General features: G+C 45.5%; 3 protein-coding genes across 14 annotated transcripts; 2 read left to right on the top strand and 1 right to left on the bottom strand.

Annotated features, from left to right (window-relative positions):
• Positions 1–51,581: 51,581 nt before the first annotated feature.
• Positions 51,582–78,945, top strand: TGFBR3L (transforming growth factor beta receptor 3 like). Of its 4 annotated transcripts, XM_077262457.1 has the most exons (10): positions 51,582–51,749; positions 52,281–52,357; positions 58,835–58,974; positions 60,527–60,609; positions 61,519–61,647; positions 62,678–62,983; positions 71,088–71,226; positions 72,281–72,313; positions 76,406–76,516; positions 76,590–78,945. In XM_077262457.1, exons 1-10 carry the CDS (start codon positions 51,732–51,734, stop codon positions 76,610–76,612), a joined length of 1,059 nt encoding a protein of 352 aa, XP_077118572.1. In that variant the 5' UTR covers positions 51,582–51,731; the 3' UTR covers positions 76,613–78,945. The 4 variants fall into 4 exon arrangements, with proteins under 4 accessions (XP_077118572.1, XP_077118570.1, XP_077118571.1 ...); XM_077262455.1 differs by having other exon boundaries at positions 76,406–78,945; XM_077262456.1 differs by lacking the exon at positions 72,281–72,313 and having other exon boundaries at positions 76,406–78,945.
• A 4,932-nt stretch (positions 78,946–83,877) lies between these two features.
• Positions 83,878–151,052, bottom strand: EVI5L (ecotropic viral integration site 5 like). 4 transcript variants are annotated; one of them, XM_077262439.1, is made up of 20 exons: positions 150,893–151,052; positions 138,458–138,618; positions 125,785–125,950; positions 122,335–122,559; positions 120,180–120,254; positions 119,962–120,087; positions 118,571–118,714; positions 117,410–117,499; positions 116,605–116,702; positions 116,460–116,520; positions 115,143–115,196; positions 111,939–111,971; positions 98,686–98,826; positions 91,390–91,518; positions 89,796–89,936; positions 89,539–89,703; positions 87,516–87,662; positions 86,564–86,659; positions 86,363–86,458; positions 83,878–84,229 (listed from the first exon to the last, which is right to left on the bottom strand). In XM_077262439.1, the coding sequence occupies exons 2-20, from the start codon at positions 138,616–138,618 to the stop codon at positions 83,942–83,944; spliced, it is 2,436 nt and encodes an 811-aa protein (XP_077118554.1). In that variant the 5' UTR covers positions 150,893–151,052; the 3' UTR covers positions 83,878–83,941. The 4 variants fall into 4 exon arrangements, with proteins under 4 accessions (XP_077118554.1, XP_077118553.1, XP_077118555.1 ...); XM_077262438.1 differs by lacking the exon at positions 150,893–151,052 and adding an exon at positions 141,109–141,128 and having other exon boundaries at positions 89,560–89,703; XM_077262440.1 differs by lacking the exon at positions 111,939–111,971 and having other exon boundaries at positions 150,893–150,958.
• On the top strand, positions 151,046–231,397 carry LOC143774687 (uncharacterized). Of its 6 annotated transcripts, none has more exons than XM_077262448.1 (13): positions 151,046–151,183; positions 188,146–188,274; positions 189,513–189,563; positions 190,545–190,583; positions 190,707–190,760; positions 193,164–193,286; positions 197,706–197,747; positions 197,984–198,061; positions 220,933–221,010; positions 224,610–224,663; positions 226,220–226,368; positions 226,837–226,940; positions 230,110–231,397. In XM_077262448.1, the coding sequence occupies exons 3-13, from the start codon at positions 189,515–189,517 to the stop codon at positions 230,240–230,242; spliced, it is 903 nt and encodes a 300-aa protein (XP_077118563.1). In that variant the 5' UTR covers positions 151,046–151,183; positions 188,146–188,274; positions 189,513–189,514; the 3' UTR covers positions 230,243–231,397. The 6 variants fall into 6 exon arrangements, with proteins under 6 accessions (XP_077118563.1, XP_077118558.1, XP_077118562.1 ...); XM_077262443.1 differs by having other exon boundaries at positions 151,072–151,197; XM_077262447.1 differs by having other exon boundaries at positions 151,102–151,240.
• The last annotated feature ends 15,022 nt before the right edge of the window (positions 231,398–246,419 follow it).

Genomic DNA, 246,419 nt, shown 5'->3' with positions numbered 1-246,419 from the left:
TATTAACAGGTGATGGACCTGAGTGGGGGCTTGCTATTTTTGTGGATTGAGTTGAAGCTTCTATTGGGAACATTTTACATAACGTTTGGGACCACATTTATCCTGCGCTCTACGATGAGCACTTTCATTGTAGATCTCTAAATCGCCAAGTGACGTGATTCAGATGAAACCCCCGAGGGATCCACTCACTATAATGAGGCAGCAGAGTTACTGTGGACTCCGTATAGCCTCTGTTCAGCGGTTTCTTTTCTAAGGTGCACAGAACTGTGGACAGTGCCCAAAATGGACACCGCCGGATCACAGGTCAGACAGCATCCACAATTCCCCCATCTTCCGCCGGGGGTTCCATCTGAATCAAGTACTTCAGAGATTTACACTGAAACCCCGATGTAAGCGCAGAGCGCAGGAAAAATGTGAGCCGAGCCTTACGGCGATCTTTGGGAGGCAGGATGAAAAAATCAACAGCAGGTGAAGAATTGATTTTATTTATTTTTTTACACCTTGTTCGGAATAAGTGATTAGATGACTTTATTCTTCAGGAGGGTGTGATTACAGCGATACCAGATGCTCTTGTCACACACTGAAAAACGCTTGTTATTGCAAAAACTATTTTTCCATTGCCATATTTAGATGGCAGAAATGGAAGAATTATAGCCAACAGTCATGGTACTGCTTGTTTTTTGCGGGACGAGGTGATTTTATTGGTATCATTTTCGGTCACATAACATTTTTTTGATCGCTTTTTATTCTGATTTTGGTGGGCAGAAAGAAAAAAAATCAGCGATACTTGATTCTTTTATTTTTTATTTTAATGCCGTTCTGCATATGGTAAAATTGATAAGGCAGTTGTATTCGGTGCAGTACTATTACTGCAATATCATATTTGTTTTTTTTTCTAGGATGTTACTTCTGACTGCACAATCAGGAGGTCGTCCTTCATATCCTTGATAGGGACAGGAACACAAAAGAGGTTAAGGCCCCTTTCACACATCAGTTTTTTGCCATCAGTCATAATCCGTTGAATTTTGAAAAAAACATCTGTCACAGATTGTGAAAAACTGATGCTTCGGATTCGTTTTTTCACTGGATCAGACTAGCTGATCCGGCTAATGGGATCCTGAAAAAATCAGAGCATGCTCAGTCTTAAACAGAATCCATCGCCGTATTCCGTCATTTGACGGATCCGGTGCCATAAGCTTCCATTCTAGCAAATGATGGATCAGTCGCTGTCTGTTTTTTTTGACGCACACAAAAAATGTTACTTTGTCCGTTGTCTCCAGCCACTGGCCAGACCATTTTCGACGGATCCGGCGAACAACGGATGAAACGTGAGGCAATCCGTCGTTAATACAAGTCTATAAGAAAAAAATGGATCCGGCAGCATCAGTCGCTGGATCCTTTTTTTTTTTTTTTTTTTTTTTTTCAAAATTCAACGGATTGCGACTGATGGCAAAAAACTGATGTGTGAAAGGGGCCTAAAAGGCCTTTACCTCCACCAACCTCAAGTGTTTTTCCTGTCCCTATCGGGGACAGACACAGAAGAGGTGAACTTGCAATTTCCAGTCGAGAGGGAGCTCTTTATGCCGGGTGCTGGAGGATCGAGATAGGATCCTCACATCTCCTGCCATGAGTCCAAAATGGGGTGTACATCTTCCCCTTAGGGGGGACTCTTGTTATGGACCTGGTGGTTAGGTGCACCAGGAATGACCTGATAGTTAAACACGGAATCGGGACGAGCTCTGGGGAAATGGGAACTCTGCTGACCGCAAACACTACTCCTATCAACACAACTAGAAATAGCCGTGGAGCGTGCCTGACTCTGCCTAGACGCCTCTTCACAGCCTAAGAGCTAACTACCCCTAAAGAAAGGAAACAAAGCCTCACTTGCCTCAGAGAAATTTCCCCAAAGGTAAAAGCAGCCCCCCACAAGTATTGACTGTGAGTTAAGAGGAAATCACAAACACAGGATGAAATAGGCTTTAGCAAAGAGAGGCCAGTCTAACTAAACAGATTGAGGATAGAAAAGGGATCTTTGCGGTCAACACAACAAACTACAAAAACCACGCAGAGTGTGCAAAAAATACCCCCGCACCGACTCACGGTGCGGTGGTGCCACTCTGCACCCCCAGAGCTTCCAGCTAGCCAGGCAGTTTCATGAAAGCCAGCTGGACTAGAACTTAGCAAGAAAAATCATAAGAACAAATGAACAAGCCGGAACTTAGCTTTTGCTGGAGTAGTCAGGTCCTCAGAAAGATCCAGGAGAGATCTGAACCAGTACTAGAACATTGACAGCTGGCATGGAGTAATGATCTGAGTGGAGTTAAATAGCGAATCCAGCCTAGCCCTAAATGAGGGCAGGTGGGGAAGGAATCTCAGAACCAGCAGCTCCACTCACAGCCACCAGAGGGAGTCCACGGACAGAACTCACCGAAGTACCATTCATGACCACAGGAGGGAGTTCGAGAACGGAATTCACAACAGTACCCCCCCCTTGAGGGGTCACCGAACCCTCACCAGAGCCCCCCGGCCGATCAGGACGAGCCAAATGAAAGGCACGAACTAAATCGGCAGCATGGACATCAGAGGCAACAACCCAGGAATTATCCTCCTGACCATAGCCTTTCCATTTGACCAAGTACTGAAGTTTTCGTCTCGAAATACGAGAATCCAAAATCTTCTCCACCACATACTCCAACTCCCCCTCGACCAACACAGGAGCAGGAGGATCAACGGAGGGAACCATAGGCGCCACATATCTCTGCAGCAACGACCTATGGAACACATTATGGATGGCAAAAGAAGCAGGAAGGGCCAAACGAAATGATACAGGATTAAGAATTTCAGAAATCTTATAAGGACCAATGAAATGAGGCTTAAACTTAGGAGAAGAAACCTTCATAGGAACATAACGAGATGATAACCAAACCAAATCCCCAACACGAAGTCGGGGACCAACACGGCGACGGCGGTTAGCAAAACGTTGAGCCTTCTCTTGGGACAAGGTCAAATTGTCCACCACATGAGTCCAAATTTCCTGCAACCTGTCCACCACAGAATCCACACCAGGACAGTCCGAAGGCTCAACCTGCCCTGAAGAAAAACGAGGATGAAAACCAGAATTACAAAAAAAAGGCAAAACCAAAGTAGCCGAACTGGCCCGATTATTAAGGGCGAACTCAGCCAATGGCAAGAAGGTCACCCAATCATCCTGATCCGCAGAAACAAAGCATCTCAGATAGGTTTCCAAAGTCTGGTTCGTTCGTTCGGTTTGGCCATTTGTCTGAGGATGGAAAGCCGAAGAAAAAGACAAATCAATGCCCATCTTAGCACAAAAGGAACGCCAAAACCTTGAAACAAACTGGGAACCTCTGTCAGACACGATGTTCTCCGGAATGCCATGCAAACGAACCACATGTTGGAAAAATAATGGAACCAAATCAGAGGAAGAAGGCAATTTAGGCAAGGGTACCAAATGGACCATTTTAGAGAAGCGATCACAAACCACCCAGATGACCGACATCCTTTGAGGAACAGGAAGATCTGAAATAGAATCCATGGAAACATGCGTCCAGGGCCTTTTCGGGACCGGCAAGGGCAAAAGTAACCCACTGGCACGAGAACAGCAGGGCTTAGCCCGAGCACAAGTCCCACAAGACTGCACAAAAGAACGCACATCCCGTGACAAAGAAGGCCACCAAAAGGACCTAGCCACCAAATCTCTGGTACCAAAAATCCCAGGATGACCAGCCAACACCGAACAATGAACCTCAGAGATGACTCTATTAGTCCATCTATCAGGGACAAACAGTTTCTCTGCTGGACAACGGTCAGGTCTATCAGCCTGGAACTCCTGCAGCACCCGCCGCAAATCGGGAGATGGCAGACAGAACTACCCCCTCTCTGAGAATACCAGCTGGCTCAGGAACCCCAGGAGAATCAGGCACAAAACTCCTTGAAAGGGCATCAGCCTTTACATTCTTAGAACCCGGAAGGTACGAAACCACAAAATTGAAACGGGAGAAAAACGGCAACCAACGAGCCTGTCTAGGATTCAACCGCTTGGCAGACTCGAGACAAGTCAGATTCTTGTGATCAGTCAAGACCACCACGCGATGCTTGGCTCCTTCAAGCCAATGTCGCCACTCCTCGAATGCCCACTTCATAGCCAACAACTCCCGCTTGCCAACATCATAGTTACGCTCAGCAGGCGAAAACTTTCTTGAAAAGAAAGCGCACGGCTTCATTACAGAGCAATCAGAACTTCTCTGAGACAAAACAGCCCCTGCTCCAATTTCAGAAGCATCAACCTCGACCTGAAAAGGGAGCGAAACATCTGGCTGACACAACACAGGAGCCGAAGAGAAACGACGTTTCAACTCCTGAAAAGCCTCAACGGCCGCAGAGGACCAATTCACCACATCAGCACCCTTCTTGGTCAAATCAGTCAACGGTTTAACAACACTAGAAAAATTAGCGATGAAGCGACGGTAAAAATTGGCAAAGCCCAGAAATTTCTGAAGGCTCTTCACAGATGTAGGCCGAGTCCAATCATAAATAGCTTGGACTTTAACAGGATCCATCTCGATAGTAGAAGGGGAAAAAATGAAACCCAAAAAAGGAAACCTTCTGAACTCCAAAGAGACACTTAGATCCCTTCACAAACAAGGAATTAGCACGAAGGACCTGGAACACCATTCTGACCTGCTTCACATGGGACTCCCAATCATCCGAAAAGACCAAAATATCATCCAAATATACGATCATGAATCTATCCAGATACTTTCGGAAGATGTCATGCATAAAGGACTGAAACACAGAGGGAGCATTAGAAAGGCCGAATGGCATCACCAGGTACTCAAAATGGCCCTCGGGCGTATTAAATGCTGTTTTCCATTCATCGCCCTGTTTAATACGCACGAGATTATACGCCCCTCGAAGGTCTATCTTGGTGAACCAACTAGCCCCCTTAATACGAGCAAATAAATCAGACAATAGAGGCAAAGGGTACTGAAATTTGACCGTGATTTTATTAAGAAGGCGGTAATCTATACAAGGTCTCAGAGAACCATCCTTCTTGGCCACAAAAAAGAACCCTGCTCCCAATGGTGACGACGACGGGCGGATATGCCCTTTCTCCAAGGACTCCTTTATATAACTCCTCATAGCGGCGTGTTCTGGCACAGACAAATTGAAAAGTCGTCCCTTAGGGAACTTGCTACCAGGAATCAAATTAATAGCACAATCACAATCCCTATGAGGAGGTAGGGTACTAGACTTAGGCTCATCAAATACATCCCGGTAATCTGACAAAATCTCAGGGACTTCAGAAGGAGTGGAGGAAGAAATTGACAACAATGAAACATCCCCATGTACCCCTTGACAGCCCCAACTGGACACCGACATTGATTTCCAATCCAATACTGGATTATGGACCTGCAGCCATGGCAAACCCAACACGACCACATCATGCAGATTATGCAACACCAAAAAGCGAATATCCTCCTGATGCGCAGGAGCCATGCACATGGTCAACTGGGTCCAGTACTGAGGCTTATTCTTGGCCAAAGGCGTAGCATCAATTCCCCTCAAAGGAATGGGATGCTGCAAGGGCTCCAAGAAAAAAACCACAGCGCCTGGCAAACTCTAAGTCCATCAAATTCAGGGCAGCGCCTGAATCCACAAATGCCATAACAGAATAGGATGACAAAGAGCAAATCAGAGTAATGGACAAAAGAAATTTAGGCTGTACAGTACCAATGGTGACAGACCTAGCGAACCGCTTAGTGCGCTTAGGACAATCAGAGATAGCATGAGTGGAGTCACCACAGTAAAAACACAGCCCATTCTGACGTCTATGTTCTTGCCGTTCAGCTCTGGTCAAAGTCCTATCACACTGCATAGGCTCAGGCCTCCGCTCAGAGGATACCGCCAAATGGTGCACAGTTTTGCGCTCACGTAAGCGCCGATCGATCTGTATGGCCAAGGACTTTGATTCATTCAGACCAGCAGGCGTGGCGAACCCCACCATAACATCCTTAAGGGCTTCAGAAAGACCCTTTCTGAAAATTGCTGCCAGGGCACACTCATTCCACTGAGTAAGCACAGACCACTTTCTGAACTTCTGGCAATATACCTCCGCTTCATCCTGACACAAAGCCAGCAAAATTTTCTCTGCTTGATCCACAGAATTCGGTTCATCATAAAGCAATCCCAGCGCCAGAAAAAACGCATCTACATTACGCAATGCAGGATTTCCTGGCGCCAGGGCGAATGCCCAGTCTTGAGGGTCGCCACGCAACAAAGAAATAATGATTCTCACTTGCTGAATAGGGTCACCAGAAGAGCGGGGTTTCAGAGCAAGAAACAGTTTACAATTGTTTTTAAAACTCAGAAATTTAGATCTATCCCCAGAAAACAAATCAGGAATTGGAATTCTAGGCTCCAACATAGGATTCTGAACAACATAATCTTGAATGTTTTGTACCCTTGCAGCGAGTTGATCTACACTAGAGGACAGACCTTGAATGTCCATATCCACACCTGAGTTCTGAACCACCCAGAGTTTAAGGGGAAAAGAAAGGCAAAACACACTGCAGAAAAAAAAAATGGTCTCAGAACTTCTCTTTTCCCTCTATTGAGATGCATTAACACTTTGTGGGCCAGCTGTACTGTTATGGACCTGGTGGTTAGGTGCACCAGGAATGACCTGATAGTTAAACACGGAATCGGGACGAGCTCTGGGGAAATGGGAACTCTGCTGACCGCAAACACTACTCCTATCAACACAACTAGAAATAGCCGTGGAGCGTGCCTGACTCTGCCTAGACGCCTCTTCATAGCCTAAGAGCTAACTGCCCCTAAAGAAAGGAAACAAAGCCTCACTTGCCTCAGAGAAATTTCCCCAAAGGTAAAAGCAGCCCCCCACAAGTATTGACTGTGAGTTAAGAGGAAATCACAAACACAGGATGAAATAGGCTTTAGCAAAGAGAGGCCAGTCTAACTAAACAGATTGAGGATAGAAAAGGGATCTTTGCGGTCAACACAACAAACTACAAAAACCACGCAGAGTGTGCAAAAAATACCCCCGCACCGACTCACGGTGCGGTGGTGCCACTCTGCACCCCCAGAGCTTCCAGCTAGCCAGGCAGTTTCATGAAAGCCAGCTGGACTAGAACTTAGCAAGAAAAATCATAAGAACAAATGAACAAGCCGGAACTTAGCTTTTGCTGGAGTAGTCAGGTCCTCAGAAAGATCCAGGAGAGATCTGAACCAGTACTAGAACATTGACAGCTGGCATGGAGTAATGATCTGAGTGGAGTTAAATAGCGAATCCAGCCTAGCCCTAAATGAGGGCAGGTGGGGAAGGAATCTCAGAACCAGCAGCTCCACTCACAGCCACCAGAGGGAGTCCACGGACAGAACTCACCGAAGTACCATTCATGACCACAGGAGGGAGTTCGAGAACGGAATTCACAACAGACTCTCGGGTTGCACTACTTCATTCTTGCCTGTCCTGAAGACTGAATGCTGCAGTATTTCTGATTACGTGCAGGCCTCTATTACCCGTCGTGCGTTCAAGTGGGAAACGCATTTCCAGGATTTGAAAAACAGGCGCCAAAACCTAATTAAAGGAGAAATGCCTTTTTGATGATTCAGATGGAAGACAAGTGGGATAATACTATTTAAATTAATTTCAGAGGGGAGCTGACATTACCAGTGCTTCCAAACTGCCAGCTATGGAAGGACAAACCACTGGCCATTCTGATACCCCTGCTGAATCACTGATACAAGTGAGTTATCTGGGTTTTTTTGTTTTTGCTCACACACTGATTCCATCCACCATCTGTAGTATATTTTACTATCCTTTGTTCCGTATAAGACAAGAAGGTTCCTAAAATAGCTATCATACCTTCTGCACCCAAGATAAAAGGGAAAAGTTGTGCCATATGTAATACAAAACTGCCTGACACGTATCGAAAACAGTTATGCTCAGAGTGTATCACCAAGGTGGTTAAAGAGGAATATTCCTCCTCCATGACCTACATGAGGGCCATAATAAGGGAAGAAGTCCAGAATTCCATTAGAGTTAGTTTCTCCGCAAGCTTCCAAAATAGCTCCCAGGCAAAAGAGACCGTGGTGGGAGATGGAATCCAATTCAGAGGAGGAAGATTTATCCGGTTCCGCAGAAACTGAATCTGAGGGAAGGGAAGGATTTATCTCAATCCCTCCCAGAGGTGAAAAAATATCTTTTCACTTGGGAAGACACTGACTCACTTTTCTCAGCTGTGACAAATACAGTGAAGGTTGAGGATACTCTCCAGCCCTCCTCAATACAGGATGAAATGTTTGGAGGATGAACTAGTATTTGCGGTTAATAAATACAAAAAAGCTATGGTACTAGAGGAGTGGGAAGACAAAAAAGACTAATCCCAAGAAGTTTTAAATCGCATCTATCATTTGAGCCAGAGGAGATAAAATTTTGAAAGGACGCCTCAGCCGAGTCAATTAGGTTTGCCGCAAGGAATGGCTCACTCTCCACCACGGCTAGGCGAGCTATATGGCTTAAAATCTGGCTGGGGGATAGCCACTCTAAGAACAAGCTGTGTTCCATTCCCTTTCGCAGCCTTCGAGTATTTGTTCCAGCACTGGACATTCTAGAACAAGCCTCAGAAGAGATTAAAGGGATTTCCAGAAGAGAAATCTAAAAAAGTATCGTCCTTTTGGAGGCCCCATTCCCAGCGAAAATAAGAATACACAGGTAAAGGGAAGACCGGTAGATGGAGCTATACAAAGGGAGGCAGAGAAAGGAATGCCTTTCCCAATTCGGCAAATAGAACGAGGAGGCAATAACGCCAAGAAATTAGAGGGAAGATTCCAATACTTTCTCAGGGCCTGGACAGAAGTATCCAAAAACGCATGGATACTCCAAACAATAGCGGAAGGATACAGAATAGAGTTAATGCAGATTCTTCAGGGAAAATTCCAAATAACAACTGTTTAGTCCCCATAGGTTTGAAAAAGACTACTGACTGTTGTAAAGAAGTTGGTGATTTCAGGAGCTGTGGTACCAGTACCAGAAGCAGAATGGTTTCTGGAATACTATTCAAGCATATTTTCAGTAAAAAAAACCTGGGGGCGACTATCTCACAATTGTAAATCTAAAGTCTCTAAACAAATGGATAGCATACAAAACATCAAAATGGAATCGATAAGATCAACGATTGCAGTAATCAAGGAAAATATGGTAATGTGTATGCAAGATCTCGAAGTGTATTATGTTCCCATACACCCTGTCAGAGGCATCTGATTTGCATTGAAAGAGGGAGAAAACATTCAGCATTATCAATTCAGATGCCTTCCGTTTGGTCTTTTCTCAGCCCCACACATTTTCACCAAACTGGTGGCAGAAGTTATGACTTTATTGAGAGAACAAGGAATATTCATTATCCAGTATCTGGGCGATTTCCCGTACAATTGGCACAGTCACCCCAACAACTAAAAGCCAGTTTAACATCAACCGTCTTAGTATTACAGTACTAAGGATGGATCATAAACTGGACAAAATTGGATCTCATACCAGGAAGACAAAATATCTTCCTAGGAATCCTCCTAGATTCGGAACTACTGATGTCCTTCTTACCAGACAAAAAACAAAACAAAAGGAACTCGAAGTTCTAGCTTTCAGAAGGAGATCACAGATCTCCATCAGAGAAAGTATAAAGATTTTAGGATTAATGACTGCTTCTATCTCAGGTGTTTGGTGGAGTCATTCCACTCGAGACAGTTATAAGATCAGCTTTTGATAGCCTGTAACAGAAGGATAGATGGACTAGACAAAAAAATAAGATTGTCCGTGGTAAGTCATTAGCATAGTGGACTTCCATGACCATTCTACAAAAAAGGATTATGTGGAAGTTGTCTCCATTTGTAACCACAGTTGTGAGTGCAGTGGCTGGGGGGCCCATGTAAAGGATCAGTACCTACAGTGTACCTGGCAGAGATCGGATTTTCCCAGATCATCAAACCTCGGAGAGCTTCAGGCTGTCTGGGAAACGTTAAAAAGATGCCAGTTAAGTCTAAAGAATCAACACATCAGAATCCTGTCAATATCACGACAGTTGCCTTCCTTAGGCACCAAGACATCCCCATCTGCAAGCTTTAGCGGGGAAGATCTTTCAGTGGGCAGAGAAACGGTACTAGCACTGACAGCGATACACCTGAAGAGGTCTCAGAATTCTGTGGCAGACTTTTAGTCGAAAAACAGTTCAACAGTCATAGTGGAAACTGAATTGGGAAGAATTCCATTGCATAATACATTGTTGGAGTACTCCTCAGATTTGTTCACCATGAGGAAAAAATGCAAAAAGACCAACATTCCTCTCCCCCAATCAAAAAGACAGACTGACAGGGGTACATGTCTTGTCCCAGAAATGGGACATGGACCTGGCGTATGCATTTCTGCCCTTGCCCCTAATTCCGGCAGTGCTAAGGAGATACAGGATGATCAAGTTAAGGTAATAGTAATGCTACCATTCTGGCCCATGAGAAGCTGGTTTTCTTTTCTGAAAAATAAGATCCCATCTTCCCATCATCTTTCCAGAAATACGGCCTGCTGGTCCTGGGGCCAATGTACCATCCCAATGTGAAGTTTATGCAATTGTCTGCCTGGATCCTGAAAGGCAGATCTTGAGATAAAAAGGGCTTTTCGACTGTCATATCAACTATGCAAAAAAGTAGCAAGACAGTAACATTAGCAATATACACAAAAATTTTCGGATGCCGGTACTTGGTATTTAGTGACGAATTCTTGTTTCGACATTAATTGGGAATGGTATGTTAAACGTTGTAACCTGGTTAGTTTGTTTTGTTTCCACCAAGTATGATTCCTAGAAGCCACACCCGGAGGGAACATGGGATTGTCAAACAATTCTAGAAGTTGCGAGGGTTGGGATTGAAGTGGAAATTGAAATCTATTAGCTCTCCAGATACCTATTGAATGAGATGCATATGGGGAATGTGGCCCAGATAAGGCTTCTTTCACACTTCTGTCGGTACGGGGCCGTCGCTAAGCGTCGGCGCGACGTACCGACGGATGTTGTGAAAATTCGGCACAACGTGGGAAGCGGATGCAGTTTTTCAACGCATCCGCTGCCCATTCTAAAGTCCCGGGGAGGAGGGGGCGGAGTTCCTGCTGCACATGCGCGGTAGGAAATGCAGGACCCGACGTACGAAAAAACGTTCCCTTGAACGTTTTTTCGTGACGATGGTCCGCCAAAACAACGCATCCAGTGCACGACGGACGCGACGTATGGCCATACTTCGCGATCCGTCAGCAATACAAGTCTATGGGAAAAAAACGCATCCTGCGGGCACATTTGCAGGATGCATTTTTTTCCCAAAACGAAGCATTGCAACAGATGCCAAATGACGGAAGTGTGAAAGAAGCCTAAGACTCCCCAAGGAATATGGCGTTATGGGGGAGCTTTCAATCTGTGACCAAATGGGAGCATGTTGTTCAGCAGTCGCTGCTGCTAATTGGGCAATTTGAGCAGCTTTGTAATATAGAGAAGTTTGGTAAAGAAACTCCTTGTCGTTTGTGTCTAAGTAGAGTTTGCTGAGAAATGCGTGATTTTTTATTGTTCCAGATGAAGCGCAATATTTGGGAATTTGTTTTGAAAGTCAGTGAAGGTATTGGGATTGGCAGGGAGCAGAACAAATATAAAAATTGGGGTAAAGTTACCATTTTTATTGACTGAATTCTGCCTAAAAAGGAGGGAGATGGGAAGGACCATTTTGATAAAGTTTCTGTAAACTTTTGTAGTAAAATGGTGTAATTGTATTTAAATAAGGTATTTTTAGTAGGTGTGAGGTTAATTCCTAAATAGGTGATTGTAATGTTTTGCATGCAGAAATTGAAAATTATTTAACCCCTTAACCCCCAAGGGTGGTTAGCACGTTAATGACGGGACAATTTTTACAACTCTGACCACTGTCCCTTTTATGAGGTTATAACTCTGGAACGCTTCAACGGATCCTGATGATTCTCGTGACATATTGTACTTCATGATAGTGGTAAATTTTCTTTGATATTACCTGCATTTATTTGTGAAAAAAATGGAAATTTGGTGAAAATTGTGAAAATTTTGAAATTTTCCAACTTTGATTTTTTTATGCCCTTAAATCACAGAGATATGTCACACAAAATACTTAGTAAGTAACATTTCCCACATGTCTACTTTATATCAGAAAACTTTTGGAACCTAAATTTTTTTTGTTAGGGAGTTATAAGGGTTAAATGTTGACCAGCAATTTCTCATTTTTACACCACCATTTTTTGTAGGGACCACATCACATTTGAAGTCACTTTGAAGGGTCTATATGATGGCAAATACCCAAGTGTGACACCATTCTAAAAACTGCACTCCTCAAGGTGCTCAAAACCACATTCAAGAAGTTTATTAACCATTCAGGTGTTTCACAGGAATTTTTGGAATGTTGAAAAAAAAAAAAAAAAAATTAACATTAACTTTTTTTTTACAAAACATTTACTTCAGCACCAATTTGTTTTATTTTACCAAGGGTAACAGGAGAAATTTGACCCCAAAAGTTGTTGTACAATTTGTCCTGAGTACGCTGATACCCTATATGTGGGGATAAACCACTGTTTGGGAGCATGGCAGAGCTCGGAAGGGAAGGAGCGCTGTTTGACTTTTCAATGCAAAATTGACTGGAATTGAGAGAGGACACCATGTCGCGTTTGGAGAGCCCCTGATGTGCCTAAGCATTGAAACCCCCCACAAGTGACACCATTTTGGAAAGTAGATCCCCTGAGGAACTTATCTCGATGTGTTGTGAGAATTTTCAACCCCAAAGTGTTTCACTACAGTTTATAACACAGAGCCGTGAAAATAGTCTTTTTTTTCCACAAAAATGATTTTTTAGCCCCCCAAATTTTTATTTTCCCAAGGGTAACAGCAGAAATTGGACCCAAAAGTTGTTGTCCAATTTGTCCTGAGTACTCTGATACCCCATATGTGGGGGGGAGCCACCGTTTGTACCTAAACAGTAGAAACCTCCCACAAGTGACCCCCATATTGGAAACTAGACCTCCCAAGGAACTTATCTAGATGTGTTGTGAGAACTTTGAACTCCCAAGTGTTTCACTACAGTTTATAACGCAGAGCCGTGAAAATTAAAAAAAAAAAATCCCACAAAAATGATTTTTTAGCCCCTGAATTTTTATTTTCCCAAGGGCAACAAGAGAAACCCCAAAAGTTGTTGTCCAATTTGTCCTGAGTACGCTGATGCCCCATATGATGGGGTAAACCCATTTGGGCACACGGGAGAGCTCGGAAGGGAAGGAGCACTGTTTTACTTTTTCATCGCAGAATTGGCTGGAATTGAGATCGGACGCCATGTCGTGTTTGGAGAGCCCCTGATGTGCTAACTGAACTGATGTGCAATTCTAACAAACCATAACCCTAACCACACCCCTAACCCGAACACGACCCCTAACTCTAACCCCAACACACCCCTAACCCCTACACACCCCTAACCCTAATCCCAACCCTAACCACACCCATAACTCAAAACACACCCCTAACCCTATTCCCAACCATAACCCTAACCACACCCCTAACCCTAATCCCAACCGTAAATGTAGATCCAAACCCTAACTTTAGCCCCAACCCTAACCCTAATGGGAAAATGTAAATAAATACATTTTTTTATTTTATTATTTTTCCCTAACTAAGGGGCTGATGAAGGGGGGTTTGATTTACTTTTATAGTGGGTTTTTAGCAGATTTTTGTTTGGCAGCTGTCACACACTAAAAGACGCTTTTTATTGCAAAAAATAGTTTTTGCGTCTCCACATTTTGAGAGCTATAATTTTTCCATATTTTGGTCCACAGAGTCATGCGAGGTCTTGTTTTTTGTGGTACGAGTTGACATTTTATTGGTACCATTTTCAGGCACGTAACATTTTTTGATCGCTTTTTATTCCGATTTTTGTGAGACAGAATGACCAAAAACCAGCAATTCATGAATTTCTTTTGGGGGAGGCGTTTATACGTTTGGTAAAATTGATAAAGCCGTTTTATTCTTCGGGTCAGTACGATTAGAGCGATACCTCATTTATATCTTTTTTTATGTTTTGGCCTTTTTATATGATAAAAACTATTTTATATAACAATTATTTTTGCGTCGCTTTATTCTGAGGACTATAACTTTATTTTTTTTCGCTGATGACTCTGTATGGTGGCTTTTTTTTTTTGCGGGACACGATGACATTTTCAGCGGTACCATGGTTATTTATATCTGTCTTTTTGATCACGTTTTATTTGACTTTTTGTTTGGTGGTATGATAATAAAGTGTTGGTTTTTGCCTCATTTTTTTTTTTTACGGTGTTCACTGAAGGGGTTAACTAGTGGGACACTTTTATAGGTCGGGTCGTTACAGACGCTGCGATACTAAGTATGTGTACCTTTGTTGTTGTTTTTTTTATTTAGATAAAGAAATGTATTTATTGGAACAATATATATTATTTTTTCTTTATTTGGGATTTTTTTTTTTTTACATTGTCCCAGGGTGGGACATCACTATATATTGTCAGATCGCTGATCTGACACTTTTGCAAAGCACTGTGTCAGATCAGCGATCTGACAGGCAGTGCTGCAGGCTTTCCGGCGCCTGCTTTCAGTGGGCACTGACAAGCCACCTCCCTGCAGGACCCGGAAGGAGCCCCGTGGCCATCTTGGATCTGGGGCCTGCAGGGAGGAGGATGGAGGAGACGCTTGGAACAACGCGATTACATCACGTTCCGAGGGTCTCAGGGAAGCACGCAGGGAGCCCCCTCCCTGCGCCATGCTTCTCTATGCCGCCGGAATGCTACGATCATGTTTGATCGCAGTGTTCCGGGGTTTAACCCCTTCACCCCGAAGCCTGTTTTCACCTAAGTGACAGGGCCAATTTTTACAATTCTGACCACTGTCATTTTATGAGGTCATAACTCTAAAACGCTTCAACGGATCCTGGTAATTCTGACATTGTTTTCTCGTGACATATTGTACTTTACGATAGTGGTAAAACTTCTTCGATATGACTTGCATTTATTTGTGAAAAAAAACAGAAATTTGTCAAATTATGAAAATTTTGCAATTTTCAAATTTTTCGTTTTTATGCCCTTAAATTAGAGAGTTATATCACATAATATAGTTAATGAACAACATTTCCCACATGTCTGCTTTACATCAGCACAATTTTGTAAACATATTTTTTTTTGTTAGGGAGTTATAAGGGAGTTGACCAGCGATTTCTCATTTTTGCAACAAAATTTGCAAAACCATTTTTTTTACGGACCACCTCACACTTGAAGTGACTTTGAGGGGTCTATATGACAGAAAATGCCCAAAAGTGACACCATTCTAAAAACTGCACCCCTCAAGGTACTCAAAACCACATTCAAAAATTTTATTAACCCTTCAGGTGCTTCACAGGAATTTTTGGAATGTTTAAAAAAAATTGAACATTTAACTTTTTTTTCATCAAATTTTTACTTCAGATCCAATTTGTTTTATCTTACCAAGGGTAACAGGAGAAATTGGACCACAAAAGTTGTTGTACAATTTGTCCTGAGTACGCCGATACCCCACATGTTGGAGTAAACCAATGTTTGGGCACATGGCAGAGCTCGGAAGGGAAGGAGCGCCATTTGACTTTTCAATGCAAGATTTGCTGGAATTGAGATCGGAACCGATGTCGCGATTGGAGAGCCCGTGACGTGCCTAAACAGTGGAAACCCCCACAAGTGACACCATTTTGGAAAGTAGACCCCCTAAGGAACTTATCTAGATGTGTGGTGAGCACTTTGAACCTCCAAGTGCTTCACAGAAGTTTATAATGTAGAGACGTAAAAAAAAATGTCATATTAATTTTCACAAAAAATGATCTTTTCGCCCCCAATTTTTTATTTTCCCAAGGGTAACAGGATAAATTGGACCCCAAAAGTTGTAGTGCAATTTGTCCTGAGTATGCTGATACTTCATATATGGGGATAAACTACTGTTTGAGCGCATGGCAGAGCTCGGAAGGGAAGGAGCGCCGTTTGACTTTTCAATGCAAAATTGGCTGGAATTGAGATCGGAACCCATGTCGCGTTTGGAGAGCCCCTGATGTGCCTAAACAGTAGAAACCCCCCACAAGTGACCCCATTTTGGAAAGAAGACCCCCTAAGGATCTAGATGTGTGGTGAGCACTTTTAACCCCCAATTGTTTCACTAAAGTTTAGAATGTAGCGCCGTGAAAATTAAAAAATCATTTTTTCTTTCCACAAAATGATGTTTTAGCCCCCACATTTTTTTTCCCCAAGGGTAACAGGAGAAATTGGACCACAAAAGTTGTTGTCCAATTTGTGCTGAGTACGCTGATACCCCATATATGGGGGGAAACCACTGTTTGGGCGCACGGCAGAGCTCGGAAGCGAAGGAGCGCCATTTGAAATGCAGACTTAGATGGATTGGTCTGCTGGCGTCATGTTGCATTTGCAGAGTCCCTGATGTACCTAAACAGTAGAAACCCCCCACAAGTGACCCCATATTGGAAACTAGACCCCCCAAGGAACTTATCTAGATGTGTTGTGAGAACTTTGAACCAACAAGTGTTTCACTACAGTTTTTAACGCAGAGCCGTGAAAATAAAAAATATTTTTTTTTCCACGAAAATGATATTTTAGCCCCCACATTTTATTTTCCCAAGGGTAACAGGAGAAATTGGACCACAAAAGTTGTAGTCCAATTTGTGCTGAGTACGCTGATACCCCGTATATGGGGGGGAACCACTGTTTGGGCGCACGGCAGAGCTCGGAAGGGAAGGAGCACTGTTTTACTTGTTCAAAGCAGAATTGGCTGGAATTGAGATCGGACGCCATGTCGCGTTTGGAGAGCCCCTGATGTGTCTAAACAGTGGAAACCCCCCAATTCTAACTGAAACCCTAACCCTAGCCCTAACCCTAGCCCTAACCCCTAGCCCTAACCCCAACCCTAGCCCTAACCCTAGCCCTAACCCTAATGGGAAAATGGAAATACATTTTTTTAAATTTTATTATTTTTCCCTAACTAAGGGGGTGATGAAGGGGGGTTTGATTTACTTTTATAGTGTTTTTTTGGCGGATTTTTATGATTGGCAGCCGTCACACACTAAAAGATGCTTTTTATTGGAAAAAATAGTTTTTACATCACCACATTTTGAGAGCTATAATTTATCCATATTTTGGCCCACAGAGTCATGTGAGATCTTGTTTTTTGCGGGACGAGTTGACGTTTTTATTGGTACCATTTTCGGGCACATGACATTTTTTGATCGCTTTTTATTCCGATTTTTGGGAGGCGGAATGACCAAAAACCAGCAATTCCTGAAATTCTTTTAGGGGGGGGGCGTTTATAGCGTTCCACGTGTGGTAAAATTGATAAAGCAACTTTATTCTTCAGGTCAGTACGATTACAGCGATGCATCATTTATATAATTTTTTTATGTTTTGGCGCTTTTACACAATAAAAACTATTTTATATGCCTGTATGATAATAAAGCGTTGTTTTTTGCCTTGTTTTTTTTTTTTTTTTTGCGGTGTTCACTGAAGGGGTTAACTAGTGGGATAGTTTTATAGAACGGGTCGTCACGGACGCGGCGATACCAAATATGTGTACTTTTATTGTTTTTTTTAATTTACATAAATAAATGGATTTACTGGGAAATGTTGTTTTTTCCTTTATTTGGGGATTTTTTTTTTTTTTTTTTATACATTGTATTTTTTTTTTTAACTTTCTACTATTGTCCCAGGGTGGGACATCACTGTATTAGATCAGATCGTTGATCTGACAGGCAAGTTTAGGAGGCTTTCCGGCGCCTGCTCTCAGCAGCTCTCAGCAGGCGCCGGCTAGCCAGGTCATTTCATGACCCGGAAGGAGTCCCGCGGCCATCTTGGATCCGGGGACTCCTTCCGGATCACCGGAGCAACGCGATCTCATCGCGTTGCTCCGGTGGAAGAGCGCAGGGAGCCCCCGTCCCTGCGCGATCCCCCTCTATGCCGCTGTCACTACTGACAGCAGCATCAGAGGGGTTAAATGCCCGCGATCGGCGCTAGCGCCGATCGTGGGCATTGCTGCGGGGTGTCAGCTGTCATATACAGCTGACACCCGCAGCTGATCACCGCGGCGCTCAGCGCGAGACCGCGGTAATCGGTGCGCCATACTAGTACTGCGGCTGGCACAAATGCAGTGCCCGCAGCGCAGTACTAGTACGGCGCATGTCGCGAAGGGGTTAATGTGCCAGGAGCAGTCAGTGACCGCTCCTGGCACATAGTGCCGGATGTCAGCTGTAATAATCAGCTGACACCGGGCGCGATCGGTCGCACTCCCCCTGGCCTATGATGTACTGTCCCGTCCCTGGGAATTAAGTCCCAGGTCACCTCGACGGGATAGTAGGTCAGATGGCAGAAAGGGGTTAAAATAAAGTTTTGGTCAGAAGGAGAGGTATTCAGAAACATTTCTGATTTATTAGCATTAACTTTTAAGCCTGAGATTTCCTCAAATTGTTTGAGGGTATTTAGTAGGTTTGGCAGGGATATACAGGGGTTTGTCAATGTTAGCAGGAGGTCATCAGCAAACAAGCTAACCTTATATTCGTGTTTGCCAATCGTTTGGCCTCTAATGTCTGGGTGTGTTTGGGCTTAAGGGTATGTGCACACGTCCGGATTTCTTGCAGAAATTTCCTGAAGAAAACCGGAAATTTTCTGCAAGAAATCCGCGGTTTTTTTCCGTTTTTTTCGCGTTTTTTTTTTAGCATTCTGCAAGCGTAATTAGCTTGCAGAATGCTAAAGTTTTCCAAGCGATCTGTAGCATCGCTTGGAAAACTGACTGACAGGTTGGTCACACTTGTCAAACATAGTGTTTGACAAGTGTGACCAACTTTTTACTATAGATGCTGCCTATGCAGCATCAATAGTAAAAGATAGAATGTTTAAAAATAATAAAAAAAAAAAAAAAAAATGGTTATACTCGCCTGCAGACAGCGGATCTCCTCAGCGGCGTCCGTTTCCTATAGATGCCGGTGTGGTTCAGGACCTTCCATGACGTCGCGGTCACGTGAGCAGTCATCGCAGGTCCTTCACCGCACACCAGCTATAGGAACCGAAGTGGCAGCATGCACCTGAGAGGCGGGAAGACTCCGGAGGCCATCGAAGGTGAGTATATGACTATTTTTTATTTTAATTCTTTTTTTTTTTACCAATTATATGGTGGTGCCCAGTCCATGGAGGAGAGTCTCCTCTCCTCCACCCTGGGTACCAACCGCACATAATCTGCTTACTTCCCGCATGGTGTGCACAGCCCCGTGCGGGAAGTAAGCAGATCAATGCACTCCTAAGTGTGTGGAATCCCCGCAATTCCGCATATTTAATGAACATGTTGCTTTTTTTTCCGCGATGCGATTTTTTTCGCGGAAAAAAAGGCTACATTTGCACAAAAAATGCGGAATACACTGTAAATAATAGGAGGCATATGATAGCGGTTTTTTCGCTTTTTTATCATGTTTTTATAGCGAAAAAACGCGAAAAAAACGCAAAAAATACTGAACGTGTGCACATGGCCTAAGGGTTCCATAACCATGGTAAATAGGACAGGAGATAGTGGGCATCCTTGTCTCGTTCCTCTATTAATGGTTATCGGCTCTGGGGAGTTTGAGGGTAATTTTAAATAGACTACCGGATTATTATAAAGAAGTTTGAGAGAGCTAATTAATTATTGTGAAATTCCCATTTTGTTTAATATATTAAACATATATGGCCACTAGTGTTGAGCATTCCGATACCGCAAGTATCGGGTATCGGCCGATACTTGCGGGTATCGGAATTCCGATACCGAGATCCGATACTTTTGTGGTATCGGGTATCGGTATCGAAACAACATTAATGTGTAAAATAAAGAATTAAAATAAAAAATATTGCTATACTCACCTCTCCGACACAGCCTGGACCTCACCGAGGGAACCGGCAGCGTTGTTTGCTTAAAATGCGCGCGTTTCCTGCCTCCCGCGACGTCACGGCTTCTGATTGGTCGCGTGCCGCCCATGTGGCCGCGACGCGACCAATCACAGCAAGCCGTGACGTAATTTCAGGTCCTGAATGCAGAAATAGGCATTCAGGACCTGAAATTACGTCACGGCTTGCTGTGATTGGTCGCGTCGCGGCCACATGGGCGGCACGCGACCAATCACAAGCCGTGACGTAATTTTAAAATGCGCGCGTGTCCTGCCTCCCGTGACGTCACGGCTTGTGATTGGTCGCGTCGCCCATGTGACCGCGACGCGACCAATCACAAGCCGGAACGTAATTTTAAAATCCTGAATGCCTAGAATTAGGCTTCCAGGACCTCAAAATTACGTCACGGCTTGCTGTGATTGGTCGCGTCGCGGCCACATGGGCGGCACGCGACCAATCAGAAGCCGTGACGTCACGGAAGGAAGGAAACGCGCGCATTTTAAGCACAGAACGCTGCCGGTTCCCTCGGTGAGGTCCAGGCTGCGTCGGAGAGGTGAGTATAGCAATATTTTTTATTTTAATTCTTTATTTTACACATTAATATGGTTCCCAGGGCCTGAAGGAGAGTTTCCTCTCCTTCAGACCCTGGGAACCATCAGGAATACCGTCCGATACTTGAGTCCCATTGACTTGTATTGGTATCGGGTATCGGTATCGGATTAGATCCGATACTTTGCCGGTATCGGCCGATACTTTCCGATACCGATACTTTCAAGTATCGGACGGTATCGCTCAACACTAATGGCCACCCTACAGAATCGAACGCCTTTTCTATATCTAAGGCTAAAATTAAAGTGGATTTACGTTTATTAGCAGTATGGATTATGTTAAGGTTTATACGAATGTTGTCTGGTGCTTGCCTCATTGGGATGAATCCTACTTGGTCCTTATGGATAAGGCTAGGGAGGCATTTGTTAATTCTATCTGCTATAATAGCCGAGAAGATTTTAAGGTCTAAGTTTAGTAAAGATATGAGTCTATAATTTTTTGTGAGTAAAGGGTCCCTTTTTGGTTTCGGGATAACTGATATATAAACTGTATAGAATTCCTGAGGCATTGCCCTACCTTTCAACATGTCATTGCATCAGAAAGGCAGGTAGAGGTATATTATCTAAAAAGTCATCTAATTTAGACAGGGAGAATTCCGTTCTATCAGAATATAAATTTTGATAATAGTTTTGGAAAATGTTATAGATTTTATTAGGGTAAAAAAAGTTGTTTGAAATTGTTCATCTTTTATAGAAAAAATGTTGTTCAGTTGTTCTTTTATGTTTTAGTTTGTGAGCAAGCATTCGGTCCATTTTATTGGAAAACTGGTAGAATGTGTCTTGAGTCCATCTGATTGCCCGTTAAGTGGAGTATTTAATCGTTAATTTTAAATCGTAGATTCGTTTAGTTAGGTACAAGGAGGGGCAAGATTGGTTTGCTAATTCCAACTTATAAAGTTCATTTTCTAGAGCCGATTGTTCTTGTAATCTATCCCTTTTTTTTTTTTAAGAGGCAATTTTGATAAAGACTCCTGTTATATATTTTTTGTGGGCCATCCATACATTTCCCGATGATGGTTTCGATTGTTGTATTTGAAAGAAAGATTTCAGTTCTTGTTCCACTGAGCTCCTCACTTGGGGATCCGACAGAAAAGATTAATTTAGTCTCCACCTATATAGACGTGATGTTGCTTGGTCTAGTTTAACCCCTTCACCCCGAAGCCTGTTTTCAACTTCCTGACCAGGCCATTTTTTTCAATTCTGACCACTGTCACTTTATGAGGGACAACTCTGAAACTCTTCAACGGATCTTGGTGATTCTGAGATTTTCTCATGACATATTGTAATTTATGATAGTGGTAAAATTTCTTTGATATGGCTTGCGTTTTTGTGAAAAAAAATGGAAATTTGGTGAAAATTTCGCAATTTTTTAAACTTTTAGTTTTTATGCCCTTAAATTAGAGAGTCATATCATACAAAATGGTTAATAAATAACATTACCCACACGTCTGCTATACATTAGCACAATTTTGGAAACATCATTTTTTTTTTTTGTTAGGAAGTTATAAGGGTTAAAAGTTGACCAGCGATTTCTCATTTTTACAACAAAATTTGCAAAACCATTTTTTTAGGGACCACCTCACACTTGAAGTGACTTTGAGGGGCCTATATGACAAAAAATGCCCAAAAGTGATACCATTCTAAAAACTGCACCCCTCAAGGTACACAAAACCACATTCAAGAAGTGTATTAACCCTTCAGGTGCTTCACAGGAATTTTTGGAATGTTTTAAAAAAATTGAACATTTAACTTTTTTTCACAATGTTTAATTCAGATCCAATTTGTTTTATTTTACCAAGGGTAACAGGAGAAATTGGACCACAAAAGTCGTACAATTTGTCCTGAGTATGCCGATACCCCATATGTGGGGGTAAACCACTGTTTGGGCGCATGGCAGAGCTCGGAAGGGAAGGAGCACCACAAGTGACACCATTTTGGAAAGCAGACCCCCTAAGGAACTAATCTAGATGTGTGGTGAGCACTTTGAACCTCCAAGTGCTTCACAGAAGTTTATAATGTAGAGCCGTAAAAAAAAAATCATAATTTTTTTTCACAAAAATGATCTTTTTGCCCCCAATTTTTTATTTTCCCAAGGGTAACAGGTCAAATTGGACCCCAAAAGTTGTTGATCAATTTGTCCTGAGTACGCTAATACCCCATATATGGGGGTAAACCACTGTTTGGGCGTATGGCAGAGCTCGGAAGGGAAGGAGCGCCGTTTGACTTTTCAATGCAAAATTGTCTGGAATTGAGATCGGAACCCATGTCGCGTTTGGAGAGCCCCTGATGTGCCTAAACAGTGGAAACCCCCCACAAGTGACCCCATTTTGGAAAGAAGACCCCCTAAGGAACTTATCTAGATGTGTGGTGAGCACTTTCAACCCCCAATTGTTTCATTAAAGTTTAGAATGTAGAGCTGTGAAAATTAAAAAATCATTTTATTTCCACAAAATGATCTTTCAGCCCGCAAATTTTTATTTTCCTAGGGGTAACAGGAGAAATTGGACCCCAAAAGTTGTTGTCCAATTTGTTCTGAGTACGCTGATACCCCATATGTGGGGGGGAACCACTGTTTGGGCGCATGGCAGAGCTCGGAAGGGAAGGAGCACTGTTTTGGAATGCAGACTTTGATGGAATGGTCTGCGGGCATCACTGTGCGTTTGCAGAACCCCTGATGTACCTAAACAGTAGGAACCCCCACAAGTGATCCCATATTGGAAACTAGACCCCCCAAGGAACTTATCTAGACGTGTTGTCAGAACTTTGAACCCCCAAGTGTTTAGCTAAAGTTTATAATGCAGAGCCGTGAAAATAAAAAAATATATTTTTCCACGAAAATGATATTTTAGCCCCCAAATTTTTATTTTTACAAGGGTTACAGGAGAAATTGGACTCCAAAAGTTGTTGTCCAATTTGTCCTGATTACGCTGATACCACATATGTGGTGGGGAACCACTGTTTGGGCGCACGGCAGAGCTCGGAAGGGAAGGCGCACCATTTTACATTTTCAGAGCAGAATTGGCTGGAATTAAGATCGGACGCCATGTCGTATTTGGAGAGCCCCTGATGTGCCTAAACAGTGGGAACCCCCCCAATTCTACCTCCAACCCTAACCCCAACGCACCCCTAAGCCTAATCCCAACCATAACCCTAACCACACCCCTAACCCGAACACACCCCTAACCCTAATCCCAACTCTAACCATAACCCTGACCACACCCCTAACCCCAACACACCCCTAACCCTAATACCAGCCCTAATCTCAACCATAACCCTAACCACACCCCAAACATAATCCAAACCCTAACTTTATCCCCAACCCTAACTTTAGCCCCAGCCCTAATCCTAACTTTAGCCCCAACCCTAACTTTAGCCCCAACCCTAACCCTAATGGGAAAATGGAAATAAATACATTTTATTATTTTTCCCTAACTAAGGGGGTGATAAAGTGGGGTTTGATTTACTATTTATAGCGGTTTTTTGATTGGCAGCTCTCACGCTAGGAGACGCTTTTTATTGCAAAAAATAGTTTTTTGCATCACCACATTTTGAGAGCTATAATTTATCCATATTTTGGCCCACAGAGTCATGTGAGGTCTTGTTTTTTTGCGGGATGAGTTGATGTTTTTATTGGTACCATTTTCAGGCACATGACATTTTTTGATCCCTTTTTATTCCAATTTTTGTGAGACAGAATGAACAAAAACCAGCAATTCCTGAATTTATTTTAGGGGGGGGGGGCCTTTATACCATTCCACGTTTGGTAAAATTGATAAAGCAGTTTTATTGTTCGGGTCAGAACGATTACAGCGATACCTCATTTATATCATTTTTTTTTGTTTGTTTTGGCGTTTTTACACAAAAAAAACTCTTTTATATAAAAAATAATTGTTTTTGCATCACTTTATTCTGAGAGCTATAACTTTTATATTTTTCTGCTGCTGATGCTGTATGGTGGCTTTTTTTTTTGCGGGACAAGATGATGTTTTCAGCGGTACCATGTTTATTTATATCCGTCTTTTGGTCACATTTTATTGCACTTTTTGTTCGGCAGTATGATGATAAAGCGTTGTTTTTTGCCTCGTTTTTTTTTTTTTTTGCAGTGTTCACTGAAGGGGTTAACTAGTGGGATAGTTTTTTAGAGCGGGTCGTTACAGACGCGGCGTTACTAAATATGTGTACTTTCATGGTTTTTTTATTTACATAAATGGATTTATTGGAAGATATTTAATTATTTCTTTATTTTGGGATTTTTATTTTTTATGCAATATATATATATATAATTTTATTTTTTCCCTTATAACATTGTTCCATGGTGGGACATCACTATGGTACATCAGATCACTGACCTGACACTTTGCATAGCACTGTGTCAGATCAGCGATCTGGCAGGAAGTGCAGAGGCTTTCTGGCGCTTGCTCTCAGCAGGCGCTGGCAAGCCACCTCAGCGAAGGACCTGGAAGGAGCCCCACGGCCATTTTGGATCCGGGGACTCCTTCCAGAACACCGGAACAACGCGATCGCATCGCGTTGTTCTGGCGGGAGAGCGCAGGGAGCCCCCGTCCCTGCGCGATGCCCCTCTGTCGCTGTCACTACTGACAGCGGCATCAGAGGGGTTAAATGCCCACGATTGGCGCTAGCGCCGATCGTGGGCATTGCTGTGGGGTGTCAGCTGTCACATACAACTGACACCCGCACGCGGTTGCCACGGTGCTCACTGTGAGACCGCGCGATCGTGCCACCGTACTAGTACGGCGGTTTGCGGGAACTCTGTTCCCGCAGAGCAGTACTAGTATGGCGCATGTCGGGAAGGGGTTAAATAAAGATAGAATGGTGTCATGATCTGACCATGACGAGGGGATATGTCTAGAATATAATAAAGATGGTATATTTTTTGAATTGGTAAGGATCCAATCAATCCTAGAGTATGAATGATAAATTTTGGAAAAATAGGTATTATCCTCTTGTTTGACTGTGGGTTTCTCTCCATGTGTCAACCAAGCGGTGAGACTGTAAAATAGTTTGGAGTATCCTTTTTTCTTTCCCTGACATGTCAGATCGATGATTGTTGGAGCTATCGAGGGCCTTATCTAAAGTTAAATTAAAGTCTCCCCCCCCCCCCATATAATAACATCATATGTAACAGAGTGTAAGGATCTCGCAATCCATTTAATAGTCTTCATTTGCAACGTCGGGGGGTGCATAGCAACTAACGAGGCAGATTCGCTTTTCTTGTATGGTTCCCCAAAGTATTATAAATCTGCCATCTTTATCTACGATTATATCCTCTTGTATAAATGGTAGGGAATTATGTAGAAAAATAGCAACTCCTCTCGTTTTTTTGTCATGCGTGGCTAAATAGAATCTTGAATAAGGGGATATAAGGTATTTGAAAAGTGGGTTTCCTGTAAGAATATTACATCAGGGGAGTTTTTTTGAATAGTCAATAAAAGCGCGTTTTCTTTTTACTGGGGATTTAAAAAAGGGAATGGAGAAAATAATTAAAAGAACATGTAAAACGGTTACAACAAACAACCAATACATGGGCTACGGTGTGTTGGTGCATTATCAGTGGGACCAATTATAGGAATAGCCCAAAGTGGATTGGCATATTTGCCCCAGGGGCACCGCACTCTGTAAATGTAACAAGTATTAAACAGCCCAATATTTAACACCTTATGGAGTGTATTATTTTTTAAAAAGAAAAAAAATATATAATTAAGTTCTTTAAACAATCAACTGTCCTCCAGACCCGCCATAGAATCTTTGGAGGGCTTGTCCTCCGTGAACAGTTTGTCTGTGGAGTTATGTTTTGTTGGGCTTGGTACGTCGGACCTCCATCCATTCTCTGCGTGGTCTTTGTCTCTGTGGTAATGCACCTGAATCGAACACTGGAATTCCAGCTTTTTCTAGTGCTTTTATTCCTTCCTCTTGGTTTTTTGGCGAGTAGGTGGGATTACCATGCGAGAAGATTAACGCATGATTATGATTAATGCATGAATCCCCGCCTGTACATAATATTTGCTTTGATTAGAGCCATTGTTGTGTCCTTCATAGCTCTTCTCCTCATTAAGGTCTGGGCAGATGTCAGGGAATATGGAGACAGTGTCTGGGACACCTGGCAAGTTAGTTTTATTGCGAGATGCTTTTAGTATCAAGTCTCTTGTTTCTTCATCGTGTAGTTTAAGGACGATGTCTCTTGGTGAGGCGTCTGGTTTAGGTCCAACTAGTGCTCTGTGAATCCTTGTAATCCGTAAGGTATTAGTCAGTTTGTGGTAAGAGAGCCCTGAAGAGTTTCGAGGTCGTTTCCATTAGATTGGTATTGTTTTCTGGCAGTCCCTTAATTCTAAGATTACCTTGTCGTGAACAATTCTCCAGATCTTCACATTTATGTTCTAGGAACTCGATTCTAGTGTCTTGTTCTTGTAGTTGTTCTCTGTCATATTCAATACCATCGGCAGTATCATCCATTCTTTTCTCCAGATCATTGGTTCTTTGAGCTATGTCTTGGATTTGTTGTGTAAAATTGTCTACGTCCATTGGCAGCTCAGCTTTAAAAGTATTCTGGATGGTTTTTAAAAGTTCTTCCATCGTCATAGGTATCATATTTGTTAATGGAGTTGTGTCGGTCTGTTGAGACTTCTGAGGAGGACTGTTAGAATTTGTTGAGGGTGATTGCGAGGCTGACATGCTGCGACTTGTAGATTTTGTGCTTTGAGATAACAACTTTATTGATCTGGGTTTTTTAGGGCGCATCATTTAACCCCTTCGCGACATGCGCCGTACTAGTACTACGCTGCCGGCACTGCATTAGTGCCAGCCGCAGTACTGGTACGGCGCCCCGATCACCGCGGTCTCGCGCTGAGCGCCGCGGTGATCGGGTGCGGGTGTCAGCTGTATATGACAGCTGACACCCCGCAGCAATGCCCACGATCGGCGCTGTCGCCGATCGCGGGCATTTAACCCCTCTGATGCCGCTGTCAATAGTGACAGCGGCATAGAGGGGGATCGCGCAGGGACGGGGGCTCCCTGCGCTCTCCCACCGGAGCAGCGCGATTAGATCGCGCTGCTCCGGTGACCTGGAAGGAGTCCCCGGATCCAAGATGGCCGCCGGACTCCTTCCGGGTCATGAGATGACCCTGCTTGCCGGCGTCTGCTGAGAATTCCTCATAGCAGGCGCCGGCAAGCCTCTGCAATGTGCTTGTCACATCGGTGATCTGACAGAGTGCTGTGCACACTGTCAGATCACCGATCTGTGATGTCCCCCCCTGGGACAAAGTAAAAAAGTTAAAAAAAAATTTTTCCACATGTGTAAAAAAAAATAAAAAAAAAATTCCTAAATAAAGAAAAAAAAAAATTCCCATAAATACATTTCTTTATCTAAATAAAAAAAAAAACACACAATAAAAGTACACATATTTAGTATCGCCGCGTCCGTAACGACCCCACCTATAAAACTATATCACTAGTTAACCCCTTCAGTGAATACCGTAAAAAAAAAAAAAAAAAAACCGAGGCAAAAAACAACGCTTTATTCTCATACCGCCAAACAAAAAGTGGAATAACACGCGATCAAAAAGACGGATATAAATAACCATGGTACCGCTGCAAACGTCATCTTGTCCCGCAAAAAAAAAGCCGCCATACAGCATTATCAGCAGAAAAATAAAAAAGTTATAGTCCTCAGAATAAAGCGATGCAAAAACAATTATTTTTTTTATATAAAATAGTTTTTATTGTGTAAAAGCGCCAAAACATAAAATTACATAAATGAGGTATCGCTGTAATCGTACTGACCCGAAGAATAAAACTGCTTTATCCTTTTTACCAAACGCGGAACGGTATAAACGCCCCCCCTAAAAGAATTTCAGGAATTGCTGGTTTTTGTTCATTCCGCCTCCCAAAAATCGGAATAAAAAGCGATCAAAAAATGTCATGTACCCGAAAATGGTACCAGTAAAAACGTCAACTCGTCCTGCAAAAAACAAGATCTCACATGACTCTGTGGACCAAAATATGGAAAAATTATAGCTCTCAAAATGTGGTGATGCAAAAACTATTTTTTGCAATAAAAAGCGTCTTTTAGTGTGTGATGGCTGCCAACCATAAAAATCCGCCCAAAAAACGCTATAAAAGTAAATCAAATCCCCCTTCATCACCCCCTTAGTTAGGGAAAAATAATAAAATTTAAAAAAATATATTTATTTCCATTTTCCCGTTAGGCTACTTTCACACTAGCGTCGGTACGGGGCCGTCGCGCTGCGTCGGCCCGACATACCGACGCATACTGTGCAAGCGCCGCACAATGGGGGCAGCGAATGCTGTTTTTCCACGCATCCGCTGCCCCATTGTGAGGTGCGGGGAGGTGGGGGCGGAGTTCCAGCCGCGCATGCGCGGTCGGAAATGGTGGACCGTCGGCACAAAAAAAGTTACATGTAACGTTTTTTGCTGCCGGCGGTCCGCCACAACACGACGCAACCGTCGCACGACGCTTGTGACGTGTGTCAATACGTCGCTAATGTTAGTCTATGGGGAAAAAACGCATCCTGCAGATGACTTTGCAGGATGCGTTTTTTCGCCAAAACGACGTATTGCGACGTATGCAAAAAAACGCTAGTGTGAAAGTAGCGCTAGGGTTAGGACTAGGGTTAGGGTTGGGGTTAGGGCTAGGGATAGGGCTGGGGTTAGGGTTGGGGTTAGGGTTTCAGTTAGAATTGGGGAGTTTTCACTGTTTAGGCACATCAGGGGCTCTCCAAACGCGACATGGCGTCCGATCTCAACGCGTTTGTTTGCGTTAAAACGCATGCGTTTTTATAGAAAAAAACCAGAACACACACTGAAAAGTCACCCACCACCATCAAGGTGATAAAGAGATCCAAACCCTAACCCTACCCCTAAACTCACCCCTAACCGTTTAATGAACATTTTCTGACAGTCATAGTGCCACGTATTTCAGTGCCACGTCTTTCAGTGCCACGTCTTTCAGTGCCACGTCTTTCAGTGCCACGTCTTTCAGTGCCACGTCTTTCAGTGCCACGTCTTTCAGTGCCACGATATTTCAGTGCCACGATATTTCAGTGCCACGATATTTCAGTGAAATACATGGCACTGAAATATCGTGGCATTTACGTGAAATACGTGGCACTTATATACGTGGCACTTATATACGTGGCACTTATATACGTGGCACTTATATATGTGGCACTTATATGCGTGGCACTTATATACGTGGCCACTGAAATATCGTGGCATTTACGTGAAATACGTGGCACTTATATACGTGGCACTTATATACGTGGCACTTATATACGTGGCACTTATATACGTGGCCACTGAAATATCGTGGCACTTATACGTATATACGTATAGAAACGTATTTCAGTGGCACGTATTTCAGTGCCACGTATTTCAGGTTAGGGTTAGGGGTAGCGATAGTGGTAGGGTTAGGGTTAGGGTTAGGGTTTTTTGGTTTTTTCTTGTTTTCTTGTGTTTTTCTATAAAAACGCATGCGTTTTACCGCGTTTACATGCATTTTTTCACACATGCGTTTTTTTAAAAAACGCATGCAGATAAAAACGCAAGTGTGAAACCAGCCTTACCCTTGAGAAAATAAAAACATGGGGGCTAAAATATAATTTTCGTGGAAAAAAAAATATTTTTTATTTTCACGGCTCTGCGTGATAAACTGTAGTGAAACACTTGTTGGTTCAAAGTTCTCACAACACATCTAGATAAGTTCCGTGGGGGGTCTAGTTTCCAATATGGGGTCACTTGTGGGGGGTTTCTACTGTTTAGGTACATCAGGGGCTCTGCAAATGCAACATGACACCTGCAGACCAATCCATCTAAGTCTGCATTTCAAACGGCGCTCCTTCCCTTCCGAGCTCTGCCGTGCGCCCAAACAGTGGTTCCCCCCAATGTATGGGGTATAAGCGTACTCAGGACAAATTGGACAATAACTTTTGTGGTCCAATTTCTCCTGTTACCCTTGGGGAAAAAAAAATTGCGGGCTAAAACATCATTTTGTGGAAAGAAAAAATGATTTTTTAATTTTCACGGCGCTACATTCTAAACTTTAGTGAAACAACTGGGGGTTAAAAGTGCTCACCACACATCTAGATAAGTTCCTTAGGGGGTCTTCTTTCCAAAATGGTGTCACTTGTGGGGGTTTCCACTGTTTAGGCACGTCAGGGGCTCTCCAAACATGACATGGGTTCCGATCTCAAGTCCAGCCAATTTTGCATTGAAAAGTCAAATGGCGCTCCTTCCCTTCCGAGCTCTGCCATGCGCCCAAACAGTGATTTATCCCCATATATGACGTATCATCATACTCAGGACAAATTGCACAACAACTTTTGGGGTCCAATTTATCCTGCTACCCTTGGGAAAATAAAAAATTTGGGGCAAAAAGATCATTTTTTGTGAAAATTAATATTAATTTTTTTTTACGGCTCTACATTATAAACTTCTGTGAAGCACTTGGAGGTTCAAAGTGCTCACCACACATCTAGATTAGTTCCTTAGAGGGTCTACTTTCCAAAATGGTGTCACTTGTGGGGGTTTCCACTGTTTAGGCACGTCAGGGGCTCTCCAAACACGACATGGGTTCTGATCTCAATTCCAGCCAATTTTGCATTGAAAAGTCAAATGGCGCTCCTTCCCTTCCGAGCTCTGCCATGCGCCCAAACAGTGGTTTATCCCCATATATGAAGTATCAGCGTACTCAGGACAAATTGCACAACAACTTTTGGGGTCCAATTTATCCTGCTACCCTTGGGAAAATAAAAAATTTGGGGCAAAAAGATAATTTTTAGTGAAAATTAATATTAATTTTTTTTACGGCTCTACATTATAAACTTCTGTGAAGCACTTGGAGGTTCAAAGTGCTCACCACACATCTAGATTAGTTCCTTAGAGGGTCTAATTTCCAAAATGGTGTCACTTGTGGGGGTTTCCACTGTTTAGGCACGTCAGGGGCTCTCCAAACACGACATGGGTTCCGATCTCAATTCCAGCCAATTTTGCATTGAAAAGTCAAATGGCGCTCCTTCCCTTCCGAGCTCTGCCATGTGCCCAATCAATGGTTTACCCCAACATCTGGGGTATCGGCGTACTCAGGACAAATTGTACAACGACTTTTTTGGTCCAATTTCTCCTGTTACCCTTGGTAAAATAAAACAAATTGGATCTGAAGTAAAAATTTTGTGAAAAAAAAGTTAAATGTTCAATTTTTTTTAAACATTCCAAAAATTCCTGTGAAGCACCTGAAGGGTTAATAAACTTTTTGAATGTGGTTTTGAGTACCTTGAGGGGTGCAGTTTTTAGAATGGTGTCACTTTTGGGCATTTTCTGTCATATAGACCCCTCAAAGTCACTTCAAGTGTGAGGTGGTCCGTAAAAAAAATGGTTTTGCAAATTTTGTTGCAAAAATGAGAAATCGCTGGTCAACTTTTAACCCTTATAACTCCCTAACAAAAAAAATTATGTTTCCAAAATTGTGCTGATGTAAAGCAGACATGTGGGAAATGTTGTTTATTAACTATATTATGTGATATAAATCTCTAATTTAAGGGCATAAAAACGAAAAATTTGAAAATTGCTAAATTTTCATAATTTTCGACAAATTTCTGTTTTTTTCACAAATAAATGCAAGTCATATCGAAGAAGTTTTACCACTATCATAAAGTACAATATGTCACGAGAAAACAATCTCAGAATCACCAGGATCCGTTGAAGCGTTTCAGAGTCATGACCTCATAAAGTGACAGTGGTCAGAATTGTAAAAATTGGCCGTGTCACTTAGGTGAAAACAGGCTTTGGGGTGAAGGGGTTAAAGACTTAATGTATCCAACATCTCTAAACATGGAGATTTACTATATTTTTGAGTGCATATTCGTGCCCAAGGTGTCAGCCTCAGTGCGTCATTGTCACAACCCACCAAGGCTGCCCATGCCCTCCTTGTTGAGTTTCAGGGGGGTGGGTGTTGTGAAATTGGATTCTGGGCTCCCCCGGTGGCCACTTGTGGAATTGTACTTGTGTGCATCATCCCCTCTGTTCACCTGCTCCTATCAGGATGTGGGAGTCGCTATATAACCTTGCTCCTCTGTCAGTTTCATGCCGGTCAACAATGTTATCAGAAGCCTTTCTGTGCATGTTCCTGCTACTAGACAACTCCCAGCTAAGTTGGACTTTTGTCCTTGTGTGTTTTTGCATTTTGTTCCTGTTCACAGCTGCTGTTTCGTTACTGTGTCTGGAAAGCTCTTGTGAGCGGAAATTGCCACTCTGGTGTTATGAGTTAATGCTAGAGTCTTAAAGTAATTTCTGGATGGTGTTTTGATAGGGTTTTCTGCTGACCATGAAAGTGCCCTTTCTGTCTTCTTGCTATCTAGTAAGCGGACCTCGATTTTTGCTAAACCTATTTTCATACTACGTTTGTCATTTCATCTAAAATCACCGCCAATATATGTGGGGGCCTCTGTCTGCCTTTTGGGAAAATTTCTCTAGAGGTGAGCCAGGACTGTCTTTTCCTCTGCTAGGATTAGGTAGTTCTCCGGCTGGCGCTGGGCATCTAGGGAAAAAAAAAACGTAGGCATGCTACCCGGCCACTTCTAGTTGTGCGGCAGGTTTAGTTCATGGTCAGTATAGTTTCCATCTTCCAAGAGCTAGTTCTCATATATGCTGGGCTATGTTCTCTCGCCATTGAGAATCATGACAGTTTGACCGGCCAAAAAAAAGGGTTAAATTATTGGCTGAGAAAGGAGAGAAAAAAGAAGTCTGCTACAATTTTTTTTTCCTCTAGTTCTGAGTGTGCTCTTAATTGAATCACTTGCTAGTCTGCCTATACTGCAGCCTTCCTCTCTTTCTCTCCTTCTTATCCTTGAATGGCTCTGTGTTCACCTGTTTCAAATGGATCTTCAGAGTGTAGCTACAGGTTTGAATAATCTCGCCACAAAGGTACAAAATTTGCAAGATTTTGTTGTTCATGCACCTATGTCTGAGCCTAGAATTCCTTTGCCTGAATTCTTCTCGGGGAATAGATCTCACTTTCAAAATTTTAAAAATAATTGCAAATTGTTTTTGTCCCTGAAGTCTCGCTCTGCCGGAGACCCTGCACAGCAGGTCAGGATTGTGATTTCCTTGCTCCGGGGCGACCCTCAAGACTGGGCTTTTGCATTGGCACCAGGGGATCCTGCGTTGCTCAATGTGGATGCGTTTTTTCTGGCCTTGGGGTTGCTTTATGAGGAACCTCATTTAGAGCTTCAGGCGGAAAAGGCCTTGATGTCCTTGTCTCAGGGGCAAGATGAAGCTGAAATATACTGCCAAAAATTCCGCAAATGGTCTGTGCTTACTCAGTGGAATGAGTGCGCCCTGGCGGCGATTTTCAGAGAAGGTCTCTCTGATGCCATTAAGGATGTTATGGTGGGGTTCCCTGTGCCTGCGAGTCTGAATGAGTCCATGACGATGGCTATTCAGATCGATAGGCGTCTGCGGGAGCGCAAACCTGTGCACCATTTGGCGGTGTCTACTGAGAAAACGCCAGAAAATATGCAATGTGATAGAATTCTGTCCAGAAGCGAGCGGCAGAATTTTAGACGAAAAAATGGGTTGTGCTTCTATTGTGGTGATTCAACTCATGTTATATCAGCATGCTTTAAGCGTACTAAGAAGCCTGACAAGTCTGTTTCAATTAGCACTTTACAGTCTAAGTTTATTCTATCTGTGACCCTGATTTGTTCTTTGTCATCTATTACCGCGGACGCCTATGTCGACTCTGGCGCTGCTTTGAGTCTTATGGATTGGTCCTTTGCCAAACGCTGTGGGTATGATTTGGAGCCATTGGAGGCTCCGATACCTCTGAAAGGGATTGACTCCACCCCATTGGCTAGTAATAAACCACAATACTGGACACAAGTGACTATGCGTGTTAATCCGGATCACCAGGAGGTTATTCGCTTTCTGGTGCTGTATAATCTACATGATGTTTTGGTGCTGGGATTGCCATGGCTGCAATCTCATAACCCAGTCCTCGACTGGAGAGCTATGTCTGTGTTAAGCTGGGGATGTAAAGGAACTCATGGGGACGTACCTTTGGTTTCCATTTCATCATCTATTCCCTCTGAGATTCCTGAATTCTTGTCTGACTTTCGTGACATTTTTGAAGAACCCAAGGTTGGTTCACTACCTCCGCACCGGGAGTGCGATTGTGCCATAGACTTGATCCCGGGTAGTAAATACCCTAAGGGTCGTTTATTTAATCTGTCTGTGCCTGAACACGCGGCTATGCGAGAATATATAAAGGAGTCCTTGGAAAAGGGACATATTCGTCCTTCGTCATCTCCCTTAGGAGCCGGTTTTTTCTTTGTGTCTAAGAAAGACGGCTCTTTGAGGCCGTGTATTGATTATCGACTTTTGAATAAAATCACGGTTAAATATCAATATCCGTTACCACTGCTTACTGATTTGTTTGCTCGTATAAAGGGGGCCAGGTGGTTCTCTAAGATAGATCTCCGTGGGGCGTATAATTTGGTGCGAATCAAGCAGGGGGATGAGTGGAAAACCGCATTTAATACGCCCGAGGGCCATTTTGAGTATTTGGTGATGCCTTTTGGTCTTTCAAATGCCCCTTCAGTCTTCCAGTCCTTTATGCATGACATTTTCCGCGATTATTTGGACAAATTTATGATTGTGTATCTGGATGATATTCTGATTTTTTCGGATGACTGGGACTCTCATGTCCAGCAGGTCAGGAGGGTTTTTCAGGTTTTGCGGTCTAATTCCTTGTGTGTGAAGGGTTCTAAGTGTGTTTTTGGGGTTCAAAAGATTTCCTTCTTGGGATACATTTTTTCCCCCTCTTCCATCGAGATGGATCCTGTCAAGGTTCAGGCTATTGGTGATTGGATGCAACCCTCTTCTCTTAAGAGTCTTCAGAAATTTTTGGGCTTTGCTAACTTTTATCGTCGATTTATTGCTGGTTTTTCTGATGTTGTAAAACCATTGACTGATTTGACTAAGAAGGGTGCTGATGTTGCTGATTGGTCCCCTGATGCTGTGGAGGCCTTTCGGGAGCTCAAGCGCCGCTTTTCTTCCGCCCCAGTGTTGCGTCAGCCTGATGTTGCTCTTCCTTTTCAGGTTGAGGTCGACGCTTCTGAAATCGGAGCTGGGGCGGTGTTGTCGCAGAGAAGTTCCGACTGCTCCGTGATGAGACCTTGTGCTTTTTTTTCCCGTAAATTTTCGCCCGCCGAGCGGAATTATGATATTGGGAATCGGGAGCTTTTGGCCATGAAGTGGGCTTTTGAGGAGTGGCGTCACTGGCTTGAGGGGGCCAGACATCAGGTGGTGGTATTGACTGACCACAAAAATTTAATTTACCTTGAGTCTGCCAGGCGCCTGAATCCTAGACAGGCGCGCTGGTCGTTGTTTTTCTCTCGGTTTAATTTTGTGGTGTCTTACCTACCGGGTTCTAAGAATGTTAAGGCGGATGCCCTTTCTAGGAGTTTTGAGCCTGACTCCCCTGGTAATTCTGAGCCCACAGGTATCCTTAAAGATGGAGTGATATTGTCTGCCGTTTCTCCAGACCTGCGGCGGGCCTTGCAGGAGTTTCAGGCGGATAGACCTGATCGTTGCCCACCTGGTAGACTGTTTGTTCCTGATGATTGGACCAGTAGAGTCATCTCTGAGGTTCATTCTTCTGCGTTGGCAGGTCATCCTGGAATCTTTGGTACCAGGGATTTGGTGGCAAGGTCCTTCTGGTGGCCTTCCCTGTCACGAGATGTGCGAGGCTTTGTGCAGTCTTGTGACGTTTGTGCTCGGGCCAAGCCTTGTTGTTCTCGGGCTAGTGGATTGTTGTTACCCTTGCCTATCCCGAAGAGGCCTTGGACGCACATCTCGATGGATTTTATTTCGGATCTGCCTGTTTCTCATAAGATGTCTGTCATCTGGGTGGTGTGTGACCGTTTCTCTAAGATGGTCCATCTGGTTCCCTTGCCTAAGTTGCCTTCTTCTTCCGAGTTGGTTCCTCTGTTTTTTCAAAATGTTGTTCGTTTGCATGGTATTCCGGAGAATATCGTTTCTGACAGAGGGACCCAATTCGTGTCTAGATTTTGGCGGGCATTCTGTGCTAGGATGGGCATAGATTTGTCTTTTTCGTCTGCTTTCCATCCTCAGACTAATGGCCAGACCGAGCGGACTAATCAGACCTTGGAGACATATTTGAGGTGTTTTGTGTCTGCGGATCAGGATGATTGGGTTGCTTTTTTGCCTTTGGCGGAGTTCGCCCTCAATAATCGGGCCAGCTCTGCCACCTTGGTGTCCCCGTTTTTCTGTAATTCGGGGTTTCATCCTCGATTTTCCTCCGGTCAAGTGGAATCTTCGGATTGTCCTGGAGTGGATGCTGTGGTGGAGAGGTTGCATCAGATTTGGGGGCAGGTGGTGGACAATTTGAAGTTGTCCCAGGAGAAGACTCAGCTTTTTGCCAACCGCCGTCGTCGTGTTGGTCCTCGGCTTTGTGTTGGGGACTTGGTGTGGTTGTCTTCTCGTTTTGTCCCTATGAGGGTTTCTTCTCCTAAGTTTAAGCCTCGGTTCATCGGCCCGTACAAGATATTGGAGATTCTTAACCCTGTGTCCTTCCGTTTGGACCTCCCTGCATCCTTTTCGATTCATAATGTTTTTCATCGGTCATTGTTGCGCAGGTATGAGGTACCGGCTGTGCCTTCCGTTGAGCCTCCTGCTCCGGTGTTGGTTGAGGGTGAGTTGGAGTACGTTGTGGAAAAGATCTTGGACTCTCGTGTTTCCAGACGGAAACTCCAGTATCTGGTCAAATGGAAGGGATACGGTCAGGAGGATAATTCTTGGGTCACTGCCTCTGATGTTCATGCCTCCGATCTTGTCCGTGCCTTTCATAGGGCTCATCCTGATCGCCCTGGTGGTTCTGGTGAGGGTTCGGTGCCCCCTCCTTGAGGGGGGGGGTACTGTTGTGAAATTGGATTCTGGGCTCCCCCGGTGGCCACTTGTGGAATTGTACTTGTGTGCATCATCCCCTCTGTTCACCTGCTCCTATCAGGATGTGGGAGTCGCTATATAACCTTGCTCCTCTGTCAGTTTCATGCCGGTCAACAATGTTATCAGAAGCCTTTCTGTGCATGTTCCTGCTACTAGACAACTCCCAGCTAAGTTGGACTTTTGTCCTTGTGTGTTTTTGCATTTTGTTCCTGTTCACAGCTGCTGTTTCGTTACTGTGTCTGGAAAGCTCTTGTGAGCGGAAATTGCCACTCTGGTGTTATGAGTTAATGCTAGAGTCTTAAAGTAATTTCTGGATGGTGTTTTGATAGGGTTTTCTGCTGACCATGAAAGTGCCCTTTCTGTCTTCTTGCTATCTAGTAAGCGGACCTCGATTTTTGCTAAACCTATTTTCATACTACGTTTGTCATTTCATCTAAAATCACCGCCAATATATGTGGGGGCCTCTGTCTGCCTTTTGGGAAAATTTCTCTAGAGGTGAGCCAGGACTGTCTTTTCCTCTGCTAGGATTAGGTAGTTCTCCGGCTGGCGCTGGGCATCTAGGGAAAAAAAAAAACGTAGGCATGCTACCCGGCCACTTCTAGTTGTGCGGCAGGTTTAGTTCATGGTCAGTATAGTTTCCATCTTCCAAGAGCTAGTTCTCATATATGCTGGGCTATGTTCTCTCGCCATTGAGAATCATGACAGGTGGGGGGGTGGGGGAAGTCAGTTTGGTTTATAGATGTTTTAATAGATGCTGTAAAAAGACATTAAAGTTGGTAATATTAGTCTTAATAGTTGAAGTATGCTCACACCGTGCAAAGAAAATTTTCAGTATAATCTTGTAGTGCAGAGAGTTTCTAGTAGTGCTAGACAGTGTGTGTTTCAGGGACAGTTCAATACTTGTAAATAGTCCTTATCTCCGACAATTATGTGGTTCGTATTGTAGTCCAGAGATAATGTTTTTTAGGGAAACTTGTAGAGAAATCTTAAAGTCAGTGAATTCTGGGGATAATGGCCCATTAAGTAATGAGGACGTTTTCTCCCTTGTCCCTTCTTATCCTCTCTGACCTCTTTTATTTTCCTCCTCCACTTCCTCCTCACTCTCTTCTCCCAATAGCGTACTGTCCCCTCTCCATGTTGTTTTATATTATTACTTTCCTCTTCTTCCTTCTTCAAATGTCCCCTCTTGAGTGGCAGGGACCGCTATGAGGTGCCACCACACTTCTAACTGCGGTTAGAATCTGCAGGTCCTCAGCGCTCTGTGGCGTCTTTCAATATGGAGCTGGTTTGTGGCGGGAAAACTCCCAGCACCACCGCAGCCCCTGGTCCAGCCTGCTGACAACCCGTACGGTGGGGAGAGCAGAAGAAGCCGGCAGAGCTCCTCAGCGGTGAGTGGATGCTGTGTGCTGCCTGTTTGTGGCATCCTCCCTGCAAGTTTAGAGGAGCTTGTGGGAAATGTCCGGGGAGTTTGTGGCGGGGTTCTGCACCGTTCGGTGTGCCGGCGCCAGGGACTAGCGACTAGCGGAGGGATAGAGTGGAGAGGCAGCTCCAGCTCGGGCACTCAGGGGCAAGAGTGGAGAGAGGGCCTGACAGTCCCGCTTTATGTTACCTCCATGGTTTACACCACAAGCCGATCTTCTGGCAGCTGCAGCCCTCAGTCTCAAGAAGATGGCATCCCACATGTATTTTATTTTTTAACATAAAAATAGAATCCGCACAATATGTATTTTTATTTTCAGATTTTTGGAAAAAAATAATTCATTATTTTTTCTTTTAATTTTTAACTTTTTTTTACTTTGTCTCACTATGGGACTTTCACTTTCAGCAGCCTGATCATTGTTATAATCCGTTGCATTGCACGAGCATTGTAATGGCTTATAACCGTCAGTGCTGCACTGACACAAGCCCGAGACCGTGCTGTGTGCATGGTCTGAGGGTGCTTGTCGTAGCCTGGTGACCCAGGTGTCATCATAATGACATCGAGTCACCATGGCAATGACAAGGCCCCCACGATGATGGCATCAAAGTGCAGAGGGGGCTTCCTGCTTCTGCATGCCTGCAAAATGCTGTGATCGCAGTATTTAGGCGGTTAAAGTGCTGGGTGTCAGCTATCAGAATCAGCTGACACCCGGCGACGAACACATATGCACAGCCTCTGTGCGCGCAAAATCACCTGGATGTACTCACTGCATCCAAGGTCGGTAAGTGCGAGCCATCCAAGACCTACTATGTATATCCAAAGTCATGAAGGGGTTAAAGGGAATCAGAAAATGTCTCGTGTAAATCAGACTTAATGTTAAATGTGTGGAAAATTGAAAGAAAATCATATCTTATTTTGTACTATCACCATATAAAAGAAAATATGAACATTGCAACTGGTCCTTCACAGTGGCCTCACTCAATAATACCTATACCCTTCTTGTTCTGTGCTGTTAGCTTTACAGCAGTCTCATACTCCTCACAGACAGGATAACACCTTTCGCTATACATAAGTGATAACACGGGATCCGCCATTCACAATAGTTGATGTCACAGCTCACCTCCTCCCCCTCCCTTGCTAATGCGCTTTGCCCACATTTGACGATGTTCACTGAATACTTCAATTCTGTCTGAGTCAGTCGTTTACTGCTAATCTCCATGCGCCCAACAGATAGATATAGATAAAAATGTTTATGGAACGATATATCTTTGTGTCACATTGGCCAATAGATACAAAAATACTCAGAATTTGGTCATCAGTGGTTGTTACCTTTTTATAATAGTAATTGAAAAGATACCACAAGCTTGAGACTAGTCTGGTTTATTCATCAGGCTTCGTGTACCAGAATATCTGAAGAATCACATATTTATACAGAGCAGGACATAGAATATGGGAGAAAATAAGACAAGTAACATGCAGCAGAACGATCAGTATGAGAAGGGGAGAGAACAGTTATGGCAGCAAATTTTGGGGGCAGTTCATAGATAAGGAGTGTGAAAATGTTATAGTCCTCTGTTTGAGGGCTGGTCCAGGGTTGTGCGGTCCCCGCAACCTCTGAGGGGCACATTCTTAATGGATGTGAAGTGACATCCATGCTTCACATTTAATTCCTGCTCTCAATGTGTCACCTTTATATTGACAATTTTTTAATCATCAGGACTTGATTGGGTTGGGTTCCACTTGCATTTTAGTCAGTTGCATCCCACTATTAATTTAACACTCAACCGCTCTTGTACTAAAATAAACTTTTTGGACACAATCATCAAGATTCAGAACAATAAAACAGAGGTGTCCTTGGACCAAAAGCCAATTGACCATCCAACAAACGTTACACAGGACAACTTTCATCCTAAACACAAACTCTATTATCTACAGTCAAGCCTCATCGGATATGTTCCAACCCTACAGATAGACAAACACCTTTGTGGCCCTTTTTGAATCAAGGCTACTACCCAAGAACAATTCAAAACCAAATATCAAGAGCCACCAGAATACCAACAACCATTCAAATGCAGAACTAAAGAAACCATCTGTGTTACCTCTTGCAATCACAATGCAAATCGGGAGGTGTTGAGAGCTGCATGAAAACTACAACCATTACTGCAAACAGATGCCAAATAAAAGTGAGTAATTTAATGCTGTGGGACTGGACTGAGCGGGTTAAAGGCATGTTGAGGATTCATCCCATGACCCTTGCTATGCAAGCAGAGATTGCTGTGATGGCCCTGGACGGTGAGGCTAGATGTTCTGTAATATTTTGTCCCCCCCATGAACGGGACACTCTGAACAAGGTGTTGCAGATCTAGGAAGAGCTGCATGGGGATCCCACCAATATAAGGGAATTGCGGATGGGATTGTTTCACCTTGTCCATGGGGAAGGGGAGTCAGTGACTCAATACATTAACGCGCTGCAAGAGGTGAACACACATATTGCCAAATGGGATGATGTTGGGGTGATAGGAGTGGAACCCCCTGATGTAATACTGTTTGTGGCGGGTATCAGGGATGCATCGCTTAAGCAAGCTTTGCAGGAGCGCCTGCGTACTAGACTGCCTATGACCTTCTTACAAATTTGGTGCGGAAGTGCACGTGTGAGGGAGCAGCCTTGGCAGGGATGGTCCAGAGCAATGGAGTACCCGCCTCGCCCACTGCTGAGCCAGAATGGGCCCGAGAGATCCGGCCTGATTCGTGGCTGAATTAGTCTGGGTGTATAACAATCGAGTGCACTGTACACCAGGATACACTCCGTATACCTTGCTGTTCAGGCAAAAGGGACGAGAAATCACAGAGCTGGAATTGGATCCGGAAGAAGACTACCTGCGGACGGGGGTGTCTTCCTGGGTCGGGAGCATCGACATCGACTACAGACCCTTTGTCAGCTGGTACAGACGAAGTTCCGAGAGCTCCAGCACCATGAAGAGAAGCCTATTCAAGGGACAGCTCTAAGGGCAGGAGATTAGATGTTGATCCGGGATAAGTGGCCCCGGGCAAAACTGGAACATCGATGGGAGATGACCCTGCATCGGGTAAAATGCCGATTCGGTTCTGGCGTGACGGTGTATGAAGTTCAACATGAACAAGAAGGAGCGCCTACCCGAATAGTTCATCGCAGCATCTTACGGCCCTGTCTGTCACAGGGTCCTGAGGAAGGAGAGAGAGTGTCAGACATCACCGAAGCACCCACTTCAACGGTTGATGATGGTGATGAGGAAGCGACACTCGCCGCAGCCCCAGACTTGAATAATTCACCATTCACTAGTCCCAAGGAAGTGTCCGGGCCTGAAGCGTCAGACACGGCAGATTTATCAGACCAAACTATTCTCTCGCCTCCTATCAGTCAACCTGAATCGTGCCAGTGAGAGCGAACAACAGCCGGAGTACCTCACACTCGTTATGAACAAGACCAATTTATTTGGCAACAAATTATTCAAGGAAGAATGTGAACGTCTGATGAAGGAGCTCTTGTCCGTGGAATGGCGAGTTCAAGGAGTGTGAGAGTGTAAGGAGAAAGACCGGGTTGCGGGTACCTGTGCAATGCCGGGTTCAAAACTGTCGAGGCTGCGTCTAGTGTTGCCGGGGAAAAAGAATAGGGAGCCGGACAGGACCCATGACCTGGTGAGAGGGGGCGGCGTGGCAAGACATGGCAGAGAGCAGGAAAAGGCAGAAGGTTCCCGCCGGCAGAAAGAGGAAGCAGGGGTGATCCGCGTTTTGCAGAGTGAGAGAGATTAAGGGAGGGCATCCGAATGTCAGTGAGCGCGTGAGGTGTCGGGCGCTCAGCGAGGGACCGTGTGGTGGTCGCATCGACAAGCGAGTGCCAGGTACAGGATCGTGCGGCGTGCTTCCCTTCCCCATTGACAGGTGTACAGTGGAGCACGCACCGGACAGAGACTCTTACGGCGCTTTCCACTTCGGCTTCACAGATTATTGGACTAGGGTCTCAACGGGCAAAACCGATGACCGCCCGTTACCGCCAGAAGCTGGATCTTGTGTTGGCGGGGTACGCCTGAAGACTCAGTGCCAGCCGTTGCCTGTATTTCCCCTTTCATCAGACTGCACGTAACTAAGGAAAGGTCAAGTCACGATAAGTGGAGTTGAATAACAAAACTGTTGTGTTACACCATAATCCTATTGTTCACTATGTTACCTCCCTGCGAGGAGTTCATTATTATAAATTAAACTGCACTATTGTTAATCCTTGCTCTGCCTTACCTGCATTAATGCATCCTTGTACCTGCTTACACTTCCTCCAACAACAGCAAAACACTCCACAACCAGAAAAAAAAATCTCTGTACGTAATGAGAACAGGCAAAATAAAGATTCCCAACTCCCATCATGACTACAAGATTCCAGATACTTTCATTGGTGGTCTACTTAGTTAAATGCACCAAATGTCCGACTGGGGGATCATATGTAGGGAAAACGGGACAAAGCCATAGAAGAAGGATGCATTCCCACTGCCACACAATAACAGAAAAAAGAATAGATCTACTTGTGGCGTAACATTTTTGTAGATCTGATCACAGCATCGTGGATATGAAATTGCTGGTATTGAAAGTAAGCTTCAGATTGCAGAGGAACAGAAGAGTCTGAGATACAAACTTGTGACAAATCAGAGCAGGAATGAATGTGTACCATGGATTTTTGTCATTCTACAAATATTTAGGAACGTGCCCCCCAATGGGGCATCACAGCCATGGACCAATGGTGAATCAGTGGACAATAGCACTGATGAAGAACTTGGTTCAACGTCGTTGAGAGCAAACCACTAGGTCTAATCCCTCATCACGTCCTCTGGACTTCTTGAATCTAGCACAGCAAAGTAGACAACTGCTCCTCTCCCTTTCAATTGTTCTAAACAGTGGAATTTGCCAACCTGTGAGTACTGCAACAGCTGTCACATCTTTATTCCTCAGTTGTGGGTAAAACAGCCCCAACAGGTGAACAATTCCTATACCTCTCACCTAGATAAATTTTTCCACCAGATACAACCCTATTGTGCTTGGTGTCTTCCCCTCTATATAGATAAAAGCATTAGGACAATCGTCTTAATTATTGGATTCAGTCCAATCGCTCCAACTGTATAAACCTCCGGGTCCTCGTGATGCCGACTGCCTTTACTATGTGGCCAAATGGCTTGTGGTCTCAAGTTCACTGATACCAGCGCACAATGTACCCAATATGCAGTAGATGGCAGTATCTACCAAAACTGATCCAAACTGGCAAGGTCATGGACGGCCAAGGCTGAGTGACGTGTGCATGGAGACTCTGCCGTGTAATGGTAATGGTATTTCCTAATTTTTATGGCTATCGTAGAAATGAAACATTGACGACTAGTCTGAGCAACATGGGTAAAGACCAGAAAAGAAGCCAGAAGTTTCGCATATACTGTGAAAAATATCAAAATGGCCATAGGAGCATTTGTTTACCCTTGATAAATTATATTATGGATATCAAATTGGGATCACTTATCTACATGAAAAATAAAGATGCTCATTTAATGGTTTTAACAACTGGGGAAAATTATATACATTGGCAGGTAAAGTGCTACTTTGCCTATTTTCACTTTAGTGGAGATACCTGGGCTGTGCTCATGGGAATGAAGAATCCTTGATGGTATAAAAATAGGATTTTTATCATATCAAACCTTTTTGGCGCAAGGCTGTCACATTTTTAAGGCAAAAAAATACATTTTTTTTAATTCTTAAGAAAGGTACAAGTCCAGGGCCGAAACGCATTGGTGTAATAAAACCTAACTTTTATACCATCGATGAGTCTTCATTCCCACGAGCACAGCCCAGGTATCTCCACTAAAGTGAATTGCCATCTGGAAGAATTTTTCTTCCTGCTACGGGGTTGCAGCTGTGAATTCTAAGATTCTTATAGGTGTTGTGTCCCTACACGACCTCCCCAAGTAAGCACTACCTTCATTGCCCTATTGTGTGTTTTTGTCCCAACCAGACCTCATAACTTTGCCTATTTTTATCACTTCTTTCAAAGCCAATGTTGAATAAATTATTGCTAGAGACTTGCTTACTTATGGAAAGAGACAATAGGGGCACGGAGCTAAAATTGTGAGAAATGACCACCATAATCTCTGACGTATCTGAAATGAGGAACTCCGATGTCTGCCACAGTGGTGGCTAACATAGAGACTTCTGTACTGGAACCTTGATGTCTCATTTCTGGTACCACCAAGTCCCTAATGTATAGCAGATGAGTGGCAAGTTTATTATTACCTTGTAAAGTGTTACTGTTCTATAAACTTATATCTGAATGTCTTGTGGGGCACTGTCCTCCTACCGTAGTTGTGATATGCATGAGTTCCTTCGTCAAGACAAATTATGAGGGGAATTCTTGTTTGAGGCTGCATTGATGTTATTTATACCAAATTTATCAATTTGTTGCGCAATGTTTAAATATGATGAGTGAATTTCGTGAATTTTTTTTTTTCATCCACTTGGGCTGAAAATTTAATTTGGACCTAAAAAAAGTGCTCCAAGGACACCAGTTTACCAAAAAATAAATGTGTTTGACATTGATGTCTTCAAGGACTGTATCTAACATTTTCAAACTCTTTCACGCAAACCCAGTCTTAGTAATGCCAAAGTGTCATCAATGTACTTTACATGGCTATGAATAAACATATGGCGACCTGTTGTGACAAACAATAATAACACATTACATCCTTTTTGGACTATGCTATGTGAAATTATAAAACAGCACAAAAATTATGCCTTTTTGGGCAGATGCATGCCTTTTAACAAGTGGTCCAAAAATTATCCATTTTTGGGGAGTAGCAATAGTTTGGGTATTTGGAAAGTATATGAGCTAGTTATGAGTGCTGCGCCTCACTAAATGGTCACAGACGTAACTAACATTAACCGCAAAAATACAAATGGCAATATTCGGTGTGGCAGTCAGGTACTGCACAGTATCGGTATATAAAAATTAGGTCTTACACAAATTTTTAACAGATTGAACTATAATTAATATCAATGTTTTTAAATCTGCTGCTAGTTAAATGCAGAAAATACGGCAGTATAGGGTGCGGCAAAACTAGATACTGCACAAGCGCAAAACCATGTGCTGTGACACTCACATTAGTTTGTCACAGACTAAACCAAGAATTAACAGTAGTATTGTGTTTACTTAAATGCTAGTAGTTAAATAAGTGCAATTTTCATACAGTAAGTTAAAATTATTGGTGGGTTAGTGTGTAAATGCAAGTAGTTTGACGTAGAAAATACAGCAATATTAGGTTCAGCAAAAGAAGATACTTCCCAAACCATCTCAATTAGGTTGAATTTGGGTGATTGTGGAGGCTGTGTAGAGATGGGAGAATCGGTCTATCGGCAGGGTCAGTACTCTGAAGCAGTACTCTGTGACCGCTGGATGGTAGACCTGCAAATCTACTTACCTCTCGGCATTCCTGATTATGCCATGGTGGCTCCTAGCTATTCTTCTGATTATGCCATGGTGGCTCCTGGCTATTCTTCTGATTATGCATGGTGGCTCCTGGCTATTCTTCTGATTATGCCATGGTGGCTCCTGGCTATTCTTCTGAATGTGCCACGGTGGCTCCTGGCTATTCTTCAGATTATGCTATGGTGGCTCCTGGCTATTCTTCTGATTGTGCTATGGTGGCTCCTGGCTATTCTTCTGATTGTGCCATGGTGGCTCCTGGCTATTCTTCTGATTGTGCCATGGTGGCTCCTGGCTATTCTTCTGATTGTGCCATGGTGGCTCCTGGCTATTCTTCCGATTGTGCCATGGTGGCTCCTGGCTATTCTTCTGATTGTGCCATGGTGGCCCCTGGCTATTCTTCTGATTGTGCCATGGTGGCTCCTGGCTATTCTTCTGATTGTGCCATGGTGGCTCCTGGCTATTCTTCTGATTGTGCCATGGTGGCTCCTGGCTATTCTTCTGATTGTGCCTTGGTGGCTCCTGGCTATTCTTCTGATTGTGCCATGGTGGCTCCTGGCTATTCTTCTGATTGTGCCATGGTGTGTGCTGGCTATTCTTCAGATTATGCCATGGTGGCTTATGTCTATTCTTCTGATTATGCCATGATAGGTATATTTGTAACAACCCCACATAGAGTAAACAATAAAGATGGTTCTATCACCAATAAAAGAACGATAATTAAGATAGCCGGAAGAAATCACACTGGGTATCACAAAAATTAGTGACACATTCTGTGATTTCACTGTATAAATGGAATACTGAAAGAAATCGTAGATGAAAGTGGGCAGGGATCACATAAGTCCTGCGGAGTATCCTAAATGGATTTTTCACTTTTAGAAATATGGTCCCCAAACAATCGGATACTATTTAAAAAAAAAATACAGAGAGTGCTGACCCTCCCCAGGTCCAACGCAGGCTCCCTGACGCTGTTCCTGTCTGTGTTTGGCTGCAGTGCTGACATCACGTCAACAGTGGACATTAACGCTGCAGCTACTCACTCAGCTCAGCAGCCCTGCCGATGTAGATAGCACAAGCCATTGATCTCAGTGATTGGCTACAGCAATGTGGTTCGCTGTTGATGGGATGTCACCAATGACAAGTATCCAGTTCCAGGTTTTTTTTAAAGAAACATATCTGATAGTTTGGGGACCTTTTTTCTAAAAGTGGAAAACCCCTTGAAGAGAAGTTAAAACCAAAGTAACCTGCCAGTTTCCCTTACTTAGGACCTTGTGGGGAAAAAATTGAAGCATGTATTGGTCTCATCCTTTCAATTTCACTTAGTTCTTGCATCGGTGCGTGCTGCAGACAAATGTGCAGATATGCACTCATCAGCAATTTGCAGATGTGACTCCCAAAAAATTAATCACACCCTCTTAAAGGGAATCAGTCTGCAGGATTTAACCCCCAAACTATTTATATGTAGCGTCCAACAATACCTCTACATGAGCAATTTTTTCCTCTGAGGCTGGGGTCACACTTGGCGTAAGACAATACGCCACGTATTATACGTCCGTACTACGGCCGTAATACGGAGAAATGTTCCCAAAATAGTGATCCGTAGTCAGGGTGTGTCAGCGTATTTTGCGCATGGCATCCTCCGTATGTAATCCGTATGGCATCCGTACTGCGAGATTTTCGCGCAGGCTTGCAAAACCGACATCTAATGGATTTATGTGCTCAAATGTTAGGGAAAACATATATACAGTATATATATATATATATATATATATGTCATTGAGACACATATATATATATTCTGTATTTAGATTTCATTCAGCGCGATATCTGTGAAAAGCCGGTAATTCAATTGCCGGCTTTTCATTTCTCCTGCACAAACCCGACAGGATATGAGACATGGTTTACATACAGTAAACCATCTCATATCCCCTTTTTTTTGCATATTCCACACTACTAATGTTAGTAGTGTGTATGTGCAAAATTTCAGCGCTGTAGCTGCTAAAATAAAGGGTTAAATGGCGGAAAAAATTGGCGTGGGCTCCCGCGCAATTTTCTCCGCCAGAATGGTAAAGCCAGTGACTGAGGGCAGATATTAATAGCCAGGAGAGGGTCTATGGTTATTGGCCCCCCCCCCCCGTGGCTAAAAACATCTGCCCCCAGCCACCCCAGAAAAGGCACATCTGGAAGATGCACCTATTCTGGCACTTGGCCACTCTCTTCCCACTCCCGTGTAGCGGTGGGATATGGGGTAATGAAGGGTTAATGTCACCTTGCTATTGTAAGGTGACATTAAGCCAGATTAATAATGGAGAGGCGTCAATTATGACACCTATCCATTATTAATCCAATTGTTTGAAAGGGTTAAAAACACACACACACATGATTAAAAAGTATTTTAATGAAATAAACACAGCGGTTGTTTTAATAATTTATTGTTCTCTCAATCCATTTGCAGGCCCTCGCTTGGAAAAATAATAAACGCACAAGATACATACCCTCAGCTGAAACGTCACGTCCCACGAAGTAATCCATCTGAAGGGGTTAACTAATATTACAGGCACGAGCTGCGATAAACCACTCGCTCGTGCCTGTAATCCCCCGGGTGCTGAAAGGAAAGCAGTGATCTGTACTTACATTGAGTCGCGGTGAGGCGCCCTCTGGTGGATGTTCTCATGAACTGCAGCCTGGGAACTTTTTCCCACGCTCCAGGTCATATGAGGACATCCACCAGGGGGCGCATCACCGCGACTGAAGGAAATGTAGGTCAATGACCTACATTTCATTCATTCGCCGGGGATTACAGACACGAGCGAGTGCATTAGCAGGGCTCCTGCCTGTAAAATTATTAACCCCTTCAGATGGATTAGCTCGTGGGACGAGACGGTTCACCAGAAGGTATGTATCTTGTGCGTTTATTATTTTGCCAAGCGAGGGCCTGGAAATGGATTGAGAGAGCAATAAATTATTACAACAACCGCTGTGTTTATTTCATTAAAATACTTTTTAATCATGTGTGTGTGTGTTTTTTTAACCCTTTCAAACAATTGGATTAATAATGGATAGGTGTCATAATTGACGCTTCTCCATTATTAATCTGGCTTAATGTCACCTTACAATAGCAAGGTGGCATTAACCCTTCATTACCCCATATCCCACCGCTACAGGGAGTGGGAAGAGAGTGGCCAAGTGCCAGAATAGGCGCATCTTCCAGATGTGCCTTTTCTGGGGTGGCTGGGGGCAGATGTTTTTAGCCACGGGGGGGCCAATAACCATGGACCCTCTCCTGGCTATTAATATCTGCCCTCAGTCACTGGCTTTACTACTCTGGCGGAGAAAATTGCGCGGGAGCCCACGCCATGTTTTTCCGCCATTTAACCCTTTATTTTAGCAGCTACAGCGCCCACATTTTGCACATACACACTACTAACATTAGTAGTGTGGAATATGCAAAAAAAGGGGGATATGAGATGGTTTACTGTATGAAAACCATGTCTCATATCATGTCGGGTTTGTGCAGGAGAAATGAGAAGCCGGCAATTGAATTACCGACTTTTCACTAACACCGCTGCGTATTTCTCGCAAGTCACACTGCTGGTCCGTGTGGAATCTGTATTTTTCTCGCCCCCATAGACTTTCATTGGCGATTTTTTTGCGCAATACGCTGACAAACGCAGCATGCTGCGATTTTGTACGGCCGTAGAAAGCCGTATAATACTGAACCGTAATATACGGCTAATAGGAGCAGCCCCATTGAGAATAATTGTGCCGTATTTAATGCAAGTTTTACGGACGTAGTTTCTGCGCTCTTATGTCCGTAAAACTCGCATGTGTGACCCCGGCCTGATACTGAGAAATCTTCGTTTTGAATTGATTTGCAAATGAGGCTGAAGAGCTATTTGTAGATCTGAAAATTAATGTAAAACTTGGCTTTCAGAGGGACTTTGCAGAAAATAATCCAGAATTATTTAATGTATCAGTCCTATACCTGGACGGACCTTCATCAGAAACGGGCAGATTGTATAGAGGACAATGGAAAGGAGTTACTGGAAGTGCTGCGTGGAGCATGACTTCTGTCACTGTAAGTAGTTTGATTTCAGATATTTGTGAAGTCTAGAGAAGCCATGGAGAATGTACTGCTGCCTGCAACATCCTCCAGCATGGGTCAGTAATATTGTGGGGGACATTTCTTTGGAGGGCCGCACAGCCCTCCATGTGCTCTCCAGAGGTACCTTGACTACCATTAGGTACTGAGATGAGATCCTCAGACCCCTTGTGAGACCATATGCTGGTGCGGTTGGCCCTGGGTTCCTTCTGATGCATGACCATGCTAGGCCTCATGTGGCTGAAGTGTGTCTGCAGTTCCTGTATGATGAAGGCATTGATGCTATGGATGAAAAAAACAAAAAAGGGGAAAATGGGAGAGGGATTATTCAACTCACCAGGTGCAGCAAAATTAAGGCCTCCATCAATAGAATACTGTGTGCCGGCACCAGGCCTGCAGCTGGGCAACAAGCAGAGGAAAAACAAGAGGGTTGCAGCATCCTCTGATGCTATAGACTGACCTGCCCGTTTCCCAGACCTGAAATCCAATTGAGCACATCTGGGTCATCATGTCTTGTTCCATCCACCAATGCCACGTCACATCACAGACTGTCCAGGAGTTGACTGATGCTTTAATCCAGGTCTGGAAGGAGATCCATCAGAAGAACATCTATGGCCTCATCAGGAGCATGCTCAGGCGTTGTAGGGAGGTCATACAGGCACGAGGAGGCCACACACACTACTGAGCATCATTTCCTTCTTTTGAGGCAATTAAGTTGGACCAGCCTGTGATTTAATTTTCCACTTTGATTTTGAACAACATTCAAAATCCAGACCTCCATGGGATATTAATTTTGATTTGCATTGATCATTTTTATATTGTATTGTTCTCAATGCATTCCACTATGTAATATATTTCATTGTGATATCTAGGATGTGGTATTTTAGTGTTCCATTCATTTTTTTCATCAGTGTATAAAGTCCATATTTTCAGAAATTATGGCTTTTTTTGCGCCATGTCAAAACCTGAGCTGTGCTGCTTGTACCTACATTTGCTTACAAGTAGATTAACTATGTTTTGTCTGTGTCTTCTGCCTAAATTCAGGACAAGGCCACTGAATAGTACATGGTTCGTAAGAGGAGAAGGGGATGAAGGACGGTCCACAGGTAGGGAGATGTAGGCGTGGGCTGAGTATAGACCTGGTGCCAGAATTAGGTTAGCCGACAGTCAGACTTCTACAGTGTGGCAGTGATAGTCTGCAGCTCCACTAGACCAGGTAAATGGCTGCATCATGGGATATCCATCAGCTATTAAATTTAATGGAGATTCTGTAGGTTTAGCATTTAAAGGAGCTGTCAAGTTAAAATCATCTTCACATTTATGAAGTCTGTGATGGATTTCCAGAATGAGAAGACTTTATAGATTAAACCCCTTTGGCACTGCTCGGAGATTTCTGTTACTACAAATGTAACACAAGATTCTAAACAAAGATCTGTTCAAATTGACACCATTGTTCTTTTCAGTAACAGAAATCTGTGTAAAAAAGAGTTCAAAATCAAAGACTTTGTGTGTTTTACGTATCAGAAGATATTTTGGAAAGATGTGATATCAAGAAGATTCAAGAGTCTATTTCCAATCGTCAACACTTAATCTGCTGCAAGATTCTAATTTTTGTTGTTTTTTTTTTCCTCCCATAGAAATATTTTTCCATCCAGAGAAGCTCCACCGATGCATTTACTTCTCATCATGTTCTTGTGTGTCGGGTTAGTAAAAGGTATGCTTTTATTTATTGCCAACTATGTGTGTGGATACAGATGTAGCAGAGTGGAATATAACGGCGGCTAATTAATATTCCTCAAGGAGACTGTTGGACTGTTAAATGGCGTTAGGTTAAGGTTAAGTTCCCATCTCCGTTTTAGCCCAGTTCCTCCCAAGCGCTGGAAAAAGGGATTTGGATATTTGCACTGTTAGGATCATTGACTTTTATAATTCAAATGGAGACACCATGCGCTCTGTCGGACATCATTTTATTATATGGGGCGAGCACCAAGACATGGTCAATTACTTTTTTAACTTATTAAATTGTCTCTGCGCAAAAAAAGAAACACCTTCTGAGTAATGGTCAACCCATTTAAGTAGCAAATTCAGCACTGCTATATCTGCACCACTTGTGAATGGTACTAAAGATAGTTCTGCTTCCCTGTCTCTTTTTCCTGTAAATAATATAGGTACAGATCGTACTGCCTACCTTTTCTATCCCTGCAAATGATGGCTATATAGTTATTATTGCATCACAACTTGCTGTGTAAATTATGTCAGTACAAAACATACTGCCTCCCTCCCTGGAAATGATGTAGAAACATGTAGAACCAGGTAGTACTAACTCCCTGTCTCTCCCAGTAAAGGATGTTGATGCAAATAGTTCTGACTTTCTTGTTGTCCTTTTAAATGGACACAGATAGTACTGTCGCCCTCTCCTTCCCGTCTAGAAAATGTAATACTTCAAATTATGCAGCCTCCTTGTCTCTCCTATTAAATGATGTAGGTCTAGCTAATATGGACACCCCATCTCTCCAAGTAAAGATTGTGGGTTCAAACTGGAGACTTGTCCAGTGCCCACATCTACAAAGGGGGCCCCTGCTTTTGCAGTTTTTCCATGACCTGAATGGAAGTGATGTATACAGCAGTCTAAGTGTATCATATATAATGTACACAGCAGTCTGTGTACCTCATGTGCTGTATATAGAGTAGTCTAAGTATATCCTGTGTGATGTATGCACCAGTCTGTGTTTCCCATGTGATGTATATACAGCAGTCTCAGTGTCTCTTATGTGATGTGTATACAGCAGTCTGTGTCTTCTGTGTGATGTATATACAGCAGTCTGTGTCTCCTATGTAATGTATGTACACCAGTCTCAGTGTCTTCTATGTGATGTATATACAACAGTCTCAGTGTCTCATATGTGATGTATATACAGCAGTCTGTGTCTCTTATGTGATGTATATACAGCAGTCTGTCTCTTCTTTGTGATGTATATACACTAGTCTCAGTGTCTCCTATAAGATGTATATACAGCAGTCTCAGTGTCTCCTATGCGATATATATTCAGCAGTTTCAATTTCTTATATGTGATGTATACACAGCAGTCTCAGTATATCCTAAGTAATTTATACAAAATGTAGGATAAAAACAATGAGCAAATACCCGGCAGTAAGATAAATACAAAAATAGTAGTATATCTAAATAACATAGGGTACTTAGTTTACACTATTTTGATTTGATGATTATACAGCAGTCTCATATGTAATGTATAAACAGAATCCGTGTCTCCTATGTGATAAACATACACCAGTCTCAGTGTCTCCTATGTGATGTATATGATGTATACACAGCAGTCTCCTCCTATGTGATGTATAAACAGTATCAGTGTATCCTATGTGATGTATATACGCTAGTCTCAGTGTCTATGTGATGTATATACAGCAATCTCAATATCTCCTCTGTGATATATATGAGGTATACACAGCAGTCTCAGTATATCCTAGGTAATTTATACAAAATGTAGGATAATAACAGTAAGCAAATACCCTGCAGTAAGTAAATACAAAAAATAGTAGAGAATATAAATAATGTAGTGTACTTAGTTTACAATATTTTGGTTAAGTGATATATGTACACCAGTCTCAGTGTATCTATGTGATGCATACAGCAGAGTCTCAGTATAACCTATGTGATAAATAGATTTTCTTGTAAAGTAATCATACACTGTGAACTTTTCCACGTTTTTTCACGTTCCTGACGAAGGAAAGTGTTTTCCGAAACGCGCGTCGGGGTGCGCGGTGTCAGGACCTGGCGTTCCTCCTCACAGGTAATTTACAGATAGAATACCTCAATATTTCCTTTGCACTCAGCACTTTTTTTCGGTGTGTTCACTTTGCAGCTACATGCTGCTTTCATGAGTGGTTCTGCACGCATTGAATGGTGTGCTTTTATAATTTGTAGTCTCACACACTACCACCATATAGCATTCATAATTTTTGCACTTATGCACTTTAATGCGTTTTTATTGAGTTGAAATCCTAGGTGGTCACCGTTTATATATTTTTTTACTTACTTTTTAAGTAGGTTTCTATCTGTACCAACCAAGATTGGAGGTCACCATATATTATATTTTTTGTTAAAATATATAATTTTTTTCTATTGTCCTGAAATTAAATCGCGTACTTGTTTTTATTGTATATTTTATTGCAAATTTTATGTATATATAACCTTTTTTGTTTTGCCACTCACTGTAATAAAGGCTATTTTATATCTATCTCCTGTGTGGGTCAACTCTTTCTGGCATTCCATGTCTTGACTGTGGCGGTTGAGTCAATACTTTGTAGAACCACCTTGCGCTGCAATTACTGCTGCAGTCTATTGGGGTTTATCTCTACCAGTTAGCTCATCTAAAGGTGACATTTTTGCCCATTCTTCTTTGCACACTCCATCTAGCTCAGTTAAATTGGATGGAGGCGTCTGTGAACAACAATATACAAGTCTTGTCACAGATTCTGAATGGGATTTAGATCTGGACTGTGACTGGACCATTCACACACATGAATATGCTTTGGTCTGAACCATCCATTGTAGCTTTGGCAGGATGTATAGGGTCGTTGTCCTGCTGGAAGGTGAACCCACGCCCCAGTCTCAAGTCTTTTGCAGTCTCTAGCAGGTTTTCCTCCAGGATTGCCCGGTATTTAGCTCGTTCCATCTTCCCATCAACTCTAACAAGCTTCCCTGTCCCTGCTAAAGAAAAACATCCTCACAGCATGATGCTGCCACCACCATGTGTGATGGTGGGGATGGTGTTTTCAGGGTAAGGTGCTTTCAGGGTAAGGTGCATTGTTAGTTTTCCAACAAAAATGGAGGGCACCAGTAGATGAAAAGGGATCACCCTGTGTCTATTCAGTTTAGGTCTTTTGTTGCTCTGTATTTTTTGCCACACACCAGCACTTCATTACATTCAGTCAGACAGGTTACTAAATACTCTGTTTTATTTAAATGCAATTTTTGCTCTTAATTTACTTAGTTACAGCAGGGTTTTTCGCTCATTTTTTCTCTTGCAGGTTTTATATGTTTTATGGCCAGTGTGAACATGTGTTTATGAGCTGATGTGTACCAACTCAAGTCAAGCTCAATTTTTGTGTTTTTTCTTTGTATTATTGGATTCTGTGCAAGGCGGGGTGTGGCCTCCCTTTTTCTGAGCTAGAAATTGTATATAAGGCTTCCCTAGACTGGTGTTTCACTGGTTGGGCTCGGTCCTTTTGTCTGACCTTGTTCACATTGAAGTCAACATTGACACATGGTAAGGTTTTAATATTGGACAGTGTAGGACCATCCTGATCAGAGTTACCTTGTCGTGGTGGGATGGCTTTTATGCTATTTTTGATCAAGAACAGTATTACTAAAAACTGTGTTATTTAAATGCACTTTTTGCTTTTTATTTAATTAGTTACAGCAGGGTTTTTGCGCATTTTTTCTCTTGTAGGTTTTATATCTCTAATATTCTCACACACACTTGTGAGGCCTTCACAGAACAGCTGTAATTATACTGAGAATAAATTTCATGCAAGTGGTCTCCATTTAATAATTGTGACTTGTGAAGGCAATTGGTCACTCAGGATTTTATTTAGGGGTATTAGACTACAGGTCCGGGCCGGCATCAACATCCAGCGCACCAGGTCAAGTGTCAGGGCCCGGACAAAGGGCGGTGGGCCACTCGCCTTTGGGGACATTGGTACTTGATGTGTGGGCCCCGTGAGTCGGGGGAGGGGTGGCCATCACAATTATCAGTTTTTTTTATTAATAATTAGAAAACCTTGTATCATTTCCTTTACACTTCACAAATATTACTTTGTGTTGGTGTTCACATAAAATCCTAATAAAAACACATTTAGGTTTTTGGGTGTAACATGAAAAATTGTGGAAAAGTTCACAAGGCATGAATACTTTTTTAAGGCATTGTATGTACATATACAGTACAGACCAAAAGTTTGGACACACCTCATTTAAAGATTTTTCTGTATTTTCATGACTATGAAAATTGTAAATTCACACTGAAGGCATCAAAACAATGAATTTACACATGTGGAATTATATACTTAACAAAAAAATGTGAAACAACTGAAAGTCTTATTTTCTAGGTTCTTCAAAGTAGCCACCTTTTGCTTTGATGACTGCTTTGCACACTCTTGGCATTCTCTTGATGAGCTTCAAGAGGTAGTCACCGGGAATGGTTTTCACTTCACAGGTGTGCCCTGTCAGGTTTAATAAGTGGGATTTCTTGCCTTATAAATGGTGTTGGGACCATCAGTTGTGTTGTGCAGAAGTCTGGTGGATACACAGCTGATAGTCCTACTGAATAGACTGTTAGAATTTGTATTATGGCAAGAAAAAAGCAGCTAAGTAAAGAAAAACGAGTGGCCATCATTACTTTAAGAAATGAAGGTCAGTCAGTCTGAAAAATTGGGAAAACTTTGAAAGCCTCCCCAAGTGCAGTGACAAAAACCATCAAACACTACAAAGAAACTGGCTCGCATGAGGACCGCCCCAGGAAAGGAAGACCAAGAGTCACCTGTGCTTCTGAGGATAAGTTTTTCCGAGTCACCAGCCTCAGAAATCGCAGGTTAACAGCAGCTCAGATTAGAGACCAGGTCAATGCCACCCAGAGTTCTAGCAGCAGACACATCTCTACAACAACTGTTAAGAGGAGACTTTGTGCAGCAGGCCTTCATGGTAAAATAGCTGCTAGGAAACCACTGCTAAGGACAGGCAACAAGCAGAAGAGACTTGTTTGGGCTAAAGAACACAAGGAATGGACATTAGACCAGTGGAAATCTGTGCTTTTGTCTGATGAGTCCAAACTTGAGATCTTTGGTTCCAACCACTGTGTCTTTGTGTGATGCAGAAAAGGTGAACGGACAGACTCTACATGCCTGGTTCCCACCGTGAAGCATGGAGGAGGAGGTGTGATGGTGTGGGGGTGCTTTTCTTGTGACACTGTTGGGGATTTATTCAAAATTGAAGGCAAAGAGTGTGCAAAGCAGTCATCAAAGCAAAAGGTGGCTACTTTGAAGAACCTAGAATATAAGACATATTTTCAGTTGTTTCACACTTTTTTGTTAAGTATATAATTCCACATGTGTTAATTCATAGTTTTGATGCCTTCAGTGTGAATTTACAGTATTCATAGTTATGAAAATAAAGAAAAATCATTAAATGAGAAGGTGTGTCCAAACTTTTGGTCTGTACTGTATGTTTTGCCATATTACTTTATGCAGTTATCCTGCATTAGATTTATTGTACCCTGTATAGTTAGTTTGCTATTAGTTGAGTTACTAAAGCTCAGGTAGTAGTGTTGAGCCTGATTGTTAGGTAATCCCTGCATCTACTCTACAGTATATAGATGCCATTCAATCAATTAGACAGCGTGATCTTCCACGCATCTGTGCAGAGTAAACTGTCAAAGTGCCGGGGCATGTTTACAGCCGCCTCTCATAGTGAAGTGGACGGTCAAAGTGGCGGGGCATCAGCTGACACCTGCCGGTCATAGTGTAGTGAGCGGTGACTGAAAGCTGGCAGCTTCCAGGAGGAAATACCATATGTTAATTTTCTCCCTGTAGCTGAACTTTCAGTTAGGCGGTCAGGCAGCATTGTAAAGCAGATTAACCTTATATCTGCAGGGAAATGGCATTTTCCTAGTCCTATATCACTGTCTCTGCCTGCAAATTATGTAGGCACAGAAAGTACTGCCTTCGTGCCTTTCACATTGAATATTATTGGCACAGATAGCACTGCACAACTTCTATTTCCCTTTAAATGATGAACACAGAGAACATACTGCAATGATTTAAGCACAGATACAACTTAATCAATCTTCTCCAAGTAAATGATGTAGGCACAGAAAGTGCTGTCTTCTTGCCTTTTTCATTCACTATTATTGGCACAGATAGTACTGCCTTTCTGCTCTGTGAAAATTACATCAGAGCTCTGCTTTGGAGGTATGCATTAGGAGTATTTCCTGACATATACCTCAGACTTGTAAACCAAAATTTATGAATGTTTAGCATAAATACCATCAGACATTCTGGCACTGCGGACGAATGAGGGGCCAAAGCATGATGTGAACAGGACCTTAACTGGACCAGAGAGATAAATTTAATATAATTGACTAGATACACGAATATCACTTGGTCTTCTCTATTTTAGGTCCTCCGCCTTGGCTAAATCTCGAAGTTTCCAGAGCCTTCCGTTCAAATCATCTTTCACAGACTCCGTCTCCAGCTCCCATCCCTGTCACATGCCGGTATCCAAATGGCAAAATGGACACCATCTTGAAAGAGCGAGAAGTAAGTGACAGACGTCTGCATCATGCTTCATGTGGCCGAAGTTATGGGCTGAGGACAGGCCAGTCCTAAGGGACAATCGGTAGATAGTGAGGATTGGCTGCCCAGAGGCAGGGGGCAAGGCCTGAAACTATCTACCCACACTGAGTGCATGGTCTGTTGAAAGAGGAGCAAATGGACAATGCATTTAAATAATTTGAGGTTAAGCCAACACATTGGTAGCGTAGTGTACCCACCTTTTCGTAGAAGTGACGTTAGGACAGTGCCTTGGGTAACTTGGTTTTCTTGGCGTAAAAACGTGTTAATGAGAAGTATTTACCATGTTGCTGTATTGCTGCAGTAAAATAGGAGGGTCCTCTCAAGTATTGTAGGTCACCTATGTACCAGCAGACCTCAAGATAGACTGGGGGGCAGAGGAGGACCATGACCTGAATGTGTCAACACTAGCGATGAGCGAGTGTGCTCGTTACTCGAGATTTCTGAGCATACTTGAGTGTTCTCCAAGTATTTTGGGTGTGCTCGGAGATTATGTTTGAGTCACTGCAGCTGCATGGCTTGCGGCTGCTAACAGCCTGAATACATGTGGGGATTGCCTGTTTGTTAGGGAATCTGCTCATGTTCAGGCTGTCTAGCAGCCGCAAATCTTACAGCTGCGGCGACTCAAACATAATCTCCGAGCACGCCCAAAATACTCGGAGAACACCCGAGCATGCTCGGAAATCTTGAGTAACGAGCACACTCGCTCATCACTAGTCAACTCCTGCCCGCGGAAGCAGTGCTTCATTCATTCAAGGCCCATTCTTAGGACCTCTTGGTCATCTACTGTACCACGTGACCCACACTCTGACGTCCTCCAACTTTGGCAGTGGATGTGGTCCCCTTACTTCTTAGGCTCCTATGTGGCTGCACAAGTTGCACCTATGGTATGTCCACCCCTGCCCAAAGCTTCTTCAGTCAGGGGGACCTCAGCTGTAAGTCATAACCACCAAACGTATTGTCCCACTTTTTGTGGACAGTAATCATCAAGAGGACTGCGCCTCTCTGTGAGAAAAATCCAGCTACTTGATTGATAAAATAGGTGTGTGTCATTCCATTGACATTCCATTCCTTCCTTTAAAAATTTATGAATCAGACTGCCCAAATCTACAAATACCTCAATTTGCCTAATTAATATATTTATTTTAGAATATTTTGGTGGAACGCCTGCCAGGGCTGTGGGGTACTCGGTACCGGTTCTGGTACTTAAAGGAATGTGTCACGGTGGCGGCGATTCGGTCCATGGCCCTGGGTGCCCATGTTAAGGGAAAAGTCTTAAAAGGGGTTTGTGAAATAAAGTTTGTTTGTGACACCACCTGTGGTATTCGGTCAGGGATGACCGACGCTGCTTAAAGGGGTCCACTGGGGTGATGTTATGGCAGCTGGGATGGTATGGCTTCCCACAGGTGAAGCTGGGTACCCAGGGCTCCCGGTGTATAGATAGAGATGGTGGGTGGTGTAACAAGAAACGGAGGACACAGGTTTGCAGTCTCTTTACCTGGTTTACTGATGAATTCAGGCAGCCACAGTCGAGGGTACCAGATCACGGATGCAGGTGGGGTCCGGCCGGCTTGGAAGCGAGTTGGGAGTCCCTCTTTCCAGGTGAGGTTGGAAGCCCTCCTTCTAGCGCTGTGGTGTAGTCCCTTGCCTTAGGCCTCACACAAGGTCCTCATGTGTTCTCTCTATCCTCCTTGCAGGTAGGACACTACCCGTACGACAGGTAGCTCGAGCCTTTTTACAGGATTTCTATTACGACCCGGGCTCTGTCCCCTCAGGTTTCTATTGTGGACAGGTGACTTGCAACCCAGCTGTCCTGCCGGTTTCTGCTGTGAGACGTAGAGTACTTCACAACCCCGGTCTTCCGGCTACTGGTATCTGCGCTCAGCAGGGAGGTAGCCCAGTCACAGCTATCCCCCTAGCTCTTCACTCTCCTCCGCTTCACTTCTCCTTCACGCTCTCTACAGCTTGTTCTGCTTTCCTTTCTATCTCTTCCCTTTCAGGAGCTGCAGCACCCTAGTGGCTGCATGGCCCCTCACGTCCTCTCTCCTCTGTCCCTCTGACAGACTGTCTGACTTCAGTTTCTGTCTCTGGCAGACTGGCTAACTTACCCTCCAGACCAGAATATATATATACTGTATATAGGGGAGCCATCCATATGCTGGATCAGAGCTCCCCCTTCTGGCCTGGAGTATGAGCATGTTACATGTTTGTGATTACCTGATAAAAGAGATCCTTCATCGCTTCCAAGCATGACATCACTCTCCCTGTGAGGAAAGCAATGCCACTATAACAACCAGGAACCTGGGGTGTTATAGTGGCATGGGACTATATTTGTTGGATTTTGGGGCAAAGTACCACCAAAACCCTATAAACAGTGTCAGAATAATGATGCCACTTTTTTATTTTACTGTAATTAGGTCCAAAATCCTTTGCGCTATATATAATTTCATAATTAAATTAATTTTCATCAGTTTGTATATTGAGCATTTTTTTTGTTATCCATCACTCTAGGTCCCGTGTACATCAGAGGGCAACGTTTGGGACTCTGTGGTTGTTCAGTTGGTGGTTCGGGGTCCAGACAAGCAGTGTGAACATGGCAGCATGTGCAGCGTGAAAGTAGGAAGCAAGCTACAAATTGAGGTCAGGTCACTCATATGATCTCTTATATGAAATTTCCCTATAGTAAAACAGAAACGTCAAAGCACAGTGCAAGAAGTGTTGTCATAGGGATATTGGAGTGAAAATGATGAAGACCGCAGAGCTTAAATTATAAATTTGCACTTTTACATCTGTGCACCCCATTTTTTAAAATGTATGATGCTGTGGTGCACTCGGCACTTTTTCATGATACCAGGGATTGTTAAAGTGTAAGTATGAAAAATATTTTTATTTCATGTCCAAAACTCTGTGCTGATTAATGGATTCCATATCTTTGCTGCAGACAAAGCTTTGTTTTTCTGCCACGGAGCTCCACATTCTCTTTTTTGTTCCCCGCACCCAGCCACAGGATTACATAATGAAATTCTGTCTGACTGTAGCCACCACTAGGGGGAGCTCATTTCACCTCTTTTGGGGCAACCGTTCAAAACTGCATGGAAATGTGGGGTGTAAAAAAAAAAATCATGGCCGATGTGTATAACTGATTGTAGGGGTGAAATTCTGTATCAGTAAGTCAAGTTTTGGATTAGGAGAGGTTGCAATGTATACAGCTTCTTTTAATGGGATTTTCTCAACATCATCAACTGTTAAAATTGCAAAGTGCTTGTAAAACCAAGGAACTTTGCAATTTACCGCTTATTAATAATCGCCTCTGTTCTCAAGGACGGATGGATTTTTAATTGTATAGCTTGCTGTTCATTGCCTATGGTTACCTGCCTCCTCTGCCATCTATCAATGGTGGCCAGTGCAGTACTTCCAAGCTCTTTGCTACAGAGCTTGTAAGCGCTGATCAGTGACCCTATGCTCCTCCAAAGTTGCCTCTGCTAGCAACATAGGCTTGACCTGGCCGCTTTTTTAAACTGTCAATCAAAAGTAGCGCACCAGCCCCCAGCAAGCAGGAAGCCAGGGGAGTAATGCGCTCCTGAAGCGCTATGTCGAGGTAACCCCTTTAAGATTAATAATAAATCCATCTTCTGTAATATTAAATATTTCCTCCATTAATTACTCGTAGGTGTCTCTCTCCGCTGCTCCGCCATCTCTTGGTCTATCTTTGGCTCTGTGTTCTCTGTCTCCATCTTCAGATCCGTATAATTATTCCCATACCTTGCTTGTCGTGAACGGCTGCCCCGCTGAGGCGGGCGTGTCCTTAGCAATGGTCCCACCCCTGCCTTGCACCAACGCCTTACTGACGAAGGCCTTCGGCTTCCAGCTCGCCCCTTTCTACAACAACTCTATACAATTCCTGCACTGCAGGGTCCAGTTGTGCAATAGGGAGGCATCGTGCAGAGGTCGCGTGGGATCCCGAAATATTCCAGAGGTGAGTCTACAGGATCCCTTCTAGTTCTGTCGATGTGCTCGAAGATATTAAAGGGGTGGTCCGAAACGAACATTGATTTTAATCCTAAATGTCTATTTAATGTAATAATGCAATACACTAATGAGCAAAAGGGTAACAATGCGTTGAACTTTTGACTTTCCGGCTCCATATCTCACCATCCACTACTGCCTCAAACATCAGACTACCATCATTTTATAGACGATCATCTTGGCTATCTCATACATAAATTTGGCTTGCAAATATTTAGCATATGATCAGTTATGCAGATTCTTGTCATGTCACTGCATTGTTACTGTTTTAAATTTGTGTTAGTATTTTGTGAATCCACCTTTGTCTTTCATCACTACCTGATCCTCCTGGGCTGCTCTGGCTCGGATTCAAGCATGCTTCGTCTGAAATCTGATCCGAGGTCTCGTCTACACGTTCCCAAAGTTGGTGCGTACTGGTCGACTCGTTTGGATATTTATACAGTTATTTCTTCAACTTTAAAAACAAGTGTTCAATTGGGTTGAGATCTGGGGACTGTGGGGGCAAATCCTGCACCTCTACTTCATTGTCATTGAACCATTTCATCACCAATCTGGACGTACGTTTTGGGTCCTTTTCATTCCCATAGTACTCGAGTGTACGAAGTAACTTATCTTGTAGGATAGTCACTTATAGCCCAGCATAGAAACCGCCATAGATCTTACCACTTGAGCATTGAGACCACCATAGACAACCCCATATACTCAGGCTTTCTCCACTGAACTTGACAGTTCCTTCAGTTTCTTAATACGTTTGCCCCTTCTTCCCTTGTTTCTTCCAGACCCATTTCCACCCATCAGAACCCAGTCTGTTGACTTTTGTCTCATAACTCCAAATCACCCATTTCCAGTCTTATGTTTTTTTGCAAATTTGAGCCGACTTCTTATGACAATATTGAAGTCGAGGATCTTCACCTTCCTTCGGGCCACCATTCCAGACTTGTGTAATGTGTGTCGCACGGTGCTTGCATGGACTTCAGTGATCTCATTATTATGAAGCTTTCAAGCCACCTCAACTGCCGTGTTTGTCACTCCAGAACTGATGGACCTCGTGACGAGCTGACTTGTTGACTGATATTTTGCCTGGACGTCCACCTCTTGGCTTTTGAATGGATGGACGGACGGACTTCATTTTGACCTATAAAGGTCCACCATTACCAACATTTTTTATGCTTGATAAAGACCCACCGGGGTCGAAACGTCGCACCGTGGCTTAATAAAGGAATTCACTTTTGAACACCTTCACCTGGATTGGATGCTGTCCTTCCTTTCTTATGTGGTATGTTATCTTCCATGGGGGTCCAGTGGAACTAGGACGTGCATCCGCCCATCTGTTGTGCTGTCGGTCAGCTGCTTTATTTCTAAGACTGTGTTTGGACCCTGATTGGCGTGCACCGGATATATGATGGTTGAAACCGTTTTAAATCCAGCAATGGGTGAACTGGATGTTGCCACTACTTTTTCCTATATGGATGATGATGCCATAAGGATAATTTCAGGCACACAGACTAGTGCTGCATTTTTAAGTACTCCTTCAACTGATATGCTAAGGAGGAAATATGAAAATGAAAAGAGGAGATTGATCTCGTTTGAACTGCATGCAACAACATTGATTGAATATTATAAAGTCCGGAGGGTACCACGGGGGTTGCGACCCCATCTACGCCCGATCCTGATGGCGGATAATGCACAGTTTTGCACAAAATTCGAGTCCATAACAAACAAGTTTTGCTTTGATTTAATGCTTCTTAATATTGAATATTTGCAATTGGAGGCAAAGACCATTCAAAAAAACATTGGCGATTTAGAACAGCAATTGGCTATGCAATTGACGGCACAGGAACTGAGTTCATGTAAGACTGTATTGGAGGAATCCCTATTGAAATTTCGGAAGGATATTGAGGGTACAAAAAGGACATAATGGTTACGTGACACTGAGGACTATAAGAACGGTCGGGTCTTTTCCTGGCAGACAGGACAGCAACCATCTTCCTTTAAAAAACAAAAGAAATAGAAATTTCTTCCAGACCCGGAGGAGGAAGCGTACAATGGAAAGGAACCAACAATTTGGCTTCACTACGGGTGAATCAGATTCGGCTGATGATACAAATGCGGGTACGTCAACATCATCGCATTTTTTAGGGAGAGGTCCTGCCGAAAGTGCTATCCTAAGAGAAGGAGCCGGAGAGGAGGCAGGAAGCACAAAAGGAAAAAGACCCCCACAGAACCAGAGACAGACGCGCAATACCACAATGAAGTTGAGGAACCCAGAGGACAAACGGGTGACCAACAATTAACCGAAAAGACATTGGTGGTAAATATCTCTTCTGTAGTATTGACTGAACTAGAATTGAGAGTGTTGGAGAAAGGACTGTCGTTCTGCCCAACTAATGTACCTAATTGGTTTGATTTGGAAATTGATCTCTTTTCTTTTTTTAGAAGGTGTCGTCTTGCTTCATTCTTTTCTGATAAAAATAGTGTCAATGAAGGTGCTGGCCCTGTGACGGGCTTTTCTCTGCAAGGGGTAGGCTTGCACAATAAGAGCAAGTTCCAACCACCTGTTAATGATCATTTTGTAGAAGCATATATTCAGCTGGTTGAGAGGGACTTTGGTAACCTTAAAAAGAAGTTTAGTAATCGTGACCACCATAACCTGACATCTGAGGAGAAAAAAGCGGTTGATAACCTTTCTAAAAACACTGCCATCACTATCAAGGCCGCGGATAAAGGAGGGGCAGTGGTAGTGATGGACAGTGTTAAATACAAGGCGGAGATTATGCGACAGCTTAATGATGATGAGGTCTATTGCAGACTGTCTAGTGATCCCACAGCACGTTTCCAGGAGGAGCTGCGGTCTCTAGTCGGTGATGCCCTTCGGGAGGGCCTCATTGACTTGAAGCTTTCAGAATTCCTTGTGGTTGAATGTCCTGTTAGGCCCGTAATATATGTGTTACCCAAGATCCACAAGGATTATTTTAATCCACCGGGGCGCCCGATAGTGTCCGGTAGGGGCTCTATTTTCAACAAGGTGGCTATTTTTTTGGATAAGGTCCTACGTGAATTTGCTGTTTCTGCTAGATCTTATATACAGGACACGAGTGATTTCCTGGATAAGATTGAACAAGTATCTGTGACCTCCAGTACCATATTGGCATCTTTTGATGTCGTCTCGTTGTATACCTCCATCGAACATGATAGGGGCCTTGATGCCGTCGGTGTGGCGCTATCAGGCTCGGGCGTGGGACGGGACTGTGCACGGCTGGTCCTCTCGCTGCTGGGGTTCATCCTCAGGAGGAACTACTTCCTCTTTGGGGATGATTACTACCTGCAGCGACGTGGCACCGCCATGGGGTCCAACGTTGCACCCACTTATGCTAACATCTACATGGCGGTGCTCGAGGACCGGCATGTGTACAGTTCCAAGTATTGGCCCCATGTCCGGGCCTGGTGGCGCTACATCGACGACATCTTTGTGGTCTGGGATGGCAATGTGACGGAGTTGCTCGAATTTCAGGGGGAACTCAATGACATTTTCCCGGAATTGGACTTTACTCTGACGTATTCTTCGGAGCGGGTCCAATTCTTGGATACGATGGTGTACAAAGAGGGGTTAACTTTGAAGACAGATTTATACGTTAAGGAGACTGACAGGAATAGTTTACTGTGTTTCAATAGCCACCACCCCAGGAAAATGGTGGAATCCTTACCGTGGAGTCAGATGGTGAGGGTGAGAAGAATAGTGTCGGATGATTCTTTTCTTGATCCCAGACTTGATGACATGTGTAGTAAGTTTATTGATAGGGGTTACCCAGCTAGCGATGTGAGGATCTTTAGAAATAAAGTTAAAAATGGGACTCGACAGGAATTCAGAAATAAGAGAATCAAGAATGTTGACAAACGTATACCTTTTGTTTCTACATTTAATACTGCCAGTAGTCAGATTGGCGGTATTTTGAGGAGACATTGGCATATATTGCAGAAAGGTCTTCCAAATGTAGCCGAATTTTCACACGCTCCGGTCTTTTCATATAAACGAGGACGCAATTTTAAAGACAGGCTTGTGCAGTCCGATATAGGCCCTGGTAAGACTCTTATACAGAGGACCCTGGCCCCTCCGAGACAGGGGAATTTCCCCTGTCTTGGTTGTGCCTGCTGTAGCAACATGATTAAGGGGGATGTCTTCCATCACCCCCATTCGGGGAAGGAGATTACTATCAAAGGTAGATATACTTGTATGTCTAGTTTCGTCATATATATGCTAGTGTGCCCTTGTGGGCTAGTCTATGTTGGCGAGACAACGAAAGAGGTCAAGACACGAATAGGGAAACATAAGAGTACCATTAGGAATAAGATGTTAGAACTACCGGTCCCTAAACATTTTTGTGACAATAGGCATACTGTGAGCCAATTGAGGTTCAGGGTGATTGATGGGGTGCCACCACTTAGGAGAGGTGGAGACCGTACTTTGTTGTTGAAGCAAAAAGAATTGAGGTGGATCTCCAGGCTAGGCTCTTTGCAACCTGGAGGACTAAATATTGAATATAATCTCCAAATTTGTGTATCATAATTAGCTGTGACATTACCCTGTGACCTTATCGAGGTATAGGATTGTTTTTATTGGTTTTATATATTTCTCTTCTGTGTTTTTAGGTTTATACATACATGATCACCTTGATAGAAGATGCAGAGGCTGATGGCCTTTGTGAGTTGAATGTTACTCTATGGATTTTGTTTAATACATATGTCATCTTGCTTACTGGCCTACTTATGAAATTGTGATCTAATATGTGATTGATTATGAATTCACCAACCCTATTATAATATATGCTCTACCACTCCACTGTCATATGTGTTCCACTGCTATTGATGTTCATATACTATACAATCATCCAGGGGGCGCTCTCCATTATAGTGAAGCGTTTCTGTACAATGCTGCACATATTATGCCTCTGTGTAGATAGGTGATTCAGCGATCGAGCTGCAGTCAGATAAGGGTCCGGAGCGCATGCGCGGCTGTGCGGCGGTGGGCGTGCGTTGTCTCCCTCACCATGGTGCGTCATCAGTGATGTCGTGGCTGGGGGCGGAGCTATGTGCGTCCGCACGCTTGCACGCTGTTGTGGGACATCTGTTTACAGCTCCTGAGACCAACTGATCGATTGGAGGAAGTGCACATGGTGCCGGTATGAGCGGCTCATCTATTGGTTAGGAGCGATTGTTAGTAAATATGATACACTTGCTGCGGCGTGATTGGTGGATATGGTGAGCACTGCATTCTGGATGCTACGGGTGATTGGTGTGACATGGATTGGCTGCAGATTGGTGGTTTCCATGCATGTGTCCGAGTGCGATACCAGGTTAGACCTGATAGGTAAGATGTTGATGCACTGGATAAAACACACCCGATCATTGGTTCATGGTCACTATGGACACGTTGACGGATTTATAATGAGGCTGCAGTGGGTGTTTTTGTATAATATATTGACATATGTGTATTATTTTTTTGACTCTGCTCTGATATTTGATATGTATACAAGATGTGTTATATGTATGTACACTATTGTATTGTTTTTTATGATATTTATGATATTTATGATGTAGGTGGGTTCTTTGTGGGGATTGGTTTATGGTAATCCACTCCCTATAAAGGTCCACCATTACCAACATTTTTTATGCTTGATAAAGACCCACCGGGGTCGAAACGTCGCACCGTGGCTTAATAAAGGAATTCACTTTTGAACACCTTCACCTGGATTGGATGCTGTCCTTCCTTTCTTATGTGGTATGTTATCTTCCATGGGGGTCCAGTGGAACTAGGACGTGCATCCGCCCATCTGTTGTGCTGTCGGTCAGCTGCTTTATTTCTAGGACTTCATTTTGTATTCTTCCGACTGTCATGGTGCTCACATGATGCAGTTTGTCAATTTTCTTGGGCGACAGACCACTATGGATGAGCTGGATGATGCCCTTTCTCTTTTCTTGGGAACTATTAATGGCTGCTCCTCGATTCGAACCAATGACTTTCACTTGGGAATCAAACCTAATAACACACTGAGCTATAAGGGAATGTGAGAACAGGTTTTGATTTGTAGTATTCAGGAAGAAAAAGATTTTTCCACCACCAGGAGCAAAACAGTAACAATGCAGAGACATGACGAGAGTCTGCATAACTAATAACATTTAATAGTTGCAAGTCAAATTTATATATGACATGCAAGAAAAAAGAAGGCACTCACCGATCTAAAAGTTGGCAATCTTTATTCAATCTTCATATAAAAACTTCATGGCCGGGGGAGTGAGGAAAGGAGCTCATGCGAGCAGGAGCGAACGACGGCCGTTTCGCGCTGTGCTTGCGCTTCTATTATTGGAATAGTCTGCTTCATTCTGAAGAGCACCCGATCTGAGTATATGTGGCTGGCAGTATAATGACTGTTGATTAATACCTGGCTCCAGGAAGGAGCAGCCTTGGCTTTGTTCAGACAGTGCCGTTTTTTTGTCTTTTTGGTCTATGAAATTTATATATGAGCTAGCTAAGATGACTGTCTATAAAATGATGGTATAGCCTCACATTAGTGCAGTAGTGGATTTTTAAATATGGAGCCTGAAAGTCAAAAGTACAAAACATTGTTACCCTTTTGCTATACTTTATGCTTTAATTAAAAAGTCCCTACTGCTCCCTCTCTAATTTAACTGCTTTTTTTTTTACCTATTTCCATTTTGATGACTCTTTGTTTCAGAATTCCAAGTGCATGCTGGGATACGTAAACAAGACTTCATTAGAGGGCAGAGGCCTACGTTTTAGGGGCTGGGCTAGTCCGTGCTCTACTGAGCATGCACCTATTGTCAACTCTGATGTATACTCACTGGATTCTTCTTATTGGACAATATTCCTTTTAATGCACAGTGACAGTGCGCTCCCTTGCTGGTTCTGATGAGAAATGAGAAACTGGCAACAGAGCACACTGTCAGTTTGCAAAATAAAAAAAATAAAAAGTTGGCTTTAGTTACCACATACTGAAAACTACTGTAATTTTTGTTTCCAGTCAATAACATTGTATGAAGAGTTGTTGTTTTTTATTTTTTTTTGCAGGAAGAGCTGTAGTTTTATTGGGACCATTTTGGCGTCCAAATAACTTTTTTTTATTATTTCTTTCGTCTATTTTTGCCATTTCTATTTTTTTTCTGTTTTAGTGTTCACTATAAAATACAAGTATTTTGTTATTTCATTAATTTGGACAATTATGCAGTGATACCAAATAAGTATTTTTTTATGCAGCGATACCAAATATGTAATTTATTTTTACTTATTTACATTTTGCAATTTGGATATATATGCTACCACAAGTGTGAAAGCACAACCAACATTCAAAAGTGACCAAAACATCAGCCAGAAAGCATTGGTACAGATATGTGGTCTGTGGTCCCCACCTGCAGAACCACTCCTTTATTGAGGGTGTCTTGATAATTGCCAATAATTTCTATCTGTTGTCTATTCCATTTGCACAACAGCATGTGAAATTTATTGTCAATCAGTGCTGCTTCCTAAGTGGACAGTTTGATTTCACAGAAGTTTGATTTACTTGGAGATATATTCTGTTGTTTAAGTGTTCCCTTTATCTTTTTTGAGCAGTGTGTATGTGTATATATATATATATATATATATATATATATATATATATATATATATATATATATATATATATATTCTAAGATAAGGAATCGGCCACTCATGGACATACACGCGGCTTGCAAGCTATGCATATCTCCGCCCTATCGCTTTCTACTATATAACATACTGTATCCGTACCAATGAACGGGTTCTGCACCTACTCTAATCTGGAGAGGAGCATTCATTTGAATCTGTGTCCGGTGTCATTTCTTGATTGATGGATTAGATTCGGAGCAGGCAATCGAGGGTCTTGAATTAAGAGACCATCCCAACAGCTGCATAAAAAAAGACTTATTTGGTATCACTGCATAATTGTCCAAACTAATAAAATAACCTATTAATTAATAATTAACTCCCTGCCCCAGCCTTATTTCTCGCTTCATACTTTCAGTGTCACCATACTGAGGACCTCTGCACCCGCCTTGGTGCTGCTCCCTTGTTCTTGAGGCCTGAGCTCCAGCGCACAGTGACACAACCTCTGCTGGTCACCATTTCTGCTCCCACCCGTCCCCTGGTCCTGACCAGCACAGGTCAGTAATGCCCCTGTAAGAGTGGTGGGCTGTAGCATTGTGTTCCCACCCCTAAAGACACGAATCACGCTGTGCGGTATATAATAATGTGAATAGTATCATGCAGTTTTATATATATTCTGTAATGTAGAGAGTGTGATAACCATTGTTCGTATACTCGGCATAGTGTGCAGCACGGCTACAGGGAGTGTAAAGTATAAGATAACTGATATAATGCATAGGTTAGATTTTAGGACACAAAATAGAGACCATACGCTAAGATAGACTTTGGTAAGCAGTATAAATGTAATATGGTTACTGTATGCAAATGCCATGCATGTTTGAAAAGGTTTATCTGTCAGCTACAGACATAAAGTTCGGGACCAGCCCATGGTGGGAGAGGAAAGCCCCAGTAAAAGGGACTTCTTTATGATACAAGATAAGATAGGGAAGTACAGTAACCAAGTACAAGTTGCAGTGGACGATCATCTATTGTTCGGGGCAGTGGGAGGCCTTACTAGGATCCCTTGTGGATATTCCTGCAACAATGGAACTCAAGATTCGGTACAGATAGTGCCTTATCCTCTGGCGTACAGTGAGCAATGGATGTGGAACCGCATGAAGAGAGGGTATCGGATCATGGGTGTACTGCAGAATTGTATGGGAGATACCTGGGGCTGACGGGAGCAGTAAATATAGGGATAGTCCAGGAGGAACGGATACTGATGCTGAAGGTGCATTGTATTAAGGAAACAGGAACGAAGAAGCGTTGTGTTACAACATGATGAACTTGGACTGTCCAGTAAAGTTTTGCTTGTTGAAACAAATCGGGTGTCCCCGGCCCCGAGTTATGTGCGGCAGCTCTTGAAGATGGAGGCCTGGAGAAAGCGGAGGCCTGCGGCCTACAAGTGGATGTGATGTACCTCACACCGGACCGGGACATGATTTTCCTGTAAAATGCCAGAGCGTGGTGGATCAGCAGCTCGTCCGCGGCTACCGCCCTCGGTCACTGTACAGCCCCCTTATAATAGCAGAACTGAAAATGCTGCACACTCACGTCCTGTCTCTATTTTAGGTCACAAGAAAGTCCCAGTTTCTGATCATCAAGGTAAGGACGGACAACAAAAGTGCAAAAGTGGACGGAGTTTATTCAGAGAATGAATCTGATCACAAAAGGGAGATGGGCAAAGCAAATTTGTAAATACCTTGGTGTAACGGGTTGTTTTGGGGTATTTCTTATTGGTGTGAGGGTGGGACTTGTATATTCTATCATTTAGGACGATATCCTTGGTGCTAATTGTGCTTAAAAGTATTTGGAGCTGCCACCAGCTAGGGAGCCACACGAAGGGACCCACGAGCCACACGTAGCTGCCCACGAGACACACGTAAGGGCCTACGAGACACACGTAAGGGCCTACAAGACACACGTAGCTGCCCATGACACAAGTAGCTGCCCACGAGACACACATAGGGGCCCACAAGCCACACGTAGCTGCCCACGAGCCACAAGGAGGGGCCCACGAGCCACACGTAGCTGCCCATGAGCCACACGTAGGGGCCCATGAGACACACGTAGCTGCCCACGAGACACACATAGGGGCCCACGAGACACACGTAGCTGCCCACGAGACACACGTAGGGGCCCATGAGACACACGTAACTGCCCACGAGACACACATAGCTGCCCAGGAGCCACACGTAGGGGCCCACGAGACACACGTAGGGGCCCATGAGACACACGTAGGGGCCCACGAGACACATGTAGGGGCACATGAGACACATAGCTGCCCACGAGACACACATAGGGGCCTACGAGCTACACGTAGCTGCCCACGAGCCACACGTAGGGGCCCACGAGACACATGTAGCTGCCCACGAGACACACGTAGCTGCCCACGAGACACATAGGGGCCCACGAGCCACATGTTGGGGCCCATTGGTCTATACAGGGAGAAAAACAAGTGTTTTATTGGTCAAGAGCCAGTTTAATCAAGGGATCTGTGGACAACAAAACATTCTTCAGACCTCATGTGTTTATTGCACCACATTTTTTTTCAAATTTTTTTTTGTTGCCATAACTTAGTTTTTGTCGACTTTGTTGTATTTTTTGTGCATAAAATCAGCTTGGACAGTTAAATGCAGCAAATTGGATGTGATGTCATGAAAACCCCTGCCCCTCTATAGGCTTTTATGGGAAGCCTGAAAAACAGCAAACCGCATGTAAAGAAAGAACAGTTGTGTTTTTACCAGCAGAATCAAAACTTTTCTGTACTAAAAATAAGAAAAACATGAAAAAGTGCTGCTTCAAATCTGCAAAAAAAAAAAAAAACGAAGAAAAGCATCAATTAAAGAATATGACAAAAAAACGCAATAATCAGAGAAGATTGTTATTTTGTATTTTGGTGTGAACAGTTGCAGAAAACGTGAGGATAAAAAGCGGCTGAAAAAAAATACAGCGTTCATCCTACCCGAGATAAAAAATTTGTAGATTTTTTTTTTTTTTTTTTAGATTTTGATACCTACATTTTTTATTATTTTTGTTTTTTATGTCTCGATATCCTGAAACGCTTAACCTTATTTTTCCAATAATGGAACCACATGAGGGCTGAGGTTTTTTTTTGTATGGATTTGATGTACATATTTAAGCCAAGGGCTGAAAGATAATCTGTCAGCAGGTTTTTGTTATGTAATCCAACAGCAGTATGTTGTAGGGGCAGAGACTCTGATTCCAGCGATGTATCACTTAGTTTAATGGCTGCAACAGTTGTGATAGAATCACAGTTTTCTCTGCTGCAGATCTAGCAGTGCTCTAAATGCTGAGCTCTGTGTAACCCTGCCCACACCACTGATTGTATGTTGACAGCTGCCAATCAGTGGTGTGGGCGGGGTTGGACTAGGAGGCATGAGACACCTAGTCCCGTAGTGATAATCTCCTGCCGATAAAACACTGTATTGAAACAGCAAAACACAGCCCAGTAAGTGATATATCGCTGGAATTGGGGTCTCTGCTCCTACATTATGCTGCTCTCAGATTACACAGAACCTGCAGACAGATTCCCTTTGAAGGGACCTTGTTAAAAACTTATCACCTCCCCCAAGTCATGTATATGACTGTGTAGCCCTTGATGATAAGTAAAGCCATTTGATCCTTTTACGACTCAAAAGTGCGGTTTCAAAAATCATGTTTTAAGTTATGTCTGAAAGTGCATTGGGGCGTGTAGATGCACTTACAACTTCTAGGCCTCACATCTTTTCCTTCCTAGCAACACCCTCCCCTGGCTGATTGACAGGTCGTTGGTTGTGTATCAGTGCAAATTGTCTGCCAATCAACAAAGTGAGGGAGCTACTAGGTAGGAAATACAGTGCAAGGCTGAGAAGTGCACTGTAACTGTAAGTGCACCGTCACACCCCAATGCACTTAGTCACAACTTGCAATATTTTTTTCAGCTGATGGATAAGAACTTTGAGGTCATAAATGGATCGATTGGCTTATATTTCTTAAGGGTTACACAGTCATATAAATAATTTTGGAAAGGGGAGATAAACTTTCTGACATGTTCCCTTTAAGACACATATTTTAGAGCTGTTACAAAAAAAAAAATTATGTATATAGTGAGCTCCCTCTAGTGGTGGCTGCAGGCAGCCAAACTTTTATGTGTGCGCAAATGAAATAAATGGCGGGTGACTCTATATAGATGATGCACAAATTTACTCTTACTGCAGCGTGTAAAGCAGACCTGGGGAAGACACAGCAATCTCACCGTCCATCACTACACACCATACTTTATTTTTCCTGCTGTGTTCCTTTAAAACCCATCTCACAGTATTACTTCGTTTACATGTCAGTATTTTTGCGTATGAGCAAATAAGCGCACTGGATCCGATTTTCAACCACTTTTGGTCTTATCCTCAGTGTGACATCTGTTCTGTTTTTCTTGTATTTATGAGCTTGTTCACTTGCATGGGCGATTTGGTCTGCAAATGTGATTAGGGGTTCGCTCACCCCCCCGTATTAATTAGACGAGCGCTGTCCGATGTTTTACGAGGTGGCACTCGGACCAATGTTATACTATGGGGCAGGGCCCAGCAATGTTTTTCTCATTCTAGTCTATGGGTGCATAGTAAATCATCAGATTACACTTGGATGACATCTGAGTGCAGTCCGATTATCACGCACTGACACAATGGAGAAGATGGAGACATTTTGTTCTCCATCTTCTCACTTGTGCTATATGCTTCCCTCATCCGAGAGGATTGGATCACACAGTACTGACACTTGGCTCAAATTCTGACAGAAGTGTCATTTGTATAATCGGCTCAATTTTTAGTAGAAAAAAATTGGAGTCCGGCTCAACAGGACTGGATTTTCCTTTTCTTTTTATTTTCCAAAATAAAATATGGTGAGTACAAAAGAAAAATTGACATGGTCGACATGACCCAGTCGATGCGTTTCAACTGCACTAGGCAGTCGTACTCATGATTAACACTGCAGTCACTGTTGAGCCAGACTCCAATATTTTCTATCATCCTTGATGTGAGGCCGGAGCCTGGGCCCCGGGTGGATTAGCATAGAGCAACTGGGTGACCTGGAATCAAGTTTCTACAATTTTTATTTTAATGAGAGAATATACGGCCGTCTCACCGTAGCCTAAAAACAGATATTTCATTTTTTGTTGATAATCTGTCAAAACCCCATGTATGTGAAAAACGGATGTCCGAAGGAATTCATAAAATCAAATGGTTTATCCAGGACGAAATTATTTTTAAAAATAATGGGCGTGCGCTAGCAATGTGCCATCATTGAGTGACGGACCCTGGGCAGCTGTTGATGGAACGTGATGGCTGCCGTCATGCTGATTGACAGCTGGCTTCCCAGTTATGTAGTGGGTGCTGGCTATCAATCAGCATGACATCAGCAGTCACACTGCGTCAACAGAGCAGAAGAGAAGCTGCTGGTCTGTCCACTTAAGACGTCACTGGAAGCTGCAGAATCTCCAGCAGGAGCGGTCAGTGACTGCTCTGTGCCGGTAGAGATCTGTGCTGCGGTGGCAAGGACGGGTAGGTAGTTGGCAACTATCTACCTGTTAGTTCTTAGGTCCACAGTAAAAAAAAATATATATAGTCCTGGATAACCCTTTAGGTGCATGCGTGTCAAACTCATCCTATAATCTGAATTAAGCGGGGGTCAATATTCTTACAGAATCTGACGTACACGGGGTCGGAATAGCGGCAGCGGTTGGCGTCACCCTCAGCTCCTTCTTCGTTGGGGTGATATTGACAGCTGGACTGTGGTGTATCCACGGTAGGACAGGTGACTATAATTTCCTTCAGTATATATCCATCCTGACACTTCCATGTCTGACCATTTTGTGTCTTCTCTGCAGCCCCCGTCACTCAGACCTCGTGAGGACATCAGTAGGACTTCTAGCAATGATGAACGTGTGAAAGCAGTGACAGGATTTGGTTCTCTGCAGTGATCCTGCAATGCTCCTTCCCTTGTAGCTATAGCATAAAGCTGATCGTCTATTTCAGAGCACCTGGAACCTTAGTTTGTTTTTTTTTTTGTTTAAGTACTGAAAAAAAACATCCTAAACTATAAGGAATTAAAAAAAATGAAATACAAAAAGGGCGTAGTGACAGCTAATGACCTCACTGACCCATATGTCCGGCATGCCCCGGGCACCTTGCCATAATCTTTGGCGGCATACAGAGCCGAAACCACACGTCTATCGCGAGACGTTGAAGGTCAGAATGAATAACTTCTTGCAGCAGCATAGTCATAAGATCGCTAGAAATTGGCATAAATTACAGCCCAAATCTACATCTGATCATAGAAGATGTAGATTAGAATAATACTCTGTGACATCACTCTTTGCCGCTGATACATAGCAGCTTAACGGGGGTGACCTGTGAACAAAGTACATTTTAAATCAATAGATCTTGGAATTACAATAAGTTCCGCAATTAGATGTTTTTTTTCCTGTGCTGAGATAATCTTATATATGTGCTCCTGCTATGTACTGTGTAATGGCCGTGTCTTACCGTACAGGGACATGGTCTGTGCATACCACACCTAATAGGCAGGGGAGGAAGGAGAAGAGGAATCGCAGCTGATTTTTCTTCTGTGAGGTAAATTTTTTTTTATGTGAAGTAAAACATTGTTTTTAAACAAGCAGGAAAATGTTTTACCTCACAGAAAGCAGCATCTGGGATCTTATGCTGTCCTTCCTGCACGGTCAGACATTGCCATTACACAGTACACAGCAGGGGCACATTTATAAGATTATCTCAGCACAGGAACATTTCTTTTTAACACAGACAATAGTGGAACTTATTATTACTCCAAGATCTATTGATTAAAATGTACTTTGCTCATGGGAAAACCCTTTTTAACGCAGGAGAATGGGGGTCTCAATGCGTTTCTCAAGGAATCGCCGTGACAAGCAAGTCGAAAAAAATTAAACTGATTTCGACCTTTTTCAAGCTGCTTGCTGTGATGTTACCCTGGAGGTCGCAGTGCAATCCCATTCACCTGCATTACTGCATGAAGTCACAGCGGCCTCGAGTAATTTTTGGTCACGCGGCCTGTGTCGAGGTGAGAGCTGCCATGTAGTCACAGTCTTATTGTTTTGGCATATGGACCTTCTGCTGCTGTAGTCATAAGTCACGCCTGACAGGAACTCTATTTTCCACCCTTTACATACAGAATGTCAGTGAGGGTCATCCATGGAGGCATTGTCCTCGAAAGTAGTATGGTGTCGAGTGACGGCTCCATCCAGAGACCCATGAGGTGCCTACTTCTCCGCAGTACACAGCCAGTAGACAGGACACTTGTAGACTTGGTGAGGCGAGTGCGGGTAACTATAACGTAGCTCAGGGCCTGACCCATCCTAGCTGCGGTCATACAGCTGGTTCTGCCCCATGCAGGTTAATGTATCCCTGACAGTAAGCAGAACATAGAGAAGAAAACAGAGTTTATTAGTATCAATGTAAATGTATTTATTGAATAGAGTGAAGCTGTGGCCCCCAGGGGTCACTACAACGATCCCCCACTAAGACTGGATCCTCCGGCCACATGGGTCTTATCAACCAGGGGAAAAGTGCAGAATGGGTGCGGTGTATGGCACTATTATAACACGACAGGTAGAAGTTGACAGAACAGCAGAGGACTCTGGAAATCCCTTCAGTAATACAGAGCAAAACTAAAAAGGTGCAAAGTGTTAAATCCCTGTCTGCAGACCATTGCGTCTCACCAACCAGCCTACATATGGCAGCAGAAGGTCATCCTAATACCAGAGACCCCCGCATACAACCCTTCTCATGACTGAAGACCACACTTCATTCTTGTGTACTGCACGGAACCAAAGACCCCAAGAGCATCACTCCAATGCTTTACATGTCTGCAGAGCATTGAGCCAACACCCCATGACTACAACTCGGCTATTCCCATGTAGTCGGGCATCACTAATGTGCTTGAAAAGTCCTCAATTCCTCATGTGCCTTCAGAGCATCACTCCAGTCCCACGGCCCTGCAGAACATCACTCTACCCTGACTGTAAAGCAACTTCCTCAATCTCACAATCCCTACTAGTTGCACAATGCCTTATGGTCCTGCAGAGCATCACTCTAGCCGCACAATGCCTTATGGTGCTGCAGAGCATCGTTCTAGTTGCACAATGCCTTATGGTGCTGCAGAGCATCATTCTAGCCGCACAATGCCTTATGGTGCTGCAGAGCATCACTCTAATCTCACACTTACCCTTGTACTGACCATCTCCGCACTCACACAAGTCAGATGCCGGCACATTTCCAGACCCCAGAGAGCCGTCAGCCGCCGCCCCCGGTGCATTTGGCACGCATAACGAGACATAAACATTTAGTTCTATCTACACACTATACACAGCGGGGGTGCGAGCCGCCCCCATAATGCCGGGGTGAGGTCCGACACTGTATACAGCTCCTCGCAGCCGGCGGACGAGATGTCAGAATCCCGTAATCTGCCCGTGGAATATAAAAAAACAGTGTCACTGAAGCGCTGCGGAGGGCCGCGGCGGGGGGCTTATTGCACGGGAAGGCAACAATATATATATATCTGTACTGTATAGACTTTATACATTTTCAATACTTTGACTCTAGAAGGATCAAGGCCTCGGGCATCAGTCTTCCGTCATGTCACCACAAGCTCCATGTGGGGGAGACGTAAACCCCCCGGGTGTAAAAATTAACACATATGAACATCAACATTGTACATGTAAAGCACTTAGAAGCGTCAATACACACGCACACACACACACATATATATATATATATATATATATATATATATATATATATATATATATATATATATATATATATATATATATATATATATATATATATATATAGCACTTGTCCTGTTCTGATCCTGTTAGAGTTTGTATTATACTCCAGAGCAGCATTCACAATTCTGCTGGTTGTCATTGAAAACAATCAATCGATAAACCGAAGAGAACGCTCGTTCCCAATTATCATCCAGTGCAAATTGCTCGTTCGTCTGATGATTGCATTGCACAAAACTCATCGTTATTGGCAGCACATCGCCCGCTGTAACCAGAGGTTGTGCTGCCAGTAACATGGCGCTGCGGGCGGACAGATTGTATTAACGATCCTTTTTGGGCAAATAAGCAAATGCTGGACAACTTGTATATAGATGAGCTGAGATTGTTAAAGGGAACCTGTCAGCAGGCTTTTGCTATGTAATCTGACAGCAGCATGATGTAGGGGCTGAGACCCTGATTCCAGCTATATACCACTTTGTTTACTGGGTGCGGCATCACCGTTTTCTCTGCTGCAGATCTAGCAGAGCTCAGAATGCTGAGCCCTGTATAGCCCCGCCCACACCCCTGATTAGCAGCTTTGTGCGTACACTGTGCAGTGACTGATAGCTGCTAATCAGAGGTGGGAGTGTGGTTGGACCAGGAGGCACGAGACACCTAGTCCTCTAATTATAATCTGCGGATAAAAGACTGATTTTATAGAAACAGCAATACACAGCCCAGCAAGTGACACATCACTGAAATCAGGGTCTCTGCCCCTACATCATGCTGCTCTCAGCAGATTACATAGCACAAACGTGCTGACAAATTCCCTTTATATGGTTATTTCTATTATGGGTTTTCAGGAGCGTTCAGCTCCCCTACCAACCGACTTCCTACGAGCTGTTAATCTGAACAGTGCGCTCTCCGATACACAGCAGTGCATGCAAGCTCTATAATAAAGAGCTTGTAAGTGCTACCCTGCTTTACTAGGAGGCTGGCCATCGCTAATACACTGCAGAGGTGGCCGGTAACCTAGACAACGAGCAGTAAAAAAGTAAAATAGATGACGCGCATTTTTTTTTTTTTAAATGCGCAGTTAAAAACTCACCAAAAGCTCTTTGCAGGAATGTAGCCTAAAATGAAAAATCCCTCCTTTCTAGAGAACGGAGAAGAATTTTTAGTAAGAGATACATTCTTTTTACAAGAACTTTACAATTTTACCCCATTTGTGATGATGAGAAAACCCCTCAAATGTGTAAAGGCCACTGGAAATTTGCTTGGAAGAAGCAAGGATTGCTGGGGGCGTAAGAACTCTGCAGAATTATGAGTTCAGCTCCGGACTATAGCACAGGTTGTAGTTCAGAATCGGTTCATGGTGTACTAACAAATGCTTGGGTATTTTTCTCAAACTTTTCATGTAATTATCTCTCTGTAAATGGTTAAAGTGATCGTCATTAGAAGGTATAGGATCCATCAGCCGAACACGGCGCCGTAGGTAAGGGCCCAGTCTCTGTTCACATTCTGCAGACTCAGAGTATTTCCCCGCTGAATCAGTGTCTGCGCTGATTATTTGTATTTTTTTTTTATGCTAGACACTCTACAATAAAAAAAAATTGTAGGAAAAAAACCTAATAAAAAAAATATTAAAAAAAACCAAAAGTAGTAAAAGTGACATCTAAGTTTCCAATAGCAAGCTGCAGAATTGTGAATGCAGCTCTGAAGTATTAGGGTCAGTATGTATTGTAGTGCATTTACAAGGTGACACTGTAAAAAAACCAAACAACTGAGCAACGCAACGTGAAGGCCATTAGTTTCCCACCAATTAAAGGGACCTCTCTGCGTTTTACACAATACACCAATGTGACTACTGACATTAGACATAAGGCTAGTGTAAATTTCATCTCTCGGACTCCTTGTAGGTAACCAGGAGAATATAAAACAAGCCGCAGATCGCTCGTGCCATCGTTGCGATCGGTCCGAAGCTTTTACAATAACAAATAGTCATATAGAAGTCTGTACAGTGTGACGCGGCTGGTCCGGGAGCGTCAGGAATACTGCAGGTAGGAGGAGGACATAGAAGCGGCCGGATAGCGGCTTTCTTGGCAGAGTTAGCTTAACCCTTAGATGCACCCGATTCATAGGTCAGCTGCCATTTTTGTACGTTATACTCTATAGAAAAGGGGAAGCCAAAATGTTACAAAAATGGATGGCGGCGTCAACTTTTTAGACAACTCTTGGTCACATTCCCTTTTTAGTTCATGGACGCAGTGCCATGAGAACCGATGTACAGCCCTGAGGTCAGACGGTGAGAGGTGGGTTCCCGGAAACGGAGCCCCTGAGATTGGCTGTAGAGGGAGAACATCACACGAATACACAACAACAACATAAAAATCTCCCATTTTTGGGAATCGTTTAAAGAAGAACACCGGGCAAAAAGGAGGAATTGAAATAAGAAATGCAGGGCCTGATGGGGCAGTAGTAGTTGTAGTGTCTGGACAGATCAGGACTAGCCTCGCTCATTCCCAAGGCTATCAGTGGGACATTCTGAAGTGCCAGATAAAGGGACACTCCGCCTCATAAAAGAAAAAAATGTCACAAAGTTAAAATATCTGGTGCTCTCATTTTTAGTCTTTCTGGCATAGTTCTTCTGATTCACAGTTCCTTTTCCTCTGTGAACACTGGGATCTGGAAGTCTGAGCCACTCCCTCTGCTCTGGATTGGTCCATGTGAGTGCGTGGGGGTGTCTCATACTATCATAACAGTGTGCATAATCTACACCGAGTCACTCCTCCCTGTTTTGGACTGGTCCATCTAAGTGCAGGGGGGGGGGGGGGAATGACTCATACTACAGAACAATGGTGTGAATAATCTCCCTGAGGCACTCCCCTCCCCTGCTCTTAGGTGGACCAGCCCACAGGAAGGGGAGTGTCTTAAGTCTTCCAGAGCGCACTAGTCATACAGGAAACTGGCAGCCATTAGATCTACATGTAAAGAGGCCCAGGAATTAGAGGGAGAGTGTCAGAAAAAATAAAAAGGAGGACACCAGATATTTTGTTCACATATTATCTATTTATTGTGAGAGTTTTCGTGTGAGGTGGAGGGTCCCTTTAAGGGTCAGTATGGTATGTAATACTAAATATTAAGCTTGTCAGAAGTGTTCCCTTGACGTATATACTGCCATCTTGTTACTAGTGGTCTTGAAGAAATGTGCCTGGTAGAGGCAGTCATTACGTGGGCTTGAGAAGGATCACGGATTGGGACAGAGGCACTTCACGGAGCAAACAGTGGATGCCGCCATTTTTAAAAGGATGACTTGGTCACCTGTTACAGGGGTTTTCCTGGTTATTATAAATCAAAACTGACACAGTATGTCCTGGACCGGACACCGTATGTCCTGGACCGATAACGTATGTATTGGACCTGGCACCGTGTGTCCTGGACCTGGCACCGTGTGTCCTGGACCTGGCACCGTGTGTCCTGGACCTGGCACCGTGTGTCCTGGACCTGACACCGTGTGTCCTGGACCTGACACCGTGTGTCCTGGACCTGACACCGTGTGTACTGGACCTGACACCGTGTGTACTGGACCTGACACCGTGTGTACTGGACCTGACACCGTGTGTACTGGACCTGACACCGTATGGACTGGACCTGACACCGTATGGACTGGACCTGACACCGTATGTACTGGACCTGGCCATGTTGACCGCACTGGTGACATACACTGGGTTCATGGATACCACACTATCTAGCATGAATGGGTCCACAATGTACATCTGTGATCACTAGGAGAACCATGAAAACAAGCGACACCCCATGACATGAATATGATTGCCCATGTAATGGCTGCTCGTTGTCATTAGAGGATGCTTTTAAGACATGTTTTGTATCATGTCTGTGACTAGAAGATGGAGAGAAACCTGCTAAATACTGTATAAAGGTGTCAGGAATACTGATCCATATATAGTTTACGAAGAATCACACTTAGAAAAACTGTAAATGAGTCACGGACTAATTTTCAATAAATGATGGGGCTTCTTTCCACCATGTAGTGCAAGTAGGGGATTCAATATGGGACTGTAAATTGCCCTATTTCCCCTTGACCCCTCAGAGGTGTGACTGTTAGGCAGGGGTGAAGCTTGTAGATGTAGCGTTGACCTTCGGATTAGTATTATAAACTACATTTGATGATGAGAACGACTTCATACAAGAGTCTTGTTCGATGCTCCTACCGACTGGCACAAGCGTGCGTCACGTGGTTCATACTCGCCCCTCCAGTTAGCAGCAAGGCTCCTCTTTGGGGTAAGTAGGAGCAGTTCAAGCACCCATTACGTACCACAAGATTTTGAAGGAGGAAACTGAAGCTGTTAAGTTGGTTTCATCCCAAAGGTACAATGATTTAATGCTGCTCTGCTTCAGTATCCTCGCCCCCTGTGCTATTCCTCCTCTGCCGGCTCAGGGGGTGTATCGGATGTGGCTCCGTTGGTTTCAACTCCTTCTTCACTGTCAGAGCTGGCAGAACGTCTGAGAGGCCGAAGGAAGCAAGCCTTGTGCGGAGAATGAGGGTAGAGGGCATCCTGCAAGGCTCCGAGGGGCCGGGACAGAAGCTCTTCATCTGAAGACGGAAGTGAGTCTTCATCTTCTTGCCCTGAGCGAGAGGAGAGGTCCAGTCCATCAAAGGAGATGGGATCGGAGTACGGTTTATGACCTCGAATAATGAGGATCTTCGGAAATGCAGGAGAAAAAGAAAGAAACTGTGAAAATCCAACACCTATCGAACTGGAGAAACACAACCTAAAAATGAGAAGTTTTTCATAATATATCTATAGGGGTTAAATGTAAACTGATCGTTGAGCGAGATGTGGAAATGGCATTTCTGATTTTGGACTGAAGGTTGCTTTGTTCTTCTGGAGATAAGCAGAGGCCAGACATGTTTGTTGGTGGCTTTCTCAAAGAGAACATAGGAGCCCTCGCCAGAGTCAAGGCTCCTGTGCATGGGCGAGACAGCTGTCAGCCAAAAGATCAGCAGAATCATCATTCGGCCAACAGCCATCAAACGTGTTTGCCCGGCTTAAAGAAGTTGTCCACTATATTTGACTACTCGCTTATACTCCCCTCCTGTGCCGCACTTGCTCTCCCCGGGGCTCTCATACAATGTTGTGACACAGGCGCCCCAATTAGTGCTGTCCTCACTGTCCTCACCTCCTGTCGAATTAAGCAGGAAGAGGAGGTCCGAGATCAGCCTGGACTTCCTCTTCATGTTCGATTTGTCTGAAGGTGGAGACCGTGACACCATAATAGGATCTCGTGTCACAACTTCGCACGATAGCCCTGGGGAGAGCGAGTGCGGACACTTCGGGAACGTTGCCGACACTAGAGGGGAATATATAGGCTTTATTATTTTTTGGCACCAAACATTTTGATCAAGTAGGGGTTGCCCTAGTAGTGCAAATTGAGCCCTATTGCTAAATTATCCGACAGTGCCCCGGGCACCCAGCAATGGGGCACAAGCCCCATTTACTCTGTTCTTAATTTTTCCAGCCTCTGTACAAACGCTAAAAAAAGAAATTCATGCAGCCTGAGGTACGTAATTCAAATTTAGCTGTGGAGTAGTGCACAAGAAATTATGTGCTCGTTACTCAATGCTACCTCTAAATATGCAGTGTTTAGTTGTGACCAAAGGTTTTGAGACCGACACAAATTTTGGTTTTCACAAACTTTGCTGCTTCAGTTTTTATAGTGTTAATTTGCATTAACTCTGGATTGTAATGAAGAGCGATCAGATGAATTGCAAATATAAACATTTATCAGATCATGATAAACTTCAAAAAGAGAGAGGTTCAACAGCTGTGAAGAAGGCTTCAGGGCACCCAAGAAAGTCCAGCAAGTGGCAAGTCTCCTAAAGAGGATCCTGCTATGGGACCAGTTCACCACCAGTGCAGAGCTTGCTCAGGAATGGCAGCAGGCAGGCGTCAGTGCAGAGTTATGGAATGGCTCCTAGGGGCAGCAAAAAAACACTTCTCTCCAAGAAAAACATCAAGGATAGACTGACTTTCTGCAGGATGTAGAGGGATTGGACTGCAGAGGACTGGGGTAAAGTTATACTCTCTGATGAAGCCCCCTTCAGACTGCTTGGGACATCTGGACGAATGATTGTCCGGAGAAGAAAGGGAGAGAGCTACCATGAGTCCCGTGTCATCCCAACAGTAAAGCATCCTGGCACCATTCATGTGTGGGGGGCTTTTCATCCATGGAGGGGGCTCACTCATAACTTTGCCTAAGAACACTGTCATGAATAAAGAATAGGATCTAACCATCCTCCAAGAACAACTTCTCCCAACGATCCAGGAGCAATTTGGTGGTGAGCAATGCCTTTTCCAGCAAGATGGAGACCACGTCACAAGGAAAAGGTGGTAACTACATAACTAATTGAACAAGTCATTGAAATTTTGGGTCCATGGCCAAGAACATCCCTACTGAGAACCTTTGGTCAATCCTCAAAAATCAGGAGGACAAAGAGAATCACAGAAATTGTGATAAACCACAAGCACTGATTAGACGAGAATGGTTCATCAGTCAGGATTTGGCCCAGAAGCCGATATCCAGCTGCCGGGGAGAAGGGCAGCAGTCTTCTAATATAAGGGTCAGCCTTATTGAGACTTTACATAAATTTGATGGATCTGTCAATAAAAGTGTAAAATCTTATGAAATGCTGATAATTGATCTCCAGTGATCGTAGAAACAGCCGACTAAAAGATCTAAAAACATTGAAGCTCTAAACTGTGAAAACGAAAATTTGTGTCAGTCTCAAAACTTGGAGCCACCACTGTAGACCGGTTCTCCAGGCAACAACTTGCCTCCTGCCTCAGTTCCTCGATCTGGTCCTTCAGTTCTCGGATGTACTGGGAAGAATCGGAATCATTCAGTTTGCCTTTTATCACCCCCTCTTCTTTCTAAGTGGGAGACATAAAGTTCAATCCTAAGAATGTGACAGATCATATAGAGGTTGGTGGTAATGCACAGAAATCTAGGGGGTCCACACACGGCGAGCGTCTCACCTGTATCTCCAGTTCTGCTATTCTCTGACGCATTTCAGCCGCAGCCGCCATACTGTCTGCTTCTCTCAGCCGCACTGCCATCACCTCTTCTTTATTCTGAGATCAAGGAAATGGATCTATTATTGTCAGGGGGTTCGACATCTGAGACCCCCACAACTGTCATGTGTATGTATGTCCACTGCCCCACTCTCTTGTATGGGTCTACATGAGCAGAACTGAGCATGTGCGACCACCACTCTCAGGCAGTGAACGGAGAGGTGGTCACACATGAGCAGTACCAGTCCATTCCCGCGGCAGTCTCAGGGCCGATGTGGTGGTGATCTGTGACGTTTGATCCTCACCATCATACACTAACTATGATGTGGATAGGTGATAAATGTTGTTGGGGGGATAATTCCTATAAAGAGGACCTCTCACTTGCCATAAATATGTAATATTTTTCACATGAAGTAAATGTCGCTGTTTTCCTGACTCTGGGGCAGTTTTTCTTTTGCTCCTGTGCCTCTCCGTTCCTGAGATATGGCCTCCTCTTTCCTGCATGCAGTTTCGGTCTCACTAGCCAAAGGGGTGTGGTCCACAAGAAGCCCACCTAAGGTTGATGACAACGCCCACTTGGCTAACTAGACTAGATTTGTATACGGAAATGGAGGCCATATCTCAGGAACAAAGAGGCTCTGGAACAAAAGAAATACAACGTCAGATTCTGTATAACAGCGGCATTTCCACCAGGTATAAAAGGATAGGTTTATGGCAAGTGACCGGTCCTTTGCAATATCCCATTATTGGGGAATCTCCACTGGGTTGAAAACAGTCAAAGAGAATCTCAACCTCAAATGTATTTATCATTTACTGTCGCTCCAATAATCCGGATTGTGTCACCCGCTGGGCACTTTAGATTCCAGACTCTAGGAATGCCGCTTTCTGCTCTCTGGCACAGAGGCGAGCCCCTCACCTTACACTCGGTGACGGCGTGCCTCCGCTTGTCCTCGCTCATCTGAGACTGCAGGGCTTTGTACTGTGCGGCCTCGCTCTGCAGCCGCTCTCTCAGCTCCTTGCACTCTTTCTCCAGGCGAGACAGCTGCTTCTCGTGCATCACTTCCTGGAGGATGCAAAGCGTCAATGTACTGGATTCCCCTAAACTGGACCAGGACGTACAGGTTACACAGGCTGCTCTACATCACTACTGTACCTAACGTGCATCATCGTCAGAACCGGACGATTCTGGACAGATGGTGCATGTCGTCCACTCATACTACACACAGGCGGCTATATGGTTGGATCAAACGCAAGTGAAAAGCGCACACTGTTTAGTTTCCACAAGCAGATTGTGGTGGGAGGGAGTGCCGGGCATCCAGCTGGAAAGGACAACTGCGAGAAGAACTGAGAGCTGCTGTATCTACTCTCAACCAATCACAATGGCTCAGAACAATCCTAGTGATACTGATTGGCTGAAATCAGTGGACAGACATCAGCTGACAATTCTCCTCCCAAATGTCCTTTTCAGCTGAATGTTGCTTCTGGGTACTAGACTGTGGGACCTTTTAGCACCCACTAGTGTAAAGGGAACCTGTTAACCGGTTTCCCTCTTCTAAACTGTTCACTAGTGATGAACGAACGTGCTCGGATAAGGTGTTATCTCAGCATGCTCGTGTGCTATCCGAGTGTCTTCGGCGTGCTCGAAAAATATACTGAATTCCCCATGGCTGCATGTCTCGCGGCTGTTCGACAGTCTCAACACATGCAGGGATTGCCTAACAAACAGACAATCCCTGCATGTGTTGCAGGTGTCAAACAGCCACCAGACATGCAGCTGCAGGGACTCGAACATATTTTTCGAGCACGCCGAAGACACTCAAGCATGCTCAGATAACACTTTATCCCAGCACGTTCGCTCATCACTACTCTTCGCCCTATAAACACTAATCTGAGTGTTCATTTGATCCCTGCAGTCCAAGAAAACTGATAAAATCAACTTATTACTTCACCCTGCCGATTGGTGTGATGGATCTGCCTCTCCACCTGCTGTCAGTCTCAGAATTCAGGCCCTTTGCCTCTGATTCGTATAGATGTCTTCTGCGTCATCCCCACTGAGCTGAAGATCAGGACATGCTCATTTCCCAGTACCGCGGTCAGCGCAGCAGAAACAGCCGTCCTATGTGCAGGCGTCCGCCATTAGTTCAACGGCAGCAGCAAGAGACAACTTGTGTGGATGACGTAGGGGGCGCTATCAACATCAATGAGAGGCTAAAGAGTAGGATTCTGGTCTGGGCCCGCTCCTCCGACTGCCACGCACTGATTGTATGCGATAAGCAACTTTATAATATATCTTATCAGAGAAATGTGATTCCTTCTCCTCCCGGACTGATCATTCATTCTTAATTCATGGGTAAAATCTGTATTCAGTGAAGACAGAGTTTCCCATTACTGAGATGGGAGATGACAGTTGGTGCTTTTAACATTCTATGCAGAGGGGAGGAGCTAGCGGAACACACAGACATTCTGCTGCAAGGTCTCCTGGTGACAGTTGCAGTTCTCCATAGAACTTTATGAGAACTAACTGTCATCTAACTAACTAGGTGAAGTAGTTGTAATATAAAGTGATAAATCACTGGAATCAGGGTCTCTTTCCCTCTTTCCTGCTTTTAGATGAAGTAGCAAAAACCTTGTGACAGGTTCCCTTTTAAAAAGGAAAAAAAATGGAATACTGGCCAATTTTGCCAGGTCCTCTTTAAAGGAAAAGCAATAGGGTGGCAACCGTATAGAAGGGGGAAACCAGATGACAGCGTCTTATACATGTCAATATTAGAAAGCTGTCGGTGGCGTAGGGAAGAGCAGATCCAGCTTCAGTAAGGGCACCCGAGCCCGGTCTTTCCTGGCCCTAGTTTATAGGTCTGACCGATCCATCTGAAGGCCATGAGTCTACAATCTACCACTCAATATACAACACAGAAGACAATCACAGATGGAAAGTACACCTGACTTTCCAGAATAAGAACCCTCTGCCGAAGTTCACGTGTTTCGCTTTGAGCCATGACTTCTCGTAACCGGCAAGACATGACCTCGTCCTGTAGGTCCCCAGTCGCACTCTTACGAGGCGAGTCTTTCCAAATACCTCCACCTCCTCCCCGGGAAGACAAGGACTACATAATGAAAGATAGGAAGGATCGTTACTATAGATAAGACTACATAAAATGATAGGAAAAGGAATGTACGCTTAACATGTGGCTCTTACCTGCCAGCGGTCACTCAGCTCTGTCACTTGCTTCTGACCTTCACGCATAACCTGCAGAGCATGAGATTCTCTCTTCCTCAGAGACAGAAGTTCCTCGTGGAGAAGGGCGACGTTGCTTTCATCGGGGAGAGAACTGTTTCTCTAAGAATGAGAAACCAGTCCATTAACCTCTTCTTCCCTACTCACATGCAGGATAATCATACAGTCCTTTTCATTTTCCATATGTCTGATGGTTCCCCGGTCGCTTCTAGGCACAGCACTATCAGCCCTGTACTGTGACAGCTGACCAATATACACTTAAAGAATCCCTCCTCCTCATATTATATAGTCATCATATTATATAGCCCTGTGTACTTACAATTGCTCATTTCTCCCTTCTACCCAGTTCCTTCTCTTTTTCCTTTAGTCTATGACGTCACATGATTAAAAACCGCCTAGCCTTAAAAACTGACTACCTTCTAAGCTCAATGTAGAAACAGGAGGACAGTTTTTCCTGCACGAGTCATCACTGCAAAAGTCAATGGCAGCTGGGTCAGGAGTTGAAGAGGGGAATGATAAATGCAAGGACAAGAGACTTCCTGTTTCTACATAGAGCAGAGAAAAATCTAGGTAGAAAGGCAAAATGAGCAATTGTAAGTACACAGCGCCATATAATATGATAACGTCCCACAAACAACATTTATCACCTATACATGGGATAGATGATAAAAGTAAGATTGTTGGGGGGTCGAGCTGCTGAGACCCCGAGTACAGAGGCCCCCAAACACATTAGATATCCATCGGCTGAAGAGTGGTTCATCCGGCAGCTGTCTGGTCTGCTCTCCCATACACTCTGCCAAGCGCCCCTGTATTCTCTACAGATCCTATCCCAATATGTAGTAGGTGTAATAATAATAACATTAGCAAATACCTCCAATTAGAAATGAAGTATAGTTCTTCAGATTCGCTATGTAACTTACCCTGTGTGCAGGGCATTGCAGTAGTAGGTATTCATGGTTACAACCACTAACAACTAACGGTCACTATAAGAGTGGTCATAACCATAGATACCTAAACTACTGCAATGCCCTGCACATGGAGTAAGCGACATAGCTTATCAGAAGAATTATACTACATTTTTAATTGGAGGTATTTGCTAATATTCTTATTACACCTACTACATATTGGGATAGGACCTTTGAGATGGGAATATCCCTTTTCGTCTCCCTTTTCGTCACTGCTCCAATAAATTTTTAAAGAGTGGTGGTTGCACATGCTCCCTACCGTTCCATTCACAGAGAGAAATTTGGGACCCCTATTCTCATGATCAGGAGGTTCTCAGAGACACAGTGATTTTCTAGTAAGGTGTGTCTTTAGTCTCCAATATCCTTGGTTCTAATACTTTTCTACAAGCCTTCAAATCTAAGATGTCGAAGCATTTTTTTCTCTCTCAGAAACAGCGCCACCCTAGTCCATTGGCTGAATCTGGTATTACAGCTCAACCACACTGAAGTTAATGACTCAAGATCTGCCCTGTTTCTAGCGCTCCCTTTCATTATGTAAACTGCAGCTTCTCTTCTTCTCCAGCTGGTGAGGACCATGGCTGACAACTCACCTTTTCCAACTCGACTACTTTATCTTGCATTTCCTTTAATGCTCCCAAGGTCTCCGTTTCCCTAAGGCGCGACTGTTCTAGTTCGGACTCGAGATGACTGACTATCTCTTCTGTAGCATGTGGATCATTCTGCAAGAAAAGAAAAAGACATGGTGGTTGGATGGGTGGTCTGCATGGAAAACAAGTGAGACCTCCACTTTGGTGGTCAGACTACTGGCATAAATCAGGCATCCTGAAGCTCTACTCGGCTTGACATTTCCTCTGCGGTGACCTCAATACAGAAGATATATAGTATTACATGGCAGCCAATAAAAGTGGATCTGTCAATAAATCTCACAATGTAAACAGCATACAGTATTAACCCCTTCATGACCTTGCCGTTTTTTGCAATTCTGACCAGTGTCCCTTTATGAGGTAATAACTCAGGAACGCTTCAACGGATCCTAGCGATTCTGAGATTGTTTTTTCGTGACATATTGGGCTTCATGTTAGTGGTAAATTTAGGTCGATAATTTCTGAGTTTATTTGTGAAAAAAATGGAAATTTGGCAAAAATTTTGAAAATTTCGCAATTTTCACATTTTTAATTTTTATTCTGTTAAACTAGAGAGTTATGTGACACAAAATAGTTAATAAATAACATTTCCCACATGTCTACTTTACATCAGCACAATTTTGGAAACAAATTTTTTTTTTGCTAGGAAGTTATAAGGGTTAAAATTTGACCAGTGATTTCTCATTTTTACAACAAAATTTACAAAACCATTTTTTTTAGGGACCACCTCACATTTGAAGTCAGTTTGAGGGTTCTATATGGCTGAAAATACCCCAAAGTGACACCATTCTAAAAACTGCACCCCTCAAGGTGCTCAAAACCACATTCAAGAAGTTTATTAACCCTTCAGGTGTTTCACAGCAGCAGAAGCAACATGGAAGTAAAAAATGAACATTTAACTTTTTAGTCACAAAAATGATCTTTTAGCGAAATTTTTTTTATTTTCCCAAGGGTAAAAGGAGAAACTGGACCACTAACGTTGTTGTCCAATTTGTTCTGAGTACGCTGATACCTCATATGTGGGGGTAAACCACTGTTTGGGCGCACGGCAGGGCTCGGAAGGGAAGGAGCGCCATTTGACTTTTTCAATGAAAAATTATCTCCATCGCTAGCAGACACCATGTCACGTTTGGAGAGCCCCTGTGTGCCTAAACATTGGAGCTCCCCCACAAGTGACCCCATTTTGGAAACTAGACCCCCCAAGGAACTTATCTAGAAGCATAGTGAGCACTTTAAACTCTCAGGTGCTTCACAAATTGATCCGTAAAAATGAAAAAGTACTTTTTTTTCACACAAAATTTCTTTTAGCCTCAATTTTTTCATTTTCACATGGGCAACAGGATAAAATGGATCCTAAAATTTGTTGGGCAATTTCTCCTGAGTACGCCGATACCTCATATGTGGGGGTAAACCACTGTTTGGGTGCACGGCAAGGCTCGGAAGGGGAGGCGTGCCATTTGACTTTTTGAATGGAAAATTAGCTCCAATCATTAGCGGACACCATGTCGCATTTGGAGAGCCCCTGTGTGCCTAAACATTGGAGCTCCCCTACAAGTGACCCCATTTTGGAAACTAGACCCCCCAAGGAACTTATCTAGATGCATAGTGAGCACTTATAACCCCCAGGTGCTTTACAGAAGTTTATAATGCAGAGCCGTGAAAATAAAAAATAATTTTTCTTTCCTCAAAAATGATTTTTAGCCCAGAATTTTTTATTTTCCCAAGGGTAATAGGAGAAATTGGACCCCAAATGTTGTTGTCCAGTTTGTCCTGAGTACGATGATACCCCATATGTGGGGGTAAACCACTGTTTGGGCGCACTGCAGGGCTCGGAAGGGAAGGCACGCCATTTGGCTTTTTGAATGGAAAATTAGCTCCAATCATTAGCGGACACCATGTCGCGTTTGGAGAGCCCCTGTGTGCCTAAACATTGGAGCTCCCGCACAAGTGACCCCATTTTGGAAACTAGACCTCTGAAGGAACTAATCTAGATGCTTCACAGAAGTTTATAACGCAGAGCCATGAAAATAAAAAATAATTTTTCTTTTCTCAAAAATGATTTTTTAGCCCACAGTTTTTTATTTTCCCAAGGGTAACAGGAGAAATTGGACCCCAAAAGTTGTTGTCCAGTTTCTCCTGAGTACGCTGATACCCCATATGTGGGGGTAAACCACTGTTTTGGCACACGTCGGGGTTTGGAAGGGAAGTAGTGACGTTTTAAAATGCAGACTTTGATGGAATGCTCTGCGGGCGTCAGGTTGCGTTTGCAGAGCCCCTGATGTGCTTAAACAGTAGGAACTCCCCACAAGTGACTCCATTTTGGAAACTAGACCCCCAAGGGAACTTATCTAGATGTGTGGTGAGCACGTTCAACCCCCAAGTGCTTCACAGAAGTTTATAACGCAGAGCCGTGAAAATAAAAAATAATTGTTCTTTCCTCAAAAATTAGGTTTTAGCAAGTAATTTTTTATTTTTGCAAGGGTATCAGGAGAAATTGGACCCCAACAGTTGTTGCCCAGTTTGTCCTGAGTATGCTGGTACCCCAAATGTGGGGGTAAACCACTGTTTGGGCGCACGTCGGGGCTTGGAAGGGAGGGAGCACCATTTGACTTTTTGAACGCAAGATTGGCTGGAATCAATGGTGGCGCCATGTTGCGTTTGGAGACCCCTGATGTGCCTAAACAGTGGAAACCCCTCAATTCTAACTTCAACACTAACCCCAACACACCCCTAATCCTAATCCCAACTGTAGCCATAACCCTAATCACAACCCTAACCCCAACACACCCCTAACCACAACCCTAACCCCAACACACCTGTAACCCTAATTCCAATCCTAATCCTAACCCTAATCCCAACCCTAACCCTAATCCCAACCCTAACCACAACTGTAACCCCAACACACCCCTAACCCTATCCGTAACTCTAACCACAAGCCTAATCTTAACCCTATTTCTAACCCTAGCCCTAATTCCAACCCTAACTCTAAGGCTATGTGCCCACGTTGCGGATTCGTGTGAGATTTTTCCGCACGATTTTTGAAAAATCTGCAGGTAAAAGCCACTGCGTTTTACCTGCGGATTTACAGCAGATTTCCAGTGTTCTTTTGTGCGGATTTCACCTGCGGATTCCTATTGAGGAACAGGTGTAAAACGCTGCGGAATCTGCACAAAGAATTGACATGCTGCGGAAAATACAACGCAGCGTTTCTGCACGGAATTTTCCGCACCATGGGCACAGCGGATTTGGTTTTCCATAGGTGCACATGGTACTGTAAACCTGATGTAAAACTGCTACGAATTTGCAGCAGCCAATCCGCTGCGGATCCGCGGCCAATCCGCTGCGGATCCGCGGCCAATCCGCTGCGGATCCGCGGCCAATCCGCTGCGGATCCGCGGCCAAATCCGCACTGTGTGCACATGCCATAACCCTAACCCTACCCCTAACCCTACCCCTACCCCTAGTTCTAACCCTAACCCTAGTGGAAAAAGAAAAAAAATATATTTTCTTTATTTTATTATTGTCCCTACCTATGGGGGTGATAAAGGGGGGGGGTTTATTTATTATTTTTTTTATTTTGATCGCTGTGATAGAACCTACCACAGCGATCAAAATGTACTTTGTAATGAATCTGCCAGCCGGCAGATTCGGCGGGCGCACTGAGCATGCGCCCGCCATCTTGGAAGACGGCGGCGCCCAGGGAGAAGACGGACCGACTTCGGGAGGCTCGGTAAGTATGAGGGGGTGGTGGGGGGGTGGATCGGAGCACAGAGGGGGGGATCGGAGGACGGGGGGAGCGGACAGGAGCACGGGGGAGCGGACAGGAGCACGGGGGAGCGAACAGGAGCATGGGGGAGCGAACAGGGGGACGGAGGGGGGTACCGGACAGAACGGAGGACTGGGGAGGAGATCGGGGGCGGTGGGGGGGGGGCCAGAACATGATTTCCAGCCATGGCAGATGCTATTGCAGCATCGGCCATGGCTGGATTGCAATATTTCACCATTTTCATAGGTGAAATATTGCAAATTGCTCTGATTGGCTGTTGCACTTTCAACAGCCAATCAGAGCGATCGTAGCCACGTGGGGGCAAAGCCACCCCCCCTAGGCTGAAGTACAACTCCCCCTCTCCCTGCAGATCGGGTAAAATAGGAGTTAACCCTTTCACCCGATCTGCAGGGATGCGATCATTCCATGACGCCACATAGGCGTCATGGGTCGGGAAGGGGTTAAAGAGATATTTCAGACCTGATGAGGTTGGTGTACTTACTTTGGACATCCATAATAGAATAGCTGTACAATTCTTTTTCAAAGTTTTTCTGCTCAGCATTAAAATGTTCATATTTATTTGGGTATTTAACAGCCAGTCTGACTCCCCAGCCTCATCAGGTCCAAGATACAGGTGCTTCACACAAAATTAGAGTAAGCCATAATCATCAACATTAACAGAAATAAACGCTTGAAATCGATCACTCTGTTTGTAATGACTCTATATAATATATGAGTTTCACTTTTTGTATTGAAGAACTGAAAGAAATTAACCTTTTGTTGATATTCTAATTTAGTGAGAAGCACCTGTATCTACCTAATAATGTATGCAGCTTGTATTGTGAACTCTGGGGACAGGGCCGCTTAAAAAAAAAAATGGCCAACCATGTACCACAAAGATGGGCTAGATCCAACAGGGTATAAGCCACTTTTCACAATTCTCTCTAATATATGCACCAGGTCCTTCGAAAAGAGTCCTTCGAGAGTTACCCATATCGGGGTCTCAAGAGGTGAGGGGGAAATATGGTCCAATCCTTCCAAAATCAATTCTAATAGGCAGTCCGCTATGCAAACAGTGACTCTGCTACAAGGAGCGCGAGAATCAGCCGCTAAGGTGACGGCCATTACATCCACCTCAGCCATTAAGAAAGAGGCCGCTACTTCTGCCTCATCCATTAAGAAGACTGCCGCTACATCCACCTCAGCCATTAAGAAGACTGCCGCTACATCCACCTCAGCCATTAAGAAGACTGCCGCTACATCCACCTCAGCCATTAAGAAGACTGCCGCTACATCCACCTCAGCCATTAAGAAGACTGCCGCTACATCCACCTCAGCCATTAAGAAGACTGCCGCTACATCCACCTCAGCCATTAAGATGACGGCCGCTACATCCACCTCAGCCATTAAGATGATGGCCACTACATCCACCTCAGCCATTAAGAAAGCGGCCGCTACTTCTGCCTCAGCCATTAAGACTGCCGCTACATCCACCTCAGCCATTAAGAAGACGGCCGCTACTTCCACCTCAGCCATTAATCAGACTGCCGCTACATCCACCTCAGCCATTAAGAAGACGGCCGCTACATCCACCTCAGCCATTAAGAAGACTGCCGCTACATCCACCTCAGCCATTAAGATGACGGCCGCTACATCCACCTCAGCCATTAAGATGATGGCCACTGCATCCACCTCAGCCATTAAGAAAGAGGCCGCTACTTCTGCCTCAGCCATTAAGAAGACTGCCGCTACATCCACCTCAGCCATTAAGAAGACGGCCGCTACTTCCACCTCAGCCATTAATCAGACTGCCGCTACATCCACCTCAGCCATTAAGATGACGGCCGCTACTTCCGCCTCAGCTATTAAGAAGACTGCCGCTACATCCGATTCAGCCATTAAGAAGATGGCCGCTACTTCCACCTCAGCCATTAAGATGACGGCCGCTACTTCCACCTCAGCCATTAAGATGATGGCCGCTACTTCCGCCTCAGCCATTAAGAAGACTGCCACTACATCCGCCTCAGCCATTAAGAAGATGGCCGCTACTTCCACCTCAGCCATTAAGATGACGGCCGCTACTTCCACCTCAGCCATTAAGATGATGGCCGCTACTTCCGCCTCAGCCATTAAGAAGACTGCCACTACATCCGCCTCAGCCATTAAGAAGACTGCCGCTACATCCGATTCAGCCATTAAGTCTACGTTCACATTTGCGGTCTGCGCCGCAGCGTCGGGTGCCGCAGCGTCGCCGCATGCGTCATGCGCCCCTATATTTAACATGGGGGCGCATGGACATGCGTCGCACTTGCGTTTTGCGCCGCATGCGTCACTGCGGCGCACGCGTCCGGGCGCAGAGGACGCAGCAAGTTGCATTTTTGCTGCGTCCAAAATCAATAAAAAAAAGGACGCATGCGGCGCAAAACGCAGCGTTGTGCATGCGTTTTGCTGCGTTTTTGTTTGCGTTGTGCGTTGCGGCGCCGACGCTGCGGAGCACAACGCAAATGTGAACGTAGCCTAAGAAGACGGCCGCTACTTCCACCTCAGCCATTAAGATGACGGCCGCTACTTCCACCTCAGCCTCTAAGAAGATGGCCGCTACAACCGCCTCAGCCATTAAGAAGACGGCCGCTACAACCGCCTCAGCCATTAAGAAGACTGCCGCTACATCCGCCTCAGCCATTAAGATGACATCTGCTACTTCCATCTCAGCCATTAACAGGACATCCGCTACTTCCATCTCAGCTATTAAGATGACGGCCGCTACATCCGCCTCAGCCATTAAGAAGACTGCCGCTACTTCCATCTCAGCCATTAACAGGACATCCGCTACTTCCGTCTCAGCTATTAAGATGACGGCTGCTACTTCCGCCTCAGCTATTAAGATGACGGCCGCTACATCCGTCTCAGCTATTAAGATGACGGCCGCTACATCCGCCTCAGCTATTAAGGTGACAGCCACTACTTCTGTAGAACGGAAACAAAGGTTCTCTGGAAGTGGAACTGAAGGGAAGTAAAAAAAAAAAGGTGATATTAGGGCAATTGCGGTGGTAGGAGAAATTACTAGTGACCCTTAAAGGGGTGATCCCATCTCCTACATTTATGGATATTCTATAGATGTACACTTGATGCGGATCCCACCATTGGGACCAGCATATATTTTGCAAACGGGACCCTGACACGTGGGTGCAGGTCCCATTAGTGATATGTATCTATGGCATATCCCATACATGTATGAGAAGGAAATATCCCTTTAATAACCACCCGTAAATGCGATCCATCAGCTGATTACTGGTGGAAGTGTGCCGGCCGTCACACATTACAAAGAAATGGGAGAACATTATATACATATGTGGTCAAGCTAAGTCCTGAAGAATATTTTGAACACTACCCCTACAATTTGCCTTAAAGGTAAAGTGAGGAAGCCTCTAAACCATCTGTGACGAGCCTCCGGAGCCCGGGCACAGAGCTCTTACCTGCTTATCTTGCAGCTGGCGGATGAGATTTTGGGCGCTCTGTAGATTTTCGGTCGCCGTATAGTATTGCTGTTTTACTACAGCCAGCTCTCTTTTTATGGCGTAGTTTTCTTCAGCTTCTTGGGCCCGTGTCACCTGACCCTAAATGGGAGAGGCCGAAAAACAAAAAATTTCTATCTGGCTCCATACTTCCTACCAAATAATGGCCCCGAGTGGTTTCTCCACTCAGGGGTTGGAAATACAGGTATATGGCAATTCTCCTGTCTTATTGAATAGTTGCATTCTTCATGTAAGAACAACTCTGGAAAATATTTTATTCAGTGAGCTGCCCCTCTGTTATTCCACCTGGTAATTTCTAAAGGTGCTATTGACATGAAATTCTCACTAGATGTCAGTAAACACCCATCCAATCCACACTGGCAAAAAAATCAAACCATAGCTGTCCATAAATTAAGTGATGTGTATTAATGAGAAATGGCACAGGGAAAAATTATTGAACACGCTTACTGATATTTAATTAATGCTTTGCTCAAAAGCCTTTGTTAGAGATGACAGCTTCAAGACTCTTCCTGTATGGAGAAACTAGTTGCCGGCATTGCTCAGGTGTGATTATAGCCTATTCTTTTACACAAACACTCTTCACATCCTGAAGGTCTCGTGAGTTCAATTGTATTCAGGTCAGGTGATCGGCTCGGCCATTCTAGCAGCTTTATTTTCTTCCTCTGAAACCAATTGAGCATTTCCTTGGCTGTGTGTTTGGGATTATTGGCTTGCTGATAAATCCACCCTCGTTTCACCTTCATCATCCAGATAGATGGCAGCAGATTTTTTTATCAAGAATGTGTGGGTACATTTATCCACTCATCCTTCCTTCATTCACATGAAGTTCACCAGTGCCGTATGCTGATAATCAGTCCGACAACATGATATTCTCACCGAGTTTCACTGTTGGTATGGTGTTTTTGCGGCGATAAGCAGTGCCTTTTGGCCTCCAAATATGGAGTGTATTATGGCATACAAAGAGTTCTCGTCTGACCAGACTATATTCTCCCAGTATTTCACAGGCTTGTCTAAATATTGTTGAGATAACTTTAAACATGCTTGAACATGCTTTTTGTTCAGGTATGGAGTCTTGCGTGGTGAGAATGCATACAGGCCATGGAGGCTGAGTGCGTTACCTATAGTTTCCCTTGAAACAATTGTATCTGCTGATTCCAGGTCTTTCTGTAGCTCTCCACAGGTGGTCCTCGGCTCTTGGACAATTCTTCTGATAATTCTTTTCACTCCTCTGTCTGAAATCTTGTGAGGAGCACCAGGTCGTGGCCAGTTTATGGTGAAATTATATTCCTTTCACTTCCAGATTATGGCCTCAACAGTGCTCACTGGAACCTTCAGCAGTTTAGAAATTTTTTTGCAACCAATGTCATCAGTATGTTTTGCAACAATAAGGTTGCGAAGGTCTTGAGGCAGTTCACTGGTTTGAGGCCATGTGCACACGTTCAGTATTTTTCGCGTTTTTTTTGCTTTTTTTCTCTATAAAAACGTGATAAAAACGCGAAAAAAACGCTAACATATGCCTCCTATTATTTACAGTGTATTCCGCATTTTTTGTGCAAATGTTGCATTTTTTTCCGCGAAAAAAATCGCATCGCGGAAAAAAAGCAACATGTTCATTAAAAATGCGGAATTGCGGGGATTCCGCACACCTAGGAGTGCATTGATCTGCTTACTTCCCGCACGGGGCTGTGCACACCATGCGGGAAGTAAGCAGATTATATGCGGTTGGTACCCAGGGTGGAGGAGAGGAGACTCTCCTCCACGGACTGGGCACCATATAAGTGGTCAAAAAAAAAGAATTAAAATAAAAAATAGTCATATACTCACCTTCGATGGCCCCCGGAGTGTTCCCGCCTCTCACCGCTGCATGCTGCCGCTTCAGTTCCTATAGATGGTGTGGTTCAGGACCTGCGATGACGTCGCTGTCTTGTGATTGGTCGCGAGACCGGTCATGTGACCGCTCACGTGACCGCGACGTCATCGAAGGTCCTGAACCACACCATCTATAGGAACGGACGCCGCTGAGGATATCGGCTGTCTGCAGAGGGTGAGTATAAGCATTTTTTTATTTATTTTTTTATTATTTTTAAACATTCTATCTTTTACTATAGATGCTGCATAAGCAGCATCTATAGTAAAAAGTTGGTCACACTTGTCAAACACTATGTTTGACAAGTGTGACCAACCCGTCAGTCAGTTTTCCAAGCGATGCTACAGATCGCTTGAAAAACTTTAGCATTCTGCAAGCTAATTACGCTTGCAAAATGCTAAAAAAAACGCGAAAAAAACGGGAAAAAAACGCAAAAAAAAAAAAAAGCGAAAATTTCCGGTTTTCTTCAGGAAATTTCTGCAAGAAATCCTGACGTGTGCACATACCCTTATGCATCATGTTTCTTGTGTGGCACCTTGCTAATGTAACACCTTTTTATAGGCCATTAGTTGAACCAGCTGATATTATCTTTCACTCAGTGGCAGGATTGCTTTCTAACTACTGATAGATTTCAGCTGGTGTTATGACTTTCAATGGCTTTTTGAATTTATCTTTTTTTCATGTGTTCAATACTTTTTCCCTGTATCATCATTTCTCATTGTTACACATAACTTCATTTATGAACATCTATGATTTGATTTCTTTGCCTGTGTGCATTGGATGGGTTGTTACCAACATCTGGCCAGAATTTCATGTCAATAGCACCTTTAAACTGGTGACGTATTCAATACTTATTTCATGCGCTATATATAAAACATACACACACTACTATGTAGTTAAGAATATATGTGTGTGTACAGTGGGGGAAATAAGAATTTGATCCCTTGCTGATTTTGTAAGTTTGTCCACTGACAAAGACATGAACAGTCTATAATTTTAAGAGTAGGTTAATTTTAACATTGAGAGATAGAATATCAAAAATAAAATCCACAAAATCACATTGTATCAATTACATAAATTTATTTGCATTTTGCAGTGAGAAATAAGTATTTGATCCCCTACCAACCATTAAGAGTTCTGGCTCCTAACCAACTCGTTACCTGCATTAATGACATCTGTCTTACATAGTCACCTTTATAAGGGCTTGTGCACACGCTGCGGATTCCATTGCGGATTTTTCCGCAGCGGAATTGATAAATCCGCAGTGCAAAACCGCTGCGGTTTTTACTGCGGATTTATCGCGGTTTCTAGTGCGGTTTCCGCTGTGGGTTTACACCTGCAGTTTTCTATTGGACAAGGTGTAAACCCGCAGAGGAATCCGCACAAAGAATTGACATGCTGTGGAATATAAACCGCTGCGTTTCTGCGCGTTTTTTTCCGCAGCATGTGCACTGCGGATTTCGTTTCCCAAAGGTTTACATTGTACTGTAAACTTATGGGAAACCGCTGCGGACCCGCACCTGCGGAAACGCTGCGGTTCCGCAGCGAAATCCGCAGCGTGTGCACATACCCTAAAAGTCTCCTGTCCACAGACGCAATCAGTCAGACTCTAACATCTACAACATGGGCAAGACCAAAGAACTTTATAAGGATGTCAGGGTCAAGATCATAGAACTGCACAAAGCTGGAATGGGCTACTAAACCATAAGTAAAACGCTGGGTGAGAAGGAGACAACTGCTGATGCAATAGTAAGAAAATGGAAGAAATACAAAGTGACTGTCAATCGACATTGATCTGGGGCACTAGGCAAAATCTCACGTCGCTGGGTATCCTTGATCATGAGGAAGGTGAGAGGTCAGCCTAAAACTACACGGGAGGGAACTTGTTAATGATCTCAAGGCAGCTGGGACCACAGTCACCACGAAAACCATTGGTAACACATTACACCATAAAGGTTTAAAATCCTGCAACTCCGCCTGCAAGGTCCCCCTGCTCAAGAAGGCACATGTGAAGGCCCGTCTGAAGTTTGCCAATTAACATCTGGATGATTCTGTGAGTGATTGGGAGAAGGTGCTGTAGTCAGATGAGACAAAAATTGAGGTCTTTGGCATTAACTCAACTCGCCATGAAGAGAAATGCTGCCTATGACCCAAAGAACACCATCCCTACTGTCAAGTATGGAGGTGGAAACACTATGTTTTGGGGGTGTTTCTCTGCTAAGGGCACAGGGCTACGTCACTGCCTCAATGGGAGAATGGATGGAGCCATGTACCGTAAACTCCTGAGTAACAACCTCCTTCCCTCTGCCAGGATATTAAAGGGAACCTGTCACCCCCCCCCCCCCCCAGGCATTTGAAACTAAAAGAGCCACCTTGTGCAGCAGTAATGCTGCATTCTGACAAGGTGGCTCTTTTAGTTCTGGGTGCTGTAACTGCAGAAATAATCCGTTTTGTAATATGTCCTGGAGGCAGGCCTTTCCCCCCTGCTGCAGACGCCACACAGCCGTCACTCAAATCTTCTTGGCACCGCCTCCTCACCGCTGTTTTGAAATGAGCCAGCGCCTGCGCTCTTTTCTCCTGCCTTGGGCAGGCGCAGTGAGCGCTGCCCGTCTGTCCTCATATGCAGTCTAGCTGACTGCGCCTGTGCGGCCGCCCTGCCTGTTAATCCTAGCCCCGCAGTGTCTTCTGATTTATTCACATTGCGGGGCTGGGATTCACAGGCAGGGCATCCTTAGCCAGTCTCCAGACCTTAATCCCATAGAATGAAGGGAGTTGAAGCTCCGAGTTGCCAAGCGACAGCCTCAGAATCTTAATGATTTAGAGATGACCTGCAAAGAGTGGACCAAAATTCCTCCTGACATGTGCACAAATCTCATCATCAGCTACAATAACGTCTGACTGCTGTGCTTGCCAACAAAGATTTTGCCACCAAGTATTAAGTCTTATTTGCCAGAAGGATCAAATACTTAATTCTCACTGCAAAATGCAAATAAATTTATATAATTTATACAATGTGATTTTCTGGATTTTTGATATCCTAGCTCTCAATGTTAAAATTAACCTACCCTTAAAATTATAGACTGTAAGTTTGTCCCCTGACAAAGACATGAACAAAATCAGCAAGGGATCAAATACTTATTTCCCCCACTGTATATATGTATATATATATGTATATGTGTAAAGCAACTGAAAATAAGTCTTATATTCTAGGTTCTTCAAAGTAGGGACCTTTTGCTTTGATGACTGCTTTGCACACTCTTGGCATTTTCTTGATGAGCTTCAATAAGTAGTCACCGGGAATGGTTTTCACAGGTGTGCCCTGTCAGGTTTAATAAGTGGGATTTCTTGCCTTATAAATGGGGTTGGGACCATCAGTTGTGTTGTGCAGAAGTCTGGTGGATACACAGCTGATAGTCCTACTGAATAGACTGTTAGAATTTGTATTATAGCAAGAAAAAAGCAGCTAAGTAAAGAAAAACGAGTGGCCATCATTACTTTAAGAAATGAAGGTCAGTCAGTCCGAAAAATTGGGAAAACTTTAAAAGTGTCCCCAAGTGCAGTGGCAAAAACCATCAAGCCCTACAAAGAAACTGGCTCACATGAGGACCGCCCCAGGAAAGGAAGACCAAGAGTCACCTCTGCTTCTGAGGATAAGTTTATCCAAATCACCAGCCTCAGAAATCGCAGATTAACAGCAGCTCAGATTAGAGACCAGGTCAATGCCACACAGAGTTCTAGTAGCAGACACATCTCTACAACAACTTAAGAGGAGACTTTGTGCAGCAGGCCTTCATGGTAAAATAGCTGCTAGGAAACCACTGCTAAGGACAGGCAACAAGCAGAAGAGACTTGTTTGGGCTAAAGAACACAAGGAATGGACATTAGACCAGTGGAAATCTGTGCTTTTGTCTGATGAGTCCAAACTTGAGATCTTTGGTTCCAACCACTAAGTCTTTGTGTGACGCAGAAAACGTGAACGGATGGACTCTGCATGCCTGGTTCCCACAGTAAAGCATGGAGGAAGAGGTGTGATGGTGTGGGGGTGCTTTTCTGGTGACATTGTTGGGGATTTATTCAAAATTGAAGGCATACTGAACCAGCATGGCTACCACAGTATCTTGCAGTGGCATGCTATTCCATCCGGTTTGCGTTTAGTTGGACCATCATCTATTTTTCAACAGGACAATGACCCCAAACACACCTCCAGGCTGTGTAAGGGCTATTTGACCAAGAAGGAGAGTGATGGGGTGCTACGCCAGATGACCTGGCCTCCACAGTCACCAGACCTGAACCCAATCGAGATGGTTTGGGGTGAGCTGGACAGCAGAGTGAAGGCAAAAGGGCCAACAAGTGCTAAGCATCTGTGGGAACTCCTTCAAGATTGTTGGAAGACCATTCCCTGTTACTACCTCTTGAAGCTCATCAAGAGAATGCCAAGAGTGTGCAAAGCAGTCATCAAAGCAAAAGGTGGCTACTTTGAAGAACCTAGAATAGAAGACATAATTTCAGTTGTTTCACACTTTTTTGTTAAGTATATAATTCCACATGTGTTAATTCACAGTTTTGATGCCTTCAGTGTGAATGTACAATTTTCATAGTCATGAAAATACAGAAAAATATTTAAATTAGAAGGTGTGCCCAAACTTTTGGTCTGTGCTGTATATATATATATTTATATATTTATATATATATATATATATATATATATATATATATATATATATATATATACACACACACATACACACGCAATGGGGAAAGTAAAATACAGAGCCGATTCTGCAAGTTTTCCCACCTACAAAGAATGGAGAGGTATGTATTTTTATTGTAGGTAACACTTCAACTGTGAGAGACTGAATCTAAAAATAAAAAACAGAAAATCACATGGTATGATGTTTAAATAATTCAATTGCATTTCATTGCATAAAGTAAGTATTTGATCACCGACCAACCAGCAAGTATTCTGTCTCTCACAGACCTGTTAGTTTTTTATTTATTTAAGAAGCCCTCCTTTTCTGCACTCATTATCTGTAATAATTGCACCTGTTTGAACTTGTTACCTGCATAAAAGACACCTGTCCACACACTAAATCACACTCCACCCTCTCCACCATGGCCAAGACCAAAGAGCTGTCTAAGGACACCAGGGACAAAATTGTAGACCTGCACAAGGCTGGGATGGGCTAGAGGACAATAGGTAAGAAGCTTGGTGAGAAGGCAACAACTGTTGGTGCAATTATTAGAAAATGGTAGAAACACAAGATTACTGTAAATCTTCCATGATCTGGGGCTCCATGCAGGATATCTCCTTGTGGGGTAAGTATGATTCTGAGGAAAGTCAGGAATCAGCCCAGAACTACATGGAAGGACCTGGTTAATAACCTGAAGAGAGCTGGGACCACAGTCTCAAACATTACCGTTACTAACACACTACATGGTCACGGATAAAAATTTTGCAGACCTGTTTGAAGTTTGCTAATGACCATCTGCATGATCCAGAGGAGGCATGGTATAAGGTCATGTGGTCAGATGAGACCAAAATAGAACTTTTGGTATCAACTTCAGTTGCCGTGTTTGGAGGAAGGATGAGTATAACCCCAAGAACACCATCCGAACCGTGAAGCATGGAAACATCATACTTTGGGGGTGCTTTTCTGCAAAGGGGACAGGACGACTGTATCATATTGAAGGGAGGATGGGTGGGGTCATGTATTGTGAGATTTTGGCCAAAAACCTCCTTCCCTCAGTAACATGGGTCGTGGCCGGGTCTTCCAGCATGACAATAATCCAAAACACAAAGCCAGGACAACAAAGGAGTGACTCTGTAAGAAGCATTTCAAGATCCTGGAGTGGCCTAACCAGTCTCCAGACCTGAACCCAATAGAACATTTTTGGAGGGACCTAAAACTCAATGTTGCCCAACGACAGCCCTGAAACCTGAAAGATCTGGAGAAGATCTGTATGGAGGAGTGGGCCAAAATCCCTGCTGCAGTGTGTGCACACATAGTCAAGGACTACAGGAAATGTCTGACCTCTGTAATTGCAAACAAAGGTTTCTGTACCAAATATTTAAGTTCTGCTTTTCTACTGTATCAAATACTAATTTCATGCAATGAAATGCAAATTATGTAAAAATCATACAATGTGATTTTTCTGGATTTTATTTTAATATTCTGTCTCTCACAGTTGAAGTGTACCTATGATAAAAATTACAGACCTGTCCATTCTTTGTAGGTGGGAAAACTTGCAAAATCGGAAGTATCAAATACTTATTTACCCCACTGTATATTACAAGCATTCTATACACACACACACACACACACACACACACACACACACACACACACACACACACACACACACACACACACTGTACAGAGATATATGCACACAATGCACAATATATATAATATACAGTTGTGCTCAAAAGATTACATACCCTGGCAGAATTTTGGCTTTCTTGGCCTTTTTTCAGAGAATATGAATGATAACACCAAAACTTTTTCTCCACTCATGGTTAGTGGTTGGGTGAAGCCACTAGTTGTCAAACTACTGTGTTTTCTCTTTTTAAATCATAATGACAACCCCAAACATCCAAATGACCCTGATCAAAAGTTCATATACCCCATTTCTTAATACCGTGTATTGCCCCTCTAACATCAATGACAGTTTGAGGTCCTTTTGTGGTAATTGTGGATGATGTTCTTTACTTTCTCAGATGGTAAAGCTGCCCACTCTTCTTGGCAAAAAGCCTCCAGTTCCTGTCATTTCCTGGGCTGTCTCTCATGAACTGCACGCTTGAGATCTCCCAAGAGTGGCTCAATGACAGTGAGGTCAGGAGACTGAGATGGCCACTCCAGAACCTTCACTTTGGTCTGCTGTAGCCAATGACAGGTCGACTTGGCCTTGTGTTTGGATCGTTGTCATGTTGGAACATCCAAGTACGTCCCATGTGCAGCTTCCGAGCTGATGAGGGCAAATTTGCCTCCAGTATTTGCTGATAATGTGCTGCATTCATCTTTCCTTCAACTTTGCCCAAGTTTCCTGTGCCTTTGTAGCTCACACATCCCCAAAACATCAGCGACCCACCTCTGTGCTTTACAGTAGGAATGGTGTTCCTTTCATCATGGGGTTTGTGGGTTTCTCTTTGCATCCCGAACAATTTTCCTGACACTTGTGGATGACATTTTTGTTGGTCTACCTGACCGTGGTTTTGCTTTTACAGAGCCCCTGATTTTCCATTTGTTAATCACAGTATGAACACTGCTGACTGGCATTATCAATTCCTTGGATATCTTTTTGTATCCCTTTCCTGTTTTATACAGTTCAACTACCTTTTCCCGTAGATCCGTTGACAATTCTTTTGCTTTCCTCAGGACTCACAATCCAGAAACGTCAGTGGCTGGATGAAAGATGCAAGAGTCTGTCTGGATCCCAGAAACCCACTCAGCTTTTATGCACACACACTGATTACAATCAGACAGGTCACAGGTGAAGATGTTACCTTTAGTATCCATTCAAACCCATTTGTGTCAACTTCTGTGTATGTTATCAGGCCAAAATCACCAGGGTTTGTGAACTTTTGATCAGAATCATATGATTTAAAAAGAGAAAACACAGTAGTTTGACAATAAATGGCTTCACCCAACCACTAATCATGAGTGGAAAAAAGTTTTGGTTTTATCATTCATATTCTCTGAAAAAAGGCCAAGAAAACAAAAAAATTGAAAACTTTTGAGCACAACTGTATGTACTGGTGTATTGTATCTGTATACACTCAGTACGATGTACAATACAATGAGGCCAGGACCAGTGAGTTTAGCAGAAGGAATATCAGGATGAGTATCGCTTCCTAGAGATTTTTGAAACTGCTTAGCATGAAGGGCCAGTGAACCAGACATAATATTTGATGTAAAGGGGTTGTCCACTTTTCGGGACAAACCTTTTTCGTTTTGAAATGCGTGTAATTTTGTCTAAAAAAAAAAATAAAATCTATTTTGCAATTAAGTATCATTGACAACGCACCATTTTCCTTGTACACTGTGAGCAGAATTATTAGATGTGAGGATTTAGACCAAAATTTTGCGCTTCCGTACGGTCACCGCACACGTCAAATAGCTGCATGCGGACACATCCGCATACAACGCATGTCCCTGCGCACACAATGTTAAAGGTAGGTACGCAGGGAAACGCAGGACGCATACAGAAGTAGGCAGAGCTTCAGGGAGGAAGTACGCAGCAATCCGCAGCCCTCATGAACGAAAATGTGACCTAGCCTAAGATATTGGGGCGATCAGAGAATCATCAGAAGTTTTGTTAGAAGAATCAAACATGAAGCTAGCAGGAGCCATTATCCTCCAGTGCTGTCATGTTCCAGAGCTGCAGCCTCCCTGGAGGCCCAGAAGTGCAAGGTGTTCAGTGCCCAGAGACATGGCCGAGGTGAGGAGGCTGACAACGACCACCACTGAGCAAGACACGGAAGTACAAGGTGTTCAGTGCTCAGAGACATGGCCGAGGTGAGGAGGCTAAAACCCGACCACCACTGAGCAAGACACAGAAGTGCAAGGTGTTCAGTGCTCAGAGACATGGCCGAGGTGAGGAGGCTAAAACCCGACCACCACTGAGCAAGACACAGAAGTACAAGGAGTTCAGTGCTCAGAGACATGGCCGAGGGGAGGAGGCTGACACCCGACCACCACTGAGCAAGACACAGCAGTACAAGGTGTTCAGTGCTCAGAGACATGGCCGAGGTGAGGAGGCTGACACCTGACCACCACTGAGCAAGACACGGAAGTACAAGGTGTTCAGTGCTCACAGACATGGCCGAGGTGAGGAGGCTGACACCCGACCACCACTGACAAGACACAGAAGTACAAGGTGTTCAGTGCTCAGAGACATGGCCGAGGTAAGGAGGCTGACACTCGACCACCACTGATCAACACACAGAAGTACAAGGTGTTCAGTGCTCAGAGACACGGCCGAGGTGAGGAGGGTGACAACCGACCACCACTGATCAACACACAGAAGTACAAGGAGTTCAGTGCTCAGAGACATGGCCGAGGTGAGGAGGCTGACACCCGACCACCACTGAGCAAGACACAGCAGTACAAGGTGTTCAGTGCTCAGAGACACGGCCGAGGTGAGGAGGCTGACACCCGACCACCACTGAGCAAGACACGGAAGTACAAGGTGTTCGGTGCTCAGAGACATGGCCGAGGTGAGGAGGCTGACACCCGACCACCACTGAGCAAGACACAGAAGTACAAGGTGTTCAGTGCTCAGAGACACGGCCGAGGTGAGGAGGCTGACACCCGACCACCACTGAGCAAGACACGGAAGTACAAGGTGTTCGGTGCTCAGAGACATGGCCGAGGTGAGGAGGCTGACACCCGACCACCACTGAGCAAGACACAGAAGTGCAAGGTGTTCAGTGCTCAGAGACATGGCCGAGGTGAGGAGGCTGACACCCGACCACCACTGAGCGAGACACAGAAGTGCAAGGTGTTCAGTGCTCAGAGACATGGCCGAGGTGAGGAGGCTGACACCCGACCACCACTGAGCAAGACACAGAAGTACAAGGTGTTCAGTGCTCAGAGACATGGCCGAGGTGAGGAGGGTGACACCCGACCACCACTGAGCAAGACACAGAAGTGCAAGGTGTTCAGTGCTCAGAGACATGGCCGAGGTAAGGAGGGTGACACCCGACCACCACTGAGCAAGATACAGCAGTACAAGGTGTCCAATGCTCAGAGACATGGCCGAGGTGAGGAGGCTGACACCCGACCACCACTGAGCAAGACACAGAAGTACAAGGTGTTCAGTACTCAGAGACATGGCCGAGGTAAGGAGGCTGACACCCGACCACCACTAAGCAATACACAGAAGTGCAAGGTGTTCAGTGCTCAGAGACATGGCCGAGGTGAGGAGGCTGACACCTGACCACCACTGAGCAAGACACAGAAGTGCAAGGTGTTCAGTGCTCAGAGACATGGCCGAGGTGAGGAGGCTGACACCGACCACCACTGAACAAGACACGGAAGTGCAAGGTGTTCAGTGCTCAGAGACATGGCCGAGGTGAGGAGGCTGACACCCGACCACCACTGAGCAAGACACAGAAGTACAAGGTGTTCAGTGCTCAGAGACATGGCCGAGGTGAGGAGGCTGACACCGACCACCACTGAGCAAGACACAGAAGTACAAGGTGTTCAGTGCTGAGAGACATGGCCGAGGTGAGGAGGCTGACACCGACCACCACTGAGCAAGACACAGAAGTACAAGGTGTTCAGTGCTCAGAGACATGGCCGAGGTGAGGAGGGTGACAACCGACCACCACTGATCAACACACAGAAGTACAAGGTGTTCATTGCTCAGAGATATGGCCAAGGGGAGGAGGCTTACATCTCACCACCACTGAGCAAGACACAGAAGTACAAAGTGTTCAGTGCTCAGAGACATGGCCGAGGTGAGGAGGCTGACAACGACCACCACTGAACAAGACACAGAAGTACAAGGTGTTCAGTGCTCAGACACATGGCCGAGGTGAGGAGGCTTACATCTCACCACCACTGAGCAAGACACAGAAGTACAAGGTGTTCAGTGCTCAGAGACATGGCCGAGGTGAGGAGGCTGACACCTGACCACCACTGAGCAAGACACAGAAATACAAGGTGCTCAGTGCTCAGAGACATGGCCGAGGTGAGGAGGCTGACACCTGACCACCACTGAGCAAGACACAGAAATACAAGGTGCTCAGTGCTCAGAGACATGGCCGAGGTGAGGAGGCTGACACCGACCACCACTGAACAAGACACAGAAGTACAAGGTGTTCAGTGCTCAGAGACACGGCCGAGGTGAGGAGGGTGACAACCGACCACCACTGAACAACACACAGAAGAACAAGGTGTTCATTGCTCAGAGACATGGCTGAGGTGAGGAGGCTTACATCTCACCACCACTGAGCAAGACACAGAAGTACAAGGAGTTCAGTGCTCAGAGACATGGCCGAGGTGAGGAGGCTGACACTCGACCACCTCTGAGCAAGACACATGAAATAATTATATGATCAAAATACTCACTTGTCTAATAATTCTGCATACAGTGAATAGCATGTGTGTTGCACTGTCAATTGCTGACTGCAGAATGAGTTAATTGAGGTTCGGTCAGTGAGCTTGTTCTGACGGCTCAAAGGGAAAGTTTTTAATGAAAGTACCCAAATGTTCTGTTCTCCCTTCAGTTCCTCTCAATTACAATGTGATAGGAAAAATACGACAGGAAAAACCAGGAACGATCCTGAAGACAAATAAGGCAAGAAGATAGGTGACTGTACCTGGATGAGCCTGTCCGCTAACGCAGCGCTTTCCTATGAGGTGGTCCACAAACAGGAAGGGACAGGACGAGATAAAGAGACACAGAGCGAGAGAAACAAAGACAGAGCAGGAAGGAGAGGGGGAGAGAAAGAAAAAGGTAACCACCACCGCACTACAAGAGGCAGGACAGAATTCCACAGGCTTCATAAATGACATAACTTCTACAGCAAGAAATTACCCAAAGAGGAGAGAAAAAAGGCTGCCAAGGCATAAGCTCAATGTGCACTACATCAGATAACCTCTGCGACTGACATGTGCGGTGCTGGAGCATGCTTTATCCTGTGCCACTGACATGTGCGGTGCTGGAGCATGCTTTATCCTGTGCCACTGACATGTGCGGTGCTGGAGCATGCTTTATCATCTGCGACTGACATGTGCAGTGCTGGAGCATGCTTTATCCTGTGCAACTGACATGTGCAGTGCTGGAGCATGCTTTATCCCCTGCAACTGACGTGTGGTGCTGGAGCATGCTTTATCCCCTGCAACTGACGTATGGTGCTGGAGCATGCTTTATCCTGTGCCACTGACATATGTGGTGCTGGAGCATGCTTTATCCTTTGCAACTGACATGTGCGGTGCTGGGGCATGCTTTATCCCCTGCAACTTGACGTGTGGTGCTGGAGCATGCTTTATCCCCTGCAACTGACGTGTGGTGCTGGAGCATGCTTTATCCTCTGCAGCTGACATGTGCGGTGCTGGAGCATGCTTTATCCTCTGCAACTGACGTGTGGTCCTGGAGCATGCTTTATCCTGTGCAACTGACATGTGCGGTACTGGAGCATGCTTTACCTTCTACAACTGACATGTATGCTGCGGGAGCATGCTTTATCCCCTGCAGCTGACATTTACGACTCGGGAGCATGTTTTATCCTCTGCAGCTGACATGTAAGATGCGGGAGCATGTTTTATCCTCTGCAGTTGATAAGTACGGTGCTGGAGCATGTTTTATCCTCTCCAACTGACATATGCGGTGCTGGAGCATGTTTTATCCTCTGCAACTGACATGTGTGGTGCTGGAGCATGCTTTATCCTCTGCCACTGACATGTGCAGTGCTGGAGCATGCTTTATCCTCTGCCACTGACATGTGCGGTGCTGGAGCATGCTTTATCCTCTGCAGTTGATATGTGCGGTGCTGGAGCATGCTTTATCCTCTGCCACTGACATATGCGGTGCTGGAGTATGCTTTATCCTGTGCAACTGACATGTGCGGTGCTGAGCATGCTTTATCCTCTGCAGTTGATATGTGCAGTGTTGGAGCATGCTTTATCCTCTGCCACTGACATATGCGGTGCTGGAGCATGCTTTATCCTGTGCAACTGACATGTACAGTGCTGGAGCATGCTTTATCCTCTGCCACTGACATATGCGGTGCTGGAGCATGCTTTACTCTCTACAACTGACATGTGCGGTGCTGGAGCATGCTTTATCATCTGCGACTGACATGTGTGGTGCTGGAGCATGCTTTATCCTGTGCAACTGACATGTGCGGTGCTGGAGCATGCTTTATCCCCTGCAACTGACGTGTGGTGCTGGAGCATGCTTTATCCTGTGCCACTGACATGTGTAGTGCTGGAGAATGCTTTATCCTCTGCCACTGACATATGTGGTGCTGGAGCATGCTTTATCCTCTGCAACTGACATGTGCAGTGCTGGGGCATGCTTTATCCCCTGCAACTGACACGTGGTGCTGGAGCATGCTTTATCCCCTGCAACTGACGTGTGGTGCTGGAGCATGCTTTATCCTCTGCAGCTGACATGTGCGGTGCTGGAGCATGCTTTATCCTCTGCAACTGACATGTGCGATTCTAGAGCATGCTTTATCCTTCGCAACTGACGTGTGTGGTCCTGGAGCATGCTTTATCCTGTGCAACTGACGTGTAGTGCTGGAGCATGCTTTATCCTCTGCAACTGACGTGTGTGGTGCTGGAGCATGCTTTATCCCCTGCAACTGACTTGTGTGGTGCTGGATCATGCATTATCTTCTGTCACTGACGTGTGCGGTGCTGGAGCATGCTTTATCCTCTGTCACTGATGTGTGTGGTGCTGAAGCATGCTTTATTCCCTGCAACTGACGTGTGTGGTGCTGGAGCATTTTTTATCCTCTGGAACTGACATGTGCGGTTCTGGAGCATGCTTTATCCTCTGTCACTGACGTGTGCGGTTCTGGAGCATGCTTTATCCTCTGCAACTGACGTGTGGTGCTGGAGCATGCTTTATCCTCTGCAGCTGGCATATGTGGTGCTGGAGTATGCTTTATCCTCTGCAACTGACGTGTGGTGCTGGAGCATGCTTTATCCTCTGCCACCGACATGTGCGGTTCTGGAGCATGCTTTATCCTCTGCCACTGACATATGCGGTGCTGGAGTATGCTTTATCCTCTGCAACTGACATGTGCGGTGCTGGAGCATGCTTTACCTTCTACAACTGACATGTATGCTGCGGGAGCATGCTTTATCCCCTGCAGCTGACATGTACGATGCGGGAGCATGTTTTATCCTCTGCAGCTGACATGTAAGATGCGGGAGCATGCTTTATCCTCTGCAGTTGATAAGTGCGGTGCTGGAGCATGTTTTATCCTCTGCCACTGACATTTGCGGTGCTGGAACATGCTTTATTCTCTGCCACTGACATGTGTGGTGATGGAGCATGCTTTATCCTCCCTCTGCCACTGACATATGCGGTGCTGGAGCATGCTTTACTCTCTACAACTGACATATGTGGTGCTGGAGCATGCTTTATCCACTGCCACTGACATGTGCGGTGCTGGAGCACGCTTTAATCTCTACAACTGACATATGTGGTTCTGGAGCATGCTTTATCCTCTGCCACTGACATATGCGGTGCTAAAGCATGCTTTATCCTCTGCAACTGACATGTCCGGTTCTGCACCATGCTTTATCCTCTGCCATTGACATGTGCGGTGCTGGAGCATGCTTTATCCTCTGCAGTTGATATGTGCGGTGCTGGAGCATGCTTTATCCTCTGCAGTTGATATGTGCGGTGCTGGAGCATGCTTTATCCTCTGCAACTGACATGTGCGGTGCTGGAGCATGTTTTATAGGAAACAAGGCAGCCACTTTTAACCCTCCTGCGTAGGAAAGAAAGGAATGGATCTACAGATGAGAAAATGGGGCCATAACGCTGGACATCAGACATTTCTTACCTTTTCTAGAGTTTCGATTCGTTGCTTCAGAAGTCTGTTTTCTGTTCGTAACCGCTGCATAAAAGATTGTGAGAAAAGTGAGATACAATGAACCACCTGCAGGAGTAGAAAAAGTGGGGTCTTCACTAACAGGGCCCCCAGTAGTGGTCACTACCTGTATGCGCAGAGTCGTCTCGTACATCAGTGAGCACAAGCTCCCAGTAAAGCAGCCACATAGCAAAAATTTTCTGGACATCAGGCCTATAAATGCCACAAATGACTGATAACGCCCAGCTCGTGATCGTGACCAGCACCCATCTCAAGAATGGGCGTCCCCAAGAATTGTTGGTGACCACCTCACCAGGTCAAATGTGGGGTCCAGGGACCATCATTCTGGAGATATGTGTGGATATGCCATAAATATCTAAGATAACAACACCGTTAAATAACTAAAAGGGGCAGACATGCTTGATGTGAATGGCTGAGACAAAGCAGACTTAAAGCTCCCTCAAACCTATGTTCACATAGACTTAAAGGGGTTGTCTGGCCTTAGAGTGACTACAGACTTGTAGACTATGTCACTGCAGACTTGTGAATCCTCACATTGTGAGCACTGTGAGGATTTGATTCTCCGATTCCAGCTCTGGGATTTGCATACATGCAGTCACATGCCGACTAGACGTGAGTGGCTGAGCCGGACACGTCTAGTTGGAATGTGGCCAGAAGTATGCAAACCACATACTACGGTCACATGACAGCTTGCTCCTAGCACCATGTCTGCTGATCTGCTCATTAGCTCCTGTCAGCTGATCTGCTCATTAGCTCCTGTCTGCTGATCTGCTCATTAGCTCCTGCCTGATGATCTGCTCATTAGCTCCCGTCTGATGATCTGCTCATTAGCTCCCGTCTGATGATCTGCTCATTAGCTCCCGTCTGATGATCTGCTCATTAGCTCCCGTCTGATGATCTGCTCATTAGCTCCCATCTGATGATCTGCTCATTAGCTCCCGTCTGATGATCTGCTCATTAGCTCCCGTCTGATGATCTGTTCATTAGCTCCCGTCTGATGATCTGCTCATTAGCTCCCGTCTGATGATCTGCTCATTAGCTCCCGTCTGATGATCTGCTCATTAGCTCCCGTCTGATGATCTGCTCATTAGCTCCTGTCTGCTGCACTGTTTAAGGGTTTATTGAGCAATTGGTAGGGGTCTTAGAATACAGACTCCCATCCATCTGCAGGCAATTAAAGTAGTTGCTAGATAGTAAAAAAAAGCAAAGAAATAAAAGTTTACTCTCTAACTTTTATGTTTAGCTCCGCCCCGCGATAGACAGACTCACCTTGATTTCGATTTGCTCTTCCATCTCTTTGCTCTTAATGGCAGCGTATTCTTTTTCTAGCCTAGAAGAGAAAACCATTAACATGTCTCAGCATTAAAGGTGTACAGTCATCCTTAAGAGGAGAAAGTGATGGGACTCTTCGTACCGTTTCATCCTCTTGGGGTTGTACTTGACTTGATATGCCTTATGAATCAGCTTATCTGGGCAGCTGTCAAACTGATGGGGGATCACCTTCTGAAAATACTGAGAGACGCCAGTACAAACATATTACTAAAGAGAGGCCTCCGGGAACAAATCATTGCAGAAGCTTGACATCTGACACTCTACCGTAAAAGCCAGAATCCAATCTCGGACATTTAAAGGGGTGATCCCAGAAAAAAAAAATCATACATAAAGAGGATAGGTGAAAAACGTATAATCACGGGGGGCCGAGTTGGAGTGGAGTGGCAATTTTGTTGCTCCATTTAATGACCATGGGACTTCATATCAGATATCGGGAGCAGTGGCAGACACAGCACTGGACCCGGGAAGGATGAATAAAGCATGATTTGTCTGTTTTTCTTTTTAAAAAATTGGGCCTACGGATTGAGATTTCTGAAAGGGCACAACTCCTTTAAATAAAAAATAAATTTAAAAAAAAAAAGTATTTACGACCACAAAAAATAAAAATTAAAACATATTTGGTACCGCTGGAGTCATAGTGACCTGCAGATAAAGTAGAACTTATTATACTTCACTGTTTACAGCGAGAAAAAGGAAAAAAAAAGTGCCCCAACACCTTCACCAAAAAAGGAACAAATATGTGTACCCCAAGGACCTATGAGAGACCACCCTGCCCAACTGTTCAGCACCAGCGACTTTAGACCGACCTGACATTGTTTAGCCTTGCTTGCTGCCGATTATAGACATGGTTATGAATGATCACCATAGACGGTGGCCATATTTCTTACCTGAGACATGCCTTCCATATCCAGCTGCATCAGCTCGGTCTGGTTCACGGTCAGCAGGGCCATCCCTACTCGGAATATGACTTCCAGGCCCTGAAAGGTGACAGCAAAGAGATCGGAGCATTCACGGCCAGGACTGCAGCAATAGGAAGCACATGGACAGCAGAAATCGGCGGCACAGAGACAGCAGAAATCAGCAGCACATGGACAGCAGAAATCGGCGGCACAGAGACAGCAGAAATCGGCGGCACAGAGACAGCAGAAATCGGCGGCACAGAGACAGCAGAAATCGGCGGCACAAAGACAGCAGAAATCGACGGCACAGAGACAGCAGAAATCGGCAGCACAGAGAACAGAAATCGGCAGCAGAGAACAGAAATCGGCAGCACAGAGACAGCAGAAATCGGCAGCACAGAGACAGCAGAAATCGGCAGCACAGAGACAGCAAAAATCGGCAGCACAGAGACAGCAGAAATCGGCAGCACAGAGACAGCAGAAATCGGCAGCACAGAGACAGCAGAAATCGGCAGTACAGAGACAGCAGAAATCGGCAGCACAGAGACAGCAGAAATCGGCAGTACAGAGACAGCAGAAATCGGCAGCACAGAGACAGCAGAAATCGGCGGCACAGAGACAGCAGAAATCGGCGGCACAAAGACAGCAGAAATCGACGGCACAGAGACAGCAGAAATCGGCAGCACAGAGAACAGAAATCGGCAGCAGAGAACAGAAATCGGCAGCACAGAGACAGCAGAAATCGGCAGTACAGAGACAGCAGAAATCGGCAGCACAGAGACAGCAGAAATCGGCGGCACAGAGACAGCAGAAATCGGCGGCACAAAGACAGCAGAAATCGACGGCACAGAGACAGCAGAAATCGGCAGCACAGAGAACAGAAATCGGCAGCAGAGAACAGAAATCGGCAGCACAGAGACAGCAGAAATCGGCAGCACAGAGACAGCAGAAATCGGCAGCACAGAGACAGCAAAAATCGGCAGCACAGAGACAGCAGAAATCGGCAGCACAGAGACAGCAGAAATCGGCAGCACAGAGACAGCAGAAATCGGCAGTACAGAGACAGCAGAAATCGGCAGCACAGAGACAGCAGAAATCGGCAGTACAGAGACAGCAGAAATCGGCAGCACAGAGACAGCCGCCACTCACCTCGTAAATGAAGATATCAAACACACGAGTGGCTATAGGCAATGGGAACGTCGTGAGAAAAAGGGTCAAAAACCAGGACGAGGAGTACATAGACGTGTGGAAGCAGTGAGAGCGAAAGTGGAGGTTTAACTCTGGGAGCTGGTCCTGAAAAGGGAATATCAGGCGTTTATGTAATAATCCATCCTGTAGCGATACTTGTTTTTGGATACACCGGGCTTAGTTATCATCATATGAGACCCCATGACAACACTTCTTGGCTTGTCGGCCTCGTCGCAGAAGATTTTTATGAATCAGAGTCACTAGTCTGCATAATAACTGGCCGGGACAGTGATACTTATTTACGTACATTCATGTGAACTGTGACTTAGGTGTTAGGCCATAATTTGTGCCCATGATAGGGGAGAACTAAGACGGGAAGGGTTGTCATGGGAGCACAGAAGCAAAGCGCCTGCAGCCGTGGGGCCTGTAACTTCAAGCAGCAGCTGTTGGTGATTGACTGCAGCGCTCACTTAATGCAACAAGCTCACACGAGTGATGGCAGTAGTATCACAGGAACGGCACCGCTGCAGGGGAGAATAAGTGTTTCTGATTTTACTCTGGGGACTTGGCCAGTTAAGGGTTTGACTAATGTAACTGAAGGGTAACACCCTATGTAATGAGGGGCTCCAATTGGCCTGCCCCACTCCTAAGCCTCCCACCATTTACACGTGTCATCATTATATTTATAGGTCAGGATAGGAAAGCTGATAATCTCTACTGAACTCCCTCTGGATTAGAAAGCCCCGCGGAGGGCGACGTACCTGTAACATAAAGCCCCGCGGAGGGCGACGTACCTGTAACATAAAGCCCCGCGGAGGGCGACGTACCTGTAACATAAAGCCCCGCGGAGGGCGACGTACCTGTAACATAAAGCCCCGCGGAGGGCGACGTACCTGTAACATAAAGCCCCACGGAGGGTGACGTACCTGTAATATAAAGCCCCGCGGAGGGCGACGTACCTGTAACATAAAGCCCCGCGGAGGGCGACGTGCCTGTAAGATAAACCCCGCGGAGGGCGACGTACCTGTAACAAAGCCCCGCGGAGGGTGACGTACCTGTAACATAAAGCCCTGCGGAGGGCGACGTACCTGTAACATAAAGCCCCGCGGAGGGCGACGTACCTGTAACATAAAGCCCCGCGGAGGGCAACGTACCTGTAACATAAAGCCCCGCGGAGGGCGACGTACCTGTAACATAAAGCCCCGCGGAGGGCGACGTACCTGTAACATAAAGCCCCGCGGAGGGCAACGTACCTGTAACATAAAGCGCCACGGAGGGTGACGTACCTGTAATATAAAGCCCCGTGGGGCGCGACGTACTGGTAACATAAAGCCCCGTGGAGGGCGACGTACCTGTAACATATACTCCAGCTGGTATATACATAAGCCGAGCTCAGCCATACTGGGCTTAAAGAGCTCTCGTAACCGGTACTCCTGCATCAGCCGGACAAACACACAGAAGGCTTCCTCCTCTGGCATCTAATGGGGCAGAGAGCAATGGGCATAGTGTAAGAACGGCCATATAATAAAGGTAACGGCCATACAAGACAGATGTGCAGGAAGCGGCTCACCTGCATGAGAAGAAGGCCCACAATGAAAGCGCTGCCCTGACAGTAGCCCACCTCTCGGTCTATCAGCGAGTACGCCTGGGGGGAGAGAGAAGAAGCTCTGTATAATATAAGGAGGACTGCAGCTCCATCCATCCTCTATGGAACTGACGGAGACACGCCTCCTCCTGGTTATCGGCACTTCGGCTATCTCTGTCAGTCCCGTAGACAATGAATGAAGCGGCAGCACTTATGTAAGACCAACATCCACAGCTAGGAGGAATGGGGGGCTCAAGTGATCTGTGGGGGACAAGAGGGGAGTCAGCTATCCTGCTGACACATGATGAATGCGATTGGTAGGCACCAAGTAGGAGGATTGATAAGACTGACTACGACATGTCAAAAGTTTTAAATCAAAAGGGTGTGGAAAACTTTTAAAGGGTTTATCCAGAACTATATTATTTTTATTATTATTTTTTTACTACGAGCCAAAAAACTAACAGACAGCTACTTACTAACTCCCTGCCTGTTCTATGCGGTGCCGGCTCAGAGCGGTCATCGTCCACTCCTTCCGAGGATTCAGCTGCTCCTCATCATCAGAGCAGCTCCTCTTCTTCAGTGCTGCTCTGTTGACGGGGTGTGACTGTCGACATCATGCTGATTGACAGCCATCATCCTGCAGTTAGGTAGCGGGGAGCCAGCTGTCAATCAGCAATGATGCCCTGTCAACAGAGCAAAGCAGAGGGGAAGCCACTGCTCTGTCGACATGATGTCAGAAGAAGCAGCAGAGTCGCCGGCAAGAGCGGTCTGTGACAGCTCTGTGCCAACAGAGATCGGCGCTGGGCACAACAGGCAGGTAGTTAGAGACTACCTGCCTGTTAATTTTTAGGCTCACAGTAACAAATTAATATAGTCCCGGATAACCCCTTTAACATTATTTTTCGGATTCGATTACTTTGAATCGTCAAAAAAGAAAAAAATTGATTCAGACCCAAATCGGAAGTACCAAGGAACAATGATTATTATGTTCTGAGGACTCTCCAGACTTTGACGTATAATAAAGGAGGGAAGGGGTTAAAAAATAGCACAAGATTATACTCCCCTTGTCCTCGCCAGTCCGGTGGCCGCAGCTCTACTTGGTCTTCACGACAGGTCCTTAGGCCTCTCAGTACTGTGTGTCAGAGATGTGAGGCCTCCTCAGACCTGGACGACTTTGTATTATATTTTAACCTCTTCCCTGATTTCCTTTTATTACGCTTCTGTAAAGTCCTCAACATTTAAACATCTTTTCGGGGCACTTTAATTTTGGGCTGAATCAGTTTTTCTTGCCGATTCAGATGAATCAAACCTATGAGTGACATGAGGCCTAGCCATCTCTGTGCTGAAGGACCTAAGCACAGACCATAGCTTTGAGCAGAGGTGGTATGACAGGTGAGGGGTGAGTCTTGGCCGCAGGAGTATAATCTTTGAAACTTCCTTACCAGTGGTCAAAAGAAATCCAGCAAACAAGTCACAAAAGATTTGGACCTTAGCAAATCCTAATTCTTGGGGAATCCAACTGGTTGCGAATCAATTCACCCATCTCAGATAGGAGCCCTCTAATGAACCTACACTTGGCACCCGGGCACGGAGATCTTTAGGGTATGTGGACATGTTGTGTTTTTGACGTGGTTTTTTCAATGAATTTTTGCAGACAAAACGCCACAGCATTTAACTGTCCCAGCAGAGTGAATGAGGTTTCTGAAGTCTTGTGCACACGCTGCTTATTTTTTCCTTGCAGATTTTGAAGCAGTTGCCATATTTTTCTTAGCGTTTTGCACTCATTCCAATGACTTGGAAAAATTGCGGCAAACTTTTACGCTGCGTTTTTCCTGCCAATACTTTAGTATTTGCAGCAGAGATGTCTGCAGCAAATGCTTAACGGGTGCACGTACCCTAAATGGGTCCTTACACCACCTGTGCCGCTCTCCGGTCAGAGACGAAGGGGCACAGTGCTCAACTGGAGGTCCTGCTCCTACGTGTAAGTGATCAGTGGAGGCACCAAGACCCTCAACAATCAAAATGTCTGGTACGTCAAAATTTTTTTAACAGGTACACTTTTACATGGTGACTTTCATGGTGTTTCATTCATTCATGCCTCTATGATTATGTAATCCTCCCATATTGTCTTGTTCTTTACCTTCATGACATTAAACAGTCCCTCCTGCCCCAGGCTGTCCTGACCCCTGAAGAAGTCGTGCTCGGGGTAGGTACGAGCGATGTCCCTCCGGATCAGCTTCTCACAGGGCGAGGACATCTTTAGAAGATCGGAGTATTGCTTTCCCACTGGCATGTCTGTTGCGTTGCACAGCATCTGCCATACTATGGCGCGAAAGTGGTGAGGGATCCCCTTCCGTATGAGCTCCTGCAGGACACACGAGAAAGCAAATGACAAACGGGAGATGTCTTTAAGAAGTGCAAGTACTACATGTAGAGATGAAAGTGACGTTAACAACATGTGCCGGCATCTAAGAGGCAAGTGCGCCGAGATGGCATAGGGAGACTTATCAGCCAGGCAAAGGTCCAGGCAAAAAGCTATTAGCCATTTTCCGTGAAGACCAAAACGTCCCCCTAGCACCACCTACTTTGGGTAGGTACCCTGTAAGCAGGGCTGTGGAGTCGGAGCCCATTTTGGTGGAGTCGGTGTCATGGAAATTGAGGAGTCAGAGTCGGAGGTTTGGTTTTCCGACTCCACAGCTCTGTCAGGGCTGTGGAGTCGGAGTCCATTTGGGTGGAGTTGGAGTCATGGAAACTGAGGAGTCGGAGTCGGAGGAGTCAATATTGACCCTATTCTGAGCACTGCCATAGGACTTTTCGAAATTCAACCAAACCAAAGTCTTCTCTAAAAAAGGAGACAGCCTCCCTCTGCCGCAGCTGTACCCAGATTCTTGCCTCCGGTCGGTGCACAGAAGGAGCATCACTTGGCTTGAAAGTCTCTCTATGCCATCTTAGCAACCTCAAGAAAAACTTTGCCCCGTAGACCTCTGCCGAAGGCCTCTCACCCAGGAAACTAGTAACCTACTTAGCTCAGGTGCGGGACAAGAACCCAGAAACATTTGGCTACAGATGGAGGTCTTTTCCTTTTGGCTAAGGTTTCGTAAAGGTAAACGGTCAGCAAGTTTCACCCACCCCACTCCTTTTAACCGTTTATATGCTCATGTAGGTCATTGAAAGCTAAATGCCCCGTTACGTTATTCCGAACACATTGTAGATTTAAAAAATATGTCAAAGAGGCATCAGGTGCTTTGTCCTGCCCAGGGCACCTAACGAAAGTCTGCCTCCGTGGGTCATTTACACCCTTAGAGCCTGCTTTCTTATGCTGGTAGCTGGCTGACCCACTGACGCAGCAGACATCACACCCGCTCACATCACTCCTGCACTGTAAGGTGCCCTTCTGGGGGCACTGGCTTCATCGTGCTGCCCGTCGGTGCTGTAGACCCAGAAAAATACTGAGGTCTAAGAACTTAACTGTTCGAAACGCATTCAGTCATGACTGCCTGTGATTTCTTTTCTGGTTCATTGCCAGCCTTTGCTATTTCAGTCATGGAATAAAGACATTGGTTTTACTTTTACATCCTGGAGCCGGATATTTTGCTTTTTTGAGACCCAGAAAAATACCAAATGGCAAATGCCAAAAGCAAAAATAAAAAAAAATTGACCAGCACCTCCAGCTATAGGAAATAATGTTAAAAAATAAGGTACTTAGGGCACAAATTAGTCAATTCGTGAGAGACCGTTAGTGGCAACAAGACTTCCCCCTTTGATGGGACCCTAACCTTACACGCCCCTCCCTGGCTGAAAGCCTACAAATTCATCCCACCCAGAGCAACACGCAGCAAATTGGAAGGTGTCAATGCTTTTAATGACCTACACAGTGGTTTGCGAAAGTATTCACCCCTTGGCTTTTTACCTATTTTGTAAAATGTTTAGACTTGAGAGTCCTCAGTGGTTGATACCTTTTAATGGCTAACTGAAAAGATGGTAACAAATCGCAAGCTTTCGAGACTACACAGGTCTCTTCATCAGGCATAGACTAAAACAAATTCTGAAGAATCACATATTTATGCACAACATAGCACAGAAAAAACAAAAAAAACAAACCATGGATAAGACAGGTGGCATGAAGAAGAATTACCATGAGTGATAAACAGTTATGTCCATAAATATTGGGCCAGTTCTTGGATAAGGAATGTTTTATTGTCCTCTGATTGGGGTCTCTGTTGTGATGACCCCTCATAGTCTGAGGGGCAAGTTCCTTAGTTGATGTAAAAAAACGTAAATCCATGCGACACATTCATTCCACCACTAAGACAGTCAAAGGTCGTCATCAGTTTATAAATATATCTACTGGCTAACACGGTACCAAGATATATATCTTTCCTGTACCTATTTTGTGACATTACAAGCTGTGTTTAAATATTTTTGTAAGCTCAGCTCATCACCCAAAGAACACAATCCCCACAGTGAAACACGGTGGCAGCAACATGTTGTGGGGATGTTTTTTGGCAGCAGGGTCAGGGAAAATTGTCCGAGTTGAGGGGAAAATGGATAGTGCAAAATACGGGGATATTTTTGAGCATTTTTGAGACTGGGACAGGGGTTTATCTTCCCAAGACAATGACCCAAGGCATACTGCTAAAGCAACATTCTAGTGATTTGAGGGAAAACATGTAAATGTTTTGGAGCTGCCTAACCAAAACCACGACCTTAATCCAACTGAGAATCTGTGATCAGACTTGAAGATTGCTGTTCATCAGAGGAAACATCTAACTTGAAGCAGTTGGAGCAGTTTTGCTTTTAGGAATGGGCAAAAATCCCAGTGGCAAGATGTGGACAGCTCATAGAGACTTATCCAAGGCGACTTGCAGCTGTATAAAAAGAGGCTCTACAAAGTACTGACTTTAGGGGGGTGAATAGTTTTGCACGCTGAAGTTTTCAGTTACTTTGTACTATATGTTGTTTGCTTCACAATAAACAGAAAAACAAATGTTCACAAACCCTCCAAAAAAACTGTGAAATTCCAGGTTGTGACTTGGGAAAACATGAAAAATGCCAAGGGGGTGAATTTCAAAAGCCACTGTAAATGGACTTAACTTGCTGACAGATTTTATTTAAAGAGAATCTGTAAGAAGTTTTTTACTATTTAATCTAAAAGCAGAACAAGGTAGCGGCTGAGACACTGATTCCAGGGATGTGTCACTTTCTCAGCAACCTGTGGTAGTTCAGTATTATCAATGATTTATTAGAAGGAGATCACTGCAGGACTAGGTGTCCTGTACATGTCAGTCCAGCTAAACTGTGTAACTGTCACATGTAGGGAGCAGAGCCTGCGCTGCCAGCACCAGCAGAGGTAACCATTAACACAGGAAGCAGCAGACAGGATTTCAGCTGATGAAGTGCATGCAGCCGTCCGTCTGCTCAGTAATAGGACAATCAGTGTTAATCATTGCCAGCCGTGTAATACATTGTCCTGTAATGTAATATACCCGAATAACAGGACATAATGGAACCTTTTCTCTCTAGAGGCCGGTAACCTGACCTCGCGTGGTCATACATAAGCTCATCTTCGTCATCTCTGCCTCTCACTGACCTTCAGAAGCTTCTCCTTCCTCCTGGTCCATTCCTCCCAGTGAGTGACAATGCGTCCCCAAAGCTCCCAGCTGTCCTGGTCCAGAGGTGGTGGCCCCGGGGAGGTGACACTGGTCCTGCAGGATCCGGAAACGCTGCGTAGGGATTTGGAGTCCGCTTCCAGGAGCCTGAGATAGGAAGACCATACACATCAGACAAAGGCAAAGAAATGCTCCGACCATACTTTGTGCTATGCCTAGTGCAAACAGGGATATGGTAAGGTGCACCGTGCACTTGCGGTGTCATGATCGGGATCATGGACCAGAAATATGGCAATAGATAAGTGTCACAGAAAATATCAAGATCCATAACACCGCTCCAGTGAGGGGGCATTCACCCCCCTCCTCTCTCACACAGAATTGCAGTTGGAGAAAGAATTTACAATCTAAAAAATCTCTTTTGGTAACAAGACCCTATGCTTAACATATGGGAAGAGAGTAAATTACGTATGTCTGAGAGGTTAGGAAACTACTCAAAACTTCTTTTGAAGCGGAGGATCTCTGCGGTACCAAGCAGAATGTCTATCGTGAGGAAGACTGAGATTTATCGATTGGAGAGGAAGAGAAGCAGGAAATCTAACACCATTACACAGAACTTTTGTCCCATTTCCTCTGAAGGAAACATTAACAGCTAAACACTGGGGCACCAGTGGAAAGTTATGAATATTGGAGTTTGTATCGCCCCTATATTTGAGATATAGATTTTCGGCATCATAGCGAGGGTACGGACGTGAATTACTCACTCACTTCATCATGGGTTCGCTAGAATCCCTCCAATTAAATAACCGCCTGATAGATGATGTGAACCGAATCGTGTTTGGTCTCTGGGTAACATTAAAATCATGATTAAAAAAATGTCTATGATTTATCCTGCCTGTGACCCCAGGGGCGAAAATATCTTGAAAACTGGAAATCTCATAATCTTCTGAAACTGAAGCCACATCCCAGGACCAGCCCTGTTACGAGTTATCAAGGGGAGGTGTGCGGGTGTAACTTAGGTATTGATCAAAGGAGGTGAGTTATGATCTGTGTTCCTGCAGAGAGATACATATCAGTGTATGCATGATTCCCGTTCACTGCATGTTTCCAATCAAAGTGCTCTCCTTCGCTAGCTGAGCCATCTCTGTGGCCAGCGTAGTAAGTTTCTTATGTTTTATTCTTTTATTTTATGAAATTGTATATACTGTATTGTTTTGTTCCCATGGAATATGTATATTTTTTATAAACACTGCGTATCATTCTGAATTAAAAATAAAATTTAATAGGTTGGTTTTTCATCAGGAGCACGTCGCTCCCCTGCCTCCCAGCTTCTTGCACTCCTGAAGATTGACAGTTCCAGTTAGCACCATGGTCGCAAACTACATTCTTTCCAATCGTTCCATAGGAGGCAGCTTTCCCTCTGTAGCATCAGAGCAGAAGTGGACGGACCCATGATGATGGGAGTTGTATGCATTCAGCACCCACTGTGTGCACCTTGTGTAGAATAAAAAATTATTTTAAAAAATGGCGTGGGCTGCAGCATAATTTTCATAACCAGCTGAGGGAAAGCCGACCGCTGAAGGCTGATGTTAATAATCTGGGAAAAAGAGACAATATTGCAAAAGGTTCCCAGGCTATTACATTTCTCACGGTGCTAGCATTGACGTCATGAAAGTTAAACCAGTTCATCGGCCAGCTCACACTGAACTGAGCGTGGGAACAGCTGGCAGTGACCGGCGATAACCTCTATGACGTTACCGCTCATCACTGAAGCTGCGCCCCAAGCTCAGCTCAGTGTGTCTCGGATTCATAGCTGAGCAGTCGCATCATGCCACCGCTCAGCCATGCGATCCAGATGTAACAGAGATAGACTTCTTCGTGGGACAAATGGATTGTCGTCAGGCAGGTGAGGAATATGGTGTTTTATTATTTTAATTTTTACAGTAATAAATGGGAAATAGAGGGTGAGGTGTGTATATTTCATATAAATGAGTCTGTGTCTTTCATTTCTGGCTGTGTATTTTTTACAATATGGCTATGAGGTTACTAATGGAAGACTCTTATACACGCCTCTACATTACTAACCCCTGGGCTTGATGTCAGCGACCATAAAACAGCTGACATCAACCACAACCCTATTAGCACAATTGCCACCGCACCAGGGCAAGTGGAAACAGCGAGGCTAAGCGGCAGATTTGGCGCATCTTATGAAAGCGCCATTTCTGTGGAGTCTGAGGGCTGATGTTGGTAGCCTAGGAGAGGGCCCAATATCCCTGGCCCCTTCCTGGACTATTAATATCAGCACATAGCTGTCTGTTTAGCCTTTGCTGGTTTGAAATTATAAGGGGATCCTAATCAATTTTTTTTCTGGGGGTCCCTGTAAACTAACCAGTAACAACAGCTAAGAATACAGCTGGGAACCTTTTGGGATATTGTCATCTTTACCCAGATTTGTAACATCAGCCCCCAACCATGGGCTTTCCCTCTGCTGGTTATGAAAATTACGTGGTAGACCGCGCCATTTAAAATATATATATATATATATTAAACACAATGTACACAGCCGGCGCTGAATACAACTCCCATTATTGTCGCCTGATCGCCCTGATCTCAGGGAGACCAGGCGACAATGATGAGTGCTGCCTTCAGCACCCGGTGCCTGGGAACAGAACAAACTGTACAGCTTTTCCCAGGCTCTGATACGTGTCACACTGATGCGGCACACGGATGCCACATGTATGTAACATACGGACAGCTCCGGTACTGGTTTTTCAAGTTCCGAAAATATCAGGGTTTGTCAAAGCAGTTCACTCGTTGCTTCGCAAACCAGCCACTTCTGATACAGCGCAGAGGCAGCCGGTAACCTTGGCAAGTGGTATTAACCTATTTTCGAGACCAGCATCTTCACTTTGGTAATCGAGTATATCCTGCCGTCTTGTCGTGCAATTTCAATTCCATGTATTACATATACGGCTTGTGGATTTCTATCCCCCACTCTGCCTCGTACATGGTAATGAATGCTAGATTTAATTAGTGTGAATTAAATCGGAAAAGAAGCCAGTCTGCGCTATTCACCCGGCACCGTGCGTCTGAAAGAGGCCATTGTACGGAGGATGAAAGCCGCCTGGCTCCACTATCTATGCTGCATTGTCCCGCTGTGAGAATTGCAGCTGACTTTCCCAGACACGCAGCAATGGAGGGTTCTTTTCAGTGCGGGGGTCTCGGCACATTTTAATGAGCTCTGTGCAGAAATGATCAAACATATCACTCATACCAGCTAGGGGTGAGCTCAGAGTGTGCCAGCTTCATGCCACATGGGCAATTCCTACCGCAATGTAACAACCGGCAGAACGTTCACCCGCCGTTATGCTTCTCAATCTTAGTTGCTGACCTATGATATGTGTAATCGATACACACAGACGGTGCGGGTGACACTGGTATCAATAAGGGTTTATTCTTTAATCCATATGCAAAAAAGGTTGAAGTGCTCTAGGCGTGACCGGAGCACTTCCCAAGTCTTTGCCTCCCCAGCTCTAGTGTAGTGTGGAGTCAAGCTACACGGGGGACCCTCTTCTATCCCCTCAGCTTGAGTTTGCTGAGTGATAGGCTGGAAACACATTGACCACTTAAAGGGTTTTTCCACCTTTTTTTGCATTTGGGGCTAAAAAAAAATCATTTTTTCGTTAAAAGCATTGCACCATTTGGCATTTATAGGCTCTTTATTTCCCGGCACATTCAATTTTGATGTAATTTGTAGTCATGAAACAGATGAGAGGAGCTCAGAAACAGAAAGATAAAAGGAGATTTTTGTGTACTCACCGTAAAATCTTTTTCTCCGAGCCAATCATTGGGGGACACAGGACCATGGGTGTTATGCTGCTTGCCACTAGGAGGACACTAAGTAAACACAAAGAGTTAACTCCTCCTCTGCAGTATACACCCCTTGACTGGCCAGTAACGACTCAGTTCGGTAGTAAAGCAGTAGGAGTAAAACCAAGACATGTAAACTATGTCCAAAACTAAGGAACAAAATACCAACAAGAACCAGCCAAAAGGCTAACAGGGCGGGTGCTGTGTCCCCCAATGATTGGCTCGGAGAAAAAGATTTTACGGTGAGTACTGTTATGATCTGGTGGCCTAAGAGCAGCATGAGACGTACTCTGGAGAAGGTGGTACCTGTACTGACCGCAGACCCTGAACTTAACACCGCAACTAGAAGTAGCCGTGGAATGTACCTAGCGCTCCCTAGACATCTCGACACAGCCGGAGGACTAATTACCCCTAGAGATAGAAAAGGGAAAACTATCTTGCCTCAGAGAACATCCCCAAAGGATAGACAGCCCCCCACAAATATTGACTGTGAGAGGAGAGGGAAAAAACATACACAGACTGAAATGAGAATTTAGCAAAGGAGGCCACTTCTAGCTAAATAGAAAGGATAGGACAGAGTACTATGCGGTCAGTATTAAAACACTAGAAAATATCCACCACAGAAAATACAAAATCTCCACAGCTAACTAAAGATATGGAGGGTATATCTGCATCTCCAGAGATACCAGCTTGGCTAAACAAATCCTTATACAGACCAAGCTGGACAAGACAAAAACATGGAAAAGAACTGAACAATAAGGCCACAGCATGTGGACAGCAAAAATCAAGGCCAGAACTTATCTTTGTTGAAATGAACTGCAAAGCAGAAGAGACCAGGCAGGGATGTGAATCCTCCAGGAACAATGGGCAACTGGCACTGACTAAAGGGTGAAGCAAGACTAAATAGCCCAGTCAAAATTGCAAAAAGTGAACACACCTGATAAATGCTGCGATTCAGAGACAGCAGCGCTACCACTTACAACCACCGGAGGGAGCCCAAGAGCAGAATTCACAACAGAGTACACAAAAATCTCCTTTTCTCCTACGCCTCATTGGGGGACACAGGACCATGGGACATCCTAAAGCAGTCCCTGGGTGGGGAGCAATTGCACTGCTAAAAACCCCATGTACCACTGGCTTACTGAGGTACCGCTGTCTGCAGAATACGCCTGCCGAGGGCAGCGTCTGCCGAAGCCTGGGTATGGATGTGATAGTGCTTCGTGAAGGTATGCAGACTGGACCAAGTCGCAGCTTTACAAAGCTGTTGTGCAGACGCCTGGTGCCGAATGGCCCAAGAAGCGCCGACCGACCGAGTCGAATGCGCCGGAATCCCTGCTGGGACAGGAGTGTTCCTGACGCGATAAGATTCCTGAATGGTGGAACAAATCCATTTGGCTAGAGTGGCCTTCGAGGCAGGTAGACCTTTCCTGTGTCCTTCCGGAAGCACGAACAGGACATCCGAATTACGGAAGGGAGCCGTGCGAGAGATGTACCGCCGAAGGGCTCTAACCACATCCAGAGTATGGACAGCCTTCTCAATACGATGGGTTGGTGCCGGACAGAATGACGGCAAGACAATGTCCTCATTTAGATGAAAGGAGGAGACGACCTTCGGTAGGAAGGAAGGAGAGGTTCTCAGAACTACCTTGTCTGAGTGAAAAATCAAGAAGGGGGGTCGGCAAGAGAGAGCCGCCAACTCAGAAACCCTCCTGATTGACGTAATCGCCACGAGAAAGACCACCTTCCATGAAAGGAGGGTGAGAGAAATGTCCTGCAATGGTTCGAAAGGGGCCTCCTGAAGAACTCTGAGAACCAAGTTAAGATCCCATGACGCCAAAGGCATTCTATAGGGAGGAACCACTCGGGAGACTCCTTGGATGAACGTCTTAACGGACAGTTTGGAAGCGATCGTCCGATGGAAAAGGACGGACAATGCGGACACCTGCCCCTTGAGCGAGCTTAGGGCAAGGCCTGAGTCTAGACCGGATTGGAGAAACTCCAGAATGGACGGAATGGAAAAGACCAAGGGAGAACGTCCATGGGTATGGCACCATGAAAAGAAGATGCGCCAGGTGCGATGATAAATGCGCATGGATACGGGTTTCCTAGCGCGAATCATGGTAGAAGAAACCCCTGGAGAGAATCCGGCTTGGGCTAAAATCCAGGATTCAACGGCCACGCCGTCAAAGACAGGGCCCCGGAGTTCTGGTGGTAAAACGGGCCCTGTGAGAGAAGGTCCGTGCGATCTGGAAGGCGCCAGGGGGTGTCGGTGACCATTTGGACGAGTTCCTCGTACCATGCTCGGCGCGGCCAATCGGGCGCGACGAGAATCAACGGTCTCCCTTCTGCTCTGATCTTCTTGATGACTCTCGGAAGCAGAGGAAGAGGTGGAAATATGTATGGCAGCTGGAACCGATGCCACGACAGGACCAGGGCATCTGCCCCGACGGCGCAAGGATCGCGGGAACGAGCAATGAACTGGGGAAACTGGTTGTTGAACCTCGAGGCCATGAGATCCACATCCGGCGCCCCCAGCGAAGGCAAATTTGCTGGAAGACTTCCGGATGGAGGGACCACTCGCCCGAGGCAAGACCTTGGCGACTAAGGAAGTCCGCTTCCCAATTCTCCACGCCCGGTATGTGGATTGCCGAGATGAGCGAGTGATTGGTCTCGGCCCAGCGCAGGATGTGGGAGACTTCGAGCATGGCTGCTCTGCTGCGGGTTCCCCCTTGTCGGTTCATGTACGCCACAGCTGTGGCGTTGTCGGATTGTATTCTGATGGGATGGCCTGCGAGAAGGTGGTGAAAGTTGCGTAAGGCAAGAGTGATCGCTCGAATTTCCAAGATATTGATTGGGAGACACGACTCCCTTGTGGACCAACGACCCTGTGCCGTGTGGTGATTGAAAACTGCGCCCCAGCCCAAGAGGCTGGCATCGGTGGTTACCACTAACCAACGCACAGGAAGAAAGGACTTCCCTTGGTTCAGGGAGGACTGTAGCGTCCACCACCTGAGGGTCTGCCTGACTGGCGGGGGCAGGCGAAAACAACGGTTGAGGGATTTCGGGCTCCTGTCCCAGGCTAACAGGAGCGCCTCTTGCAAAGGGCGGAGATGGAACTGCGCAAATGGAACGGCTTCCATTGCCGCAACCATTTTTCCCAGGATGCGCATCGTGAAGCGAATGGAGTGAGGGACTGGGCGGGAGAGCTTGCGCGCTCCCTGTTGTAAGGATAAAACCTTCTCTGGAGGGAGAATGACCAACCCGCGGGAAGAGTCCAGAATCATGCCGAGGAAGCAGATTTGCTGAGCCGGCACTGGAGATGATTTCTCGAAGTTGATCTTCCAACCCAGGTGAGAAAGAGAATCCACGGTGATGCTGACAGACTCCTCGCAGGCGGACTGGGACGGACCTTTGATTAATAGGTCGTCTAGATAGGGTAGGACTACCACTCCCCGAGCGTGAAGAATGGCCATGACAGCCGCCATGACCTTTGTGAAGACTCTGGAGGCGGTGGCAAGTCCGAAGGGCAAGGCCACAAACTGGAAGTGTTCTTCTTGGACTGCGAAGCGCAGGAACTGCTGATGAGGAGGAAAAATTGGAATGTGTAGATAAGCATCCTTGATGTCTATGGATGCAAGGAACTCTCCTTTTTCCAGGGACGCGACAACAGAACGGAGCGAGTCCATCCTGAAGTGTCGGACCCGTACAAACTTGTTCAGCAGTTTGAGGTCCAGTATGGGCCGTAGAGTCCCGTCCTTCTTTTGGACCACGAAAAGGTTGGAGTAAAACCCCTTGAACCTTTGGTCTCGAGGGACCGGAGCGATGACCCCATCCCTTTGAAGCGCCTGTATGGCCTGAAAGAGATGTGACGCCTTTGATTTGGGGGGGAGAAGACTGGAAGAAACGCGGAGGGGGGGATGGAAGAAAACTCGATTTTGTATCCGGAGGACACGAGCTCTCTGACCCACTGGTCGTGAACGACCGAGAGCCAATTTTGACGGAACGAAATAAGGCGTCCGCCTACTCTGTCGGTGTCCGTCGGACACGCCAACGAGTCATTGTGTGGAAGGTTTAAGGGATGCGTACGGCTTAGGGGCAGCCGGTCTCGGTCTGGGTTTCCAGGAACGGTTTGGTCTCTATGAGACCTGGGAAGTTCTGTTGTCCCGTCGTCCCAAACCAGGGGAAGAGGAGGACCAACCGGAGTTGTTACGAAAGGACCGGAATCGAAACTGCTGTTGATTCCGAAAAGGCCGGGTCGGTTTTTGCTGGGGAAGAAATTTACTCTTCCCTCCGGTAGCGTCAGAAATGATTTGGTCTAGTTTCTCCCCGAATAAACAACCCGCTTGGTAAGGTAGAGAAGTCAGCGACTTCTTAGAAGCAGAATCTGCTCGCCAATCGTGGAGCCATAAGGCTCTCCTGATGGAAATTGCGTTTGCCGCTGCTTGCGCTGCGCAATTCGCCGCATCTATGGAAGCGCTAACCATGAAATCTCCGGCCTGAGCTATCTGGCTAGCTAGTCTGGCCGCCTCTGAGGGAAGAGTACTGCCGTGGACGTAAGAGGTTAACACCTCTGCCCAGGCCACCATAGCCTTAGCTACCCAGGTAGCTGCAAAGGATGGAAGAAGAGCTGCTCCTGAGACTTCAAAGACTGAGCGAGCCAAATAATCAATTTGACGGTCAGAGGGATTTTTGACTGATGAACCGTCTGACAGGGATAAGACCGTTTTGGATGCGAGTCGCGATACGGCCGGATCCACAGAAGGAGAGAAAAGCAACTCCTTGACCAGATCCTTAGAGAAAGGATATTTAGCTTCCGTGGCTTTTTGAGCAGTGAAGCGCCTCTCAGGGTGCTCCCTGTGTTTTTGGATAATGTCCTGAAACTCAGGGTGATTAGCAAATATCTTTTGGACGTGTTTAGTCCTTTTAAAAGATACGACGTGTTCCTGAGAGGAAGCAGATTCGTCGTCCACCATTAACGTTTTGTTGACTGCCTCAATAAGGGAGTCAAGTGTCTCCTGACCAATAGAGGAGTCTTGGGTTAAAGATTCCTCCGACACATATACTGAGTCCCGTACGCTGCGACCCTCAGGGGAGGGAGAGCGAGAAGAGGAGCTCGCAGAAGCTGAAGCTCGAGCGTGTACGGGAGATGAGGGAGGGGTCCTTTTTCTGGAACCCCGGGAGTCCCGTAGAACGGGACGGAGGTGAGTTCTGGCTCAAGGAGGACCCTCGGAAAGAGTCTAATGCCTTGACTAAGGATTCCATTGAACGTGACAGGGACGCGGCCCACACAGGAGGGTTAGGCTCGGCGGGGTTGGTGGCGACATTGGAGGTAGCGGCAGAAGGTGGCTGCGCACAGGCCGGGTCACAGTTCTGGCACAAGGGAGTACTGTGGGCCCGCGGCAAAGAAGAATTGCAAGTGGCACATACGGTAAAAAAGACAGTGTGCTTTTTGTTGCCCCTTTTTGCCTCCTTAGACTGAGACATAGCTGTATGTCTGCCTCCAAAATACTGCACTAGCCTGGGATTTTGCAGAGAAGGGGTTAAGCGTTTCCCTATAAGAAGGGGCAGCTTACCCACGGTACTGTGTCGGTGTCCCCAGGGAGGAAGAGAAAGCGTTTTCTGCAGCGTTCCACGCAGGAGAGGGAGACCCAATATGGCGGCCGAGATCTGCAGGGCTATTCTCGTTCAGAACGAGAAGCGCCTGAGCGGTGGGCGGAGCTTCAGCGGTGGGCGGGAATTACAAAACGTGGCCTAGGCCGGCTGAAAAGCCGGAGACTAAATTTACACAGGCTGCCGGTGGCATGCGCCTGCGGGCGCGGTGTAGCGCCGAACGATCGCCGCTGCGCAACAGTGGCGCCTCTCCCCAGGGACCCGGACCGCATCCTCCAACGCCGCAGCATGAGGAGGGGAATACTCACAGAGCCTCAGTGCGGCTTCCAGCTCAATCTGTCCTCCCTGCGCCGGGGGATGAGAGCATCGTATGTGCCTGCCTCGGGGGACTTATGGCTGTGCCACCATGCAGATGTGCCTGCCGCAGGGGACTTACGGCTACCGTGGGGACTACAAGACGCCGAGGTGAGGGCTTGAGTGCGGTGGAGCCCGGGAGATGCACATGAGAGGTATACTCTATGTGCTCGCCCTCCTATAATGGGGGAGATCGGGACCGAGTAGGAACCGTCGCCCCGGGTTAGGTTAGGGGTGCCCCATACGTCGCAGGAGAGGAACGGGGAGGTATACTCGCCGCGCTCGCCTGTTGATGGTTCGGGGGAGAGCGGACCCTGGAAAAGAGTCCATCTCCCCCTTCACTCCGTTAGATAAAAAATAAAAATTTACAGAAAATAAAAATAAAATAATAAATGGTGGGGTCTGAACAGACCCAAGTGCCTCCTACAGACACTAAGCAAGAACTGAGTCGTTACTGGCCAGTCAAGGGGTGTATACTGCAGAGGAGGAGTTAACTCTTTGTGTTTACTTAGTGTCCTCCTAGTGGCAAGCAGCATAACACCCATGGTCCTGTGTCCCCCAATGAGGCGTAGGAGAAAAAGAGTTTAAAAAAACCTCTTGTCATAGCTCGCTGACTGACAGATTCCCAGTTAACTCATTCTGGAGCCAGCAATAGACAGAGGCTACAGAAAGCAAACGGAGCAACATTTTTAAGGAAACCCATTTGCAAAAATGCTTTTTTTTTAGTCCCAATTGCATGTATTTAAGTAAGACAAATAATTGTCCCCAAATATCGACAACCCCTTTAAGTTATTATCAGCTTTATAAGGATAGGCTATAACTTGCTGATCGTTGAGGGTCCAATGGGTAAGACTCCCACTGATCCCCACAATGGGGCTCTGCAGAGCCTTGTCTATGTGGTAGGACACATGTCCAGCCACAGCTCCATTCATTGTCTACGGGACTGCTGTAGATAGGTGAGCACAGCTTTTTCCGGCAAGGGGTCTCACCCAATGAGATAGGTGTTAACTTCTACCCTTTAAAAATCACATTGTCACCTACAGCGATCTGACCAGCCCCCCTCGACAGTATTTTGTCCACTCGAGCTGTGACTATGAAGAGTGTTCATCCACAAAGTCTTCTCCTCTGTTCGGATCTTCGTTTTTCCTTGCCCATGTTCACGATTCATGACTGCTCTGTCTCCATCTTTGTAAATCGGGATGACAGATGACGTTACTTGCATGGATGGATTTTTACCTTCTAGAATGGACGTATGTATGATTTTATTATTTACGGGATCCTGTACATTCAACGCGTTTCAGGCCATATATCACCACATCAGCATCATTGCAGCGATGTCGTTGCGGGCTTACCTCACCTTGACTGTAGCACTCACGTGACATAATCAAGAATCGCTGATCGGCTGCAGCTCATCCATATTCCATCAAATGGTCTTTATTTTTGTCTTTAACCTTTCCTTAGCGCAAAACTATCATTTTTTTGGCAAAAAGGGGGATCAAAGCTGCTTCTTTCTGTGAGGTAAACATGTTTTTAAACAAGCAGGGAAATGTTTTACCTCACAGAAAGCAGCAGCTGCAATCCCATGCTGTCCTGTCTGTACACTCTTTTGCTTCCTCCCCTGCCCAGGAGCTGTGTTATAATTCAGACCATGTTCCTGTACGGTCAGACACAGCTATTACACAGTACACAGCAGGGGCACATTTATAAGATTATCTCAGCACAGGAACATTCATTTTTAACACATCCAATTGTGGAACTTATCATTATTCCAAGATCTATTGCTTAAAAATGTACTTTGTTTGTGGGAAAACCCCTTTAAGGACTTATTTGAGATTTTAAGAATGCCGGGGCTCTTTAAAATGTCACATCACTTCACATTGTTCCTTTCTTAAACAGGAGAATAAAAAAAAATGAGATCAAGCTAAGAGCTGACATTGATTTCTGCGCTATAAAAAGTGTTGTTCAGTAGCTGAGATACATCAGACGATGCATAAAGAAGACGACCCCGGCTGTATCATTGATTTCTCATAATCCCGCCGCTGTAAATCATTCCGTTTCTTTTATTTTTTACAGCAAGAAAATCAATGGACCTCATTTATAAAAAAAAAAAAATAACACTAGATTTGTTGCCCATAACATCCAATCACAGTACAGCTTTCATGTTAACAAATCAGTTTAAGAAATTAAAGCCGAGCTCTGATTGGTCGCTATGGACAACGAGGACAGTTATTCTCTTAGTGATGATTGGGCCGATCAACTGATTACGCCAAGTTCCATTATCTATGCACAGAATTTAATTTTGCTTATTCATTTGTTCCCTAACTTAAGAAACTTTCCGAATAGTCCATATTGCCGCAGCAGAGTATCTGGAAGTCCTTTATATAGCCAAGAGACCTGCAAAACAAGACACAGTAAAGGCTCCAGACAGTTCTCTCTGCTCCCCTTCTCCTTTATTTCAGTGTCAGAGAAAGCAGCAGGGAGGAATAAGAGAGTATACACAGATCTCCAAAATGTGGACATGGGAGAAAGCATGTATAGTCTCTGGGAGGGCAGAGAACACGAGCCGTAGACAAGGAGGAAAGCACATCAAGGTGGATAGAAGCTGTGCTGATATAGGAGCTAATGAAGACATCATCCTCCCCCGGGGGCACACAGATCTGACACCCAGAGAAAATATGAAACTCAGAACAGTCTGCATGTCAGGTGAAGATGGAAGAATCAAACTTACTGGATTTTTATAAACTAAAGGCAACCACATATGTGTCATATCAAAGGTGTCCTTCACTGACATAAATGGTCTTACGCACACTATACGCCGTGTACCTGTTCTGCTCCTCCAGTTTGCTGAGCAGCTCCAGTTCATCCGGACTGAGGTTCTCAGAGTCTGAGGGCGAGATGCTCACCGCCGCCGACAGGGACGAATCATCGGGACTGAGAGCCGGGCTGGCCATGTCTGCGAGATGGAGGGGGGCCAGAGTGCTCATCTGAAACGATAAAACGGGGAGTCACTTACAGAACTGAGCATGTGGAGGGCACCACGGGTGTAGGAACAGCTTACCTTCATTTACACCATACCAAGACTTCACGGGAAGGACACAATGGAGCAACCATCGTTTACAACCAATCAGATCACTGCTTTCATTTCCCAAAGGTCCTCTTTCCAAAGGTCCTCTTGATTATGAGAGCTGACGTCTGATTGGTTTCCATGGGAGACTACTCATCCCCCCATGCAGTTGTTTTGATAAATCTCCAAAATGTATAAATCCTACTATTAAAGAGCACTTTATGACCTTCAGAAAGTTGGTGTCAAACTGAAAGGATCACCATGAACCTGAAGTTAAGGGAGTCTTCCGGTTTCGGAACAACCCTTGGTCCCTGGCTGTAGGGAAACGGTGGGTGCTCCATCAGAGAAAATACCGTAACTCTGCAGCAAATACAGGGATTGGGCTGGAGAGGACTGGGGTACAGTTATTTTCTCAGATGAAGCCCCCTTCATACTATTTAGGACATCAGGAAGAATGATTGTCTGGAGGAGAAAAGGTGAGGACTACCATGAGACCTGTGCCTTCCAACAGTAAGGCATCCTGACACCATTCATGTGTGGGGGCTTTTCATACATGGAGGGGGCTCACTCACAATTTTGCCATGAATATAGAATGGGATCTAAACCTCCTGCAAGACCAGATTCTCCCACCCATCCAGGACCAATATGGTGATGAACAATGCTTTCTCCAGAAAGATGGAGACCGTGTCACAAAGCAGAAGTGATAACTAAGTGGCTCAGTGAACAAAAGAGTGACATCTTGGATCCCTGGCCAGGTAATTCCCCAGATCAACCCAGTGGTTGATCCTCAAAAAGCTGGAGGACAAACAAAACCACAGAAACTGTGATAATTTCCAAGCACTGATTAGACGAGAATAGGTCATCAGTCGGGATTTGGCCCAGAAGCTGATATCCAGCTGCCGGGGCAAAGGGCAGAAGTCTTCTACTATAAGGGTCAACACTGGAAATATTGAGACTTTACATAAACTGGATGGATTTGTCAAGAAAAGTGTAAAAACTTAGAAAATGCTGATAATTGTTCGTCAGTAACTAAAAAAACATCCAACTAAAAGATCTAAAAACAGTGAAGCTCTAAACTGTGAAAACCAAACTTTGTGTCAGTCTCAAAACTTTTGGCCACAACTGTATATACTGTAGAGTGAACTCATTTTATGGCGACTACTCAAAATTCCAATAAAAAGTGGTCTCCTTTGGGGGATGGTCTGCTCAAGGAAAATGGCCAGTGTGTATAATATATGGTGGCACCGAAAATCTGCTCTGAATAGGAGGTGGTCAATGAGGTGGTGTATAAATGTTACAGGGGTGCAGGAGATTGCAATAACTAGCAAGATTCTGTAGGACGCCAGGTTTATGGGAGCACAAGGGACCGAAGATCCACAAGAGACTCCCGCGGTGAGTCCGGTCATCATCCCAAAATGTCATTCCGACGTCCAGTTTTCAAGTACTTGTGACGTCCGCGTCAGGTTTTTGGTTTTGTTCTGATTTCTTGTACCCTTTTCTGGCATTTCATCTATATATCTTCCCATGGCTGGATGCCTGAATAGTCAGACCCCGACCCCAGACCATTATAGTCTATGGGGCTGTTCACATGTCCGTGTTTTTTTGAGGGACAAATCACCATGAAAATGATGTGATGTACGGTCTGGGACCCTGATCTCAGCGATGCATCACTTACTGGGCTGCTTACTGCAGTTTTATCTGCTGCAGATCTTCTATTCCTCTCAATAGGGAGCTCTGTATAATCCCGCCCACACCACTGATTGGATAGTGTACACAGAAAGCTGCCATAGGCAGAAAGCAGCCAATCAGTGTTGGGGGGCGGGGCTATACAGAGCTCAGCATTGAGAGGACTAGCAGAGCTGCAGGTTAGCTAGTCTTCTGTACTGATAATCTCTTGCGGATTAAATAATGTTTTAATCAAAACTACTGTAAGCAGCCCAGTAAGTGATACATTGCTGGAATCTGGGTTTTGGTCCTTACGTTATGCTGCTCTCAGATTAGGTAGGTTTTCAATGACGACACCTGCTTTTCTCAATCTGATAGGTCCTGTTTATTATAGGCACAGACGTTTTAGGCAGTGGTGCAGAACCCTGGAGGTATACAGTAAGGGCGCAGTCAGACGGCCATATTACTCATGCGAGGATCATACCGCAATGCTCGGACTGGCCATCGGCTCTCCTCACCTGAGTGTGACAGCTGCATAGATATACATGCCGTCCTGCTCAGGTGAGGAGAGCCGACGGCCAGTCCGAGCATTGCGATATGATCCTCGCATGAGTAATATGGCAGTCTAACTGAGCAGGAGTCCTGTGTGCCCCGGGGAAGTGGCAGCCATAAAACAAATCACTTTCACTGAAGCCGGTTTTTCTTCTTCTGACGGATTACGAAAGATGGCGTGAAATTCCAGTACCTGCTGGTCCTGAGGCAGGACGTGAGGCACAGTCATCGCTTGTCCTGTTGGACTGGTTCACACGCCGTCATGTTTAGCGTGGATAGCAGGAAATGTACCGACGTCGACACTAAAGCGTGTTCAGAGGTCCTATTAGTCAGTCTGAGGCGTCTTATTCCCGATTCCTGGCCAGCCTGAAATAGCACAGCACACTGCAGACTACAGGGGAAAAAAACGATACCGTGCACTATATGTTCTTATTAAAGGGGTTGCCTCGTCTTAAATACGTGAAGCCTGGAAAACATGCAATTTTCCTCTACGTTCCAATTGATTTTTAATTTTTATACTTTATAGCTGGTTGCCACAGTTACTAGCCACCTCTGAGATGGCGGATTCCTAGGCAAGGAGCGAACGCTTGCTAGTAGAGCTCTGCAGCTGGCTGCATTGCTGGATCCAGTCGGTGTCCTTGGGTTTCTTCAACACGGCCTCTGCAGACCACCGGCTCAGCCATGCTGTGGAGCTGAACTGTCAATCTTCAGGAGTGCGCTGCCCCTCACCATGGGGGGCAGGAAGTCACGAGACAGAGGAACGGCACACGCTCGCGAAGATAAAAACTTGGAGAACGTCCCTTTAAATGGGGGACTAAGGGTGACGCAGACAACTATAAAAGGTGTTCTCAGGGATTTTAAGGCATTTTCCAAGATAAAATAAAGGGATACGTACTAGTGATGACTAGTGCCTACGCTCCGATGGTCTTCGCCAGTCTGTCAGTGGTAACCAGTCACATGACTGCTACAGCCAATTACAGGCCTCGGCAAAGAAGCTTGGGTGCATGGCATGTAGTAGCTGAGACCAGTGATTGACAGCAGTGGTCATGTGAATGATGGATGGGATTGTCAGCCCTGCAGGACTGGTGGAGAAAACTAGAGCAGACGAGACGCAGTGATCATTCTGGAGGTTTCCTTATTTTATAACATTGCCTATTAGTAAGAGTCCCTTTAAGTGTATATGTCATGAGCTTCCAATAGCCATTATAGCCTACGGGTGATGGATGCCACAATGAATCGTCCATCACACCCTCCGTTTATTGCTCCGTACACATGAAAGGGAATGTCATAGTGGGTCCACCTCCCCAAACTGTATTTTTCCATATGCAAATGAAGCTGAAGTGCTCTGGTCGTGATTGTAGCACTTCCCAAACCTCTGCCTCCCTGGCTCTATTCCCTGTCTAGAACCACCTTGACTGACAAGGGGAGGGTCGCGCTGCTGGATTCCCTTTAAATCACAGCCTTAGTCGTGTGTAGAACAAATTAGATTGATTTTTCATCTAAATATGAGATACACTGATTTGCATAGGAGCTGTATACACTAAACAGTAAAAGATGATTTTCAAAGTCGCTTTGTGTTTTTTTAATTTTAAATGGAGTAGAATAATAAAAAATTGCACATACCCTGAGACTTATACTGAATTTAAAGGGGATCTGTCCCCAGATTTTGCCTCCTTATCTGAGAGCAGCATAATGTAGGTGCAGAGACTCCGATTCCAGTGATGTATCACTCACTAGGCTGCTTGCCATACTTTCAATAAAATCACTGATTTATCAGCAGTTGATAAACTAGTAAACCTGCTGCCATGTAGTCCTCCACATACATGAGCTCTGTATAACCCCGCCCCCAACACCGATTGGCAGCTTTCTGCCTTTGCACACAGAAAGCAGCCAATCAGTGGTGTGGGCGGGGTTATACAGAGCTCAGCATTCAAAGAACTAGTAGATCAGCAGCAGAGAAAACGTAATTTTTATTAAATGTGCATCAAGCAGCCCAGTAAGTGACACATCGCTGGAATCAGAGTCTCCTCCTCTACATCATGCTGCTCTCAGATGGGGTAGCAAAAACTTGCTGACAGATTCCCTTTAATAATGAGCTCCTGACACTGCTATACCCTGCACCAAATCCAGAATAAGATTCGGTAACAGCAGTAACCCGGCTTGCTGATTGTGTCCACGTGGGAACAAGTGAGAACAAAGTGAGCAAATACCAGAAAGGCTAAAAACAAGCCATGGCCTACATTTTGCTCCCTCCGGCTGAATGCAGACATTTATAACCTCCAGTTACAGAACATCATTGAATGGGTTTTTTTTTTTTACATTCTTATGAAATCCAACTAAACCGGGCCCCAATCGGAGGCCGCAGAGGAGCAGTAGTGGCCTTTATGGGTGGCTTGTTACCGCTCCGCACGGCCTAAAAGTGACACTTAAGGGAATTCCTAGCATAGTCCAGAAAATAACTTTAGGCTAAAGTTTAACTTTAAACCCCTCACATAACAACGTGACCATTAGAGCAGCGTAAAAGACGGGGGTCACTTAAAGGGGTTGGGCTCCAATAAAATCGTTTACCCAAATCAAAATAGTCAGATGATAAATATCCAAAAAGTGGGACCCCCATGCATTTGTGAGCTAATATCCTGATTAGACCTCAATTTTCGTCACCCGGTAGTTTACTGATCTGTAGTGAACCAGTCATTATCTGGTCACTTCATGGATTCATTGCTCTACTCCCACTTTTTGTGGCTTCTCTTTAAAGCTGAAGATAAAGCTAAAAGAAATCTGTCTTTTTTTTTTTTTTTTTTTTTAAAAGAAGAGAATGTCCAGCTTCACTGAATCCGTAAAAAAGAGTTTTCTTTATTCACAAACTTTAAGCATAGAGGATACAGACTTCAGCACAAGCCATATGGGTAAGAATCTCAACGCGTTTCTGGAGACTAAGCTCCCTTAATCATGATTGGTCATACAGAGCAGCTGTCTAGGAGGCACCAGATATCTAGTCCTGCAGTGATAATCTTCTGCTGATAAAACACTGATTTTATTGAAACTGCAATATACATCCCAGTAAGACACACATTGCTGGAATCAGGGTCTCAGACTCTACACCATGCTGCTCTCAGATTGCATAGCAAAACTCTGCTGACAGATTCACTTTAAAACTGTTGGCTGATTGTTCGGTTAGCCGATGACTATCTCTCAGGGCCACATAATCAATTTGTCAGAGCATGGATGTGCTCTGAACAGGGGGAGAGGAGTAAATTACTACCAGAAACCCCAGGGAAAACCACAAGATTGGAAGCTAAAAGTCAACATGTCTAATGTTTCATTCTCCCAATACCATCTACCAGGGAAGACTCGGGAGGTCGCCCCTCAAACACAAATAGTGGCCCAGCTCTTCCGAAATCAGTGAGTTTGGTCAAAGTTAAAGCGTGTGCACTAAGTTTCTACTGATTCCTGGGGGTCCGACCGCTGCAGTCCCACCCGTTGCAAGAACAGACCTCTACACAGCTCCATATAAATGGAGAGGAGGTCTATAGCATGCACACTGATGCTTCATTCATTGTCTATGGGACCACACGAGGTAGCCGCTCTCCCGTGGGTGAGGGGGCGGGTGCCGGGGCAAAGAGCAGGCGGGTGCCGGGGCAAAGAGCAAGCGGGTGCCGGGGCAAAGAGCAGGCGGGTGCCGGGGCAAAGAGCAGGCGGGTGCCGGGGCAAAGAGCAGGCGGGTGCCGGGGCAAAGAGCAGGCGGGTGCCGGGGCAAAGAGGGGGCGGGTGCTGGGGCAAAGAGGGGGCGGGTGCCGGGGCAAAGAGCGGGCAGGTGCCGGGGCAAAGAACGGGCCGGGTGCCGGGGCAAAGAGCAGGCAGGTGTCGTGGCGAGCTCTGTGTTATACAGCAGACATCTTCCTCCAGCTCCATTCGCCGCTGTTTAACCACTCACTGACTGCGGGATTTAGGTTGGACTTCATGATGGATTAGTATTATATGCCGCAATACTCAAGCACTGCAGTATACAGTATATAGTTCTCACTTTTCCAAAAGGGGATATTCTCCAGCACCAAAGGAAATAGCTAAAACTTAGCCTTTATTCATAAAGGAGAAAAAACTGGGAGAATGTGCACATATTAAAAAAGAAAACCCACAATGCTTACATGTTTTGGGTGAAAAATCTCAACCATACAGTACAATACTTAAGTATTGCAAAAACAATCAAATGAACAGAGTCCCCTAAACAGAGTACAAAAGAGTGGTTAAGCAGAAAAAACATAATACCCCCCCCCCCCAAAAAAAAAAAAAAAAAAAAAAAAAAAATCATTCTAGTCGCTGCACTTTTCCGACATTAAAAGTAAAAAAGATTATGAAATAAACAAAGGTGCTGCTTACAAAATTAGAATATCATCTAAAAGTTAATTTCAGTTCTTCAATGCAAAAACTGAAACTCCTATATTATATAGAGCCATTACAAACAGAGTGATCTATTCCAAGTGTTTATTTCTGTTAATGTTGATGATTATGGCTTACAGCCAATCAACACCCAAAAGTCATTATCTCAACAAAATTAGAATACTTCATAACACCAGCTTGAAAAATGATTGTAAAATTTGAAATGTTGGCTACTGAAATGTATGTTCAGTAAATGCTCTCAGAACTTGGTCGGGGCTCCTTTTGCCTCAATTACTGCCTCAATGTGGCGTGGCATGGAGGTGATTAGCCTGTGGCACTGCTGAGGTGTTATGGAAGCCCAGGTTGCTTTGATAGCATCCTTCAGCTCGTCTGCATTGTTGGGTCTTGTGTCTCTGATCTTCCTCTTGATAATATCCCATAGATTCTCTGTAAGGTTAAGGTCAGGCGAGTTTGCTGCCAATCAAGCACAGTGATACTGTTGTTTATAAACCAGGTATTATTGTACAGCTTGTCGGCAGAGGGAAGCATGAAGTGCTCTAAAATTTCCTGGCAGACGGCTGCGCTGACTTTGGTCTTGATAAAACACAGTGGACCTACACCAGCAGATGACCTGGCTCCCAAACCATCAACTTCACACTAGACCTCCAGCAGCTTGGGTTGTGGCTTCTCCACTCTTCCTCCAGACTCTGGGACCTTGGTTTACAAATGAAATGCAAAATTTACTTTAATCTGAAAACACCTTGGACCACTGAGCAACAGTCCAGTTCTTTTTCTCCTTGGCCTAGGAAGACGCTTCTGGCATTGTCTATTGGTCATGAGTGGCCTGACGCAAGGAATGTGACACTTGTAGCCTATGTCCTGGATACGTCTGTGTGTGGTGGCTCTTGAAGCAATGACTCCAGCAGCAGGACACTCCTCGTGAATCTCCCTCAGATTTTTGAATGGCCTTTTCTGCCGTTATCCCGGTTGCTTGTGCACCTTTTTCTACCACACTTTTTCCTTCCACTCAACTTCCCATTAATATGTTTGGATACAGCACTCTGTGAACAGCCGGCTTCTTTAGCAATGACCTTTTGTGGCTTACCCTCCTTGTGGAGGGTGTCAATGACTGCCTTCTGGACATCTGTCAGTCAGCAGTCTTCCCCATGATTGAGGAAACAGACTAAGAGACCTTAATAAACACTTAGGAAGCCTTTGTATGTGTTTTTTCTTAATTGTTCTAATTTACTGAGATGACTTTTGGGTTTTCATTGGCTGTAAGCCATAATCATCAACATTAACAGAAATAAACACTTGAAATAGATCACTCTGTTTGTAATGACTCTATATAATATATGAGTTTCACTTTTTGTATTGAAGAACTGAAATACAACAAAAAGTTGGAGCCAGATTGATGACAAGTACTGTGTGACACTCATTAAGTCCAGGCCTCAGAGACTGCAAGCTGTTATAAAAGCCAGAGGTGGTGCAACAAAATACTAGTGATGTGTTGGAGTGTTTTTTTTGTCTGTCTGTTTTTCATGATTCCATAATTTTTTCCTCAGAATTGAGTGATTCCATAATTTTTTCCCCTATGCTTGGTTAAAAAAGTAACCATTACTGACAACCACATTTTTTGTTCTTGATTTCTTTTAGTGTTTCTTAAAGCCAGAAAGTTGCCATTTGAAATGACTGTAGTTTTGTGCCATGTCTGTGATCTCCTCTTTTTTCTACAAAATTAAACAACTGAATGAACATTCTCCAAGGCCGGTGATTCCGTAATTTTTGCCAGGGGTTGTAAATTTACTTATGTATGATATTCTAATTTTTTGAGAAGCACCTGTATTTGGTGTTGCCGAATCCGTAAAAGTCCGATCTATTAAATTATAACATTTTTTACTGTAAGCAAACAAAAAAGTCTAAATGCCAAAAGTGAAAAACAAAAACAAACAACAAAGCAGCACCAAGCCACCAATGCGGATCCATCGGCAATCAGATCCCAAAATACAAGTAGCAAAAATAAAAACACCAACATTGACGTTTTTCAGTCTCAGCATCTTCAACCCCAAAGACTGCAATAAAAAAAACAATCACCACGTTGTATATACCCCAAAATGGTATCAAGCCAATCTACAGCCCTCACACCGCTCCGTGACTGAAATAATACAAGGTTATGGGTCTCGATCAATGGTGACACAACCAATTTTTTTTTAAACAAAGTATACAATGTTTTAAGCCAAAGATAAATAAAAGATACTAGTTGGCCCGTGCAAAATTTTCGTACATTGGTTGTCGGGGGTGCAGGCAATTTCAGGAAAATCAAGCTGGGTAAATGTTAATGTATTTAAGGAGATGATGAACACAGAGAGGTATTTATATGTGTAGATTGGTAATACAATAAATTGGTTTGATAAGTAGAGGCTAAAAAAAGGTCTTGAGGTTGTGGTGCCACCTGCAGGTTATTGTTTTTTCTGCAGGTTTCTGAAAATGAATGTTTAAACTGTATTTATTGATCAAATCGTGAATGTGTGGTTTGTGTCTTTTCTTGCTGAAGGGGGCAAGTTTAACTTTCAAATGGTGTATTATTTGTGTGTTTGTCATTATGTGTGTGTTTGTCACCGAAAAAGCAGTGTATGTTTACAAATGTGTTTGCGTATGTGACTCACCATTTGTGTGTGTGGGGCGAAGTAATCACTGAAAAAGCAGTGCATGTTTCCAATGTGTTTGCATATGTGACTCATCATTTGTTTGTGTGGGGCGAAGTAATCACCGAAAAAGCAGTGCATGTTTACAAATGTGTTTGCGTATGTGACTCACCATTTGTGTGTGTGGAGCGAAGTAATCACCGAAAAAGCAGTGCATGTTTACAAATGTGTTTGCATATGTGACTCACCATTTGTGTGTGTGGGGCGAAGTAATCACTGAAAAAGCAGTGCATGTTTACAAATGTGTTTGCATACGTGACTCACCTGCAGTGAAGTGTGCAATCCTCCAATGTGCCTGAAATCGGCTGGGCAAGGAGTTCAGCAAGCTGAAAAGCCCCCAAGGCAAATGCTAGCATTTGTTTGTGATGTCTGTAATCAGCTTTGTGGTAGTGTGCTGCCACCTGCAGGTAATTTTTCCTTACTGCAGGTTTATGAAAATTAATGTTTAAACTGCTTTTTGTGATCACATCGTGGATGTGTGATTTGTTTGGCTATTTTCTTGCTTAAGGGGGCAAGTTTATCTTACAAATGGTGTATCATTTGTGTGTGTGGGTGCAGTATGAATGGAGATACAAAGTAATCACAGACAAAGAGTGTTTAGAAATAATATATAAGGATTACTGCCCTGAAGAATCAGGTTTCACCACCAAGGACAGACCTAACGGGAGTTTCGCAACTGCATCATCTGGGGTGCGAGACACAGACAAGGCAGGTGCGAAACATTCACTGCTGCATTTTCTGGGTCTAATGTACTTTTGGGAGTTTTTAAACCGAATTTGAATAAAATCTGGTTGGATAAAGACCTGAGCAGCAATCAGATTTCTGGGCTCAGCTGTGATGGCGATGCACTGAGGCTTGTTCCTTAGCCACTTGTTACATGATCCGACTCGCACACAAGGGGTTAATCTATCTGATGTTCCTACAGAGGATTTAGCCTAAAAAATTTTCCCAGGACCGGAGTGTCCGCTCCCACCGCGATCAGTCAGACGTGACTCATTACATCGCAGAACTATGAAATGCAAAACTAACAACACACTCATCACATTTTCCTAAGAAGTCAATGAGTTCATCACGTCGGTGACCGAGATCAGAAATGGAGATTTCAAGAGAGGATGGGGAGAGTAGTACTACACATGGGGGGAGAGGATGGTGAGAGTAGTACTAGACATGGGGGGGAGAGGATGGGGAGAGTAGTACTAGACATGGGGAAGAGGATGGGGAGAGTAGTATTAGAAATGGAGGAGAGGATGGGGAGAGTAGCACTAGACATGAAGAGGATGGGGAGAGTAGTACTAGACATGGGGAGAGGATAGGGAGAGTAGTGCTAGACATGGGGAAGAGGATGGGGAGAGTAGTACTAGACATGGGGGGAGAGGATGGGGAGAGTAGTACTACACATGGGGGGAGAGGATGGTGAGAGTAGTACTAGACATGGGGAAGAGGATGGGGAGAGTAGTATTAGAAATGGAGGAGAGGATGGGGAGAGTAGCACTAGACATGAAGAGGATGGGGAGAGTAGTACTAGACATGGGGAGAGGATAGGGAGAGTAGTGCTAGACATGGGGAAGAGGATGGGGAGAGTAGTACTAGACATGGGGGGAGAGGATGGGGAGAGTAGTGCTAGACATGGGGGGAGAGGATGGGGAGAGTAGTACTACACATGGGGGGAGAGGATGGGGAGAGTAGTACTAGACATGGGGGGAGAGGATGGGGAGAGTAGTACTAGACATGGGCAAGAGGATGGGGAGAGTAGTATTAGAAATGGAGGAGAGGATGGGGAGAGTAGCACTAGACATGAAGAGGATGGGGAGAGTAGTACTAGACATGGGGAGAGGATAGGGAGAGTAGTGCTAGACATGGGGAAGAGGATGGGGAGAGTAGTACTAGACATGGGGGGAGAGGATGGGGAGAGTAGTACTACACATGGGGGGAGAGGATGGGGAGAGTAGTACTAGACATGGGCAAGAGGATGGGGAGAGTAGTATTAGAAATGGAGGAGAGGATGGGGAGAGTAGCACTAGACATGAAGAGGATGGGGAGAGTAGTACTAGACATGGGGAGAGGATAGGGAGAGTAGTGCTAGACATGGGGAAGAGGATGGGGAGAGTAGTACTAGACATGGGGGGAGAGGATGGGGAGAGTAGTACTACACATGGGGGGAGAGGATGGGGAGAGTAGTACTAGACATGGGGGGAGAGGATGGGGAGAGTAGTGCTAGACATGGGGAAGAGGATGGGGAGAGTAGTACTAGACATGGGGAAGAGAATGGGGAGAGTAGTACTAGACATGGGGAAGAGGATGGGGAGAGTAGTACTAGACATGGGGGGAGAGGATGGGGAGAGTAGTACTAGAGAGGAGAGGATGGGGAGAGTAGTACTAGACATAGGGGAGAGGATAGGGAGAGTAGTGCTAGACATGGGGAAGAGGATGGGGAGAGTAGTACTAGAGACGATGGGGAGAGTAGTACTAGAGGGAAGAGGATGGGGAGAGTAGTACTAGACATGGGGGATTGGGAGAGTAGTGCTGCACACATGGACAGGACTAGGGAGGAGAGGATGGGGAGAGTAGTACTGGACACAGGGAGGTAATGGGGGGTAGTACTGGCCACAGAGGACTCGTAGGGTGCAGGGAGGGTGGGCTCAGGACCAGGTGGGCAGATGATGGACAGGTGGATGAGGCTGTGACGTCAGAAGGAGATATCTAAAGAACACTCATGACCTCATTACTGACTGACGTAACAACACTGCGTCTATTCCGCACACATCTGGATGATGTCACCAGCACCAGGGACACGCCTTCTCCGGGGTCACCGTGACGTCCAGCATCACCCCAGATGGAAAATGCCTTCATTAGAGTACAGACTAGTGCGACATGTACCGTACAGCGAGCTCTCACCTCAGGCCCCCGGCGCTGTCACGCAGCTCCTCCCTCCCCGGGGCTCTCCAGCACCGAACGGCGGAGAAATCAGACACACGGCATAGTCCCGCCTTCTTTCTTACGCCAGCGCAGACCCAGGCAATGGGGTTGCGACCTTCGCACGATTGACTTACGCCGCAGCCAGTCAGAGTCTGAGCCGGTGACAGTTAGGCGGAGCCAGCTACAGTGTCCAAGGGAAGGAAGCCTAGCCAATCCGAGAAGAAGACAGCGAGAGAAGAACCAATCCGGAGGCGAGAAAATGACAGCTGGGTGGGACTTGCTAAGTGTGTTACTAGCGGCTTACCTTCCTGAAGAAGGCGGGGCTTGGTAGGAAGTGTTTAGCCAATAGGATGATATATATATTTTTTTCTTATTGGCAGATAAGTGGACCAATAGGGAAGCGAGATGGAAATATTGCCTTTTAGCTATAATAATAGAGTATAGAGTAAGTCAAGTGCATGTTCTGTGCAGTGTGCAGCATGTGTCTGCCGAGTTCACACCAGACACACACCTTCTGTAACAGCAGTCTGGATGTGTAATCTGGAGCCCCCTATAACAGCAGTCTGGAGGTGTAGTCTGGAGCCCCCCTATAAAAGCAGTCTGGAGGTGTAGTCTGGAACCCCCCTATAACAGCAGTCTGGATGTATAGTCTGGAGCCCCCCTATAACAGCAGTCTGGATGTGTAGTCTGGAGCCCCCCTATAACAGCAGTCTGGGTGTGTGGTCTGGAGCCCCCTATAACAGCAGTCTGGAGGTGTAGTCTGGTGCCCCCCTATAACAGCAGTCTGTATGTGTAGTCTGGAGCCCCCCTATAACAGCAGTCTGGATGTGTAATCTGGAGCCCCTATTACAGCGGTCTGGAGGTGTAGTCTGGAGCCCCCTATAACAGCAGTCTGGATGTGTAGTCTGGAGCCCCCTATAACAGCAGTCTGGATGTGTAGTCTGGAGCCCCCTATAACAGTAGCAAGATGTGTAGTCTGGAGCCCCCCTATAACAGCAGTCTGGAGGTGTAGTCTGGAGCCCCCCTATAACAGCAGTCTGGGTGTGTGGTCTGGAGCCCCCTATAACAGCAGTCTGGAGGTGTAGTCTGGTGCCCCCCTATAACAGCAGTCTGGAAGTGTAGTCTGGAGCCCCCCTATAACAGCAGTCTGGATGTGTAGTCTGGAGCCCCCTATTACAGCGGTCTGGAGGTGTAGTCTGGAGCCCCCTATAACAGCAGTCTGGATGTGTAGTCTGGAGCCCCCTATAACAGCAGTCTGGAGGTGTAGTCTGAAGCCCCCTATAACAGCAGTCTGGATGTGTAGTCTGGAGCCCCCTATAACAGCAGTCTGGATGTGTAGTCTGGAGCCCCCTATAACAGCAGTCTGGATGTGTAGTCTGGAGCCCCCTATTACAGCAGTCTGGATGTGTAGTCTGGAGCCCCCTATAACAGTAGTGTGGATGTGTAGTCTGGAGCCCCCTATAACAGCAGTCTGGATGTGTAGTCTGGAGCCCCCCTATAACAGCAGTCTGGATGTGTAGTCTGGAGACCCTATAACAGCAGTCTGGAGGTGTAGTCTGGAGACCCTATAACAGCAGTCTGGAGGTGTAGTCTGGAGCCCCCCTATAACAGCAGTCTGGAGGTGTAGTCTGGAGCCCCCCTATAACAGCAGTCTGGAGGTGTAGTCTGGAGCCCCCCTATAACAGTAGTCTGGAGGTGTAGTCTGGAGCCCCCTATAACAGCAGTCTGGAAGTTTTAGTCTGGAGCCCCCTATAACAGCAGTCTGGATGTGTAGTCTGGAGACCCTATAACAGCAGTCTGGATGTGTAGTCTGGAGCCCCCTATAACAGCAGTCTGGATGTGTAGTCTGGAGACCCTATAACAGCAGTCTGGAGGTGTAGTCTGGAGACCCTATAACAGCAGTCTGGAGGTGTAGTCTGGAGCCCCCCTATAACAGCAGTCTGGAGGTGTAGTCTGGAGCCCCCCTATAACAGCAGTCTGGAGGTGTAGTCTGGAGCCCCCCTATAACAGCAGTCTGGAGGTGTAGTCTGGAGCCCCCCTATAACAGCAGTCTGGAGCCCCCTATAACAGCAGTCTGGAGGTGTAGTCTGGAGCCCCCTATAACAGCAGTCTGGAGGTGTAGTCTGGAGCCCCCTATAACAGCAGTCTGGATGTGTAGTCTGGACCCCCCTATAACAGCAGTCTGGATGTGTAGTCTGGAGCCCCCTATAACAGCAGTCTGGATGCGTGGTCTGGAGCCCCCTATAACAGCAGTCTGGATGTGTGGTCTGGAGCCCCCTATAACAGCAGTCTGGAGGTGTAATCTGGAGCCCCCTATAACAGCAGTCTGGAGCCCCCTATAACAGCAGTCTGGAGGTGTAGTCTGGAGCCCCCTATAACAGCAGTCTGGATGTGTAGTCTAGAGCCCCCCTATAACAGCAGTCTGGATGTGTAGTCTGGAGCCCCCTATAACAGCAGTCTGGAGGTGTAGTCTGGAGCCCCCTATAACAGCAGTCTGGATGTGTAGTCTGGAGCCCCCTATAACAGCAGTCTGGAGGTGTAATCTGGAGCCCCCCTATAACAGCAGTCTGGATGTGTAGTCTGGAGCCCCCCTATAACAGCAGTCTGGATGCGTGGTTTGGAGCCCCCTATAACAGCAGTCTGGAGGTGTAATCTGGAGCCCCCCTATAACAGCAATCTGGAGGTGTAGTCTGAAGCCCCCTATAACAGCAGTCTGGATGCGTGGTCTTTAGCCCCCTATAACAGCAGTCTGGATGTGTAGTCTGGAGCCCCCTATAACAGCAGTCTGGATGTGTAGTCTGGAGCCCCCCTATAACAGCAGTCTGGATGTGTAGTCTGGAGCCCCCCTATAACAGCAGTCTGGATGTGTAGTCTGGAGCCCCCCTATAACAGCAGTCTGGATGTGTAGTCTGGAGCCCCCTATAACAGCAGTCAGTCTGGATGTGTAGTCTGGAGCCCCCTATAACAGCAGTCTGGAGGTGTAATCTGGAGCCCCCCTAAAACAGCAGTCTGGATGCGTGGTCTGGAGCCCCCTATAACAGCAGTCTGGAGGTGTAATCTGGAGCCCCCCTATAACAGCAGTCTGGATGCGTGGTCTGGAGCCCCCTATAACAGCAGTCTGGATGTGTAGTCTGGAGCCCCCTATAACAGCAGTCTGGAGGTGTAATCTGGAGCCCCCCTATAACAGCAGTCTGGAGCCCCCTATAACAGCAGTCTGGAGGTGTAGTCTGGAGCCCCCTATAACAGCAATCTGGATGTGTAGTCTAGAGCCCCCCTATAACAGCAGTCTGGATGTGTAGTCTGGAGCCCCCTATAACAGCAGTCTGGATGTGTAGTCTGGAGCCCCCTATAACAGCAGTCTGGATGTGTAGTCTGGAGCCCCCTATTACAGCAGTCTGGATGTGTAGTCTGGAGCCCCCTATAACAGTAGTGTGGATGTGTAGTCTGGAGCCCCCTATAACAGCAGTCTGGATGTGTAGTCTGGAGCCCCCCTATAACAGCAGTCTGGAGGTGTAGTCTGGAGCCCCCCTATAACAGCAGTCTGGAGGTGTAGTCTGGAGCCCCCCTATAACAGCAGTCTGGAGCCCCCTATAACAGCAGTCTGGAGGTGTAGTCTGGAGCCCCCTATAACAGCAGTCTGGAGGTGTAATCTGGAGCCCCCCTATAACAGCAGTCTGGATGTGTAGTCTGGAGCCCCCCTATAACAGCAGTCTGGATGCGTGGTTTGGAGCCCCCTATAACAGCAGTCTGGAGGTGTAATCTGGAGCCCCCCTATAACAGCAATCTGGAGGTGTAGTCTGAAGCCCCCTATAACAGCAGTCTGGATGCGTGGTCTTTAGCCCCCTATAACAGCAGTCTGGATGTGTAGTCTGGAGCCCCCTATAACAGCAGTCTGGATGTGTAGTCTGGAGCCCCCCTATAACAGCAGTCTGGATGTGTAGTCTGGAGCCCCCCTATAACAGCAGTCTGGATGTGTAGTCTGGAGCCCCCCTATAACAGCAGTCTGGATGTGTAGTCTGGAGCCCCCTATAACAGCAGTCAGTCTGGATGTGTAGTCTGGAGCCCCCTATAACAGCAGTCTGGAGGTGTAATCTGGAGCCCCCCTAAAACAGCAGTCTGGATGCGTGGTCTGGAGCCCCCTATAACAGCAGTCTGGAGGTGTAATCTGGAGCCCCCCTATAACAGCAGTCTGGATGCGTGGTCTGGAGCCCCCTATAACAGCAGTCTGGATGTGTAGTCTGGAGCCCCCTATAACAGCAGTCTGGAGGTGTAATCTGGAGCCCCCCTATAACAGCAGTCTGGAGCCCCCTATAACAGCAGTCTGGAGGTGTAGTCTGGAGCCCCCTATAACAGCAATCTGGATGTGTAGTCTAGAGCCCCCCTATAACAGCAGTCTGGATGTGTAGTCTGGAGCCCCCTATAACAGCAGTCTGGATGTGTAGTCTGGAGCCCCCTATAACAGCAGTCTGGATGTGTAGTCTGGAGCCCCCTATTACAGCAGTCTGGATGTGTAGTCTGGAGCCCCCTATAACAGTAGTGTGGATGTGTAGTCTGGAGCCCCCTATAACAGCAGTCTGGATGTGTAGTCTGGAGCCCCCCTATAACAGCAGTCTGGATGTGTAGTCTGGAGACCCTATAACAGCAGTCTGGAGGTGTAGTCTGGAGACCCTATAACAGCAGTCTGGAGGTGTAGTCTGGAGCCCCCCTATAACAGCAGTCTGGAGGTGTAGTCTGGAGCCCCCCTATAACAGCAGTCTGGAGGTGTAGTCTGGAGCCCCCCTATAACAGTAGTCTGGAGGTGTAGTCTGGAGCCCCCTATAACAGCAGTCTGGAAGTTTTAGTCTGGAGCCCCCTATAACAGCAGTCTGGATGTGTAGTCTGGAGACCCTATAACAGCAGTCTGGATGTGTAGTCTGGAGCCCCCTATAACAGCAGTCTGGATGTGTAGTCTGGAGACCCTATAACAGCAGTCTGGAGGTGTAGTCTGGAGACCCTATAACAGCAGTCTGGAGGTGTAGTCTGGAGCCCCCCTATAACAGCAGTCTGGAGGTGTAGTCTGGAGCCCCCCTATAACAGCAGTCTGGAGGTGTAGTCTGGAGCCCCCCTATAACAGCAGTCTGGAGGTGTAGTCTGGAGCCCCCCTATAACAGCAGTCTGGAGCCCCCTATAACAGCAGTCTGGAGGTGTAGTCTGGAGCCCCCTATAACAGCAGTCTGGAGGTGTAGTCTGGAGCCCCCCTATAACAGCAGTCTGGATGTGTAGTCTGGACCCCCCTATAACAGCAGTCTGGATGTGTAGTCTGGAGCCCCCTATAACAGCAGTCTGGATGCGTGGTCTGGAGCCCCCTATAACAGCAGTCTGGATGTGTGGTCTGGAGCCCCCTATAACAGCAGTCTGGAGGTGTAATCTGGAGCCCCCTATAACAGCAGTCTGGAGCCCCCTATAACAGCAGTCTGGAGGTGTAGTCTGGAGCCCCCTATAACAGCAGTCTGGATGTGTAGTCTAGAGCCCCCCTATAACAGCAGTCTGGATGTGTAGTCTGGAGCCCCCTATAACAGCAGTCTGGAGGTGTAGTCTGGAGCCCCCTATAACAGCAGTCTGGATGTGTAGTCTGGAGCCCCCTATAACAGCAGTCTGGAGGTGTAATCTGGAGCCCCCCTATAACAGCAGTCTGGATGTGTAGTCTGGAGCCCCCCTATAACAGCAGTCTGGATGCGTGGTTTGGAGCCCCCTATAACAGCAGTCTGGAGGTGTAATCTGGAGCCCCCCTATAACAGCAATCTGGAGGTGTAGTCTGAAGCCCCCTATAACAGCAGTCTGGATGCGTGGTCTTTAGCCCCCTATAACAGCAGTCTGGATGTGTAGTCTGGAGCCCCCTATAACAGCAGTCTGGATGTGTAGTCTGGAGCCCCCCTATAACAGCAGTCTGGATGTGTAGTCTGGAGCCCCCCTATAACAGCAGTCTGGATGTGTAGTCTGGAGCCCCCTATAACAGCAGTCTGGATGTGTAGTCTGGAGCCCCCTATAACAGCAGTCTGGAGGTGTAATCTGGAGCCCCCCTAAAACAGCAGTCTGGATGCGTGGTCTGGAGCCCCCTATAACAGCAGTCTGGAGGTGTAATCTGGAGCCCCCCTATAACAGCAGTCTGGATGCGTGGTCTGGAGCCCCCTATAACAGCAGTCTGGATGTGTAGTCTGGAGCCCCCTATAACAGCAGTCTGGAGGTGTAATCTGGAGCCCCCCTATAACAGCAGTCTGGAGCCCCCTATAACAGCAGTCTGGAGGTGTAGTCTGGAGCCCCCTATAACAGCAATCTGGATGTGTAGTCTAGAGCCCCCCTATAACAGCAGTCTGGATGTGTAGTCTGGAGCCCCCTATAACAGCAGTCTGGAGGTGTAGTCTGGAGCCCCCTATAACAGCAGTCTGGATGTGTAGTCTAGAGCCCCCCTATAACAGCAGTCTGGATGTGTAGTTTGGAGCCCCCTATAACAGCAGTCTGGAGGTGTAGTCTGGAGCCCCCCTATAACAGCAGTCTGGATGTGTGGTCTGGAGCCCCCTATAACAGCAGTCTGGAGGTGTAGTCTGGAGCCCCCTATAACAGCAGTCTGGATGTATAGTCTGGAGCCCCCTATAACAGTAGTCTGGAGGTGTAGTCTGCAGCCCCCCTATAACAGCAGTCTGGATGTGTAGTCTGGAGCCCCCTATAACAGCAGTCTGGATGTGTAGTCTGGAGCCCCCTATAACAGCAGTCTGGATGTATAGTCTGCAGCCCCCCTATAACAGCAGTCTGGATGTGTAGTCTGGAGCCCCCTATAACAGCAGTCTGGAGGTGTAGTCTGGAGCCCCCTATAACAGCAGTCTGGATGCGTAGACTGGAGCCCCCCTATAACAGCAGTCTGGATGTGTAGTCTGGACCCTATAACAGCAGTCTGGATGTGTAGTCTGGAGCCCCCTATAACAGCAGTCTGGATGTGTAGTCTGGAGCCCCCCTATAACAACAGTCTGGATGTTGTAGTCTGGAGCCCCCTATAACAGCAGTCTGGATGTGTAGTCTGGAGCCCCCTATAACAGCAGTCTGGATGTGTAGTCTGGAGCCCCCTATAACAGCAGTCTGGCTGTGTAGTCTGGAGCCCCCTATAACAGCAGTCTGAATATGTAGTCTGGAGCCCCCCTATAACAGCAGTCTGGATGTGTAGTCTGGAGCCCCCTATAACTGCAGTCTGGATGTGTAGTCTGGAGCCCCCTATAACAGCAGTCTGAATATGTAGTCTGGAGCCCCCTATAACAGCAGTCTGAATATGTAGTCTGGTGCCCCCCTATAACAGCAGTCTGGAGGTGTAGTCGAGCCCCCTATAACAGCAGTCTGGATGTGTAGTCTGGAGCCCCTATTTTAGCAGTCTGGAGGTGTAGTCTGGAGATACCTATAACAGACAGGGCAGTGGGGTACTCGCTACCGGGTCCGGTCGCTCTTAAAGGGGAGGTCACGGTGGCTGCAACCCGGTCCGTGGCCTTGGGACTCAATTAAAGGGGAACAGTCTTTTAAGGGGTATTGTGAAAGTCTATTTTCGTGACGCCACCTGTGGTTCTCGGTCAATAGGGACCGACGCCGCTTAAAGGGGTCCTCTGGGGTGTTGGTATGGCGGCTGGATGGTGACGCTCCCACAGGTGAAGCGGGGTCCCCAGGGCTCCCAAGGTATATGGCAGGGATGATGTGTTGCCAGTAAATAACAGAGGACTCAGGGTTGCAGTCTTTACCTGAATTACTGTTGCTAGCAGGCCACAGTGCAGGGCACCAGCGACAGGTATAGAAGGAGTCCAGGCAGCCTGGAAATAAGACGTCCCCTTGGCAGGTCAGGTTGGGAGCCTTCCTCTATGCGCTGGGTTTCTGGTACCTTGCTATCTGTGGTTTGCTGGCAAAGTACTCCTTTCTCTCTCCTGTCCTGGGACAGAAACTGCACGGCAGGCAGCTTGAGCTGTACTCTTGGGGGTCTCTGACACGGTGACTCCAGGCTCTATCTGCTGCTTTGCCTCAGGTATCATATGGACAGTATACTAATAGTTCTATGCCCTCCGGCTCTGCTGTGGACCTTACAGCTATCCACAACCTCGGGCTCCCGGTGCCTGGTTTCTGCGCTCTGGCTCTTAGGGGCCTAATCGTCACCTCCTTGAGCCGTCAATCTCTCCTCTGCTCCTTTCCTGTTTGCTCCAGACTGAACTGAACTCTCTGGACCAACTGTCTGACTTCTCCTCCAGACCAGGGAAGCTGCCCTAAAACTGGGTTTTGAGCTCCCCTCCTGGCCTGGATTCAGAAAGTGTTGTGTGTGAGATTACCTGCCAAAGGGATCCCTCTTGTCTCCTGGCATAGCACTACCCTCCCCGAGAGGAAGGCAGCACTACTGTGGTACCCGAACTCCTGGGGTGCCACATTCCCCCTCCCCCCCATTAAATCCAGTACTCCTGGACTGGGAAAAGGAAACATAAACAACAGGTTACAAGGTGCAAAAAACATTTTGAAATACATTTGAACAGGTTAATAACTTTTTCTTCCCTTACGGTAGGCAGTTTTGGCTTCAACGTGGCAAAACAAATTTATAAATGTACATCTGGTCTTATATCAGGGTGTCCTTGTTCATATAAAACAGTACCGATGTGAGGGACCCGTCATAAACCCCCAACGTAGGCTTGGGTGGGCTACAAGGCGTATCCAGACCCGGGGTTCGGCCGCGCCAGTCGGTTTTGGCTTCAGGTCTGAAGAAACAAGGCCCTACCCACGCCGGCAAAGTGAGTAGAACCAGGGTGCACCTTGAGGGTGCCAACTATGTACAAAAACAGTTTTTGGGTAATCCACTGTCCATTACCCCATTGTCAATTTTAACCCCTTAACGACCGCCGATTCGCCTTTTAACGGCGGCAGTTAAGGGTACTTAAACCACAGCGCCGTTAATTAACGGCGCTGTGGAAAAAGTGAATAGCGCCCCCCAGAGTTGGATTTTCTCTGGGGTCTCGGTTGCCGGGCTAGGGTTGCGAATAAAGTTAGGGTTAGAGTTGGGATTAGGGTTAGGGTTTGGATTAGGGTTGGTATTAGGGTTAGGGTTGGCATTAGGGTTACGTTTGGGATTAGGGTTAGGTTTGGGATTAGGGTTAAGTTTAGGGTTGGGATTAGGGTTAGGGGTGTATTGGGATTAGGGTTAGGTTTGAGGTTAGGGTTGAGTTTAGGATTAGGGGTGTGTTGGATTTAGGGTTCTGATTAGGGTTATGGTTGTTTTGGGGTTAGGGTTGTGATTATCGTTAGGGTTGTGATTAGGATTATGGATCGGGTTGGGATTAGGGTTAGGGGTGTTTTGGGGTTAGGGTTGGATTTAGAATTGGGGGGTTTCCACTGTTTAGGTACATCAGGGGGTCTCCAAACACGACAGCAAATTTTGCGCTCAAAAAGTCAAATGGTGCTCCCTCCCTTCTGAGCTCTGCCGTGCGCCCAAACAGTGGTTTACCCCCACATATGGGGCATCAGCTCGGGATAAATTGGACAACAACTTTTGCGGTCCAATTTCTCCTGTTACCCTTGTGAAAATAAAAACTTGGGGGCTAAAAAATCTTTTTTGTGGAAAATAAAAATATTTTTTATTTTCACGACTCTGCCTTATAAACTTCTGTGAAGCACTTGGGCATTCAAAGTTCTCACCACATATCTAGATAAGTTCCTTGGGGGGTCTATTTTCCAAAATGGGGTCACTTGTGGGCGGTTTCTACTGTTTAGGTACATCAGGGGCTCTGCAAACACAACATAATGCCCGCAGACCATTTTATCAAAGTCTGCATTCCAAAATGGCGCTCCTTCCCTTCCGAGCTCTGCTGTGTGCCCAAACAGTGGTTTACCCTCACATATGGGGTACCAGTATACTCAGGACAAATTGGACAACAACTTTTGGGGTCCAATTGCTCTTGTTGCCCTTGTGAAAATAAAAACTTGGGGGCTAAAAAATCTTTTTTGTGGGAAAAAAAAATATTTTCTATTTTCACGACTCTGCATTTTAAACTTCTGTGAAGCACTTGGGCATTCAAAGTTCTCACCACACATCTAGATAAGTTCCATGGGGGGTCTAGTTTCCAAAATGGGGTCACATGTGGGGGGTTTCTACTGTTTAGGCACATCAGGGGCTCTCCAAACGCGACATGGCGTCCAATCTCAATTCCAGCCAATTCTACATTGAAAAAGTAAAACGGCACTCCTTCTCTTCCAAGCTCTGCGGTGCGCCCAAACAGTGGTTTACCCCCACATATGGGGTATCGACGTACTCAGGAGAAATTGGACAACAACTTTTGTGGTCTAATTTCTCCTGTTACCCTTGTGAAAATAAAAATTTGGGGGCAAAAAGATCATTTTTGTAGAAAAAATGCGATTTTTTATTTTCACGGCTCTACGTTATAAACTTCTGTGAAGCACCTGGGGGTTTAAAGTGCTCACCACACATCTACATAAGTTCCTTAAGGGGTCTAGTTTCCAAAATGGTGTCACTTGTGGGGGGTTTCCACTGTTTAGGCACATTAGGGGCTCTCTAAACGCGACATGGCATCCCATCTCAATTCCAGCCAATTCTGCATTGAAAAAGTCAAACGGCGCTCCTTCACTTCCAAGCTCTGCTGTGCTTCCAAACAGTGGTTTACCTCCACATATGGGGTATCAGCATATTCAGGAGAAATTGCACAACAAAATTTATGGTTAAATCTGTTTTTACTCTTGTGAAAATAAAAAAAAAATGGTTCTGAAGTAAAATGTTTGCAAAAAAAGTTAAATGTTCATTTTTTCCTTCCACATTGTTTCAGTTCCTGTGAAGCACGTAAAGGGTTAATAAACTTCTTGAAGGTGGTTTTGAGCACCTTGAGGGGTGCAGTTATTAGAATGGTGTCACACTTGGTTATTTTCTATCATATAGACCCCTCAAAATGACTTCAAATGTGATGTGGTCCCTAAAAAAAAATGGTGTTGTAAAAATGAGAAATTGCTGGTCAACTTTTAACCCTTATAACTCCCTAACAAAAAAAAAATGTTGTTTCCAAAATTGTGCTGATGTAAAGTAGACATGTGGGAAATGTTATTTATTAACTATTTTTCGTGATATATCTCTCTGATTTCAGGGCATAAAAATACAAAGTTTGAAAATTGCAAAATTTTAAAAATTTTCGCCATATTTCCATTTTTTTCATAAATAATCGCAATATCGAAGAAATGTTACCACTAACATGAAGTGCAATATGTCACGAAAAAACAATCTCAGAATCAGCGGGATCCGTTACAGTATTCCAGAGTTATAACCTCATAAAGTGACAGTGGTCAGAATTGTAAAAATTGGCTCGGTCATTAAGTACCAAATTGGCTCTGTCACTAAGGGGTTAAACCTGTAACAAATGTATGCAAACACTTCAAACAGGTAACACCAAATATTGACATTTTTAGTCCCTGTAACGGACTGGGATTTGACCCTTGGTGCTACGAGTAGACCTACGTAGTTCCTGGTTTAACATGTTTGCTCTTATTGTTGTGTACCCACTAGTGTCTGTACTACTTGTAGGCCTGCATTGTGTAGGCAAACTGGGTAACTGTCTGCGACTTCTTAGATTCACCATGGGTCTGACAGATTCACCAATAGCAGAGGGTGGATTCTCTGGTTCCACTGCTGCCTGAGCCCGCTGGTGCAAAGTCTCTTTTGGTTCAGGATGGTTCTGAGTCACTGCTTCTGGTATTTCCAACTGGGGAAAAATCAGGACAGGTATCACTATGGCCTGATCTACTTGAGTCCAAGACTGGGGAAAATCTCCAAGAACAGTATGGATTTTCTTTTCTTCTTCTGTAGGTTGAGAAGTACTGGGGTCTTTTTCCTTGTCTCACAGTTTATCGGGGCATACGTTAAGGTAATCTCTGGATACCGCAATTGAAGTTTCTCCTGCATCTTTGCTTATTGGACAGACTTTAGTATTATCAAAGTTTGATAGTAAGATGGTATATGGTTCTGCTTTCCACTGGTCATCGAGTTTATGCATTCTCCTTTTACGCTTTAGCACTTGTTCACCTGGTGACAAGGGAATTGCAGGGGCACGTTGATTATAGTTTCTCTCTTGTTTTTGTCTTGCATGGGACAAGCTTCTGTCTACACACTTTTGTACTTGGCGGTGTTTCTGTTGTCGCTCATTATCCCAATCTGCATCTGGTGAGGTAGTTTCTGGTGTTAGAACTCCCATGTCTAGATCAACAGGTAATTTGCTAGATCTTCCTCTCATCAGGTAGGCTGGAGTGCAGTTGGTGGAATTCACTGGGATGTGATTGTACAGATCTACCAAGACTGGCAACTTCTCTGGCCATGTTTCTTTTGTGCAAAGGCAAGGTCTTTAGTAAGTCAATTACTATTTGATTAATCTTTTCACAAATACCGTTGGTTTGTGGGTGATACGGGGTTGTCCTCATCTTCTTGTATCCATACAGGTTGCAGAACTCCTGGAACACTTCCGCTTCAAAGGCTGGGCCTTAGTCGGTTAGTACCTTCTCAGGGTATCCATGTTGTTGGAAGGCTTTGGCTGCCGTCTTCACTGTCTGGTCCTTCACAGGTACTACTACCAGGAATCTGGACTAATGGTCCACAATGGTGATAGCATAGACATAGCCTGACCGGCTTGGAGTTAGCTTCATGTGGTCTAAGGCCACTAGTTCAAGTGGCTGTTTGGTGACTATGGGCGGTAGGGGAGCCCTCTGGCTGTCATGGTCCTTTCTGCGCAGGGTACATGGGCCACACTCTCGGCACCACTTTTCAGTGGCTTTTCTTATGCCAATCCAGTAGAACCTTCCACAGAGTAGGATCTCTAACTTCTTCCATCCGAAGTGTCCTGCTCCATCGTGGTACGCTTCCAGAACCATTGGCGCATCTTGTCTTGGGACCACTATCTGTCAGACCAACTCGTGAGTGTGTGGATCAATATTCCTCTGGCACAACTTACCGTCGTAGATAAACAATTTGCCCTTCTCCTTCCACAGCTGTTGAGTCTCTTGTGGAGCATCTGGACCAGGGTGTCAATCTGCTTGCGTCAGCAGCTCTTTTACCAGACAGACCGCGGGGTCCCTATCCTGTGTCTCTATCTTTTCAAGTGCTTCTGGATCTTCTTCCACCTCTGGTAAGTTGGGCATCCTGGACAGCGCATCTGCATTTGCATTTTTGTGCCCTGCACGGTACTTGATGGTGAATTCATAGTTGGACAACCGGGCCATTTATCGCTGCTCCAAGTCACCTAGTTTTGCCGTCTCCAGGTGTGTCAGCGGGTTGTTGTCCGTGAAAACTGTGAATCTTGCTGAAGCCAGGTAGTGTTTGAACCTCTGGCTCTGTTACTGCCCAGACTATGGCGAGGAACTCCAGCTTGAAGGAACTGTAGTTTTCGGGATTCCTTTCAGTGGGACGAAGCTTCCTGCTGGAGTAGGCAATTACTCTTTCTTTGCCTTTCTGCACCTGGGACAACACTGCTCCCAGTCCCATGTTGCTGGCGTACGTCTACAGCACAAATGGTTGGTCATATTCATGGTAGGCCAGTACCTCATCTCCTGTGAGAGCCAACTTCAACCGAGTGAAGGATCCCTCCAGCCTGTCGTTCCAGTCAAACGGGGTATTCTTACCCTTGGTTTTCTTGGATTGGCCCACTAACAGGTCTTGCAGTGGTGCGGCTATCATAATGAAGTCATTGATAAATCTTCTGTAGTAGCCTACCAACCGGAGGAATTTCCGGACTTCATGGATGTTGTTGGGCTTCGGCCAGTCCCTGATCACAGTGACCTTGTCAGGGTCTGGTGCCACTCCTTCGGCGCTTACCACATGGCCCAGGTACTGCACTTTGGACTTTAACAGATGGCATTTGGATGGTTTTACCTTCAGGCCAAAGTTGGACAGAGCTTCGAACACCTCGGCCAGGTGCTTCAGGTGGTCTTCATATGTCTTAGAGAAGACGATGACATCATCCAGGTACAACAAGACAGTTTTGAAATTCTTGTGCCCGAGACAGCACTCCATTAGCCTCTGAAATGTTCCTGGTGCGTTGCACAGTCCAAACGGCATTTAGTTGAATTCAGAGAGACCCATCGGTGTTGTGAAGGCCGTCTTTTCTTCATCCGCCTCTGCCACGGGAACCTGCCAGTACCCACTGGTGAGATCCAAGGTGGAAAAGTAGTTAGCAGATTTTAAAGCAGCTAATGACTCTTCGATTCTGGGCAATGGGTATGCATCCTTATGTGTAATGCGGTTAATCTGCCTATAATCAACACACATTCTCATGGTGCATTCCTTTTTCCTGACGAGGACTAATGGAGCTGCCCAGGGGCTACAACTATCTCTGCTTACCCCAGCCTCCTTCATCTCTCGTAACATACTTTTGGCACACTGGTAATGAGCTGGAGTTACAGGCCGGTACCTCTCTTTAATGGGTGGATGACTTACCGTGGGGATATGATGTTGAACCCCTTTTACCTGCCCAAAATCTAGTGGGTGTTTGCTGAATACCTGCTCATACTCATGGACCACCGGTAAGCCCCTTGTTTTTGGTGTGATGGGGTAGAGTCAGTGCTCACGTGTAATTTCTGACACCAATCCTCCATTTGTCCTGCAGAGCCATTGTCCTCCGCCTAGTTGGACGGGACCAAGGGTTCTGTTGCCTGTATTGCATTATTATTAACAGTAAACAGTTTGGTAAGTGGGGCATATCTGGTTAGGTGGACCTCTTTGTCTCCACAGTTAAGGACACGTACTGGCACTCTCCCCTTGCGGACTTCAACCACCCCTCTGGCTGTCAGGATTGTGGGCCTACTATCTAAATACACAGGTTCTACCAGGGCCTGGTAGTCTTTACATCTGAGGCCTATTGCTGCCCGACACCATATTAACATTTCACTCCTGGGGGGTATTGCAATGGGGTTCGGATCACTCACTGTGACACGTCCAATTTCTCCACCAGACAATTCTACCTGTTGTCTCTGCACCAGGGCTCTGATTTCTTTTTGCAGGACTCTCTGCTCACTGGAACCAGCAGTTTCGGCCACCTGTTGTAACAGGACAACAACCTCGGCAAGACAATTTTCAATGACATTAGTATCAATGGTCATATGGGGTTACATTCACGTCAGACAATATCAACAATCACCATTCCTTGGGCCTTCAATTCTACGCGCCCCACCTTAATGGTGACCTCCTTGTACCCCACCTGTGGCAAAGGCTGACCATTACTGGCTACTATTGTCAAATCACTATCTGGGCCACGGGTAATGTCTGTGTCAGACCAATAAGATTTATAGAGAATGTAAGGCATAGTCGTCACCTGACAGTCAGTGTCCAGTAAAGCGTTCATCGGGATGCCATCAATCACAATAGGGAGGACTGGTCGTCCTCCTACATACTTGGCTCGCCAGTTTGGTGGGCCTGGTCGTCCTATTCCTGGGGGTTGGCCCTCTGCCCCAGGGGTCGCTCGTTTAAATGACAGTACCTTGCAATATGTCCTGCCTGGTTGCAGCGGTGGCAGATGGGTCGTCCATCTGGATGATAGCGGTCGTCGTCTCTTCCTCTGGTCGGCGGGATCCTCTTCTGTCGTCGCCAGGGGACGTCCTCCGGTCTGGAAGCCAGCTTGATCTTCTCTTTTGGGGATTCCTGTAGGGACTGCACTGTCCGGGCTAGTGCAGCTACGCTTTTAGTCAGTTCCTGGACCTGGAGGCGCAGTCTTGTGGAGGGGTCATCATCCAGGATCTGTGCGTTGGCCTCAAAGGGGACCTGAAGATATGATACCATCTCCTGGTGGTACGTGAGGGCTTGACGCCTAGAGGGCACTGTGCGGCTGGGCTGAGGTTCATGCAGCACCCGGATGGCCCTGTCTTTAAATTGTGCAAAGTCCAGGTCAGGGTTTTGCAAGGCCACGGTTCGCAGCTGTGTCCTGTGGGTGCTGGACACGAGTCCCTCAATGAACTGTTCCTTTAAGAGCTTATCCCCGTCCTGTACGCTGTTAGGGTCAACCTGTTTGATGGCCCCCAGTGCCTATTGCAGATTAAGGTCATAGTCCCGTATGTTATCCTGTGTTCTTTGCTTGCACCCGAAAAACTTCATTTTGATTTCTGCAGCAGTGCGGGTGTCAAAGGTGATTTTATGTTTGGTAAATATCTGCTGCACAGTCCCTTTTTCCACATCTGGCCAGGATTTTACCTCTCTTAGGGCCGCGCCAATCAGTTGGCCAGTTAAGATGTTGACCTTTTGATGCTCGGTCAGGGGATATACCTCAAATAGGCTGCAGAGCCTTTCCTTAAAGTCACTTAATGTATGGGACTCCCCGGGAATACTGTGGAAGCCAGGCCGCTCCAGGAATATATGGGATGGACAGTGGCATTATGGGAGCTGTAGCTGCGGCAGGGTTCGGCCAGCTTGTAGGAGCTGCGGGCACTGCGGGGCCTGGTGGTAGTACAGGGCCTGCGGCGGCATCCGCTGCGGGGCCTGGGGGTACCATGGGGCCTGCGACTGCGACCACCGCAGGGTCTGGGGGCATCATGGGGCCTGCGGCTGCAGCCGCCGCCAATTCTCCTCCCGGGTCGGACATAACTTCTCCCCCGTGCTAACCTGGTAGAGACCGGTGTCTCTCCTCCGGAGTCTGTAGCGGTTCCTCATTGGATCAGTGGATTCTCATGCGATCGGCACTTTTCCCGGTCCTCCGTCTAGGGCCCCTGCACGGCGTCTCCACTTCCAGCTCTGCTGCACAGCATCTTCACTTGCGGCGTGCCTCTCGCAGAGCAGCATTCGATTTTCCTTCCTCGCGCTCTTTTTGGCCGGCTCCGCCCACGAAGGTACGCCTCCTTCTTCCCCTCACGCTCCACATGGCGTGACAATGGTGGTTTTCAAACAATCTGTCACAGTCTCTGACACACAGTACCTGGCGATGCCAGGGCACGGAATCCTGTTCGTGATGCCAAAAGATGAGTCGCCTGTCAGAGCAGTGGAGTACTCGGAACCGGGTCCGGTCACTCTTAAAGGGGATGTCACAGTGGCTGCGACCCAGTCCGTGGCCCTGGGATTTAATTAAAGGGGAACGGTCTTTTAAGGTGTATTGTGAAAGTTTATTTTCGTGATGCCACCTGTAGTTCTCTGTCAGTAGGGACCGACATCGCTTAAAGGGGTCCTCTGGGGTGTTGGTATGGCGGCTGGATGGTGACGCTTCCCACAGTTGAAGCGGGGTCCCCAGGGCTCCCAAGGTATATGGCAGGGATGATGTGTTGCCGGTAAATAACAGAGGACTCGGGTTGCAGTCTTTACCTGGTTTACTGTTGCTAGCAGGCCACAGTCCATGTCATCGGCAACAGGTATGGAAGGAGTCTAGGCAGCCCGGAAACAAGAAGGTCCCCTTGGCAGGTCAGGTTGGGAGCCTTCCTCTTTGCGCTGGTTTTCTGGTACCTTGCTATCTGTGGTTTGCTGGGAAAGTACTCCTTTCTCTCTCCTGGGACAGAACCTGCACTGCAGGCAGCTTGAGCTGTACTCTTGGGGGTCTCTGACACGGTGACTCCAGGCTCTATCTGCTGCTTTGCCTCAGATATCATGTTGGCAGTATACTTATAGTCCTATGCCCTCCGGCTCTGCTGTGGACATTACAGCTATCCACAACCTCGGGCTCCCGGTGCCCGGTTCCTGCGCTCTGGCTCTTAGGGGCCTAATCGTTGCCTCTTTGAGCCCTCAATCTGTCCTATGCTCCTTCCTGTCTGCTCCAGACTGAACTGAACTCTCTGGTCTCTCTGGACCAACTGTCTGACTCCTCCTCCAGACCAGGATCCTTATTCAGGGAAGCTGCCCTAAAACCGGGTTTTGAGCTCCCCCTCCTGGCCTGGATTCAGAAAGTGTTGTGTGTGAGATTGCCTGCCAGACATAGCACTACCCTCCCCGAGAGGAAGGCAGCACTACTGTGGTACCCAAACTCCTGGGGTACCACACTCGCAGTTGACATGATGTTCTGTGTAATTTCGTAGGCCCAGGTAGGGTGCAGAGGACTCTCACAGAGATGTGTCCAGAGTACCTCTACACAGGCTGCTTTGCAGAGTACCTCCACACAGGCTGTTTTGCAGAGTACCTCCACAGAACGTAACACTGTCCCTCACTGGACCAGTGTCCTGTCTCTACGCTAGTAAGAGCAGAATGGTGGTGCAACCCGTGATCCGGCAGTTATACAGACCGGGTCAAGTGGTGCACTGGCCAATCTCAGCCATGACAATACTCAGTATGGCTGTGATGGCTGCGGAAGTGCCCACAATCTAAAAACTTGTTGATTGGCAGCGCTGCAGCCTTTCAACAAGCTTTATTCAGCATCCAAACTATGAACACTAAAACGGACTTCTGGGAGAAATCTGTGTTCGGAGTTCAGCAGCAGAAACTAGATGTCCGGTACAAATCCCGAAGTTGACAGTTTGGATTTGCTCATCCCTTGTCTGAAGGGTTTTTTTTTTTACAGTATTTCAGTCAGTGATATAAATGGGTTTCAAAGAGATAAAAAAAAAGCCCAGTAAGAAGATGAAAATGACAGAAGTGAAAGAGAACTTTACTAGTTTTGCTGCCTACATGCACTGGGACCAAGCGTCCTTAGGGACGTCTTCTTACTTGTTGGGTGTGATCGGCATTGCTCTGTTGGTCTTTATGAGGAAGAAAAATCAAAGTGAGAAGAATCATCTCTCCTCTAGAAGGACACTTCTAAAACGTATGTCAATGACTCTGGAAGAACACAACGTGCACATCAGCTAATAAGTGAGTCCGTGGGTTGGCAGGACTATTTCACTCCATTACACCGCCTCAGGACAGAGCCCATTTGTGGTCTTCTAGACGGGAAGCTGTGAGAGATATGTGGAGGCTAGAAGGAAGATAACGGACTGAAGAGATTGACATATTGGGAAATATAGAAGTTCCTCTGTACGTGAAGACAAGATGCAGAACGTTTATGGAACCTCATCAGGGAACAGAGTCAAAACAGGTAAGTACAAAGTATGGATTATTCAGGAAGACAGAAATATACTTGAGCTAAGAGGTCTTCCTTATAGCAGCTGATCGCTTAGGTGTAGTGATGAGCGAACGTGCTCATCACTACTCGTTACTTGAGCATCAATGCGGGAGCTCGAGTTCCCACCCCACATATTTGGCGCTTTTTAGAAAGCCAATGTACATGCAGGGATTGCCTGCCAGTCAATGTAATGCCATAGCCATCTTGGTTGTAGCATTACTGTGATTGGCTGGCCACATAGCGTCATCAGGTCTATATAAGACCGGTGACGCTATGCTCGTCACACTGTACCCTGGACACAAGTAGAGCAGCGAGAGGTGCCAGTGAAAGATGGACAGAATTGTAGCTGTGTATTAGCCAGGGATTCAACCACATTTACATTACTTTTAAGTACAACAACATACCTTCTTAGGGTTAGTAATAATAAATAGTAATACTGCTGTTAGCTGCATAGGGAGAGATTGTGCTGAAAGGATTGTGTAGGACAGGACAGGGTGAATTGCACGTCCTTTATGCTACAGCCTGAAACTCAGACCAAAACCCCTTCTCAGGGCTAATAATATTCTTTTTGCTCTTAATCTTGATGTACAATAACAAATTTCATTGTGGTACCGTGTTAGCCAGAAAAATTGATGTGAATACTTTTCTGCCCAACGATGACAAAAGTATTCTCGGAGTGATAACTTTATTGGCTAACCAGAAAATAATATGTTTGCAAGCTTTCAGAGCTCAATGGCTCCTTCTTCAGGCAAGATTACAAATAGATTAATAAGATAAAAGCACAACATGTAACCCCTTTCTGACATATGACGTACTATCCCGTTGAGGTGGTCTGGGCCCATATGACCACCGACGGGATAGTACGTCTAACGCGATCAGCCACGCTCACGGACTGCTCCTGGCACATTAACCCCTGAAACACTGCGATCAAACATGATCGCAGTGTTCCGGAGGCATAGGGAAGCATCGCGCAGGGAGGGGGCTCCCTGCGGGCTTCCCTGAGACCCTCAGAGCAACGCGATGTAATCCTGTTGCTCCGAGCGTCTCCTCCTCCCTGCAGGCCCTGGATCCAAGATGGCCGCAGGGCTCCTTCCGGGTCCGGCAGGGAGGTGGCTTGCAAGCACCTGCTCAGAGCAGGCGCAGGCAAGCCTCGTGCAGTGCCTGTCAGATCGCTGATCACTGATCTGACACAGCAGTGCATTGCAAAGTGTCAGATCAGCGATCTGACACTATAACATGATGTCCCACACTGGGACAAAGTAAAAAAGTTAAAAAAAAAATATTTACATGTGTAGAAAAAAAAAAAAAATCCTAAATAAATAAAAAAATATTGTTCCAATAAATACATTTCTTTATGTAAATAATAAAAAAAACAATAAAGGTACACATATTTAGTATCGCCGCATCCGTATTGACCCGACCTATAAAACTGTCCCACTGTTTAACCCCTTCAGTGAACACCGTAAAAAAAATAAAGCATTGTTTTTTGCCTCGTTTTTATCATCATACCGCCAAACAAAAGTGGAATAAGACGCGATGAAAAAGAAAGATATAGATAACATTGTACCGCTAAAAACGTCATCTTGTCCCGCAAAAAACAAGCCACTATACAGTGTCATCAGCGAAAAAATAAAAAAAGTTACCGTATATACTCGAGTATCAGCCGACCCGAGTATAAGCCGACCCCCCTAATTTTGCCACAAAAAACTGGGAAAACTTATTGACTCGAGTATAAGCCTAGGGTGGAAAATGCAGCAGCTACCGGTGAATTTCAAAATTAAAAATAGATGCTCCATACCGTTCATTATGGCCCCATAGATGCTCCACATAAAGCTGTGCCACATATAATGCTCTGCACCGTTCATTATGGCCCCATAGATGCTCCACATAAAGCTGTGCCATATATACAATGCTCTGCACCGTTGCCCCATAGATACTCCACATTAATCTGTGCCATATATACAATGCTGCTGCAATAAAAAAAAAAACACATACTCACCTCTCTTGCTTGCAGCTCCTCAGCGTCCCGTCCCGTCCCGGCGTCTCCCCGCACTGACTAATCAGGCAGAGGGCGGCACACACACTATATGCGTCATCGCGCCCTCTGACCTGCACAGTCAGAGCGGAGAGACGCCGGGAAGATGGAGCGCCGCCCGGCGTGTGGAACGAGGACAGGTGAATATGCGATACTTACCTGCTCCCGGCGTCCCGCTCCTTCCCCCGGACAGCTGGTCTTCGGTGCCGCAGCCTCTTCCTCTGTCAGCGGTCACCGGCACCGTCATTAGAGGAATGAATTATGCGGCTCCGCCCCTATGGGAGGTGGAGCAGCCTATTCATTTCTCTAATGAGCGGTCCCACGTGACCGCTGTACAGGGGAAGAGGCTGCGGCACCAAAGACCGTGGAGACAGGGGGAGCAACAGGAACGCCGGAACTAGGTGAGTATATGACAGTCCTCACCCGCCGACCCCACCACCGATCATGACTTGAGTATAAGCCGAGAGGGGCACTTTCAGCCCAAAGATTTGGGCTGAAAATCTCGGCTTATAAAATAGATTTTATTGTATAAAAGCGGCAAAACATAAAAAAATGATATAAATGAGGTATCGCTGTAATCGAACTGACCCGAAGAATAAAACTGCTTTATCAATTTTACCAAACGCGGAACGGTATAAACGCCCCCCCCAAAAGAAATTCACGAATTGCTGGATTTTGTACATTCTGCCTAACAAAAATCGGAATAAAAAGTGATCAAAAAATGTCATGTGCCCGAAAATGATACCAATAAAAACGTCAAATCGTCCCGCAAAAAACAAGACCTCACATGACTCTGTGGACCAAATATGGAAAAATTATAGCTCTCAGAATGTGGTAACGCAAAAAATATTTTTTGCAATAAAAAGTGTCTTTTAGTGTGTGACAGCTGCCAAACATAAAAACCCGCTATAAAAACCCGCTATAAATAGTAAATCAAACCCCCCATTATCACCGCCTTGAGGAAAAATAATAAAATAAAAAAATGTATTTATTGCCATTTTCCCATTAGGGTTAGGCTGCCGTCACACTAGCAGTATTTGGTCAGTATTTTACATCAGTATTTGTAAGCCAAAACCAGGAGTGGAACAATTAGAGGAAAAGTAATAATAGAAACATGTCTGTTGTGAATTTGGATTCTGGGCTCCCCCGGTGGCCGCTTGTGGAATTGGACTTGTCATCCTCTTTCCTGTTTCACCTGGTTCCATCAGTAGTGGGTGTCGCTATTTAAGCTCATTTCTCTGGTGGTTTCTTGCCGGTCAACAATGTTATCTGATGCCTCTCAGTGCTTGTTCCTGCTTTTGACAACTACTAGATAAGTTGGACTTTTGTCCATGTTTCGTTTTGCCTATTTGTTCCAGTTCACAGCTGAAGTTTTGTTACTGTGTCTGGAAAGCTCTCGTCGATCAGGGATTGCTACTCTGGCGTTATGAGTTAATGCCAGAGTTTAAGGTAATCTCTGGATGGTGTTTTGTTAGTGTTTTTCTGCTGACCATGAAAGTATACTATCTGTCTTCTGCTATCTAGTAAGCGGACCTCAAATTTGCTAAGACTATTTTCCTGCTGCGTTTGTTGTTTCATCTGAACTCACCGTCATTATATGTGGGGGGCTACTGTCTTCTTTGGAATATTTCTCTAGAGGTGAGCCAGGTCTTATATTTCCCTTTGCTAGCTATTTAGGTCTTAGGCCAGAGCTGGGCATCTAGCAATAAATAGGAAATGCTACCTGGCTATTTCTAGTTGCGTGGCAGGCTTAGTTCATGGTCAGTATAGTTCCATCTTCCGAGAGCTTGTCCCTCTATAGGCTTGCTATGATCTCTGCCTGCAGAGATCATGACAGTTTGACCGGCCCATAAAGTGTTAAAGACCCAGGTTCAGGAAGGAGAGTTATAAGAAGTCTGCTGGAATTTTTTTTTTTTTTTTTTTCCTCCAGTTTGCCTTGCTGCAGTCTTTTTTCTCTCTCTCCTCCTAATCTCTGTATGGCTCTGTGTGCACCTGACAATAATGGATCTTCAGAGTGTAACTGCGGGTTTGAATAATCTCATCACGAAAGTACAAAATTTACAAGATTTTGTGGTACATGCTCCAGTATCTGAGCCGAGAATTCCTTTGCCGGAGTTCTTCACAGGGAATAGAGCTAGCTTCCAGAATTTCCGAAATAATTGTAAGCTTTATTTGTCCCTGAAGTCTCGTTCAGCTGGAGACCCTGCTCAGCAGGTTAGGATTGTGATTTCCTTGCTCAGGGGTGACCCTCAAGATTGGGCCTTCTCATTGCCAGCAGGGGATCCTGCGTTGCGCGATGTGGATGCGTTTTTTCTGGCCTTGGGCTTGCTTTATGAGGAACCTCATTTGGAACTTCAGGCAGAAAAAACTTTGATGGCACTATCTCAGGGGCAAGACGAAGCTGAGGTTTACTGCCAAAAATTCCGTAAATGGTCTGTGCTTACTCAGTGGAATGAGTGCGCCTTGGCGGCAACTTTCAGAGAAGGTCTCTCTGATGCCGTTAAGGATGTTATGGTGGGGTTCCCTGTGCCTGCAGGTCTGAATGAGTCCATGACAATGGCTATTCAGATTGATAGGCGTCTGCGGGAGCGCAAACCGGTGCACCATCTGGCGGTGTCTATGGAAAAGACGCCAGAAAGTATGCAGTGTGATAGAATTCTGTCCAGGAGCGAGCGACAGAATTTTAGACGGAAGAATGGATTGTGCTTCTATTGTGGGGATTCTACTCATGTTATATCAGCATGCTCTAGGCGTACAAAGAAGCTTGATAAGTCTGTTTCCATTGGCACCATTCAGTCTAAGTTTATTTTGTCTGTAACCCTGATTTGCTCTTTGTCATCCATTGCCACGGACGCCTATGTTGACTCTGGCGCCGCTCTGAGTCTTATGGATTGGTCCTTTGCCAATCGTTGTGGTTTTGATTTAGAGCCTTTGGAGACTCTTATTCCTCTGAAGGGGATTGACTCCACCCCATTGGCTAATAATAAACCACAATACTGGACACAAGTAACCATGCGTATCAATCCGGATCACCAGGAGATTATTCGTTTCCTGGTGCTGTATAATTTACATGACGATTTGGTACTGGGATTGCCATGGTTGCAGTCTCACAATCCAGTCTTGGACTGGAGAGCAATGTCTGTGTTGAGCTGGGGATGTAAGGGTATTCATGGGGACTTACCTTTGGTTTCTATTTCGTCGTCCATTCCCTCTGAAGTCCCTGAGTTCCTCTCTGATTATCAAGACGTCTTTGACGAACCCAAGCTTGGGTCGTTACCTCCGCACCGTGAGTGCGATTGTGCCATAGATTTGATACCGGGTTGCAAATATCCAAAGGGTCGTTTGTTTAATCTGTCTGTGCCGGAACATGCTGCTATGCGGGAATATATAAAGGAGTCTTTGGAAAAGGGACATATTCGTCCATCTTCTTCTCCCTTGGGAGCTGGGTTTTTCTTTGTCTCAAAAAAGGACGGCTCTTTGAGACCATGTATTGATTATCGGCTTCTGAATAAGATCACTGTTAAGTACCAATACCCATTGCCATTGCTTACTGATTTGTTTGCTCGTATAGAGGGTGCTAAGTGGTTCTCTAAAATTGATCTTCGTGGGGCGTATAATTTGGTGCGGATCAGGCAGGGGGATGAGTGGAAGACCGCATTTAATACGCCCGAGGGCCACTTTGAGTATTTGGTCATGCCTTTTGGTCTTTCTAATGCCCCTTCAGTTTTCCAGTCTTTTATGCATGATATTTTCCGCGATTTTCTGGATAAATTTATGATAATATATCTGGATGATATTCTGATTTTTTCTGATGACTGGGACTCTCATGTCCAGCAGGTCAGGAGAGTTTTTCAGGTTCTGCGGTCTAATTCTTTATGTGTGAAGGGGTCTAAGTGCGTTTTTGGGGTCCAGAAAATTTCCTTTTTGGGGTATATTTTTTCTCCCTCTTCCATTGAGATGGATCCCGTCAAGGTGCAAGCTATTTGTGACTGGACGCAGCCCTCCTCTCTTAAGGGTCTTCAGAGATTTTTGGGCTTTGCCAACTTTTACCGCCGATTTATTGCTGGTTTTTCGGATGTCGTTAAACCACTGACTGATTTGACCAGACATGGCGCTGATGTTGCTAATTGGTCCCCTCATGCTGTAGAGGCCTTTCAGGAGCTTAAGCACCGTTTTGCCTCTGCCCCTGTGTTACGTCAGCCTGATGTGAATCTGCCTTTTCAGGTTGAGGTTGACGCTTCGGAGATCGGAGCTGGGGCAGTGTTGTCGCAGAGAGGTTCCGACTGCTCCGTCATTAGGCCTTGTGCCTTCTTTTCTCGCAAATTTTCGCCCGCAGAGCGGAATTATGATGTTGGGAATAGGGAGCTTTTGGCCATGAAGTGGGCGTTTGAGGAGTGGCGCCATTGGCTAGAGGGGGCTAAGCATCAGGTGGTGGTATTGACTGACCACAAAAATTTGATTTATCTTGAGACTGCCAGGCGCCTGAATCCTAGACAGGCGCGCTGGTCTTTATTTTTTTCTCGCTTTAATTTTGTGGTGTCATACCTACCGGGTTCTAAGAATGTTAAGGCAGATGCCCTTTCTAGGAGTTTTGACCCGGACTCTCCTGGTAATGCTGAACCCACAGGTATCCTTAGGGAGGGAGTAATTTTGTCGGCCGTTTCTCCTGATCTGCGGCGGTCCTTGCAAGAGTTTCAGGCGGATAGACCGGATCGTTGTCCGCCTGATAGACTGTTTGTTCCGGATGATTGGACCAGTAGAGTCATCTCTGAGGTACATTCTTCTGCATTGGCAGGTCATCCCGGAATTTTTGGTACCAGGGATTTGGTGGCAAGATCCTTCTGGTGGCCTTCCCTGTCACGAGATGTGCGAGTCTTTGTGCAGTCATGTGACATTTGTGCTCGGGCCAAGTCTTGTAGTTCTCGGGCTAGCGGACTGCTGTTGCCCTTGCCTATTCCTAAGAGACCTTGGACACACATCTCGATGGATTTTATTTCAGATCTGCCTGTTTCCCAGAAGATGTCTGTCATCTGGGTGGTCTGTGACCGTTTCTCTAAAATGGTCCATTTGGTTCCTCTGCCCAAGTTGCCTTCTTCTTCTGAGTTGGTTCCTCTGTTTTTTCAGAATGTTGTCCGATTGCACGGTATTCCTGAGAATATTGTTTCTGACAGAGGTACCCAATTTGTGTCTAGATTTTGGCGGGCATTCTGTGCTAGGATGGGCATAGATTTGTCTTTTTCATCTGCTTTTCACCCTCAGACTAATGGCCAGACCGAGCGGACTAATCAGACCCTGGAGACATATCTGAGGTGTTTTGTCTCTGCTGACCAGGATGATTGGGTTGCTTTTTTGCCATTGGCAGAGTTCGCCCTCAATAATCGGGCCAGCTCTTCCACCTTGGTGTCCCCGTTTTTCTGTAATTCGGGGTTTCACCCTCGATTTTCCTCCGGTCAGGTGGAATCCTCGGATTGTCCTGGAGTGGATGCGGTGGTGGAGAGATTGCATCACATCTGGGGGCAGGTTATGGATAATTTGAAGTTGTCCCAGGAGAAGACTCAGCGTTTTGCCAACCGTCATCGTCGTGTTGGTTCTCGGCTTTGTGTTGGAGATTTGGTGTGGTTGTCTTCTCGTTTTGTCCCTATGAGGGTCTCTTCTCCTAAGTTTAAACCTCGGTTCATCGGCCCTTATAGAATATTGGAGATTCTTAATCCTGTTTCTTTCCGTTTGGACCTCCCTGCGTCCTTTTCCATTCATAACGTTTTTCATCGGTCGTTATTGCGCAGGTATGAGGTACCTGTTGTACCTTCAGTTGAGCCTCCTGCTCCGGTGTTGGTTGAGGGTGAGTTGGAGTACGTTGTGGAGAAAATTTTGGACTCTCGTGTTTCCAGACGGAGACTCCAGTATCTGGTCAACTGGAAGGGTTACGGCCAGGAGGATAATTCTTGGGTCAATGCATCTGATGTTCATGCTTCTGATCTTGTTCGTGCCTTCCATAGGGCTCATCCTGGTCGCCCTGGTGGATCTGGTGAGGGTTCGGTGCCCCCTCCTTGAGGGGGGGGTACTGTTGTGAATTTGGATTCTGGGCTCCCCCGGTGGCCGCTTGTGGAATTGGACTTGTCATCCTCTTTCCTGTTTCACCTGGTTCCATCAGTAGTGGGTGTCGCTATTTAAGCTCATTTCTCTGGTGGTTTCTTGCCGGTCAACAATGTTATCTGATGCCTCTCAGTGCTTGTTCCTGCTTTTGACAACTACTAGATAAGTTGGACTTTTGTCCATGTTTCGTTTTGCCTATTTGTTCCAGTTCACAGCTGAAGTTTTGTTACTGTGTCTGGAAAGCTCTCGTCGATCAGGGATTGCTACTCTGGCGTTATGAGTTAATGCCAGAGTTTAAGGTAATCTCTGGATGGTGTTTTGTTAGTGTTTTTCTGCTGACCATGAAAGTATACTATCTGTCTTCTGCTATCTAGTAAGCGGACCTCAAATTTGCTAAGACTATTTTCCTGCTGCGTTTGTTGTTTCATCTGAACTCACCGTCATTATATGTGGGGGGCTACTGTCTTCTTTGGAATATTTCTCTAGAGGTGAGCCAGGTCTTATATTTCCCTTTGCTAGCTATTTAGGTCTTAGGCCAGAGCTGGGCATCTAGCAATAAATAGGAAATGCTACCTGGCTATTTCTAGTTGCGTGGCAGGCTTAGTTCATGGTCAGTATAGTTCCATCTTCCGAGAGCTTGTCCCTCTATAGGCTTGCTATGATCTCTGCCTGCAGAGATCATGACACATGTCACCACTTCTGCATTTCTCACCCACTCCTGGTTTTGGCTTGCAAATACTGATGTAAAATACTGACCAAATACTGCTAGTGTGACGGCAGCCTTAGGGTTAGGGTTAGGGTTGGGGCTAAAGTTAGGGTTAGGGTTGGGGCTAAAGTTAGGGTTGGGGCTAAAGTTAGGGTTGGGGCTAAAATTAGGGTTGGGACTAGAGTTGGGGTTAGGGTTTGGATTAAGTTTACGGTTGGGTTGGATTGTGTCAGGGTTAGGGGTATTGTTAGGGTTGGGATTAGGGTTAGGGGTGTGTTGGGGTTAGGGGTGTGTTGGGGTTGGGATTAGGGTTAGGGGTGTGTTCGGGCTAGGGGTGTGGTTAGGGTTGGGATTAGGGTTAGAGGTGTGTTGGGGTTAGGGGTGTGTTGGGGTTAGGAGTGTGGTTAGGGTTGGGATTAGGCTTAGGGGTGTGTTGGGGTTAGGGTTGGAGTTAGAATTGGGAGGTTTCCACTGTTTAGGCACCCCAGGGGCTCTGCAAAGGCAACATGACGTCCGATCTCAATCCATACAATTCTCATACGGTGCTCCTTCCCTTCCGAGCTCTGCCGTGTGCCCAAACAGTGGTTTACCCCCACATATGGAGTATCAGTGTACTCAGGACAAATTGGACAATAACTTTTGGGGACCAATTTCTCCTGTTACCCTTGGGAAATTACAAAACTGGGGGCTAAAAAATCATGTTTGTGGAAAAAAAAGATTTTTTATTTTCACAGCTCTGCGTTATAAACTTTAGTGAAACACTTGTGAGTTCAAAGTGCTCACCACACATCTAGATAAGTTCCTTGGGTGGTCTAGTTTCCAAAATGGGATCACTTGTGGGGAGTTTCTACTGTTTAGGTACATCAGGGGCTCTGCAAACGCAACGTGACGCCCGCAGACCATTCCATCAAAGTCTGCACTCTATAACGCCACTTCTTCCCTTCCGAGCTCTGCCATTGCACCCAAACAGTCGTTTTCTCCCACATATGGGTTATCAGCGTACTCAGGACAAATTGGACAATAACTTTTGGGGTCCAATTTCTCCTGTTACCCTTGGGAAAATACAAAACTGGGGGCTAAAAAATCATTTTTTTGGAAAAAAATATTTTTTATTTTCACAGCTCTGCGTTATAAACTTTAGTGAAACACTTGGGAGTTCAACTTTTGAGGTCCAATTTCTCCAGGTACCCTGGGGGCAAAAATCATTTATGTGGAAATTTTTTTTTTTTTAATTTCAAGGCTCTACATTATAAACGTCTGTGAAGCACTTGGGGGTTCAAAGTGCTCACCACACATCTAGATAAGTTCCTTAGGGGGTCTACTTTCCAAAATGGGGTCACTTTTGGGGGGTTTACACTGTTTAGGCACATCAGGGGGTCTCCAAACTAGACATGGTGTCTCATCTCAATTCCAGCCAATTTTGCATTGAAAAGTCAAATGGCGCTCCTTCCCTTCTGAGCTCTGCCATGCGCCCAAACAGTGGTTTACCCCTACATATGGGGTATCAGCGTACTCAGGACAAATTGTACAACAACTTTAGGTGTCCAATTTCTCCTGTTACCCTTGGGAAAATAAAAAATTGGGGGCGAAAAATCATTTTTGTGGGAAAAATAAGATTTTTTATTTTTATGGCTGTACATTATAAACTTCTGTGAAGCACTTGGGGGTTCAAAGTGCTCACCACACATCTAGATAAGTTCCTTAGGGGGTCTACTTTCCAAAATGGTGTCACTTTTGGAGGGTTTCCACTGTTTAGGCACATCAGGGGCTCTCCAAACACGACATGGCGTGCTATCTCAATTCCAGCTAATTTTGCATTGAAAAGTCAAATGGTGCTCCTTCCCTTCCGAGCTCTGCCATGCGCCCAAACAATGGTTTACCCCCACATATGAGGTATCAGCGTACTCAGGACAAATTGTACAACAATTTTTGTGGTCCAATTTCTCCTGTTAACCTTGGTAAAATAAAACAAATTGGATCAGAAGTAAATTTTTTGTGAATTTTTTTTTTAGCATTCCAAAAATTAAAGTGAAACACCTGAAGGGTTAATAAACTTCTTGAATGTGGTTTTGAGCACCTTGAGGGGTGCAATTTTTAGAATGGTGTCACACTTGGGTATTTTCTATCATATAGACCCCTCAAAGTGACTTCAAATGTGATGTGGTCCCTAAAAAAAATGGTGTTGTAAAAATGAGAAATTGCTGGTCAACTTTTAACCCTTATAACTCCCTAACAAAAATAAATTTTGGTCCAAAATTGTGCTGATGTAAAGTAGACATGTGGGAAATGTTACTTATTTATTATTTTTTGTGAAATATCTCTGTGATTTAAGGGCATGAAAATTCAAAGTTAGAAAATTGCAAAATTTTCAAAATTTTCGCCAAATTTCTATTTTTTTCACAAATAAACTCAAGTAATGTCAAGGAAATTTTACCACTAACATGAAGTACAATATGTCATGAGAAAACAGTGTCAGAATCACCAGGATCTGTTTAAGCGTTCCAGAGTTATAACCTCATAAAAGGACAGTGGTCAGAATTATAAAAATTGGCCCGATCATTAACATGCAAACCACCCTTGGGGGTAAAGGGGTTAAATGATACAATGGGACATTTGATCAGGGGGTGGGAGGTGTGATGCCTCCTAGAGATAAGCCATGGCTGATGGTGAGCGCAAAGGTCAAGACCGTGGGCAAGGTGACACTGCCTGCCGCGGGAGCACCACAAACACACGCATCATTTAGATCTAGCTTCCTGTCCCACTTTGTAGAGGGGCGCGGACCACCACTCTTGAAGCCAGACCAGTGTGAAAAGATTGTTGGATGGATAGCCCATAATGCTTCCAGTCACTTTGCTAGTGCCTCCCTGTCTACCACACAGTCCAGTCTCAGTAGCCATGACTCTGGACCATGTAATCCTCACCCTGATCCTCCTCCCTCACACCATGCCGAGTGCCCATAGACAAGTGATCCCACACTTGGACACTCCAAGGAGCTGTTCGTGCAGCGCCCCAGAGTCCTGGTCGTTGCAGTAATATTATTCTTCCACCAGGGGGAGTGATGTTACGTCTGAAGGCAATAAAGGAGATCTCTTTACCAGGTATCACAAACCACACAACACACTTCACACTCCAGGCACCAGGGGGAGCTATGCTTCTATCTATTAGGGCACTCCTCATAATTAGGTAAAACTGGGAGTCTGGACAGGAAATTAGGCAGAAGCGAGCTGGGTTTTACCCAGTCAGCACCAGTCTGGCGGAGGCTGGCTGGGCTGGGCCTAGTGAGCTGCTATCTGGGCTCTGCTCAGGTAGTGGGTCCCTGACGGGTGGGATCCTGTCAGAGGCCAAGACAGAAGGCCACGGAGCTGCGCCTGCCCCACGTGCGGCAGCATCCAAAGAAAGAGACATTGAAGGGATTTGCGTTGCAGGGAGTGAGAAACAAAGTCATAGCACAAGGAGAGGAAACCAGAAGGAGTTCTGCCCTGCAAAAGGCTGCCTCCTTCTGAGGCGCAGAATCCGGTAGCCGGAACACCGAGGGAGTAAGGATCGCTATGCTTTACTTCAGAGACTGGCAGGACAGTTAATTCCACGTTACCTGCCCGACCTTATACCCAGGAGGCACGGTGGCAACTTGTGGGGGCTGGGGCGTGATAGAGTCCCTGTAAAAAGCCTCAGGCCATCAGTCATACGGGTTTGTCCTATCCTATCCATCAGGGGGACAGAGAGAAAGAGAAATAACATCTAGAACACCAACATCAGTTGTGAGGACCTTACTGAGAAGCTCAGCAGGGAGGTACTACAACACCCAGGCGCTATAGGAAGGCTACTGATTTCCACCTGGATAAGGGGACTCTGGTTTTGCCTTCAGACTGGCCGGACTCTGCCTACCCTGTGGTCTGTACCCTGGACTGTGGACGCTGAAGCCTTCAGTAAAGGTAAAGAGACTGCAACCTTGTGTCCTCGTTCTTTACTGCGCCTCACACCATTCACCATCTACACTCTGGGAAGCCCTGGGGACACACTTCACCTGTGGGAAGGTATACCATCTAGCTGCCATTACATCACCCCAGCGGACCCCTAAGCAGCGTCGGTCACCCTGACTGAATACCACAGGTGGCATCACGAACATTATCCCTTTAAAGACCTTTCCCCACTTACAACGGACGTTCCCCTAGGGCCACAGACCGGCTCAGCCACCGTGACATCCCCGCCGAGAACCGAAGGGCCCGGTGCCGAGTACCACATTGCCGTACTGGGGGGCGCTCCATTCACATTTCCATTTATCGATTCTGACCTCTCGCCCTGACCATTTCAAGCAGGACATGAGGAGATTGCATGTAGTGATGCCCAAATATTTGAGCGCGATGGTGAGAAAATGCAATTGCTGTCTCTTCCCCACTATCCCATAGAATGTAAGTCCGCAAGGACAGGGTCCTCTCCCCTCTGTACCAGTCTGTCACTGTAAACTTGTTTACTGTAAACGATATTTATAACCCTGTATATAACCCCTTTCTCATGTACAGCACCATGGAATTAATGGCGCTATATAAATAAATAATAATAATAATAATTGCTGTCGCAAGAGATGGATGATGAAGTTACTGATCCAACCTGGGAAGGTGACATGCAGAGCGAAGACATCAGTGCACAGGGGGAGGGATCCGCAGCACCACAACAGGCAAGAAGGGCAGTGAGTTGGCCAGAGACACAAGGCGAGCAACTGTTCCCCAGAGCACCAACATGGTTGAAGTTGCCATGCCAAGGTTTAGGTGTTCACGAGTCTGGCACTTTTTTAAAGACAGTACAGTTAACCCAAAAAAGGCCACTTGCAATATCTGCCATGCCAGTATCAGCGGGGCAGCACAACTACAAGACTGATCACCACCTTCATGCTCAGGCACATGCAAGCAAAGCACTAGTACTTGGTCCGAACGCCATGGTCCAGAAACAATGTCTGTGGGTGACACCGCTGCCTCTTTCCCTGTTCTACTTGCACGCCCATTAGGGGATCAATGATGTCGGTGCAGATGTCTCCCACCTTGCACCTGTCTTTGCACACTTGCAACCACTGTCAGCAGCCACATCCACTTCCTTGTCCCAGAACAGCGTTAAGTTGTCCCTAGCCCAGTCCTTGGAACGCAAACGTAAATATGCAGTAACCCACCCACAGGCTACAATACTAAATGGCCATATTTCCAGACTGCTTGCCCTGGAAATGTTGCCGTTTAGGCTTGTGGAGACAGAACCTTTCCCCAGCCACCACTATATTTCCCGGTGTGCCGTCCCCGCCTTACACAAGTATGTGTCCCATAACCATGCCCAGCCGTGCCCTGACCAATGCTGTGACTGGGAAGCTCCACTTAACCACAGACACATAGACAAGTGCTTGTGGTCAGGGACACAACATTTCCCTGATGGCACACTGGGTGATAATTGTGGCAGCCAGGACTCAGTCGGGACCCAGCCGGACCGAGAATGTGGGCCCTGGTTCAATCGCGGTTGTTTCCACCTTCTACAGCAGTTACTGCACCTCCTCCATATCACAAACATCAACATTTGTCGCAATCTGGAAGCACTGCCTCGGCTAAGCAGCTACAAGCTCTGCTGAAACTAATCTGCTTAGGTGACAAACTGCACACTGCCGCAGAGTTGTTGAAAGGTGTAACAGACCAGACTGATCTGTGGCTCTCGCCCCTGTACCTACAACAAGGCATGGTCGCATGTGACAATGGCTGTAACCTAATGGCAGCTCTGAAGCTTGGCAACCTCATACACGTACCATGCCTGGCCCACGGGCTCAACTTAGTGGTTCAGTGGTTTCTCAAAACCTACCCAGATCTGCCTGAGCTACTTCTGAAAGTATGCAGTGTGTGTACCCATTTCCGCAAGTTGGCTATAGCTGCTGCTGATGCCCTGGCGGTGCTGCAGCTGCGTTTGCAACTTCCAGCTCACCGACTGGTGTGTGATGTCAACATGCGTTGGAACTCAACGTTTTATATATTGGCAAGGCTTTTGTGAGCAGTACAGGGCAGTAGTTGAATACTAGCCACACCATGCATGTCGGTATTTCGGTCCGCCTCCGCACATATGAGCTAATGAGTGGGCATGGATGTATGACATCTGTGCGGTTCTCCAAAACTTTGAGGACTCAACCAAGATGGTGAGCGGCGATGACCCCATAATCACCATCTCGCTTCTCTGTCTACTGAAAAGCTTGCTGCACACAGGAGTGGCAAGTTGAGATGGAGCTAGAAACTATACTGGGTGATGCTACACAGCCCAGCCTCATCTTCTTAATGTGGATTGGATAAAAATGAGGAGGAGGAGGATGAGGCACAGGAGCTGGTTGCCTGTGCTACAAACGGTAGTATCCACACCACCATCCTCCCGAGGAGGAGGATGAGGAGGACAACATGGACAGTTGCCCTCTTTGTGGGGTGCAAGGAAGTCTTGGCTGTTGGTAGCAAGTGGCAATATATGGCTATGCAAAGCATAGCTATCTGCTGGCCCTCCAAAAATGCTTTGTGAGGGCTGGCTGCTGGCCTTCTAAAATTGGAATGAGTGCCGCCCAATGACCCTCTAACAAAAGTGAGGGCTGCCTGATGGCCCTATACAAATAGTGAGGGCAGCTTGATGGCCCTGAAAAAACAAATTGTGACTTTCAGAGTCCATCCTTCATAAATTAAACAGGATGTGTCTAATCATGTCTCACACACCACATGGACAGATAAGGTATTAAAATGCTTAAATAACATTTCCTGTTGAATGTTTTTTTTTTTACCATTGAAAGCAATGCAAACGTGCAGAAATACAGCAAAAACACTGTGTGTGAACACAGCCCAAGCTGTGGAGGAGCATTTTTTTTCTCATTTATTTTGCCTTATATAAAAGTTATTGTTCTGAAATGAACGTTTCTTAGCATTTTTTCCATTCAAATCCATTTTAACTGTGGTATTTTACGTTTTATTGTCAGTCCGTAAAAACCGCGTAATACTCTTACAACATTGTTCTCAGCAGCGACCTGGGGCCCATGCCATTTCAGCGCTGTTTACATCATTTTCAGCATTTCTTAGACCCTATCTATCTATCTATCTATCTATCTATCTATCTATCTATCTATTATCTATCTATCTATTATCTATCTATCTATCAACTCATCTATCAAGTCATGAAAGGATCAGAATATGTACATGACACATAGCATTAGATATACAGTATTTAGTGTGAATAGGTGCCAATGGGTTTACGACAATGGGTTGTCTTAAAGACTGGACAGCTTTGACGTGGAAAACAATTTTTACATATTTTAGTTGTTACCTGTACTTAATAAAATTTATAAAATTGCAGCAAGTTTCAGTCTTCATTTAATCTTCATTCCTTAATTACTTTTCAGATCCTCTGATGTACAGTTTGCAACTGCCTCTTTCTGAAATACATGCTGGATGTGAGGTCTATGTGTAATGAAATTGTTGCTGTCTTCACTTGCTATCATGTATCAGCACAGTTCTGAAACATATTTAGTCTTTATGTGATCCTTTTCGAAGACTTATTTTATCTGCCCTCCCTGAGACTTTACATGCTTTCTCCCCTGTCCAAACTCTGATTATCTGTATGCAACCACTTCCCCTCCTGCTGATATCTCTAATACCGAGAGGAAGGCAGAATTCTGTCAAAACTCTGGAGCTCTGATGGATTGCTAACATTTTTGCAGATCTCTCAGCTAGATAAAGAGCTTACAGACTCTTTGCAAAAGCAAAATAGTTGATTTTTTTTATTTTAATGAAGAATATTTAGAAAATTGCTTAACTCAGTAAATAAAATTAACAATAAAGAGAAAATCTGTGTGATGGTATACATAGTTTGTAAGATAAGTTCTGCAACTTTCCAAATTGGGTTTCCATTTTTCTCCATTCTTGAGATCTATTCTTGCTGTCATTGAATGGAAACATCCTTTTGTGCACTAAAATGCTAAAATCCCATCCTTCCTGATCCTATTCTGCTAACAGAGGTGCACTGCTTATCAAAATCTCACCTCTAACAATCCCCGCATCATTTGAACATTATCAAGTTTTCATTCCCTGGATGTAATAAAGAAGGGTTTTATTTTCAGACTGCATGTATGAGTCTTTGAATCCTGAAAGAACTTATAATAAGTATATTTTATTGGCATGAAATTATGTATCGAATACCTTTGTACAGGAATTAAAATACTTAGAAACTAATCTGACTCTTAAAGGGAATCTGTCAGTAAGATCAACTTCCCCAAACTGCTTATATGGCACACAGGTCTTTGAAAGCTAAATCAACTGACACCTTTATATCGTCTATCTGTTGCTGCATTCCCAAGAAATCAGTGTTTTGATTCATGTGTAAACAAGGCATTAAGTGCTCTGGACTTAACAGAGCACTTCCTGGACCTTTGTCTCCCCAGGTTGTTTTCCTGCTTAGTATCGGCCTCTTTAGCTTTATTGATGTGTCCTGATCTGATTTTCTTCCTTGGCGCCTCATGTCACACAGACAATGAGCTAGCAATCAACCTAAAGAGACTGGTGCTAGGCAGGGAAAAAACCTCAGTGGCAGAGGCTCAGTAAGTGATCTATCACACCCAGAACATTTAATGCTACATTTGCAAATGAATGAAAATGCTGATTACTTCGGAATGCAGCAACAGTTAGAAGATACAAAGGTGTCTATGGATTTTGCTGTCAAAGGCTTGCATGCCCATATATGCGATTTGGGGAAGGGGTTTGATCTTACTGACAGATAAAAAGATGCACAAATATGCAAAAACATAAAATAAAAAGGTGGAAATAACAGAAAGTACCTAGTTGTTTTTCTTTTGCCTTGGGTGTGGAGAAAATTAATTATGGATCATAACCAGCAATGGCTGACACCCACATGTGAACACCTATACTTTCTGTTGCCCAACTTTTATACGCCAGGCACTGGGCTTGGGTTTCCAGGACGGCCCAGATTGGACTATTTAAAAATTGCTGTTTGTGCCTGGATGATGGGAGAATTTAGGGGCCAGGACTTTGTATTTAAATATTCCGCGTCTCTATCTACTCCCTATGACCATCTGTTTCCCTTTGAAGCTCAGACTGACCAGGGTGGGGTGTCCATTTGGTGTAGATGGCAGACTCAACCCCATGTAAATACATTTTCAGTCCCTCCAGGGCTCTACTGTGCCGAATGTCATCCCAGAAAGCGATGGTGACCTAAACTCAAGGCACTAGAGCAATAAGAGGTCCGGGTATTGAAACGTTAATCCAAAGCTTAAAAAGTGGCTAAATGAGGTTGTCAGAAACTGACCTACTGTAACTCCTTCATCAGGTTTCATAATGTGAATGTGTCTTCTTGTCCTCAGTGTGTGGAATATCTGATGACGACGCCGATGACTATGAGAATGTGATTGACAACAGGAAGGTGCTTGCTGTACCAGAACGCTTAAAGAAGGGGAACGAAACCACAGGCAAAAAAGACCTGCAACTAAAATGTAAAAAAAAACACCTCAAAAATTGTACAACTGAAAGTGAATCTGTGACCAGATTTCACAATACAAGCTGTATACATTATTACATAGGTTTGATGAGATTGGTGTACTTACTTTGACAATCTATGTCAGAATAACTGTATAATCCTGATATTAAGATGAACGTTTTACGAGTCCATCTAAAGAGAAAGCTCATGAGTCCAAGAGTATTCGGTTCTCTCCCACCCTGCCCTGACAGGCAATGCAGCTGGAACAGAGCAGTGTGAGATCTCAGCAGAGAGGAGGGACACTGAGGAGCTGTCAGTCAGGAAAGGCAGAAAGAGATTAAATGTAAACTATAATTAAGGATTATATATCCATTCTGGCATGGGTACCCATCCTAATCTCTACGCTGTTGTGCTCCGTCTTCTGCAGAACTGAATGCTAGCTGTCAGGTCATGCAGGGAGCACCACAGCTTGTACATCACTGTAATATGATATGTCTACTCTTTCATATATGTACACCATTAAGTATGGCTTCCTTGACTGTAAGGTTAAATAAACCAAAACCAAATAAATTGAGCCAGAGCATATGTTGGTATAAGTGCAATGTGTAGGTGCGCATTCACACTGTGGCCATTTAACAAACATAACCTAGAATAAAAAAATGAAAAAATACCCCATAGTTAGTAAATAATTAGTAATAGTACACGTAAATGATACAGGGTACTTAGTTAACACTGTTTTATTAAAAAAAAAAGAGTGTAAAAGCCATCCCACCACGATAAAGTGTACCCCAATCGGGATGGTACCTAACTCTTGTATGTATCAGCAGATGTAAAAAAAGATAGATAAGGGCAGAGTAGCACTTGGGTTAAGACACCCGCCTGTGGAAAGCTATGTAACCAAAATGAACAGCCCAAAAAAGGGAAGTCACGCCCCCCTGTTTGTACAGAGTGCAAAAAATGTCAAGTAAAACCAAGAAATTGAGCCAGAGCATATCTTGGCACTGTATAAGTGCAATGCATAAGTGTGCAAGTTCTTCTAGTGGCCGTTTTATCTATTCTAGAACTGAGCTGCCGACAGCTAAAATCTCCAAAAGTGGGAAATGCAGGACTAAGAAGGGTGAGAAAGGGCAAAGAAAAAGCTATGAATAAAGATGTGGCCACGTGAAACATTACCAGGACAGGCCCGTTTTGCTTTTAGCCAATGGCCTCATTTCTATTAATTTATTCCTGGTCATTGTCAAATATTTCTTGCAGATATGGATCAGGCTCCAAACAGTTTTGATAGAGGGAGAAATACAACTCATGGTAAGAATTTATATTCATCCTCTCTACGCACCATGATTTACTGATACTGCACGTACTCTATAGGCAAATATACCGTAATACCCTGTGTGATCCCTATGGTGTGGCAAACTCAGCAATGGCCCAGCGCGGTATCCCATGGGCACCATAAAGACTGGACCTCCATGGGCAACGTGAATGTGCAGCATGTAAATCTTCACAGCCGGGGACCTCCAGGGACTTTAGCATTCATTTCTTTACAGTCCTTCAGTAATTTGGCATTACATAGTGGTAGTATTATTGGGCACTTATTGCGGGTCTACTTGGACCTTCAATGTCAGTAATGGGAAAGAAATAATCCCAGCAGTACAGAATAATCCACAGCACTCCACCACTTGACATTTGGAAGTGGTAATTAAATGACTGTCCTATGTGGACATTATATGGTAGTATTATTTGCATATGGTATGAGGTTGACATTCGAGCATTGTATGGCAGTAGGATTTGGACATGTTATGAAGGTATTGGGAAATACATGACTGTCCTATGTGGACATTATACGGTAGTATTTGCATACGGAATGAGGTTGACATTCAGGTATTGTATGGTAGTACGATTTGGACATGGTATGACAGTATCGGAAAATATATGAATGTCTTATGTGGACACTATATGGCGGCATTATTTTAATACCATGAGTAGTGACCATCCATGGAAAAAAAATGCCTTTGTATAAAAATGTTCATGTGTGTTCGTGTTGTTTTTTTTTCTATAGTTTTTTTATTTTTTATAAAAGTGTCAAGTGCGAGAGGGAACGAGGCTCTTTGTCAAGGGTTCCGTTTTTTGTAAACCCCCCCCCACATGATGGTACATGATCTTTGGTGTTGCTTGCGCTAGGCACCCCGTTGTGTATCAGCTTTGCCTGAAGTGTCCCTTTAATTAATAAGCCTATTGATAACATTTTATCTCTAAAGTCGCTGTCTTATGTGTGCTCTTTACTGTCAGGACTAGGAGCTTCTCCACCATTTCAGCCACCACGAATAGGTAAGTGAACAGGACCACCCAGCAGAAGATATACCGTATGTTGTATGTATGTGTTTCCCATGTCTATGGACTACGGCCAGTCCCATTCATATGTTAGGACATTTTTCAATCTTCTTCCCTTAGGTCTCGACTTCTCGTCTCCAGCGGTAAATGCAGCATTCAGAGATCAGCAGACAGGTAAGCAGCCGCAGGAATCTGTATGTGACCTTCTAAAAGAGGAAGCAGTCGATGCAAAGGTCCACATTTAAATAGTGTGGGTATTGAGCGTGCGAATGTTTCCCTCTCACAGGGAACTACCAGAATATCTCTGTATTAAGGGGATTTCCAAGAACAAAAACAAAGTGTTCCCATTATTGTGGGTTCAGCTGTTGGGACCCCCACAGATCACAGAAATTGGGGTCCTTTATCCCACAGAGATAGCTTGCTTATCTGTATGAGCCCTGTACACTCAGAATGGCGTTTTATGCACCACGGCAGCGCCAGTAAAACGGGACACAGGACCCCTTTTTTGTGATCAGTGGTGGTCCAAGCAGTCAAATCTCCGCAATCCGACACTTGTCATTGATCATGTCGCTAGGTGTTACATTTTATTTCTGGGAGAATTGGAATGCCCTACCAGGGCCGTGGGGTACTCGGTACCGGGTCCGGTCTTAAAGGGGAAGTCACGGTGGCTGCGACCCGGTCCATGGCCCTGGGCGCCCAATTAAAGGGGAAAGGTCTTTAAAGGGGATATGGTATAAAGTCTATTGTTCGTGATGCCAACTTTGGTTCTCGGTGAGTAGGGACTGATGCAGCTTAAAAGGGGTCCTCTGGGGTGATGGTATGGCGGCTGGATGGTGACGCTTCCCACAGGTGAAACGGGGTCCCCAGGGCTCCCAAGGTGTGTGGCAAGGATGTTGTATGCCGACGAATAAGTGGAGGACACAAGTTATAAAGTCTTTACTTGGTTTACTCATGGTGGTAATCCACAGTCCAGGGTACCAAGTGCAGGGGTAGCTGTGGTCCGGCTGGCTTGGAGGCAAAGGTGATCCCTCTCCCAGGTGAGGTCCGTAAGCCTTTCCTACTTGCGTTAAGATGGCGAGGTCCCTGCTGCTTGTAGCTTGCTGGCAAGGAATCCTCTCTCTCCCGACCCCCATGTCACCTTCCTACATTGTCAGGTGCCACTGTGTGGACAGTGCTGACATCAGAGGAAGAGGTGGTGATGTCATCTCTGGGTGGTGGCACTCAGCCATCCAGCCCACACAACTACTCATGCCTCCGAAGGTAAACCGTCCCCTCCTGCATTTATATTAATTTCAGAGATCAGAATATTGAAGATCCAGCTGATTGGCCAATGCTTATGCTGGGTATTGGACCTATGGTATGTTGGGTTTGGCCACCAATGGAAGTGCTTGGCTCATTATTTCCATCTCCTTGTGATATACTGCTATTGCCAGTTATTGCTCAATATGCTCTGCTCCTGAGGCAATTATATTTGGTTGACCCTTTATATTCTTATATACCTTTACAACTCTGCTGATTAACCTCTTAGATGACCTCTGGATCTCACCCTGGTCTCTTGGCTTCTGCTTCAGGTCTTTACTTCACTCTCTAAACTTGACCTCTATTCTTCCCTATGTCTTTGGTATTTGATTCTGACTTGGCTTGTTGATCATTCTACCTTTAACTCTCTACAACGCCCTTCACCTACTCTGTGGACACAACCCAGGTGTCTACAGCTAAGGCCAGATCCCGATACGGGGATACAAGGGTGAAAATCAAGAGTGTCCTTGGGGCCCGCTGAGGAAACTGGTTTACTCCAACTTTGTGCATAGAAGCCCTTTCGAGCTGATACTTTGATTACACTTATTATATCGATCACCAGGCCGCGTCTCAGCCAGTTAAATTTCTTCAATTAGCAGTGGAAGAAATAAATGAAAACTGGTTGATTTATTGGAAAAGGATCAATAAAAGATTTTTTTCTATTTTGTGCAGGTGACAGATCCTTGTCATCTGTATAGTGTGACATGGAAGAGTTGCCAATATTTTTGGACAACACTACAGGATTTCTTTGGGCTCTGCACTATTAGACCATATGGATAGGACTCTAAAAGACTACTAACTTAAAAAGATTAAATTGATGCTCGTTTACTTTAGTGCCCCTTGTAATGATCTATGACACTTTTCTACTAAAAATCATAGATATCAGGAAAATGAAGGAAAAAATGTAAGACAATAGATGGCTTCCTAGTGATCTGTCCTTCTATTTTATTTTTCACCAAACTTCTGCTCGATCTCGAGCCATGGTGACTTGATGAATGATCTGTAGGGAGATCAATCTTGTGCAAGCCCAGATAGGTCCACCAGGGTCTTCACCACTGTAACCTAGATAGTATCAAGCCATCGAGTTGCTGGTCTTCCTTTCGCCTTATTCCTTCTATTCATCCAACCATGATGTCCTTCTCCAGTGATTGCTCTCTTTGCATGATGTGTCCAAAGTAGACAAGTCGTAACTTGGTGATCTTTGCTTCAAGTGACATGTCTGGCTTGATTTATTCCAAAAGTGATTCTATTATCATAGTTGATTTTCTTGTATTTTAGTGGAACAAATCACTGGACCAGCTGAGAAGCGAGTATGCCGTTGGAAGAAGATGGTTCTGATATTCTACCTGCTTCTCACGTTTCTCTTCTTGATTCTTCTGACAAGCATCATCTTCATCTATTGTGAGTACTTTTTCAGGAGATTCACTCCATATTTCTAAATCGAGATGAAACGGCAGAATTCTCCAGTTTTCCCATATATGACATTTCGATAATTTTCTACATAATTTATGGCAAACATTTTGAATATAATAATACTCCTGGTGATTTGCCTAATATTTCTAAATGTCGAAAAGGTCAAAGGTTTACCCCTGAAAGTAGAGAATTGTTTGTCTAGGTTCTCACTCTGAAAAGGTATTCTAGCTTCCTGTTTCTAAACGACTGAATAGAAAGAACATAGTTAACACTGGCATATTGTTTGCTGTAAGAAAATTAATCAATAGTCATTGTTTACGGAAATAGTCAGTTTTTGGTTCCAAAAGTCCTAAAAGCGTGCATGTCATTTCATCCAAAATCAGATTAGAAGCCGGGTCTTCCTACCTTTTCCTCACATCTTCTGTTTGCCTGTCTTTCTGTAACGGAAATCCCGCAACCAATCAGCGACAAGCTTAGTCCGGCCGCGAATTGGCCCCTCCCTAGTCAGTGCCCCCTCCCTACTCCCCTCCAGTCAGTGCCAGTGTGTTGCCCCATCCCGGACCAACTTTTTACTATTGTTGCTGCCTATGCAGCATCAATAGTAAAAAGATATAATGTTAAAAATAATAATAAAAAACAAAAAATTGTGCTATTCTCACCTTCCGATGTCCACCGATGCGCGCGATGCTGCCACCAGCTTCCGTTTCCAGTGATGAATTGTGAAATTACCCAGATGACTTAGCGGTCTCGCAAGACCACTAAGTCATCTGGGCAATTTCGCAATGCATCACTGGGAACAGAAGCTGGCGGCAGCATCGCGCGCATCGGGACAGCTTCGTTGGACGCCGGAGGGTGAGCATATAACTATTTTTTTTAACAGGGATATGGTGCCCACACTGCTATATACTGCGTGGGCTGTGTTATATACTGCGTGTGCTGTGTTATATACTGCGTGGCCTGTGTTATATACTACGTGGGCTGTGTTATATACTACGTGGGCAGTGATATATATTATGTGGGCTGTGTTATATACTGCCTGGCTGCTATATACTATGTGGGCAGTGTTATATACTGGGTGGACTGTGTTATATACTACGTGGCCTGTGCTATATATTACGTGGGCTGTGCTATATATTACGTGGGCTGTGTTATATACTGCGTGGGCTGTGTTATATACTGGGTGGCTGCTATATACTATGTGGCTGTCCTATATACTATGTGGCTGTCCTATATACTACGTGGCTGTGCTATATACTACGTGGCTGTGCTATATACGTGGCTGTCTGTGTTATATACTACGTGGCTGTGTTATATACTATGTGGCTGTGCTATATACTACGTGGCTGGCTGTGCTATATACTACGTGGCTGTCTGTGTTATATACTACGTGGCTGTGTTATATACTACGTGGCTGTGTTATATACTATGTGGCTGTGCTATATACTATGTGGCTGTGCTAAGCGCGACGTACATACATACATACATATTCTAGAATACCCGATGCAGAATCGGGCCACCATCTAGTATATTATATTAATACTGCTTTTTCATGCACATATCAGTGTAGGAACTGTCCTGATCCTTATGATCTGTAACTTTCTGCACTGCGTCTGTTATGGTCCTATGGCCTGCTCCGAAATGAAAGCCTCTTGAGTGTTCCAGTATGCAGTGTGACAATTAAGAGAGCAGAAATAATGAGAAAAGAAACTCATCCTTAGTTTCTACAGATACAAGACCTTCATGTAGAGAGACAAAGACCCTCCCTACTCCCTGTAATCTGCCTTCATGTCCCTTCTGCTACAGCTGGATTACATTTGGCATAAGTCAGTGGATAGCAATTTAGAGAGTAGGGAGACAAACTGTGATGGGCCCTTCGGAGTGAGTTTTTTGGGCCACCAAAGCCATTTTAGGTAAATAAATAGCTTTGCAATTTTTTTGTTAATGTATTGACCATCAAAGCTGATGTTTATTGGTTGGAAGAGTAACTATGTAAGACCAGGGTCGCAAAGAGCTATTTTGTGGGTTTTTTTTAAATTGACCTACACTCAAAAAAAAAAGTTTAACTTTTTCCCTCTAAGGAACACCAACATTAACTACAGGCTTTGTTTGCAGTTGAGGCTCATACACAATACCAGACACAGTCCATGGATAAAAATTGTACTGTATGTGTCAAGGGTTTACTGTGACAAAGAGGAGCCAGAAGACTGCAGCATGTGATTTCTCCTACTTCTGCACTGATTAGAAGCACCTCACATTCATATTATTAATAGTGCAGGTTTCTTTTAGCAGTGCAGTGGTTAATCTGCTCAGTTGGGAGCTCCTGGAACCTTTCCTGCATTAAGGCTCAGCTGTTCTCTCTGAGGGTATGTGTCCACGTTCAGGATTGCATCAGGATTTGGTCAGGATTTTTCATCAGTATTTGTAAGCCAAAACCAGGAGTCGGTGATAAATACAGAAGTGGAGCATATGTTTCTATTATACTTTTCCTCTAATTGTTCCACTCCTGGTTTTGGCTTACAAATACTGATGGAAAATCCTGACCAAATCCTGATGCAATCCTGAACGTGGACACATACCCTTAGGCTGGTTTCACACTTGCGTTTTTGTCTGCAGCGTTTTTTGCACAAAAAACGCATGCGTTTTTTTTCCTATATTTAACATTGAAAATGCATGCGTTTTTTTGCACATGCGTTTGGTCGCGTTTTCAAACGCATGCGTTTTTTGTCTGCATGCGTTCATTTTCAAAAATGCTACCTGCAGTATTTTCTTGCGCGTTTTCTTGCCGCGAAAAAACGCATGCGTTTTTTCGCGGCAAAAAAATGCATTGCTGTCTATGTAAACGCATGCGTTTTTAAGCACATGCGTTTGTTTGCGCTAAAAACGCATGCGTTTTTATAGAAAAAAACCAGAAAACACACTGAAAAGCCACCCACCACCATCAAGGTGATAAAGGGATCCAAACCCTAACCCTAACTCTACCCCTAACCTCACCCCTAACCGTTTAATGAACATTTTCTGACAGTCATATTGCCACGTATTTAAGTGCCACGTATCACGTATTTCAGTGCCACGTATGCCACGTGCCACGTATTTAAGTGCCACGTGCCACATATTAAAGTGCCACGTGCCACGTATTAAAGTGCCACGTATTTAAGTACCACATATTTAAGTGCCACGTGCCACGTATTTAAGTGCCACGTGCCACGTATTTAAGTGCCACGTGCCACGTATTTAAGTGCCACGTATTTAAGTACCACATATTTAAGTGCCACGTGCCACGTATTTAAGTGCCACGTGCCACGTATTTAAGTGCCACGTGCCACGTATTTAAGTGCCACGTATTTAAGTACCACATATTTAAGTGCCACGTGCCACGTATTTAAGTGCCACGTGCCACGTATTTAAGTGCCACGTGCCACGTATTTAAGTGCCACATACCACGTATTTAAGTGCCACGTGCCACATATTTAAGTGCCACGTATTTAAGTACCACGTATTTCAGTTGCACGTATTTCAGTTGCACGTATTTCAGTGCCACGTATTTCAGTCACGTTTAGGGTTAGGGTTAGGGGTAGGGTTAGGGTTAGGGTTTTCTTGTTTTTTCTTGTGTTTTCTTGTGTTTTCTTGTGTTTTTCTATAAAAACGCATGCGTCTAAAAAACGCATGCGTTTTACCGCGTTTACATGCGTTTTTCACACATGCGTTTTTTTAAAAACGCATGCAGATAAAAACGCGTGTGAAACCAGCCTTAGCCACTCCCATCTCCTATATAACCTGGGTCCTGGCAAGCACACATTACCAGAGATAGCTTATGCTGCATGGCTGGAGGTCGTTGGTTATTTGTGATGACGTTTGGTGGATTTATCTGTGACTGTTGCTAGGTTTTGGGTGTGTGGTAATTCCCTTCTCCTACTTTGGTTTTACCCCATCTTCCATTCCCGGTGTGTACCCTGTTGTTTGTGTGAGTATATTTATATGATTGGTATTTTCCTTTTATCCCTGTTCATATTACCTTGTTAGCCTGGTTGGTGTATTATAGTACACTTCTACTCCCCTCTTCCCTGGGTGAGAGAAGGGTACAGGCTGAGGGCGGATTCAGGAGCTAAGGCAAGTTACATGGCCCCGGCATCTTCACCATCAGAAGTAATCGGGGGACCAGAGCGAGCTAGGGTTCCTCTAGCGTTAGGGACAGGGAAGGATCCCCTGGTCCTGGGACACCCAACAGCAGAGTCGTGACAGTATGGGGGCAATTATGAGGATGGGAAAAGCAGACATAATTTTTGAATCCCATACAGTCATTATATCATCTCTTAGTTTGAAGGACCTGATCTAATCTCTATACACAAGGTAATGCAATGTCGGTTGAGTGTTTTCTGGATCTGATACCAAATTCTAATTCTATTTCAGACTCCAATATCTCCAATCAACTGGCTGAGCTGAAGAAAAATGGTGACTAGCATGTAAAAGGGATTGGGAATACATGGTTGCCTTTTTGAGTGTAGTATTGCAGCCCAGCTCCATTTATTGCAATGTAGTAGTCACAATCCATATAGAGAGGTGTGGAAGTTTTTTTTGGAGAAAAGCAGTCATAGTTTTCTAATCTTAGACAACCCCTTCAATTCTTAATGATATTTATGTAACCAGTGCTACAATCTTGGAATAACCTGTATTTAATTCCTACTCAGCATCCTGGGTCCAGGACTCAATCAAGAATGAAAGAGAAACTTTGAAGGAAAACTTGATGACTATCAACAAGACTTTGGGTAAGCAAAGCCTTGCAACACAATTTACTTCACTTCTCCCAAAGTACTATGACCAAATCCACATGGTGCATCTATTTATATAATTGCCTTGTAATGTTTTCATTTCCTGTTCTGTCCAGATGTCACCGTATCCCAGAATTCCAAGCGGAGGAAGTTCACCGACTGCCATATTGGGACACCCAAGTGATGGGTCTCTCAATATGGAAACTGCTGGTGGTACCAACCTATTACCACCAGCAGAACACTGTCGCACCACACACACACTCTATACGCCGTACGCAACACTCACACACACACTCACTCAGCCTCTTGCGCGGTACCACCAGTGCAACATCGTCATGAACACGGCGCCACCGGGATCAGCGAATGATTCACTGACTGCCGCCATCTTTGTACAGGAGGAGCGCATGCGCAGTTTTAATTTGACCGCCATTATCTGTCTGCACAAAGATGTCTGATTTACCTCACCTGTGCGAACTACACGCAGGTGCAGTGAATCATTCGGCTGATCCCGGAGGCAGATGCACAACGTGTCTACAGGCAGAGGAAGCCGGTCACATTAAAGGGCTTTTCCCACAAACGAAAGTTCATTTTAAAAATTGCCTGTGTCTGACCGTGTACGGAGCATAACTCATCTCCTGGGCAGGGGAGGAAGCAAAAGACAATACTGACATTACAGCAAGGGATCACAGAGGATACATTTTGTCAGATAAAATATTTCACTGACTGTTTTTAAAAAATAATTTCAGTATTGTCTTTGAGGGGAGAAAACAACACAGAAAGGAGAGAAAAGGGGGAAATAGCACATGGGGTAGACAGGTCAAAGAAGAGAGCACAGACGGGAGAAGTCAGCACATGGGGAAAGAGAGAGTGGATAGGTGGGTGAGCACATGGGGGGAGAGATTCTCAACCCTGCAAAGCCTGCCCCCATCGCGACATTACCACCCTCCCAATGCGATAGCATCGGGCCCCCATCTAGTGTTTTCATACAGAGAGTAAGGATGGGGCCAAGTGCTCCGCCTGGCTGCATGTGATTATAACTCTGGTCATTACCGTGGCCAGTAGAAATCTTTGTTATATATCTTAATATAGAATTTTGCTTCTTTCTCAACTTATGAACCACTTCTTCCCTTTCCCTCTGCTTTCTGTGTGTGCTATCCTATTCCAAAGTCAGTCAGTCTTTGGAGAAGAGAGGGAAGAGCAGATTAAAAAGGGCACAAACATACACAGACCTGTGCTGCTGCTTAATAGTGTTTATCTCACCTTATAGATGGATTCACAGGTACACTGCTCAGTCCATAAACCTTCATAGATTGTAAGCTTGCAAGCAGGGCCCTCACTTGTCACGTAGTATCAAGGGACTGTGGGCACCTACATGCTCCCTCAAACTAGAAACACCATAGTCTACCCTGTCCCTCGGATTACCCTGGAGAGTGGAGTAGCCAGGGTCTCATACCTAGCTATGCTCCTAACTTAACCCTTATCTGATCCCTCCTCCACCCAGGGAGATAAGGGCCGAATTTTATAGGAAAACACTAACTACACAGACAAGAGTAAACAGACAGTTGTAAAAGAAAACCACTATCAAACATATATACTCACTTAATCCTTATCTGATCCCTCCCCACCCAGGGAGGTCAGGGCCGAATTTTATAGAAAAACGCTGACCAGATAGACAGGAGTAAACAGACACTTGTAAAAGAAAACTACTATCAAACAAATATACTCACTTAACAACATAGTAGGAACCAAAGTAGTTATAGTAAGGGTACTGTCACACTCTGCAACTTTCCAACGATCACGACCAGCGATACGACCTGGCCGTGATCGTTGGAAAGTCGTTGTGTGGTCGCTGGGGAGCTGTCACACAGACCGCTCTCCAGCGACCAACGATGCCGAGGTCCCGGGTAACCAGGGTAAACATCGGGTTACTAAGCGCAGGGCCGCGCTTAGTAACCCGATGTTTACCCTGGTTACCAGCGTAAAAGTAAAAAAAAAAAAAACGTACATACTCACATTCCGGTGTCCTTCAGGTCCCTTGCCGTCTGCTTCCCGCTCTGACTGAGTGCCGCCGTAAAGTGAAAGCAGATCACATCGGTGACGTCACCGCTGTGCTCTGCTCCGGCCGGCAGTCAGTCAGAGCGGGAAGCAGACGGCAAGGGACCTGAAGGACACCGGAATGTGAGTATGTACGTTTTTTTTTTTTTTTACTTTTACGCTGGTAACCACGGCCCTGCGCTTAGTAACCCGATGTTTACCCTGGTTACAAGCGAACGCATCGCTGGATCGCTGTCACACACAACGATCCAGTGATGACAGCGGGAGATCCAGCGACGAAAGAAAGTTCCAAACGATCTGCTACGACTTACGATTCTCAGCAGGGTCCCTGATCGCTGCTGCGTGTCAGACACAGCGATATCGTATGGATATCGCTGGAACGTCACGGATCGTACCGTCGTAGCGATCAAAGTGCCACTGTGTGACAGTACCCTAAGGTGAAACCAAATCGGAGAGGATAAGGAAAAAAGCGCAAACCAACACCACACCGCAATCTCCAGAAAAACTCTCCAACTTCCAAACACTGAATTCTCTTTATCACCACCAAACCAGGAAGAAGAACTATTACTGGCAACTCCCTAGTGCCAATGGGGAGCATATATACCAAGGGAGGGGAGTGTGTTATGACCTGGTGGGTACGGAGCGGTGCTGAGATGACCTGGTGGGCAAAACCAATCATGGACTCACTACAGAGCAGCACTGAAATGACCTGGTGGGTAAAACAAAAATATGACTAGCTCTGAGGAGGTGGTAACTTTACTGACCGCAATCCCTACTCCTAACACCAACACTAGAAATAGCCGTGGAGCGTACCTAACTCTGCCTAGATGCCTCTGCACTGGCCAACAGAGAACTTCCAGGAAAGAACTGAATCCACAGGAAATACATTGACAGCTGGCATCCACTAAAGCCAAAAGCCCAGTTAAATAACAAGGCCAGGAAACCGATTAGTGAACGCAGCTGCTAAGTTCCACTTGAAACCACCAGAGGGAGCCCAAGAGCAGAACTCCCAAAAATACCATTCGCAACCACAGGATGGAGCCCAAGAACGGAATTCACAACAGTACCCCCCCCCTTGAGGAGGGGTCACCGAACCCTCACCAGAGCCCCCAGGCCGATCGGGACAAGCCAAATGAAAAGCATGTACCAAATCGGCAGCATGGACATCGGAGGCAAAAACCCAAGAGTTATCCTCCTGGCCATAACCCTTCCACTTGACCAAATACTGAAGTTTCCGCCTTGAAAGATGAGAATCCAAAATCTTCTCCACCACATATTCCAGCTCCCCCTCAACCAACACCGGAGCAGGAGGGTCAACGGAGGGAACCATGGGCACCACATATCTCCGCAACAAAGATCTATGGAACACATTATGAATGGAAAACGAAGCTGGAAGGGCCAAACGAAAAGACACCGGATTGATAATTTCCGAAATCCTATAAGGACCAATAAAACGAGGTTTGAACTTAGGGGAAGAGACCTTCATAGGAACATGACGAGAAGACAACCAGACCAAATCCCCAACCCGAAGCCGGGGACCAACGCACCGACGGCGGTTAGCAAAACGTTGAGCCTTTTCCTGAGACAATGTTAAATTGTCCACCACATGAGTCCAAATCCGCTGCAACCTGTCCACCACAGAATCGACCCCAGGACAGTCCGAAGACTCAACCTGCCCTGAAGAAAAACGAGGATGAAAACCGAAATTGCAAAAAAAAGGCAAAACCAAAGTAGCCGAACTAGCCCGATTATTAAGGGCAAACTCGGCCAACGGCAAGAAGGTAACCCAATCATCCTGATCAGCAGACACAAAGCATCTCAAATAGGTTTCCAAGGTCTGATTGGTTCGCTCCGTCTGTCCATTTGTCTGAGGGTGAAATGCCGAAGAAAAAGACAAATTAATGCCCATTCTACCACAAAAGGACCACCAAAACCTAGAAACAAACTGGGTACCTCTGTCAGACACAATATTCTCCGGAATACCATGCAAACGAACCACATGCTGGAAAAACAAAGGAACCAAATCAGAGGAGGAAGGCAACTTAGGCAAAGGTACCAAATGGACCATTTTAGAAAACCGGTCACAAACCACCCAGATGACAGACATCTTCTGAGACACAGGAAGATCAGAAATAAAATCCATGGAAATATGCGTCCAGGGCCTCTCAGGGATAGGCAAGGGCAAAAGCAACCCACTAGCACGAGAACAGCAGGGCTTAGCCCGAGCACATATTCCACAGGACTGCACGAAGGAACGCACATCCCGTGACAAAGAAGGCCACCAAAAGGACCTGGCAACCAAATCTCTGGTTCCAAAGATCCCAGGATGACCAGCCAACACCGAACAATGGATCTCAGAAATCACCTTATTAGTCCATCTATCAGGAACAAACAATTTCCCCACAGGACAGCGGTCGGGTCTATCAGCCTGAAACTCCTGAAGCACCCGCCGCAAATCAGGGGAGATAGCAGAAAGAATCACCCCCTCTTTGAGAATACCAGCCGGCTCACGGACTCCAGGAGAATCAGGCAAAAAACTCCTAGACAAGGCATCAGCTTTCACATTCTTAGATCCCGGAAGATACGAGACCACAAAATCAAAACGGGAGAAAAACAAAGACCACCGAGCCTGTCTAGGATTCAAGCGCTTGGCCGACTCAAGGTAAATCAGATTCTTATGGTCGGTCAAGACCACAACACGATGCTTGGCTCCCTCAAGCCAATGTCGCCACTCCTCGAATGCCCACTTCGTAGCCAACAACTCCCGATTGCCGACATCATAATTACGCTCAGCAGGCGAAAACTTTCTGGAGAAGAAAGCACACGGCTTCAACACAGAGCCATCAGAGCTTCTCTGAGACAGAACAGCTCCTGCCCCAATCTCAGAAGCGTCAACCTCAACCTGAAAAGGGAGAGAAACATCTGGCTGACGCAACACAGGGGCAGAAGTAAAACGACGCTTAAGCTCCTGAAAGGCCTCCACAGCCGCAGAGGACCAATTCACCACATCTGCACCTTTCTTGGTCAAATCGGTCAGAGGTTTAACTGCAGCACCCCAGAGTCCTGGTTGTTGCAGTACTGTGGCTCCGCCACTATGGGGAGCTGTGGTACGTCTGATTGCACTAAAGGAGTTTCTCTGACCAGGTACACTCACACCACACTTCACACTCCGGCCACCAGGGGGGGTGGTCCTATCTAGTAGGCCACTCCTCACAACTCTGGTAAAACTGGGGGTTGGACAGGAAGACAGGGAGAAGTAGCTGGGAAGAGCTAGTGAGAGGACCTGTCAGGGATGGGGATCCTGGCAGACTCCTCAGAGCAGAACTAACCAGTAAACAACGGGAATACAGAAAAGGAGAAATACCAGAAGGGGTCCTGCTGTTAGACCGAGGCAACATCCTTCTGAGGCGCAAACAATCGGTGGCCGGAACGCCGAGCAAGTAAGAGACTTTAAGTACATTGCAAACCACGGCAGGACAGCTAATTACAGGTTGGCTGTCTCACTTAACACCTAAGCAGACAACGGAGGCAGCTGTGGGAGAGGGGCGACTCTAGAGTCCCGGAAGAACTCCAGGCCTACCCCGTCATACGGGTGCGTCCTACCATATCACCTGGAGGACGGAGAAAGAACAGTAGAGACAGAAAGAAACAGTTGTGAGGACTATCCCGGGAGCTCAGCAGGGAAGAACTACAACACACAGCGCTAGAAGGTAGATACTGATTCCCACCTGTGAGGAGAACTCCTGATGTGTCGTTGGACCGGCCGGTCTCTGAAAACCCAGTTAACAGCGCTCTGGACTGAGGTCTCCAACATCTTCAGTAAAGAGGTAAAGAGACTGCAAACTGGTGTCCTCATTATTTACCGCGACCTGCACCGCTACAACACCACTTATTGCACCGGACGTCCCCCACTGACAGACAGGGCCACGGACCGGGTCTAGCCACCGTGACAACCCCAGGACTGAGACCTAGAGGCCCGGCTCCGGGTACCCCTCGGCCCTGCGGCGGTGTGGGGGCGCTCCAAACTTGGCGTCACGAACAGGATCTACTTAAGCCTGAAGAATCAGGTCATGTGTGCCTTGGAACTGTGATTATTGTGCTTGGACTGTACTTTATTGAAAAGACTGTGCTGTGCCATTTGCCGCCAAAAATTCGCCATTGCCGCGCGCGGAGGGAGGAGCCTCAGCTACGTGGGCGGGATCAGCCAAAAGAAGCGCGGAACGTAAAGCGCGGTGAGGCGCCAATCCCGGAAGAGGAACTCCGACCTCCAGCAGGTTAGTGGGAGGAAGGGACGGCCATGTCCGAGTCGGGAGGAGAGGAGGTGGCGGTCGCAGCCGCGGACGCAGGGGCAGCTCCGGTCCCCGCAGCGGGCGAAGCTGCGGCCCTAATACCACCACTGGCTGCCGCAGAACCCGTTGCCCCCATCAGCCAGTCGGACACTGCCGCTAATGCAAAAGCCATAATGCCCTTCTCCATGCCCTACCTGCCCGGAGCGGCCAGGCTCCCACGATACTCTGGGGAGGCACATACGTTCACTGACTTTAAAGAAGGGCTCTGCAGCCTGCTCGAGTTCTATCCCCTAACCGAGCCCCAGAAGGTCCATATGATAACCGGCCAACTCTTTGGGGCGGCTCTGAGAGAATTGAAATCCTGGCCCGCTGAGGATAAAGGAACTGCACAACAGATTTTTGCCAAGCTTAAAGCCACCTTTGATACTCGCACTGCTACAGAGATTAAACTGACTTTCTATGGATGCAAACAAAAGTCACAGGATAGCTTGCGGGACTATGCCCTTAATCTCCAGGAAGCGATGCGGGCCATTAAGCAGAGTGACCCCGGCAGCATGCAGGATGAAGATAAAATCCTGAAGGAGCGGTTCATTGAGGGGCTCCTGTGCAGTCACCAGCGGGGCCAATTGCACTTCCTGGCCATGCAAAATCCAGACTTGACTTTTGCGCAGTTTAAAGATAAAGCTATCCAGGCATTGCAGGAGCGACAGCCCAGCCGCGCAGTACCACCCAGGCGCCCCGCTCTCACCTACCACCAGGAGGTGGCATCGGATACCCCAGTTGCCGCGGAGGCCGACGCCCAGAGCTTCGAGGACGACTCCCCTGCAGGACTTCGTCTCCAGATGCAAGAACTAACCAAGAGCGTTGCTGCCCTGGCCCGGACGGTGCAGTCCCTACAGGAGGCCCCCAAAGAGAAGATCCAGTTGGCTTCCAGCCCGGAGGATGTCCCATGATGGACGACCCATCTGCCGCCGCTGTCACCAGGTGGGCCATCTTGCAAGGTACTGTCCTTTAAACGAGCAACCCCTGGGGCAAAGGGCCAACCCCCAGGAGTAGGACGGTCAGGCCCGCAGCATTGGAGAACCAAGTATATTGGAGGACGACCAGTTCTCCCTGTAGTGATTGATGGAATCCCCTTGAATGCTTTGCTGGACACCGGTTCTCAGGTGACGACTATACCTTACGTGCTCTACAAACGGTATTGGGAGGACGCTGATATTACTCGTGGCCCTGATGATGATTTCACCATAATCGCCAGTAATGGTCAGCCGTTGCCACAAGTGGGGTATAAGGAGGTCACCATCAAAGTGGGGCGGGTGGAATTGAAAGCCCAAGGGATTGTGATTGTAGATATTGATCGTCGAGAATGTAATCCCATGATGACTCTTGGTACTAATGTTATAGAAAATTGTCTTGCAGAAGTGATTGTTTTGTTGCAACAGGTGGCAGAAAACGCTGGCCACAGTGAGCAACGTGCCCTGCAGAAGGAAATCAGAGCTCTGATGCAAAGACAGCAGGTAGAGCTGACTGGTGGTGAGATTGGTCGTGTCACTGTAAGTGATTCAAACCCCATCGCGATACCTCCCAAGAGTGAAATGTTAATATGGTGTCGAGCAGCCATAGGCCTCAGGGGTAAGGACTACCAGGCCTTGGTAGAACCTGTATATTCAGACAATAGGCCTACTGTTCTGACAGCCCGGGGGGTGGTAGACGTCCGACAGGGGAGAGTGCCCGTACGTGTCCTCAATTGTGGGGAGGAAGAGGTCCACCTAACCAAGTATACCACGCTCGCCAAACTGTTCACTGTCAATAATAGTGTAATACAGACACCTGAACCCTTGGTCCCGTCAAACGCGGCGGAGAACAAAGGTTCTGCTGAGCACTCGAAAGATTGGTGTCGGGAATTGCATGTGGGCACTGACTCTACCCCATCTCATCAAATACAGGGGGCTTACAGGGTGGTGCACGAGTACGAGCAGGTATTCAGCAAACACCCCTCAGATTTTGGGCAGGTGAAAGGGATCCAACATCACATCCCCACGGGAGATCATCGACCCATAAAAGAGAGATATCGCTGTCATGATCTCAATGGCAAGAGAACATAGCATAAGCATATATAGGAACTAGCTCTTGGAAGATGGAAACTGAGCTGACCATGAACTAAACCTAACGCACAACTAGCAGTGGCCGGGTAGCATGCCTACGTTGATTCTAGATGCCCAGCACCAGCCGGAGGACTAAATAAAGCTAGCAGAGGAAAATATTAGTCCTAGCTCACCTCTAGAGAAATACCCCGAAAGGAGACAGAGGCCCCCCACATGTATTGGCGGTGAGTTAAGATGAAATAACAAACGTAGTATGAAAATAGGTTTAGCAAATTTGAGGTCCACTTACTACATAGCAGAAGACAGAAAGGACACTTTCATGGTCAGCTGAAAACCCTCTCAAAACACCATCCAGAAATTACTTTAAAACTCTGGCATTAACTCATAACACCAGAGTGGCAATTCCTGTTCACAAGAGCTTTCCAGACACAGTAACGAAACTACAGCTGTGAACTGGAACAAAAATGCAAAAACAAACATGGACAAGAGTCCAACTTATCTAGTAGTTGTCTAGGAGCAGGAACAAGCACAGAGAGGCTTCTGATAACATTGTTGACCGGCAAGCAACTAACAGAGAAGCAAGGTTATATAGCGACTCCCACATCTTGATGGGAACAGGTGAACAGAGAAGATGAAGACACCAGTTCAATTCCACCAGTAGCCACCGGGGGAGCCCAGAATCCAAATTCACAACAGTACCCCCCCCTCAAGGAGGGGGCACCGAACCCTCACCAGAACCACCAGGGCGATCAGGATGGGCCCTATGAAAGGCACGAACCAGATCAGAGGCATGAACATCAGATGCATTCACCCAAGAATTATCCTCCTGGCCGTATCCCTTCCACTTGACCAGATACTGGAGTCTCCGTCTGGAAACACGGGAGTCTAAGATTTTCTCCACAACGTACTCCAACTCACCCTCAACCAACACCGGAGCAGGAGGCTCAACGGAAGGCACAACCGGTACCTCATACCTGCGCAATAATGACCGATGAAAAACGTTATGAATAGAAAAGGATGCAGGGAGGTCCAAACGGAAGGAAACAGGGTTAAGGATCTCCAATATCTTATACGGGCCGATGAACCGAGGCTTAAATTTAGGAGAAGAGACCCTCATAGGGACAAAACGAGAAGACAACCACACCAAATCCCCAACACAAAGCCGAGGACCAACACGACGGTGGCGGTTGGCAAAAAGCTGAGTCTTCTCCTGGGACAACCTCAAATTGTCCACCACCTGCCCCCAGATCTGATGCAATCTCTCCACCACAGCATCCACTCCAGGACAATCCGAAGATTCCACCTGACCAGAGGAAAATCGAGGATGAAACCCCGAATTACAGAAAAACGGGGACACCAAAGTGGCAGAGCTGGCCCGATTATTGAGAGCGAACTCCGCCAATGGCAAAAAAGCAACCCAATCATCCTGGTCAGCAGACACAAAACACCTCAGATATGTCTCCAGGGTCTGATTAGTCCGCTCGGTCTGGCCATTCGTCTGAGGATGGAAAGCGGACGAAAAAGATAAATCTATGCCCATCCTAGCACAGAATGCCCGCCAAAATCTAGACACGAATTGGGTCCCTCTGTCAGAAATGATATTCTCAGGAATACCATGCAAACGAACAACATTTTGAAAAAACAGAGGAACCAACTCGGAAGAAGAAGGCAACTTGGGCAGAGGAACCAAATGGACCATCTTAGAAAAACGGTCACACACCACCCAGATGACAGACATCTTCTGAGAAACCGGCAGATCTGAAATAAAATCCATCGAGATGTGCGTCCAAGGCCTCTTAGGAATAGGCAAGGGCAACAATAATCCACTAGCCCGAGAACAACAAGGCTTGGCCCGAGCACAAACGTCACAAGACTGCACAAAGCCTCGCACATCTCGTGACAGGGAAGGCCACCAGAAGGACCTTGCCACCAAATCCCTGGTACCAAAAATGCCAGGATGACCTGCCAACGCAGAAGAATGAACCTCAGAGATGACTCTACTGGTCCAATCATCAGGAACAAACAGTTTATCAGGTGGGCAACGATCAGGTCTATCCGCCTGAAACTCCTGCAAGGCCCGCCGCAGGTCTGGAGAAACGGCTGACAATACCACTCCATCCTTAAGGATACCTGTGGGCTCAGAGTTACCAGGCGAGTCAGGCTCAAAACTCCTAGAAAGGGCATCCGCCTTAACATTCTTAGAACCCGGTAGGTATGACACCACAAAATTAAACCGAGAGAAAAATAATGACCAGCGCGCCTGTCTAGGATTCAGGCGCCTGGCGGTCTCAAGATAAATCAAATTTTTGTGGTCAGTCAATACCACCACCTGATGTCTGGCCCCCTCAAGCCAATGGCGCCACTCCTCAAAAGCCCACTTCATGGCCAAAAGCTCCCGATTCCCAACATCATAATTCCGCTCAGCGGGCGAAAATTTACGGGAAAAGAAGGCACAAGGCCTCATCACGGAGCAGTCAGAACTTTTCTGCGACAACACTGCCCCAGCTCCGATCTCAGAAGCGTCGACCTCAACCTGAAAAGGTAGAGCAACATCAGGCTGACGCAACACAGGGGCAGAGGAAAAACGGCGCTTAAGCTCCCGAAAGGCCTCCACAGCATCAGGGGACCAATCAGCAACATCAGCACCCTTCTTAGTCAAATCGGTCAATGGCTTAGCAATATCCGAAAAACCAGCAATAAATCGACGATAAAAGTTAGCAAAGCCCAAAAATTTCTGAAGACTCTTAAGAGAAGAGGGCTGCGTCCAATCACAAATGGCTTGAACCTTGACAGGATCCATTTCAATGGAAGAGGGGGAAAAAATATATCCCAAAAAGGAAATCCTCTGTACCCCAAAAACACACTTAGAACCCTTCACACACAAAGAATTAGACCGCAAAACCTGAAAAACCCTCCTGACTTGCTGGACATGAGAGTCCCAGTCATCCGAAAAAATCAGAATATCATCCAGATACACAATCATAAATTTATCCAAATAATCGCGAAAAATATCATGCATAAAGGACTGGAAAACTGACGGAGCATTTGAAAGACCAAAAGGCATCACTAAATACTCAAAGTGGCCCTCGGGCGTATTAAATGCGGTTTTCCACTCATCCCCCTGCCTGATTCGCACCAAATTATACGCCCCCCGAAGGTCAATCTTAGAGAACCACTTGGCCCCCTTTATGCGAGCAAACAAATCAGTCAGCAACGGCAATGGGTATTGATATTTAACAGTGATTTTATTCAAAAGCCGATAATCAATACATGGTCTCAAAGAGCCGTCTTTTTTTGACACAAAGAAAAAACCGGCTCCTAAGGGAGATGACGATGGACGAATATGTCCCTTTTCCAAGGACTCCTTTATATATTCTCGCATAGCAGCATGTTCAGGCACAGACAGATTAAATAAACGACCCTTTGGGTATTTACTACCCGGGATTAAATCTATGGCACAATCGCACTCTCGGTGCGGAGGTAACGAACCAAGCTTGGATTCTTCAAAGACGTCACGATAGTCAGACAGGAACTCAGGAATTTCAGAGGGAATAGATGATGAAATGGAAACCACAGGTACATCCCCATGAGCCCCCTTACATCCCCAGCTCAACACAGACATAGCTCTCCAGTCGAGGACTGGGTTGTGAGATTGCAGCCAAGGCAATCCTAACACCAAATCATCATGTAGATTATACAGCACCAGAAAGCGAATAATCTCCTGGTGATCCGGATTAATACGCATAGTTACTTGTGTCCAGTATTGTGGTTTATTATTAGCCAATGGGGTGGAGTCAATCCCCTTCAGAGGAATAGGAGTCTCCAAAGGCTCTAAATCATACCCACAGCGTTTGGCAAAGGACCAATCCATAAGACTCAAAGCGGCGCCAGAGTCGACATAGGCGTCCGTGGTAATAGATGACAAAGAGCAAATCAGGGTCACAGATAGAATAAACTTAGACGGTAAGGTGCAAATGGAAACAGATTTACCAAGCTTTTTAGTGCGCTTAGAGCATGCTGATATAACATGAGTAGAATCACCACAATAGAAACACAACCCATTTTTCCGTCTAAAATTCTGCCGCTCGCTTCGGGACAGAATTCTATCACACTGCATACTCTCTGGCGACCTCTCAGTGGAAACCGCCAGATGGTGCACTGGTTTGCGCTCCCGCAGACGCCTATCGATCTGAATAGCCATTGTCATGGACTCATTCAGACCCGCAGGCACAGGGAACCCCACCATAACATCCTTAATGGCATCAGAGAGACCCTCTCTGAAAGTCGCCGCCAGGGCGCACTCATTCCACTGAGTAAGCACAGACCATTTACGGAATCTTTGGCAGTAAATTTCCGCTTCATCTTGCCCCTGAGACAGGGACATCAAAGCTTTCTCTGCCTGAAGCTCCAAATGAGGTTCGTCATAAAGCAACCCCAAGGCCAGAAAAAACGCATCCACATTGAGCAACGCAGGATCCCCTGGTGTCAATGAAAAAGCCCAGTCTTGAGGGTCGCCCCGGAGCAAGGAAATCACAATCCTGACCTGCTGTGCAGGGTCTCCGGCAGAGCGAGATTTCAGGGACAAAAATAATTTGCAATTATTTCGAAAATTCTGAAACCCGGATCTATTCCCCGAGAAAAATTCCGGCAAAGGAATTCTCGGCTCAGATACAGGTGCATGACAAACAAAATCTTGCAATTTTTGTACCTTCGTGGCGAGATTATTCAAACCTGCAGTTACACTCTGAAGATCCATTACAAACAGGTGGACACAGAGCCATTCAAGGGTTAAGAGGAGGAAAGAAGCAGCTAGACAGCAATTAAGGGCTAGGCAGCAAAACTCTGAAGGGAAAAAAAAAAAAAAAAAAAAAATTTCCCTTAAACACTTCTCTATCTCCTGCTTCAGCCCAAACAATTAACACTTTGTGGGCCGGTCAAACTGTCATGATCTCAATGGCAAGAGAACATAGCATAAGCATATATAGGAACTAGCTCTTGGAAGATGGAAACTGAGCTGACCATGAACTAAACCTAACGCACAACTAGCAGTGGCCGGGTAGCATGCCTACGTTGATTCTAGATGCCCAGCACCAGCCGGAGGACTAAATAAAGCTAGCAGAGGAAAATATTAGTCCTAGCTCACCTCTAGAGAAATACCCCGAAAGGAGACAGAGGCCCCCCACATGTATTGGCGGTGAGTTAAGATGAAATAACAAACGTAGTATGAAAATAGGTTTAGCAAATTTGAGGTCCACTTACTACATAGCAGAAGACAGAAAGGACACTTTCATGGTCAGCTGAAAACCCTCTCAAAACACCATCCAGAAATTACTTTAAAACTCTGGCATTAACTCATAACACCAGAGTGGCAATTCCTGTTCACAAGAGCTTTCCAGACACAGTAACGAAACTACAGCTGTGAACTGGAACAAAAATGCAAAAACAAACATGGACAAGAGTCCAACTTATCTAGTAGTTGTCTAGGAGCAGGAACAAGCACAGAGAGGCTTCTGATAACATTGTTGACCGGCAAGCAACTAACAGAGAAGCAAGGTTATATAGCGACTCCCACATCTTTATGGGAACAGGTGAACAGAGAAGATGAAGACACCAGTTCAATTCCACCAGTAGCCACCGGGGGAGCCCAGAATCCAAATTCACAACATATCGCCCTGTACCCCCAGCTCATTACCAGTGTGCCAAGGACATGTTGCGGGAAATGAAGGAGGCTGGGGTGGTGAGAGACAGCTGTAGCCCCTGGGCGGCTCCGTTAGTCCTTGTTAAAAAGAAAGATGGTACAATGAGGATGTGTGTTGATTACAGACAGTTGAATCGCATTACACATAAGGACGCATACCCACTGCCCAGGATAGAGGAGTCTCTGGCTGCTTTAAAATCTGCTAACTATTTCTCTACCTTAGATCTCACCAGTGGGTACTGGCAGGTTCCTGTGGCGGAGGCGGACAAAGAGAAGACGGCCTTCACGACGCCAATGGGCCTCTGTGAGTTCAACTACATGCCCTTCGGATTGTGCAATGCTCCCGGAACGTTCCAGAGGATGATGGAGAGCTGCCTGGGACACCTGAACTTTGAAACCGTGCTGCTATATCTGGATGACGTCATAGTCTTCTCTAAAACCTACGAAGACCATCTGAAGCACCTGGCCGAGGTGTTTGAAGCCTTGTCCAAATTCGGCCTAAAAGTGAAACCGTCCAAGTGTCATCTGCTGAAACCTAAAGTGCAGTACCTGGGCCATGTGGTGAGCGCTGAAGGAGTGGCCCCAGACCCCGACAAGGTCACAGTGATCCAGGACTGGCCAAAGCCTAGTGACCTCCACGAAGTCCGGCAGTTCCTCGGGTTGGTAGGTTACTACCGGAGATTCATTAAGGATTTCACTAAGAAGGCCGCACCCTTGCAAAATCTGCTGGTGGGCCGACCAAAGAAGACCAAGGGGAGGAAAACCCCCTTTGATTGGAACGAAGAGCTGGAGGAATCCTTCACCTGCTTGAAGTCGGCGCTGACGGGAGAAGAGGTACTGGCTTACCCCGAATACGACCAACCGTTTGTGCTGTACACAGATGCCAGTAATGTGGGACTAGGAGCCGTGCTGTCTCAAGTCCAGAACGGCAAGGAAAGAGTGATCGCTTACGCCAGCAGGAAACTCCGTCCCACGGAAAGGAACCCTGACAACTACAGTTCCTTCAAACTGGAATTCCTTGCCCTTGTCTGGGCAGTGACGGAGAGGTTTAAGCACTACCTGGCCTCCGCGAAATTCACCGTCTTCATGGACAACAATCCGCTAACGCATCTGGATACTGCCAAACTCGGGGCCTTGGAACAGCGGTGGATGGCCCGGCTGTCCAACTATGATTTCACCATCAAATATCGGGCAGGGCACCAGAATGCCAATGCCGATGCTCTGTCCCGAATGCCCAATTTACCAGAAGTGGGAGAAGACCCGGAGGCACTTGAAGAGGTAGAGCTGCCTGCCTTCCATCGCCCCAAAGCCACTCAGAGCTCTCACCATGTGAAGAACAGGCACAAGAACCAACCGGATGCCACGCTGAATCCCCTGCCCCACCACGGATGGGCAGAAACCCAGGATAGTGACCCCGCGGTCCGTCAGGTGAAGGAGCTCTTGACGCAGGCTGGGTTGCACCCTGGCCCAGATGATCCACAAGAAACCCAACAGCTGTGGAAGGGGAGAAGCAAGCTGTTTATCCATGATGGCAAGCTGTGCAGGAGGAGCATCGACCCACGTACTCATGAATTGGTGTGGCAGATAGTGGTGCCAAGGCGAGATGCGCCCATGGTTCTGGGAGCCTACCATGATGGAGCCGGACACTTCGGATGGAAGAAGCTAGAGAAGCTACTCCGAGGGAGGTTCTATTGGATTGGCATGAAGAGAACCATTGAGAAGTGGTGTCGGGAGTGTGGTCCATGTAGTCTGCGCAGAAAGGACCGTGACAGCCAACGGGCCCCCCTGCGGCCTATCATCACCAAACGGCCGCTTGAACTGGTCGCGCTGGATCATGTGAAGCTGACACCTAGCCGGTCGGGCTATATCTACGCCCTTACCATCGTGGACCACTACTCCAGGTTTCTGGTGGTTGTGCCTGTTAAAGATCTAACGGCCAGGACTGCCGCCAGGGCCTTCCAGCAGCACTTTTGTAGACCCCATGGCTACCCAGAGAAGGTACTGACCGACCAGGGGCCTGCCTTTGAAGCAGAAGTATTCCAAGAATTCTGCCAGTTGTACGGGTGTAAGAAGATCAGAACTACACCGTACCACCCTCAAACCAACGGGATGTGCGAGAAGATGAACCAGGTAGTAATCGATTTATTGAAGACCTTACCTGTGGAGGAACGGAATCTGTGGCCGACAAAGTTGCCTGACTTGGTGGATATGTACAACCACATCCCAGTAAGTTCCACCAACTGTACTCCAGCGTACCTGATGCGAGGAAGGTCTAGTCGGTTACCCGTTGATCTGGACATGGGGGTCCTAGTACCTGAAGATACCTCGCCGGATGCAGATTGGGATGCAGAAAGGCAGCGAAGGTACCGCGAAGTGCAAGAGTGTGTGGAGAGAAGTCTCGCCCAGGCTAGGCAGAAGCAAGAAAGGGACTACAACCAACGCGCTCCTGCGATTCCCCTGTCACCTGGTGAGCAAGTGCTTAAACGGAAGAGGAGGTTACACAAGCTCGATGACCAATGGGAAGCGGAACCGTATACCATTTTGCCATCCGACTTCGACAACACTAAGGTCTGTCTCATCAGCAAGGACAAAGGGGAGACCTCAACAGCGGTATCCAGGGATCACCTTAAGGTCTGCCCCGATAAATTGAAAGAGAGGGGCATGGCCCCAGAGATCTCCCCGCCGGTGGAAAAGGAGAAAATGTTCCATACTGTCCTTGGTGACTTTCCCCAGTCCTGGACTCTGATAAACCAAGCCGTTGCGGTACCTGTTGTAATGTTTGAACAGCCGGACCCGCCAGAAACAATGGTGGTACCAGATCATCTGGCTCCACTACCTCAACAAGCCTTGCCTGAAGATGCCATGCCAACCATTGAACCGGCAAATCCTCCCTCTGCTATCAGTGAATCTGCTGTACCCACTGTTGATAATTGCAGCTCTGAGAGCCCTAACCTGCCAGTGCTACCCAGACTCACTAGAAGTGTAGTTAGAAGACAGCGCACTACACCAGCGGTAGCAAGCATAGCGGGCCCTGTTAGGCCAATAGCAACCCCTGCGCTGCGAAGGTCCACACGCAGCACTCAAAATCAAACTCCCCTCCGCTACAAACTTTGGAGGTATTAATAAGGGCTGCTATTTAATTGAAAATGTTGTATATATATCTTTTTGTTACAGGTTTTTAAATGGACAATAGAGTAATGGACGGTGAATTGCTCAAAAACTTTCAAAAAGGGGGGCCCCTTTGTTTACCCGGGGTCCCCGCTGTTTCAATCACTGAACTGAGAGTCATAAACTGTGCATGACCTAACTTTTGCAACGTTCAAGAATCCTCACCTCCCGTAAAGGGAAGCCTTGTTATGTTCAATTGTTATGCTATTTCAAAAGTTTGTGTGTTTCCTGTTAACATGTATTATTGTTCTTGTTTTCCCAGTCCCGGAGTACTGGATTTAACCGGGGGGGAGTGCAGCACCCCAGAGTCCTGGTTGTTGCAGTACTGTGGCTCCGCCACTATGGGGAGCTGTGGTACGTCTGATTGCACTAAAGGAGTTTCTCTGACCAGGTACACTCACACCACACTTCACACTCCGGCCACCAGGGGGGGTGGTCCTATCTAGTAGGCCACTCCTCACAACTCTGGTAAAACTGGGGGTTGGACAGGAAGACAGGGAGAAGTAGCTGGGAAGAGCTAGTGAGAGGACCTGTCAGGGATGGGGATCCTGGCAGACTCCTCAGAGCAGAACTAACCAGTAAACAACGGGAATACAGAAAAGGAGAAATACCAGAAGGGGTCCTGCTGTTAGACCGAGGCAACATCCTTCTGAGGCGCAAACAATCGGTGGCCGGAACGCCGAGCAAGTAAGAGACTTTAAGTACATTGCAAACCACGGCAGGACAGCTAATTACAGGTTGGCTGTCTCACTTAACACCTAAGCAGACAACGGAGGCAGCTGTGGGAGAGGGGCGACTCTAGAGTCCCGGAAGAACTCCAGGCCTACCCCGTCATACGGGTGCGTCCTACCATATCACCTGGAGGACGGAGAAAGAACAGTAGAGACAGAAAGAAACAGTTGTGAGGACTATCCCGGGAGCTCAGCAGGGAAGAACTACAACACACAGCGCTAGAAGGTAGATACTGATTCCCACCTGTGAGGAGAACTCCTGATGTGTCGTTGGACCGGCCGGTCTCTGAAAACCCAGTTAACAGCGCTCTGGACTGAGGTCTCCAACATCTTCAGTAAAGAGGTAAAGAGACTGCAAACTGGTGTCCTCATTATTTACCGCGACCTGCACCGCTACAACACCACTTATTGCACCGGACGTCCCCCACTGACAGACAGGGCCACGGACCGGGTCTAGCCACCGTGACAACCCCAGGACTGAGACCTAGAGGCCCGGCTCCGGGTACCCCTCGGCCCTGCGGCGGTGTGGGGGCGCTCCAAACTCACAGTAGAAAAATTAGCAATGAAGCGACGATAAAAATTAGCAAAGCCCAAAAATTTCTGAAGGCTCTTCACAGATGTGGGCTGAGTCCAATCAAAAATAGCCTGGACCTTAACAGGGTCCATTTCAATAGCCGAGGGAGAAAAAATGAACCCCAGAAAAGAAACCTTCTGAACTCCAAAAAGGCACTTAGACCCCTTCACAAACAGTGTATTAGCACGAAGAATCTGAAATACCATCCTGACCTGCTTCACATGAGTCTCCCAATCATCGGAAAAAACCAAAATATCATCCAAATATACAATCATAAATTTATCCAAATACTCCCGGAAAATATCATGCATAAAGGACTGAAACACAGATGGAGCATTAGAGAGCCCGAAAGGCATCACAAGATATTCAAAATGGCCTTCGGGCGTATTAAATGCTGTTTTCCATTCATCACCCTGTTTGATGCGAACCAGATTATACGCCCCTCGAAGGTCAATCTTGGTAAACCAGCTAGCCCCTTTGATCCGAGCAAACAAATCAGAAAGCAAAGGCAAAGGGTACTGGAATTTGACCGTGATCTTATTGAGAAGGCGAAAATTTATACAGGGCCTCAAGGAGCCATCCTTCTTGGCAACAAAAAACGGTGACGAAGACGGGCGAATATGCCCCTTCTCCACGGACTCTTTTACATAAGTCCGCATAGCGGCGTGCTCTGGCACAGACAGATTGAAAAGTCGACCCTTAGGGAACTTACAGCCAGGAATCAAATTAATAGCGCAATCACAGTCCCTATGAGGAGGCAGAGGACTGGATTTAGGCTCCTCAAATATATCCTGGAAATCCGACAAAAACTCAGGAACCTCAGAAGAAGGGGACGAGCAAATTGACATCAGAGGAATGTCACTATGTATCCCCTGACAACCCCAACTAGTCACGGACATGGATTTCCAATCCAGCACTGGATTATGTACCTGTAACCATGGAAACCCCAGCACAACCACATCATGCAAATTATGTTATGTTCATGTTCATGGCTAACTGTGTCCAGTACTGAGGTTTATTCTTGGCCAATGGCGTAGCATCGATCCCCCTCAAGGGAATAGGGCTCTGCAACGGCTCCAAGGAAAAACCACAGCGCTTGGCAAATTCCAGGTCCATTAAGTTCAGGGCAGCGCCAGAATCCACAAATGCCATTACAGAAAAGGACTACAATGAGCAAATCAGGGTAACAGACAAGAGAAATTTAGGCTGTAAAGTACTGATGGTAACTGACCTAGCAACCCTCTTAGTTCGCTTCGGGCAGTCAGAGATAGCATGAGTAGCGTCACCACAGTAAAAACACAGGCCATTCTGACGTCGGAACTCCTGCCGTTCTGCTCTCGTCAAAACTCTATCGCATTGCATAGGCTCAGAACTCTGCCCAGAAGACACCGCCATATGGTGCACCTCCTTACGTTCACGTAAGCGCCGATCAATCTGAATGGCCAGAGACATTTATTCGTTCAAACCAGCAGGCGTGGGAAACCCCACCATAACATCTTTAAGAGCTTCAGAAAGACCCTTTCTGAAAATAGCCGCCAGGGCATCCTCATTCCATTTTGTAAGCACAGACCACTTTCTAAATTTCTGACAATATATCTCTACTGCTTCCTGACCCTGACACAGAGCCAGCAAAATTTTTGCTGCCTGATCCACAGAATTGGGTTCGTCATAAAGCAGTCCAAGTGCTTGAAAAAACAAATATATATTGAGCAATGCAGGATTCCCTGGCTCAAGGGAGAATACCCAGTCCTGCGGGTCGCCACGCAACAGAGAAATAACAATCTTCACCTGCTGAATGGGGTCACCAGAGGAACGGGGTCTCAGAGCAAAAAATAATCTGCAATTATTTTTAAAATTCAAAAACCTAGATCTGTCCCCAGAAAACAAATCAGGAATAAGAATTCTAGGCTCAGAAACAGGAGTTTGAACAACATAGTCTTGGATACTCTGTACCCTTGCAGCGAGATGATCAACACGCGCAGACAAACCCTGAACCTCCATATCAGCACCAAGCTCCTGCACCATCCAAAAATCAAGGGGAAAAAAAAAAGGACAAAACAAGCAACACACAAAAAAAAATGACTCAGAACTTTCTCTTCCCTCTTTTGAGATGCATTTAACACATTGTGGGCCAGCTGTACTGTTATGACCTGGTGGGTACGGAGCGGTGCTGAGATGACCTGATGGGCAAAACCAATCATGGACTCACTACGGAGCAGCACTGAAATGACCTGGTGGGTAAAACAAAAATATGACTAGCTCTGAGGAGGTGGTAACTTTACTGACCGCAATCCCTACTCCTAACACCAACACTAGAAATAGCCGTGGAGCGTACCTAACTCTGCCTAGACGCCTCTGCACAGCCTAAGAACTAGCTACCCCTAAAGATGGAAACGGAAAGCTATCTCGCCTCAGAGAAACCCCCAAAGGAAGATAGCCCCCCACAAATATTGACGGTGAGTGGAGAGGGAAATGACAAACTCAGAAATGAAACTAGATTTTTTAGCAAAGGAGGCCACTACTATCTAAATAGACAGAGATAGGATAGGTGGCTGTGCGGTCAGTATAAAAACTAAAAGTCCACGCAGAGTTTACAAAAATAACCACCACACTGACTCACGGTGTGGAGGGGGCAAATCTGCGACCCCAGAGCTTCCAACTAGCCAGAATATTTCATAATGACAAGCTGGACAAAGAGACATAAATTGAACTAAACAGAAGGTCATAAGCAGGGAAAACCCAAAAAGTAGCAGACTTATCTTAAGCTAAAAATGGACTGGCCAACAGAGAACTTCCAGGAAAGAACTGAATCCACAGGAAATACATTGACAGCTGGCATCCACTAAAGCCAAAAGCCCAGTTAAATAACAAGGCCAGGAAACCGATTAGTGAACGCAGCTGCTAAGTTCCACTTGAAACCACCAGAGGGAGCCCAAGAGCAGAACTCCCAAAAATACCATTCGCAACCACAGGATGGAGCCCAAGAACGGAATTCACAACAGGAGTGGCCAACACAGAACAGCTGAGACAATTCAGTATGGAGAGCTCCAGGAGATCAACTGAACTTATTAACCCTTGCCATGACAGAGCAAGGAAAACCTACAATGTTTAATAGGATGGTGAAACAGTTCGAATAAGTGCAGGAGTTTGTGTAACAGGATGCTGCAATCTTCTGGCCACTCTCTGTATCCCCTTGGCATCACTCCTCTTGGTATCTGTTGAACTATATGTTACTCTGTAATGTCTTATCTTGTTTGTATCCTCTGAATTACAAAGTGCTGAGGAATTTGTTGTGCTATAGAAATAAAATTAATTATTATATTGTCCTCCATGCTGAACTGCTTCTGAATATGTGCAACATAAAGATAAGAGTGTGTATTGTGTATGAAAGACATCCTAGGAGCTAGTCTTCACTCTCCAGCTCAGAGACAACTGAAAATTAGTAATAAATAGTGTAGAGGTGAAAACTGGTGAAATATACAGGATACAAGTCATAAAATGACCAGAAATAAAAATTATATTTAAATTCAGGTACTTGCTCTTAAATGGTTAGTGTCGTTTAAACCAACACTGCAGAAATCATTAGTACAAGCAAATATACAAATATACATTTTGGAGTATATTTTGTTACAGAACTCTGTTTTTTTCTCAACTTGTGAGCCCCTTCTTCCCTACCCCTCTGCCTTTTAAACTCATCATCCTCTCTGGAAAACTTCTAAAGTCAGTCAGTATTTGGAGAGGAGAGAGAGGAGCAGATTAAAAAAGACACATACATAAACAGACCTATGCTCCTGCTTTATAGTAAGTGTATATCTCACCTCAAAGCTGGAATCACAGCTGCACTGCTCAGTTATTCTGTATAATGTCCTCTATGCTGCTGCTTCTGAACATGTGCAACATAAAGACAAGAGAACAAGATTACTTCATGTCTGTGTACACTGTATATTAAATACATCCTAGCAGCTAATTGTCACTAACAGCTCAGAGACAACTGAAAATTAGCGATAAAGTATGCAGAACGTTCTACATATTTTTTCCTTCTCCTTTGTCTTTATTTGGCATTGAGGCACCAGATGCCGCCCATGGACAGAATGTATATACATTAAAATGATAACTGTATTTAACGACAAATACTAACTCTGTTACGGGCTCCGACATTTCCAATCCGCTGTCTGAAAAGAATAGTGACTGGCATATTAACCAATCACAATTTATACTTATGATTAACCAAGGCTACTTTCTTCATAGTATCGCCGGTCCAGGACTCAATCAATAAAGAAAAAGAAACTTGGAAAGAAAACTTGATGAAGATGAACCAAACATTGGGTGAGTGAATCTTGGATCCTTAATTTACAGGATGGGTGCCTTCATTTGCCACTACAAACATATGTTAGGGCCCTGCTTAGCGAGTATGGTGGCACCTGCTCATATGATTTGATGAGACATCTAAAAAATTGATTTTAGGTTCCCTTTCCTGGGATATTTTGGGGAATTGATGAATGAATCTGTGAATAATGTTGATATAGAGTAACTGAGGTCCTGGGTTCGAATCCAACTAAGACGAGCACCTGGAGTTTATTCCATGAATCGCCGCTTTATTAGGGACCGCCATCAAGGCACGAGCTGGACCACCTTTGGGTTTCCAAACTGCAGCAATTTGTCAAGGTGCAAACTTCACTGGGGGTTGAATACTGACCCATCGGGACAGAATAGCCTTTGGTAGTTGCTGAACATTAGATGGAGGTAGTGACCTGCTCCGAACAGCTCCTTCTACCTTATCCAAGAGATGCTCTATGGAATTAGGATCTGGGGAAGCAAAGAATACACATGTTTGTAGAACCAGTCCATCACTGTACTAGCCTTGTGACATGGTACAGTGTCCTGCTGAAAGTGTCCTTCTACCATGGGGTAATCAGCTGCTAAGATGAGAGGAATGTAGCCAGCTACAGTTCTTAGATCTGCCCCGAGGCGTAACTGGAGGCAAATGGGTCCCGGTGCAAAATATGGACCTGGACCCCAATACTTCTAAATGGCAGTCATTCAGTTAATGAAGCATGAATAGCATATTCACATAATCACCATATTGTTACTGAATATATCCGCTATACCAAAACTAATATCCCAATAAGAAACTAAATGCGATAAATATCACTACACAATGCCCATATACAGGTCCTTCTCAAAAAATTAGCATATAGTGTTAAATTTCATTATTTACCATAATGTAATGATTACAATTAAACTTTCATATATTATAGATTCATTATCCACCAACTGAAATTTGTCAGGTCTTTTATTGTTTTAATACTGATGATTTTGGCCTACAACTCCTGATAACCCAAAAAACCTGTCTCAATAAATTAGCATATCAAGAAAAGGTTCTCTAAACGACCTATTACCCTAATCTTCTGAATCAACTAATTAACTCTAAACACATGCAAAAGATACCTGAGGCTTTTAAAAACTCCCTGCCTGGTTCATTACTCAAAACCCCCATCATGGGTAAGACTAGCGACCTGACAGATGTCAAGAAGGCCATCATTGACACCCTCAAGCAAGAGGGTAAGACCCAGAAAGAAATTTCTCAACAAATAGGCTGTTCCCAGAGTGCTGTATCAAGGCACCTCAATGGTAAGTCTGTTGGAAGGAAACAATGTGGCAGAAAACGCTGTACAACGAGAAGAGGTGACCGGACCCTGAGGAAGATTGTGGAGAAGGACCGATTCCAGACCTTGGGGAACCTGAGGAAGCAGTGGACTGAGTCTGGTGTGGAAACATCCAGAGCCACCGTGCACAGGCGTGTGCAGGAAATGGGCTACAGGTGCCGCATTCCCCAGGTAAAGCCACTTTTGAACCATAAACAGCGGCAGAAGCGCCTGACCTGGGCTACAGAGAAGCAGCACTGGACTGTTGCTAAGTGGTCCCAAGTACTTTTTTCTGATGAAAGCAAATTTTGCATGTCATTCGGAAATCAAGGTGCCAGAGTCTGGAGGAAGACTGGGGAGAAGGAAATGCCAAATGCCTGAAGTCCAGTGTCAAGTACCCAGTCAGTGATGGTGTGGGGTGCCATGTCAGCTGCTGGTGTTGGTCCACTGTGTTTCATCAAGGGCAGGGTCAATGCAGCTAGCTATCAGGAGATTTTGGAGCACTTCATGCTTCCTGGCACCTGCTCACAGTGCCAAAACCACTGGTAAATGGTTTACTGACCATGGTATTACTGTGCTCAATTGGCCTGCCAACTCTCCTGACCTGAACCCCATAGAGAATCTGTGGGATATTGTGAAGAGAAAGTTGAGAGACGCAAGACCCAACACTCTGGATGAGCTTAAGGCCGCTATTGAAGCATCCTGGGCCTCCATAACATCTCAGCAGTGTCACAGGCTGATTGCCTCCATGCCACGCCGCATTGAAGCAGTCATTTCTGCCAAAGGATTCCCGACCAAGTATTGAGTACATAACTGAACATTATTATTTGATGGTTTTTTTGTTTGTTATTAAAAAACACTTTTATTTGATTGGACGGTTGAAATATGCTAATTTATTGAGACAGGTTTTTTGGGTTATCAGGAGTTGTAGGCCAAAATCATCAGTATTAAAACAATAAAAGACCTGACAAATTTCAGTTGGTGGATAATGAATCTATAATATATGAAAGTTTAATTGTAATCATTACATTATGGTAAATAATGAAATTTAACACTATATGCTAATTTTTTGAGAAGGACCTGTATTATCACCAGGTAGTATCGGAGTATAACCACCATTTTGTCCTGTAATAATGTCCTTCATTCAGGACCCTAACCTGTAATAATGTCTCCCATCCTTTCGACATCCTGAATATATGTCCCCCATCCTGGCTCCAATACTGTAATAATATCACACATCATATAGCAATGTCCCCCAACCAGGCCCCTGTCCTGTAATAAGGTCCCCCATCCCCTAGCAATGGCCCCAATCCTGGCAGTCTTCACATACATATGTAAAATAAGAAAAAATAAACAGAAAAAAAGATTCCCCCCATCCTGGCCTCTATCCTGTTATAATGCCCCCCATCCTGGCCCCTATCCTGTAATAATGTCCCCCATTCTATAGCAATGCCCCCCCATCCTGGCCTCTATTCTGTAATAATATCCCCCATCCTATAGCAATGCCCCCCATCCTGGCCCCTATCCTGTAATAATGCCCCCCATCATGCCCTCTATCCTGTAATAATGCGTCCTATCCTGCAATAATGTCCCCCATCCTGTAGCAATGCCCCCATCCTGGCCTCTATCCTGTTATAATGCCCCCCATCCTGGCCCCTATCCTGTAATAATGCCCCCCATTCTGTAGCAATGCCCCCATCCTGGCGGTCTTCACATCCACATGTAAAATAATAAAAAATAAACATAGAAAAAAGATTCCTCTCACCTATCTCCGCTCCCACGACAGGCGGAGTCCGGTCCTCTTCCATGGTTGCAGGAGGAGATGTGTGATAGGCCCACTGTCGTCAGCTGCCGGCCTCTGATTGGCTGCTGCCTGTATAGCTGTGTGTGGTGCAGGGAGCTGGTGGCTCTCTGCGCTGCAGGACATTTTGACTGAACGTTCAATGTTCATCGGAGGATGCAACCACGATGGTTATGCCTCTGGTCAGCCCTAGTGTCCAAACGCCCCGCACACTATGATTCCACCTACACCAGCCTGAATGATTGACATCTGTCAAGGATAGTTTATTAATTCATGCTGTTGGCACTAAATTCTGCCCCCACTGCCACATGGCGCAGGGCTGGTGCTGAGGAACAATGATCTCTGCGTTCCGTCCTATAAGTTATCAGCAGGGGGTGTTATAATTGGCTGCAATTTTCTTGACTGCGCGCCACCTCTCCCACCAATTGTTGACATCTACCTCTGACCCTAAAGTCTTTATCATATTTGTTTTTTTACAGTGAAAGAATTAGAGCTCCTAAAGTCAGATGTAAAAACCATTAAAAAAGTCTTGGGTAAGTCTACAATGAAGGCATCAAGTTTTTTGTCTTCCCTCTCCTCCAATAGATATTGTACAGAAATCCCTTTACTTAAAGGAAATCTGTCAGTAGATTTTTACTGATTCCAGCGATGAGTCACTTACTAGGCTGTGTTGTTGTTTCAATAGAATAAGTGTTTTATCAGCAGGAGATTATCACTAGAGGACTAAGTGACTTGTGCCATGTAGTTCTCTATATTCATGAGATCTGTGCAGATTTGCCTAAACCTCTAATTACCAGCTTTTTGCTTATGCATAGTGTACACAAAAAGCAGCCAATCAGTGCTGTGGGTGGGGTTATACACAGCTCAGCATTCAGAGCTGTGCTAGAGCTGCAGCATTGAAAACTATGACTTTATCGCACCTGCTGCACCCAATAAAGTAAATGATACATCGCTGGAATCAGGGTCCCTGCCTCTACATTATGCTGCTCTCAGATGGGATAGCGAAAAACCTGGTGACATATTTCCTTTAACAATACAATCTGCAGCTCATCATCACATTGTAGAAAGGAACATAGTGATGGGGTCCTGGAGATAACAGTTGTACTCAGTCCCCGGTGCCTCAGGGGGCCCAGACTTTGTTGTCTGCACTCTTCTGCAGTACATCTCCCTCTTTTGAAGCATATTTCTTACCCTCACAACATACAAAGATAACATTTCAGGACCTGTCATGGTGTGTACATCACAAATCAACCGAGTGCCCTCATGAGGAAAAGCCACAGGCTGAGGGAAGGCGAAATTAGGCTGGCTTCCCTAATACCTATGTGAGGGAGGGCCAGGGCCGTAGTCATGACCGAGGACTCCGGGGCATCTGTGCCCTGGCCTCTCATCACATGAAAATAATGTCCATTATTCTGCATACCTGTGGGTCCACTTTCTACGCCGTCAGGGTCCCCTCTGCTCTGCTGCAGGCTCTCTATAGACGGTTCAGCATAAATAGAGACACAATCCATTTCAAACTGTAAACAAAGAACTTTCCTTGGGTTCAATAGTAGCACATCCACATCAGTTACAATATCACTTAGTTTCAATTGCAGCACATCCACATCAGTTACAGCATCAACACAGAGTACGGCATTCTTCACTTCTGTTACTTTCCCTGTGTCTCCACTAATTACTTCCAGGGGTTCCCCGGGCCGTACCAAACTGTTCAGTACTGCAGCATCCTCCCTGTCCAGCATAACCACTCTTAGGTGTTCCCTCGTCTGTTTAGCACCAGATAAAAGGGCTTCAGCTCATGATGAAAGCTGCCACATTCTCAGAGCGACCTGCATCTTTATCCTGCTGTAATTCCTTAGCTGTACTTGCTGACCCACTAGCATTGCACGGCTGGTTCCTTTCCATGAAGCGCTGCGGTGCTGCTGCACTGTCCTGCGCACTTAAGCCCTTCGGGATGCCTGGGGCTCCCTGGCCCTCTGAGCTGTACCAGAGTAGACATTTATATTGGATGACCCATTTAAACCTCCCCTACTACTCTATATGTGTGTGCTATATTGTGTCACCTAGTTAACCATTCTCGTTCTGCTTTTAGGCCTCTGTACGTCCTGTCCGGCTGGCTGGTCCCGACTTGGTTCAAGTTGCTATTCTTTTTCTACATCTCACCAGACTTGGCAGAATTCCCAGGAAGAATGCAGGAAAAGGGATTCTTCCCTCCTCATCTTGAAAAGCAATATGGAACTGGTAATTTATTAACTCTTATGGGGAGGACGATACCTTAATTAAAGTGGGCGTCTGATTTAGAAAACAACATTTTCAAACACCCTATTAGATAATAGAGGTAAGGGTGTCTAGGAGTTTGACCAATCATAATACGCAGCATTATAGCAGCATCTTTTTGGGTGTACAGATGGGTTTACTTCATCTTGGTAAACTGGTAAAACTACAAAGTGCCTCCTGGTAAGAACAAGAAACGTTGCAATTTATCTCTTATTAAAAGTTCTCTTCTTTCTACAGACCCATAGGATTTTTTTTTTAAGTTCTACAGTGCACAGCTCATTGCCAAGGTCACCGGCCACCTCTGCAGTCTACCAGTTGTCATTGACAACTCATTTTTTTTATTACAAGTCATCAAAGATGATTTGTCAGATTCATCAATATACAATTTGCAAAGAATTTATTGTGTCTGAGATGTGTTCACCTTTTCCCCAGGATGCAGTTCGTCCATTAACTGGCAATAAGAGATTTTGGATCGGTCTCAAGAAGGGCAATGGAAACACTTGGCTCTGGGTTGATGGAACGATGGCCGTGTACACGTGAGTGATGAGCACGTGTTTCATGTACAGACGTATTCTGAAAACCTCCACGGTGGAATTCATTTCATATCTTCTTTCAAGAACCATAACTTTTTTTATTCCTACATTTACATAGGGCTCGTTTTTTGTGGAACATGTTTCGGTTTTGAATAAAAAAAAAGTGTGTAGGGAAATGGTGAAAAACAGCAATTTTTCTAGTTATCTTGTGCTTTTGTTTCTATGTTGTTCATTAAGCAATAAAACTGACCTGCTGACTTGTTTCTCCACGTCAGTACAATTAAGGGGATACCAAAATTGAAAAGTTTTTTTCTTTTAATATACAGTGGGGGAAATAATTAGTTGATACCTTGCTCATTTTGTAAGCTTGCCCACTGACAAAGACATGAACAGCCTATAATTTTAAGGGTAGTAGGGCAGTAGACCTACTGGACTTAAAAAACTTCTGAAGTTTATGAAATAAGTTTATAGTTTGTCATGATGTTTTGAGACCTGTCAATTATTTATTTTTTCTTTGATGGAGCAGTGTGATGGCATGTCAGTGGAGATCAGAGCTCGCTCTGTTTGCTGCTATTAGAGCAGGTGCCAGCTCCTGATTATGTACACTTAACAGGTTGTTAAAGGGTATTTTTAGTCATTTATGGCCTATATACAGAATCTGTCTTAAATGTCTGCAAGGAGAAGAAGATCCCTCTACTCTCATGTATTTATTATACTCACTTATCTAACACCATTAATTCCACAACGCTTTAGAGACATTATCGGCACTGTCCTCATTGGGGCTCATAATCTAAATTCCCTATCGGTATGACTTTGGTGTGTGGAGACTCAGGAGGAAACCCACAAAAACACGAGCAGAACATACAAACTCCTTTCAGATGTTGTCCTTGGTTGGATTTGAACCTGGGACCCCAGTGCTGCAATGCTGGAGTGCTAACCACTGAGCCCATGCTGCCCTACTTTACTCTGATAACTTTTAAAGGGAACCTGTCACCCCCAAAATCGAAGATGAGCTAAGCCCACCGGCATCAGGGGCTTGTCTACAGCATTCTGGAATGCTGTAGGTAAGCCCCCGATGTATCCTGAAAGATGAGAAAAAGAGGTTAGATTATACTCACCCAGGGGCGGTCCTGCTGCGGTGGGCGTTGCGGTCCGGTCCAGCGCCTCCCATCTTCTTACGATGACGTCCTCTTCTTGTCTTCACGCTGTGGCTCCGGCACAGGCGTACTTTATCTGCCCTGTGAAGAGCAGAGCAAAGTACTGCAGTGCGCAGGCGCCGGAAAGGTCAGAGAGGCCCAGCACCTGCGCACTGCAGTACTATGCTCTGCAGAAAAAGTACACCTGCGCCGGAGCTGCAGCGTGAAGACAAGAAGAGGACGTCATCCTATGAAGATGGGAGGCCTCGGACCGGACTGCGACGTCCATCGGACCGCAGCGGGACCGCCCCTGGGTGAGTATAATCTAACCTCTTTTTCTCCTGTTTCAGGATACATCGGGGGCTTATCTACAGCATTACAGAATGTTGCAGATAAGCCCCTGATGACGGTGAGCTTAGCTCATCTTCGATTTTGGGGGTGACAGGTTCCCTTTAAAGGGGTTGACTGATACCTATAAAGCCCTTTATAAATATCTATTTTTACCCCCTAACCATTTTTGTAATATGCTTTATTGTAAAATTCCCTACCATAGTGCCTACCCTACTATTCACTGTGTGTTTGTTTTTATATTTTTTTAATGACAAGATATGCCTGGTTTCAGCGGGTGACGTGGCTGATGGTTTTGATTTTTATGGATGGGTTGTCTGATACCTATAATGCCCTTTTTAGATATCTATAGTTAAGCTGTGACCAGTTTGGTAATTAGCTTTCTTATAAATGTCCTACTCTTCTCCCTGTCCTGTTATTCCTTATAACTGCTATTTTACTTTTTACTTTGTGTGACGTTTCTTTTGAGGGGAGTCTCAAACGGGACATCGACAGGAAGATATCCCTGCGGCCACTTCTCCGCAGCTTGTATCACCCCTCTTGAAAAAAGAAAATATTACGGGGCTACGCTGTGGTCACATACCATAACTTCTGTCACTACCGCCCCCTGCTGATATCCTGGTTTAGTAGTGATGATGGAGAAGTGATCATATCTTCAGTGACTGCCTCACTTTTTCTGTCCCCACCACCCACAACCTAATTCGCTACCATTTCAGTCCTTCAGTCTCTTTCACTGAAATTAGTTGTCATCAGGGAGTGGCGATAGAAGCAGGGTGAGTGACACTATCACCGTTCCCTGATGACAATTTATTTTAGGTTGGTGATAGAAGCTGTGGGGCGATGCCACTGTAAATCAGCCTGCCTCTATCACCGTCCTTGATGACACCTCATTACAGGGAAAGAGGTGGCCGTGCCAGAATTATGGACTGTGACAGCAGCAACTAAAGTTGCTGGTGGCGGCGACAGAAGAAGTGAGGCGGTGGCCACTAAAGATGTGTTTACTTCTCCATCACTACTTATGAACTAGGACATCATCAGGGGACGGCGGGGACATAAACTGTGGTAAGTGGCAACCCCCTGAGGATGTCTTGTTTCAGGAGGGGTGGTTTATTGAAGCTGTGGAGAAGTGAGTGCAGCCCCAGCCTCCTGAGACATCTCCTCAAATGAAACATCACAGGAAGTAAAATAAAATAATGGCTATAGGGAACAGCAGAATCGGAATAAAAGTAGGAAATTTATAATAAAGCGTATTACAAAAACGATTAGAGCTTAAACATAGATATTTATTATGGGCATTATAGGTATTGGATCACTCCTTTAAGGCATACATAAAAATCATAACCTTCGGCCACCTTACCTGGTGGGACCCTGCATATCTTGTCATCTTTTACTACGAGGTGGAACTGCCTATAACTACTGAAGGGGTCAAGTCCTCCAGATTTAAACCTCTGCCACATGTAGTGGAGATCTGTAGGGTGAACCCCTTGCTATGATCTCCATACTCCCCATTCTAGACTGCTTTTCATAATCTAGAAAACCCCTTTAAACTCCAATCCTTTACTAGGTTGATGGAAGGTACTGCATGTTCTTCACAATCAGGTCACAACAGCTCTGATAGCAGGGATACAGTATATGTAATGGTACAGTCTATGCATCCTCTTAATCTATACCATATATTTTCTTTACAGTAACTGGAATATAGGGGAACCCAATAATGCCGCACAACGTGAGCACTGCACTGAGATGATAGCGGGAGGATGGAACGACTTCGATTGCGACAAAGCAATAGATTACATCTGCCAAAAAACAACAACCTGCTGAGTAATGACTCTGATCAATGCAAGTCTACGTCTTACGCCCGGCAATATCTAAGCTCTGAGTGACAGTAAAGTGGGTCACTGGCAAATTGTTTCTTAACCTCTAAGCCAAAGCCCTAATCCCGACCAGTCCTTTTTATGCACCTACAGGCCAAGCTCACACGTCCGTATTTTCGGTCCGAGTGCTGTTCGTGGAAAATTGGACAGAAAACAGACAGCGCATGGACAGCAGCCAGACCAATGTTAATCAATTGGGCAATGCAGATGAGCTTTTTTTTTTAGGGACCATGAAAAATACTGCGCATGCATTACTGCACTCCATATGTCGGATGAGACTCGCTCATTCCAGTCTATGGGTGCGCAAAAAAAAAATCGGATTCCATATGGTGAAACTGAATTGCATCTGATCTTTACAGATACATTGCAATTATTTAACACAGCAAGCTGTATTTAGTCTTGTCATTTTTAAAAATCTGATGATGTATAAAAATTGTCCCGATTCACGCGAAACAATTTTTTTTATACTCTGGTGTAAACTTAACCACATAAAAATTATGCCCCTAATGAAGCCCCTTAGTGTTCCCACACAGTTAGTACTCCTTGTGTGACCTCCACGCAGTTTGATTTCCCAAAGATGCTCCCCACAAACTTTGATACCTCTGCGTTACCCCCTTACACACACACACAATATGGTTCCCCAACAGTGCCGCTCCCATACAGTATGATGACCCCCTGTACACATGATGAACGCACAGTGCCCCACACACATTATAATGTCCCGCCACACAAAGTATGTTTTCCCCACTGTGTTCTCCACAAAATGATGCCCACACACAGTATGATGCCCCTTTATGCAGTATTATTCCCCAGTGCCCCTTCATTGAACGTGGTGCTGCCACATTGCTCCACCAACACAATGATGCCCCCACGCAAGTATTCCCTCACAGTGTCCGCACACAGAATATGATGCACCTAATGTCCCCAACACACAGTATGATGCTCCCAGGATCCCCACCACACAGTATGATGCCCCAACACAGTATGATGTCTCATAGTGCCCACATCCCACCTGTGTGTTGCCCCCATAGTCCCCCACACACAGTATGATGCCCCCACACATGGTATGATACCACACAATTCCCTCATCCCACCAGTGTGGTGCCCCTCTACTCTACTGGCCAATAAAAACAAATGTTCACTAGGCCCATTCCCATGATGAGAGAAATTCTCCGCTTTGGGATGTGTCAACACATCAATGTCATGGTGCCAAGCCTAAGATGGTGAAGAGTGGAGCATGATGCTGACACTCCACGCTCCACCATTATATGCAACTGTATCTGCTTCCTAAATACACAGATACAATTGACAGCGTGACATGCTGCCGACTATACAGGACAGCCCAGGACTGTCCACTGGACTCAGGATGGTTGGGAGTCACGTCTAAGCTTCTGGTATATAGAAAGCAGTGGTGGTCAGGGATCCTCATGGACCAAAGTGTGACTTCTTAACAACGCCATCTGTTTTCTATACAATACGAGCATTAAGAATCTAAAGTATATTGGTAGAAACTGCGCTAATAGTAAAGTCCCTGGTGGTCTAGGGCAGGATAAAAGATAATGGCCCAGCAAATGGAGGTCCAAGGCTGTGAAACATTACACATCTCTCCTCTCATGTTGCTCCTACAAGCTCACTGTTTTGGAACCTATGAAGAATTTTGGGTCCTGAGCAATGGCCTAGATTTTATTACCAGAGTCCCTGTGAGCAACACCAATACATTGCAATTCTGTGCTAGAAATAAGTGCTGGATTATCAGAATGTCTGGATTATAGTGATATATAATCCCAGCAAGTATACATTTCTGCTTTTTGCAGTAAAATATAACTCATTCTTGCAAAATGCTTCTTGTATAATCTGCTCAAAAATAACTGTGGGGAAATGTCTCCTATGAATGGTACATTAAGGTGACAAATATATCACCTTCCTTGTGACGGCCGTGCTTCATCATTAACAAATGAAAATTATATTTTAATTTGGAGAAGTGATTTCATGTTGTTTTTATCCATCACATATATGGTATGACGCCTCCTTTCCTCTGCTGCATCCGGGGTGGCGGCGGAGAGTTGCTCTAGTTGTCATTTCCCATATTGATCACTAGAGGGCACAAGAGTCCCATAGACCGTGAGGCATCAGTCCACGCATTTCGCGACATGTGTAGAGTCTCATGTGCAATGTCTCAGAAATGATTTTCGTCCTGTTCTTTCAAGAGCCATAACTCTTTTTATTTTTCCATCGACATTCAGTACCTGTATTTTTTTTCTTTTTTTTTTTTTTTGGAGGAAGGGTTGGAATTTTGAAAGACACCATTCATTTTGCGATATAATGTACTGAAAAATGGGAAAATATTTCCAGTATTTTTTTTAGATTTTTCTTATTACTGCATTAACCCCTTACCGAATTATGCCGACAATATAACTCCATGACTCCGCCGCTCTTATGGCAGATAATGGCTAATTTAATCAGCCATAATCTGCCTTTAACAGCGGTTGGTGTGGTGGAGCTCTGCCCATGGTTCTTAACCTGGAAAATGGCGCTGTCAATCACATTTAATCAAGTAAAAAAGGCAGCACACTGCAGCGCTAAGACATGCAAATATGAAACATGAAAACTGAACTGCAATACTGCACTAGAAATATGAAAAATGAGAGCGTTTAGCGCATAAAAATGGCCAATTTTATGTGTACCTGATAGCCCCTTTACGGCATCTCTCGTATATCAGGTCCTACGCTTGCCTACCTCGCTGAGAATAAACGTCTCCATGTGAATGGGTACCTGTGAAAACCTCTTCCTAGACTCATATTCTCTCTCTCTGTGGAGGGGTACTGGACCTGCTGCGATTAAAACACCTGGGCTAGGAGGCGGAGTGCTCAGTCAGAAGGCTAAATAATATATTTGAAAAAACTGACCGTCACATTTCATATTTGCATGTCTTAGCGCTGCAGTGTGCTGCCTTTTTTACTTGACTATATATGAGTTGGTTACTCTAGGTTCAGCACCTGTTCACACTTAGTCTATGTATGGATGTGACGGTCAGTTTTTTCAAATATATTATTTAGCCTTCTGACTGAGCACTCCGCCTCCTAGCCTCAGGTGTTTTAATTGCAGCAGGTCCAGTACCCCTCCACAGAGAGAGAGAATATGAGTCTAGGAAGAGGTTTTCACAGGTACCCATTCACATGGAGACGTTTATTCTCAGCGAGGTAGGCAAGCGTAGGACCTGATATACGAGAGATGCCGTAAAGGGGCTATCAGGTACACATAAAATTGGCCATTTTTATGCGCTAAACGCTCTCATTTTTCATATTTCTAGTGCAGTATTGCAGTTCAGTTTTCATGTTTCATGTTTGCATGTCTTAGCGCTGCAGTGTGCTGCCTTTTTTACTTGACTGTATATGAGTTGGTTACTCTAGGTTCAGCACCTGTTCACACTTAGTCTATGTATGGATGTGACGGTCAGTTTTTTCAAATATATTATTTAGCCTTCTGACTGAGCACTCCGCCTCCTAGCCTCAGGTGTTTTAATTGCAGCAGGTCCAGTACCCCTCCACAGAGAGAGAGAATATGAGTCTAGGAAGAGGTTTTCACAGGTACCCATTCACATGGAGACGTTTATTCTCAGCGAGGTAGGCAAGCGTAGGACCTGATATACGAGAGATGCCGTAAAGGGGCTATCAGGTACACATAAAATTGGCCATTTTTATGCGCTAAACGCTCTCATTTTTCATATTTCTAGTGCAGTATTGCAGTTCAGTTTTCATGTTTCATATTTGCATGTCTTAGTGCTGCAGTGTGCTGCCTTTTTTACTTGACTATATATGAGTTGGTTACTCTAGGTTCAGCACCTGTTCACACTTAGTCTATGTATGGATGTGACGGTCAGTTTTTTCAAATATGTCAATCACATTTAACACACACCAGCAGGAAGGCTCTTCATTCCAATGCAGTAAAATGTGAGAAATTAAAAAAAAATATATGAAAAAAAAAGTTCAAATCACATGCCTTTTTCACCCATTAAAAAAAAATATATTTGATATTGATATAAAAATAAAAATGAATTAATCTGATTGGTAACTGGCATAATGAGAAAAAATTAGAAACCCCAGTATTACCTTTTTTTTGGCCGCCACATTTCAATAAAGTGCAATAAGACGTGATCGAAACATCGTATGTACTCCCAAAAGGCATCAGTAAAAAAATAAGCCGTCACAAAGCCCTATACCCCAAAATGGAAAATGTTACGGGTATTGGAAAATGGCGCCAAATTTTTTTTTTTTTACAAATTTCTGATTTTTTTTTTCACCACTAAAAGAAAAACAGCAAAGAAAACTACATGTTTGGCATCTGCGTACTCGTACTGAGCGGGAGAATCGTATTGCTAAGTCAGCTTTATGATATAGTCAACGTAGTAAATAAGAACAAAACAAAACAATTTTTTTTGCAACTTCAACACATTTGGAATTTTCTTTGCGCTTTCCAGTACGTCACATGATAAAATGGATGATGTCATTCAAAAGTACAACTTGCTCCCAGACCCGCCCCCCAAAAAAATCCCTCATACAGGTATGTGGATGGAAAAATAAAAAAGTTATGGCTCTTGTAAGAAGGGGAGGAAAAAACAAAAATGAAAAAAACGGAAAGTGTAAGAGCTGGTTTTTGCACGCTGAGCTGCGGTTTATATTGATTACATTTTGAGGTACATATGATCTTTGGATCGCTTTTTATTGCATTATTTTGTGAAATGTGAAGACCAAAAAACAGCAATTCTGGCATTTCATTTTTTTTTTTCCTTTTCAGATTTTCACATCTGATATAAATACCACAATTTTACATTTTTATATTGTTTTGATGCTATTTTTTAAAAATCTTTCAATGGGTAAAAGGAAGGGATTTTGTATATATACATTCCAAAGACATACTGATAGGGAATTTAGATTGTGAGCCCCAACGGGGACAGCGATGATAATGTGTGCAACCTGTAAAGCGCTGCGGAATATTTTAGCGCTATATAAAAATAAAGATTATTATTATTATTATTATTTACAATTTTTCCTTTTCTATTTAGTCCTCTAAGGCTACATTCAAACCAAGTTTTAATATACTGTGGAAGGTTGGCTCACTTAGCTGCTCCTCGAGGTAGACACAGGCACACATGTGGTTAAAGTCTCTGGGTGGTTTATTGCATCATAAACCAAAAAAACCCAAACTGGTAACAGAAAACATTTGTCCGTCTCAAATGGAAATAAAAAGTTCATATACAGCCCTGCCCAGTTTCTCTGGGACAACACATATGGCAGCTCTCGCAGGAGCTAGCAGTCAGGAGTAGTGTTGAGCGATACCGTCCGATACTTGAAAGTATCGGTATCGGAAAGTATCGGCCGATACCGGCAAAGTATCGGATCCAATCCGATACCGATACCCGATACCAATACAAGTCAATGGGACTCAGGTATCGGACGGTATTCCTGATGGTTCCCAGGGTCTGAAGGAGAGGAAACTCTCCTTCAGGCCCTGGGAACCATATTAATGTGTAAAAGAAAGAATTAAAATAAATAATATCGCTATACTCACCTGTCCGACGCAGCCGGGACCTCAGCGAGGGAACCGGCAGCGTTGTTTGTTTCAAATTCGCGCTTTTACTTGGTTACGTGAGGTCCCGGCTTGTGATTGGTCAGGGCGGCCATGTTGCCGGGACGCGGACCAATCACAGCAAGCCGTGACGAAATTACGTCACAGCTTGCTGTGATTGGTCCGAGTCCCGGCAACATGGCCGCCATTAACCAATCACAAGCCGTGACGTCACGGGAGGCTGGACATGCGCGTATTTTGAAAAGCGCGCGTGTCCAGCCTCCAGTGACGTCCCGGCTTATGATTGGTCACGGCGCCATGTTGCCGGGACGCGGACCAATCACAGCAAGCCGTGACGAAATTACGTCACGGCTTGCTGTGATTGGTCCGCGTCCCGGCAACATGGCCGCCATTAACCAATCACAAGCCGTGACGTCACGGGAGGCTGGACACGCGCGCTTTTCAAAATACGCGCATGTCCAGCCTCCCGTGACGTCCCGGCTTGTGATTGGTTAATGGCGGCCATGTTGCCGGGACGTCACTGGAGGCTGGACACGCGCGCTTTTCAAAATACGCGCATGTCCAGCCTCCCGTGACGTCCCGGCTTGTGATTGGTTAATGGCGGCCATGTTGCCGGGACGTCACTGGAGGCTGGACACGCGCGCTTTTCAAAATACGCGCATGTCCAGCCTCCCGTGACGTCACGGCTTGTGATTGGTTAATGGCGGCCATGTTGCCGGGACGCGGACCAATCACAGCAAGCCGTGACGTAATTTCGTCACGGCTTGCTGTGATTGGTCCGCGTCCCGGCAACATGGCCGCCCTGACCAATCACAAGCCGGGACTTCACGTAACCAAGTAAAAGCGCGAAATTTAAACAAACAACGCTGCCGGTTCCCTCGCTGAGGTCCCGGCTGCGTCGGACAGGTGAGTATAGCGATATTTTTTATTTTAATTCTCTTTTTTACACATTTTTACATTAATGTTGTTGCGATACCCGATACCCGATATCACAAAAATATCGGATCTCGGTATCGGAAATTCCGATACAGCAAGTATCGGCCGATACCCGATACTTGCAGTATCGGAATGCTCAACACTAGTCAGGAGGCTTCCTACCTCCACACACCACAGACCAAGAAAAAAAACAGGCTGGACATTTATTTCCCCAGCCACCCCTTTGAGGTGGAGATATGGTGAGTGGTTTCTTACCTACTCACCTAAAAACCCACCCATAACATGGCCTCTTAACTCCTTCAGCTCATAGCATGCTGATGGAGATCTCGGCACCAAGATCTAGGGAGATGAGCCATTCTGAACATCCCCTCGTCCAAGCCTGTGGCCTGCAGCAACGACCCTGGGACCCCGCTTCACCGTAGAAACCACCCCCGGTAAGCAATAAGACGCATGGATTATAAGAAGCACCACCATTTTATTAAAGAAAAGATTTTTTTCCTATCTTTCTCCTCAAAATTTGGGGTGTGCCTTATAATCCTGTGCGTCTTATAATCCGCAAAATACACTATATATATAAAAATAAATATAATATAATACAATATATCATGCTGCCGTGATTGTGATGTCCCACGTGACAGATACTCTATTATGTCCTCCACATTTTCATTTAAAATACATTTGTGCCAAAGCTTCATTACCAATGTAGCAGAAATGCTAGGCATGGTTCATGTGATAGACAAAAAGGATAATTAAAAGAACAGCCTGCCTGTAATGTTGGTGTGGTGTGTACATGCAGTGCGCAGGGATCCCAGTACATCGGGCATGGGTAGGATCCCTTGGTGTCATCAGTGGTGGCCGTGCCCGGAGCCTGGCGCACGGTTCCCTCATGGCTAGATGTCAGTGGTGTACCCCATGAAGTTGATGCAGAGATGAAGCAGGGGAAGAAGCAGATATGGTGTTACGGAAGTAAACTGTACTTAAAGCAACAGGTATAATAACAGTAGATGGAGCTACATAAACTTGATGATCACATGTCTGATTATCTTAGGAGAGGTCCCAATAACAGTAGCAGAATGAGAACACACTAGAGTATGTTCTAGTACAGTCTGTAGACGCTGGTGGTTAACCTGTAAGACTAAAATAAAAGCCTACGAGTTTGCTACACCCTAGTGGGCCTTCATGTAATGTGTCGGGGTGTAAAAGATGAGTACCTCGTCCACGGCTACCGCCCCGCACCACACTACACCTCCAGATCCCTATGCCTTCTCTTCGTCATCACATGTAGGTGTCATGTGTTTACTGCAACAGAGACGAGCCAGAAGACAGCAGTGTCTGATTTCTCCTACCCCTGCACTGTTTAGAAGCACTTCACCTTCATATTAAATGGTGCAGGTTTCTTTTAGCAATGCAGGGGTTAATCTGCTCAGTTGAGAGCTCTTGGAAGCTTTCCTGCATTAAGGCTCTCAGCTTTTCACTGTTAGCCACTCCCATCTCCTATTTAATCTGGACCCTGCCAAGCACTCATTGCCAGAGAGAGCTTATGCTGCATGGTTAGGTGATGGTGATGTGGCGCCCCAGGGTCCTGGTCGTTACAGTAGCATTGCTTCCCTCACGGGGGAGGTGGTGTTACGTTTGGAGGCAAGAAGGGATAACTGTCACCAGGTAACCAGAAGCATGCAACATGTTCACACTCCAGGCCACCAGGGGGAGCTTTTGATCCTATTTACTAGGTGACTCCCCATATATATGGTAGTTTGTAGGGAAAGTTAGTCAGTTCTTGCCAGGAAACAGACTGGAGCAATCTGAGGCAGAAGAGGGTGTACAGAGCTGTGTAGCCACAGTGCTGCAGTTCCTGGAAAGAGACATACAGAAAGACAAACGTATTGCAGTGAGCGTGTAGGAGAGCGAAGCACAGGAGAGGAATACCAGTGGGAGACCAGCCATGAGCAGGCTGCCTCCTTCTGAGGCACAGAGACCGGTAGCCGGAACACCAAGGTTGTAAGGGCCTCTACGACTTACATCAGAGACCGGCAGGACAGCTGAACTCCAAGTTACCTGTCCGCCTTAATACCCAGAAGGCACGGTGACACCCTTAGAGCCTGGGGCATGCTAGAGTCCCTATGAACAGGCTCAAGTCACCAGTCATACGGGTTGTGTCCTATCCTATAAGGGGGACAGAGAGAGAACATCTGTGAGGACCGTATATGAAGCCATAGGCAGTAAGGAACTACAACACCACAGCGCTAGAGGAAGGCTTTGATTTCCACCTGGATAAGGGGACTCCTAACTTGCCTCCAAGCCGGCCGGACCCTGCCTGCCCTGTGATCTGGTGCTCTGGACTGTGGCTGCTGAAGTCTTCAGTAAATAAGGTAAAGAGAATGAAAACCTCGTTCTCGTTCTTCACTACACTTCTCACATCTTCCATCTACACACTGGGAGCCCTGGGGATATACGTCACCTGTGGGAAGGTATACCATCTAGCTGCCATAACATCACCCCAGAGGACCCCTTAAAGCAGCGTCGGTCCCCACTGACCGAATACCACAGGTGGTGTCACGAACATAAACATAAACTTTATTCCTTTTACAGAACTTTCCCTTTTACATATGCACCCAGGGCCACGGACCCGGTCGCCACCGTGACATCCCCCTGTGAACGCAGGACCCAGTACCGAGTACCCCACGGCCCTGGCGGGCGACTCAGTAATTGGTTGTTGTTGTTGTTTGAGAAGGTGTATGATGGATTTATATGTGACTGTTGCTAGGTTTTGGGTGTGTGCTAATTCCCCTCCTTCTCCTACATTGGTTTTACCCCATCCTCCATTCCCCGATGCGTTCCTCTGTTATATGTGTGATTATATTTGAATACTAGGTATTTTTTGTTACCCCTGTTCATATTACCTTGTTAGTCTGACTGGTGTATTACGGTACACTACTACTCTCCTCTTCCCTGGGTGGAGGAAAGGTAAAGACTGAGAGTGGATTCAGGAGCTAAGGCAAGGTACATGGCCCTGGAGTCTTCACCATCAGAAGTAATCTGGGGAACAGGGCGAGCTTAGATGTCCCTAGCATTAGGGACAGGAAAGGAGCCTGTGGTCCCGGGACACTTGACAACAGAGTCGTGATAGTAGGTTGGTGATCAGCTTAATCATCTACTTCCTGGCTTTCCTTGGCCTCTCTGAGTCCAACACAGTTAGATGCATCAGTTGGCCAGGAAATTCCTCCCATTAAGCGGGTGAAACAGGAACAATGCACCACACTTTCTTCAGGTAGTTCTGATATCTCGGCAAACTTGAGCTGCTCTCCTACATCCTTGCTGTGGCTGCTCCCTGCTACTACTCTATTTTATAACATAAACTCCACTCACTCAACTCTTCCCTAGCCTCTCAGGCTCATTGTGCCTGAAGGTACTTACTTTTTAAGGTTCGTACTTTGTTTTTTCTTCATCATGATTCTTTATTTTGCTCGTTTTATGAATGAATAATGCAAAGGTTGTGGATATTTTGGAGAAATAAGTAGGGTTTTCTTACAAATAAGAGGGTTTTGGGGGTAATTTTGAAATTTAGGCATTTTTTTATTTGGTATGTTAACGTTTATTAAATGTTCTTTTATTTTGCATGTTATTTTGTGTACTCTCTTTTACTACAGCCCTATGAAAGTCACTGATTACTTTTAGAGCCCAGAAATTGAGATAATTAGATATTATAGGCGTTTTTGTAACCTGTGCCTGTCAGGTGCACCACGCCTGAACTCAGGAGTACCAGAGATGCTAGGGTTAAAGAGAATTGAACCTTGTTTTTGTCCACCTGAGTGGGTGGATCCCTGCGGCCACACAGACTGTATGCTATTTTGTTTTTCCCTTTATGCTAGAAGGGCCGTGTGTATTTTACCTGATTTTGCACTGGTTTATGCAGTACTTTTTAATAAACCAGTCGAAAATTTAAAATGAAATTGTTCCTGTGACTACCTCTTTAAGCAGCCGAGTGAGTTCCACGTGATCCATAGTGTCTAGCGAACCCAAGACATGGCATACAGCACAAGCTGTGACTGGTAGGAACCACCTTGGCTCCGTAGAATGGGCAAAAGCCATCATTCATTTGGTCACGACCTGTAACAGGGCTGTTACTTACCACGGGAAACATTAATACTCATGTCTTATTATGTGTCAGAGAGTCTTTTGGACAGCAGGCATGATTGTTGACTGTCACCTCTGCACCCTCTATAGCTATACCTCTGGGTTCAATACATACATTGTGGCTTCAGTCCTTACAACATTCCAAACAAGCACTAACGCGGAAACACAATAGCTGATGGGATGAATTACCGCAAATGCAGCAGATTGTCAATAAACATGAATCAGCATGTTAGAAAACATTTCCTGTTTCAATAACTTTGCAGAAAATCTGTCTTCTAAAATAAGTAATACATGTAAACAAGCAGGGTGTTAGGTGGTAACCCCTGCTGTCAATCTTGATGTGTTTGATTGTTTCCCATTTTTTGTTTTTGTGCTTGATGAGCTTGTGTGAGCAGGATTACAACTGAATATTTATAGAAATCAGCCCCCCGACTTCCTGATTGCTGGGGAGCGGGAGCTCACCTCTTTGGCAGACAAACAGAGCATATGTATATACTGTACATAAGATATTTGCCAGGTCACTTCCACGAGCGTGCGCGAAGCAGTCCGGGAACACCAAATAGTACTACAAAGAAAAAAGTTCTCCAGCATCAATGTTAACAAAAGTTTTCAGCCTTCGTTTGGATACAGATTAGAAACTATTACAGACAGATATAAAGCAAAAACACAAAACTTGAGCTTGGTTTGAGTTAGTATACATGCAACATCTAAACATATGTTCACACTGGCCATAAAACATACAAAAACTACAAGAAACAAAATGAGCAAAAACCCTGCTGTAACTAAATAAGTAAAAAGCAAATGCAGCGCCCCAGAGTCCTGGTCGTTGCAGTAATGTCGTTCTTCCACCAGGGGGAGTGATATTACGTCTGAAGGCAATAAAGGAGATCACTTTACCAGGTATCACAAACCACACAACACACTTCACACTTCCAGGCTGCCAAGGAGAGCTACGCTCCTATCTATTAGGGCACTCCTCACAATTAGGTAAAACTGGTGGTCTGGACAGAAAGTGAGGGAGAAGCAGACAGAGTTTGGCAGAAGCTGGCTGGAGCGATTTCCAATCAGATCCAGACTGCGGTCTGAGGGGAACGAGGGTCCACGGAGCTGCGCCTGCCCCACGTGCGGCAGCATCCCAAGAAAGAGACATTAGAAGAGAAGTGTATTGTAGCGAGTGAGAAACGAAGTCATAGCAAAAAGGAGAGGAAACCAGAAGGAGTTCTGCCCTGTGAAAGGCTGCCTCCTTCTGAGGCGCAAGAATCCGGTAGCCAGGACACCGAGGGAGTAAGGATCTCTACGCTTTACTTCAGAGACTGGCAGGACAGTTAATTCCACGTTAGCTGTCCAACCTTATACCCAGGAGGCACGGTGGCAACTTGTGGGGGCCGGGGCATGGTAGAATCCCTGTAAAAAAGCCTCAGGCCACCAGTCATATGGGTTTTGTCCTATCCTATCCATCAGGGGGACAGAGAGAAAGAGACTTAACATCTCCAATAGTTGTGAGGACCTTACCAAGAAGCTCAGCAGGGAGGTACTACAACACCCAGGCGCTAGAGGAAGGCTACTGATTTCCACCTGGATAAGGGGACTCTGGATTTGCCTTCAGACCGGCCGGCCTCTGCCTACCCTGTGGTCTGTACCCTGGACTGTGGACACTGAAGCCTTCAGTAAAGGTAAAGAGACTGCAACCTTGTGTCCTCATTCTTCACTGCGCCTCACACCATTCACCATCTACACTCTGGGAAGCCCTGGGGATACACTTCACCTGTGGGAAGGTATACCATCAAGCTGCCATTACCCCAGCGGACCCCTAAGCAGCATCGGTCACCCTGACCAAATACCACCGGTGGCGTCACGAACATTTCCCCTTTAAAGACCTTTCCCTTATTTTATAACGGACGTTCCCCTAGGGCCACGGACCGGGTCAGCCACCGTGACTTCCCCCGCCGAGAGAACTGAAGGACCCGGTACCGAGTACCCCGCCGCCCTTGGGGGCGCTCCACAAAAGTGCATCTAAATAACACAGAGTTCTTATTAATACTGTTTTTGATCAAAAATAGCATAAAAGCCACCCCACCTTGACAAGGTGACCCTGATCGGGACAGTCCTACGCTGTCTAATATTAAAAACCTTACCATGTGTCAAAATTGACCTCAGTGTGTGAATAAGGGCAGACAACCAGTGGACACCAGTCTGGGGACACCTTTAAGTGTAATTTCCAGCTCAGGAAAGGGAGGCCACATCCCGACTTGCAGAGAATGCAAAAATACAAAGAAAAAACACAAAAATTGAGCCACATGACCGCTATATTTGTCTGTATTAGTTTTTTAGTGATGAGTGAGCGCTAAAATGCTCGGGTACTCGTTACTGTAGTTGAGCAAACCGTAATGCTCGGGTGCTCGACCCCAGAAACGAGTATAATGGAAGTTAATGGTAAACCTGAGCATTTTTCCGTGGCCCTTCCACCAGAGATCTGGATGGGGGTCTACAAATTGGTTAAAATTATGGAAACAGCGCTGAAATTATATGGAAACAGCATGGAGAAGACCCCTTGAAGCATCTCTGAATCCCAGGTCGCTGCTGGGAACAATGTTGTCAGATGATTACGCCACTTTTACAGACTGACAATAAAACATTCAAAATCGCAGTTAAAATGGATTTTGCTGGAAAAATTGTTAACTTTATTTCCAGGATAATGACAAAATAAATAAGAGAAAAAAATGCTCCTCCACACCTTGGGGTATGTTCACACGCAGTGTTTCTTCTGGGTTTTTTTTGCATTGCTTGGTGAAAAAAAACATTCAACAGTGAATGTAATTTTATCATTTTATTACCTTAGCTGGCCATGTGGTGTGTGAAACATGATCAGACACATCCTGTTTAATTTATGAAGGAAGGACTCTGAAAGTCACAATTTCTTTTTTCAGGGTAATCAGGGGGGCATTACTATTTGTAGAGTGCCATAAAGTGGCCCTTATTATTGTTAGAAGGCCAGGAGTTGCCCCTCACTATTGTCAGTGGGCCATCAGGCGGCGCTCACTGTAATTTTATAGGGCAAGCAGCCAGGCCTCACTAAGATTTTTTGGAGAGACAACAGATGTCTATGCTTTGCATAGCAATATATTGCTACTGCAATATAATTTATCTATCTGAGGTGGGCAGATTTTCTTTTTCGTATTAATACTGTAAAGTTTGAAACTTGGAGGGTCAGCAGGTGTCCCTCACAATTTATAGAGGGTCAGGAGGTGCCCACACTATTTTTAGATGGAGAGCAGGCATCTTGTGGACAGATGAGACCAGGATAGAGTTTTCAGTAAAACACATCATTCCACTGTAAATGAAATGAGGCCTGCAAATAAAAGAACAGAATAGTTGCAGTCAAATATGGTGGAGTTTCAAAGATATTTTGGGGTTGTTTTGCCGCCTCTAGCCCTGGGTGCTTTGATTGTGTGCAGGGCATCATGAAATGTGAAGATTCCCAAAGGATTTTGGGCCACAGTATAGATCCCAGGGTCAGAAATCTGGGTTTATATCCTAGGTCATGGATCTTCAAGCAGGACAATAACCCCAAATATACTTCAGGAAGCACCTAGAAATAGACGGAAACAAAGCACTGGAGAGTTCAGAAGTGGTAATTCCAACTGCAGTTTGGTAAAATCTCCCACCACTACCTCTTACATACAGATGCTACAGAGAAACTGTGAATGGACACCTTAAATCAGTTAATTTTGCCTGCTTTGATGAATGTCAGATTACAGATCATTGCAGAAAACATGAATCGGTCAATGAGAGCATGGTAAAAAACAGCAGCAAGGCTTAGAATTTATAAGGCAATAATCACTACTAGATGACTGTCATACGCTATACCTACTGCCACACCTCATCCTACCCAAATTGCAGATAAGAGGGGTATTATTGTAGAATATAGAAGGGATTTGAACTGGCCCTGAATAGATATTTTCTTTCACTTGGAAGCAACAAACTCTGGAGGAACGCAATTAACACTGGCAGCTTTGATGATTTTCTGAGTACAGATTACCATAAAAAATCAGTTAATGAGTGCATGGAAATTAGCAGCAGCAAGCCTTAGAATTTATAAGGCAATAATCCCTGACTAGATGGCTGTAATATGCTATACCGACTGCCACACCTAACTGTAGACAAAATGCAGAGAAGAGCGGTATTACTATAACAGAATAAAATCTATTTGAATTAGCCCTAAAAAAAGCTATTAGGTTATTTCATCAGCTCTGCTGGGGAATATAGTGAAACATTTTGCATCTACTTAGCCTGATATGGAGGAGACCATGATCTTCTGTACTTACTGTACAAACTATTCAGTCCTGGCTGTGAAATCCTGTATGCAGTGTGAGAACTCCCTATGTGACGACCACCTAACAGCCCACAATAAAACACTGTATCATATATTACCAACATAACTAGTGTTGAGCGATACCTTCCGATATTCGAAAGTATCGGTATCGGATTGGATCGGCCGATACCGGCAAAATATCGGATCTCGCCGATACCGATACCCGATACCAAAACAAGTCAATGGGACACAAATATCGGAAGGTATCCTGGATGGTTCCCAGGGTCTGAAGGAGAGGAAACTCTCCTTCAGGCCCTGGGATCCATATTCATGTTAAAAATAAAGAATAAAAATAAAAAATATGGATATACTCACCCCTCCGGCGGACCCTGGACCTTAGCGATGTAACCGGCAGCCTCCGTTCCTAAGAATGCAGAGTGAAGGACCTTCGATGATGTCGCGGCTTGTGATTGGTCGCGTGACCGCTCATGTGACCGCTCACGCGACCAATCACAAGCCGCGACGTCATCGCAGATCCTACACTCACTGCATTCTTAGGAACGGAGGCTGCCGGTGAGTATATCCATATTTTTTATTTTTATTCTTTATTTTTTACATGAATATGGATCCCAGGGCCTGAAGGAGAGTCTCCTCTCCTCCAGACCCTGGGAACCATACACTGGGAACTTCCGATTCCGATTTCCGATATCACAAAAATATCGGAACTCGGTATCGGAATTCCGATACAGCAAATATCAGCCGATACCCGATACTTGCGGTATCGGAATGCTCAACACTAAACATAACCCATCAGCTGTTTTGTTTTCCAAAAATGTTACCCCAACTAGAAGGTGAAGCCTCAGAAAATCATTTTTTGCATTACTAAGGAGTGGATCTCCTACACTGGTAAAGCATATGCACTGTGGGCATGGGCTGAAAAACATTTATCTCTTCGGGATATACATACTGTATATATTAAGGAATGTTCGAGGTAGGCCTCTAAAAATTGTTAATGCAGGAATCATAAACACCCTTAGAAAATTCATAGTGAAGGTAGCATGATCACACTATTGATGTGGTGGAGAAGGAGGCAGAGGAAATCCTAAAGCGTATACCCATGTTTTGGTGGGAAGGGGTGCATAGGAATAGATCAGAA

The sequence above is a fragment of the Ranitomeya variabilis genome, chromosome 5 (genome assembly GCF_051348905.1).
Source record: "Ranitomeya variabilis isolate aRanVar5 chromosome 5, aRanVar5.hap1, whole genome shotgun sequence".
In the NCBI taxonomy this organism is placed as follows: Eukaryota; Metazoa; Chordata; class Amphibia; order Anura; family Dendrobatidae; genus Ranitomeya; species Ranitomeya variabilis.
The sequence above is the reverse complement of the archived record's forward strand: the minus strand, read 5'-3'. Positions and strand labels throughout refer to the sequence as shown.

Bases quoted from the DNA above. Each gene is read 5' to 3' on its own strand.
- TGFBR3L (XM_077262455.1), top strand. The intron at 61,648-62,677 runs GTCAGGTCACTC...AATTACTCGTAG, and splicing joins GAAGCAAGCTACAAATTGAG to GTGTCTCTCTCCGCTGCTCC. The intron at 62,984-71,087 runs GTGAGTCTACAG...TCATACTTTCAG, and splicing joins GATCCCGAAATATTCCAGAG to TGTCACCATACTGAGGACCT.
- EVI5L (XM_077262439.1), bottom strand. From the start codon at position 138,618: ATGAGCACTCTGGCCCCCCTCCATCTCGCAGACATGGCCAGCCCGGCT. The intron at 111,972-115,142 runs GTAAGAAATGTC...ACCACCTCATAG, and splicing joins GAATCGAAACTCTAGAAAAG to GAAAGCGCTGCGTTAGCGGA. The intron at 86,459-86,563 runs GTGAGACGCTCG...TCTCCCACTTAG, and splicing joins TAGCAGAACTGGAGATACAG to AAAGAAGAGGGGGTGATAAA.
- LOC143774687 (XM_077262442.1), top strand. From the start codon at position 169,875: ATGCAGAACGTTTATGGAACCTCATCAGGGAACAGAGTCAAAACAG. The intron at 193,287-197,705 runs GTGAGTACTTTT...ATTCTATTTCAG, and splicing joins AAGCATCATCTTCATCTATT to ACTCCAATATCTCCAATCAA. The intron at 226,941-230,109 runs GTGAGTGATGAG...TTTTCTTTACAG, and splicing joins GGAACGATGGCCGTGTACAC to TAACTGGAATATAGGGGAAC.